The sequence below is a fragment of the Eurosta solidaginis genome, chromosome 5, assembly GCF_040869045.1.
Source record: "Eurosta solidaginis isolate ZX-2024a chromosome 5, ASM4086904v1, whole genome shotgun sequence".
NCBI lineage: Eukaryota > Metazoa > Arthropoda > Insecta > Diptera > Tephritidae > Eurosta > Eurosta solidaginis.
The window spans coordinates 231,799,344-232,052,640 of record NC_090323.1 but is presented as its reverse complement, the minus strand read 5'-3'; the positions used below and the strand labels follow the sequence as shown (position 1 = coordinate 232,052,640).

Below are 253,297 nucleotides of genomic sequence, written 5' to 3'. Positions count from 1 at the left end.
ATCCTGCAGATTGTGCTGTCTCCTTCGAATGCTGGCCACCAAACCGTAGTTCCATTGAACAGATAGGTACCCATATTGATCTCCACAGCTGCTTTCAAGAAAAAAGGGCAGTTATGGTCCTTCTGCTCTGTCCTAATGTTTGTTTAAGCGTAGTTTACTATTTAAAGTAAATCCTACGTATGAAAACACCCGATGAAAGATCGAGCCTTACCCCGTGTAATTGTGGAAGTTTTAAATGTTCATATTTTGTAGGATTCACTTTGAGGCCGCTTGCATGGACCAGTCTTCTAAGAGCATTAATGCCGATTGCAGGAGCTAGCCTAGAGTCTGGCGATGTTTTCCGGTTATTGTAAAATCTATGTCATCGACGTAAGTGATGCTTGTTATCCAGAGTGGGAAAAGTGAGCTGAACTATTTGGGCACAGACCTTGTACGGGCTGCAGGCAAAAATAGTACCTCTTGAATCGGCTCGAGGTGTTTTCCTGAAAATTTATGTATATTGGATCGATTCTCTGTCATCCCCTGGTCAAATTTGGTTTGAGGGCACACCGGTTTCGGCGTTGCATCATCAGCAGTATTATTTTTCGTTCCGTTAGAATGACAAAACGCTAAAACCGGTTTGTTCATAAACAAATTTGCCAAGAGATGACGGAAAATCGTTCCAACATACATCAATCAATCCTGAATCGGGGCGGGGACTTTGATAAGGAAACTTTCTGTTGCTCCGTCGTGCCTCACCTTAACTTTGACCGCGGATCACCGCTTGTCTGCGGGGACGATTTTTCACGCCCCATTTTTCCCGGGCTGAGTTGCACCTATCCTAACCCGTAAAATGGCTGGGACCGGTATTATTGGACTGCCCAACACCATTGCGCCCAGTATAGCAATTGAGCCGGGTCATCTGTTCGCCTTTCGCTGATCTGTTCTCTTGATCCATCGCTATATATTCAAAGTTCAAAATAATACAGCTTCGTGAGTCACTTACTTAGAAAGGTTTTTTGGTGACCCTAAAGTTTAGGGCCTAAACTACATGTGGGTTCTCCCGACTACGACAGAGCTCCGTAGCAAGTCCACCGTTATACCTTGAAGTGGGTAAACAGGTATCCCGGAGGGTCCAGAAGAAAACCTATACTACAAACAGTAGACATGGAGTCGCGTAACACCTTGAGTAAGGGTAATAGTGATTTCGATAGGCCTTTGGTTTTGATCTATGGCGTTCTATAGGAACAGGTTCACCTCGTGACGACCATAGCCAAACCCCCCAATATATCATTCAGTTAGAAAAGGGAGACAGTGGAATAGCTTGTCGCCTCCTAAATTTCGCTTCCTTTCCGGCAACTTAATCAACCTTAGGGGCAGTGTGGTTGTTGTTACGCCTATCCTAACCCGTAAAATGGCTCGGACCGGTATTCTTGGACTGCCCAAGACTATTGCGCCCAGTATAGCAATTGAGCCGGGTCATCTGTTCGCCTTACGCTGTTCTGTTCTCTTGATCTATCGCTATATATTCAAAGTTCAAAATGATACAGCTTCGCGAGTCACTTACTTGGATGAGGCTTTTTGGTGACCCTAAAGTTTAGGGCCTAAACTAAATGTGTGTTCTCCCGACTACGACAGAGCTCCGTGCCGTAGCAAGTCCACCGTTATACCTTGAAGTGGGTAAACAGGTATCCCGGAGGCTCCAGAAGAAAACATATACTACATGGAGTCGCGTAACACCTTGGGTAAGGGTAATAGTGATTTCGATACGCCTTTGGTTTTGATCTATGGCGTTCTATAGGAACAGGTTCACCTCGTGACGACCATAGCCAAACCCCCCAATATATCATTCAGTTAGAAAGGCGAGACAGGCGAATACCTTGTCGCCTCTTATATTTCGCTTCCTTTCCGGCAACTTAATCAACCTTAGGGGCAGTGTGGTTGTTGTTGTAGCAGTGCTTCGCCCCATCCAATAGGTGCGACCGATCACAAATTGTCATCAATATCCTCTAACGGGAATCCAAGGAAACTTGCTGTATAATGAGAGGGGTGTTAGGGGCATTAGAGGCACATTACAATTAAAGAGATGATTGGTGTCATGTGGGGACACATTGCAAGCGGGGCATACATTTTGTATGTAGGGGTTGATTCCGGATAGGTAAGATTTTAACCTTTTACAGTATCCAGATCGAAGTTGAGCTAGAGCGACTCGTGTTTCACTGGCGAGTCTGCGTTCCTCTTCCGCAAGTTTTGGGTACTGTTCTTTGAGTACTGGATTCACCAGGCAATTCCCGGCATAAAGGTCCGACGCCTGTTTGTGGAGTTCACTAAGGATCTGCTTGTGTTTTTTGGCTTCATACGGCTTAGTTTTCAGGAGCCGTATTTCCTCATAATGCTTACGGAGATGACTCCTTAAGCCCTTGGGCGGTGTTGGCTCATCAATCAGATGCCTGTTGAGATGCCCAGGTTTCTGTGCACGATACCAGGTTTCTGGGTATTCAACAGGAACTGTTTAACATCTCATTTCTCTCCCTGATGGGGAGTGTTCTCGCCTCATTATGTGGATGGTGTACTGGGGACATAAGTGCGGTCGTACACTTTGGTCTTGATGTGGGAAAGGCTCAACTGTGCCCATTGTTCACACCCTGCACGAATCTCGAATACATACATAAATATAAATAGCAAGCAAATGTACATCCACCGCAGTAGAACTATCGTTACTTCCCGAGACAACCGTGTCTCGAAAAGGATCAACACTTTGACATCTAAAGGAATAATCTTAGTTGAACTTTGAGTCCCCAAGCACCAACTGAAACTATTTCCAATGATTAATACTACAATATGTTCCCTGAAATCTAAACAGGCGAATACTTAGTCGATCAAACCGTGTAATCCTCATGTTTATCAAAAATCACCACAATGACCGTAGTTAGATATCCAAACTCAGTAGAGAAGCACTCCAACCACTTCCCATATTTCCATGCACAACATCGACTTTATCAAAATACATATCTGTCACGGAATTGCCATCGAAGTCTAATGTGGAAGTAGAAAAAAAGCATATAAACAGAAAGAGTAGAAATAATATTATATACATATATTATATCATTTGTTTGAAAAGTAAACAATAATATTTTCATAACTAAAACAATCCCTTTGTCTATGCAAATAAGTCGAGCCAACTATAAACATGCTCGTATTTACATACATAAATTGGGGCTATAAAAAAAGTTCACTAAATTGTTGTTCGATCAATGAAAAGAGATTCGACTTTAATTAACAAATACCTGTAAAGACCAAGTTGCGAAAATCTTGCACTGCTAACTCGATCTGGAAAGGTATGTCTTCGACAGAGGGAGCAGCTGAGGTTACTGCTTATTTATGCGAATATACGCTTTTATGGTTTCTTTACACATAAAGCCGCTGGGTTCTATCAGCCAATAGACCACGTGCACGATAATCATGTTCTCCCTTTCAGTAGGGCCAGAGTACACTGATCTAGAGTCACATCTATTCCCGATTGACCTACTTCTGTACCCTTCGGAGCCATATCTTTCAGTCACTAGAAGCTAGGAAGTCTTCGGAAGCTGTCTGATTCGCTTAGAAGCTCTGAATAAAAAGATCACATGGGTGATTTGAAATGAGCATGGTTCTCAATGAGTTAAAGCTGCGTCATTGTTACAACATTGTTATCATCATTAATTGGCCGAGCCCTACATCAGGAAAGGTATGGTGAGCGACTTGTAAAGCGTGATTTTTGTTCGTCGAGAGAGGACTTTACTTTTCAATTGCCTACTCAGTCTAAAGTAGCACTTGTTGGCAAGTGTTTATCTTCATTGGATTTCAAATAGTTAGAAGAAATCCTTCACAGTATCGAATTTATATCCGTCAACAGTAACGGGCCTGCCAAAGCCCGCATGCGCCGATTCTTCCTTGGATGACAGCAAGCATAAAAACAATTTCTTTTCGCGCTGTGAAATTTTTATCTCACGACGACGATTTTCTTATCGCGAGTCTTCTCCAGGATCTGGACATCGTGAAGATTTCGTCGATAGCATATTTACCAGGCCTGAAGCCACACTGATAAGTTCCAATCAGTTTGTTAAGTATGTGTTTCAGTCTTTTGCACAATATGCTAGAAAGAATCTTATACGTGGTATTAAGCAAGCTTATTGCGCGGTAATTGGCTCAGTTTGCGAGATCGCCTTTCTTGGGGACTTGGCAGAGTACACTGAAGTTCCAACCTGGGGGTATGCGCTCATCCGACCATACTTTGCATAGGAGTTGATGCATGCTCTTTATCAACACTTCGCCTACGTGTTTGAACAGCTCGGCGGGTATTCCGGCATTGCCTGGCGCCTTGTGATTTTTAGCCGGGATCTTGCCATTCTCGCTTCGTCATAGTCGGGTGCTGGAACGTGCTTTTCTTCATGGGCGATTAGAATAAACTGGTTTCGGGATCATATTAATAACCCGTACAAGTGTAAAGCAGTTTTCTTGGGCCAGATGGGTACAATTAAACCCGATGTTGTGAGTTTCAAGGGCTTTAAAGTTCTACGCTGGGATTCTCTAATTGGCTATTGGCAACATCACTTTTATTGTATTTGGTGTCGCAACGGACCTTCATGTAGTCGAAGGGAGCTTCTCCTGCCGGCTTAACTACACCTGAACCCTGCCTAAGCTGATTCCATTAAATAATCTGAAATGCAGATAACGTCCGAAATTTCCAGCTAATATACTCTTATTTATACCTAGATAGTTCGGGTACTTAATAGACATATTTACTACTATCATATCCATACTACGATCTATATGTTGCTAATCTAAAACCTTGAAGAGGCTACACATAACTTTTATCGGTACTTCTGATCTCCTACACATAGCACATACATATATTTTTATACTAAACGGAGATACCAATTTAAAATAGATTTGAATATTCATGCAGTAATATATGATTTTCCTATTCCATGACTGCATCACGCTTGGCTTCCCTTTGGTTACAATTTCATCTGATATCATATATGCCTGATGTAAGGAAGGGCGGTAGACAAGGAATGCAGTGCGTACGAATAATTGACATCAAAATTATGGTAATACGTACACATTTTGTAGGATTTCATGAAAGTAAAATTAATGTTGACTTCTAGCGATGCGAACCATCATAGGCTGCATTAAGGAGAAGGGCGAAGCAGAGTAGCAGTGAGCTGTTCTTACCAGACAAACCGTCGCATCGCGAGTGCAGTAAGAGGTCTGCTTATAAGCCCACTGTGGGTGTGTGGATGGGTTTAGTACATTCATATCATTCCTTCTATTGCAAGTAAATCTAAAGAAAACGAGATTTGTTTGTTTTATTACATACTTAAGTGGCGTAAGTGGCATGAGCGTATGCTTGGAATGTCAACATAAGAACATCAAAAGCTTTCTTTATGCAAAACCAGCTTGTTTACCGCAATTTGAATTACAGAATGCCAACCAAAATTGGCTGCAACAACTTATTCACGCTCTAAACTAAATACTAACTGTTTGTGGTTTTGATGGAGAATCCAGTTTTGTGGGGATGAGTAATGACTGATTCAAAAGTGCGTAGTCAATAGGTTTTGTCTTGAACGCGTGAATCGTACATATGTATATGGAGGTTTGGCATTAAGTTCAGTTCAATGCTAGTTGTTTCTAGGTATGGGTAAGTAGGTTGGTATAAAGGTTGCGAACCAAGTCGCCCAAGTTGCTAATACGGCGTTATGCTGCCATAAAACTCGTTTGAACCTACTGAATGCTCATCGATATGCACTACGTCCTGCTTCCCAAGGCAGTCGGTTCTATGTACCGGAGCGACTCGGGATTTTTCCCGACCAAGGACTGTCATTTCAGTGTAACCCCATCTAATTTGTGCACTGCTACAACAACAACAACAACAGCGCCCTGCCCGAGTTGTTTATAAAATCGAAAATCTTTGGAATCTCTGTTTCCGATAATCTTTCCCAGATTTTTCAAATAGAGGCTTTCGAAGGATCTTAGCTAGAGTCGGGCATTAACACAGAAAATGCGCAACAGTATCTTTTGTATTTACATATGTCTTTACAGTTTCTACAGTGGTAATTATGCGGACTATCCAGCTTTTCCCAATGCGTGCCCAAACCCCAATGACCAATGTAGACCGGTATAAGTTTGTGGGTGTTAGCCCTATATCTATCCAGTACACTCCCTGTCCTCCTTTCATTATAGTCTTGCCATGCAACTCTTGAAACTGTACAGCCTATGGTTCCCTTCGACTTTTGGCGAGCTTTGTTCCCATACAAATTCTGAATTCCCCCTTGGCTACTCCCAGGGGTATGGCTACTTCGACGTTGGCTGTTCCCTCAACACCTTTCATTAAACCCACTGAACATTCCAGCTCATCATCCATTTCGTTTCCTTCGATTCCCCTTTGTCCTGGAGCCCATAATAATAGACAGAGTATCAGTGAACGCAATTATAAGTTGCGCGCACTCGCTTACTAGCTTTAAGCAGTGCATGGCACAGCTAGCTAGATAGATTCTTTGTCAGTTATGTTCCGAACCTCGAGTGAATTGCAGGCCTGCCAAATCGCAAGGCCTTTTGCTTGAAACAAACTACAGACTATTGAGTCTATTTTGGAGCTATTGGTGTAGATTAGCATGCCGTTATTTGCTGGAACCGTGCTCCTCTTTTAATCACTCCAACTTGGACTAATAGCGTGGACAGCGCTCTCAAACTGTAGTTCGAAATTAAAAGTTCCAGTGGAAGTAAATTAATGATACTCAAATCTCTTACTGGTAACACTTGGGGTAAAGATAAAACGACGCTCATTACCACTTATAAAGCAATTGGCCGGCAGCTTGCATTCTACGCGTCCCCGATATGGTCGCCGAGCCCAGAAGGTGATCGTTGAAAGAAACTACAGGCCTGTGAAAACAGCGCTATCAGAACTGCTGGGAATTGTCTTCTTACGTCCCCAGAACACCGTTTCCACATTGAGGCTAGAGTACTCCCTATAAGGGAGAAAAATGAAATGCTGAACAAACAGTTTTTGCTGAAACCTGGGCATCCAAACAGGCATCTGATTGAAGAGGCCCCGCCTCCCAGAGACTTAAGACGTCATCTCCGCCAGCATTATGAGGAAATATGGTACCTGAGAACTCAACTGTTAGAAGAAAAAGAGCACAAAAAGAAATCCACCAAGACTCGTTGGTCCTCTATGCCAGGGATTGCCTGGTGAACCCCGTTCTTAAAGTCAAACACCCTAAATTCGCAGTGGAGGAAAGCAATCTCCACAGGGCAGATGCCGTTCGGAGTCGGCATAACACATGTAGGTACTGTCCGGCCGATTTGTAGGGAAAATCAATAGGAGCACGACGCAAATTGGAAGAGAAGCTCGGCCTTAGATCTCTTCGGAGGTTATCGCGCCTTACATTTATTTTTTTTAATTTTAAGTGGGCCCCATATTCGTTTTAGTGCCGGGCCTCGTAAATCTTTAATCCGCCCCTGCATGCAGGAACAACATTTTCCATATGCTAATGTGCATTACACATACAAACGCAAGCCATTATGTGCCTACATATGTATATGATAAACCCTTTCCCATCGCCTCTGTCAAAGAATAGTTTGGAGCTCTTTTTCATATGATTTTCATTTTTAATTCGTTTCAATTTTGTTTTTAACTTTATCGAATGGAAAATTGGCTGCGTAAGATTTCACTTAACTTTTGGGCTACTTTCATATAAACAATTTCAACTTTAGCAAGAGTTTTCGTTTACATTTACATATACCACAGTTACTTTGTAGTTACGATATGATCTCCATTTCTCAGATGAACCAATGAAATTTGTGAAATGAGGACAACGCCGGGTCAAACAACGCAATATGCAGTGATTTCTTTTCAATGAATGCAATATTGGTCCAATTTCCAACACTGCAAACACCACAAAGTGCATTTACGCAGAGCGTGTAACTGGGCACCAGTAGAAGGTAATTTTCTGGTGGAATTGTTTTTGGTTTTTTAAAAAAGTATCATTTGTTCAATGGAGTTAATGGACGTTGGGAAAATGAGAAAAAATGGAGGAGACTGGAGATTTGCGGAGGCTTAAAATAGAAAAAATAAGTAGCTTTGTTGATATTTTTCCCTACAAATAAGTTCCGGTCGTGTTGTAATACAGCCCGAATAGGCAAACTTAAAGAATGTACCCGAAAAATGGTGTCAAGGAGTCTACTTTCTCAGATTCAACAAAACGGCTGGCGGAGATAGGAATGCCGAACGCATGGTTTCTTAGGACTTATGTTAAGATGTCTTGATGGCAGTTCCCTGAATGGACAAGAAACACTTAGCCATGTCCCCGGTCACTTACAGCGATGTTACTAAAGTCAAAGGTACTATGACATTGGTATCTGCTCGGAGGATCGCTCACGCATGCACTCTAAGCGAAATGCTATGAAACAAGTGGGGTTTAGGCTAAACATTTAGCATCAGCTTTAAAGGAGGCAGCTCAATAACTTTTTTACAGAAATTTAACGTATCCAGATCGAAGTTAAGCTAGAGTGACGCGCGTAGCAGATGAGTTTTCACTGAGAGCTTTTCATGGCAGAAATATACCCGGAGCGCTTGCCAAACACTGCCGAGGGGCGACCCCGCTTAGAAAAATTTTCTTCTAATTGAAAAATCTTATTTCTAAAATTTTGATGTTGCTTTGCCCGGGGTGTGAACCCAGGGCATACGGTGTGGTAGGCGGAGCACGCTACCATCACACCAAGGTGGCCCCACTTAAGGGAGTAAAATATGATCATTTTTTAAATAAATAAAAACTGTTATAATTATTTTTATAATTTATTCTGGCAAATATTTTTTCTTTGATACTTATATATTAAAAACTATAAATTATTATACAATTATAAATATTTTTTTCTTGATTTTGCTCTGGCAAAGTCACTTATCAAATCATCAAAATCAATCGATCGAAGTAAATCAACTTCAATGCTTAACCTCATCAATGCGGTCAACCGTTCATCTAACATAGTTGGTCGATACATATTTTTTATTCTTTTTAAAACCGAGAATGACCTTTCAGATTCGCAGTTTGCTATTGGAATCGTTACCAAAATCCTGTAAGCGATGTAGATATTCGGGAATACTTCGATCATGTTCAAATTAATTTCCAATCCAATTAAGAACTTGCAAAGGGCACAGAATTTGTTCTGTTTCGTTATATAATATTTCTTTTCTATTAGAGAAAAAACCTTTTGGCTGTAGTTTCATATAAACGGTTTGAGTTCTAATAATAAGTCATTTTGCAAATCATCCGAACAAACTTTTACCAAATTTGTTGCTTTAGTTTCCAATTCATCTGATGTTTCAGATTACAATGAGTATATGTCATGATATACTTACTATAGTCCGAACTCTGAACGTGCTTGCTTATATTATCTTATTCTTAACGAGTGCGTGTATTCTTTTCCATAGTACTATTGTATATACATTTTGAGGTGCAAAATTAAATTATTTGTACGCAAATACGTAATATGATATTATTTATTCGAGCTCGCGGGGCCCTCCCGATGCCGGGGGCCGGGGCTATATCCCCTGCTAGCCCCTCCTTTAATCCGCCCCTGCCTGCATGTAAGTAAAACAAGTCGAAATGTAGTCGAAAGAGGTTTGCATCAACTAGATAGGCAAATATGCCTGCCATTACGAGTAAGGTCGGATTACGATAATAGCTGGATTTATAGCCTTACAAGGACTGCCACAGCAGGAACACAAAAACAAATCTTTGTCAGACTCGGAAGTACTTCAGAAACGTTTTAACTTCTTGAGACGAAGGGGATCGAAGTTACACAAGCAGCAATTAAGGCAATAATCTTGCAAAGCATAACGATATTGTTGTTGTTATTGTAGCAATAAGGACACCCTCCGAAGGCCTTGGGGAGGGTTATAGATGTTGGTCCTTTACCGGATGCAGATCCTGTACGTTCCGGTGACCAGCACCATTAAGATACTAGCCCGACCATCTCTGTAACGATTTAGTATGACCACATGAAGCCTTCATCCATGAGGAACTTTGGGTAGCCAGAGCCTCGGCTGTTATAGAAACAGGATCCGCCACGGGTAGGGTGAGGTTGGCAATTGGGTTGGAGAAGCTATATATTGCCCTAAGAACCCCTTGAAAGGGTTGCGCTACAGAGCCCCTTGATTCAATTTGGTATTTTAGTCGCCTCTTATGATGGGCATACCTGCCGCGGATATATTCTAAGCAACCTAACCCGCTAGGGGTCATAGCGTAACGTCTTAAAGTTTTTTAGAGTGCAAGTAGTCCCTGAAAAGAATTGGTATAGGCAGAACTATGCCTCTGTATTGGGTATTTGGGCATATGGAGATATATGGAAATAAAAACGCGGATGAACAAGCTTAAAAGGGGCTTCCCTCAAAGTTTGTACCACAGATGTTCCAACCAGATTGGGCGATATTAAAAGGATGCGATATCTGCACATGAAAGACCGAGCAGAAAGGCGGGGCGGGGGCTAAGTGTCTTAAACCATTCGAAGGTGTTACCAACTTAGACTAACATAAACCTACTCTTATTATTTAAAAGAGAGGATTGTAAACTCACGATGGGTATTCTGCAGTGCTCCGTCATAGCAGATGTAGGAAATGCGGGTTAGAGTGATAAACTCGAAGGAGTGTTTCAGCTATCAAATTTAGAATCAAGAAATTGTACAGGTTCTAGAAAGCGTCTAGCAATTGCTAAGAGGGTGGAGTTATTTTATTGTTTTTAGTAGGGGTTTTCAGTTTAGTCGTTGAGCAAACTTCTGTTAACATTCTGGACTCATTTAATATATGTGAGGCCCTCACGGACCGACCAGTTCAACCTAACCCAACCTGAGGAGAGCCCCTGCAGCCCAACACAGTATGGGACTCAACTTTCCTCTGCAGGCAAAAGCTGCATTAAAAACTCTTAGCCCGTATCGGTAATTTCTTCTTCTAATGCCTTTCAGACTCATTCTTTTTTTTTTTATCTAGGAGCTTCTATTCTCATATTTTGGTCAAGTGACAGCCAGAAGGTTAGGGGTTCTTTGCATGTTGGAACTTTTTCGTAAGGATGGCCATATTTTGGGCCGCGGCGAGGATTTTCCGACTGTAAAATCAAACACTTCTCCTTGTCCAGCTTAGTCACAAGGTCACCAATACAATACAAGAAGCGAAATAAAAGAGTTAAGTTAACCGCGCTGCCATTACTACACCGCTAACAGAAGGATATTGAGGCTCACTGCAAGAACTCAGATATCATAATGACACGAAAAGTTCGGCTAACCTGTCGACGCCAATACCTGGTCAGAGTCGATCTGGCCACCCTAAGTTATATAGGCTAGGTATCTTTTTAGCTGAATCGAGACCTCACTGTGTAAGGACAAAGTACAATTACGAAACGTATAGGTGGAGTCGGTTGCTTAGTTTGTATGGGAAGTCCCCTCTGACTACTATCAATCCTTATTGAAAATAATATAAAATGACTATTTAATATTTATAAGTCCTAGTGGAAATCCCGCTAAGTTTAGAAATTTGAGAAGTTTCCCAAGCTCAACATCAAGCTTGATCTTTTAGTGGCTCTAGAGAAATAGTATGACAACACTCTACATTCTACTTCGACGGTGCGCACAGTGTGCAGGTGCTTCATCGTTTCCCCTGGTTCATCCGATGCATGTGATGCATGAGATGCATGAGATATTGGAATGCAATACCATCCGTGCCGTACGAGCCCCAATTCCCCAGCGCCGGCTTAGCCAGAATATACCTATATTCATCTTAAGAATAGTTGCAGTAGGATTTTGCATTGATGGACCAATCTGCATGTGTAGCAGGCCACGAGCTCCTGACAGAAAACGCCCCAAGAGAACGAAGCTAGAGTAATAAGTTTGTCCCCATGTATCGGAACCACTTTCCATGCATTAATTCGCTCTAATGAACCCGAGATCATAAAGTTAAGGGAGTAGGAAGAGGTTAAGATGGAGTTAAAGGAGAATGACAAGAAGCGTCTAAGTGCTAAAGTTTCCTTAAGGTGAACCATTAGTTTAGTACGATGAGATGCTGATCAAAAAACTATAACCCTCGGTAGGAGAAAAGATCTCATGTTCCGTAAATTCAGCACCAACTCGCAAAAGTATGTCTAGAGTTAGTACTCTTGCGCAGAGCAGAACGAACATCCTTCCATTAAAATCATCATACAAGTTTATTACATACTTTGTTCAATTTTTCCTGTTTATATTTCCAGTTATTTCGTAGTTATCTGAAAACCCCTTGGTCAAATGAGCAAATAAGCTACGAACAGAAACAATCAACAAAGTAGCCAATGGAATAATCGAATTGTCATCGCAAGCTGGCCGGTTATCTATCATTGAGCGACTCCATTCCTGCGATTGAACTTTCGTACCACAAATGTGAGCTTTAGCGAAAGACTACGTTCATACGTATACATATGTACATATATACTCGGTTAAGTATAGTTTATTGTATGTACGAAAGTGAGAGCTGTTTGTATTCGTATATCTATTTAACCACCAAAAAATGTTTAACCAAATACTGATTGTGATCTGCTTATTCTATTCGGGCATTTATTTTGCAAACTTTTGAAGCATTGCCTTGTTACGTACAACTTTTCTGCAGCCTAGCGTTGTAGTTCGAGCTGAAAAGTAGATAAAACGGAAGGCCCGGCTTTTCAGCTCTGAACACATTTACAATAGATCGCGTCACAAAATAAGGGCCTGGATTTCCTACAGTAAAAAAAAAATTGGTGGAATTGAGTTCAAGTAAACACAATTCTCTTGAAAGTAAATGGCAAAAACTCAAAACGTCTACTGGAAAACCAAAAAAGAAAACCAATATGACAGCAAGGCAGATAAATTTGCATTAAGAAGCTTTTAATTGCAGAAATGTTCTACGGTGTTTTTCCAAATCACTGCAGAGAGGCAACCCGGCTTAGAAAGTCCTTTTCTAAATGAAACAAATTTTTTTCTAAATGATTGATGTTGCTTTGTCCTAGACTTGAACCCAAGACCTGCGTGATAGGCGGAGAATACTACCACCATACCATGGCGGCTGTCGCACAAAATAGTCTTCCCATGATTATATTGTCATCAGTGCGACCAAAAAGTAAAAATAAAGTCCCATTCAAACCCCAATAAATTATTTTAAGGTGTTGCTTGAAAAAACATTCGACGTTATAGTAAAATAAACAAACAAACATAAGGTTAGGCTAGGTTGGTTGGCCGTCAAAGAACAGCTCACTTCGATATTTTTATGTTGGTCCGTTGTGTTACCGCATACTCTAAAGATGGAATTGATTTCTAGTTACATATCTTACTCGCTGCATCGAAACGATCAAGCTACGAATCAGGCCCGTATAAGTCTTGGGAACTTCTTTCGGAGAGTCGAATACGTCTGGAATACGCCTCATCCTCGCAAAGGCTGAACAGCTGAGCATAGAGCGACTAGATTATTCCACCTCGTCGGCTTTCTCACAGCGAACACAGCTGGGTCTATCCAATATATTAAGTCACGCTGTGTAGACTTCCGTCGAGCAGTGTCCTGTTACCACTCTAATAACCATGGATATATGACCTTTGTAAATCCTAATAGCTCCGCCGATCTTTGAAGCTAACAACGTGCCAGAAAGAGTTCCACACGCGGCAAGTAATTGTATCAGCACAGGGCTCGAAGTCTACCTGTCCAGAAGAAGAAATCAAATAGCCATCGGAGTCCCAAAATCTCCACTGGAAAATACGTCCAGTTCGCCAGAGATCTGCCTAAAAGGCATATACTTATTGCCGGGCACCCAGATAATTTTTATAAAAAAGTAGTTAGATGCTACCGCAAGAGAGGTCAATCCTTTACATCGCTCGACCTGACGGTGCAGGCAGACAGACGTCTAACTATCAGAATAGATGTTAGGTTCCCAAACTTTCAATCTATGTGAGGTCCTCATCGACCGGCCAGTTCAACCTAACCTATCCTAAACACTTACAGCGGCGGAAAGCATCTCATTTACCGCAGACTCCATAGCGGAGCCTTCTCCTGGAGCGGGAAGTTTAAATTTCCGGCTAGCATAGAGCTCATTGCAGAATACTCCACCCCCAACCCTTCTATCCATATATATTCCCGACTCCATTCCTCCCTTGATGGACGAAATATTTAAAAAGACACCTTTCAGAAAAACTCAAATGTGTTTCAGAATAGCACAAATATTTGGATATAAAAATTATCCACTAAACTAGAACCTTAAGTGTGGGCTGACAATTGCCATACATACCCAATGAGAGAGTTAGGGAGTTAGTTAGGCCCCACGTGCATCCTAACGTCCTATTGTATGCATACAGTGCCACGGAAGAAGTCTTCGCTCTCCCTCTCTTCCACATGGAATTTCCACGTCAACTTACTAACTAGTATGATTCCTATATATTTTGTGCTGTACCTTCCTTGTAGGGTTTTCTCCCCAAGCTTAGCTTTAATCAAATGAGGACCTTATATATTCTTGTAAAGAATATTAGATTGCGTTTTTCTGCGTTGGTGGTAAACCCGACTCCAGACGCCGAGGCACGTACATCCTGAAGCGCCTGATCCATCAGAAAGCTGATTGTTGAAATTTAGCAAGGGATAACGAAAAATCAATTGGCCTTGTAACCAAACGAAATACGCCTTATATGAACCACGCGCCTTTTTGGTAGGTAGTTATATGCAAGGACGGGACGCAATGCTATGTTGTTGCATTAGCAATTGTAAGCTTCAATTTTTCCAATTTGTTTTTTACTGACTTTTACTCAAAACACAACACCGCAATCAATTCAAATATTGAATAGGGAATCGATTTGCCTAGCGAAAACCCCATTTATCTTGGATGAAATGAAACAGTTGCAATTGAAACTTTGGTCATACGTACCTATAAGTGCGGAAAATTTATTGTTACTTGAGTGCATCCCGCTTTTGGTAAAATTAAAATATACAAAAATCAAGAATATTTTAAATGACTCTCGTATTGGTAAAGCACTAGTAAGTTATAGTCATTTATAATTTGATTTACATCCCTTTCTTTTATTATAACAGTTAACAGGTAACAGTAACAGGGTAGCAATTTTCTCCGAAAGCCAGACGCTTCTTGGGGCCCTCGGATCAGAGACGATATCATCAAACCTGGTTGGGCAGTGTAGGGAGAGCGCCATGATTCTGGCGAGCCGGCAGATCGTTACCCGGATATGGGTGACGGGTCATCGAAACATACAGGGTAACGTCATGGCGGATGAGCTGGCACGGCATGGAGCGGCTCTTGATGGCTCAGCAGCGAAGGAGGTCCTTGCACCCCTGGGACTTATCAAGGGTCGCATCTCCCAGCATTGGTTGAGTGAGGCCAACAATAGGTGGAATCGGTTGCGAACATGTCGTGTTTCCAAGAGCATGTGGCCATTATATAACGAAAAACGATCTATAGATGTCCTTAAGATGAACAGAAGCGAAATATTCAGAGTAGTTGCGGTGCTCACGGGGCATTGCACAATTGAGGTACATACGGCACAGATGGGACTGGAACACAATACCTCCTGTCGCAACTGCTAGCTTGCGGAGACGGAGGAAACGGTTGAGCATCTGCTTGCTTTGCGAATGCACAGCACACTGTCGAAGCAGAATAAAGTTTCTTCGAAAGCCCTTTTTCGAAAGCCTTCCAGAACTCAAGGATGTTAGGCCGGGAGAGCTTCTCAAATTGATAAACTCCACAGGATGGATATAGGGGGGCGTGTTTGCCTGAGGCGCTTGAAAATGTTTATTAGTCTTCTTACAACACCCTTTCAACCAAGGTTGAGTGACCCCAGCTTTGTCAATGTGTACAAAAAGTCTATAAGGGCACCAGTTCGCTTGGTGGACTATGTAGCTTGGTATATTTTCAACACACTTATATAAGTGAAGCATGTTTATATGTAAGTAACTTTCCTGTTTTATGCCAGAAAATAAAAATAAAATGTTACGTATACGCACCGGTACCCGTCATTTCAATAGAATGGATATGTTTGCGTGTAATTGGTTGCTTTTTAATAAAGCAAACGTGCTTATTATGCTAAAGTCTGTGCTAAAGACCATTGGGGCAGATGAGCGATTGAAGGACTTCGCTTTCATGACACAAAGCCTAATAGATTGAATTCTTTCCTTGCCATGCTAATTTCTAAATATTTGTATGATACATTACGGCTTATTTGTAATAGCCTTCCCCACAGGTGGGGCGCATGCACCAGCTACTTTGCAAATTATGGTCAGACGAGTGCATGCCCAAACATTGGAATCTTCTTCTTGGAACGTCTTCTTTGCCCAGTACACAAGAAAGGGGATCCTGCAAGCTACTTCAATGATAGCGTAATCAGCCTTCTTAATATTGCATACAAGATTGTGTCAAGTGTATTGTGCGAAAGATTTAAACTCACCGAGAATCGGCTGATTGGACCTTATCAGTGCGACTTCATACCTGTTAAATCGACCATCAACCAGATTTTCAGAATGCGCAAATTCTTGGAAAAAACACAAAAAAATAATCGACACACATCACCTCTTCCTCGATTTTAAATCCGTTTTCGACAGCACGAAAAAGAGCTGCCTATATGCAGCTATGTCTGAAATTGGTGTACTAGTAAAACTTACACGGCTGTGCAAAATTACGTTGAGCAACGCCATCAGTTCAGTCAGAATCGGGTAGGACGGCTTCAGACAGGGTGACCTTTCGCAATTCCTTTAATTTGATGCTGGAAAAAATTATCCTATCTGCAGAACTTAACCGCTCTGAAACAATATTCTATGAAAGCGTGAAATTACTGGCGTATGCTGATGACATTGATATCATCGGCCTGAACACCCGTGTCATAAGTTCTGCTTGGCCTGAAGGTTTAATGTGGCCATATAAATCGTTCCCGAGATGGTCGGGCCAGCACCTTAATGATGCTGTGTTATCGGAGCGTACCGGATATGTATCCGGCAAATGACCATCACATCGATAACACTCCCCAAAGCCTTCGGGGAGTAACCTTATCGCTACAACAACAACAACGACAACGGCGAGTGCCAAATAAGATTTAATGATGAGCTTTGCGCAGACATCAACGTACTCCAGCGAATTAAAAAGCAGCGGCTACGCGGGCTAGGCCATGTTATGGGAAAGATGACTTTCCGCCTAAGAAAGTATTTTTTATGGAAACCCACCTATGGAAGCAGAGGAAAAGGGCGGTCCCCACTCCGATGTAAGAACCAGGTGGAAAACGATTTTAGTCCCTTTGGTGTAACCAATTTGCGCCAGTTGCAGAGCGAACACGCTACTGGCGCGCCTTTTTGGGCGGCCATAACCGTGTAAACGTTTAAGCGCCAATTAAATACGTTGGTAAGTTCTCACCAGGTAGGTGATGTTGTGACAATTGGGTTGCGGCAGCTGTTTAGAACTTATAAACCCTTTAAGTCCCTATCAGCCACTTGAATTTCGCTATTACACTATAAAGATGTTAAGCTATAAAGCTTTGTATTGAGCTTATCAACCTCTTTACGCCCTAGCAACGCCTCGCCACGCTCATCGCATATTTTGTGGGGAGCTGATATCAGTCATTAACTTCACTTTTCCCTCACATTTTCAAATGTAGTTGTCACTATGACGAAAAATTAATATAAACCACTTTAATATATAAAAGAGTACAAATTTTATTACATTTTGGCCTTAAGTTAGAGCATAATTTAATCATTTTGTACAAATATATCTGACAAGTTTGATTTACTCGAAGTAAGGTTAACTTTTTTTATTGATAAAAATCAACAATTTCCTTGACGCTGACATATGTACCAAGGATACCTCCCAAAGCTCCAAATGCCACCAACAATATATTTACAATCAATTTATACCTCCATGCTCCATATCCAGTGTCATATTGAACGCAGATTTGTAATATTGCAGGAAATATTAAACCAAGTATCGATAAGCAAAATGATCCAACCAAAGATAGGAAGAGTGAAAGATTTGGTACTGCAACAGCGCAGCAAACTGAAAATTATAAAATTAATTAATTACTCAATACATAAATGAAATGCAAGTTTGGTATGTTTTTACATAATGCATGTTTTGAGAATTACGCTTTGCTACATTCCCTGCAAAAAAATCGTGCGACTAATCCCTGAGGAGAGTAGCTGCGATTGATCTCTTTTGATCGCCTCTAGTCCGTTTTTAATAAAGTTGAACTTATTCATTTCAAGAAACAAAAAAGGCGTGTGTACAACTACTCGTGAATCTACGGACTCATTCAGTCTATGTGAGGTCCTCCTGGACTGGCCAGTTTAACCCCTGAGACTAGATGTATACGTTTTTTTAAGTTAACTGGACTCGCCCAGGCGTTTAAACTAACCCACAACAGAGATAACTTTACCAAAAGCAAATAGTTCCGGACTTTTTAAGATGAACTTTGTCGGCTTCTGATTGGTAACAACCCATATGTTCTTATAATCGTCCTATTATCGATAAGGACTAATTGTCGTGGACTTATCGGCTCGTCATAGAAGGGTTACACATTTGTCATCGATTGTATGTTTTAGAATCATAACAAACCGACGGATGGTCGTTAACAAATCGATAATATTTGCTCACTGGAACTGGAACATTTGAAACTGGAAATATTTCAAAATAAGAAATAGTTAAGTTTTCGATAACAGATCGATTGTTATTCATTGTTGACAACACTGATACAATCCGATACTGAATCGATAACATATTGATGACATATCGATAATTTTTTTTTATAAATTCAATACTTTTTTATGCCGATAACGCTCCGATTAAAAATCAATAAGTTTCCTAAAAAAAGTTGATATACTTTTTACAATATATCTATAAATTTTCGGTAAGTTATCGATAACTTTTTGATAACAAATCGATAGATTTTCGATAACACTCGATAAATGTTCTTTAAGGTACCGATAACTTTTTGATAACAAAACGATTGCTTTTCGATAACACTCCCATATGGTTTTACACTTCAAATTTCAGCTCAGTACGATTTTGACATATGTAAGTTCATCGAACTGCAAAAAAAGTGCATGCAACTTTTATTTATGTTTGTATGTATGTCGCCCTGCCGCCACCTTGTATGGTTCCGCTATGGTCTTATATAGCATACACTTGACTTTACTTGAGTACTGTCACCTACGGTTCTGTTTAATCAGCTTTGCAAGGAACTGATTGCTCATAGGCCAACACTTAGAAATACTTAACTTGACTTAGAAGTCTGTTTTTGATTTTCTATGTAAGTTCTAAGCAGCTTAGCTTGTACAATTTATTTTGACATTCCTTTGAAAATATTGGCATTCATTTCGGAAGAAATAAAATGATCGGCTTTTTTTTTATTTCGGGTAACATTGTGGACAAAAGAAGTGTGATATCTTATCCGTCAACTGCCTGACAGGATGTTCAAGATGGTTACGTTTTTGCGTTTTGACAGTACATTCAATATAGCGGCGCATACTGGCGGCTATCTTCAGCAGGTGATAGAAAGAGATGCAGGATGAGACCGCGATAGTTACTATAAAAATCACGTGATCGGTTCTATTTGTAATTTTAAAGTCTATGCCGGAGATATCACGCTTGTCTTATCCACAATGTAGTAAGTACAATGCAGGTTGTAAGTGCTAAGTGAAGTATAATCACGGTTAAGTTGCAGTGTCAAGCTAAGTTAAGTCAAGTCTATGTTATGTATGTGTAATGGAAGTTTTGGAAATGTATATTAGAACGATTTTTCGTTATTCTTTGCTAAATTTTGTTTGGTAACAAACCGGTTTCAGCAGTTTCGATACAATATACATCAATAATCCTTTTGGTCGGATAAAAGAAACAAAAATGAAACAATTAAGAGAAGCCGTAGAGACTACTTGCTTTAGGAGCTAGACCATATTTTCTACTTGTAGCTGTAAAGTATTTTCCGAGAGCATTGAACAGCGGTGCACACACTTACAATAACATTGTTTGTATATTTCACCAGATCCGTTCTGCGACAGACATTCCAGCGTGCACATTTCGAATCTGGGTCCCGAATAGTTGGTACATTCCAACATATCGGGGCATTACGAAAAACCGTTAAAAATGCTGAAATTGTTATCTGTTTTTTATAATTGACGAAATCTTCTATTTAAAATGATCTCAGGCCGTATTAAGCTCGTCGAAATACAATACATAATACACGGATTGTAAAGTCACAACAACAAAATACACTAAAAAAACAAGTAAGGAAGTTTAAGTTCGGGTGAAGCCGAACATACATACCCAGCTGTACACTTGAAATGCTGTTGTTGTTTGTTTTGTGTGCTTAATAGTGGTATGCTCGTTAGGGTATGTCGATATGAAACCCGGTTACTAAAATGTGTCATAACTTTTTAAAATCAGGTTTTACGAAAAAATTTTATATAACAATAAATTATGGAAAAAGATCACAGAATACGAAAATGTACATTTAAAGTCCTAAGTCCCAAATTTTCAATTTCATTCCACTGTGCGTTGGCGCGCTACCGAAGTTAGTTTTGGGTGCTCGTTTCCCCAGTAGGCCTATATCACCCATATACATATATCGCCCATTTACTTCAATAGTGTCATAATTCAAAAAAACGCGAACTTTTAGTTAAAAACGAAGCAATGTGCTAAAGGAATTTAGCCTATTTCACGCCACCCGTTAGGTATGCAATTGGCGCTTTACCGAGTTTAATTTTGTATAAATACATACATATATAATAGGTAAGTGTGACACAAAACGAAAATTTCGAGTAGAATAGAGGATACCTTCATAAAAAAATAAAATAAAAATATAAAAAAATTATGTAATGAGAAAGAAGGCAGAGTTTACTATAAAAATTTTTAATGAAAGAAAAAATAAAGTACTTAAAGAGCAAAAAAATTAAGTGAATTGAATAAACAGTTCCATATAAAAACGCAATAAGTGCACTTAACTTTTTTCCGGGTTTTAATGTTATCATTGTGGAAATATGAAGATTCTAATGTTCGGATATTTAATGTTGGGATTCCATTGGGATCTATGTACGTAAATAATTTGTACTAAATTTGTAAACACTCCATTTCATGAATATATATGACCATATCTACCATAAAATAACGTCTGTGAACGATATAATACTAAGATATAACAAAGCAGAATAAATTAGAAAGAAAAGAAAAATAAACAAAAACATTGAAATTATTCACGCAAACATATTTACTAAAATAAAATTAATTTCATAACTTTAAGCGACATAAACAAATTAGGGTTATGGGATCTAAGCATCCGATTAATGGATATATAATCCAAAAAAGTTAGCCTAATATACAAAGTGAAATTTTCCGATTCAGTCAAGTTGCATTTAAAAATAAACTAAGTTGAAATAAAAGAATATATAATAAAATAAAATAAGAAATAAAATAAATTAGCATAACAGACAATATAAAACATTTAATGTTATATTTTTGTAACTTTTTTTTTTCTTTTGTTCAGTATAACTTTATCTAAAATGAGGATGAAATCTGCAAATGCAAAAGCATTTTTGGGCAAATTTTCCATTAATTGTTATAAATAAATTTAGTTAGTTTCAACAAAAGTTAACTTATTATTTGTGATTTCATGTGTTTTCAAAAACAACTAAAATAAAAAACAGAGAATCTGTTAACTAAATAAAGACCTATGTATTTACGTGTAAGTGAAATTTGCCTCAAAATTAATTCTATTTAAGCTTTTTTGGTACGCTACAAATTATTTTGAAACAATTTTTTAAGATTTAGGTAGAGGCTATTATAGGTAAGTGGCAACAATGGGAAACCATGTTTTAATATTTCACCGTCTAGCGCGTACGCTTATGTAGGTTTGTGTCTTATAGCACTTACATAATTGGTCCACAGATGGCGCGCTTTTGTGCAAGAAAGTAAATATCGATATTTGTAGAGATTGTTGGGTTTACAAAAAACTTTTTCTATTAATTATATACAAATTGAGTAATATTTGTTAACAAAAATAGGCCTATGCACAGCGGCTGATCCATACGAATCGAATCATATAACTTTTATATAATTTTACATATGCTAGCTATGCGAAACCGCATGTCTATTGATTGTATGGAAATTTTGTTAGCATACTAATATATAGATAGATACATAGGCTGTATTCTGAACTAATTTTTCTGCGAGTTAGGGCTCCCGAAACATAGAAAGTTGCTTAGTCATAAAAGGGGCGGTGCCACGCTTTGAAGGCTTTCCTATTTAGTGTTATAAATCCACTTGGGTAATGAAATACCATTGATATAAAGCTCTTTTTTGCAAAGATATAGCTTATTTTATTCATCCACGACCCTTTTAAAAATCTTTTATATAAAATTTGGCGTGGTTCTTAACCGATTTCGTTAATTTTTCTTCAAAGCATTCCTTATAACAAATTTTGATTTATGTTTAATAATACTTGTAAAATTCATTTTATCACAAGTGGGCGGTGCCACGCCCATTTTAACAAAGGTTTTCAAAATTTTGTCAAGAGTCTCAATATCAGTCCACATGTCAAATTTCAACATTCTATGTGTATTATTTATTAAATAATCCGGTTTTTTGTGTTTTCCAAAATGTGATAAATATAAAAAGTGAGCGTGGTTATCATCCGATTTCGCTCATTTTCAATACCAATATATTCTGTCTCCGGATAAGCTCGCGTTTCAAATTTGGTGAAGATATCTCAATATTTACTCTAGTTATCGTGTTAACGGACAGACGGACAATCACAATTTTTTTCGATTCTGCTGATTTTGATATATGGAAGTCTATATCTATCTCGATTCCTTTATACCTGTACAATCAACCGTTATCCAATGAAAGTTATAATACCCTTAGTACAAGTACAACTGGGTATAATTATATGCAATCTGCGCAATTTAAAGTATGCTCAAACTCATGCCTATTCTCGTGCAACGAATTCTAGGAAATAAAAATCAACCCTGCTTATTTTGTTCAAGAACAGATTGGGGAATTGTTTTTCATATATTTTCGTCATATTTTGATATTTTATGTGCCACATTTTGACGCTTCTAACTGATGCATGCTATTACTTTACAATGGGGTGCTCTTGTAGTCTTGTATATTTTGTCGCAGGATATAAACAATCGGTGCACTTTGCAAGCCAAAGCGGATTCTCCCAATGTAGTTTTAAAACTTACATGTTAGCAATACAATACAAGTGCGGATCACGAGCTCGTACAATGTATGATTTGATATATTTTTGACGCGCTTGGAAAGATATTTATTCCAAACTATATCAGCGGTAACATAACCTTGTAATGAATATGAAATCCAAGTTGTTATAGCAAAAATAATTTTTGCAACCTGCGCCAAACTGCAAAAGAAATGTTTTTTTTTATTTATTTTAGAATAATTTTACATGCAGTCCTCTTTAGAATTTGAATACTTACACATCTTTCTGAGGTATATTCAAGGTCACGCTACCCAAAGCACCTTCACCATACTTCCAATAACCAAAGAAACCAAACAGCATATATAAGGTGAGTACAATTGTCATGCCCACATTCATTATGCCAAAAGGCTTTAAATAATCTTTTGGGGTTTTCATATTCTCCTCTATGGCAAGTATCTAAAATAATATGTATAATGAGATTCACTAGAAACCGTTATTAACGGATTATAGCCAATATTATTATTATACTTACCACACCTACAGCTTCAAGAGCAAACAACACGGTGCCGAAATATATGGGTATTCTCGTTATTTCTTGAAATGCCACACGCTCCGAAATTGGTGGCATATTATCAAAGATAAAGTAGAGAACAATGCCTAAGCCTAAAATGACAAAATAAAACAAGTAAGGAAGGCTAAGTTCGGGTGTAACCGAACATTACATACTCAGATGAGAGCTTTGGAGACAAAATAACAGAAGATCACCATGTAGAAAAATGAACTTGGGATAACCCTGGAATGTGTTTGTATGACATTGGTATCAAATGGAAGGTAATGAAGAGTATTTTAAAAGGGAGTGGGCCTTAGTTCTATAGGTGGACGCATTTTCGAGATATCGCCATAAAGGTGGACCAGGGTGACTCTATAATGTGTTTGTACGATATGGGTATCAAATTAAAAGTATTAATGAGGGTTTTAAAAGGGAATGAACCTTAGTTGTATATGAAGGCGCTTTCGAGATATCGGACCAGGGTGACCCAGAACATCATGTTTTGGGTACCGCTAATTTATTTATATATGCAATACCAAGAACAGTATTCCTTCCATGATTCTAAGGGCTTTGGATTTCGCCCTGCACAACTTTTTCATTTTCTTCTACTTAATACGGTAGGTGTCACACCCATTTTACAAACGATTTCACGATTTTTGGTCAAGTTATCGTGTTAACGGCCGAGCGGAAGGACAGACGGTCGACTGTGTATAAAAACTGGGCGTGGCTTCAACCGATTTCACAAAAAACAGTTATCATCATAGAAACTATGCCCTTACCAAATTTCACAAGGATTGGTAAATATTTGTTCGACTTATGGCATTAAGAGTATTCTAAACAAATTAAATGAAAAAGAGCGGAGCCACGCCCACATCGAAATTTTCTTTCATTTTTGTATTTCGTTGACATAATTTACTTATATACTGTAAAGATATTAAATTTTTTGTTAAAATTTGACTTTTAATTAATTAGATTAGTTGAGCTGAAAGGCCGCGTTTAATGAATAAAACTTCCTTTTGGTTTGTTTTATATTCATAAATTTTAATTTTGGTCGATATTTCGACTTCAATCTGAAGTCATTATCAGGGACATATGGACATGTATGATCGACTTTTAAAATTATTTTTGTTTTTAAGTGGACGTGTTCGTTGTCCCATTTTGCAAATTTTTATTTAGCACACAAACAGTAATAGGAGTAACGTTCCTGACAAATTTCATTATGATATCTTCAACGACTGCCAAATTACAGCTTGCAAAACTTTTAAATTACCTTCTATTAAAAGTGGGCGGTGTCACGCCCATTGTCTAAGAGTTTACTAATTTTCTATTCTGCGTCATAGACTCCACCCACCTACCAACTTTAATCGCTTTATCCGTCCTTGGTAATGAATTATGAAATGTGCGCTTATATTCGCAATTAGACACCCTCAGTCTTAATTAATAGGTATGCATATAAGGCTGGGGTTTTCAGTGCGAATTTAAACGCCAGTTAAAGTTTAAACTTGCAACTTAGTTCAATAACATCAAATTTTGCTGCTCATCTCAGCTTAAGCGGTCGAAGTGGCAGTGTTAAAATCTAAACTTTAACTGGAGTTTAAACTCGCACTGAAAAAACCGGCCTAAGCGCAACTTACCTGTAAGTAGCAAAACATTGGCTACAGCTGAAAATGGTGCCAAGAATTTTAGATTCCTTATGCTGTATATCAAAAGCAATGGCACTAAGAGGAAACACATATGAATTCTAAGATCTAAAACTATTAGATACTCATCTACGATTTGTTTAATGCTCTCCGCTATGAAAACAACATATACACAACAAATGCCGAAGTGATAGAATGCTAGAAATCCATCCACGAATGGCCTGAAATAAAGTAAACCGATATAGGAAAAAGGTATTTATTAAGAACATGGATATATTTTAGGCTCTGTTGCGAATAATTTCCCTCACCACCTCTCTGTTAATTTCTGTGCTCCAAGTATGAAAAGGTTGTGAACTCTTCTTGGGAACTATACTGCTGTGGAATTTGAGATGTGATAGCATAACTGGGGAATTCCATGAAGGTGAACTGACTTACCCTCTTCTAATAGCTCCTTAAATTTCTAAAAAAAAAGCGGAATGTTGTCGTGGGATCGACTGCCCGAACCTTCTAGCCGACTAATATTGCTTACCTTTTTCTCTAGGATAAGCCGACGTATATAGCTTGAAGGTCCATCGTGATACCACAACAAATAACAGTGACATTGGCTATAATTACTTAGAGAATTATTGCATGGTTTCGAACTAGACTGAGCTAGGCAGTCGCATAAGTTCTTCGAAGATCCGAGACCGAAACGTTTTCCACTGGTACTTACAAAAGCTTGTCAGTCAAGCATTATGTGACTCGATAATTGCACCTCGTCATCCATCAGCAGCCTCATCACCATTGATATATAGCCACGGTTAACTCAATAATATCGGCGTATAGTCAGCAGCATTTGGTTGTTCAATCGAGGCCGCTACATCGTGAACAATCATGAATACCAAAAAAAAAATCGGTATATGCTGCTGGCGCGATATTGGTTCTGGTACTGGAGGACCGAAAGATCCCTTCTCTTAGAGGACTAGGACCTTGTTGTTGTTGTAGTTGTGTTAACAGAGCATTTTCCCATTCAATAGAAGACGGGCTAGACCAAGCAGCTGTTTGCTGGGATGTCCCGGTTTGTACGCGAAGCGAAAAAACTAGAAAATCTGGAAATACGACTTTTCGGTTTAGAAATTAAATCGCCTATTGAGTGGTCAGGTCCTGTTGCCATTATCGTGCAGTCGTAGTAGGTGCTTCCGGTGGTGAATTCAGCTTTGATATGTAGAAATCAAACTTAAGTGGGGATAGGGCAACACACTATTTGATTCTCCTAGATTTTGAGTTTTAGGTCTTAAATTGACCGAAACTTTTCGACTATTCAGATAATTTGTGGTCCCTCTTTTTAGAAAAGAGAAAAAAGGTGAACCTTTAAAGTCTTGGGCTGTACTGTCGTTGGCTGTGTCAAAAGTTTTCCACCATTCAAATGCCACGAGCACCGTCCTATGATGGGGTTTTCTCTGGCTCTTCGCTACTGACTACTTTTCAAGGCTTTAGTTATGGATCCTTGCCATTTTTCATTATTCTGGAATGACGAAGGACTTCAATGAGAAGTTACAAATATGCGTCAGGTAGCTTACGCCTTCATCGCCAAGGTGTTTAAGCATCGACATGACTACGCCGTCTGGGTCAATTGACTTGGAGGGCTTGACCTTTTCAATAGCATCCTTAACATCAGTGGGGGTGACGATGATGGGGGCGCGTCGAGTTTGTGTCTCCATCTATTCGCACGACGTCTAGCCTTGTCTACTGAGGGATGCATTACGAATTGCCGGTTGAAAGCGCTTTCGCTTTTCTTTTAGTCCGAAAAAAGGAAGGATATTTTGTCATTGTATTGTGTCCGGTTAGACAAAGAATTTACGGTTGACCAAAAAAGATTTGTATCATCTTGAGTCTTTGCACGTAAACATGTTGCCGTATTCTTCAAAGTTTGATGTGCAGACCTACATTCAATTTTCTAACTTCACCTAGTACTGATAAAAATACTTACGTGGCTATTGGTATGACGCATTTGAATATAGGCGGACCACCCTGTAATCCAATCTTCATTGCCTCTGAAAACGTTAAGTAAGGCACCCGCTTTCGTTTACACAACTCATACATGGAATTGATCTGTAAATAAATTAATATTTGGAAAGAATGTGTAAGGCTTATAGGACCAGCTTATCGTAACATGATGGCTTCGAAACTAAGCCGTAATTATTGGGTATGTGGGATTGTTTGTTATAACGGTTTGAGTTAGAGTTTTTGCCCCGAGATTCAGGTCTTTGGGACATAATGTCGGTACTCTGGTATAGATTTATTATACTGCAACTCAAGTTGGTCCCAGAAAATTAAGGGTCGTAACTTGCACCTTTAAGCGCTACTTGCTCCCTAACTTTTCCACAACAGCTCTGTGGCAGAGTAATAAGGTTTTAGTAGAGCATCTGATTGCTACTTCTTTAATTTTATTCATCACTAGCAGACCCGGCAGACGTTGTTCTGCCCTAAATTTGGTCTATCTGTATACATTTTAATAAGCTTTTTCCGTCTAACTCTGCCCTCCCCCCTCATCACTTTTTCTTAATCCTTTTATACACTCCTCGCTCCGTCTTTTTCGATTCATCTATCTCTATCTTCGTCTCACTTTATCTCTTTTTCAGTCTCTTTCCCTCTTTTCTCTTATCTAAAGTTCTTCTCATTGTTCTTCATCCCTTATTGCCAGTCCCAGAGGATGGTATGTGTTATTTTCCAGTCCCATTCCGAGTCCCAGTCCCACTCCGAGTCTCAGCCCCCGTCCTAGTTCTAATCCCATTCCCAGTTCGTCTCTGGTCTACTTCCCGGAAAAGGGATCGTAAATTCTAATATAGGCAAATTTATATACCAAATTTCAGGCAAATAGAATAGGACGTATGTATGTAAATAGGTAAAAATAAAAAAATAAATGTAAGGCGCGATAATCTCCGAAGAGATCTAAGGCCGGGCTTCTCTTCCAATTTGCGTCGTGCTGCTCTTGATTTTCCCTACAAATTGGTCGGACGGGACCTACATGTTTTATGCTGACTCCGAACAGCATCTGCAAGGCAGATGAGTTTTCACTGAGAGCTTTTCATGGCAGAAATAAACCCGGAGCGCTTGCCAAACACTGCCGAGGGACGACCCCGCTTAGAAAAATTTTACTCTAATTGAAAAACCTTATTTCTAAAATTTTGATGTTGCTTTGCCCGGGGTGCGAATCCAGGGCATACGGTGTGGTAGGCGGAGCACGCTACCATCACACCACGGTGGCCGCCGTAAATAGGTATATGGGTATTATTAATTCATTCATTCAGTCTTGCCAGGTTGATGCGACTAAATCGAATATCACAATGAAAATTACTTAAAATGTCTCAGCAACAGCTTTCATTTGATATCCATATTACACACACATTCTAGGGGTATCCGGGTCCACGTTTTGGCCTATATCTCGAGACCCTAGTCACCCAGCGGCATAATAATTACACTGTACTAAAGCATTCATCAAGAGCTCCAATTTGATACCCATAATGTTAAAACACATTCTAGTGCTACCCTGATCCACTTTTTTGGCCTATATCTGAAAATTACCCTGCACTAAAGCACTCATCAACAGCTTTCACTTCTTATCCATATTGTATTAACACATTCTAGGGGTACCCGGGTCCACATTTTGGCCTATATCTCGCTCATCATACCTGTCCTGATGTATGGCTCGGCATCCTAGATGGTGTCGAGATGTCGAGTGTTCGAGAGAAAATTTCTGCGGAAGAAATATAATCCTGTTCGTGTTGCCCACGGCAGAAGGTAGAAGTCGCTCATCATACTGCTCTGATATGCGGCTTGGAATAGTGGACGGTGTCGAGAGAAGATTAGTTGACTTTGGAGTGTTCGAGAGGAAATTTCTCCGGAAGAATTATGGTTCTGTTCGTGATGCCGACGGCAAGCGTCGAAGATGGTATAATGATGTTCAGTATGAGGTTTACGCAGATATGAAAATAGTGCAATGAATAAAAGCCCAAAGGCTTTGGTCCGCCCAAGAAATCATTCCAGTCGACACCGCAGTTTGGAAGCATGGGAATGGAGAGATCTCCACTCAGTTGGGAGAGGCAGGTGGAGGAAGACTTGACCTCCCTGATACTTTCAACTGGCGTCAGTTATCGCGAAACAGGGTTAGTTAGCTTAACTTTTTACAAAACGGAGAAAATCGCTTAGGCCGTTATGCGACAATTAATGAACGAAAGATTTAGGTAACGCTGCATGACATCTCAGAGTGCTCGTTAACCTTTTCAAAGTAAAATTTTGGAATTGTGTATCCCAACTCGCTAGTTGAATTCCATAGAAGACATCCTGATAACATCTGGGTAGTGGCGCGGTTAATGGACCCCACCGGAAAATTCGTTGAATGAGGTATCTAAAGACTCATGTTCGTGAGGAAATTTTGGATGGTACCCATAATTGGCGTAATTGCCTAAACCCTACCCAACTTCTACATTGACATTTTCATTGGAAATTGGCGTAATATTGGCTTCGAGGGCTCATATTATGCGATTATTTGAAGGCGATGAGGAAGGCAGCAGAAGCCTTCTCTGAATTGGATGCTCCCAATTGGTGTTAGCGAGGGGGTCAATCGCCAATTAATAATAATACCGTTGTAAATGCTTATAATAACATACACAGAGTATTTCAAATTTACCAAAGAAATAAAATTGTAGGACTTACCAGAATGTGTAAGCAATAAACCGCTATGATGCCAATAACAAAGGTGAGTAGTAAGCCATTGGCGTAGCCAGAATTTGCGAATGCACTTGGCATAGCTAAGACACCAGATCCTATAGAGCCCTTCAGAAAATGGGCAAGTGTTTGGGAATTTCTATAAATTAACAAGAATGTGTGGTATGATATGTAGGAATATCAATTTTGCGATTATTACTTACGTTGTTGGGTTTTTAACATTTCTGTGCAGATGTGGATCGTAGTCGTCGTCGTTGTGTTTCTTTGATTGGGTCGCACATTTCGTTCCATTAGTTCTCAATTTGGACTCCATCCTTATATAGAGAATAGAGAAAAATATATGTAGATGATTCGTAAAGGTAAACTGCCTACGCGTATGGCATTTTTGGTGTAAACTTTTGCATATGGGCTCTGTCTAAATCGCTCCCTCCTTCTTTCTATCCGCCACTCCGTCTCTCTCTTTCCACCAAACTTTGTGTCACCTGATGCTGATAGCGTTGCGAGAGGTTTTCTTGCGAGCCTCCTGATTCAGACCAAGTGTGAATTCTGATAAATTTGAGCTTTCTTCACGCTAGACAGTACAAACACCAACGTTAACCCTACCTACCGGAATCAAATATTATACCCCTTAGTCAGACCGATAAAGCCAAGATTCTTGGCGTAGTTCTGTACAAAAGGCTGAACTGGAGAGATAACACCGTTCGGCGTAAGTATAAAGCGGACATTACATTATGCACGTGTGAAAGAGCCTACGGCAAAAAATTGGGAATAACCCCCAACATATGCCGACAGATTCTTATCGCTATTATTCGATTCATATTGCATAATTTATTGGGCAAAGCCCACAGTTCTAGTATGATCAGCATAAGTGGTGCTCTTAAGACAATGCCGAGTGAAACTTTTGTTGTCATTATTGATATCCTGCCTCTAGATCTAGCAGGATACCGACCAGTGGCAATGTCAGCGCTACGTTTAGGAATGTCGCCGATTTTAATAATTAAAACCATAAAACACTAGCGTGCTAAACAAATAAAGCTCTCTCCCTCGAATACAAACCGCTACGCGACCACAAAATTTGCGGACACCAACTTCATGGTAAGTAAGGATAACTGGGTTTAATCGGATCGGTGCCTAGCACCCAGGCAGGTTTTCCATATACACCACGGGCTCTAAATTAAAAGATAAGGTTGGATGTGGGGTCTGTTCAAAGAACCAATAGTGCCAGCCCTTTTTCATACTACCTTTTCAATGTAGTGTTTTCCAGCCATACAAATTAGCTCTAATGAAAGCCGAAATTTATATAGGAAAGGTACTAACGGCAAGGAAAACTTTATTTTAAAAGACTGCAAAGCGGCTTTCAAATCTCTTGGATTTTGCTCTTTCATTTCTGAACAAACACTGAACTGTCATCGATCTCTTCAGGAGGTGGCGCAACGGAACCGTGTATTCATCACATGTGTCCCGTACACCAGAATATTGGACTGTGTTGCAGACGAACTTGCTGCGCAGGGTGTGAGAAAATATATTCTGACTTACAAAAGAACGCTGGGGTATACCCTTTGCCTCATACCAGCTAATGCTAAAAGAGTACATAACGTCAAGACAGCGATAGAGAGGAGGAAACAGCGTAATTCAAAGGTTTGATAAGCACAATTCAAAGCTTTATAGCAACCCAATTGTTAACCTCACCTACGGGGAGAGGAATCCTGCAACAAATATGAAAATATTATACACATATTTAGCAGGCAAGGCGCTGGCGACTCAAATCTCAACATGCAACTAAGGATGGGGAAGGGAGGCCGTACCTCCTAGCAGTTTTAGTGCGGTGATATTAAAGCGTACCCGAAATTGGTCGGACTATTACTGTACGGGTGCTTATAACCAGAACGTACTAAATCTACATCCGGCAAGGATCATTAACGTCCATATCCTTCCCCAAGACCTTCAGGGACATCAAGGACTTGGTGGCTTTATCGGGTTTTCGCAATGGTTCTTAGAGAAGAGGTAGTGATGCATGGAAATTGTGAACTTAGTGCAAAACGTAGGTACACGAGTATTTATTTGATAATTTAAGTTAGTTTCCCATGAGTACCACTAGTAAGTTTCTAAGTACAAGTGTTATGTAAATGTTTGGCATCAACAATTAATTTAAAACGAAAAAACATAAACGAAAATCAATACAATCGACTCTATTCCCAGTATCATAAAACATTATTTACTTACTTTTTTAAACAATAAGCCTTCTACGATAAGCGTTTACTAAGAACTACATACGTATTTTTATTTATGATATGAAAACAATACGTTTTGTTTTTTGTCTAACGATCTTATGAATAAGATCTTAATTGCGGAAAATAACGAGACACTGATTCCTAAAATTAGACTATTGTATGAATGTGACGACAATTCATTAGTCAACACAACTTATGTTCAGTCAAAATAATACACGTCAATCCTAAAAACGGGCTTTCAACAGCAAACGGCCTTCCGAGAGAAAAAATGTTTCGTAGGACGATTGGCTATTCTATGATATAACAGCTCATTTCTGTCTTAAGTTTGGTTGAAATGGCCGGTGGGTGGGAAACTGGCATAGATTGAATGAGTCCATAGTGCTACGAGAAGTTTGTTTAACGGCCAAACTGAAAACCCCTATCAAGATCGGGACCTATGTTATAAAATAACTCCGTCCTCTTGTCAAATACTACAAGCTTTCTAGGACCTATACCACACAGTGCTTCTAATTCTGACAGCTGTATTACTCCTTATAGCTGGAGTCTTAGCCTGGCAAGCCCAGGTCGCGAGCACAAAACATGCTCGATCGTTTCCTCCTCCAACCACCTTTGCCTTAAGAAATACAACTTCTATTCTCTCCATCTTACGTAAGGCTGATTGTAAGTTATAATTATGCAAGGTCTTTTTATAACTTTCATGAAAATGAAATGGTATATTAACTTCGTCACCAATCCCAAAATTGTAAGTCCTTAAAGGGAAATAAATAGACCCACCATTAAGTATACCGAAATAATCAGGATGAAGGTCTGAGTTGATTTAGCCATGTCCGTCTGTCTGTTTGTATGCAAACTCGTCCCTCAATTTTTGAGATATCTTGATAAATTTTGGTGAGCGGGTGTATTTAGGCGTTCGATTAGACGTTTGTCGTAACCGGCCGGATCGGACCACTATAGCATATATCCTCCATACAACCGATTTTTTAGAAAAAGAGGATTTTTATCATATATTCCTCAATTCAGCAGATTGAAGCTTCAAACTTTACCGTATGCTTTCGCATATTGCACATATTGATGTCTGAAAAAATGGATGACATCGGTCATATATATAGCATATATCCCCCACAACCGATTGCTCAGATAAGAAACTTTTCCTAATTACTGCCCCATTTGAAGAGCTAGAGGCTTCAAATTTCAAATAATGCTTACGTATGTAACATATATTGTTGTGTCGAAGACAGTCCCGTTCTTACTTGTTAATTTTAAGTTAAACTCAGTTAAACCTTGCCGCTGAGAGGCTAGTTAACTTAACCTCGCACTACGTGAGATTCGAGTAGAAAGGTAACCGAACAAGTTCAGCTGCATCTATTTAGGGCTAAGGTATATTGAAACGAAAGTTGTTACGCCAGTCTAAAACAAAAGAATAAAAGGAATCATATAAACCACCATGGAGCTTATGCCACATATAAGCCATACCGAAGCATCGTAGGGCTTTAGAAAACTAGCTCAAACTTGAACCACAAAGTAGTCCTTGAGACCTGGTGCTCTCTAACACTTCACTTAACTGTGTTCAGTAGCCAATCAAAAACTGAACCGATTCCAGCTCTCGGTGGCACCTTCAGTCCATCTGGTGAAGGAAATGGCCTACTTTCTCTACCTTCAAGCCTTATGCGTCACATGTCAGCAAATAGCTTCCAAGTATTACAATGCAATATACCATCCCCTCGCCTTGGTATTGGTAGCTGTCGTTAGTAGTTAGTATAGTGCATATAGCAGGCATCTTCAATATTGGTCTTCTTGCACAAATCACTTTCGCCTTAGCGATCTTGCTTGGTCGACATATCCCAAGTAGAGTTCATTTATAAACTGATCACTAATGCGAGACTAGGCAAGATATTCTTTCATAGCTATTTTAGGTTGTGATTGTTAACTCAATTTTACGACTCACAGAGATGAAGTTCCTCAGAAATCCAGGCCAACATAAATGGCTTGGGGTCATGTGCCGACAACACAAAGTCGACCATTGAAAAGCACAGCACTTTAGTGCTAGTCAGTTAGTTTATATGTACATCTTAACACAAGTATATTGAACTAAAGATAGGTATACCTCTGTTCTCTTTTATAGTTTGTGCTATCAATACAAGTTCCTAAATAATTTATGAACACTGTTCAATAGGCCTCAACTCCCTGGGATAGGTCTTGGTCACTAAGAATTGCTCTAGGCTGCAAGGTGTTGAAGATCTTGTGCGAATCTTACGACATTTGGTTATCATAAAAAAGATAGGACGGTGGGAGAGATCGATAAGCTTCACAAACACTGTAAATATCCAAAGATAGAGTTAGGGCGATAGGACCCACGTATTCCCCAGCATTCCTCTACATGCAATTTCTACAAGAGGTTGCTGTGTTTAATGGTACCAAGATTTTTAATCACTGTGTTGTTCCTGCAGTGCTGATTATTCTTGGTTATGCCTATTCGGATTCGTAAATATCCAAAGAGAGAGTTAGGGCGATAGGACCCACGTATTCCCCAGCATTCTGCTACATGCAATTTATACAAGAGCTTGCTGTGTTTAATGGTACCAAGATTTTTATTCACTGTGTTGTTCCTGCAGTGCTGCTTATTCCTGGTTATGCCTATTCGGATTCGAGATCTTTTACTTTCTCGCATCCGGCCAAGAGTATCCTCTTTCGTGTTGGCATATATATTCAGAACGCCCGATTCATCTAAAACTAATTGTTGGCTATGCCACTAATGATTTCGGAAACGTCATCTGCGTGTGCCATGAACAGTTGATTGATGGCCAATGTACACAGCATATAGTGTTCAACTCATTTCGTAGCCATCTTCTGCCAACTTAACAGATGAACTGTACAAAATACGGATAAAAATGTGAGTCTAAATTTTAAACCATTTATCGGTTTGATCAAACTTCGCAACTGCTTGTGCGGTAAGCGAATATTTTTAACAATCATACTCATCTCAGTGTGTCACGTACAGAGGATGGTTCCCGTCCTAGGGTGTCCCGCACACGAGCAGGTCAAGCAAACAGTCTCTTAGTCACTATCATCCTAGGCTTCGTATGCCAGTACCGAATATTGTAACGAATTTAGTGTAATTCCGCTTGTTCCAACCCTTCTGCTAACATTCGAATCGCTAAACTGTTGAAGAAATAACTCCTATATTCAATAATGCAAAATGGTCTTTATTAGACTACTTTGAGGTACTTCACAATAATACTTAACTTCACAACAAATAGCGTGCTTACATCAAAACTAATTACTGGCTACTCAGCTTGCGCTGCCTTTATACTCTCTGATGCCTTGTCCGCATATTTCTCCAAATAGCTAGACGTTTCTCCTTCTAGAATCTCCTGCTAGGTTACCAGCTATATGCGTATGTATTTGTAGTTTATAGCCTCCCGCATAGTCATATGCGTGTGTATATGTTAGTACTACTTCGGCTGATGATTACATGTGTTTATGAGTATGCATGTGTGTAGATGATGATTGATTTGTTTACGTACATACGAGTGGCTACTTAGTTTCGGCTTAGTGATACTAGTATCGTTTAGTGATACTAATATTCGACGCAATATATACGTTTAAGACATCTTCCCACTAAATTCCGTGCCTCGGTCAATGACAGATGCACTATGCGCAGCGAGAAAATTCCCCAACGGACGCCTTTTGTTGCACCGTGCAGCCAATCCGCGCATCCAACAACACGGGGCATACCGGCACACCCACCCGTCTCTTACTCAAAGAGTAACGACTTATTCCTCGTTGCATTTCATAATACTGCAGTTAAACTGCATGGGTTAACTGGGAAGATCACGGAGATAGTCGGAGATCACTTTAGGCCTGCTCGAATTTTCGAAATTTTTCAAGAACAAAAAGTGTCTATCGTTAAAAAAAAAACCGGAACACATATTTCCTATATAACAAGAAATGTTCTAAAGAAAAATGGGCAAAATTTGTGTGTGAACACTACTAGGTTAGGTTCGGTTGAACTGGCCGGTCAATAAATACCTCATATAGGCTGATAATGTCCATAGTGTACCAAAGTTTGTTTGACGGTCAAACATTAAATATCCCCGCTAGGTACCAGGACTTATGTTATAAAATAACGTTGTCCTCTTGGCGAATACTAAAAGTTCTCTGGGACCTAGCTTAATAGCTGACTCGAGATCTGGCAACTCTGTCGCTGCTAGTAGCCGGACCCTTGACCGGAAAGTGCAGGATATGAACACAGGACGTTATCAACCTATACTTCTTGTAGCTCGCACTTCCTTCATCTGCTGTTACTAACGAGGTCCAACTTATAAGCATGTGATGCCAGAAGGCAATGTCCATTAGTGAGCCTTAAGTCTTCTCTCTTTAGAGATATAAGAAACTTTGTGAGTCGAACGACGAAGGATTTGCTCATGAACTTAGAAATTTTGCAGCCCCGCGCTTCTGTCCACGCTTTTTCTGCTTACTGGATCATATGCAACTCCTGTCTCCTTTCAATTTCTCCCAAACGGGCAGGGACATCTACCGTCAACTCATCGAGTGCATAGCCCTTTTCGTTACCTTATATCCCTTTATTGCCGGAAACCCAATATATGTAGATGTATGGTTGTTTTAGCTACTTACATCCAATAGGAAACCTACTCAAAAATCTTAAATTTCAAAATTGTGGGCTTCCCAGTTCAATACCTAGCAAAAGGCTTCGTCAAATATTTAATTTGCATTGACGCATATGGAGAAGGCAGTCAATTTTTCGCGTCTTCTGAACATTGTGATTTTTTATAAGTGTGCGATATTTAGATAACTTTAGCTGTTCATACTTCATGTATGCTCAAATACAAGTTGTTGTGTTCCAATATAGATCAAGTTTGCGTCATTGGCTTAATTAAGTACAACAATAAATGGCAAACAAACACCAAAAAAAAGCTACATTACCAGAAGAATTGTTTTAAATTATAAAGGCAGTTAAGAATTTTGTGCTATAAGTAAGCGTATAAGCTACGAATTTTGAGCAACTTTTTTCACTTTAAACTTTTCCTTTGCACTTTTGGTTTTGTTTTGACAGTTTATGTTTACGGTTTTTCATGTTGCGTTGCCGCAATGACGTAGCATAGCCATTTATTTTTTTAGTGTATTCCCTGCAAAATTCGCGAGTACTCCATGCATGCATGTATGGAGTACTCGCTATAGACCAACAGAGTGCTCCAAAATTAACCACAATTCATACAAAAAATATGGTCCAATTAACGTGCAATGTCCCAGGACTGGACCACATACTCCAGCTCCGAATTAAATCAGAGTAATCCATGGAGTACCCACAGTCCAATAAGCATCGTGTAGATTACAATCGTTAAAAACGAGCAATGTTTGCTTACAATATGTTCGTGTAGAAACATGAGTTGGTCCATTGCTGCATTACAGTGGAGTATAATGGTAAGTACTCCAGTATGACAAAAGTGGACCACATAATCCAACGATTTTTACAGGGTTGTAAACGATATGCTATGGAAATTTGCAATGCAATGATGCCAAACCATTTGCACAAAATCCTGAACACCCTTACATGTTTATACTCAGCGTGCTTTGCACACAGAGTATATTAACTTTGATTGGATAACGGTTGGTTGTACAGGTATAAAGGAATCGAGATAGATATGTCTAGACTTCCATATATCAAAATCTTCAGTATCGAAAAAAATTTGATTGAGCCATGCCCGTCCGTCCGTTAGCACGATAACTTGAGTAAATATTGAGATGTCTTCACCAAATTTGGTACACGAGCTTATCTGGGCCCAGAATAGATTGGTATTGAAAATGAGTGACATCGGATGATAGCCACGCCCACTTTTTATATATATAAAATTTGGGAAAACACAAAAAACCTGATAATTTAGTAAATAATACACCTAGAATATTGAAATTTGGCATGTGGACTGATATTGAGACTATTTATAAAAATTTGGAAATTTTTTTTTAAATGGGCTTGGCACCTCCCACTTGTGTTAAAATCAATTTTACAAATATTTTTAATCATAAATCAAAAACCGTTAAACCTATCGAAACAAAATTCAGCAGAGCGGTTGCCTTTACTATAAGCAATGCTTTGAAGAAATTAATGAAATCGGTTAAGGACCTTTTAAAACTAAGCAGTTTTCTATGTTTCGGGAGCCATAACCCAAAAAAAAATTAACATATCGTAATGAAATTGTGTACACACATTTTCCTTATAGCAGAAAATATTTCCAGTAAAAATGGACGGGATCGGTTAAAGACCACGGCAACTTAGATATAAAACAAGTTTAAAAGGGTCGTAGACTAGAATAATAAGCTATAACTTAGCAAGAAATAGTTTTGAATCAATGATATTTCACTTATCAAGTTTTACTGTAAGAGGAAATGGGAAGATACTTTTTTTAAAAAAAGGGGTCCAAGTGTTATGTAGAAAAGTAATTTATCTGAAATGAAATGTACAATTGAAGCTCACGCTGAGTATATAATGTTCGGTTACACCCGAACTTAGACACCTTTACTTTTTTTTTATACTCAGCTGAGCAGAACTCACAGAGTATATTAACTTTGTTCGCATAACGGTAATCCGTAACGGCATAAACTAATCGAGATAGATATAGACTTCTATATATTAAAATGATCTGGGTGAAAAAAGAAATTCATTTAGTCATGTCCGTCCGTCCGTCCGTCCGTCTGTAAACACGATAACTTGAGTAAATTTTGAGGTATCTTGATGAAATTTGGTATGTAGGTTCCTGGGCGCTCATCTCAGATTGCTATTTAAAATGAACGAAATCGCCTAACAACCACGCCCACTTTTTCGATATCGAAAATTTCGAAAGACCTAAAAAGTGCGATAATTCATTACCAAAGACGTATAAAGCGATGAAACTTAGTAGGTGCGTTGACCTTATGACGCAAAATAGAAAATTAGAAAAATTTTGAACAATGGGCGTGGCACCGCCCACTTTTAAAAGAAGGTAATTTAAAAGTTTTGCAAGCTGTAATTTGGCAGTCGTTGAAGATATCATGATGAAATTTGGTAGGCACGTTACTCCTATTACTATATGTGTGCTAAATAAAAATTACCGAAATCGGAGGACGAACACGCCACGCCACGGACGCCCACTTTAAAAAAAAAATTTTTTTTAAGTCAAATTTTAACAAAACATTTAATATCTTTACAGTATAAAAGTAAATTATGTCAACATTCTACTCCAATAATGATATGGTGCAACAAAATACAAAGATAAAAGAAAATTTCAAAATGGGCGTAACTCCGCCCTTTTTCATTTAATTCGTCTAGAATACTTTTAATGCCATAAATCGAACAAAAATTTACCAATCCTTGTGAAATTTGGTAGAGACATAGATTCTATGACGATAACTGTTTTCTGTGAAAATTGGCGAAATCGGTTGAAGCCACGCCCAGTTTTTATACACATTCGACCGTCTGTCCTTCCGCTCGGCCGTTAACACGATAACTTGCGCAAAAAACGATATATTTTAACTAAACTTAGTTCACGTACTTATCTGAAGTCACTTTGTCTTGGTATTAAAAATGGGCGAAATCCGACTATGACCCACGGCCACTTTTTCGATATCGAAAATTACGAAAAATGAAAAAATGCCATAATTCTGTACCAAATATGAAAAAAGAGATGAAACATGGTAATTGGATTGGTTTATTGACGTAAAATATAACTTTAGAAGAAACTTTGTAAAATGGGCGTGACACCTACCATATTAAGTAGAAGAAAATGAAAAAGTTCTACAGGGCGAAATCAAAAGCCCTTGGAATCTTGGCAGGAATACTGTTCGTGGTATTACATATATAAATAAATTAGTGGTACGCGACAGATGATGTTGTGGGTCACCCTGGTCCACATTTTGGTCGATATCGCCTTCACATATACAACTAAGGGCTACTCCCTTTTAAAACCCTCATTAATACTCTTAATTTGATACCCGTATCGTACAAACACATTCTAGAGTCACCCCTGGCCTACCCTTATTGCGATATCTCGAAAAGGTGTCCACCTATAGAACTAAGGCCCACTACGTTCTAAATAATCATTAACACCTTTCATTTAATACACATGTCATACAAACACATTCCAGGGTTACCCTAGGCTCTTTTTGCTAAATGGTGATTTTCCCTTATTTTGTCTCCAAAGCTCTCAGCTGAGTATGTAATGTTCGGTTGCACCCGAACTTAGCCTTCCTTACTTGTTATTTTTAGGTTTTTTGAAAGCAAACGCATTTGACGTGATATGACAAGCCTTTTTCATTGATATTGCCAAGTTTGTAATCAAATTTGACCTAGTGAAAACCACATATTATAGTTTACTAGACAAGTTGGACTATAATTTTGTTCAGAAAAAATTGTCTATACCTTTCAGGGAAGTTTTTCCCTAATAAGCCAAAATAATAATTGAATAGCAATTTTTAATAATCGCTGTTGAGCTAATTAATTCCGAAGAATTAGATAAAATTGAACACGCTACTAAACATACAAACAAAAACACACAATGGAAAAATACCAGTTCTAAAGCTCCCAGCGGGTTAGCGGGTTAGAATATACCCGCGGTAGGTATGCCTTTCGTAAGAGGCGACTAAAATACCACATTCAAGGGGTTGTGTAGCGCACCCTTTTCAGGTTGCCAGCTCAATATATAGCTTCTCTAAACCCAATTGTCAACCTCACCTATCCGTGGCGAATCCTGTTTCATTAACAGCCGAGACTCTAGCGACCCTGAACTCCTCATGGATCTAGGGGGTGGGAGGGCGGTATGGCCCGGAAGGTCGCATGTGGTAATAACAAATCGTTCCCGAGATGGTCGGGCTTGGTACCGGAACGTGCCGGATCTGCATCCGGCAAAGGACCATCAACTCGGTAGCACTCCCCAAGGCCTTCGGGGAGTGTCCTTATCGCCACAACAACTACAACAACAACACCAGTTCTACAGTGTTATTATTAGGAACGAGTCATAATACAGATTCTTAACTTGACAAGGAATATCGTCATAAGACGGGATCTTGTTAAAAGTATGAATGTATCATATACATATTTCCTCATATAAACAGGGGGTGGGGGCGTTATGTCCTAGAAGATTTAGTGCGGTCATATTAATCGTTCCTGAGATGTTCGGGCTAGTACCTCAATAGTGCTTGTTACCGGAAAGTACCGGATCTATATCCGCAAAGAACCATCAACATCTTTATTGTTAATAGAACAACAACAACACGGGCAAAGATATGTTCAGTAGGCAATTGGAAAAATATGTTTCGTTTTTCCATGCAGTATGTAAATGTGTAGCTAACGGCATTTCTATGGTTGCTGACGTCTTTAACCATTTCTTTTGGATTGCGTAAAGAACACTACGCTACCAAACGCCAGGCATGTTTTCACCGACCATATTCTGCATGCACTTACCCAACTCCCCATCGCCTTTTTTGAATAGCAGGTAACACATCAGTGCCACACTCTCTGAACATTAGAAACCAGTGGTCGCCGTTTTCATTCTTACAGGAACTCGCTCTTTTTGATACAATTTTCGGGCGGTTTTTTTTTTGTTTTGCTAGAAGATCAAGCGTGGAGGGTGGAGCCGTGTGTAGAAGTCCACGAAAGTGGGGAAAGCTTCTGACCGCCATTCACCTGGGAATGGCCAGAGCGATTCTTTTGCATGCGGTTCAAGCAGCTCACTACTGCCGGTCGCTTGCGGCCAAGTATCCTCTGAGAAGGCGACAACCTGGCTAGGCCACTCTGACATAATCGTTTTAAGGGCTAGCCGGGGGAGATCTCATCGGCATCGTCTGTACACCTCTAGGTGCGGCTGCAAGGGGGCGTCTGTCTTGGAGCAAGCGGTTCGCTATATAAACGTGCAAGTAATATTTTCACCCCCGCTGAGCGGGTTGTGCGCTGGGCTTGGGACCCGCACCTAAAACCATACTCCAATGAAATATAACAACAAGCCTCGGATAAATACACTCTCTATTGATGACGACCATGGCAAACGTTTGAAGGACAATGAATTGAGGGCATGCACCTGGAACGTCCGCTCCCTGAAAGGGATTGGTGCAGATGCCCAGCTGGTTGATGTCCTCGTCAAAGCAAAATCTGACATCACCGCCATCCAAGAAATGCGTTGACGTGGCCGTACGAATAAGTGCAGTTTCGGCGTCGGATTCGTGGTGGGAGAGAGACTTTGTCGCCAAGTGCTGGCGTTCACGCCTGTGGACGAGAATCTCGCCGCTATCCGAAAAAAAGCAAACTTGTTTAACATATCATACATCTGCGCCCATGCGCCGACAGAGGAGAAAGACGATGAGGTGAGAGACACTTTTTATGAAAAATTAGAACGCACGTACGAGCGCTGCCCCCCTCATGATATAAAAGTCGTGCTTGGCGACTTTAACGCCAGGGTGGGCAAAGGAGGTGTTTTTGGCCCTACAGTCGGAAAGTTCAGCCTACACAATGAAACTTCTCCTAACGGACTGAGGCTGATTGACTTTGCCGGTGCTCGAAACATGGTCATATCCAGCACGAGGTTCATGCATAAAAAGATACATTAAGCTACATGGCTGTCTCCTGATCGAAATACTCGCAATCAGATCGATCACGTTGTGATAGACGGACGGCATGCCTCCAGTGTTTTAGATGTGCGCACGATCCGAGGACCTAACATCGACTCGGACCATTATCTCGTTGCAGCCAAAATACGCACCGCCTCACACCTGCTCTCTGAGAGCACAACTCATCCTGAAGGAATACAGGAGCAGTGGGAGCATATCTCCAAAGCACTTCGTACTGCCGCCGAGGAAAAAATTGCTTGCCGGCGGCCACGAAAAAACAACTGGTACGATGAACAATGACGCATTGCAACCGAAAGAAAAGACGCTGCCTACAGGGCTACGTTAAAAGCGAGCGCGTCAAGAGGAGTGTATGGACGCTATCGTGAGTTGAAAAAAGGAAGCGAGACGCCTTTGCAGGAAAAAAAGCAGAAACAGAAAGGTGTGAGTGCGAGGCCACCAGGAATAACGCCCGAAAATTTTACCAAAAAATACGGCGACAGACGGAAGGTTTTAAGACCGAAGGTTTTAAGAACGAAAACGGCGACCTTGTAACTGATGTCCAGAGAGTGCTTAGATTATGGAGGGAACACTTATCGATGATAATGGAATATATGTCCCCCCGCCCGATTATGACGAAGTTAGAATAGCAATAAGCAGATTGAAAAACAACAAGGCCGTGGGCGCTCATGGATTGCCTGCGGAGCTATTCAAGTACGGCGGCGAGGAGTTGGTAAGGCGCATGCAGCAGCTTCTTAGCAAAATATGGGCGGAAGAGTGCATGGCCGACGATTGGAAACCTTAGTTCTTTGCCCAGTCCACAAGAAGGGGGATACTGCAAAATGCACTAACTATCGTGGAATCAGTCTCCTTAATATCGCATATAAGATCCTTTCAAGTGTATTGTGCGAAAGATTGAAGCCCACGGTGAACCGGCTGATTGGACCTTATCAGTGCGGCTTCAGACCTGGTAAATCTACCATCGACCAGATTTTCACAATGCGCCAAATCTTGGAAAAAACCCGTGAAAAGGTAATCGACACACATCACCTCTTCGTCGACTTTAAAGCCGCCTTCGACAGCACGAAAAGGAGCTGCCTATGTGCCGCTATGTCTGAGTTTGGTTTCCCCGCAAAACTTATACGGCTGTGCAAAATGACGTTGAGCAACACCATCAACTCAGTCAGAATTGGGAAGGACCTCTCCGAGCCGTTCGAAACTAAACGAGGTTTCAGACAGGGTGACCCCCTATCGTGCGATTTCTTTAATTTGATGCTGGAGAAAATTATACTAGCTGCAGAACTTAACCGCACTGGAACAATATACTATAAAAGCGTGCAATTACTGGCATATACTGATGACATTGATATCATCGGCCTAAACACCCGCGCTGTTAGTTCTGCTTACTCCAAACTGGAAAAAGAAGCGGTAAAGGTGGGTTTGATGGTGAATGAGGACAAAACGAAGTACCTGCTGTCATCGAGCAAAGAGTCAGCGCATACGCGCCTTGGCAACCACGCTACTGTTGGCAGCCATAATTTCGAAATAGTAAAAGACTTCGTTTATTTGGGAACCAGCATCAACACTAGCAACAACATCAGCACTGAAATCCAGCGAAGAATCAATCTTGCCAATAAATGCTACTTTGGACTAGGTAGGCAATTGAAAAGTAAAGTCCTCTCTCGGCGAACGAAATCATACTCTACAAGTCACTTATCGTACCCGTCCTGCTATATGGGGCAGAAGCATGGACCATGACAACAGCAGATGAAGCGGCTTTGGGAGTGTTCGAGAGAAAAGTTCTTCGAAAGATTTATGGACCTCTACACGTTGGCGATGGCGAGTACCGAAGAAGATTTAATGATGAGCTGTACGAGCTATACGCAGACATCAACATAGTCCAGCGAATTAAAACGCAGCGGCTGCGCTGGATACGCCATGTTATGCGAATGAAAGATGATGCTCCGGCCAAGAAAGTGTTTCTATCGGAACCCGCCTATGGAAGCAGAGGTAGAGGGCGGCCCCCACTCCGTTGGAAGGACCAGGTGGAAAACGATTTAAACTCCCTTGGTGTGACCAATTGGCGCCGGTTGGCGGAGCGAAGGAGTGACTGGCGCGCCTTGTTGGACGGCCATAACCGTTTAGACGGTTAAGCGCCAATTAAGTAAGCAAGTAAGAAGATCAAGCTGCCTTTGCTCCCTATTCATATTGTTTTTAGGAAAATATGCTCATTGTACTGAAGATATTTCTCCCCCATAGTAACATCCCTGTAGCCAATATGAGAGACAGTCTCCCAAAGTGACGGTTTCGTACTAGTGGTTTAATGACTACCTCCGAACTGGTGCTGGTGTCCGACGAGTGGGACATTTATTAGTCACGCTGAAGTCTGAGATATATGTATTGAAATAAATTTAGCAAAGGCTTCGACATCGCAATGCTAAAGTAGCAGTTGAAAGCACTGCAAAGGAACAAAGTTAAAACAAGTACCGTCTCTTAGTGCGATAGTTCTGAGCTACTCCGGAACCTATGCGTTTCTCTGCCTATCTGGTTTTGTTACTAAAACTTTAGGAAGACTTCTAGGAGACTTAATCAGGAGATCTATGTACTCATAGCTGCTTTTGTAAGCTTAAAATACTTACAGTAAAGGCAGATAAAACTACCTTCCCCTCCTTGGTATCTGCAATTGATAGGTATCTCAACCTGAAGGAATACATACTGGTGGAATTCTTAAATATGACTAGTGCCTTTAATAATGTTCCTACGGAAGTAATCAATTCGGCCTTTACAAGCCTGCATGCATCGATGCCTAGTTGAATTGATTCACAAACTGTTTACCCGCGGAAGGATAAGCGCGAAGGTTGGTGGAAATACGATCTTCAGACTGGTAAATATAGGCACGCCGCAAGGTGTTGTTGACTCTCTTACTTTGGATGGTGACCGTTAACCAACTACTACGACTGATGGATGATGATTGCACACGTGGCCGTTATTTGTATTATAATAATGCGAAAATTCCCTCGCCAATACATTGGGGACAGCATTATTAACAATATCGGGGTAAAAATGGAAAAAACTGAACTGGTCGTCTTTACAAGTAATTACAAAACGAATAATCTTATACCGCCAAATATTTGCGGCGCAAGCCTAGCTTTAAACGATAAAGTCAAGTATCAAAGTATAGTTCTGAATAAGAGACTACTCTGGAGTGACAGTTTAGCAGAGCGAATAAAGAAAGCAACAACTACGTTGCTCTCCTATAAGAGATCAATTGGTGTGTCGGGGTTTTTTTTTTTCAAAGTAGAACATAGGATGTACACAGCCATTGTACGCCCAACTTTAATTTATTGTGTTCTGGGTTGATGGCCGGCACCCACAAAGCACGAACCTAAACGCCTACAAAAATTGCAGGAGAGTTCGGAGCGCAGAATTAGTGGCGCTTTTATTTATCCTCAGACGGAGGAATCAATTAAGCAAATAGTCGTTATCCCAGTACTGCGAAATAGAGAAACCGGCAGTTGGAAGAATGGGGAAAGGAGCTATGTTACGATTACGAGCACCATTGCCCCAGTTTCAATTACTGCACTTTTAACTACATTTTTATACCCAGCTGTACTTGTACACAGGGTATATAACATTGATTGGATTGGTTGGTTGTACAGGTATGAAGGAATCGAGATAGATATGACTTCCATATATCAAAATCATCGGTATCGAAAAAAATTTAATTGAGCCATGTCCGTCCCTCCGTCCGTCTGTCCGTTAACACGATAACTTGAGGAAATATTGAGATATCTTCAAAAAAATTTTGTACACGAGCTTATCTGGGCCCAAAATAGATTGGTAGTGAAAACGCGCGAAATCGGATGATAACCACGCCCACCTTTTTATATATATGTATAACATTTTGGGAACACACAAAAAACCTGATTATTAAGTAAATAATACACCCAGAATGTTGAAATTGCACTTTTGGACTGCTGATATTGAGACTCTCGATAAAAATTTGAAAAAAATTTTTTAAACGGGCGTGGCACCGCCCACTTGTGATAAAATAAATTTTACAAATATTATTAATTATAAATCAAAAATCGGTAAACCTATCGTAACAAAATTCGGCAGAGGGGTTGCTTGTACTCTAAGGAATGCTTTGAAGAAAAATTAACGAAATCGGTTAAGGACCACGCCCACTTTTATATAAAATTTTTTTAAAAGGGTCGTGGACGAATAAAATAAGCTTTATATTTGCAAAAAGAGCTTTATATCAATGGTATTTCATTTCCCAAGTGGATTTATAATAGAAAATAGAAAAAATAGTCGTGGCACCACCCCTTTTATGAATAAGCAATTTTCTATGTTTCGGGAGCCACAACTCGAAGAAAAATAAACGGGTCGTGATAAAATTGGGTACACAAACTTTCCCTATAGCAGGAAATATTTCTAGTAAAAATTAACGAGATCGTTTAAAGACCACGTCCACTTTTATATAAAGGATTTTTAAAAGGGTCGTAGACGAAAGTAATAAGCTAAATCTTAGCGAAAAAGAGCTTTGTATTGTAACGAGTTTACTGCAATCCCCCTTATTTGCAATCTTCTGATAACGTTCGAATCACTGAACTGTTGAATAAATAACTCCACTATTCAATAATGCAAAATGGCCTTTATTAAAGTTCTTCACAATATAACGTACTTCACAACACTACTATTGCTCGCCAGGTGGCTTCTTAAATCAAACTGATTCTCGCGCCTCTACTGTTTCTGCTTTTATACCGTGTGATTTCCTCGTTGCATCTTCTAGGCGCTTCCAGAATTTACTTAGTTACTGGTATATATTTATAACTACAGATGCACGTGTGTAGCTCTCATATGCGCGTGCATTTGTGAGCGACACTTCCACAATTATAATTGCATACTTTTGGTAGCATCTCAGATAAGATATCTGCATGTGTTTGTGCGTTGCTTCTCCGCTGCGTGTACGTACATATGTGTAGACATAATGATTGAATTATTGATGTGTATGCAAGTCACTGCTTAGCATCGGCTTAGAGATGACAGTACCCCTTAGCGTTGCTAATATTCGTAACAGTATCAATAGAATTTTACTTTTTAAATTGAGTTATAACATTAAATTCGAAAACACTAAAATTTTTGAAAATGGGTGTGGCACCGCCGCTGAGGAAATGGGGAGACATTTTTTTTAAACGGGCGGTGCCACGTGTTATGTTAAAAAGTAATTTATCTGAAATGAAATGTACAATTGAAGCTCACGCTGAGTATATAATGTTCGGTTATACCCGACTTAGACACCTTTAAAAAACAAAATAAATGTAAGGCGCGATAACCTCCGAAGAGATCTAAGGCCGATCTTCTCTTCCAATTTGCGTCGTGCTCCTCTTGATTTTCCATACAAATTGGCCGGACGGGACCTACATGTTTTATGCCGACTCCGAACGGCATCTTCAAAGCAGATGAGTTTTCACTGAGAACTTTTCATGGCAGAAATACACCCGGAGCGCTTGCCAAACACTGCCGAGGGGCGACCTCGCTTAGAAAAATTGTCTTCTAATTGAAAAACCTTATTTCTAAAATTTTGATGTTGCTTGGCCGGGGTGTGAACCCAGGGCGTCCGGTATGGTAGGCGGAGCGCGCTACCATCACACCACGGTGGCCGCCAATGCTACGATTACTAGCGCAACTACAGATGTGTTGAGGAGAAAGGAAGCGTTCAGCATTTGCTATGCCGTGTACGCCACTAGGTAGAAGGATGTTGGCTGCTCACGATCAACCGTTTTTCAATGATCATGCGGGGGTATCCAAACGCGATAGATAAATTTATTGACTATACAAAGTGGTTCAATCCGCTGTAGGTGGTCCAGTAAACACACTGAGCGGCCCGACATGTAGCGGCAGCGGCGCCTCACTTTTTTTGCTATTTGGTCAACATTGCCGTTCATGGCCGCGTCGCGCAATGATGCTACCGCTTGGTGTGAATTGCTCCATAAGAATACACATGCAAAGAATATTTTGCCACCTAATATAGTGCTGCTCCTGTGTCCTTAGGTAAAGAGTTAGAGGCCATGTAGGGCAACGCATAGTGGCCTAAGAGTCAGAGTGGGAATGACATTCTCGCTCCAGTCCTTATAACTTAACCTAACCTAACTTATTACCATTTGAGGTTGCCTTCATTTAAAAAATCAATAAAAAAGTGCAGGTTTTGAGCTCATTATCTATTCTCACAAGGGGTTTAAAATAATCCGGCGGTAGGCATGCCTATCGTAAACGGCGACTTAAATCCACTGACGCGAAGGTTTCAGAGATGTCAAAACATCGTTCAGGCGGTTAGTAGAGGGGCGTACAGTTTTCAGAATCGTGTTTTTGCCGCTAAAACAACCACAACAACTATTTTAGTGGTATTTTGACAAGAGCAGCTGCTGGGTATGAAATATTAAAAACAAAATTTTCACTTACTTGATTTTCTCGCTCATTATTGAAAGTATTAAGGTTGTTTGTGTCGAAGCCTTATCTCTTCGCATACAGATTACCCAGGGAGTTTTCCGTGTTAAGAAATAATATTTTAATAAGCCTTTATGTATGTAGTATTTAGTATTATGTGTTATTAATATGTCACGACACAATTTGAAATAATTTATTAATATAACGAAACACAGAGCACCCGATTATCTTGTTTATCGCGTTATGATCAAATTATTCAAGCCAACACAAAAACAGACTGATTTGTGAAGTTGCTTCAAAATTTAATTAGACTTGCCAATGACTGTTATCAAAATAATATCAATGTCTGTTTGTCTTTTATACAGCTAAATAAGAGACCACTTTTTAAAATCTGCATGTATCTAGTAAAAGAAACATCTAATGTTAGACAAGCAAAAGTAAATAAAATATTTATTATTTTCCACATAGACATACATATATATCTCACAAACTAATTACCGTGATAAGAAATTGTGGTATGATGACAGGTTAAAGCATTTCTCTATTGCCCATAGTGTGCGATTTCACACTTCCTAAATATCTATGTATGTATGTGTGTATATAATAGTATTAATTAAAACAATAAAATATTAACAGAATCTAACTAGTGTTACTTTATCCATTTGTGCATACGTTGGTTAAACAAAATAAGAACATATACAATAATATTAGGGAGGTTCTTTATATCCACGGTTGCCACTCTGGTCCATTGGAACCAAAAATTTTCCTTTCCATCCTCATTTGGTCCGCTAGTTTCTCTTAATAAGTTTAGCAGTTGCTACTCAATTAATTTATGATCAAGCTATGGATGAAAGCAAGAGGGTATAAAAGGGGAAAACCTGACAATTGCTTACAACAGAGCTTGTCCTCTGTGAAGATTCCAGGGAAAGTCAAAGCCATCGTGGTGGAGTAAGAAGTTGGGCCTTTTTAGAAGGCGGTTGAAGAAGTTTTTGAAGTTGGCTGAAGTTGCGGAAAGCGAGAAGTGCTGGGAGGAATATGGAGATCTGTTGAGGGTACATACACGTTAAATCGGCAAGTCAAAGGAGGTATCATGGAAAAATTTGTGTACGGAAATAGAATGATCCAGCAAAACGTCAAGATTGAGGAAAGTCCTAACTACGGGAACCGATATAAAAAGACGACGGCGAATATGTTGATTGAGACAATATGACACAGCACACCCAGTCGCCGTGCTGAGATAGCCGTGCCAAATATCGCGCAGGGGATCCTGTAATTTAACTCTGCCCTTTACCTCTACCAGTAGCTCGTAAGACTCGAAATATAAATAAAATAAATAAATAAATGTAAGAGGTTTTAGGCCAAGCTTCTTCTCCAATTTGTTGTTGTTGTTGTTGTAGCGATAAGGGTACTCCCCGAAGGCTTTGGTGAGCGTTATCGATGTGATGGTCCTTTGCCGGATACAGATCCGGTACGCTCCGGCAACACACCACCATTAAGGTGCTAGCCCGACCATCTCGGGAACGATTTATATTGCCACATTAAAGCTTCAGGCCATCCCTCCCTCCCAACTCCCAATTTCCATGAAGAGCTTGTGTCGTGCTCCTTTTAATTTTTCCTACAAATTGGCGTGACGGGACCTACTTTTTTATGCCGACTCCGAACGACAGAAATTCACACGGAGTGCTTGCCACAAACACTGCCGAGGGGCGACCCCGCTTAAAAAGATGTGATCACACTGCAGAGAAGAGCCACACCTGCCATCAGGAGATAATGCTGCAGACTTGTGTATCAACATCTACACTCCAAACACGGAGCGAGCAGTACGAGGATTGGTGACAAATACCAAAATTAAATGGGTAAGAGAAACTATTGCGAAGTACAAATTACCGGATACAGATGCCATATTCCCTGCTATGCTGCAGATGGCTGATGGAACGTTTGTAGAATGGCTTAGAATAATCTTCGAGGATTGCATAAAACTGAACCACGTCTCCCGTAGTCTTGGAGAACTTGAAAGACTATAGGCCTACTAGTTTGACATCTTTTTAGCTGAAACGCCTAGAAAGATTACTAGATGTATTCCTGAAATCGAATATGAATGAAACGTTATTCTCTTCAGCACAACATACTTACAACAAAAGCAAGTCAGTCACTGTAGAAATACTAGAGGAAATAGGTGGAAATGAAAAAGCAGATGAGCTAGCTAAACAGGGTACTTCGCCCGAAGCTCTTACCGCAGACATTTCAATAAGATTGGGCGAGATTTAAATAAGACGAGATTTGCACATTATCGACCAAGTAGGAAAGTCGTGGAAACAAGTGTCGAAAGCATATGCAGGCCTTACATATTTAGATGAACGAAGTAACTCTTACCATTGAAAAGAGAGGACTGTAAGCTCATGATGAGTATTCTGACTGAACACTGTCTTCCGTTGTCACATGCTTTTAAATTAGCCCTTGTCATTGATAGCAGATGCAGGAAGTGCGGCTTGAAGGAGAAAACGATGTTGTTGTTGTTGTAGCAGCGCTCTATGTCCAAGAATATTTGCAGTTTCAACAGGGATGGACCATAGTGAGAGGGGTGTTTGAGGCGTTGGTTGCACATTGCAGTTTAAGAGGTGGTTCGTGTCATGTGGGGACACATTGCAAGCAGAACATACATTATGTATGTCTGGGTTGATTCTGGATATGTAAGAGTTTAACCTGTTACGGTACCGAGATCGAAATTGAGCTAGATTGACACGTATCTCCCTAGGGGGAGTGCGTTTCTCTTCTGCGAGTTCTGGGTATTTTTCTTTAAGAACTGGTTTCGCTGGGCAATTCCTGGCATGGAGGACCGACGACTGATTGTGGATATCACTGAGGTTCTGTTTATGTTTTTTGCTTCATTCGGCTGTGTTCTGAGTTGCCGTATTTCTTCATAATGCTTACGCAAATGGCTCCTTAAGTCCCTAGGAGGAGTGCCATTTTAAATCAGATGTCTGTTGGGATGCCCAAGTTTCTGCGTGTTCCACAGGAACTGTTTATTCAGCATTTAATTTCTCTCCCTAATGGGGAGTACTCTCGCCTCATTGTAAAGGTGGTATTCTGAGAAGAAAACAGCCCGCAGCAGGTCTGAGAGCAAGGCTAAAACTCCAGTGGCACAGCATTCAGATCTAGAAACAACAAGTATTATAGGTCCTAGGAAGCATCTGATTTTTGCCAAGAGGCCGGAGTAATTTTATAACATAGGTCCTGGTTTCTGATAGGGGTTTTCAGTTTGGTCGTTGAACAAGCTTATAGTAACACTATGGACTCAGCCAATTCAACCTTACCTAACCTAGTATTGTTCGAAATAATTGTGCTATAAATACGATGTAATATACGATGACAGTTCTCAGTCTCTTTCGGATACTTAATTTGAAGACGGCAATTAAACGAAAATACTTGGGTTTTGAAATGACTTATCGTTGTACCATTTAGTTTCATTCATATCCGTTCAGGACAAGCTCGTTTTTTGTGGGAATCACGCTACCTCGTTTTACTTTGCCATGGTCAGTTTAATACCAATAACTTCATCTCTAAATCTCTTCCCAAACTAGCGATTTTCAAGAACATTCTCATTTTCGAGGTAAGCAGCAACTGCACAGAGTTTGATAATCAAGAGAGTGAGCTAAGAAAACCTTCACAATTTGTCATTTCAATTCCCGCTATCGGATAAATCCGGAAGAATGTTGTTGTTTGTATGCCTTAAATGTCCAATAGCCTTCCTGCACTAGTTCCGAGTAGAACTATCACATTAAGAGACTGCGCTATGCACTGCTTAGATATACAAATATAGCTCAGACTTAAGTGCTATTACTACAAGCCTGGCTCCCATCTATCCCGCTGTGTATCTGATTAGCACTAGTTCGGAGGTAGTGATTAATCATGTGGTGCGACATTGTTGCTTTGCAAGACTGTACTCTGTATACTTTGTTTTGAAGTAAATAAAGTTGCTTAACTGGCGGCTGTCGTGGTATGGTGGTAGTGTACTCCGCCTACCACGCCGAAGATCGTGAGTTCAACTACCGGTCAAAGCAACATCGAAAATTTATAAAAAAGGTTTTTCAATTAGAAACAAGTTTTTCTAAACGGGGTCGCCCTCGACAGTAATTTGGCAAACACTCCGAGTATATTTCTACCATGAAAAGCTTCTCAATGAAAATTAATCTGCTTTGCAGATGCATTTCGGAGCCGGCATAAAACATGCAGGTCTCGTTGCGCCAATTTGTGGGAAAATTTTAAAGGAGCACGACGCGAATTGGAGGGGAAGCTCGGCCTTAAATCTCTTCGGAAGTTATCACGCCTTGCATTTCTTTTTTTTTTTTTATTTAACTGTCTTCTACTTTTACTACTCCTTTCCTTGCTTTGGAACCATCGGTATCACATCGTCTACCACTTGAGGACCAAGTGGCTTACGCCAGCCATCCACCTGTACGGAATTAGGTAGTCTGTGGATCCAATATTTGATGACGCTAAACTACTATAGCAGTATGGTCTACGCTCAAGCGGGCCGAGGCATTGAGTCTCGTTGCAGTTGTTAACGCTATGCCCTTCGCCAGAAGGTGTACAGAAGGAGTGTGCAGAATGGCATTCAATACAGCCCTCAGGGTTGTTGTTGTTGTAGCAGTGCTTCGCCCCATCCAATATGTGTGACCGATCACAAATTGTCATCAATATCCTCTCCATTGGGCTCCCGGTCCAAGGAAACTTGCTGTTTCAACAGGGGTGGACCATAATGAGAGGGGTGTTAGAGGCGTTGGTTCCACATTACAATTGAAGAGATGGTTGGTGTCATGTGGGGACACATTGCAAGCAGGGCATACATTTTGTATGCCGGGGTTGATTCTGGATAGGTGAGAGTTTAACCTGTTACAGTATCTAGATCGAAGTTGAGCTAGAATGTCTCGCGATTCCCTATGGAGTATGCGTTCCTCTTCTGCAAGTTTAGGGTATTGTTCTTTGAGTACAGGATTCACCGGGAAATTCCTGACATAGCGGTCCGATGGCTGTTTGTGGAGTTCACTGAGGACCTGCTTGTGTTTTTTGGCTTCATACGGCTGTGTTCCCAGGTGCCGTATTTCGTCATAATGCTTACGGAGATGAGTCCTTAAGCCCCTGGGCGGTGTTGGCTCATCAATCAGATGTCTGTTGGGATGCCCAGGTTTCTGGGTATTAAACAGAAACTGTTTGGTTAACATTTCATTTCTCTCCCTGATAAGAAGACAACCCGTGGCGGTTCTTAGGGCAGTATTTTGGCTGGCCAGTAGCTTCTTCCAAAGAGTAGTCTTTAGGCTTGGCGACCATATCGGGGACGCGTAGCATGCAATTGGCTAGCGAATTGCTTTTAAGTGGTAATGAGCGTTTCTTTATCTTTTCCCCAAGTGTTGGATTTTCGGTACAATTGCGGCTGCACGCTCACCAAAATGTAGATCCTGATCGAACGTCACACCCAAGATTTTGGGGTTTAAGACAGTCGGTAGCGTAGTGCCATTTACGTGGATGTTCAGAATGGTCGACATCTGGGACGACCATGTTTTAAATAAGGTCGCCGATGATTTAGTCGGTGATAATGTCAGGTTTCGCGAGGTGAAAAAACTGGACAGATCAGGGAGGTAGCCGTTTATTTTTTTGCAAAGCTCATCGATCTGTGGGCCGGGGCCTGTGGTCATTATTGTGCAGTCATCGGCGTAGGAAACGTAGTAACTCCTTCTGGTGTCGAAGGTAGCTTTCATATGTAGAAGTTAAACAAAACTGGGGATAGGACACTTTGTTTTGATGTTGCGTTTCTAAATAGCACCGATAATTTGCGGGCACCCAGATAGTTTGCGGTCCACCTTTTAAGACTTGGGGGAAGGGTAGACCCTTCCAGGTTTTGCAGTAACGTGCCATGGTTGACCGTATCAAAAGCTTTTAATAGGTCTAGCGCGACGAGTACTGTTCTATGGGGGGTTTTGATTTAAACCGCAATTTATCTGGGCGCTAATGGCATTTACCGCGGTGGTTGTGCTATGAAGTTTTCTAAAGCCATGCTGACGACAGGCTAGTTGCAAATTTGCTTTGAAATAGGGGAGCAAAATGACTTCAAGCGTCTTGGCTAGGTGTAAAGAAGGAGTGTGCATACGGCATACAATGCAGCCCTCAGGGTTGTTTTAATAGTTCCCATTATGCTAAGCATTGAAAGCCTGTATACCCCATCTAATTTTCTGAGAAAGGCACTTTTTTTGTGTGGTAGTCCACCAATAGGCTTTACAATCGCTGTAAATTGCCAATGAGAGAGAGGGTGCTAGACTCCACTTATACCCCAGCATTTTTTATATGCTTAAAGTGTCGTGGAGGATTTCCTAACTCTCCTCCACGCTGAGCGTCCACGACAACTTACTGTATAGAATGGTTCCTAAATTATTTGTACAACGTTTCTCCAGCCTCTTGGTAAAAAAAGACCATATCCGTGTTCTCCGCATAGAGTATCATCGGTTGAACTAAAACAGTTACTTGACATAAAATTCGATTTCCCTGTTCAAAACCATTTATTCATATTTCAATTATTATTCCAATACAAGAAAATATTTAAACTAAAGAAAAACCGATATAAATTACCAAAATGTGTCACCAATAAAGTGAGTCTATAATTTTGCGATGGAGTGTAAGTACTACCGGCAATACTCGGCATGAGCCTTTTTAATGAAGAGTTAAGTCAAAACAAGTTCAGTAGCGAATATCACCTCAATAACAAATTATTATCAGCTCTTCAACTGAGTTCGTTGTTCAGACTGGTTTTTTAATTACCATCTATAGCTTTTTCTTCTCATTTGCGAGAAGTGAAATTTAAATCTGATAATTACCTTAATGTTAGATCTACATTACAAGATTTTATTCTAGTTGCAATTGTTTGCTTGTTCTCTATGGGAGGTTTTTTTTTAAGTTTTTGGTAGGCGTGTCATTTACTAATATACGACATATATCTATTTTTTAAGTGCAGACATCAACGTCACGCAAATTTAATTAAACGAAATAAAAAATTGATAAAATCGTAGAAATCACAGATACAATAGCGATTTAACCAACAAATTTAAAAAAAATTACGTTTCGTCATCAAAAATTCAATAAAAGATAAGAAAGACATTAAAGAGAAGTTATAATAATAATTATGGTGTACTCCGTACAGGTAAATATATTGACATTTTTAACTTGTATGTAGATTAGGGTGGGCCGATTTGGATGGACGAAAGTTAACCGATATCGCGCCATCGATTTTTCGATAGGATTTGGGCTTAGAAAAAAAAATTTCCACTACGCATACCCAAAAAAATAATTTTCGAGCCTGCGAAATTTCATTTTTCTTTACTTTTTTCGACTTTGATTTTTAAGGTTTTTTTCATGACCTACTAAAAAATTTTCATATGCATACCCATGATACAAAAAAGAAGGTAGTTCCACTCAAAATTTTTTGACGTATTTGTGGATTTTTGAAGTTTCATAATGTTTGTTATTTTTCTAGAAGCGTTGCCATACCGTTACTGTTTAAGGCGAAATTGTGGTTTTTCGGGATGGAAATTTCCTTCAGGATGAAAACGCAATGATAGTCTGAGACAATAATAATATGCTTTAGCACGATTTATGTGCATACATATCGATTGAGAATACAGTAAAACATCCAATTTTATTGAAATAAATAGTGGATAATGACTCATACATTGGTTAATGGCTCATATCTTTATGGCAGTTTGACCACTAGACAAAAAAACGAAAAATCCTGTTGTTCTAGCATGGCCCTATTATGGTGCCCCTATTATCATGCCCCTACAGAGGATATTTCTCAAGGCATGTTGAGAAAAAGTGTACCTCCAAAATCTTCACATCTATGTCAATGCTAAAAGGGCACAGAATATGCGGCGCTGTCCCAAGGTAGAACGGGCAAAAACACTCTCATAACTAGTGGCTAACCTGCAGAGCTACATGGCAATGTTCTCCCTAAAAAATGGTTTAACAATTCCCTCCTAAAGCGCAACGCTTGAATAATACAATAAATAAAAAAATTAAAAATGTGTACTTGTTATCGGTTTATAAGGACCTCCTTTGAGCAAGCAATTGACAAACGTGTATGTTTTGTCAAAATGTTCTGAGCAAACCTACAGACACTTAAGGGGGCTATATTCCCTTGCTTTGCATACTTCGATCCATGTTTCTTCCACCAAAACAATTTTCGGGAGCTCGAAGAACTATTACAACCCTTATTTGCTAGGCTGATATTTCGTATTAAAATATTTCGAAGGCATGGGGCTCATTTTTTTTTTCTTTTTTATTAAAAATAAATATGAGAGTAATTTAGTCGTATTCGTTAAAATGAAATCCATCAAAATTAGAAAAATTCGTAGAATTTTTCAATCTGGTAGCTTGTTTTTGGTGAAATTGTCATTGTCCCCGCAAAAGTCAAGTGGCTAACGTCACACTAAATGGAACTACCTCCATTTTTTGTATCATGGTGCATACCCTGTCCGACCCAAAAATGTCCGCTAAAAACGTTGTCAATAACAGTTTTTTGAAAAATATTTTTTTCGGGCCTGCGACATCTCATTTTTTTGACATTTTTTCGACTCTGATTTTTAAGAACTTTTTTTCTTGAGCCCAAATCTATCGAAAAATCGATGGCGCGATATCGGTAAATAAATCGACATGTACATACAGTCAATGTTACAATCATTGCGGACAAAACAAGTGTAATATCTTATGCGCCAACTGCCTGACAGGAGGACGTTCAACTTGGACACTTTTTAGCGTTTTGGCAGCATTTTGGCAGGATGTTCAATATGGCAATGCACACGGTCACCTATCCTCAGTGCGTGATAGAAAGAGATATATTCTATTTGAATTTTGACGTCTATGCAGAAGATATCACACTTGTCTTATCCACAATGGTTACAATATTACCCAAAGTGTATTTAACAAAATGTGATTGAATTTGACAGTTTTCTCATAAAGAACTGGACTATGACGTCAAAAAGAAAAAAATCTGAACCCTTTCAGAAGATGTTTCAGACGAGGTAGAAAAGTACCTCGAGCGCCTGAAAGTAGTGGTAAATGACGGGGGCATACGCGTAGTGGCAGAGGTGCACAAAGAGATCAATGGTGCTGAGAGTTTTAAGACAATGATGCTGCGAGTCTAACAAAGCACGCTTCAGGCAGGGGGAGAGAAACAGGCTTCCCGACCCTGGGAACAGCGGAAAAAGTGTATTGCGTGAGCGCAGTGGCCGAGAATTTGGAGAGAAACAAACAGCTCAATGGCGCTGCGTGTCTTACAGCTAATCTTCCAACACAGCAAAGTGGCGTCGAGCGGGCTCCTCCTGACTCTTGAGGAGGATTCGTTTGATGTGGCGCTGATACAGGAGCCATTTCTCTCATCTGGAGGAAAGGTTTTTAGACTTAACGCTCGCGAATTCAGGATTTATTACGCAAAGATGGAAAACAGGGTTTTGCACCGCAGTAATGGTTAGAAAACACCTACTATACACGTGTATGCTATCTAACTTCAGCACCGAAGAACGAGCGGTGGGCGCAATAGAGTGGAAAAACGAACCGCCCCTTGCCCTTGCATCCTGCTACATGTCCGATAACGTGGAAGTCATACCAGAAGAGTTCAATATGGTGGTGGATCAAGAAGAGTGCAGAAGACGGCTTGTGATAGGCGTGTATGCAAATGGACATTACAACGTATGGGGAGGGCACGATATCACGATAGAGGTGAGTCCTTTTTATCACCTGTTACAGAGTAGTCTACAGGTCATATTGAGCTCTGAGCCTGATACATCGGGGTATGAAGGTAGGATGGCCTTCACAGGTCATTAGCTTTAAAGAAATTAATAGCTGAGTATATAAAACCAAATATGAATGAGAAATTATTGTCTTCAGCACAACATCCTTACACCAAAGGCAAGTCAGTCGATACTGCATTGCATAGGGTGGTCAAGAATATGGAGAACCTGGAATACCAGGTGTTTTTCTGAACACTGCCGGAGCTTTCAACAATGTCTCGAAATGAGCAGTTATGGACAGTATCTATTCTATTGAAGTCATCCGGCCTTAAAAAATTGGATCGGCCATCTTAAGTTGCACAATGATCACATCGCAATGGAGTCAATGCGAGACATCAAAATCTGTAAACAGACGAGCGCCGCAGTGCGAGGTTTCATCACCAATGCTTTGGACGCTGATTATCAAACAATTGCTTAGGCGGTTCAACGGAGGACAAAGAGCTGTATGATATAACAGCCATTTCAGGATGTAGATGCCTGGGCATTTGGAGTCGGGTTAACTACCAACGTAGAAAAGATCGATCAAGTTGCATTTACAATGAAATATAATGTCCCTTATTGGACTAAGTCTAAGCTTGGAGGGGAAACTCATGTGGAGGAGAGAGCGAAGGAGGCATCCGCGATGCTAGGATGCTCGTGGGCCTATCGCCCAAACTCTCACATTGGTTATTTAGAGCAAAGGTACAAAAAGGTACGTATACCAAAAAACTTTAACGGGTATGCAGATTATCAATGATTAGCATAACAAGAGCCCTAAAAACAGGCTCGACAGCAACATTGCATGCCATTCTACACATCCCGCATGCAGACCTAATAGCCAAAAAAATTGGCATTAGCCACTGCAACAAGGCTTAAAACCATTGCAACAGGGCTTTTGTCCTCATGGTCATAGCAGTAGAGCGCCATCTATTATCGGGCAAATGGAAAACATGCTCTCGTTCCTGAGCATTGAAAGTGATTTTGGGGCCACAATTGAGGTGGAGGGCTGGTACCAAAGTGCATAAATGGCAGAAAATATTTTACATGCGTATACGGATGGTTCCAAATTAATAGAAGCGGTCGGGTCTGCTTTTAACTGCGTCGATTCTGGAATAAGTAGATCCTGCAGGCTGCCAGATTACTGCAGCGTCTTTCGGGCGGAAATTTTAGCCGCGAAGAAAGCAGCTGAAACTCTAGAGGAAGTGTGCTTAAGCTGCAGTCGCATCAATACATATATGTCAGGCGCCGGTTAATACAGGGTTCCCGGTCACAAAGAGATAGAAGGTAACGAAAAGGGCGATGAGTTGGCAAAGGAAGGTGCAACAATCTCTGAAACGACAATGGACGTCCCAATCCGTTTGGGAGAAATCAAAAGAAGGCACGAGCTGCATATGGTTCATCATGCAGGCAAAGCGTGGACAAAATAACGGGCTGCAAAATTTCTAAGAACATGTGCAAAGCCTACGATTTAAACTCATAAAGTGGCTCATATCTCTGAAGACAGAAGACTTAAGGCTCACGATGGGCATACTAACTGGACACTGCCTTCTGGCGTCACATACTTATAAATTAAGCCTGTTGTTGTTGTTGTTGTAGCGATAAGGTTGCTCCCCGAAGGCTTTGGGGAGTGTTATCGATATGATAGTCCTTTGCCGGATACAGATCCGGTACGCTCCGGTAACACAGCACCATTAAGGTGCTAGCCCCACCATCTCGGGAACGATTTATATGGCCACATTAAACCTTCAAGCCATTCCTCCCTCCCCCCCCCCCCACAAGTTCCATGAGGAGCTTGGGGCGCCAGAGCCTTGTCTGTTAGTGAAACAGGATTCGCCGCGGATAGGTGAGGTTGACAATTGGGTTTGCAGAAGCTGTATATTGCGCTGGTAACCTGAAGGGTTGCGCTACACAGCCCCTTGAATCTGATATTTTAGTCGCCTCTTACGACAGGCATACCTACCTCAGGTATATTCTGACCCCCTAAGCCTCGTCAATAGCAGTGTATGTAGGAAGTGTGAGTTGCAGGAAGAAACAGTTGGGCACGTCCTTTGTTCGTGTCCTCTGCTAGCCAGGTAAAGGCTCCAGCTAATAGGGGTGGCAAAGTTGCCAGAAAGAAAAGACGCTGCCTACAGGGCTACGTTAAAAGCGAGCGCAACAAGAAGAGTGTGTGAGCGCTACCGCTAGTTGAAAAGGAAACCGATATACCTTTTCAGGAAGAAAAGCGCAGAGACAGAAAGGCGTAGGTGCGAGGAGTTTTAGCTGCTAGCCGCCGGGAATAACACCCCCAAATTTTACCAAAAATTTGGGCGACAGGTTTTAAGTCCGGGGCAAACTCCTGTTAGAACGAAAACGGCGACTTTGTAACCGATGTCTATAGAGTACTTAGATGGGAGAGGAGGAAACACTTATCTGCTCTCCTAAATGCAGACAGCAATGTACCGCACGTAAGTGATGAACCCGATGCCGCAACCGATGATGATGGAATTAATGTCCCCTAACGATGTCAGAATAACAGTAACCAGATTAAAAAACAACAAGGCCGCGGGCGCTGATAAATTGCCTGCGGAACTATTCAAATACGGTTGCGAGGAGTTGGTAATGTGCATGCATCAGCTTCTTTGCAAAATATGGTCGGACGAGTGCATGCCCGACGATTGGAATCTGAATACTCCTTACCTAGTCCACAAGAAAGGGAATCCTGCAAATTCATGCAAATGCATGTTGGGATGCACAGGTTTCTTGCGTAATTCTTTTGACGTGGGTGTCCAATATGGCCGATATTCTCCATTTCCATGTGGTAAATAGGTTTGCCAATGATTTGCTCAGTTACAGAGTCAGATTGAGGCGAAAAAACTGGAAATACCATTGGGAAAGTCGTTGATTATAAAGCGTAGCTCGTCAATGGGTGATCTGAGACCTGCTGCTGCCATTATCGTGCAGTCATCTGGTGGAGCTTCGGTATGGAAAAGTTAAACAAAAGTGAGGATAGGGTACAACCCTGTGGCACCCCTTGTTTACTTCTTCTGGGTTTTTATATTACGTTCCTGAACTGCAGCGACGCCTGCCGATCACACAGATAACTTTCAGTGCACCTTTTAGACAAGAAAGAAGGGTGGACCCTTCCGCGTCTTGCAGTAACGTGCTGTGATTGACTGTGCCAAAAGCTTTTGACAATTGTCCCTTTAATTTGTTAAGAAAAATGTGCCTAATTTGTAAAAAGGTTATGAATTTTCAACATTAGCACCATCACACATTCTATATATGTGACTCGGCCTATGAAAAGGTGGCTTATGACTCAAAAAAAAACTACTCGCAATTTCTTTTTTGATTCATAAGCCACCTTTTCATAGGCCGGCTAACATATACTTTTTTTTTTTTTCAGAACTCTGAAACGGGCGAAATGCAATACATATATCGTGACATGAACTCCATCAAACTACAAGTTGTCGACAACGAAACTGGAGAACCTTTAAATGGCACAATGGTGAAGGTGCGTTACGTTAAGCATAACAATTTCGCCGTTCCAAAAATATATCTACGTGACACCACTGACGACCAACTGGATACGACAAATACTACTTACGATAGCAATAGCACGCAGCATGGTATCAATGTAAAATTATTATCCAAGGAAAGTGAATGTGCAGAGAAAAGCTCTCCGAAATATAAAAAGGAGGACTTTATGAATATGGAAGGTGTAAAAAATGTAATGCTATAGAAAACTTAGATTAAAAACCTACGATTTGCAATGATAATTTTTACTTTTTTTCGATGTTATCTCTACAGGATATCATCTTGGGTTATCGGAAAGCGAATTATCAAACTTTTCTTATACCCACATTTTTTTGCTTCAAAGTTGGATTTTATTTAATCTTGATGATTATTGAGACTATCCTACATCTGCGGTCACACCATAAGAATGTACTTAATTCAAACAAAGCTTACTTTTTTCGCAGTCCTTTGCATTTACTGACGTCACAGTTTTGTGGAATTTGTCGCGGTGAAAAGGAAATGGACATCGAAATATTCAAAATGCTAAACAAACAAATGCGTGGAAGCCGACAATCGAAGACGCTTAAAGATGTGTCCAAAGTTATAGCCTGAAGGTTTCAGGTACATATATATAACACGGTGTGACACCAACAAATATTTGGGTACGATGCTATTTTTCTTATAGGTCCCGTCGAGTAGAAAAGACAGTTTCCGTTAAATTTCCGAAAACCTAGAAATCGGCTGCTCGGCGGGAAGGACGAGATGGAAAACGATTTAAATTTCTTGGGTGTTATCAAGTTGGTTACTTTCTTCTCAGTTTCTTATCGTAATACAAAATTTTGGTTTTTGGAAAATTTCTTACCCTAACTTTTATGCTACTCGACGAGGCCTTCAAGAAAAATGTGTTCAACTTCCCATGTATTTGTACTATTGTATTTCAGGATTAGGGTGGTTTTCACAATTCAAAAAAAAGATTTTTCAAGTCGTAGTTTTGGTAATACTATATTTGGCGATATCACATATAAATTTGGGTCCCGATAAGGAACCGGCCTAGTCAACATACTAAAAGTTTGCATTCGGATCGAATAAAAAATATGGTCAAGTTCTGTCTCGAGATTCTAATAATGTCAAACACAAGTGTTATAAAAAAATGTTACAATAAAATGATGATGGACTTTTCAAGCCTTTGGATTTCTTTACTTAAGTAGATAGTTATATAGGCATAAATTCATATCCTGGAAATCGGGACAGCTTTTCCCCTATCTGCCAAGGATGTCGTGACCACAGATATCATAAAAATGATTTAAGAGCATATGGATTGTATCTTGCTTCAAGCTGGTGTTCTATATATCTCGTTTTTCATGGCATCTACGAAGTTGCTGATTTGTTGCCACACTTCCGGGCTTCTCATCATTTTTGCTGTAAAACTATCAAAAGTTATTCGGCCGGCTCTTTGCTCGAGCATTTGAAGTTATGACTCTATTGAGTGCATTTGAAGAAGGTGTGTTCAGCATCACGCTCGTCTTCATCGCCGTAAACTCACTTAAGCCCTTTTTGTTCTGTACAGGTATGTTTTGAAGTGCCCATGGTTGGATAGCATATGGGTAACGTAGTAATTTACCTCACCAAAGCTTTAAATTCTCATGTGGTTGTTGTATTTTGCCAGATTTGTTGTACACACGCACACACACTAATGCAGAAAGGTGTTCTGTACGCATTTATTTTTTATCCCCAACCACGTGTTGGATCCACGCAGGGTTATTTTTGTAAATCGCAGAAAGGTGTTCTGTGCAAAAGGCCTATGGATCGGGCCCCATATTTGTGACCCTCTTGGGGTCATTTTATGGTTTTTTGCAAATATCTTTCAACACAAATAATAATTTTAATTTCCGCTTTCGGATTCTTAAAACGGAGGTCGTAACGCGTCTTTTGATACCACCTTTGATAATTTTTGATAAAACCGTCTTGTCAAAAGTTCCCATCTCACAGCATTTCTTCTTCTGGAATGTTGTTGTTGTTGTAGCAGTGCTTCGCCCCATCTAATAGGTGCGACCGATCACAAATTGTCATTAATATCCTCTAACGGGAGTCCAAGGAAACTTGCTGTTTCAACAGGGGTGGATCATAATGAAAGGGGTGTTAGAGGCGTTGGTTCCACATTACAATTAAAGAGATGGTTGGTGTCATGTGGGGACACATTGCAAGCGGGGTATATATTTTGTATGTCGGGGTTGATTCTGGATAGGTAAGAGTTACAGTATCCAGAACGAAGTTGAGCTAGAGTGACTCGCGTTTCCCTGGGGAGTATGCGTTCCTCGTCGCAAGTTTTGGGTACTGTTCTTTGAGTACTGGATTCACCGGGCAATTCCTGGCATAAAGGTCCGACGCCTGTTTTTGGAGTTCACTGAGGACCTGCTTGTGTTTTTTTGCTTCATACGGCTGAGTTCTCAGGTGCCGTATTTCCTCATAATGCTAACGGAGATCACTCCTTAAGCCCCTAGGCGGTGTTGGCGCATCAATCAGATGTCTGTTGGGATGCCCAGGTTTCTGAGTATTCAACAGGAACTGTTTGGTTAGCATCTCATTTCTATGTGTTGTCCGACAGTTCGGATCCACATCATAACATTGATAGGGTGATGTCCATCAGTAATTTCTCATATTCCGATGTTTCACAGTAGCCTGCTTAGCAACGATACCTGTTGCATTCTCAGTCGCATGTTGTTAGCCGGGAGTCTAACTTTAAAGATGCGTGCACTTTTAGCGACCCGACATATAGCTCCATACGAATACATGGAAAGAATATTTTACCACGTGGTCTAGTGGTCCTACGTGTAACCTTAGCTTAAACCTAAGCAGTTTACCACCTTCTAGGATATTATGTTCCCAAAGAAGGGATCTTTTTGTTGGGATGGGCTTTTAAATTGACTATAGCTCACCCAGGGGTTGAAGTTAAACAGAGGCAACTTTACCAGAAACAAATAATTTCGGTAAAAATCTATACCTGCAAATTATTCTATTATGGAGCATTCTACACAAATTCGTTGTCGCAGAGATCGTTGATGAGGTCATATTGGGAGTGGACTTTTTAGTTGACCATGACATCATCATCGATATGCAGAGAAGGATTCTGCACTATAAGAACCAGGATATACCACTTAACTTCAGTTTGGAGAAATGGTTCAGCAGTAAGCGAGTGCTGGTGGAGGAAATTCAACAGAGACCACAAAAGTCAAAGAAAGTAAATCGGTCAAAGATTGATGGAATGAATGGGCCAAACAAATCAAAACCGAAGGTACCCGCGAGAAAAACACTGGCATTGACAAACCCTAATGGATGCACTATAACGAACGAAAGAATTTCCCAGTAAGAATGCAAAGGTGGTTTCAAGCCAGGGAGCACTACGGTTGTAAAACGTCGGAACGATACTGATTATGCGAAGCCAATCCGTCAAGCGCAAGCTCTACGAATTAGTTCATTGGCCAAACAATAGAGTGTGAGGGAACGGTCCAGGATAATGACTAGTAACATGAAACACAGGTACGGCAAGAACGACAATGCGGAAGGTTTCCTGGAGGGAGATTTGGTAGTGTTATACAACCTTCACCGGTGGAAAGGTGTTCATTCAAAATTTCAATGTAACTGGGAAGGACCGTACAAAGTTGTGAAGAAAATTAGTGATGTCATCTACCGCATACAAACAATTGGTAAACCACGAAAAAGAAGGGTGGAACGATCAGACTTAGGTGGAGGGCAGTGTGACGAATATTAGCATCACTAAGCTTTTAGTAATTAATCACGCACCAACAGAAACATGAAGCAGCCACTCTTTTGCACGTATACACATTAAGCTAGCAACACTTATGCAGAAGGCGACGAAGAGCTATCACACACACACAGATGTAGTCAACAGTCGAAGTAGTTACTCACACATTCACACGCATATGGCTATAAACTACAAATATACATGTACTTATATAGCTGGTAACTAACCATGCAGGAGATACAAAAGTTCTAGAAGGTGAAACGTCTGGACCTTAGGAGAAATATGCGAACGAAATATGCGAACGAAGCAACGGAGAGTATAAAAGCAGCGCAAGCTGAGTAATCAGTAATCAGTTTGATTTAAACACGCTATCAGTTGCGAAGTGAAGTATAATTGTGAATTATAATTGTACTACTCCCAAAGTAGTCTAATAGCGACCATTTTGCAATAAAGAATATTAGAGTGATTTATTCAACAGTTTAGCGATGCGAACGTTAGCAGAAGGTTTCAAATAAGCGGAATTTCCCAAATTTCATTACATTATTATAGATAGCGAATTATTATCTTCGAGTTATCGGCTTATTATTGGTTTTTATCGGGTTGTTATCGACGGTTTACAGAAGTTTCATCGGTTTTATATTGAAGTTTTATCTGTATCTGTTTCTTAACAATCCGATGACTGGTTGTTAACAAATTGATAGCACGCCGATAACAAATTAGTAGCAAATCGATATAATTTTAATAGCAAATCGATAACTTTTTGATAACAAATCGGCAAGTTTTTATAAAAAAGTCGATCATTTTTAGATTAAAAATCGATAGCAAGCCGGTAACATGCTGATACCAAAATAATAGCACGCCGATAACAAAACGATAGCTTTCTTAGCTTAACTTTTCGAAAGCAAGTCGATAAAAAAATCGATCAAGTTTTTATAACCTATCGGTTAGTTTTCGATGAATAGCCGGAAAATGTTCGATAATCAAACGATAACATTTGATATGGTAACAAATCGATAGCTTTTTGATAACATATCGATAACCTTTCGACAAAAAATCGATTAAAATCTATAGCTCATCAACAAACTTTATTATTACTAACAAAAGTATAACATTTCGATGAAAGATCGATCGCCTATTTACAACTCGTCGATAACAGACCTTTCCTTTCCATTCCTTTCCTTGCATTGTTCCCACTTACACTACGTATTTCTCTATAAAGCATACCACTTCCAAAGACCTAGTCGCGATATTTTGTTGTCGGTATTTTGTTATTCGATGAAAGATCAATCGCCTATTTACACCTCGTCGATAACAGACCTTTCCTTTCCATTCCTTTCCTTGCATTGTTCCCACTTACACTACGTATTTCTCTATAAAGCATACCACTTCCAAAGACCTAGTCGCGATATTTTGTTGTCGGTATTTTGTTATGTCTGGATTGTGATTTCAACTTGTTGTGTTGATGTATTGTCGGGATTTTGAAGTGGGGGATGGGAGGTACACCAATTTGAAAAGATTTGATGTTCATTAGTCGAAGCGTGGTTTGAACTGTGTTCCTCTGTGATGAAAGCCCAACGGTCTATAACTAAGCACTTAAACAGAGGAAGAAAAATTTACTTTTATACAAATACTAGCATACCCGTCAGACATTGTTCTTCCTTAATTTGTTCTAAGTATCTACATAAATTTTAATAAGCTTTTTCCGTCTAACTCTGCTTCCCCCCCCCCCCCCTCACTTTTTCTTAATCCTTTTATTCACTCCTCCCTCCGTCTTTTCGCTTCATTTATCTCTATTTTCGTCTCACTCTATCTCTTTCTCAGTCTAATTCCGTCTTTTCTCTTCTCCAAAGTTTTTCCCATTCTTCTTCATCCCTTATTACCAGGCAAATCGAATAGGATGTATGTAAATATTTATATGGGTATTATTAATTCATGTCTTTATTTCGGCTTCGCATGCACATTTATCAGTTTTGCCAGGTTAATGCAACTAAATCGAATATCACAATGAAAATTACTTTAAAGCTCTCGGCAACAACTTTCATTTGATATCCATATTACACACACATTCTAGGGGTGTCCGGATCCAGGTTTTGCCCATATCTTGAGACCCTAGTCACCCAGCGGTATACAAATTAACCTGTCCTAAAGCACTCATCAACAGCTTCAATTTGATACCCATAATGTAAAAACACATCCTAGTGTTACCCTGATGCACGTTTTGGCCTATATCTCGAGACCCTTAACAAATAGGTATGAAAACTACCCTGTGCTAAAACACTCATCAACAGCTTTCATTTGTTATCCATATTGTATAAACACTTTCTAGGGGTACCCGGGTCCACGTTTTGGCCTCAATCTCGAGACCCTAGTCACCAATAGGTATGAAAACTACCCTGTACTAAAGCACTTATCAACAGCTTTCATTCGTTATCCATATTCTATAAACACATTCTAGGGGTACCCGCGTCCACGTTGTCGCTTATATCTCGAGACCCTAGTTACCCGCGATTACGAAAAATACCCCGTATCAAAGTACTCATAAACAGCTTACATTCGATACCCATATTGTACAAACATGTCCCAGGATTACCTAGGTCCACGTTTTGATTCTCAAGACCCTATCCAGAACGGGATAAAATTAGCCTATGTCTGCCTCCTGGTTCTAAGCTACCCCTCCACCAATTTTCAGCCAAATATGTTCATCCGATACTTCCTCTTCAATCCTCTATCTATTAAAAAAATCGCATCAAAATCCGTTGCGTATTTTTAAAGGTTTAAGCATTCAAAGGGACATAGGGACAGAAAAAGCGACTTTGTTTTATAGTGATGTACATCCATACATACATATAAACATACGCCCGAAGTTAAATATATATATGTACGTATGTATGTGTCGCATCAACCCTCACTCAAAAGCAATTAGCGCGGACAGTTCACAGCGAACAAACACACATACGCATTTTTTGATAAAAATTTTACTTTTGTTTAAACAATTTGGCTGATATAAGAAAGGAATCAAGTATTTTTTTTGATGCAGATCGAAAGTAAATATTTCAAAGTTTTACTGAAAGGTAGAAATTTTTAAATCCATCCATCCGTTTATGAGTTATAGCTGTGTAAAGAAAAATTTTATGATTTTTTACTACATTTTGGCAATTTGCCACGCCCCTATAATATATACCTTCAAATTATATTAACTGTACCATCTCACGTAACTAAGCTTTCAAATGCAAAAAACCGTTTTAAAATCGGAGCATTCTGTGTGAAGTTATGTGCATACTTGGCATTTAGCGACTTTATTTTATAAGATTTATATACAAATATAAGTCCAATCTCTAGTTTTATTCAAAGCGATCAATGTATATCCAAATTATGATTTAGACTAATAAATGCATCAATATCACTTCTAATTCTTGGTACATTTACAAAGGCCATCATTTAGCTTAGCTAAAATATTACAGAAACCTATGGTTATTTAATGTACATTGTACTTTCGCAAACAAAAACCCAAATCCTCCATAGTCTTTAATTTTCAGTGATTTGCGCCATCTTTTTCAGGCCTGGAGAAACTACAAATTTGGCATCCGTGCAAGATCTCACATCTTCTACCGACAATCCTTCAGCGATTTCAATAAGTGTCAGGCCAACACCCTTTTCCACAGTAAAAACGGCCTGAAATGAATTACAGAAATTTGCACATCACATCTAATTTTGCATGAATTTCATGTAACAAACCTTTTCCGAAATAATCATATCAACAACGGCTTGGCCTGTTAAGGGTAAAGTGCATTTATTCAAAATCTTTGGCGAACCATCCCGTGCATTATGTTCCATTGTAATGATGACTTTAGTGCCAGGAGCTGCTACCAAATCCATAGCACCACCCATACCTTTAACGAGTTTTCCGGGTATCATCCAATTGGCTAAATCACCAGTAGCCGACACTTCCATAGCGCCAAGTATCGTCAAATCAACGTGACCACCACGGATCATTGCAAAACTATCGTCTGAACCAAACGCTGATGCTCCGGGCACAATAGTTACACTCTCTTTGCCGGCATTGATTAAATCGGGATCAACTTGCTCTTTAGTTGGGAATGGCCCTAAGCCCAATAAACCATTTTCGGATTGTAACATTACATTCATTCCCTTCGGTATATAATTTGATGATAATACTGGCATTCCGATGCCCAAATTGGCGTACATTCCATCACGGAATTCTAACGCTACACGTTTCGCGATACGCTCGCGCAAAACTTGCGCTGGACTGGGATTTGGCTCGTTCTTGTTGTCTTCGCGTAGTCTTACACGCTCCACTCGCTTACGATAATTCACGCCCTTCACAATGCGGTCCACATAAATTCCAGGTATATGAATTTCATCAGGTTTCAAAGCGCCAATTGGTACGATATCCTCCACTTCGACGATAGTTGTTTTTGCTGCGCGGCTCATGGGTGCATTGAAATTTCGCGCAGATTTATTGAAAACTGAAAGACAAAAATATAAATATTTACAAGACTGGCTGTGAGTAGTATGAAGTAAGGCCTAAACGGCCCGGAAATCTCGAAATCGGGATAAACTAACTGGCTAATTCGGGTTAAACTTTCCAACTGCAGCCGGTTCCATTTATCCGAGTGACTCGTTTTCCTGAGCAAGAACTCACATTTCAGTGTAACCCCATTAATTTGTTGCATCCCGCTCACAAATTGTCATCCTTGGGCAGCTTGATCTCTCTGCGTATACAGGAAAAGAATATATTTAGCACGGTCATGCTCTTGTGTCTCGATCCTCAAAAGGAATGTTCTGGCCTAGATACAATCCCTAGCTTCTCTCATCTAGGGCATCCAGCTGTCCGCCCTTTAACACCACCCGACACCCAGCCAGCTCACACGTCTGCTTAAACACCTACTATGTCTGTGACCCATATAGGTGCAATGCCGACAACCAGCAGCCCCTGGCTTCTTACACCGTGTGTTTCGTAAGCCAGTACATAATATGTAAATGTTTTTGGTATCTTCTAAGTGAAGGTCATGTCTTCTATGTCTTCTGCTCACCAATCGCATTTGGGCTCCCGGTCCCATCAACGAGTGCTCACCCGTCCTTGACCCTACGCGTGACGACTTTTTGCCGTCGTACTTCAAAATACTAACTCAATTACAATGCTAATAGTGGAAAGGTCACAGAGCTAGTCGGTTTTATGAGACTGCATTATACCCGCCTTGCAAGAGGCAAAGCTAAACGGCAAATTTGCAGACTTAAGCTGGCTATAACGTTCATAGAGAACCGCGAGAGGAGAAATGAAGCAGTCTCGCATTCAGCCGATGACAGCCGATCCTTACTCTAGTATCCGACCAACTTTACTAATTTCCTAAAAACGATCAGCCGAATTCATTACATCTGCACTTCTATTTAAAAAAAAATGGAATTAAGCCCACTATAAAGCGTATGCGGAGCGTTCTTTTGCCGCCATTATATCAATTGATGTCCGTCAATGGGAATATGCTTTTCGAAGGGTGACAGATCTTGTGAAATAGCAAGACCTGCAAATTGAGGACCTCAATACGGGCAATAGACGGCTGGTCAATAAGCATAAGCGAGCGAAATGAGAGAAACATATGAAGAAACGTTATCTCTCTACCGGTGTTGGTAAGTTAAAATTGACCGCAAAGTCCTAAGTTTCTCAGATTCGAAGAAAGGCCCATTCGCTTTTCCACACAAACACGATGAGTCTCCCATCACTGTCGCCACTAGAGAGGTTCATGAAGGCATCACGAATGTAAAACTTTCAGAACAGTGGGCCCGAACGGAATAGCCATTCCGATGCCACAACACGAGAAGGGGTTTATGGTACATGATTTCAATATGTGTGTCAATATGGATGTGTATGAAATTGTGATCCCCGAAAAATGGAAACTGGCAAAGGTTGTAGCACAATAAAAGCCTGAAAAACCAGCGAACCAAATAGAAACATATCACCCAAATGCTCAGCCCACCACGCCGAAGAATCAAGATCAAAAGCTAAGAAACAAATTCTTTCAATCAGAAGAAGGTTTTTCTAAGAAGGATCGCCCTTCGGCAGTAATTTGGCAAGCAATCCGAGTGTATTTCTGCCATGAAAAGCTTCTCAGTGGAAACTGATGTGCCTTGCAGGTGCCGTTCGGCGTCGGCGTAAAACATGTAGGTCGCGTTCCGTTTGTAGGGAAAAATTAAAAGGGGCACGACGCAAATCGCAAAAGAAGCTCGGCCGATTTAATAATACCTACCCAAGTTTCCGTATGGGTCCGCTTTGTAAGCTTTTATAACGGCATATTCAGCGAAAATAGACTCTTCCAAAACATAGTCCTTCCCATTGAATGTATGTACAGGCTTTGGTTTGCTATAGATTTCTACTTTCCCATCTTTGGTGTATTTTATGGGCGCTCCGCCTTCTTGTACCAATGTACCATAACCGGTAGGTGTGAAGAATGCCGGTATTCCTAAAATAAGATCCCATATTACAGTTACGTAAAGCGGTAAGATTAGAATCAAGGCATGTTAATTTTTTGCCTCTGCTTACCTGCGCCACCAGCTCGTATTTTCTCAGCAATAGTGCCTTGAGGAGTCAGCTCAATCGCTAAATCACCAGCCAAATATTGTCTGACTAGTTCCTTATTTTCGCCAACATATGAAGAAATCATCTTGCTAATTTGTTTTTGTTTGATAAGCAAACCAATACCCCAGTCTTCAACACCTTAAAAGAGAAACACGTAATATTTGTTGCCAATATTTTATCCGAATAAAGCCATTAACTAAGGAAACTCATAGTATGGATCATTTCGAAAATTCACAATTTTGACATAGGTAGGTCCACATATTCTAAAAGTCTGAGCGATAAACTTAATATACCATGATTAGAAAAGGTCGAGATTAGTGTTGGAATGTAGTAAAAGTCGAGTTGTAGGAAAAATTTAAAGGACCACGATGCAAACTGGAAGCTCAGCCTTAAATCTTTTCGGAGGCTATCGCGCCTTACATTTATTTATTTATGTTGATGCTTCTATATCATCCCACCCCTCCTTCCGTGAGGCACTTGGGATCGCCTGCTAAGTATGTGTATGATTCATTCATATTTGTAATAGGATCCGTAAAAACTAGGTTGAAGAAGCTAAACATTGCGCTGGCACCCTCATGAATCCCAATTTCTTTAGCTTTGGAAGTGCGAAGTACAATCACAAAGAAGATGCTGCGGAAAGATTGCAGATCACACACGATCAGGTAATGTATTACAAGCTCATCCGCGCCGCATGGGCTCCAAGAGTTCAGTGCTCGGTAAGTACGGTATGAAGGTCACTGTCATATCTGCGTAAACAACTCATCACTACACTACCTTAGATACTTGCCACCGACGTAACGGACAGGACCATAAATTTCCCGGGGAACTTGTCTTTCTTCCATTATTTTTGTTCGAGAGGACATTAGTTTTCAATTGCCTACGCTGCGCAGAAACGAGTGAGCTCACCTTTGGGAAAGTCCCTAGAAGGAGAGAGAATCTTATACGAAGCCTTAATTCTTGACCGCTAAGATAAGGTAAGAAAAGTAAAGTCCTCTCTCTCTGCAAACAAAAATCATGCTCCACAAGTCACTTATCGTACCCGTCTTGCTATATGGTGCACAAGTTTGGACCATGACAACATCAGATTAAGCGGCTCTGTGAGTGTTAGAGTGAAAAGTTCTTCGGAAGATTTGTGGACCTCTACGCGTTGGAGATGGCGAGTACCGAAGAAGACTTAATGACGAATGAAAGATACCGCTCCGGCTAAGAATGTATTTTTATCGGAATCCGCCTATAGAAGCATAGGAAGAGGGCGATTTAAACTGCCTTGGTGTGACCAATTGGCGCCAGTTGTCAGAGCGAAGAAGCGAACTGCCCGCCTTGTTGGACGGCCATAACCATTTAAACGGCCTGTATACACTTCTCGTTTTAACAGAAGTTTAAACTTACAGATAAAAATCAGAAAATTCATTTCTGAAAAGTGCTGCAAGTCATAAATATATTCATAGTGTTTTGATATGCTTCTTCTTTTTATACTCAGCTGAACAGAGCTCACAGATTATATTGATTTTGTACGGTAACCCGTAACGGCATAAACTAATCGAAGATATACAGGCCTGTTCTGGATTCCGATTCCGATCAATTTTTTCGGAATCGAAATGGATTGGTGTTCTCAATTTCGATTCCGACCAAAAATTATCGGTTTGAAAAGTATTGCCTCTGAGCAGTCGGAATGAAAATTAATTGGCAGATTATACACAAATGTTGCGATATTTGTCTTTCAAATAATTTTTTTTTAATTCTTCATTTTATTTGGAAGAGTTGTGTGTATTTTTTGTTTAAATTTGAGTTAAATTGGCATAATAAATCTTTCTTTAAAAACTTCTATCAAGAAATCTATTAGGCAAACAAATCGATGCTGATCGAAATGAAGTCGACCTGTTCTGAATTCCGATCCAGCGCATTTTTACGATTCGCACGCACAATAGCACGTATTCTTGCGTCTGCGCATCAAAAACCATATCTGCAGGCATTTTTTAATTAAAATAAAATTTTATGATACTTAAACCAAAACACATAAACAAAAACAGCTGATTAAACTGGTTACCGAATCGGAATGAAAACGATTCGAAATCGACTTCGAATCGATTTTTTACAATCGGAATTGAGAACACCAAATAGAAACCGAGTCGAAATCAATGTCGTTTTACTTTTCATTTTGAGTCGGAATTCAGAACAGGCCTGATAGACTCCTGTATATCAAAATGTCCGTCCGTCTGCCCGTCCGTCCGTCCGTAAACACGAAACCTTGAGTAAATTTTGAGGTATCTTAATGAAATATGGTATGTAAGTTCTTGAGCACTCATCTCAGATCGCTGTATAAAATGGACGAAATCTGACTATAACCACGCCCACTTTTTAGATATCGAAAATTTCGAAAAACCGAAAAAGTGCGATAATTCATTACGAAAGACGGATAAAGCGATGAAACTTGGTAGGTGGGTTGACCTTATGACGCAGAATAGAAAATTAGTCAAATTTTGGACAATGGGCGTAGCACCGCCCCCTTTTAAAAGAAGGTAATTTAAAAGTTTTGCAAGCTGTAATTTGGAAGCCGTTGAAGATATCATAATGAAATTTGGTAGGAACGTTACTTCTATTACTATATGTGTACTAAATAAAAATTAGCAATGGGAGGATGAACACGCCCACTTTAAAAAAAAAATCAAAGGTCGAATTTAAACAAAAATTTAATATCTTTACAGTATATAACTAAATTAAGTCAACGCTCAACTCCAACATTTGTCTCCAAAGCTCTCAGCTGAGTATGTAATGTTCGGTTACACCCAAACTTAGCCTTCCTTACTTGTTTTAATTGCAAGTGTAGATATGGCTGCTTTGAATTTGAGACTAATTCTGTGTACTGATTTTCACGAAGACCGATATCATCTAAATTTTAAACAAAATTTAGTTCAGTTAAATATGTATATGCGTAGTACAAAAAATTTCAGATTCAAGCTGAAACTTTTAGCTGTGAGGGCATTATTCAAAAATTTGCTAAAATAAGGCGTTAGGGTGATATTCCTCTCAGCAGATGGTATGTAGTATGTATTCATGTATGTATGTATATTTATGTTACCAACCTCCATTGTTTGAGACTGCAGTCAAATTCTTAACACCCTTTTCCCGAAGTGCATCAATTAATTTTTCTGGTATACCGCAAACACCAAATCCTCCAAATAAAATTTTTGAACCATCGGGTATATCTGAAACAGCTGCAGCTGCATTTTCGTATATTTTCCCTTTAGGCTTTACGCTGGTGGAGTAGCAAGCAAAGAGCTATAAAAATAATCGAAATTAATACTTGTTAAAAGTTTTGTAAAATTTAGGAGCGTGCAAATAAAAACCCAGGGAGTTAAGGTCCTTGGAATGTACTCGCGGTTCGGCATGAAATGAAAACATCAGCAAAATGAAAAATCGTAACAAATGAAGCCACCTTTTTCTGACATAAGGACTTTTTCTATGAGAAACCAGAAAAGACATACGATAAATGCCCAGGCATGTCATTAAAATCATGCTTTAGTACATCAATGCCAGGGTGGGCAGGAAATGGGACGTTGGTCCCAATGTAAAAAAATGCAGCCTCCAATGTACAGCAACTCCCAAGGGGTTGATGTTGATTGTAAAATATGGCAATCTGTAGTACCAACCTACTTAGGCGGCTCCTGATCTTGAAGCACGAACCATATCACGATGCACTAGACAGCAGGTATAACACCAGTGTTCTAAATGTCCGCAAATATAGGCTAGAACCATTACCTTGCGGCAGCCCAAATACACACATGCCTCATTGCAGAGAGGAGAGTATGCTATCGCGAAGCTACTCGATCGACTCCAGCGGGTTAGGTGGCTTAGAATATACCCGCGGTAGATATGCCTGTCGTAAGAGGCGACTAAAATACCAGATTCAAGAGGTTGTGTAACGCAACCCTTCAGATCGCCAGCGCAATATATAGCTTCTCCGAACCCAATTGTCAACCTCACCTATCCGCGGCGAATCCTGTTTCACTAACAGACGATGCTCTGGCGACCACAAGCTCCTCATGGAACTTGGGGGTGGGGAGGGGGGAATGGCCTGAAGGTTTAATGTGGCCACATAAATCGTTCCCGAGATGGTCGGGCTAGCACCTTAATGGTGCTGTGGTACCGGAGCGTACCGGATCTTTATCCGGCAAAGGACCATCACATCGATAACACTCCCCAAAGCCTTCGGGGAGCAACCGTATCGCTACAACAACAACAACAACAAGGTAAACCTGGCCTAAGAGGCGACTGAAATACCCAAATGATTCAAGGGGTTGTGTTTCTTTAGCAGGCTTCTGACTCCTCATAAAACTGGAGCAGAACTTTGGAAACGAAGAATGTTGCCTACAGGGCAAGGCTGCGTACGAGCGCAGCAATGCGAGGTACATGTGAGCCATATAATGAGGCGAAGAGTGATGAGAAGCGCATTTTTAGAAGAATGAAAAGACAGGGCGAGAGCGTGAGTGTGAGAAGCTTCCGATGCTGGCTGATAGGAACTACGACCGAAAATACTACCCTAAAATCGAAAACCGAAGGACTGAAGGTTTCAGGACCTGGGCAAATAATCGCCGTACAGAGCTTACTTAAGTTATTCATAATCCCCTTCTTCCTTAGGAAGAATTTACAGGAATGTATGAGATGATGTGATCTGTTGATTGAAGTGCTCCTCGTCGGTCACAATGCAGCAACTCTAGTTGTTTTGACACTTCGCTAAGTGTAACATGCCGTGAATAGAAAGAGAGCGAAACTAACATTACATACTTGTAAACCTTAACTGTGACTTCTCCTCCCTGATGCTCAATTCACAAAGAAGGTCCCCTCGCAAACCTCACTCATTACCGCGAATAAATCTTATCACAGCAGCTCCCACAGACTCTCTACCAACCATAGACGAAAGGTACTGCTGGCATCAAAGAAAAAATAGGCGCATTCGTGTATTGACAACCACTGCACCGACAGTGCAAACAATGTCAGCATGGAAATTCAGCGGAGAGTCTCTCTTGCCAAAAAGTGGTACTTCGAACATAGTGGACAATTAAAGGAAAAAGTCCTCTATCGCCCAACATAAGTCATGCTTTATAAGTCTCCCATCATGTCCAGATACATACACTGGTGGTTTAATGATGAGTTGTATGAGCTTTACCCAGATATGTATAAAGTGCAACGAAAAAGAGCACAAGGGCTTCGATGTCTAGGTCATTTTAAGCGCACTTGTGCAATTACTCCGGGCATCCGTACTTGGAGGAAAGAGGAGACCTTTACTGAGTCTTGACTGTCAGGTAGAGCCATAATTGAGTTCTGAAACTACATGTATATATATTTATATCCATTCGTTAATGCCGTTACAGTGTACGTTTAGGCGAATGAAATAAATGGGGATGTAAATGAAAAAGCGGATGAGCTAGCGCACCCCTCGAAGTTTGTACCATAGACGTCCCAATCAGGTAGGGCAAGATTTAAAGAAGGCGAGATTTGCATATGATCGACCAAGCAGAGTAGGCGTGGAACCAAGCGCGGGGCTGCAAAGTGTCGAAGATCATGAGCAGGTCTTACAACCTTGCTTTTAAAACTTCTGGTAGCACTGTTGACTAATTCCGTCCATGTAAGGTCCTCACGGACCGGCCAGCTCAACTTAACCTAACCAAAGTCAAGAATAAGTAAGGACTTCTATATAGTTCCAGCTTTTTTGACGGTAGACCGTTAACACTTAAGTTACACAAGGCAGCCGCCGTGGTGAAGAGTGAGCGTGCTCGCCTACCACACCGAAAGTCCTGGGTTCAATTCCCGTGAAAAACAGCAGAAATTAATTTAGAAAGCCGTTTCATAAGCGAGGTCGCCTCTCGGCAATGTTTTGACAAACACTAAGAATATATTTCTGCCATAAAAATCTCTCGACGAAAGTTAATCTGCCTTGCATATGCCGTTCTGACTCGTCTCTTATTGCAAGAGAAAATTGACCCTAGCTTCCTCAGAAGTATATCGCGGCAGGCTTTTTTCGACTATAAATATGTCACAATATATTTTATGTTCATGGCTCATCTGCGTATAAAAATATTAAGCTTAAGGCGGATAACGGTACATTTCAGCAAAATTCACCCAAAAACACCGGAAATTGAATTCGTGTCTATTCTGATCGTTAAAACAGATAATTATCTTAATAATCCACTTAAGGTAAATTTCAAACTGATAACGTCTGATAATTTAAATATGTAATGGAGGTATCCCAATCACGGTTGCCACTTTTGGTCCGTTTGGCAGTAACCACGATTTTGGTACTTTTCTTCCTTTTTCACTGAGGTTAAAATTCACAACTCTGCCCACAACGATTGGCACACATATAATTTTTAATTTACTTACATATGTATATGGAATTCTTACCAAAAAATTGCTCAGTCAATAAAATGTAGCAGACCAATGACATTTCATAGGAGATATTTTAGGCGAGGCATTAATAAGAAAACTGATGGATCTAATGCAAACACATTACACGGACTTATCAAAATTTGTTTCTGATAGATTTTTTTCACTAGTTGAGCTAAGAAAAATTTTCTCAAAAGCATATGTGCCTCTAAGAAAATTTGGCAGGGCTTTCCACTGATGGAGCCATTACGATGCCCGTCGAGTTTATATTTGAATTGAAAACTAAGAAAAAATAATGAAACTAATTGGCTTTATGTTTAGTAACAGTTTCAAAATTTTTTACAAAGAGATCCTATGTAAAAATTGCAGGAGCATTGTTGTGTTCCAGGAGTATTGTGGTGTTAGGGCACGCCGAATACTTCAAAACTAAGTAGCTTGGCATAAGAATTATTTTATGTGTAAGTAAGGCAGGAATACTTCTTGAAAGCGGTAACTTTATAAATTAATAGCGAATCGCGATTGAACAAATTTATTTTTATATTCAGAATTTGGAGCAAATGTAAAAAAGATTTGATTTCGAAAGAAGTGTTTTGTGTTTTATTCTCGTAGGTACAGAACCCCATAAACTTCAATAACAACGCTGTTAACTAATTTCTAGTACCTACTTAAATGTAATCAGGTTCCGTTATTGCACAGTTGAAACTCTTAAGACGTTTTATTTTTAATCTGAATCCTGGGGCTAGATTCAGTAAATGTGAGTTTTTCAAAAATCACACTTACTAAATCTAGGCTTTGTTATGAAATTTCAACGTTCAGGGGAAAAAGTAAGTATCATTTATGATTTACTGAGTTTGCTCATAGTTCGGCTACACCAAAACGCAAATTTTTGAGCCTTGTCTTACTAAAACCTAACTGCGCTATACATTTTATTTCTTTCCAATTAACAACATAATGCTGGAACTAAGAGCTTTGTCAGCAAAACGACATTCAAAACGTATAGTTAGTGAAGGCATAGACCTATCCTAGAAATTTGAAAATATAATACCTGAAAGTAGTGTTTTTGTTTGTGCAGTTTGAGTTAAGTCTCCTATTCGCTAAGTTTATTAAAATTTTGTATAGGAAACCATGGAAACATACTGAAATTTTATATTTAACAACGACTATGAAACTTTTGTGAATTGCTTGTATCTCAATAAAATAAAACAAAAATTTGGTCATTTTTTTGAGATTTGGTCCTTTTTTCGGTGAATTTAAGTCCCAAATGAAGACATGGTATGGCAACCGTGATCTCAATGTAGAAGCACGGCAGATAACATGGTTCAACTATATGGTTGGCTCATCTGTACTATAACAAAATATGTCTGTTCAAATTGTCAAAATCTGTGGATTGGGGTTGGTGCGAATGGTATGGAATGGAAACTTAAAACTTAGCAGTTTTTGTATGTGTAAGAAAATGTAGCCAATGTGTTTGTTTCATTTGAGTTTGCCATCTCCTTTTGACAATCCCATCGACCATGCAATGAAATAAATAAAATCACAAATATACAAACATATATATAAGTTTATGTACATATGTATATGCATATTTAATGATAATTAGACGAATCTCTTAAATATACTTAAATATATTTTCATACATATTAGCTCTTTCATTGATCACAAGCCCCTAAAAAATCGTACATCTTGCGTAAATCCCCGCCATATGATTTATTGTCGCTAAATTCAAAAGAGTACTCTTAGAAGATAGTCTAAGCATTGCTCTTATTTGTAGCTCATCTGGTCACATAGCGCAATGATACAACCCTGCAAAAATCGTGTTACCAAAAACGCACACAGCCACACGAATTTTTGACAGGGGTAACGATTTGGAATGAAAAATTCTCCAAATGAAATAGCATGCTGACAAATTTTGCTTTCCCACAATGTATCGTGCTGTCTCGCACCTATTATTTTCATAGGGATAGCAAAATGTGTCATTTTTGCGTGGCAGCACAGCTTTGTAATGTCATCAATAAAATATATATATATATATGTGCATGTGCGCGCATGCAGCGCGATTGATTTAATAAAACATTTATAATATCTAAAAACAATGCAAAAATGAAATGTGAAATATACAAAAATGCAATTTAAATTTATCGTTGCCAATTTATATAGATATGTATGTATGTGGATTAAGGTTTTGAAAGATATCTAAATTGTAATTTAAAGTGCTATAGAAACTTGCTAACTTTGCAAACTTTAACAACAAATAACTTTTTAAATTATAAGTTTGTGCACTTTAAAATATATATATTTGTGATCGGGAGAACTCCCTCTTTCAATTGATACCAAGTTTTACCCCGAACTCGGGGGGTGTTATTCTAAAATTTTCCCAAAGTCTTTAATATACAATGATTTTTGCTGTTTATTTCGACAAAAATTTTTGATTTGATTTTTGTGCGCATCGAAAGAATTCAAAATTATATAGCACCATGCCGCGAATTATGATAAAATGTGGTGTGTGGAGAAACACTGAGGTAAGCATTTGACGCGAGTGGTTACTCTTGGCCGTGTATTAACTAAATTGATAACTTTCAGGATGAAATCCTCAAAGCAGCTGTAATGAAATATGACAAAAACCAGTGGTCACGTATTGCATCACTGCTGCACCGCAAATCTGCCAAGCAATGTGAGGCACGCTGGTACGAATGGCTGATCTTAGCATAAAGAAGACAGAATGGTCACGGGAGGAGGACGAAAAGCTTTTGCATTTGGCCAAATTAATGCCAACCAAATGGCGTACAATTGCGCCGATTATCGTAAGCTGAAACCAGGAGAAATTGATGCCTATCCCGAGACGAAGCCTGCACGTCCCGATCCCAAAGATATGAATGAAGATGGTATGAAAATTAAAATTTTGTTTTTTTTTCGCTGTAATTTAAAATATATAAATGTAAATAGAACTGGAAATGCTGTCTGAGGCACGTGCTCGTCTTGCCAATACACAGGGCAAAAAAGCAAAGCGTAAAGCACGCGAAAAACAATTGGAAGAAGCACGTCGATTGGCCGCACTGCAAAAGCGTAGAGAATTGCGTGCTGCCGGTATTGGTAGTGGTAATCGTAGACGTGTTAAAGGCATCGACTACAATGCAGAGATACCATTTGAAAAGCGACACGCTATTGGTTTCTATGACACCTCAGAAGAAAATGGTGAAAAACTAGAACCAGACTTTAATAAAATGCGCCAACAGGACCTGGATGGTGAACTGCGTTCAGAGAAAGAAGAACGCGAACGCAAGAAAGATAAACAAAAGCTCAAGCAACGTAAAGAAAATGATGTGCCCCTAGCTATGTTGCAAAATTTAGAACCCGATAGAAAGCGCTCCAAACTGGTGTTACCGCAACCACAAATATCCGATCGCGAGTTGCAGCAAGTGGTCAAATTGGGACGTGCTAGTGAAATAGCTAAAGAAGTGGCAGGGGAAAGTGGTGTTGAAACAACAGACGCGCTGTTAGCCGATTACTCTATTACGCCACAAGTTGCAGCAACTCCACGTACACTTTCACCGATCGCATAATGCAGGAAGCACAGAATATGATGGCGCTTACACATGTGGAAACACCGTTGAAGGGTGGCGTTAACACGTCATTACATGAATCAGATTTTTCAGGAGTGTTACCTAAGGTGCAATCAATTGCTACACCTAACACTGTTATTCCCACACCATTTAGGTGAGTATACATTCATAAGTTTTGTTTTTTTTTTTCTGCGCGCATTAATACGCATATTGTCACTTGCGAAGCGAATATATTTGGCGAGTCGAACAGATTGGCGAATTCACATCAAATTTGCATTGTGAGTGGCGAATGAACTTATTCGACTGCAATGTGTCATTGCCATTCAAACAAATTTAATTAGTTCATCCGAATTTGACGTTTCTGTCATCTGTTTTTATTATTTATTTGTGCACAAACAGAAATGTAAAAAACAAGTTTATTAAATAGTAATAAATAAAGTTAAAAATGTTTTATAACGTTGATCTTTTTTCCGTTATTACCCGGAATATTGCTTCCACGCCCGTTATCACCCGGATTATTGGTTCCAAAAGACTGTCCTGTCGGGTTGGCGGCTTCTTGGAGGTTCAGTAGCTCATCCACGGATCTCTCTAGCGCAGATAAACTTCGCTGGGCGTACGGTCCTCCTCCAGTGGCTACGGTCTCGCTGCGGTTTGTAGAAACCTTTTTTTTTAAGCTTCAACTTATAATCTAACCAAACCTAGGACAAATATATTGGTAAGTATGAACTGACACGCAGAATACAATTCAGTTACTACTAGAGGCCTGCACGGATACGATGGTTCGGGTATATAACTAAGTAAAGCTTCTGACAATTATCACGTTGTCGGTTACTTTGGAAACTTGCATCGTGATATCGTACGGTTACTTTTGAAACTAACTGGTCAAGTATCTTATCGGGTATTATCAGAAAAATAGTAGGCGGTGGCTCGGAGCTAGGATCTAACCAAACCTAGGGCCCATCTCTGCACCCTTCACAATGCCAGTAACATACCCGAGTAGATACATTAGCAGGTAAAGCTGCTTTACTCGAGTCGATTTCCTGGTAAATTTTCTCAAACAAAGTGCCTACTTGTATATGATGTTTGAATTGAGTTGGGAGTCAAAAAAACCATCACTAATTCGACTCGTGTAAAACAGCCTTAAGTATCAAAAGTAACTCCAGTCAGTAACCGTACGATGCTACGATGCCACGATTCTGCGATGTATACTTTTGTATTATTCGTGCAGGTATATTCTTCTTACCTTGTTCCACTCGCGCCCGTTACGTATTGGAGGACCTATGGAGTTAAGATCCGTGGCGAAATGGTCCCACAATTCTGCCATGCTCCTCCTGGTCTCTCCAAAATTCCCCATGCCTCTGGCGACGTCTGGATTATTTTCCATCAGCTCGACCAGCTTTTGGAATTGCTGCGGCGTTGTTCTTCTCATTCTGAAAACTTCATTTATTCAAACCCATAAATAACTCAATTTAATTTAATGAATTACTCACTTTTATTTATTTATTCAATTTATTTACTTTTTTCAATTGAAAACATTCAAATAAATGCCAATGCGTACTTTTCTATTTTCAAGCGCGAACAAAATAAGCATTCGACAAATTTTGACAGATTTGGCGAAGCGAATATGATTTTTTCGCTTGTGGCAATTCGACAAATTCATCTTCGTCACTCATTCGACTTTTTTTTGCGAATTCGCTAGCGATTCGCATCTCGCAATTCGAGACCGCGAAATTCGACAAAATTTTCATTCGCTTCGCAAGTGACAATATGCGTATTAATTTTGATCCCAAACCGGACCCACCCAGGGTAATTTTTTATAAGCGCGGCCGAAGGCCGCCAACGCAGAAAGGTGTTCTATTAAAAAAAAACTATGGATAGAGCCCCATATTTCGGACCCTCTCGGTGTCATTTTACAGTTTTTTGTAAATAGATTTCGACAGAAATAAAATGTTTGATTTCCGCTGTCGGATTCTTAAAACGGAGGTCGAGTGTCACAAGGTCCGCTCACAGCTGCCTTAGCTTATATATTTGGATTGGGTTCGGGTACTAATGAAGAAAATATGGAATTGGTGGAATTACGCGAACGCATATATAATGCGGTAAATTATAGAAAAGGATCAATGGTTATTAATGGCCGTCTGCCGTATCATTCAAGACAGCAGCAGCAAACACAAAACACGTTATACTGATCAATATGGACAATATCAGGTAAAATGCAACTAACGACAAGTATATAAGAGAATTTTTAGGTAACCTTTTCGGTGTTATTTTATTGCTTTTTCAGTCACCACCACCTACCGCCAACAGTAATATGTCAATCCAAACGCAAACTACAGCACCGGGCAATTACTATAATCCAACATTGCAGCAAAATAACATCGTCACAACACAGCAATTTCCACAACAAATGAACTTCCAAACTTCAGCTATATCACAGCAGTCGCAGCAACAACAGTCATGGAATACGCAACCACCAAATGTTGGTTACACAGAACAGCCTGCACCAGTGCAAATACAACAAGAGCCACCTAAAGAGAAGCCACCACTACCAGAGGAGTACATTTATCTACAAACTGTGCTGGAAGAGTTAAAGAGTCAATGTTTGACTGTTACCGCTGATCCGGTATGTATTGCCAATTATTCTGAATTGTTGTCGTTGTTGTAGCAGTGCTTCGCCCCATCCAATAGGTGCGACCGATCATCAATATCCTCTAACGGGAGTCCAAGGAAACTTGCAGTTTCCACATTACAATTAAAGAGATGGTTGGTGTCATGTGTGGACACATTGCAAGCGGGCATACATTTTGTATGTCGGGTTTGATTCTGGATAGGTAAGAGTTTAACCTGTTACAGTATCGAGATCGAAGTTGAGCTAGAGTGACTCGCTTTTCCCTGGGGAGTATCCGGTCCTCTTCTGCAAGTTTTGGGTACTGTTCTTTGAGTACTGGATTCACCGGACAATTCCTAGCATAAAGGTCCGACGCCTGTTTGTGGAGTTCACTGAGGAACTGCTTGTGTTTTTTTGCTTCATACGGCTGAGTTCTCAGGTGCCGTATTTCCTCATAATGCTTACGGAGATGACTCTTTAGCCCCTAAGCGGTGTTGGATCATCAATCAGATGTCTGTTGGGATGCCCAGGTTTCAGGGTATTCTACAGAAACTGTTCGGTTAGCATTTCATTTCTTTCCCTTATTGGGAGTTTTCTCGGTTCATTGTGCAGGTGTGTTCCGAGGACATAAGAAGGCAGCCCGTAGCGCTTTTGGCAGCATTTTGGCAGGCCTGTATTTTCTTCCAGTGAGTGACCTTTAGGCTTGGAGACCATATCGGAGACGCGTACCATGCAAACGTCTATTTATATTTACCCCAAGTACTGCCGATTTATCGAATTATATTAAATATTTATTACAGCTTTGGATTTTCCTTACAATTGCTAGTGCATGCTCTCCAAAATGTAGATCCTGATCGAAAGTCACACCCAAGATTTTAGGGTGTAAGACAGTCGGTAGGGTAATGTCATATGGTCGACATTTGGCGCGGCCATGTTTTAAATAAGGTCACCGATGATTTGGTTGGTGACAATATCAGGTTTCGCGAGGCGACAAAACTCGTCTTTGGGGAGATAGCTGTTTATTTTATTACAAAGCTCATCGATGTAGGAAACAATAGCATAGGCGTAGAAGCAATAGTGACTCCTGGTGGAAAAGGTAGCTATTGATATCTAGAAGTTAAGCAGAAGTTTGAATATGAGGTTTTTTTTAAGTTATTGCAATAAAAACGTTGAGGATTTGTAATATCTTACCAGGTACCTTCGTACATGTTTCTAAGAATGAAAAATAAAACCTATTCAAACTCAATTTTCACCAGGACGAAGCCGCTGAGACTTCGCTATACTTTAACATACAATACTTTACCCCATTTTAGCACAACTATCATTTCTTGATTTTATTAAATTTTATAAAATTTTTCTTCCTCTACAGTTCAATTTACGTATTAGATGGTAAAGATGGCTTTCGCATTTTCTCCATCAATAACTGTGACAAGGTGGAAGAAATCTATGCGCGTAAATCGCAACATATTATCTTGGTCGAGCGTTTCTTCAATAGCTCTCTAGAGGTGATGGTGACAGCAGAGAAACCCAACTGTTTACAAATGTTACACTAAAAAAAGAATCAAAATATCTGCCATTGCGTCTACGGCTCAAATACCCACTGTATATGGATGAATCGAACGCACCTAATTATCTGCCTAACGGATAGTATACATATTCATCAAATCGAAAATATTGCACCAATCGAACTCGGTCTGAATACTGAAACAGTACACATATTCAAAATCGATGATGAGGCTGTGATGATGGTATAGGGTGAGTTGTTGAATAACATACGAAAACCACTTTAACCCATCTATATATTTGCATTACAGCTAAAGCTTTACAAACAGCAAAAATTGCTGGCGCCAAGCAATTGGAAAAGGCAGTAAATCATTCATCACACTGTACGGATGGTGTAAAGTTAGAAACTGCTGTTGTAACAGCTGCCACCGACACAACGGTCATCTCTACTTCGCCGAGTAACGGCTCGTCGGACTATCTATCGAAGACAGTATAATCATATCTTTTGCCAACACAGGTTAGCGATGTGCTTGCACAGGAAAAGATTTCAATTGGAAAACAAAAACCAATTAAGAGAGTTTATTTATTATTAAAGTATTTACTTTTCTTTATATCAACAGTATTAATTTAAGTTGCAATATCACGTACATATATAATAAGGGATGTGATACGATTGCTGTCGGAATTAGATTTGAAACCAATCAATACTCCTGCTAAGGGTTGTAGAATTATTGCTTGAATGATTAGATTTAGAACAATAATAAGTCTGACTCAATTACTAGTCGTACATTTTTAAGTTCATCAATTACGACAGCAATCGGATTCCACGACACCTTTGTATATTCTTGATCTGAAAAAAAAGAGTAAATCTAATCTGAATTTCTAATTAGCATTAAGTTGTAGATTTAAATTGATTCAAATAATTGCAGTTTTTTCTAAAGCTTAAAATTATTTTCTGTTCGCTTGGAAAAGATTTCAATTGGAAAACGAAAACCAATTAAGCGAGTTTATTTATTATTAAAATACTTACTTTTCTTTATATGAACTGTATTAATTTAAGTTAAAATTTCATGTTCATATATAATAAGGGATGTCGTGATACGATTGCTGTTGGAATTAGATTTGAAACCAATCAATACTTCTGCTAAGGGTTGCAGAATTATTGCTGGAATGATTAGATTTAGAACAATAATAAGTCTGACTCAATTACTAGTCCTACATTTTTAAATTCATATTTTACTTTACTTTATTACTTTCAAATTCAATTACGACAGCAATCGGATTCCACGACACCTTTGAATATTCTTGATCTGAAAAAAAAGAGTAAATCTAATCTGAATTTCTAATTAGCTTTTAGTTGTAGATTTAAATTGATTCAAATTATTGGAGTTTTTTCTAAAGCTTAAAATTATTTTCTGTTCGCTTGGAAAAGATTTCAATTGGAAAACGAAAACCAATCAAGCGAGTTTATTTATTATTAAAATACTTACTTTTCTTTATATGAACTGTATTAATTTAAGTTACAATTTCATGTGCATATATAATAAGGGATGTCGTGATATGATTGCTGTCGGAATTAGATTTGAAACCAATCAATACTCCTGCTAAGGGTTACAATAATAAGTCTGACTCAATTAATAGTCGTACATTTTTAAGTTCTTCAATTACGACAGCAATCGGATCCACGACACCTTTGAATATTCTTGATCTGAATTTCTACTAAGCTTTAAGTTGTAGATTATTCAAATAATTGGAGTTTTGTCTAAAGCTTAATATTATTTTTTTGCTCGCTTAGAAGAGATTGGAAAACAAAAACCAATTAAGCGAGTTTATTTATTATTAAAGTTCTTCTGTTTTATATGAACTGGATTAATATAAGTACCAATTTCATGTACATACATATATAATAATATTGAAAATAATAAATATTGAAAATTCAATTTTTTTGGTTCATATTTTATTCATATGGTTGCTCCAGGTAAAGTAAATCTGCAGGTAAAATACACGTTATATGGCGGTTATATAAATGGTAAAACCGCAGTAAAATTGATTGTCAAATGGCTCGAAAATGTAGAGTGAAATGACGGAAAAATGACCGCCATTTGACGAGCATTGTGACGTGTGAGCAGCACAGTGCTATGCTCACATCCTATAAGTGGGAGCGGAATGCACGATCACATTAATAGGAACGAAACGGAAAATTTGGTCACAAAAGTTCATCACGCCCATGCAAACGTGACTATGAATATAACCGCTGCAGAAAGTCACAATGACCGTAAAATGACTAGTAAAATGACGTGGAGCGTTTTTGCAGGGAAGGTGGCAGCATGGTGACATACCTACAAACATAAATAAAAATTCCATGTACTTTGATTTTATAAATTCGATGGACAAATGTCAAAATCGTACTCCACCGGAAGGTGATGTATCAAATCAAATAAAAAAACTTTATAATCAGCTGCCGCCTTGTATCGTTGCGCCATGTCTGGTCATATGAAATCATAAGGATTGCCATCTCACATGTAATTAAAATTCTTTTCTATATAAAAGAAATTACCAAATTTTCAATGTACTCGATACGAGTACTATCTTAGAGGGATCAAGAGAAGTAATCGGAGTACACGATACCTACTCGTATCGCACTCTTTAAAAAATGGGTCGCCAAAAATTTAGAGTTACTGCACTGTCGCCTACGCAATGAGGACAAAATTGTGCTTTGGAAAGCGGACCCCTGCTTTAAAAGCGCATTGGATTATTATCAAGTTGTTTATTTATTGGAAGAAATGAATATCTATGGGTGAGGTAGAGTTCTTTCAAAAAAAAACATTGACTAAATTATCTTTACTCAAGGAGCGGTACCCATTTAATGGTAAGCAACGTTACAGCTCCGACACATAAGCAGTTTTTCATATAGATGAGTTTAACACATGGTTATGCATTATGAGTAGACTGCATGTATTTTTATGGAGAATGGTAGAATGAGCTATACTAGCGCCATCTGATATTGAAAAGTAGCCAACTCCCCAATTTTGTTCCAAGTAAATCATAAGAAGAAGAATTTGACATTTGCTTTGGCTAAGGGTGTTGGCAAACTTTGCAAGTGAAATTATTTTTCCCACTGGTTGGCAAATTTTCTAACATTTTTCACAATTAAAAACTGCAATATTACAATCGATTACGAAGGAGGAGACATCCACTGACTTAGAAATACATTTAGAAGAATAGTTTGTTTACCTTAACACTCCCATTTTAACGTCAGTTATCTCGAAGCAGGGACAGCTGCCGTGACTTGCAGTGCAACTATCAAATGGCAGTCAAGCGTCATTTAAATATGGTGTTATTACGGCAACCGCTTTAGTATAAGGACAGTATGCTCAGCTTCGTGGTCCTTGGCTGAAGTCCCGAAAATATGCACGAAAAAATACTTTAGAAAGCATTTGTTCTCGGCGGTGTTATCCCTTGGCATTGCTACCGCAAACACTCCGAGTGTCACGGAAGAAGTGAATGAAGCACTGCTGATAGCTGTCGTTTTTTTATACTCATCTGAGCAGAGCTCACAGAGTATATTAATTTTGTTCGCATAACGGCAATCCGTAACAGCATAAACTAATCGAGATAGATATAGAACTCTATATATCAAAATGATCTGGGCGAAAAAAGAAATTCATTTAGCCATGTCCGTCCGTTCGTCCGTCCGTAAACACGATAACTTGAGTAAATTTTGAGGTATCTTGATGAAATTTGGTATGTGCGTTCCTGGGCGCTCATCTCAGATCGCTATTTAAAATGAACGAAATCGGACTGCAACCACGCCCACTTTTTCGATATCGAAAATTTCGAAAAACAGAAAAAGTGCGATAATTCATTACCAAAGACGGATAAAGCCATGAAACTTGGTAGGTGGGTTGACCTTATGACCCAGAATAGAAATGTAGTAAAATTTTTGGACAATGGGCGTGGCACCGCCCACTTTTAAGATAAGGTAATTTAAATTTAATTTAGAAAGCCGTTTCATAAGCGGGGTCGCCTCTCGGCAATGTTTTGACAAACACTAAGAATATATTTCTGCCATAAAAATCTCTCGACGAAAGTTAATCTGCCTTGCATATGCCGTTCTGAGTCGTCTCTTATTGCAAGGGAAAATTGACCCTAGCTTCCTCAGAAGTATATCGCGGCAGGCTTTTTTCGACTATAAATATGTCACAATATATTTTATACAATATATATGTCACAATATATTTTATGTTCATGGCTCAGCTGCGTATAAAAATATTAAGCTTAAGGCGGATAACGGTACATTTCAGCAAAATTCACCCAAAAACACCGGAAATTGAATTCGTGTCTATTCTGATCGTTAAAACAGATAATTATCTTAATAATCCACTTAAGGTAAATTTCAAACTGATAACGTCTGATAATTTAAATATGTAATGGAGGTATCCCAATCACGGTTGCCACTTTTGGTCCGTTTGGCAGTAACCACGATTTTGGTACTTTTCTTCCTTTTTCACTGAGGTTAAAATTCACAACTCTGCCCACAACGATTGGCACACATATAATTTTCAATTTACTTACATATGTATATGGAATTCTTACCAAAAAATTGCTCAGTCAATAAAATGTAGCAGACCAATGACATTTCATAGGAGATATTTTAGGCGAGGCATTAATAAGAAAACTGATGGATCTAATGCAAACACATTACACGGACTTATCAAAATTTGTTTCTGATAGATTTTTTTCACTAGTTGAGCTAAGAAAAATTTTCTCAAAAGCATATGTGCCTCTAAGAAAATTTGGCAGGGCTTTCCACTGATGGAGCCATTACGATGCCCGTCGAGTTAAGATTTGAATTGAAAACTAAGAAAAAATAATGAAACTAATTGGCTTTATGTTTAGTAAGTTTCAAAATTTTTTACAAAGAGATCCTATGTAAAAATTGCAGGAGCATTGTTGTGTTCCAGGAGTATTGTGGTGTTAGGGCACGCCGAATACTTCAAAACTAAGTAGCTTGGCATAAGAATTATTTTATGTGTAAGTAAGGCAGGAATACTTCTTGAAAGCGGTAACTTTATAAATTAATAGCGAATCGCGATTGAACAAATTTATTTTTATATTCAGAGTTTGGAGCAAATGTAAAAAAGATTTGATTTCGAAAGAAGTGTTTTGTGTTTTATTCTCGTAGGTACAGAACCCCATAAACTTCAATAACAACGCTGTTAACTAATTTCTAGTACCTACTTAAATGTAATCAGGTTCCGTTATTGCACAGTTGAAACTCTTAAGATGTTTTATTTTTAATCTGAATCCTGGGGCTAGATTCAGTAAATGTGAGTTTTTCAAAAATCACACTTACTAAATCTAGGCTTTGTTATGAAATTTCAACGTTCAGGGGAAAAAGTAAGTATCATTTATGATTTACTGAGTTTGCTCAGAGTTCGGCTACACCAAAACGCAAATTTTTGAGCCTTGTCTTACTAAAACCTAACTGCGCTATACATTTTATTTCTTTCCAATAACCAACATAATGCTGGAACTAAGAGCTTTGTCAGCAAAACGACATTCAAAACGTATAGTTAGTGAAGGCATAGACCTATCCTAGAAATTTGAAAATATAATACCTGAAAGTAGTGTTTTTGTTTGTGCAGTTTGAGTTAAGTCTCCTATTCGCTAAGTTTATTAAAATTTTGTATAGGAAACCATGGAAACATACTGAAATTTTATATTTAACAACGACTATGAAACTTTTGTGAATTGCTTGTATCTCAATAAAATAAAACAAAAATTTGGTCATTTTTTTGAGATTTGGTCCTTTTTTTCGGTGAATTTAAGTCCCAAGTGAAGACATGGTATGGCAACCGTGATCTCAATGTAGAAGCACGGCAGATAACATGGTTCAACTATATGGTTGGCTCATCTGTACTATAACAAAATATGTCTGTTCAAATTGTCAAAATCTGTGGATTGGGGTTGGTGCGAATGGTATGGAATGGAAACTTAAAACTTAGCAGTTTTTGTATGTGTAAGAAAATGTAGCCAATGTGTTTGTTTCATTTGAGTTTGCCATCTCCTTTTGACAATCCCATCGACCATGCAATGAAATAAATAAAATCACAAATATACAAACATATATATAAGTTTATGTACATATGTATATGCATATTTAATGATAATTAGACGAATCTCTTAAATATACTTAAATATATTTTCATACATATTAGCTCTTTCATTGATCACAAGCCCCTAAAAAATCGTACATCTTGCGTAAATCCCCGCCATATGATTTATTGTCGCTAAATTCAAAAGAGTACTCTTAGAAGATAGTCTAAACATTGCTCTTATTTGTAGCTCATCTGGTCACATAGCGCAATGATACAAGGTGAGAGCATGGTGACATACCTACAAACATAAATAAAAATTCCATGTACTTTGATTTTATAAATTCGATGGACAAATGTCAAAATCGTACTCCACCGGAAGTTGATGTATCAAATCAAATAAAAAAACTTTATAATCAGCTGCCGCCTTGTATCGTTGCGCCATGTCTGCTCATATGAAATCATAAGGATTGCCATCTCACATGTAATTAAAATTCTATTCTATATAAAAGAAATTACCAAATTTTCAATGTACTCGATACGAGTACTATCTTAGAGGGATCAAGAGAAGTAATCGGAGTACACGATACCTACTCGTATCGCACTCTTTAAAAAATGGGTCGCCAAAAATTTAGAGTTACTGCACTGTCGCCTACGCAATGAGGACAAAATTGTGCAATGGAAAGCGGACCCCTGCTTTAAAAGCGCATTGGATTATTATCTAGGTTGTTTATTTATTGGAAGAAATGAATATCTATGGGTGAGGTAGAGTTCTTTCAAAAAAAAACATTGACTAAATTGTCTTTACTCAAGGAACGGTACCCAATTAATGGTAAGCAACGTTACAGCTCCGACACATAAGCAGTTTTTCATATAGATGAGTTTAACACATGGTTATGCATTATGAGTAGACTGCATGTATTTTTATGGAGAATGGTAGAATGAGCTATACTAGCGCCATCTGATATTGAAAAGTAGCCAACTCCCCAATTTTGTTCCAAGTAAATCATAAGAAGAAGAATTTGACATTTGCTTTGGCTAAGGGTGTTGGCACACTTTGCAAGTGAAATTATTTTTCCCACTGGTTGGCAAATTTTCTAACATTTTTCACAATTAAAAACTGCAATATTACAATCGATTACGAAGGAGGAGACATCCACTGACTTAGGAATACATTTGGAAGAATAGTTTGTTTACCTTAACACTCCCATTTTAACGTCAATTATCTCGAAGCAGGGACAGCTGCCGTGACTTGCAGTGCAACTATCAAATGGCAGTCAAGCGTCATTTAAATATGGTGTTATTACGGCAACCGCTTTAGTATAAGGACAGTATGCTCAGCTTCGTGGTCCTTGGCTGAAGTCCCGAAAATATGCACGAAAAAATACTTTTGAAAGCATTTGTTCTCGGCGGTGTTATCACTTGGCATTGCTACCGCAAACACTCCGAGTGTCACGGAAGAAGTGAATGAAGCACTGCTGATAGCTGTCGTTTTTTTATACTCATCTGAGCAGAGCTCACAGAGTATATTAATTTTGTTCGCATAACGGCAATCCGTAACAGCATAAACTAATCGAGATAGATATAGACTTCTATATATCAAAATGATCTGGGCGAAAAAAGAAATTCATTTAGCCATGTCCGTCCGTTCGTCCGTCCGTAAACACGATAACTTGAGTAAATTTTGAGATATCTTGATGAAATTTGGTATGTGCGCTCCTGGGCGCTCATCTCAGATCGATATTTAAAATGAACGAAATCGGACTGCAACCACGCCCACTTTTTCGATATCGAAAATTTCGAAAAACAGAAAAAGTGCGATAATTCATTACCAAAGACGGATAAAGCCATGAAACTTGGTAGGTGGGTTGACCTTATGACCCAGAATAGAAATGTAGTAAAATTTTTGGACAATGGGCGTGGCACCGCCCACTTTTAAGATAAGGTAATTTAAAGGTTTTGCAAGCTGTAATTTGGGAGTCGTTGAAGATATAATGATGAAATTTGGCAGAAACGTTACTCATATTACTATTTGTGTGCTAAATAAAAATTAGCAAAATCGGATGGCGAACACGCACACTTTTAAAAAAAAATTTTTTTTAAATCAAATTTTAACAAAAAATTTGATATCTTTACAGTATATAAGTAAATTATGCCAACATTCAACTCCAGTAATGATATGATGCAACAAGATACAAAAATAAAAGAAAATTTCAAAATGGGCGTGGCTCCGCCCTCTTTCATTTAATTCGTCTAGAATACTTTTAATGCCATAAGTCGAACAAAAATACGCGAAATCGGTTGAAGCCACGCCCAGTTTTTATACACAGTCGACCGTCTGACCTTCCGCTTGGCCGTTAACATGATAACTTGAGCAAAAATCGATATATCTTTACTAAACTTAGTTCACTTACTTATCTGAACTCACTTTATCTTGGTATAAAAAATGGCCGAAATCTATAACCACGCCCACTTTTTCGATATCGAAAATTATGAAAAATTAAAAAAAATTGCCATAATTCTATATCAAATATTAAAAAAGGATGAAACATGGTAATTGAATTGGTTTATTGACGTAAAATATAACTTTAGAAAAAACTTTGTAAAATGGGTGTGACACCTAAGTAGAAGAAAATGAAAAAGTTCTGCTGGACCAAATCAAAAGCCCTTGGAATCTTGGCAGGAATACTGTTCGTGGTATTACATATATAAATAAATTAGCGGTACCCAACAGATGATGTTCTGGGTCACCCTGGTCCACATTTTGGTCGATATCTCGGAAACGCCCTCACATATACAACCAAGGCCCACTCCCTTTTAGAACCCTCATTAATACCTTTAATTTCATACCCATAACGTACAAACACATTCTAGAGTCACCCCTGGTCTACCTTTAAGGTGATATCTCGAAAAGGCGTCCACCTATAGAACTAAGGCCCACTACGTTTTAAATAATCATTAACACCTTTCATTTGATATCCATATCGTACAAACGCATTCTAGTCACGCCTGGTCCACCTTTATGGCTATATCTCGAAAAGGCGTCCACCTATAGAACTAGGGCTCACTCCCTTTTAAAATACTCATTAAAACCTTTCATTTGAAACCCATATCGTACAACCACATTAAAGAGTCACCCCTGGTCCACCTTTATGGCGATATCCCGAAATGGCGTCCAACTATAGAACTATGGCCCACTGCCTTTTAAAATGTTCTTTAATACCTTCCAATTGATACCCATGTCATACAAACACATTCCAGGGTTACCCTAGGTTCATTTTCCTAAATGGTGATTTTCCCTTATTTTGTCTCCAAAGCTCTCAGCTGAGTATGTAATGTTCGGTTACACCCGAACTTAGCCTTCCTTACTTGTTTAAATAAGGGATTTTTTATGTTTTACCCCACGGCAGTTAGTAATTGTAAAAGTTTTGGTTGCATTCTTCATCTCCTTTAGACAATCCTTTCGCCAGTGCAAGGAGAAAAAATCAGCTGAAATGAGCCAACAATATAATTAGGCCAGAGGGGGAAGCAGGATGGCGTAGAAGCAAAGAGGATAAATATAATAAGAGACGTCACTCGTTACTTTACGTAATGTTATTCGTTAGGGTACTCGCAGGATTTTTTTTTTTTTGGGCGAGATGTGCATAAATGTCTTTATACCTTTTCGTGGGGTATTTGTGTTTATTTTACCAACTGTATTTAATTAATTAATTAATTATCTTTCCAAAAATCACATTTGAATAAGGTGCCTACAAGACATTGATAAATGCGAGACGATTTAAGATGTCCCTCATGGAAAACATTTGGCATACATTTTTTTAATTTCCAGCCAGTTGCTCGCCATTCGTAGCAGTCTGGTGGCTCTTATTATATTTATCCTCTTTGGTAGAAGGTTCAGTGTCTAACTATTAACTATTGTCGATCGACTTCAGCGCAGTACGATTTTGACATTTGTCCATCGAATTTACAAAAACAAAAGTACATGAAAATTTTATTTATGTTTGTAGAAACGTCACCATGCTGCCACCTTGTATAGTTTCGCCATGCGATCACAAATTTACAATTATATGAAACACAACTCCAAAACTCGTTAGTAAATAAGTTTTGTAAATATGTAGGAGAAAAGTATCTGGATAAACATATGGAGTTACTTTGAATTGGTAATCTATCCAACGATAATGTTAAGCGTCTAGTTTATGGATGATCACATATCAAGTATGTTCTTAGTCACATACATACTTCTCAGCTCGTATGTGTTAATCATATTTGAGTAGTGAACCTTAATAAAAACTTAGTTTAACATACACCAAAATTTTATAATCGCAAATCGAATTCCCTCAGAGATACAAAATTATTGGCAGCCTGACATCTCAGAAAATTACAACCACTGACAATTTTTTGTTTATTTTGTGAGTACACTACATATGTACATACCCGCGATATGTGTTATATTTTTAGACACAATTCTTAATTATATGGAAGTAATTTAAATCGCGAAAAAAGTCTTTTAATTTTCCTGGTGTTTACGAGCAATTTTACCTACCTTTATTGAATGTTGACTATAAACAGTGACATTCGCCAATACGTTACGCAAATGGTAAACCGACATATTTATTTAATAACCACCAACACAATTCGAGAACACTTGAATAAAAAACTACAAACACCTCAACAATACTAATCAAATGCGTCAAGAGTACTAAAGGTGTGCAAATTTCTTTATGGCGTAAAGCTCTCATTCGCTGTTTCTTTTACATCTATAGACGTTTGCGCTTAAACTTTATATGGACTGCTAAGAGTCAAACTTTAAATACACCTCACAAATTGCTGCGCATAAAATTAGTAACTACTAAATTTCAATACGCATTATACTCAGATGAGTGTCTATGTTTAATCTCTACACTAATTCTATGTATCACATCTTAAAATTGTGCGTGTTCACTATATATTATAATTATGGCCGCCAGTAGGTTTGTGTCTCCGATTTTAGGTACACCCTGCTTTGTAGCTAGTTATTTAACCACTGCCGCTAGATGGGTCTCCTAAGCTTTATCTAAGCGAGGATAAACGTTTTTTTTTACGCGCAAACGCAAACGTATACGCGTATACGCTTGTAAAAAAACACGGCTATTATTCCTAAACTACCGACTTGCATTAAGCTGCAGACATCGGTGCTTTACGGGTAACCGTATCGGTAACCTTATAACAGCTGATTCGACCAACCTTATGGGAATCAATGCAATCGATTATTGGTGCCGCTAAGGTCGTAACCGTATCGTAGCCAACCAATTGGTTTTTGGTTAAAGCTGGAGACATTGGTGCTTTATCGGTAACCGTATCGGTAACCTTATAACAGCTCGTTCGACCAACATTATGAGAATCAATGCAATCGATTATTGGTGCCGCTAAGGTCGTAACCGTATCGTAGCCAACCAATTGGGTTTTGGTTTACCGTCGTAACGATAAACAGCTGATTACGTTAGGGATACGGATACAGCGTTACGACATACGGCACCAATGACTCCCGCTTAAGGTCGTAACCGTATCGTAGCCAACCAATTGGTTTTTGGTTTACTGTCGTAACGATAAGCAGCTGATTACGTTAGGGGTACGACTACAGCGATACGACATACGGAACCAATGACTCCCGCTTTATCAGAAACTTTTATTATTATCAATAGCGATGTGCGGAAATAGTCTAGGGAATGTTAACAAGTGTCGCACATCACTATACAATTCTAAGATCTAATTTACATATAACGGGAATATCTTCATTACACTTAAGGCTAAGTTTATGATCGAGCGTAATCGCATCGCGCGATGCGACGAGAATCGCTGTTAGCGATCAATTATATTAGTGCATATGGAGATGTTTATGGCAAAGCGATTTAGCGTAAAGCGAATTTAGCGATTACAAGCGACGAAAATTTGCAACTAAAATATTTTGATTTAGTTGAGCGAAATTAGCGAAACAATATGGATGTTTTTATTGAAAAGTTCGTGACAAGCAGTGTTTGCGGAATTTGCGTCATGCAGTTTACACTATCGCGATTGGACGCACTTGATATTTTTTTTCTTATGTATACTTTTTAAATATTTTTTTCGTAACAGATAGCTATTTTCTAATAATAAACTTTTACGAGTTAATGTTCGCATGTTGCTTTCTCTACACTACGACAAATAAATAAATGTTGAGTTATATCTCGTCATCGCGCGATGCGATTACGCTCGATCATAAACTTCCTAACATGCCAACCTAATATAAACGCACGCAAGTCATTTTCTGTCAAAAATGTCTCATGCACATACAACTTGTATGAGAGCAACCCAAATTGAATTTGCTGCGTGAAAATCTAACTCGATTTCCAATTTTTGTTCTGCGTGACATTTAGATTTGACGTTTGCACACATGCTTTACATTATCGCAACGCATGCTTATTTGGGTTCGGGCAAAAAACGCCGGTTGTTTGCGTGCGCAAAAAAAACGCAGTGCGGTTTTATTAGGTTGGCATGTAACTATTAAGGTTTGGATTCCTTGAAAGCGGTGGCGCTATATAGCGCCCGTTACAAAGCGGTAGAGTACGTTGTCAAAAATCTTGCAATGTAAAAGTTATTATGTGGAGACTAAGAAGACGGTGTAGTTCACCGTAACGTATTAGGTGCAGTTTCGAAGAGCAAGTTTAAACTCAAGTTAAAGTTGATTAGAGTTTAATCCTGCCACTTTGGCCGCGTAAACTTAAATGGGCAGTAGAATTTTATGGTATCGATCAAAGTGGCAAGGTTAAACTCTAGTCAACTTTTACTAAAACAACCGGGACTAAATCGTGATTCAAATAACGAAAAATTTTACTAAATGGAAGCATCCCTTCAAAAAACGCGAGTAGTCTATAAATAATGTAAGGAATACTCCTTTGGGAGTATAGGACTGCTCCAAATTTAATCTGTATTCATACAAAAAATGTGCTCCAATTAACATTGTGATGTCCTAGGAGAGGAGTAGGTGATCCCCCTCTCGCTTTGTTTGTGCGTATTCCATAGAGTACATACGTTAGAGTACTTTCCAAAGTACTTTCACTGTAGTACTCCATGAAGCACCCACAGAGGATCATATGCCAAAGTACTAAAAAGGAATTGTGTCGGAAAGAATTATCGAAGTGAATTTAATTTAAAATGAAAGTAAATGAAGAGGGGCAATACAACTTTTATATTTTATACTACGAATATTCTTATGTTATTTAGCATTTGCGTGAATAAAGAAATTAATATAATACGCATACGTGAATAAAGAAACTAATATAATATGTATACATAAAACCAGTGCGCTTTTGCATTTTATCAGAGTTGCCAAAGTAATATTTTATTATTAGTTATTTGCATGCAATATTTTGCTTTTGGCAATTCTGTTCCATCGTCATCGTGTCGTGATCACTGTCGTTAAAAAACGAGCTATGATCGGCTGATGGTGGTCCGCAAACGCATTGCAAAGGAGTATTGTTAGAGTACTCCAACATGAAGAAAATGGAACACGTAATCCAAAAATTTTTGCAGGGATGAAGTATAATACTAATTTCACACAGACGGCTTATTGAATAATAAAGGCAGTTTTCTACATTAAGACGCTTATTGAGCTCAATCTTCCCTACAAAATTCGAATCTATAATTATTTCATTAGTAGCTAATCGAATGCCTAATGAAGTCAAAAGCACAATGCAACTCTGTTGGCCGCGTTCCACTTCTTAGTTTTTGGTGTGTTCAGTGCTTAAAAATGTCATTTGTCAAAGTAAATGTCATTGTCTGCATGGCGGAACGATACAAGGTGGCCGCCTCGAACAGCTGATTATAACCTTTTTTATTTGATTTGATACATCAACTACGATTTTGACATTTGTCCATCGAATTTACAAGTACATGGAATTTTTTTTGTTTGTAGGTATGTCACCATGATCCCACCTTGTATCGTTCCGCCATGATTGTCTGTCTCATCGTTCATACTAATCGAGCAATTACTTCTGTGTGAAAGCAAAAAATTTACGATTTCATTAGCAGGTGAAATGAGATTATTAAGTTTCTGTGTGAAAACAGTATAAGAGAAATGACCAAGTCACAATGAATTTTCTAATATGCATGCGTTTTGACGCAGAAGCGAACAATCGCGCCAGATGTTGCGCTTCTAAATATACATGCACTAATCGACAACAAATTCCATATGTTCCATCCCTAGATACTAGATTATTATCTGTAACATTTTCGTGTTGCCCGTTTATTTGCCCTACAAGAAACGCTGATAGTTTTACTAATCCACTCACACTTGTAATTGACAATGCTGATCCTGCGATGACATAGACATTGATACTCAAATTTATGTATGTTCGTTTGTTCGCTCACGCATGTCCGCATGTTCCCAACTACAGCCTATAATCATGAAAAAGGACTCAAACTGGGAAAGCTTCGGACACCTGGTACAGAACAAAAGAACATATAACAGATACCATTATGCATGTAAGACAGATACATAATTCTCAGCGGAATGTTATGTATGCGAGAACAGTTTATCCGATTTAATCATGTTGTCACTACTGACTGTCATATAACAATCAAATGATTATCACGGTTGTTTTGTTATTTTTTAAATTCCGCCATTTTCAACCGACGAAAACCATACAAAAAATAAGTTTAAAAAATGAAAAAGAGAGCATTTCAAAGCTCCATGCTAAAATAAAAAAGATCGAAAATAATATTAAAAAATACCAAAAGCTGTCGGAATGTATGGGGCGCACTAAAAAAATTGATACGCGAAAAATAATAGTGGTTAGCGGTGATTAATTTTTAAATGTGTTTCCGCATGAGGAAAGCGCTCTTCTGTTGTTTTGTTATTTTCTGAATTTAAATTGAACATTCTGAACTCTAATTCTTATAAAACTATTTATTTTAAACAAATAAGAAACACGTATGCTTTTATCACGTACAAAATTAAAAAACGTAATGAAATAAAGTAAATTAAAAGCAAAAAGCATTTTTTAATTGTTGGCGGAATATAACAATGGTCATTTATGATAGTATAACAGTCAAACCTGATATCTACAGTAAACTATCATTTATGATACTTTTTGATAGTTAGAGTGTCAGCACTGATCGAGGAAAAGAAATGAGAGTGAGCAGTACGGCTATATACTTAATCGGTAAGCCATGTTGGTGTATAAGAAGGAGTCAAAAACTCACACGTACACAGTTGTTTACATCACATTTGCGCAAGTCCCCTTAAGTTTGTGATAGAAAGTTTGTATGAGGCGCTGATCGTTAGGTTGACATTGCTGACAATCAGATGATAGTCATATGATAGTCAGTATTCTTGTAGGGTGGTAACTATAATTGGAAGAGATGGTATTTTCCCTATGAAAAAAAAATCTACATCTCTAAAATTTGTTCATAATCACCTACTATCGATGGGAAACATTTATATGGGAAATCTAGTTATTTGGTTAATGATTATGAGTTATTTATTTTATTCAATTGTATTGAAACTCAATAATTAGTCGCAAGGAGTAATGAAATATAACTGATATGGAGGAAGGTTCAAAAATTAATAAATCAAATGCTGTATGGGAATGTAGTGTTTAATTGTGAAAAATTTTTTTAAAAAAAGTATACACAAGGGAGGAAAGTAAGTACATTTGCAAAGCCTGAAAGCACTTTTCAGGTTCATGTACATTATACGACGCGACATGTAGCGACACGTTCTGAAAAAATATTCGCGGCATTTTTGCCTAGTTGGGTCAAATTGGTCGTGTCGTGTCATACAACTGTCGCTAAATGTGCATGGAATACATGGAAAGAATATTTTGTCGCTACGTTTCGCGTCATATAAGCTATCATCCGGTGGCAAAATCTTGAGCCAGATAAATAATTTTGCATGTAAATGCAACAACAACGATTTGAGCCAGATAAATCCAGATAGAAGTCTGGTTCAATTTGTGAGCCAGATAATTTGTTAATTACTTCTTTTTAGTTTGGCAAAGCTGCCTTTAATAACCTACTTTTTCAAAAGCTATCATCCGGTGGCAAAATCTTGAGCCAGATAAATAATTTTGCATGTAAATGCAACAACAACAATTTGAGCCAGATAAATCCAGATAGAAGTCTGGTTCAATTTGTGAGCCAGATAATTTGTTAATTACTTATTTTTAGGTTGGCAACGCGGCCTTTAATATACCTACTTTTTCAAAAATAGATGTCGCTGCTTAGCCTTTCGCCGTATGAGTTAAATGAAAAACAGCGGCGACATCTGCCTATCACATTTCACGTGTGCGAAAATTTCACGACATCTGCTTCTCAAATCTCTCAATGATCCAGAGCATTCCCGTGAGAATTGAGCGTGAGCCGGAGCTCTAAAGCTCACTGAAAGGCGGCAAAAAATAGATAAGCAAAGCTTAGCCTTTCACCATATGAGTTAAATGAAAAACAGCGGCGACATCTGCCTATCACATTTCACGTGTGCGAAAATTTCACGACATCTGCTTTTCAAGTCTCTCAAGGATCCGGAGCATTCCCGTGAGAATTGATCGTGAGCCGGAGCTGTAAAACTCACTGAAAGACGGCAATAATGTGCATGAACCTTTAGCCAAAACAAATGTTAAATTCTTCTTATGCTTTGGTTGCAGAAAAAGTTGAAAGTTTGCCGCTTTTGCATGTGAGTTGGTGCTGGTAATGCGCTATTAGTCAATCTCCTTGCAAATACTTGTAATTCACTCATCTGTCAATTCTCCATCAAAAATCTTATGCGTCAGACCTTAAACGTAAACATTTTATAGCTAGTAATCCAGTTCCTAAGGAGCGAGTGTATGTGAACGCTATTTTATCTTTTGTGGATTGGTGCATGCGTGAATATAGTCTAAGCGTCGTGTATGTTATTATAAACAAGTTTTAAAAGACGTTCAACTAATTTTTCGTAAATTGGCGGTTGGGGTATCAAAGTACTCTCTTGTTACCGCCTATACGATGCTTTTACGTGGCAGGTTGCGTTGCTTCAGCTCGTTACGGTTGAAGAGGAAAGCAGACTGACATCGAAATAAAAATATGAACAAATGAAAATGTTCAAATTGTTTGTTAAAATAAATTTGTATGTGAGCAATTGAGATATTTGAAATATTTTCATAACGGAAAACATTTAAAAATTTCATAAACGGTAATTCTTTACTTTAGCTCAAACTGCTAAAACTCGTCCATAAATATCGGGAGAGGTGTCAAAAGATGGTTTTTGGACCCAGGAAATTGAAAATTTCATTTCTTTCCAGGGATATTTGAAAACAAAATTGAAAATTTCCATGTTGTTGTGGTAATTTTGATGATCAAAAAAAAACTGTGGGTAAAGGTGATTGCGCCGGTTATGTTTTGATATCTAAACAGGTGTTGGACCCACCAAAGGAAGTTTTTTATAATCGCGGCCGAAGGTGTTCTGCGCAAAAATATTAAGGAGCCTATCCCCGGTTTCGCACGCTCCAGGGGTATTTTTGGGTTTTATGGAAATATCTTTTGAAGAAAATAAAAGTTTTAATATCCGCTTTCGTCGTTCTGGGTTTTAAATGCGTCTTTGACACCTCTGCCGATATTTTTGGACGAGTTTTAGGAGTTTTGAGCTAGACTAAAGGGTAATTCTATACGACAGCATGACACTCTTAATATACGTCCAAGAATATCAAGAGGGGTATCAAAGGCGAGTTTTAGATCCAGGATCGCGAGTCCGAAAACGGAGGTAACAAATTTTTGGTCTGTCTAGAGATAAATTTAAAATTTTGATGTGTTTGTTGTAATTTTGATAATTTTGTTGTACTCAAAAAATTGTTAACACAAGTTTTTCACGGATATAGTTTTGGTCTCCAACCCAGTGTTGGACCCACCCAGGGTAATTTTGTATAAACCCGGCCGAAAGCCGCCAATGCAGAAAGGTGTTCTGCGCAAAAATATTATGGATCCCACCCTCGGTTACGGAGCTCTCCCAGGTCATTTTTCGGTTTTGCGTTAAAATCTTTTGATAGACGCAAAACTTTTGTCCTCCGTTTTCGGATTATCGATCCTGCATCCCAAATGCAGGCCATGTATTAACAATGTCATGCTTTCGTATCGAATTACCAAGTAAATTATTAGCATATCTTGTACTAATTTTATCATAGCTTTATACGCTTGTTTGATATGCGTATACTGATTTTAGCAGGTTTATTAAATATATTAGCTGTTTTTGTACATCTATATACATATACGCTTAAACTTTATATGGACTGCTAAGCGTTAAACTTTATCTACACTTCTGAAATCGCTGCACAGAACATAAGTACTCCTAAATTTCAATATGCATTATACGCAGATGCAATTGAAATATAAGTCTATGTTTCACCTCTACCCTTCCTTTATTACCTCTACAAATGGTGTGTGTGTCCACTATTCACCGCAACAGAATCAGCTATAGTTTGTATACTATGGCCAACAGAGGTGTGTGTGTCCGCTTTTCGGTACAACGTGTTCTGTAGCTGGTTATTTAACCACTGCCGCTTAATGGGTCCATTAAACATTATCTAAGTGAGGACGTATATATGTGTAAAAAAACACGGCTATTATTGTTTTATTTTATTTGTTATAGACTTAGGCTTATAAGCAATGCTCTGCTGTTCAATAAAAAATTAACAAGTTTCTATAATAACATAGACAATTAAAATACTGGACCCGTATTACGTGTTACGATCCGTGATCGAAACTCATTTTTTAAATCACAATAGCTCTGAAAAGGTGGATTGGATTAACGGCATATTTGAACTAGCGGCAAATAGTGCTCGTTAAATCCATTATTTATTAAAATTTCCAAAAACGTTTGACAGTTGTATAGTTATCGCTTGAGAGAAAATGGTTTTCAGTCACTGATCGTAACACGTAAAACGGGCCCTGATTTCTGACTAAGAAAGGACGTAAGTGAGGACGTATATATGTGTAAAAAAACACGGCTATTATTGTTTTATTTTATTTGTTATAGACTTAGGCTTATAAGCAATGCTCTGCTCTTCAATAAAAAATTAACAAGTTTCTATAATAACATAGACAATTAAAATACTGGACCCGTATTACGTGTTACGATCCGTGATCGAAACTCATTTTTTAAATCACAATAGCTCTGAAAAGGTGGATTGGATTAACGGCATATTTGAACTAGCGGCAAATAGTGCTCGTTAAATCCATTATTTATTAAAATTTCCAAAAACGTTTGACAGTTGTATAGTTATCGCTTGAGAGAAAATGGTTTTCAGTCACTGATCGTAACACGTAAAACGGGCCCTGATTTCTGACTAAGAAAATATACTCTATCATTCGTTTATTTATTTATTTTATTATTTATTGAATAGATTATTTATTGTAACCTTTTCTTAGTTGTTATTGTTGTTGTAGCAATGCTCGCCCCACCTAATAGCCGCGACCGATCACAAATTGTCATCAATATCCTCTAACGGGAGTCCAAGGAAACTTGCCGTTTCAACAGGGGTGGACCATAAGGAAAGGGGTGTTAGAGGCGTTGGTTCCACATTACAATTAAAGAGATGGTTGGTGTCATGTGGGGACACATTGCAAGCAGGGCATACATTTTGTATGTCGGGGTTGATTCTGGATAGGTAAGAGTTTAACCTGTTACAGTATCCAGAACGAAGTTGAGCAAGAGTGACACTCGTTTCCCAGGGGAGTATGCGTTCCTCTTCTGCGAGTTCTGGATATTTTTCTTCAAGTACTGGATTCACCGGGCAATTCCCGACATAAAGGTCCGACGCCTGTCTATGGAGTTCACCAAGGACCTGCTTGTGTTTTTCCGCTTCATACGGCTGGGTTCTCAGGTGCCGTATTTCCTCAAAATGCTTACGGAGATGACTCCTTAGGCCCCTAGGCGGTGCTGGTTCGTCAATCAGATGTCTGTTGGGATGCCCAGGTTTCTGGGTATTCAACAGAAACTGTTTGGTCAGCATCTCATTTCTCTCCCTGATGGGGAGTATTCTCGCCTCATTATGCAGATGGTGTTCTGGGGACATAAGAAGACAGCCCGTGGCGATTCTGAGAGCAGTATTTTGGCAGGCCTGTAGTTTCTTCCAGTGGGTGGTTTTTAGGCTTGGCGACCATATGGGTGACGCGTAGCACGTAATCGGCTGGCTAATTGCTTTGTATCTGGTCAAGAGCGTTTCTTTATCTTTTCCCCAGGTACTGCCAGCAAGGGATTTGAGGATTTTATTACGGCTCTGAATTCTTGGAACAATTGCGGTTGCGTGCGCACCAAAATGTAGATCCTGATCAAACGTCACACCCAAGATTTTGGGGTGTAGGACAGTCGGTAGCGTAGTGCCATCGACGTGGATGTTCAATATGGTCGACATTTGTGGCGTCCATGTTGTAAATAAGGTCGCGGAAGATTTAGTCGGTGACAATGCCAGGTTTCGCGAGGCGAAAAAACTGGAGAGATCAGGGAGATAGCCGTTTATTTTATTGCATAGCTCATCGATCTTTGGGCCTGGGCCTGTGGCCATTATTGTGCAGTCATCGGCGTAGGAAACGATTGTGACTCCTTCCGGTGGTGAAGGTAGCTTAGATATGTAGAAATTAAACAAAAGCGGGGATAGAACACCACCCTGTGGCACCCCTTGTTTAATTCTCCTTTGTTTTGATGTTTCGTTTCTGAATTGCACCGATGCCTGCCGACCACCCAGATAATTTGCGGTCCACCTTTTAAGACATGGGGGAAGGGTAAACCCTTCCAGGTCTTGCAGTAACGAGCCATGGTTGACCGTATCAAAAGCTTTTGATAGGTCTAACGCTACGAGTACTGTTCTATGGTGGGGATATTGATTCAAACCGCAATTTATCTGGGTGCTAATGACATTTAGCGCGGAGGTAGTGCTATGGAGTTTTCTGAAGCCATGCTGATGAGGGGCTAGCTGCAAATGTGCTTGGAAATAAGGGAGCAAAATGGCTTCAAGCGTCTTTGCCACTGGCGATAGGAGAGATATCGGACGATATGACTCACCTACGTTAGCTGGTTTCCCAGGCTTTAGTAGCGGGACCACCTTGGCCATTTTCCATTTCTCGGGTATGACAAAGGTGGAAAGAGACAGGTTTAAGACATGCGCTAAATATTTGAAACCCTCTTTCCCTAGGTTTTTAAGCATCGGCATGGCTATGCCGTCATTAGCTTTAAGTTTCAAGTTTAAATTGTTCCTATTTTATGCATTTTACCGACTAGCACTATAAAATAATTTTTGCCAAATTGTTGTGCTGGGATGAATTGCCTAATAAATCAAATACAAAATACAAGTTTTAGGAGTACCCTAAGATAACGCTCGATTGCTTATATCGATAACTGTGCGTATAATCAGCTGAGTCTGGTAGCACTTGTAGAAGAAAAGCTGGAAAAACGTAAAAAGTGCTTTATTACTTGAATTGTTCCATGAAATAATAAACAAAACAGTTAAATGTAGTTGTTAAACTGTTTTCCAAGCAAAAAAATAAGCTTTTCGGTGAATTTCACACGAGAATATCTCGGTGCTATAGGCAGATCAAATAATATCAGCTGTTTGTTGTTGTGCAGTTTTCCATATATAGTGCGTCAGTAAAATCGAGAGATCGTGATTTGTGAACTCAAAATGATTATCTTTGATTTAATCGCATCATTTAAATAATGCAAAATCGTTAAATAAAACTACGCAGTAGTGGAAAAAATGGTGAAAGTTTTGGTTACACACTGCTAATTTCCTGCAGTAAGAGTTGTTTATATTTTGCTTTTTAGTGCAGAGTTGCCAGGTGCCTTTTGACAGAAGTATAAAACAAATCCTCAAAGGATACAATTTCAAGAATTTTGTTGTCATGCTTAAAAGGTAAAAATCGAATATTATTATGTATAAATATATATATTCAAATTAACAGTAACAGTACTTTGTAAAATAGATGTTAAATTTGTAAGAAATGGCTCACATTTCAAAATTTTAACCATGCCTTTGGCAGCATGTTGTTGTTGTTGTAGCAGTGCCTTTGGAAGCATGTCATGCATGCATAACATAGCCAGCTAAAGCTCATCGCCCAAGAGGGATAAAGGGCTTAGTAAACACCAGCGATAAGAAGTAACTAATACCCAGTATTCTGAATGGCTTATGGTAAATTTATATAAAACGCTAGGCGCGTTCCTCTGCTTTAACAGCGCCACCAGTTAATATCTCAAATTTCAACCCCAGCGGGTTATGGGGTTTAGAATTTACCCGCGGCAGATATGCCTGTCGTAGCACTGGACTAAAATACCAAATTGATTCAAGGGGCTTACGGGGAGTGTTCTTATCAATCCAAAAACAGCATCATCTCACCTTTTACGCTTCACTTACTATTCCAAAAGCTGTCTGTAGCAAGATATATGCAGGTGCGACCATACATTGAACTCTTCTGTTAGGAGAAGGAACACACCATGTAAATACGCCCGTACAGTTAAACTTTTCCTTTTCCAGCATGCGATGTGTCCTGACATGACTCCAGAAGTCTTTATATTTTAATATGGAACCTACGCCTCTAACAACAACATCAATATGGTCCTATCTTATTAAAACTGATAGTTGCTTTAGACTCCCGTTAGAGGACTTTGATAACAATTTGTGAGTGGTCGCACGTATTCAATGAGGTGAGGTACAGCACAAAGTGTGAGTAATGAATTAAATAAGTAACACTGCTAAAAACAACCTTGCCACTAAAGCTTTTACGCTTACAACAGCAACAACAAGCTAAAACTCGTCTATAAATATAGTTCGATAATTGAGCCTGGCATAAGGAAAAGGACCAACAATTTTACGAAAAACTTTTAGTTGATTCCCCAATATTCTATTCATTGTGTCAGACAAAGAAATAGATAAACTTCAAAAGATGCAAAACAGATGTATGAGATTTATTCTTAAAAAACCTAGAGATACTCGTACGGCTGATATGCTGAGAAATTTGAACTGGTTAAGTGTTAAGCAAAAGATTTTTTTTCACGCTATGAAGTTTATATTTAATATTAAAAGTGAAAATGTACCTGAATATCTAAGTAAAAACGTAGTATTAGTTAAGCAAACACATAACATTAATACAAGGAATAAACACAATTTCAAACTGCCTTTATTCAGAACTGAAATAGATCAGCAAAATATTTTTTATAAAGGTCTAAAAAGTTTCAATGAACTGCCTATAGATACAAAAAGTTGTAATGAAATCGTAGATTTTAAAGCAAAACTTTATGAATATTGTAAAACCTTAGCAATAAGATAGTAAATTGTAATATAATTTAATTTATGAATTAGGCTTTTTTGCCGTAATAAATAAATGAAATGAAATGAAATATGATGATGTTGTTGTTTGCCGGATGCAGATCCCTAGCACATTCCGGTAACAAGCACCATCAAGGTACTAGCCCGACCATCTCGGGACGATTAAGTATGACCACTTGGGGTCGCCAGAGCTTCGGCTGTTGAAGAAACAGGATTCGCCACGGGTAGGTAAGGTTGACAATTGGGTCGGAAAAGCTATATATTGCGCTGGTAACCCCTTGAAAGGGTTGCGCTACTCAACCCCATGCATCAGTTTGTTATTTTAGTCGCCTCTAACTACAGCATACCTGCCGCGGGTATATTCTAAACCCCCTAAGACTCTGGGGCCACACCTAAAACCAAAAAATAATACCCAGAAGCCGGTCGAAGTCTAACCCTACCAAGAAATTTGATTTCGCAAAAATCCTGTTTAATCCGTCACGCTCCATTTACGAGTGGGATAGTGGACCAACCAGAGCAGAGTAGTGCTATCTATATCAAAATCAAAACAGCTATCACGCTATTTTTTGGCGCGAAACTGCATTTAACTAACGAGGTAACTTGCATCAGAAGAACGGCTAGATCCAGAAGACTTTGTACCGGCAGGTATCATCCCTGAACACCGGGTAAACCGCAGCGGGTTAGCGGGTTTAGAATATAGCTGCGGCATGTATGCCTGTTGTTGATGTTGTTGTTGTTGTAGCGATAAGGACACTCCCCAAAGGCTTTGGGAGTGTTATCGAGTTGATGGTCCTTTGCCGGATGCAGATCCGTTACGTTCCGGTACCAAGCCCGGCCATCTCGGGAACGATTTGTTATTACAACATGCGACCTTCTAGGCCATACCGCCCTCCCACCCCCTAGACCCATGATGAGTTCGGAGTCGCTAGAGCCTCGTCTGTTAATGAAACAGGATTCGCCACGGATAGGTGAGGTTGACAATTGGGTTTGGAGAAGCTATATATTGTGCTGGCAACCTGAAAAGGTTGCGCTACACAACCCCTTGAATCTGGTATTTCAGTCGCCTCTTACGACAGGCATGCCTTCCGCGGGTATATTCTAACCCCCTAACCCGCTGGGGGGAGGTATGCCTGTCGTAAGTGGCGACTAAAAGCCAGTGCAATTTAAAGCTTCTTCAAATCAATTGTCAACCTCACATACTTGTGACGAATCCTGCTTCTTAATGCGATGATCTGGCGACCACAAGTTCCTCATGGGACTAGGGTGTCGGGGATGGCATTTATACAACTTTGACAGATCATAAAAGTACTTCCCCAGCGGGTTAGGGGATCAGAATATACCCGCGGTAGGTATGCCTGTCGTAAGAGGCGACTAAAATACCAGATTCAAGGGGCTGGGTAGCGCAACCCTTCAGGTTGCCAACGCAATATATAGCTTCTCCAAACTCAATTGTCAACCTCACCTATCCGCGGCGAATCCTGTTTCACTAACAGAAGAGGCTCTGGCGACCCCAAGCTCCTCATGGAACTTGGGGGTGGAGAGGGAGGGAATGGCCTGAAGGTTTAATGTGGCCACATAAATCGTTCCCGAGATGGTCGGGCCGGCACCTTAATGGTGATGTTGTACCGGAGCGTACCGGATCTGTATCCGGCAAAGGACCATCACATCGATAACACTCCCCAAAGCCTTCGGGGAGCAACATTATCGCTACAACAACAACAACAACAACAACATCATAAAAGTACACCTATTTTCCATTCAAACCAAATGAAACTCCTAAAATAAAACAGCACCTATATGTTTGAGCACACGTATGTACATAAGTTTACATATATATTGTATATATTTATATACAAGCATATCTATGTACGGTGGAATAATACATTAATAACTTCAATCATTTCTCACTTGCCTTCACTAGGTGATAAGGACGCGTATTCATCCATCAAGAGATTAAACTTTAAGGTTCAGAAAAGAAAAGATGTAATACATATGTAGTTGTTGATTAAATCGCTCTTAAAGTAGCGTGTTACTGACCTTCTGACTGTTGACAAGTGCAGTCGCATATACTGGTACTCATATAGTTTTGTTCCGATCCATTATTTATGCAGAGTGGTTTGATTCTATTTTTTAAGGTTTTTTTAATTATAGACTTTATGTAAGTGAAAAGAATTTTCGAAAGTTTTTTAAACATGCACTAACATGCACATAACTTTGTAATATATATGTTCTCTTATATTTTACAGATTCCGTTAACTTTCGTTTAATTCCTGTGGAACGTAAACAGTAACTTTGTTTCAGGGAGTGAATCTAATGCCAATAGAAAGCCAAACTAACTCATACGCAAAAACTCTTTATCAGTTAATTTCATTAAGTATCTACTTTCATGTAATAATCACAAATTATGGATCAAAAAGCCGCACAGGCAAATGACAATGAATTTTTACTAACAAAGACATTAAGCATTATTTGGGAAAATTATCTTTCTGCCTGCGATGACAGCGAAGCTAAAGTAAGTCAATTATACATTTTGTACATGTGTTGATTTAATGCTAATAATCTTTGTTTTTGTTTTAGTTACATTGGTTGGAATTGTTTTTGTTTTACTTTCAATACGCGGAGGATGATGTTCTACAATCAGAAATCATAAAAAGGTATAAATTTTGATTGTAATGTGATTGAAAATCCTTTTCAAGTCGATTCTCCGTACCATAAAACTATACAGTTTATTTTTCTATCTATTGAAGAAAACCAACCACAAATAAGTAAAAAAAAAACAATTTTTCGAAATTAGCTTCCATAACAAATATTTGTTTTCGAAGTTCGAAATCGGACCCCTCCCAATATATTTTTTGTATATATTCTGCGGCCACTGTGGTGTGATGGTAGCGTGCTCCGCCTACCACACCGAATACCCTGGGTTCGCACCCCGGGGAAAGCAACATCAAAATTTTAGAAATAAGGGCTTTCAATTAGAAGAACATTTTTCTAAGCGGGGTCGCCCCTCGGCAGTGTTTGGCAAGCACTCCGAGGGTATTTCTGCCATGAAAAGCTCTCAGTGAAAACTCGTCTGCCTCGCAGATACCATTCGGAGTCGGCATAAAACAAGTAGGTCCCGTCCCGCCAATTTGTAGGAAAAAGTAAAAAGGAGCAGGACGCAAATTTCAAGAGAAGCCCGGCCTAAAATCTCTTCGGAGGTTATCTCACCTTACATTTATTTATTTTATATATTCTATTTGAATGAGGACAAAACGAAGTACCTGTTGTCATCAAGCATAGAGTCAGGGCATTTGCGCCTTAGGAACCGCATCACTTACAAAGCTTTGAAAACCAGCGAAAAGTCACTCTTGCCAACAAATCATACTTTGGACAAGAAGGCAATTGGAAAGTAAATTCCTCTCTCGGGATATGAAAACCATGTTCTACAAGTCACATATTCCACCCGTCATGCTATATGGGGCAGAAGCAGGGACCATGCCAACATCAGACGAAGCGGCTCTAGGAGTGTTCGGGTGCAAAGTTCTTTGAAAGATTAACAGACCTTTACGCGTTGGCGGCGGCGAAAGAAGATTTAATGGTGAGTTGTATGAGCTTTACGCAGACCAGCGACGCTGGGTAGGACGTGTTATGCGAATGAAAGGTGATGCTCCGGCTAAGAAAGTATTTTGTGTAACAATTTTTAAAAGCGGTCAAGACACAGATCATCAAAAACAATAATTTAAAGTGTGGCATTACACAGCCAAACCAAAAAGATTGCGGATGCGGCACATGTTTTGCCATGGTTTTAGACGCGCTCAATCGGAAATCGTTATAATAACTTCCCTAAGGGTTCGGCATGAACCTCCAGAAATAGAAAAAATAAATTATTATTACTATTATAAAAGGCACGATAACCTCCGCAGAGATTTTAGGAGAAGCTTCTCTTCCAATATGCGTCGTGCTCTACATATTTGTGACCTAAATATTTTATACCGACTCCGAGCGGTATCTGCCCAGGCGCGACCGCACTTAGAAAAACTATTTGAATTGAAAAACTGTTTTCTAAATTTTTTTATGTTACGTTGCCCGTGAGTTGAACCCAAGATCCTCAATATAATAGCCGGAGCACGCTATCATCAAAAAATTAAAAAATACTGGCTAGGGCCAAGCAACGAACCAAAGGGCGATTCTGAGACCTATTCCAAGTTCAGCACGAACGGTCTCGTCCGCATTTATAATTTCTCTTATTACTCCGGCACCAAGGAGTTGTGTAGCACAACCCTTTCAAGGGGTTGCCAGCGCAATTTATAGCTTCTTCAGCCCAATAGTCAAACCACCTTCCCGTGGTGAATCCTGTTTCTTTAGCGGCTGATGCTCTGGCGGCCCCAAGTTCCTCAAGGATCTATGGGGTTGTTGTTGTTGTTGTTGTAGCAGTACTTCGTCCCTTCCAAAAGGTGCGACCAATCACAAATTGTTATCAATGTCCTCTAACGGGAGTCCAAGAAATCGAAGTTGAGCTAGAGTGGCGCGCGTTTACCTAAGGAGAGTGCGTTCCTCATCTACTAGTTCTGGGTATTTTTCTTTAAGTACTGGATTCGCCGGACAATTCCTGGCAGAGAGGTCCGACGCCTGTTTGTGGATATCACTGAGGACCTGCTTGTGCCTTTTATTTCATACGGCTGTGTTCTCAGATGCCGTATTTCCTCGTAATGCTTACGGAGATGACCCCTTAAGCCCCTAGGCGGTGTTGCCTCGTCAATCAGATGTCTGTTGTGATGCCCAGGTTTCTGGATATTCAACAGAAACTGTTTGGTTAGCATTTCATTTCTCTCCCTGATGGGGAGTACTCTTGCCTCATTATGTAGAAGGTGTTCTGAGGACGTAAGAAGACAACCCGTAGCGGTTCTGAGGGCAGCATTTTGGCAGGCCTGTATTTTCTTCCAGTGAACTACCTTTAGGCTTGGCGACCAATTGTTTTGTAAGTAGTAATGAGCGTTTCTTTATCTTTACCCCAAGTGCTGCCGGCAATGCTCTCCAAAATGTAGATCCTGATCGAACGTCTCACCCAAGATTTTAGGGTGTAAGACGGTCGGTAGCGTGATGCCATCGACGTGGATGTTCAACATGGTCATCATTTGGCGCGTCCATGTTGTAATTAAGGTCGCCAATGATTTGGTCGGTGACAATGTCAGGTTTCGCGAGGCAAAGAAACTGGAGTGATCAGGGAGATAGCTGTTTTTTTTTTTTTTGTTACAAAGCTCACCGATCTGGGGGCCTGGGCCTGTGGCCATTATTGTGCAGCCATCGGCGTAAGAAACGATAGTAACTCCATCTGGTGGCGAAGGTAGCTATGACCTTGGCCATTTTCCATTTTTCGGGGTTGACAAAGGTGGAAAGGGACAAGTTGAAGACATGCGCTAGATAATTAAATTCCTCTTTGCCTAGGTTTTTAAGCATGGCTATGCTGTCTGAGCCCACTGCTTTAGATGGTTTAGCATGAACAAAGGCATCCTCTTTACCGGTGAAAGTAATTGGGGACGCGCTGTATGTACGCTTGTGTGTCTGTTGGCCCGCCGTTTAACTTTGTCAACCGCAGAATGCATCATATTGTCGGCAAAAAGCGGATTTCGCACCCGACAGCACTTTATCGCCAAAAGCGATAGACATTTTGTCATTGTGCTTAGTCGGATTCTATAGGAACTTTACGGTGCACCAAATCTTACCCACACCTGCAGAGAGGTTACAATTCTTTAAATGCTCCTCCCATTTCGGCCTCTCGTTCATTCCGAAGGGAATAAAACGAGCCGAGGCAGACTCAATGACCTTGCGGAGAGCAGGACGCAATTGCTGTTGTGGTCCTGGGACTTGACGTCCCTGGGTAAGCATTGGGGTACCCGGTGTAGTTGGGTTTTCGGCCTGGCAGCATGGCGCGATGAAACCCGTCTGGGGGTTGCCGTCGCTGAGTCCAGAACATCTAGGAAAGTGGCACCATCCAAGACAAGAGCTGCATTGGGCAGATGTCACTAATATATATATTCTGTGCTGGCAAACGGTGCAAAAGGTGGTAGGGACTAAGATTGACATTGATTAGCACTGACTCTACTACGGAGATTGTAGTTGTGACTGGCCGTAAGAGCTGGTGGCGCCATGAGGCGCGAGCAGCAGCGGGTACTTGTTGTGGCTTGCAGGGCTTCTGGAAGGTAGTGGGGGGGGCTAAGGCGCAGACTACGGGACGCCCTTTGGCGTGAACAGCAAGGAGCCACAAAAGATTTATAAAAGTCGCGAGGACGTCGGGTTTTGGGGTCTAGCCCAGAACAACACGTGACACACTGACAAGAGTGTGCCCGTCCTAAAAATATTATTTTCCGGCATACGCAACAAAACCATTTCTCTGCACCGGAGTCAGGTGTAGGACCCGGATTGGGTTCGATACCTTCCCGGAGCAGAAGAGTATGGCGCAGTCCCGCAGCAAGGATCTGCTGGGAGTATGGCAATTTGTGGGAGGGACGCAACAAATTAAGTGGAGTTACACTGAAATGACAGCCTGAGTCGCTCCGGTACATAGAATCGGCTGCCTGGGAAGCGGAATCTATGGGCGGAGGGGCGGGATGGCATTGAAGGTTCCATATGGTCATACTAAATCGTTCCCTAGATGGTCGGGCTATTGCCTTAATGATGCTTGTGAACGGAATATACAAGATCTATATTCAGCAAAAGACCATCAACATCGATAACACTCCCCAAAAGCATATTCTAAACAAGATCCTTCAACTTTCGCCAAAGTACGGGTGTTGTCAATTTGTGTAATACATTTTTATCAAGGAATACCTTAACAAAACTATTTTTTTGACTATCCCAACCAAACTCAAAACAATATTTATAAACGCGGGTTCGAATCGAGCTCAAGGCCTAACAATAATTTTTTATCATTATTATTGTTATGATAAATTGTTAATATTTATAAACTTTTTCTCTTTATTTTCTTTAGCTCAATAAATAATATACCCGAAGAAATAATCTCTTATCTCTTAGAGACAGTGTGTAACATCATAAATCAATCACACTTATCAACAAAACCTGTCCCTGCCCACAGCAGTAACACTGACCTAGTACAAACAAATGAGATAAGCATTAACGAAACGAAGGGCGCAATTTCTTTAAATGCAAACAGAAGTTTTACACCGGTAATGTTTGCTCTTTTTTTTATCAATTAAACATTTAACTAACAATTTCCAAATTTATTGCTATTTCAAGCTCATTGTAAATGCACCTGGAGACTGGAGTAAAATAATTGCCTTGCGAGAATTTTTAACAAACGATTTGGGTAAACATTTGCTGCGCTTTCTCTTACGTGTTGATAACAAGGTAAAGTATTGTTTAAGAAGCTAAAAAATATATTTTCATGCGCAATATTTTACAGTTAATCGCCTCACAAAAAGGACTATGTAATTTATGTATAAATCTTTTTCCGAATTGCATATGGAATGCCGAAGAAATTGAGCTTGAGACGACAATTTCAATATTAGCAGCTATCACGAATATATCAAAAAATGTAAAGAAAGATAGAATTTTAGGCATGCCAGAGAGAAGCAAAAATGCTGCGCTACCGAAATCGGACAACAAATTTGAGAAAGATCTGCAGTGTTTTAAAAACGCAATTGCAAGTAGCGATGAAATAGCTTTTATGCTCATAAAATTAATGTCAAAGTGTGTTGCAAACGAGTGCGATAACAAACTTAATAGTCAATCAGTATCAGTGATTGCATTAAATTTTGCATTAGAATGCTTATGCAGTAACGATGATGTATATAAAACAAAACGAAATGCTAACAAAATCAAATTCGAACTTCTGTTGCTTATCATACATTGCGTCAATAACATATTTATAGCAGCAAAGAGCTTGCATGTCTTGAAATTTCAAAATGTATTTGCAAAATTGTCAGAAATTTTAAAAAAGCATGCCGTAACCTTAGCTGATCATAACGTATGTGATAAATTTCATTTGGAATTCTTAAGCGCAATAAACTATATACTTTTTTATACGCTTCAAAATATAATAACATTCTCGCATAAAGATAAGACAAAGCACACTCAAATACGCGGTAATAAAAGCAATTTACACGATATTAAATTCATTGATGAATCTATAATTGATACAAGCATTGAAACATTCGAACAAATACTGCTGCAACTAAATACGGCTACTGCTATAAATGCTGAAGCAAAAACGCTAAATGTGCTAACTTTTAAAATACTAATTAAAATTAATGAACAACTTTGCAAGCATGATCAATTGGTAAGGCGTAGTAGCACAACTAGCGCTTATCCAATTGGTAGTCATATGCGCAGAAGAAGTCCGCTGTTGAGGCAAATACATTGCCAAATGCAAGTGCCAACTTTATGCTGTTTCTTTCAAGGCGTACTCATACATTTGCTGCCTAACATTCCGTATGATATGCAACACTATGTACTACGCTATTTATTTCGAGTTGGTGTCTGTTGTTGTCACTACACACTAGACACCTACAGCATATGTTTGCGTATGGTACCAAAGTTGACAGCGAAATATCAAAATTGTATTTATAAGTTTCTGCATCGTCGACTGCTTTGTACTATATTTGAGCAAGAACACGGTGATGTTGGTGGATTCATTAAACGCTACACAGAACATTGTAATAAATGTGATGTAAAATTAAAATCACAAGAGTTTCGGAGAGAGATTTTACAATTCTATAAGGAATTACATGAAGAGCTAATGGTTAACTCAAACGAAAATTGCAGTAAAATAGAAGCGGAGCAGTTGTTGTTAAAACATTTAAAAAACCTATCACATACATTGAGCAGCGACATGGCTAACGGTATACTATCTGAGCTTGTTTTACCCACATTTCGTAGCTACAAAGAGGCATTGTTTAAAAGTTACAGAACAAATGATGGGTTTGTAGATAATGGAACAACACCGCGACACATAGATGATTCTAGCTTACATATCACTGAAGGCCGCGTTAATAAAACGAAGAAGTTTGAAAATCAAGAGATAACCATAAGCATCATACAGGATTGCTTAAATATAGTGGTTGCATATTTACGTTTAGATATACGTCTGATTAAAGCTTTCTACAATGAGGAAAATATTGCACATTTAGAGAAATTATTCAATGTACCACCACTACTGCATAGCGTATGTGATCTCATTAAAATCGGCATCGATAATGTGACGTTCTTGGGTGAGACCGATCAAGAGCAAACTCTTTTAAGTCAACGCCTCATTTTGTTATTATTAAAAAATAGCGCCGATAATGCAACACATTTCAATGAAATTCTTAAGCATGCAATTGGTGAGAATTCTGTTATTAAAAGCATAAAAGATGTAACATACACGTGCAAGTTAGGTGTGGTAGATATATTATATATTGTAGCCTTACAATGGTCATTCATCTATGAGCTATTACAAAGCAATCAATATTTCTTCAATGCATTTGCAACTATGTATAATTTAAATGATGCAAGCAAAGAAATAGTATTCGAAAATACTCAACCGAAAGTGCAAGTAAAAAATGAACAAGATTGCAATAAAATGTCAATTAAACATTTAACAAATTCGCTTAGCTTCAGCGCCGATAAAACAATTGTTGATGTCTTAACGTTAAACTTTAATGCACTGAATGTGTTTTTAAAACTTTCGCAGTGTAAAAATTTGCACACTTCGCAGCGCTTACGTACAACAACAACAGCAGGAGCAGCAACAACAACAACTTTATCAACAAATCATTTGCAAAGCAGCGCACACCACATTGCACACTCTGAAGCCAACAAAGACAAAGAAAACTGTTGTTTGTCAAGTTCACTGGAATCTTTACTATCGAGCATAGAGGTTGATGCATTACAACAAACATTTCAATCGCATAGTTCATCATTTACCACAACGGAGAGAACACTAACCGCAAAGCCGACACAGCGTAAACTAAATTTACATCAATACACGCCAAACAGTTACAGCTCAATAAACGACACTGCGCTTTCGTCTACAGAATCAGTAAATTTATCATTTTTAAGCAATTTAAAAAGCCATAGATCATTAAATTTTGAAATTTCGCAAATCTCTAAAACGCCATGCGAAGATAGCATTGTAGTTTTCGATATACGCAATCAAGTTAGTGCGCGTATAACTGAAAATTCAGCGTTGGCCCATACATCTGCCTCCGCTTTGAACACCTCCAGCGTAGATAAGGTTGCAACCACTACTGTGTGGAATTGTGCCGCTGATATACTTTCAACTTCGACACTAGTTGTGGGTTCTGAAACACACGCAGCTGTGCGTAATATCGGTACAAGTATTATTGGCAAATTATTTAGTGTTTTAGGTTCAATATTTGGCGGCACTAATAATACGAATTCAATTAACGATTCGAATACCAGTTCAAATGACAAGTGTTTTCATCAAGAAGTTGATGAAAAGCTGATTGGTTTGTTGGAAAAAAGTGCTGATAGTGAGAAGTATCTGCTGAGATTATTTGAAACAACCATGGCTATTTCCATAAAAAGTTTCCAGCAAGAAGGGGGTAAGTAAAAGCTTTTCAAAATAGTATATTGACAATAAAAGCTATAAATAGAGTGCACAATAATATTAAACATATTCTTATGTAATAAAGAAACAATACCTAAATTGTGAAACTATCATTAAGCATTCCATACTTCCCTATGTACGATGTATGTTGTTTCAGACAGTGGTGTGCATAAAAACATTTGAACATTATTCGTTACCAAGGCGAATTCAGTACCAGGTGTTGTTATCCCAACAGCTGATTGCTTCTTCTTGATTATTTTCTTGTACAACAATATATCAGTTAATCCAAATCATTGAAAATTTTCTTTTGACTTGACGAATTGGTTGAATTCGCTTTGCCAACGCCTTGTTCGTTACTAATTCGAAAGTTTTTCAATATTTGTATGTCAAAGCCAAACAAGGAGAATTCAGTAGAAAGTGATGGCAGGAAAAGGGCGCTGATTTGACGTTCTTCTGAATTTCGTTACTAATTCCAGAAGTTCAGAGTGCGCCAAGGCGATCCCAGTACCAGGAAGTGTTATTCCATCATTGCTTCTTGATAATTTCCAAGCAACGTCTTGGCTCACCAAGATTTCAGTTAAACTTCCCGTAGGTTTTGGTGATGGTCGTTTGCCGATTATAGATGTAGTAACGCGTACCATTAAGGTATAGGCCAAACCATCTCGGGAACGAATTAATATGACCACATTGCCCATCCCTCCCCTTAACCCCTACTTCCATGAGAAACTTTGGGTCGCCGGAGCCTCGGCTACTAAAGAAACAAGATTCGTCACGATTACGTGAGGTTGAAAATTGGGTTGAATGCGCTTTGTCGTCAACTTGCATAGATACCACGCAGTTCACATTGCTCTTTCTTCATTACGATTATCTGAACTGATTCCGTCTTATAAGTCTGGTTGGCAACTATTATCTTTACTATCCTTAAACAACCGCATAATTCTTTTGGCCTCGTTGTTCATCTTCGATATTTTCACTTGAAAAATTGACTGCGCGTTGCTTTTAGAAAGACTATGCTTAAATAAGCCTCCGCCGCTTTGAAATCTTTTTCGTTGGGCTAAGTAGAACTGTTTATAATTCAAAAGCACCTATTAGTAGGACCCTAACAGAGATCAACTAATTCTCAAATGTTTTGAATATTGATTTCTCGGACTCAAAGTATGCTTTTCAACTTCAATTAAAAAACTACTTAATCTGTACCAAAGCGAATCCATTCCAGGTGGTGGCAAAGCGAATTCAACCAATTCGCCGTGCAGAAGAATGTCAAGTCAAAAGAAAATTTTAATTGATTTCGATTAACTGGCATATTAGTGTACAAGGCGCTGTATGGAAAATAATCAAGAAGAAGCAATCGGCTGTTGGGATAACAACACCTGGTACTGAATTCGCCTTGGTCTGTACTAAACATTTTGTAACTATACTAAATAAATAAGTAAATAGATACGCCTCATAAAACGGTATTACATATGTTTTGCTTTGATTTGGCATTCCGAAGTGGTACGCAATAGTCTGAATTCGCTTTGCTTTCCCCTTAGCCTTTGCGCCACTTATCGATAATTTTCAACACGCTTTCGTTTATATAACTTTTACAAATTATGCCGAAGGAATTCTTCGTTCCTGATTTTGCACATTGGTCATCTATTTAGTTCTCCGCTGGTGTACTCTCATAAAATGTATGGTTTTATGTGTTCCAATATACGCATGTGTACTTAGTTAGGGTGATCGACTATTAAAATTTTTATTAAAGCCGGTTTCGAACTGTCCCAAGAACTTCTAATTCTCAATTCAGTAAAACCCCGAATAACCCGTTTTTATATAAAAAATTTCAGATACGTAAACAGTGAACAAAAAATTATAATAATTATTTAATTGGCGCTTAACCTTGACGTTCCAACAAGGTGCCTGTCGCCTCTTCGTTTTCTCCGTCTGTCACCAATTGGTCCTTGCAATGGAGTGGCGCCCTCGCTCTTTTTCTGCTGCCATAGATGTGTGTCGACAATAACAACTTCCCAACCCAAATCAGTCAAAAGGGTTGTGTAGCGCAACCTTTTATAGAAACATACAGCAGCGAAAACGAAAACAGTAGTGGCCTTGCACTGTGTCCCAAAAAAGTTTTCAAAAAAATGCATGTAGAATTTTCTGATTTTTTTGAGTATACAGTTTTGTAGCCAATCAACTTTATTCTAACAAGTTAAAGGTCCTAATTTTTGACAAATTTTTTTCGAAGAGTTCCTAAAGATATCTTATCATATGTGCGGCCGCAGTGGTGTGGCGGTAGCGCTCTTCCATCGAAGAAGCCAGGGTGGTGTCCAATCCCCACTTTTGTCTAACTTTCATATATTGAAGCTCCCATCCCCACCAGAGAGAATTACTATTTTGTCCTACGCCAGCCGATGACGTATGCAGCTGCCATTGTACCTAAAATCCGAAGGCTTAAAATACTCAGAACTGCCACGGGATGGCTTCTTATGTATCCAGAAAACCATCTACACAGCGCCGCGATCCCATAAAGGATCGAAATGAAATTCCAAAGAAACAGTTTCTGCTAAGTATCCAGAATTCTGGGCATGTCAACACACATCTGATGGAGGAGGTCCAGTCTTCCAGAGACTAAAGAAGTAATCTCCGTAAATATATGATGTGATCCGGCACCTAAGAATTCAGCCGTATGAAGAAAAGGAACATGGAAAGGCCCTCACAGACATCCACAAAAAGTCGTCGGACTACTATGGCATTTATTGCCTGGTGAACACAGTTCTTAAAGGCAAATGCCCAGAACCCGCAATTGAGGAAAGCAACCTCCCTTCAATCTGGACCCTGTAATATGTTAAACTCTTAGTTATCCAGAACCAACCCCTGGCTATATCCAATGTATGTCCCGTTTGTAACGTGTCGCCAAACGACACCAACCATAATAATAACCATGGTAATTGCAATCACCAACCAACGCCACTCTGGTCCAACCCTATTGACAATTTGTGAGTGGTGCCACCTATTGGACTACTACAACAACAACAGCAACATCAACAGCGCTCTTTTATACGAAGGGCACACATCTTAATTTTTTATATTTGGGAAAATATTCGAAAAAAAACTAGCAAACTCAATGCGAATTTCGAGAGACCCCATATGTACTCACTAGATCGATGTTCTATTACAATTTTGTTAATAGTTTGACAGTTGCATAGTTATTTTTTTAATGAAATTGGTTTTTCATGCGTGGTCGTGTAATATACGGGCCCAGGGATCGGTAGTGTTGTACGGATCAAAAACAATTTTCGCTCAAACGATCAAATCGAAACTACATATAAATAGAATATTTATAGAAATGATAATACATTTTGGATGTAATGACCATTATATTAACCAGTGAAACTATTTATTATAAACTTTGAATCTTATGAGTACGTTTTGTTCGTGGTGCTATTGTGATTTAAAGAATGGTTCTCGATAAGGGATCATGCAACATGATAATGTCCCAGATTTAAGCTAAATTTGTTGTTTTTCAAAAATCAACTGTCAACTTCGGGTATACTTACCACGTGGTGAATTCAACAGACAAAATGTTAGCTGATGAGGCATCTCTCTATTTCTTTGCATTGCATTGAAGATCGGATAAAATATCAGGTACTTTTTACGACAATGGCTGCCATGGTGTGATGGTAGCGTGCTCCGCCTACCATGCCAAAGGTCCTAGGCTGAAACCCCGGGCAAAGTAAAATCAAAAATTTAGAAAAAACTTCTAGGGGGGTCACCCATCGGCAGTGATTTAGCAAACACTCTAAGTGTATTTTGCCATGAAAAGCTTGTCCATCCATATGCTGATGTTGGAGTCGGCATCAAGCATTTAAGGCCCGTCCCGGCAATTCCTACGGAAAATTATAAAGGAGCACCACGAAATTTGAAAGAAAAGCTCGGTCTAAAACTCCTCTGTTGTAAATCACGCCAAGTCTTTTTTTAACGGGTTTTTTTAGCTTGACTTGACAGGCTGGCTGGCTGGCTGCCACGAATTTTGTTATTGAAATTTAAGTAACTTCCCGATAAGCTACAAGCTTGAAACTTGGAATATAGTTCAGAACCCGATGACAATGCAATAATAAGAAAAAAACTCCGATAGGTGGCGCATGGATCGAAATATTTCAAAAAATCGCATTTGTGGTCCGATTTGGTTCATATTTGAAACACATAATACATACAAGAGTAGAAAGAAACCTATGAAAAAATCGCCGCTAGGTGGCACAATGATCGAGTTATTAAAAAAAATCGTATTTGTGGTCCAAATTGGCGCAAGGATCGAGATGTTCAAAAAAATCTTATTTGTGGTCCATAATTGGAACACATAATACATACATGAATAGAAAACGGTCCGTGAAAAAATCGCCGCTAGGTGGCGCAAGGATAGAGATTTCAAAAAAATCGTATTTGTGGTCCGATTTGGTCCATATTTGGAACACATTATACATACATGAATAGATAGCAACCTATGATGGCCGATTTGGCTCATATTTACAAATATTACATACAGTTCGGTAGAAGTGACATCAAAATATTTTGGCGTTCGAGGAGAGACAAGCATCGTGGCGCAGAGTCGAGTAAAGTCTTTCGAAGGATTGTGTATTGAGAACTTAGATTGTAACAAATTGTCAGGAAAGAGTCCTTGAAATAATGAGTTACTAAATAAAGTTAATAGAATGAGAAATAATAGTAAATTAAATAAAGACTAAAAACTTGAAAATAAAATAATTTAAAAAAAAAATTTTTAGTTAAACGGTTTTATTGAAAACAATACTTACATGAAGTAATAATAATACTAAAAGCTAGAAAATAATTAGGTAGGTCCTAGATACTAGTCATCACAATCCTCATAAATCTAGGGCGTTGATGAGACAATTAAATAAAAGCGTTGAACGCATCAAATTTCTATTGATAGTCATAAGTAAGATCAACTGAACCTTTATAAGGTTATCATTTTTTAAAATTTCACGCGCCCAACGCTTTTATTTAATTGTCTGATCAACGCCCTAGATTGATGAAGAGTGTGATTACTAGTATCTAGGACCTACCTAATTATTTTCTAGCTTTTAGTATTATTATTACTTCATGTAAGTAATGTTTTCAATAAAACCTTTTAACTAAATTTTTTTTAAATTATTTTATTTTATTTACAATTATTATAATAAGACTTTAAACTGAGTTAACGAGTATTTAGTTAATCTCCCTAATATACATATGTACATATGTATATCTATATACGTACGTATTTCAATAGCTACGCATGTTTTGAAGCCATAAAAATGTTTACATTGATGCACCGACGAACAACAATTATTGCAACAAATGCAGCTAAATACAAATTATGTAGAATTTAATGTGCTTTCATAGAGACAAATCATAAAAAATTAAATTTAAAAAAGTTGTTTATATGCATATCTTAAGTGTGTACATAAAGTGAAATATAGCTTAGTGTAGGTACCGTTGTTGCAGGAAAAACATGTTGCAGTGAAAGCCTTTTGTGCCTCACAAACTGTCAAACGTTGGCAAGAAGGATCTCACAATCTTTCAATAGGTAGTATCAAAGTGTTAACTGCTTATGTATCATCAAACGATTTAATTGCCGCTTTGAGAGGCATATGAATGATTCCTTGACGGACTTCAAGCCATTGAAATTCGGCATACGATCTAACTTCCTAGACTTTTCCGGGGCTTCCAAAAATGTCTCCAAGGGGACGATCGTGGATTGTGTTAGTTTAATCGAGGTGCAACTATATGGATCACCAGCAAGATTACTTAGTAACGGGAGCAGTATGAGGCCACAAAATCAGTGAAAATGGGCACGCCCTGCAGTATTTTCATCTCTTCTGTGATCGCTGGTTATCAAACCAACTACCGTCGAATTGACCTACGACGTGGAGGAGACGAATGTGGTCGATTACACTAGTTGAAGGTACAAGTCCCTAATTGCACTAAGGTTAAGCTGAGGAAGCTAAACAAGCAAAAGACACTAGAAGTAATATGGGATAGAAGGTTCTCGTGGAAGCTCAATGTAGAGGAAGCAGTGAGGAAAGCCTCTATCTCACTGTTTTCATATAAATTATTACTGCATGACCCTATTGCCCTCTCTCGCGTTGGCCATATAACAAATTAACTATGATTAATGACTCAGAGCAGCTTGAGCGCAGGCCGCAAGATAATACTAGCATTACGGCATCTAAAATAAGGCGAACAGACTAGGTCAAGGAATGGTGAAAATGTGCGGAAATTGCAAAATATTTGTTACTTTGATGATAGGAAGAATAGGGTCTGTGGTGTACTGTGCTGATCGGGCAATAAAGAAATCATACAAGCCGCCCAATCACCGTAGTATCTTTCAGGCAGAAGTGGCAATCATCATCCAAGCAGCAGACATACTGCATACGCTTCAACTTTTTATTAACATTCCAGCGATAATGTCGCCTAACTTAACAATCAGATTGGGTGATATTAAAAGAAGGAAAGAGTTGCACATGATCAACGAAGTGGAACCAAACGTCTGCCTGAAAATGTCAAAGAGCATGTGTAAATCCTATTACTTTAAACTGACAAAGTTAGACTTATTACTAACAAGTAAGGAAGTCTAAGTTCGGGAGAAACCGAACATTACATACCCAGCTGTACACTTGAAATGCTGTTCTTGTTTATTTTGTGTGCTTAATAGTGTTAAAAGGCTGCGCAATAATACATATACATATGGTTCTATTCTGAACAAATTTTTCTTCGAGTTATGGCTCTCGAAACATAGAAAATTGCTTAGTCATAAAAGGGACGCCCATTTTTTCAAATTTGAAGTTTTTCCTGTTGTTATAAATCCACTTGGGAAATGAAGTACCATTGATATAAAGCTCTTTTTTGCAAAGACATAGCTGATTTTATTCGTCCACGACCATTTAAAAAATCTTCTATATAAAAGTGGGCGTGGTCCTTAACCGATTTCGTTAATTTTTCTTCCCAGCATTCCTTATAGTAAAGGCAACCTCTCCCGAATTTTGTTACGACAGGTTAACGATTTTTGAGATATGATTAATAATATTTGTAAAATTGATTTTATCACAAGTGGGCGGTGGCACGCTCATTTAAAAAAATTTTTTTTTTTCAATTATCAAAAGTCTCAATATCAGTCCACACGTCAAATTTCAACGTTCTAGGTGTATTATTTACTAAATAATCAGGTTTTTTGTGTTTTCCAAAATGTAATATATATAAAAAGTGGGCGTGGTTATCATCCGATTCTGGGTCCAGATAAGCTCGTGTACCAAATTTGGTGAAGATATCTCAATATTTACTCAAGTTATTGTGTTAACGGACGGACGGACGGACGGGCTCAATCAATTTTTTTTTCGATACTGATGATTTTGATATATGGAAGTCTATATCTATCTCGATTCCTTTATACCTGTGCAACCAACCTTTATCCAATCAAAGTTAATATACTCTGTGTGCAAAGTACTCTGAGTATAAAAATATTACCCTATAATTTGAATTCTCTTTTCCTGATTATTTTGCTTGAAACTTGCTTAAAGATGTTAAATATATCCAAAGCAACAATCTCTTTGCAGTGTGAAATATAACCTCAACGATTAAAATAATCTTATCTTCTCTGTTGGAATTTGCATCTACCACAGTTATTTACGTATATATGAAAAAAACACACATTTTATCTAAAATTAATTCTTGTTTTAGCGGCAACGATGGACAATCATTTATTGAAATTAAAATCAGTGATATTGAGTAGTGCTTTCTCCAACTGGAACCAAGCGCATGGACAAGAGCATACACAAGAAAATGCCGTTGTGAAAGCTTTACAAAGTCTACTAAAAATGGCTGAACAAATCAACTCCTCCAGTTCATCGCAAGCGGCAAGTGCAGATTTCAATAATAGTAATGGTTTTACAATTGACGATGCAAATGAGGATATGATGCTATTAACAACACCTCTGCGTCCGCGTGCACGTTCATTTAACAGTACGAAAACTCAAAAAACCAAGAGTCATAACAGTGGCCCGAACTCACCTCGCACACCTGTCGCTAAAAGACCCACTCTTGTTGGCGAAACGAATGACGCTGATTATTTGTCCACACGTATGTCGGTGTACTGTGAAAGTGAAATGGAACTGAGTGATTGTGGCGATAATGATGATAACTATATAACGGCAGATGAGGGTTATGAAGCTGATGGTGAAGTATTAGAGTTATCTGAATCGGAATTGGAATTCGACAAAGTAGAGTTTTGGAGCTCATTTCAACCCAGTTCACGCTATCGTACACATCTACTGCACAATGGCCTATGTAATTTGGTGGTGCAAATATTAATTGAGTTATCCGAAAGATGTTTACTAAATCCGGTTGGTTGGTGTGAAGCTTTAGCGCAATTAGCCAATCGCTTATTCGTAATACGTGCATATATTGGCGACTCACTGTTTTTGCTGCGTGGTTTTGCGCCTGTTTTAAAAAGGGGCGATCCACAATTACGAGGTTTGTGTTAAACTATGTGTTTCATAGCGATAAGATCAGTAATAAATATTTTTGAAATTTTTATTTTCTAGCTTGATTTAAAAATAAATTAACTAATTAATTAATTTAAAAAAAATTTATGTTAAACGGTTTTATTGAAAACAATACTTACATGAAGTAATAATAATACTAAAAGCTAGAAAATAATTAGGTAGGTCCTAGGTACTAGTCATCACACTCCTCATAAATCTAGGGCGTTGATGAGACAATTAAATAGAAGCGTTGGGCGCGTGAAATTTTTAAAAATGTGAGGGGTAGCATAACCTTATTAAGGTTCAGTTGGTCTTACTTATGACTCTCAATAGAAATTTGACGCGTCCAACGCTTTTATTGAATTGCCTGATCAATGCCCTAGATTTATGAGGATTATGATGACTAGTACCTAGGGCCTACCTAATTATTTCCTATCTTTTAGTATTATTATTACTTCATGGAAGTATTGTTTTCAATAAAACCGTTTAATTAAAATTTTTTTTTTAATTATTTTATTTTCAAGTTTTTAGTCTTTATTTAATTGCCTATTATTTCTCATTCTATTTAGTTTATTTAGTGACTCATTAGTACAAGTACTCTTTCCTGACAATTTGTTACAATCTAAGTCCTCAATACATAATCCTTCCAAAGACTTTACTCGACTCTGCGCCAAGTATGCTTGTCCCTCCTGCAACTCCAAAATATTTTGATGTCACTGTACGGACTGTATGTAATATTCGTTCCAAATATGAGCCAAATCGGACATCATAGGTCGTTTTCTATTCATTTATGTATTGTGTGTTCAAAATATGGGCCAAATCGGACCACAAATATGATTTTCTGAATATCTCGATCCTTGCGCCACCTAGCGGCGAGTTTTCTTCATAGGTCTCTTTCTATTCTTGTATGTATTATGTGTTCCAAATATGAGCCAAACCGGACCACAAACACGATTTTTTTATTATCCATGCGATCCATGCGCCACATTACGGCGATTTTTTCATAGATCGCTTTATATTTATATATGTATTATGTGTTCCAATTATGAACCAAATCGGACCACAAATACGATTTTTTGAAATATTTCGAACCATTTGCACCCTATCGGAGTTTTTTCTTATTATTGCATTGTCATCGTGTACTGAACTATAATCCAAGTTTCAAGCTTGTAGGTTATCGGGAATTTACTTAAATTTCAATTACAAAATAAAATTCGTGCCGGCGAACCGGCCAACCAGCCAGCCAGCCTGTTAAATCAAGTTAAATTAAACCGTTTTAATTAAAAAGCAAAGTACCAAGTACTTGTGGTTTTAAATTAACTAGACCAGCTCTAGTGGTTAAAATTTAAACAAACGTGGCTACCATCTAATGTACAAACATGTATACATAACGGTCCGTAATATAGTATTTTACTACATAATTTTTTGTTCAAGTTCCGATTTAATACCTCATAGCTTTAGGGCTGACTTCGACTTTGCTTTACAATTTCAGTTCGGTAAGAGCTCCTATGCGGGTTTCGATCAAGATTTGGAGTTAGAATTCGACTGAGCAATCGATTCTCCTTTATTCAGTGTCAGTTTCGAATTCAAACTGTGGTCTGGTTCGGCTTTGGGCTCGGTTCTGGTTCCAGTTTTGGTCCAGGCTTCGGTTTTGACCCTGTTTCAGTTGCGATTTACATTTTCGGCCGGTATAGGTTTTGGACTAGATTTCAGTCTGTTTTGGTTCCAGTTTCGGTTCCCGTTTTACCGCAGTTTCGAACCCGACTGCAGGTCCGCTGTAGGTTTCGGATTTTGTGAGGGTTCCTGCTTCCCAAATTCTGTCCATTTTAGGTCGGGATTTGGTTCAGCTTCTGTTTCAGGTCTCGTTCTCCTCCACTCTCCTTTCCTTTCTTCTCCTCTCCTTTGCTATTCTCTCCTCTCCACTACTCCCCTCCCCACCCTTCTCCTTTCCCCCTTTTGTTTTTTCCCTTTCTTTCATTTTATTTTGTCACCCTAAATTTAAATTACGTTACCCCACGCCCCTTAAAACGACTGTCTTTTTTTTTAACCAAATTATTATAGTACTATTTATTTATATTTCAGAATTGCAACAAGCTTTACTTGAACTAATAGTTGACATTAACACTCCTGAAGTTACTGGCACATATTTCAATATTTTGGCAGCTAAAAGCCCGCCTGTTGATCTCCTAATTAAGTATCTCAATCATATTTGTGTTAGCAAAATGAAAAAACCTCAACCCATGGTGGAGTTGGAATTTCCTATAACAATTGGTAAAAGACTCCCATGATTTGAATTTACAATATTTTGTTATTCTGTCTTTTATTATTTCTTTATTTTAGATGGCACATGCACATCTACCTGTGATCAGCGTTTAACAATGGATATCGATCGTCTACGAAATCAACATATAAATGCTCATATTACAACACCATTGTCTCGCACTCCTTGCATTATACCAATATCGCACGCCAGGCTCTGGAACAATGATGGATTTACATTATCCTTTTGGATGCAAATGAAAGGCACTTCTAATAGCAAAGCTACTGTATCACCTCATCTAGAGGATGAGAAGCGGAATTTATTTGAAGATAGTCTTGTAAGTTGACACCATAACTAGGGGATTTTCAAAAAAAAAATATTAAAACTAATTTTGTGTTTCAAAAAAAAAAAATTATTAAAAAAAATTTAAGTTAAACGGTTTTATTGAAAACAATACTTACATGAAGTAATAATAATACTAAAAGATAGAAAATAATTAGGTAGGTCCTAGGTACTAGTCATCACACTCCCATAAATCTAGGCGTTGATCAGACAATTAAATAAAAGCGTTGGACGCGTCAAATTTCGATTGATAGTCATAAGTAAGACCAACTGAACCTTAATAAGGTTATGCTACGCCTCACATTTTTAAAAATGTCACGCGCCCAACGCTTTTATTTAATTGTCTGGTCAACGCCCTATATTGGTGAGGAGTGTGATGACTAGTACCTAGGGCCTACCTAATTATTTTCTATTATTACTTATATTATTTTCAAGTTTTTAGTCTTTATTTAATTGCCTATTATTTCTCATTCTATTTAGTTCATTTAGTGACTCATTATTACACGGACTCTTTCCTGACAATTTGTTACAATCTAAGTCCTCAATACATAATCCTTCCAAAGACATTACTCGACTCTGTCCCTCCTCGAACTCCAAAATATTTTGATGTCACTTCTACCGGACTATATGTAATATGTATTTGTTCCAAATATGAGCCAAATTGGACCACAAACACGATTTTTTTAATATCTAGATCCTTGCGCCACCTAGCGGCGATTTTTTCATGGCTCTCTTTCTATTGTATGTATTATGTGTTCCAAATATGAGCCAAATCGGACCGAAAATACGATTTTTTTAATTTATGTGTTCCAAATATGAGCCAAATCGGACCACAAATAAGATTTTTTTGAATACCTCGATTCTTGCGCCACCTAGTGGCAATTTTTTTCATAGGTCGCTTTCTATTCATGTATGTATTACTTTTTCCAAATATGAGCCCAAACGGACCACAAATACAATTTTTTTTAATATCTCGATCCTTGCGCCACCTAGCGGCGTTATTTTTCATAGCTCGCTTCTATTCATATATGTATTATGTGTTCCAAATATGAACCAAATCGGGCCACCAATACGATTTTTTGAAATATTTTGATCCATGCACCACCTAGCCGCAATTTTTTTATTATTGCGTTGTCATCGGATTCTGAACTATATTCCAAGTTTCAAGCTTGTAGCTTGTCGGGAAGTTACTTAAATTTCAATTACAAAATTCGTTCACAACGGCCGTGTGGCCTGCCTGTCAAGTCAAGCTAAATAACACCGTTTAATAATAAACTATCGCTCTTATTTCTTAAAGTTAAAATTCGAGTTTAGGTTCTTAAATAAAAGTTTAAGTTGGAATTTCGCTAAGTATCGTTCTATTGCGAACATCGAAGACTTATAACGGATTTTCCATAGCATTCATAGTGTTTCGTCCTACAGTTATTTTCTTTGTTTTAAGAGGAAAGAGTTTGAATACTTCATTATGCTGTAACTTCTCTTTCTTACCATTTTTAACAAGTAAAGGTGTCTAAGTTCGGTTGTAACCGAACATTGTATACTCAACGTGAGCTTCAATTGTACATTTCATTTCAGATAAATTACTTTTCTACATAACACGTGGCATCGCCCGTTTAAAAAAAATGTCTCCCCATTTCCTCTTACAATAAAACTTGATAAGTGAAATATCATCGATTCAAAACTATTTTTTGCTAAGTTATAGCTTATTATTCTAGTCTACGACCCTTTTAAACTTGTTTTATATCTAAGTTGCCGTGGTCTTTAACCGATCCCGTCCATTTTTACTAGAACTATTTTCTGCTATAAGGAAAATATGTGTACACAATTTCATTACGGTATGTTAATTTTTCTTCGAGTTATGTTTCCCGAAAAATAAAAAATAGCTTAGTCATAAAAGGGGCGGTGCCACACCCATTTTCAAAAACTTTAGTGTTTTCCAATTTAATGTTATAATTCGATTTTGAAAGTAAAATTCTATTGATACAAAGCTCTTTTTCGCTAAGATATAGCTTATTTTGTTCGTCCACGACCCTTTTTAAAATCTTTTATATAAAAGTGGGCGTGGTCCTTAACCGGTTTCGTTAATTTTTCTTCAAAGCATTCCCTATAGTAAAGGGTAAAAATTCTGCCGAATTTTGTTACGATAGGTTAAACGATTTTTGATTTATAATTTATGATGAATAATAATTGTAAAATTGATTTTATCACAAGTGGGCGGTGCCACGCCTATTAAAACATTTTTTTTTCTTCAATTTTTTTCAGGAGTCTCAATATCAGTCCACATGTCAAATTTTAACATTCTAGGTGTATTATTTACTAAATAATCAGGTTTCTTGGCGGCCACCGTGGTGTGATGGTAGCGTGCTCCGCCTACCACACCGTATGCCCTGGGTTCACACCCCGGGCAAAGCAACATCAAAATTTTAGAAATAAAGTTTTTCAATTAGAAGAAAATTTTTCTAAGCGGGGTCGCCCCTCGGCAGATGCCGTTCGGAGTCGGCATAAAACATGTGGGACCTACATCCGGCCAATTTGTAGGGAAAATCAAGAGGAGCACGACGCAAATTGGAAGAGAAGCTCGGCCTTAGATCTCTTCGGAGGTTATCGCGCCTCACATATATTTTTTTGTTAATCAGGTTTCTTGTGTTTTCCGAAATGTTATATATATAGAAAGTGGGTGTGGTTATCGTCAGATTTCGCACAGGTTCAATACCAATCTCTTCTGGGTCCAGATAAGCTCGTGTACCAAATTTGGTGAAGATATCTCAATATTTACCAAAGTTATCGTGTTAACGGACAGACGGACGGACGGACATGGCTCAATAAATTTTTTTTTCGATACTGATGATTTTGATATATGGAAGTCTATATCTATATCGATTCCTTTATACCTGTACAACCAACCGTTACCCAATCAAAGTTAATATACTATGTGTGCAAAGCACGCTGAGTTTAAAAACGCCCTCTGACAGAATTTGGTCGAAGAACGCCGTATCTTAGAATTAGGCCCGGTTTTTCGGTGCGAGTTTAAACTTCAGTTAAAGTTGACTAGAGTTTAACCCTGTCACTTCGGCCGTTTCAGCTGAGATGAGCAGCAAAATTTTATGTTATCGAACAAAGTCAACTTTAACTGGAGTTTAAACTCGCAATGAAAAAAGCAGCTTTAGTCTCCAAAAAGCGCATACATCAACTTAAAATATATTAATTTTGTGCTGAGATATGACATTATTTTAAACAAATACTGAAATAGGGCGCTTGTTAATCGTTTGCTGAGATAAGACGTTTTCTATCAATCAGGCCTCAAAAGCGCATACATCAACTTAAAATATATTAATTTTGTGCTGAGATATGACATTATTTTAAACAAATACTGAAATAGGGCGCTTTGTTAATCGTTTGCTGAGATAAGACGTTTTCTATCAATCAGACGAAATGTTGTGATGTTCCACAAATACTAGTATAGAAATTATTCCAAGGTTGGAAGAAAAGCTTTAAACAACAAAATACAATTCCTTTCCATACAACATTTTGATTGAATTACCCCGGAAACAAAATAAATTAATAACTAATTAAAAGTAGTGAGCATTTTACCGAAAAACTAATAACTTCTTAGTGTTTTTAATTCCAAACAAAATAAATTTTAACTGTTGAATTTTGTTTTCCAGAAGACACATATCATTTCCATTGGCACCAACCAGGTCATGCTAAGCGCCTATGTGGATAGCAATATGAGGTTGATTTTCGAAACTTGCAAACCCAATACAGAGATTAAAACACAAACCAAAACGCCAGCCGAACAAGCAAATGAAAGTGTAGAAGATAAAAATCAAATTCCGACACAAAATACACCAACCAACGAAAAGGAAGTTGATCCGAACACGGACCCTGCAAGCGCAACTAATCCATCAACTTTACGTGTTGCTCTTAAACAAACAAAACTGGTCATACTAAACAGTTTCAGTAATATGCATTTATTCAAATATCACACCAACAAACAAACATATGAACGCTCTATAGCCGAATTGAAAGAATTTCGTTTTGTAAAAAATCATTGGACCCATATTACTATGGGAGTGTGCACACAACAAGATCATTTAGAATTAACGATATATATTGATGGCGTCGAACAGGAAGTGATTAATTTACATTTTCGAAATATACGTGGCTTTTTGCGAACTCATGCTTTTCAAATAATATGTCTTGGCGATAGTACATATTCAATCAATAGTAGTAACGAAAATACGGAATCGCGTTCAACAGTTGATGGTTATCCAATGCCATACAGCATAAGCAATTTACTGTTATTCAATGGTAGATTTACAGCATGGGAAACAATATCTAATTTAACAGCAATGGGTCCTGATTTCGCCGAACTGGCGCCACTTCAAATAAACTCTTGGCGGCCCAATTATGGTTTTGTAAATTTGAGTAAACTAAAGAAAGCACAATTTGGCAATGTTGCTGAATCAATGAAGTTGCTATATGAAATGCGTATGCTAGTTTATACCGCCGAATCGCCTGATATCGTAATGGGTTATAACAGTGAGCTGAATACAAGAGAAGGCAGTATTACGAGTGGTATTTCAATTATTTTCGATTCAAAAGATTTGTTTTTAGAGTAAATAAACTTTTTTTCCACTTTACAGCTGGTCGCGTTTATGGCTTAATTTTGTATGGCGAATTACTACAAAATCATCTACGTTCCATGCAAACAGCAACCATGCTATGTGGAGGTCTTTCAACACACATGTTCCTTTTTGCCAGGGTAAGATTTTCAAAAACTTACATTAAAAAATAGTGTATCATATATTTTAATTTAAAATTTTTAAGGAATTAATAACAAGTTTTCAAATAAGGTTTTCGTTTTCAAGACGGTGTTTGTTATTTTTGTAAATGCATATTTTACAAGTTCTTTTTACAATTTTGAACTAATCGTAAGATGTAAGTATAAGCTACTGTGAATTGCGTAGTCAACTGAAAACTAAATACTCTCTTGAAGAAGACCATCACGGCTCTCACTAAACCTGTCCGGATGTATGAAATCATGGACGGTGCCGAGAGATAATGGGTTGGTTCTTGGAGTGCTCGAGATAAAAGCTCTCAGCGACATTAATGGTCCTGTCGGTGATATCGACGGCGAGTACCGAAAGAAGGTTAATGACAAGCTGTGTTAGCACTAGGCGACGGTAAGCAACTGCATGGAAACACTCTGCAGAAGGAAATGACTTTTGGATTGAATTTTTATGCAAATGCCATAATCTCCCAGTTGGTTATGATGATAATTTCTTCACGAAAACAAAAGTTCCAAAATGCGGAATGAAATATTCTTTTTGGCGGGACGGAAAATAATAATTTTTTTTTCGGAGTCGAAAAAGTCCGGTTCAAAAAATTGTCTTAGGTGAAAATGTTTGAGTTCTCAGGTTTCCCTATAGCAATATCATGTCGAATCATGCATCCTTCTTATTTTTCGAACTTTTTCCATAAAAATCCACATATAAAAGTAAAATCTGTATTTTTATTTTTTGAGTCCGATAGAACTAGAACTTTTAAAAATTAAAGACCGGAAATAAGAGTTAAATCCGAACTTTTATTTTTTAAGGCCGAAATAAAAGTCCGGCTTGATAACAAATATGCTGTGGAAATGATTTTGGTGTTGGACTGGTTATATATATTATTGAGGAGCATATTTGTGCGAAGTGGATTAAAACCCGAACAGTAAAAATTGTATTTTACTCTAAAACAGGATTCCCAGGAGTAGTAATTAGTATCAATGGGACTCACTTTCGCATTATTTCACCTATTTTGGCAGCATCCCAACTGCGGCCAGCCTCGTCCAACTTCGGAATGTCGTTCCATAAAGTCAAAAAGTTATTCAATGTAATCCTTCGTTTAAACGTTGTTTTTTCTATAAATGTGTACAAAATTGTTGTTCTGTGTACAAATTGTTAACGTTTTATGAGCCCGTGCACCATCTAGCACCATCTAAAAGACGCGCGTTTCGATCTCCGTTTTTGGGATTCGAAAGCGGAATTTAAAAATTTTATTTCTGTCGAAAAATATTTACAAAAGCCCACAAATGGCCCGAGAGGGTCCGAAATATGAGGCCCGTTCCACAGTTTTTTTGCACAGAACATCTTTCTGCGTTGGTGGCCTTTGGCCGCGATTTGTAAAAATAACCCTGGGTGGGTCCAACGCCTTTCTGCATTAGTGTGTACAAAAAATCTGGCAAAATACAACAACCACATGAAATTAGATTTTAGTAGACATTTATTAGAAATTAAATTTTTAATTTTTGTTTTCGGATTCTTAAATCGGAGGTCGAAACCTGTCTTTTGATACCAACTTTGAAAATTTTTGTTAAACATTTGGTGGTGAACCTTCTTCTAAAACGTGACATTTTTTTCAAAACGACTGCAAAATTGTATGAGACAACTGCTAGTAATCAGTTGTAAGATTTTGACGTCTTTGACAACTACACCAACACAAGGTTGTAAACGGTAATGCTAAAAAAAGTTGTTAGACTAGACAACTCAACCGACATTTTTCTTGACAGGTTGAGTTGTAATCTGTAATACCAAATTGCGAAATTTCAACCCAATCAGAGTTAAGTTGTAAAAACTGATTACTGACTACTCAGCTTGCGCTGCTTTTATACTATACGTTGCTTCATTCGCACATTTCTACTAAGGTCGACGTTTCGCTTTCTAGAACTGCTGTATCTCCTGCTTGGTAATTGAGCTGCATATACAATGTATACCTATTTGTAGTTTATCTTTCTCTTATAGCCATATGCGTGTGTATGTGTGAGTACTTCTTCGGCTGATGATTACATGTGTGTTTGTATCTCTCCGTTGCCTTGTATATATGTATTTAAATGATGATTGATTGGTTTACGTACATACGAGTGGTTGCTTAGTATCGGCTTAGTCATGATAGTATCGCTTAGTGATGCTAATACTCGTCACAATATAAAATCGACGACAAATGCCTTCAATTCCATGCCGATAAGAAACCATGTTGTTGTTGTTGTAGCAGTGCTTCGCCCCACCTAACAGACGCGACCGATCACAAACTGTCATCAATATCCTCTAACGGGAGTCCAAGGAAACTTGCTGTTTCAACAGGGGTGGACCATAGGGAAAGGGGTGTTAGAGGCGTTGGTTCCACATTACAATTAAAGAGATGGTTGGTGTCATGTGGGGACACATTGCAAGCGGGGCATACATTTTGTATGTCGGGGTTGATTCTGGATAGGTAAGAGTTTAACCTGTTACAGTATCCAGAACGAAGTTGAGCCAGAGTGACACGCGTTTCCCTGGGGAGTATGCGTTCCTCTTCCGCAAATTTTGGATACTTTACTTTTAGTACTGGGTTCACCGGGCAATTCCCGGCATAAAGGTCCGACGCCTGTTTGTGGAGTTCACCAAGGACCTGCTTGTGTTTTTTCGCTTCATACGGCTGTGTTCTCAGATGCCGTATTTCCTCAAAATGCTTACGGAGATGACTCCTTAAGCCCCTAGGCGGTGCTGGCTCGTCAATCAGATGTCTGTTGGGATGCCCAGGTTTCTGGGTATTCAACAGGAACTGTTTGGTCAGCATCTCGTTTCTTTCCCTGATGGGGAGTATTCTCGCCTCATTATGTAGATGGTGTTCTGGGGACATAAGAAGACAGCCCGTGGCAATTCTGAGAGCAGTATTTTGGCAGGCCTGTAGCTTCTTCCAGTGGGTAATTTTTAGGCTTGGCGACCATTATAAAGACTCCATAAAAGGAATGTCTTCTTACGTGCATTTATGCACCAATACACACGCATACGCTTTAATTGAATAACACACACATACACGTATATTTAGTAACTTTTTATATTAATATTTTATTTAATAATTAAAATATGTTTTTAAAATTTGGTTATTAATTTACATATCAGATGAACACGATTCTTTACATTCGATCACATCAAAATCAAATTCCAAAAAACCCTCTCAAATTATTTTTTCACCTCGCCTACTATGCATTTGAAAAATCCAAATATTTTCAATTGCATACTAAGCTCAATACACACAAGTGCGCAAGGTGGAAGTGTATTATACCATATGGGTGACGCGTAGCACGTAATCGGCTGGCTAATTGCTTTGTATGTAGTCATGAGCGTTTCTTTATCTTTTCCCCAGGTACTGCCAGCAAGGGATTTGAGGATTTTGTTACGGCTCTGAATTCTCGGAAAAATTGCGGCTGCGTGCTCACCAAAATGTAGATCCTGATCAAACGTCACACCCAAGATTTTGGGGTGTAGGACAGTCGGTAGCGTAGAGCCATCGACGTGGATGTTCAAAATGGTCGACATTTGGGACGTCCATGTTGTAAATAAGGTCGCGGAAGATTTAGTCGGTGATAATGCCAGGTTTCGCGAGGCGAAAAAACTGGCGAGATCAGGGAGGTAGCCGTTTATTTTATTGCATAGCTCATCGATCTGTGGGCCTGGGCCTGTGGCCATTACTGTGCAGTAATCGGCGTAGGAAACGATTGTGACTCCTTCCGGTGGTGAAGGTAGCTTAGATATGTAGAAATTAAACAAAAGTGGGGATAGGACACCACCCTGTGGCACCCCTTGTTTAATTCTCCTTGGCTTTGATGTTTCGTTTCTAAATAGCACCGATGCCTGCCGACCACCCAGATAATTTGCGGTCCACCTTTTAAGACATGGGGGAAGGGTAGACCCTTCCAGGTCTTGCAGTAACGAGCCATGGTTGACCGTATCAAAAGCTTTTGATAGGTCTAACGCTACGAGTACTGTTCTATGGTGGGGGTTTTGATTTAAACCGCAATTTATCTGGGTGCTAATGGCATTTAGCGCGGAGGTAGTGCTATGGAGTTTTCTGAAGCCATGCTGATGGGAGGCTAGTTGCAAATTTGCTTGGAAATAAGGGAGCAAAATGGCTTCGAGCGTCTTTGCTACTGGCGATAGGAGAGATATCGGACGATACGACTCTCCTATGTTAGCTGGTTTACCAGGCTTTAGTAGCGGGACCACCTTGGCCATTTTCCATTTCTCGGGTATGACAAAGGTGGAAAGAGACAGGTTGAAGACCTGCGCTAAATATTTGAAACCCTCTTTCCCTAGGCTTTTAAGCATCGGCATGGCTATGCCGTCTGGGCCCACTGCTTTGGATGGTTTAGCGCGACCAATGGCGTCCTCAACCTCTTTAGCGGTGATGGTGATTGGTGACGCGCTGAATTTGTGTTTATGTGCGTGTCTGTTGGCCCTTCGTCTATCTTTGTCGACCGTAGAATGCATTATATATTGTCGGCAGAAAGCGCTCGCGCATTTTTTCGCATCCGACAGCACTTTGTCGCCAAAGGCGATGGAAACCTTGTCTTTGTGCTTAGTCGGATTCGATAGGGACTTTACGGTGGACCAAAGTTTACCCACACCGGCAGAGAGGTTACAACCTCTTAGGTGCTCCTCCCATTTCGCCCGCTTGTGTTCATCCACAAGCAATCTGATGCGTTGGTTTATATCCCTTATTTGGGGGTCGCCTGTATCAAGCTGCCTTATAAGGTCACGTTCTCTCGCTAAGTTTGCGGCCTCCACCGGGAAGTGGGGCCGGATTTCGGGAATTCTCCCGGCGGGAATGAAACGTGCCGAGGCGGATTCAATGACCTTGCGGAAGGCACGCTCCCCTTGGCGGGCATCAGTCGGGATAGGGAGGGCAGCAAAGAGGTTGTCTGTAAAGGATTTATATTCTTCCCACTTTCCTTTTTTAAAGTTTATGAAAGTGCGTTTTTCGGTGACGATTAAGTCGGCGGTACGCTCGAGCGAAACAAGTATAGGCAGGTGGTCGGATGCCAATGATACCATCGGCTGCCAGTTGACGCAGTTTACGAGTTCTGCGCTCACGATTGAGATATCTGGCGAACTGTGACAGCTTCCTACCATACGTGTGGGGGCGTCTCCGTTTATTGTGCAGAACGTCGTTTCTTCTATTTGATCCGCCAACATCTCGCCCCTACTGTCCGCCCGCAAATTTGAATGCCATAGATCATGATGGGCATTGAAGTCGCCTAAAATAATGCGATTGTTTCCAGTGAGTAAGGCTCTGATATTAGGGTGGTATCCACCGGGGCAACAGGTGGCAGGGGGGATGTAGATGTTGATGATTTCTAGGTTTTCATCGCCTGACCGGACAGATAGGCCTTGACGTTCTAAGACGTTGTCCCTGCGGTCGATGCCAGGATCAAATATGTGATATTGCACAGAGTGGTGTATTATAAACGCGAGGCCGCCTCCATTTCCGCTCTCGCGATCTTTTCTGTGGACATTATACCCAGAGCAGGTCTGCAATGCAGATCGTGCTGTGAGTTTAGTCTCTTGAATCGCAGCAATGCGGATGTTGTGCCGCTTCATGAAATTGACTATCTCCGTAATCTTCCCAGTTAGTCCATTACTGTTTAACTGCAGAATTCTGAAGTGCATGAGGGGAGACGTCGCCACTCTGGGGGTAAGTGACGGGTGACTACGCCTGGGTTGAGGAAGGCCAGGACGCAATTGCTGTTGTGGCCCTGGGACTGGACGTCCTTGGGCAAGCATTGGGGTACCCGGATGATTTGGGTTTGCGACCTGGCAACATGGCGCGATGAAACCCGTCGAGGGGTTGCCGTCGCGGAGACCAGAACATCTAGGAAAGTGGCACCACCCAAGGCAGGAGCTGCATTGGGCGGATGTCGCAAACATATATATTCTGTGCTGGCAAACGGTGCAAACGGAGGTAGGGACTAAGAGTCTGTTTCCCTGACCTACACGATTGCTGCCGGAAAAGAGGGGGGTAGAAGACGGGGGCAGGGGCTGCTGCTCAGCATTGCTTCCGACTCTACTACGAAGATTGTAGTTATGAGTGGTAGCAACTGTTTGAGTTGTTGGCGCCGTGGGGCGCGAGCAGCAGCGGGTACTTGTTGTGGCTTGCTGAGCAGCGGGGCTGCTGGAAGGTAATGGGGGGGCGCTTAGACGTAGACTACGGGGCGCCCTTGGGCGTGAACAGCAAGGAGCCACAAAAGATTTATAGAAGTTACGTGGACGTCGGGTTTTGGGATCAAGCCCAGAACAACCTGTCCGATGCAACCATCCCTTACACGAGACACACTGAACAGAGTATGACCGTCCTAAAAAGATTCTTTTCCGGCAGATGCGGCAAAATCATTTCTCAGGACCGGGGTCAGGAGACGGACCCGGATTAGATTCGATACCTTCCCGGAGCAAGAGAATATGGAGCAGTCCTGCTGCAAGGAGCTGCTGGGAGGATGACAATTTGTGGGAGGGACGAAACAAATTAAATGGGGTTACACTGAAATGACAGTCCTTGGTCGGGAAAAATCCCGAGTCGCTCCGGTACATAGAACCGACTGCCTTGGGAAGTGATAAGAAACCATAATTATTCATTATCGATAATAAGCCGATAACAAAACCATATGGGTCGTTACGAATAAAAGGCCGACGAAGCTTTTCTCAAAAAGCCCGGAACCATTTGTTTCACTGTTGTGGGTTAACTTTAACACCTGGGCGAGTTTTAGTAAACTTATAGAAGTTGGTTTCCAGACGTATACCTGTATGTTTATAACTATCTTACTCATTTCCTATACACAATAATTTAATATAAAAATAACTTGGAGACGAAAAATTAATTAACTAACTTGTTATTAACAGACCAATAAAACCAACATAACATTTAATAATAAATTTATTTTCAGACTGTAGAGATGAGCAGCAATTCGATGTCACAGTATATGGCTTTGGATTTTTTCCTTAATGTGGCCTTATCGGATGCGCAATTATACGCCGAGTTTTTGCGTCTCAATTATATGAATATGATTGGCTACGTAATTAAAACCGATCGTTGCACCAAAGACGTACAACTTTTACGAAGTATCGTAAATAATGCTTGCTCTCTACCGTTAATTAACAAAAAAGCCGAATCATTAGAAATCAGTGAAAACACAACTGCCATTATCGTTTATCCACAACTAATTATAACGGTTCTGCATCGTTACTCAGATTGGCATCGTTCGGGTGTTGAGCATTCCGATGTCTTGGATATGTTATTGCTATGTATTTTGGCGTTAACGCATGAAAAACATCCACATCGTGATTTCAATCTTGATCAATTAAATGAAGCCGGTTTACTCAAAGAGCTCCTAAATTTGTGCAAAGTTTATGTAATTGAATCGCCAAATCCAGTTTATATATCAAAAAACGCCGCCGAATCATTTGTAGCCATTTTGTCAGTATTTGCTGGTTCCCCACCCTCCGCATCTTTAATGGATGAAATAATGAAATTAACATTATTACTACAGAAGCCCAGTGAATGTTACATCACGCACGATCGTTCAAAATTTTATTTTTTGCTTACGCCACAACCGCCAAAAAAAGAACGTTCAACAACTGGAACGAGTTTCAATCGTGTGGCATCGCCATTTCGACGACATTCGAAACGTGAGCGACCAGGTGTTGCTGTATCCGCCAGCAACGTAAATACCAACGATGCCAGTCTTGCGAAAAGTGTGAATGAAAAAATTAAACGTCTACGCAAGTTCCATATAATCAATGCAACTTCACCTTTCAAGCGTAATTTACTTGAATTTGAGGATAATTTAGAAAATACGGCTGATTGCGCTCGTTTGAATAAGAAAGCTTTGCGTCAACTTAATCATAGCGATATTGAAAGTTGGCGCACGAGATTTAAATACAATTTCAAGTGGAACTCACCTACAATTTGCAACAGTCAAATAGCGAACAGAACTGAAAGAAGAACCGATAAATATTTATCAATCTCATCATGTTCGCCTAATAAAATTAGTCATAAACGCATGAGACATGTTGCTGCCAGCCACGCCTTAAATGCTGAGAATTTAAAAGTAAAAATGAGCCAAAAAATGTCAACCTCTATTCATAGCATCGATTGTACGAGTTCGACAAGCGGGAAAGAAAATGTCTCTAACCACCACCTTGGTTTGTCCTCAATGCCAGCAACTTGCCCACAACGTCGCAGTAGATTTTTAGTAAAGACAGACTTTTACAATACACCGGGCATTATTGCTTTGCAGGAGGGTTTGCTTACGTTGTTGAAGAACTTTCTTTGCCTTTTGCCCGATAATGCTGTAGAAGAGGTAAGCAAAAGAAGATATTCAATAAGTGTTCGGCCGGGGTGAGTCTGCTCCTGAAGGTAGGTAGACGCACCGAGGTCGATCTCAATGGATAGATTGCGTTTGGAATAAAAAGATAAGACGAGATTTCTCGTTATAATGGATGTGATTTATTGGGTAAATATATAAAATAGCTAGGTTACAATATTACCTGAAGAAATCGTAGGAGAACGGCAGAGATCGCTGGCGGCAGATGTGAGCTGGTTGGCTGCTAAAATCCAGGAGGCCGGTTGTATCGCCGGCGACAACCGTTGGCCCGAAAAATCCTCCGTTTGGAGGGGAAAGTCACCCACACATAAACGCCGACATGTATGTGCATTAGTGCTGACAAAAAGCACGCATGCACGTGCATGTACATGCACATGCATGTGGCGATTATGGTGTGAGTGGCTATAAGTTAAAGTCGAGTATTAAGTTGCAGAGTTGCATTAGGGGGTCGCAATCAGATGCGGAAAACTTAGGCATCCTGCCTAAACATGCCGCCCCCCCCCCTTGCGATACGCAACATCGTTTTTCACCAACGATCTCCGACCGCTGAAACAGAACGAGAAAAAGAAAAGCGTTAAAAACTAAACTTAATCTAGATGAGGAGTTCGCCGGCGTCGCGGATGGCCGGGAATCCCTCCCGACTTGCTCAGCACGCCACCTAAGCTAGGATGAAAATGAGCAGTTATGAAAGGATATAAGTGAATATTTCTTGCCATTGGATTATACATATTTCTTAAATATAAAAATTCATAAAATAATAATAGTCGAAGGTCAATAAGGCTGGACGAAGAGGCCGAGGTCTCCGTTCCAGACTGGCAAAATTTTTGTTTTCTTTAAAGTAGAGTGTCGAGTTGCAGAGTTGCATTAGGGGGGGTCGCAATCAGATGCGGAAAAGTGAGGCATTCTGCCTAAACAATAAGTTTGTTTTTGTAAATAATAGTGTTTTTTTTATTTTACAGGTCTTGAAGCATTATGTAAAAGTGGACATCATACTTATCTTATCCAACAATTGTAGCTGCGCTGTACGAACAGCTATAATTAAACTGTTGGCTTTACTCTTAAAGCGCTTACAACCAAACGATATAGCGCAGCATGTAAAAAGTTTATATCCTCAACATTTGGCAAATCAAATGTCTATATATCCTACCGATATGCAAATGTTTGAAGCATGTTTGGAGTGGGTAACTGGTTTATATAGCAGCTCATCAATAATGCTGGCATGTGATATAACACCATACATTGTTGATCGCTTCGGTATCAATACTCTTCTGTCGATTGTGACAAATATGGCTAACAATCAAAATATTAATAAAATAACAGCCTTTAAAATACTGTACAAAATGTTTGATGCGGTAGGTAAAATAAAATGATGTATATGTGACCCGGCCTATGAAAAGGTGGCTTATGACTCAAAAAATAAATTGCGAGAAACAGCTGTTAAAGATAAACAATGCATTTCTTCTGTTTCTTAGTAGTTTTTCTTTTGCATTATGAACAGTCATACCCAAAAGGCAACCAAAAAAGCAAAAGAGCATAAATGAGATAAGTTCGTGTGTTTATATAAAGAGCGATGTTTTTTTCAATGCAAAGCACAATCAAGTTTCTCACCGAAAAAAAATCGTGTGAGTGCTCAGATTTAAAAGCAATGCTGAACGAGTAGGCTTGTGAATAACGTCTGTCGAAGAAGAATTTAGCTAGGGTTTTCAAACATATTTCTGTGAAAACGAAGAGAATGATGATGATTCTTTCGATGATGTTGGTATCAATTATGAGGACGAACTACAAGCATTGTTTCAAGCTGAAGGTCAAATGGAAGTGGATGAAAATATTTTTACAGCGGACTTGTGTATTACAGATAACGAAAAAAAGGAATTGGTAAATAAATTTATTTCGCAAGATTGCTGTAATAATAAATGCCAAAAAGTTTTCCAGCGAGAGATGATAGAAACTGCAAGAAATAACTATCTAATATTATCAAAACATGAACGTGATTTGGTTATACTGAGCCATATCGAATCAGCAATGATGTGCACGGACAAACTTAGAGATGCTTACAGAAATGACGAAATGGAGTAAACATGGAAGGCAAAAAGGCAAAGATGTTGAGAGGCATAAAGTGATATTCACTTTTTATCAATTACCTGTTTGCCGTTCATTTGTCCTTTTTGTGCATGCGTGTGGAAGAAAACGTTTTGAAAATTTACTTCGACATTTTCATACACGATGGCACCACGGGTACATGGGTTAGCAAATAAACCATCTACACGTGCCAGAGCGTTTCAACCATCTGATAACCAAAAAGCTGTATCACTTCTAAGCAAGTTAGGACTTTCTAGATTTCACCACGTGAAAGAGCGTCTCAAAAACTATCGAAACCAGAAAAAAAGTGGAAACATTTTTTTTGAGTCATAAGCCGGGTCACATATATTTTTTTTAGAAAATCTTATTAAACATATCAAATTATTTTCGATTTAGATAAAATAAGTAAGGAAGTCTTAAGTTCGGGTGAAACCGAACATTACATACCCAGCTGTACACTTGATATGCTGTTGTTGTTTGTTTTGTGTGCTCAATAGTGTGACAAGTCTGCGCAATAATACATATACATTTGGTTCTATTCTGAACTAATTTTCGTTTAAAAGAAGCAAAAAGGATACAGAGGCTAACACCAATGACCTTCAGCGCGTAATAATGCAGTTTTCCTTCAGATATGGGGATTTCCCTACTGTTTATTTTAAAATAAAGATATAACAGAACAATAAATATAAACACATAAGTGCGATTGTACTAAAAAGCGTTATTACAAAAAAAGGGCAGGGTTATTAACGCAATCTTCCAACTTTTACTAGAAATAGCTTATTACCTGCATCTACGCTCTTTTACAAACTCTTTTATACAAAAGCAGGCGATTTAACCGATTTAGTCCATTTTTACTGAAAATATTTCCTGTTAAAAGGCAAATATTTCGTCGAGTTATGGCTCCACAAACGTGGGTAATGCAGTGTAAGAAAGGTGCAGTGCCACGCCCATTTTTCATGATTTGAATTTTTTTCCATTTCTTGTTATAATGGCACAAAATACGATTGGTACAAAACTATTTTTCGCTAAGATTTAACTTATTATTTTTGCCTACGACCCTTTTTAAAGTCATTTATATAAAAGTGTGCGTGGTCCTTAACTAATCTTATCCATTTTTACTAGAAATATTTCCTGCTATAACGAAAATATGTGTACCCAATTTTGTTACGATATGTAAATTTTTCTTAGAGTTATGGCTCCCGAAACATTGAAATTTGCTTAGAAAAAAAGGGGCGGTGCCACACCCATTTTCAAAAATTTTAGTGTTTTCCAACTTAATGTTATAATTCAGTTTAAAAAGTAAAATTCTATTGATACAAATCTCTTTTTCGCTAAGTTATAGCTTATTATTTTCGTCTACTACCCTTTTAAAAATATTTTATATAAAAGTGGGCGTGTTCTTTAGCCGATATCGTCCATTTTTTATAGAAATATTTTCTTCTATAGGGAAAATTTGTGTATCCAATTTTATTACGATCAGTTAATTTTTCTTCGGGTTATGGCTCCCGAAACATAGAAAATTGCTTATTCATAAAAGGGGCGTTGCCATGTCCATTTTTTTAAATGTGAAGTTTTGCTTATTGTAACGAATTTACTGCAATTCCCCTTATTTGCAATCTTTTGCTAACGTTCGTATCGCTAAACTGTTGAATAAATAACTCCAATATTAAATAATGGAAAAATGACCTTTATTAAAGTACTTCACAATAACACTTATACTTTGCAACTAGCTTGCTTAATAACCAAACTGACTGATAGCTTAAATGAAACTGATTCTGATACTGTCTGATTTCCTCGTTGCATAAATCTTTTCTAATTCCAGTTAGTTATAAATTTCTCAGCTACAACTACAGATGTATAATTTTTATAGCTTCTTTCATACCCCATGCGCTTGTATGTGTGAGCGAAACTTCCGCAATTATAATTGCATACCTTTAGGAGCATCTCAGATAAGATATCTGCATGCGTTTGTGCATCTCTTCTCCGCTGCGTGTACGTACATAGGTGTAGACAAAATGATTAAATTATTGATGTGCATTCACGTCACTGCTTAACACTCGTAACACTATTTATTGTTATAAATCCATTGGGAAATGAAATACCATTGATATAAAGCTCTTTTTTACAAAGATATTATTTTATTCGTCCACGACCCTTTTAAAAATCTTTTATATAAAAGTGGGGGTGTTCCTTAACCGATTTCGTTAATTTTTCCTCAAAGCATTCCTTATAGTAAAGGCAACCGCTCTGCCGAATTTTGTTACGATAGGTTTAACGACTTTTGATTTATGATTAATAATATTTGCAAAATTGATTTTATCACAAGTGGGCGGCTCCAAGCCCATTTAAAAAAAAAATATTTAAATTTTTATCAAGAGATGGACTGATATTGAGTCCACACGTCAAATTTCAACTTTCTAGGTGTATTATTTACTAATCAGGTTTTTGTGTTTTCAAAAATGTTATATATATAAAAAGTGGGCGTGGTTATCATCCGATTTCGCTCATTTTCAATAGCAATCTTTTCTGGGTCCAGATAAGCTCGTGTACCAAATGGTGAAGATATCTCAATATTTACTCAAAGTATCGTGTTAACGGACAGACGGACGGACGGACATGGCTCAATCAATTTTTTTTCGATACTGACAATTATGATATATGGAAGTCTATATCTATCTCGATTCCTTTATACCTGTACAACCAACCGTTATCCAATCAAAGTTATAATACCCTGTGTACAAGTGCAGCTGGGTATAAAAAAATGTTCTGCTTTCACCATAAATAGAAGAAAGTCCCATATCAAAATAAATTCAGAATAACGTTTCTCTAAGTCACACTTATTTCATTTCTTTTGCTATTGCATTCTGGTAATAATTTGCAGCATGGGTCGACTTCTAATACATCCGAAGTTGTCAAAAGACGCGTAATGGCTAGGGCTGTGAACTGCATCCTGATTGTTCAACTATCCGGATATCCGCTGTTCGGCTAACCGGATACGTAAACGGAAGATCCAGAAATCCGTATGTCCGGATACTGGAATATAAAAGTTGAATATCTGCATATCAGAATTGAGCGAAGCAAACATCGAAAAATTATTCACAAAATATATATTTGTAGATTATTAAATTAACGTCGAAAATTAAAAAGCTACAATTTTACAAACAAGTAAAAATAAGAACAGTGCCATTTGTTTATATTGTGAAAAAACGTTGTTAATTGATTTGAATGCCCCACGAGTTTATTGTTATAAATGTTAAATAAACATATATGGTACATCAGCTTGTTGCTTTCACTGGATATCCAAAAATACGGTTATTAATCGGATCTTCATAAATCCGGATATCCGGATAGTTTCACAAACGAATATTAACCGGATATCCGTGCCGTCCGGATTTTATCCATGTCAACGGATATCCGTATGGATATCCGGATATTCGGATATGCGGATAGTCCCAGCCCTAGTAATGACCCTTGTGTCGATAATCCGCATGCAAAAATAAAAAAAATTTTCATCAAAAGATATTTACAAAACACCAAAAAATTACTCTGAAACCACGTGTAGAACCTTTAGTATTTTTGCCCAGAATAACGTTCTGCATTGGCGCGCTTACAGAAAATTACGCTGGGCGGATGCAAAAAAGGTTTGGAGATCAAAATTAAATCCGCGCAAAATACATTTTTACACACAATTTTTTTTGTGAACAACAATTTCAATAAAGTTACACTAACCACATGAAAATTTTCAACTTTTATTGTAAATATCTCTTGGCAGAGTTAAAATTTGTTTTCGCCTTCGGAGTTGTTTTATAGAAAATTTAATCGAATTTCGAAAAATTTTCGAATTTAAAGATGAGAACTTTTTAACTCAAATATCGTTTGAAAAGTTTGCCTCCTATTGGTTACACTAAAATTGCAAATTCATTGCAATTTTAGCTTTTAGCTTTTTTTTTTTTTTGTGAAAAGTAAGAAATAATTAGAAATCGCAAAAAATCCAAATTCTCGAAAATATGTTAATGACTCATACTAATCAAAATAAGCTTGTGCCTGTTTTAGTTTATATTTATACAAAATAAATATCTTTATACTTTAGGATGCTGAACAGCAACAACTTTTAATTGAAGCCGGCTTACTGCTTTGCTGTATCAAATCAATTTTCAATTTATATTCAAATTCAAGTGTTGTTGACGCATCGTTGGAGTCTGCTATATTGATACTTTTAACGAAAATCGGTGAAAAGTCATTAAAATCAGTGGGTCATATTAAGGTGAGGAACGGCTAAACTACTTTATCAATAAAAAGTTATGCGATTCATTCAGAATAATGCTATTTTCAATTAAATCCAGATTGTTTGGGACATTCTTAATATGCTAACATTCCTACACGGAACCGCTGCTGTCTCAGTTATTAAAAATATACGTTCTGCGCAAGCTCGTCTACTTCAAAAATGGATTTGCATGTTTTTTGAGTGGGTTAATGAACCGAAAAGTTTTAAAGGTACGTACATACACATTCATATATGTATATACTAGTACAGATGATTTTACCCGGTGTTTCCCTAGTCCCAGATTACAAAAACCGAATCGCATTCCGAATTTCAACACTGAATGTTTAACCGTTTTCAAGATATCGCAATCGTAAGCCGATCAAATCCTCTTAATAAATGAGCTTTGTCACGCCCATTCTTTTAATTTTTTATGCAGATCGCGTCGCAAGACTCCCTCTACACAGTGAACCAATGTGCCAAATTTGAAGGAAAAAGCTATACTTGCTATTGAAATATCGAAGTATTATATTGTAACGAATTTCGGGGAATTCTAATTATTTTGCATCTTCTGCTATGGTTCGAATCGCTGAATTGTCGAATAAATAACTCAAATATTCAGTATAGCAAAATGCCCTTTATTTACAACTCGACTGTAGTAGTAGTACTGCACAATTACAATACTCGCATACTTCACTAAAAGCGTGTTAAAATCTTATTCGTCAGCTTGCGCTGCTTTTATACTCTCGGTTACCTCGTTCCCAATTTCTCCTAAGGTCTAGAATTTTCACGACCAACCTTCTCGAACAGCCGTTTATTTAAATCTATTTATGTATATTCTAGTTTTATGCGTGTGTATGTGAGTAATAACTTCTGCTCTTAGCTGCTGACTACATGTATGTATGTTAAATATTCTCTTAGCTGTTAGCTTCGCTGTTTACATGTAGGTGTGGCTGCTTGATCTTTATATGTATGCATTTATTTACTAGCAGCATAGTGATGTATAGAACTGCTTATATTCGACAGAATATTTATAGGAAATATTAAAAAGGGAACGTGGTTATTTTCTGTTCAGAATAAATGGTATGCCAAATTTCATTACTATACCTTTAGTTAAATGAACGTTATTTTAAAAAATAGATGCGAGGATGGCTCTTGGAACGGATAGGCTGACGGATGGATGAAATATGCGCACTTAATTATATCTTACATGAAAATGCACGAATCTCAAAATTGTAAGTCCTTAAATTATACTGAAATGTTCAGACTCGCGAACTGAGTTGATTTAGCCCTGTCCGTCTGCTCGTCTGTCTGTTCCTTTGAACGCTAACGAGTCCTTGAATTTTTGAGATATCGTGATGAAATTAAGTGAGCGGGTATACTTGGGTGTCCGATTAACTATTTGTCGGAGCCGGTCGGTCAAATATCATATATATATTATTTCTAATTGCTGTTCTTATCTACGGGTCCCTTTTTCGCTCTTATTTGGAATCGAAATCTATAAATAAAGTTTTGATTGTAAAGATGGAGATTCGGGCTATTAGCGAGCTTTGCAAAGCCATGGGCAATTTTGGTCCTATTACTTTTGTTTAGCTATATTTTATTAAAATAATTTGTTAAAAATCGATTGTGAGCGCACAAATAAATCTATTTGTACTATGGCACTATTGTGAATATTCGCACTGCATTACTGGCAATTGCTATCATACGCTAGATGGCAGCGCAAGCTGTAAGTTTTAATTGATTGATAGAACAGTTGATTTATGTTGATATTTGATAAGATACTTTTATATCGGTTGCGCAAGATGCGCACGGGTCCGACTCGTATAATATATATCCCATGCAACCGCTACAACTTGAAATTTCACAAGATGCTTATATAGATATATGGGGCCTTTCCCGCAATTTAAGTGTAACCAACAAAAATACAGATATTAGTTTTTTGCTGAAAACCGATAGTTTTGCATGATTTGAATCATCTCATAAATTTTTATAATAGAGAATAGTAACATTATCAAGCTAAATCAAAAAGAATTGAGTGAATTAAGTGAATTTTGAGGTTTGTTTACTTTTTTTGTGACCGCAAATTGCTACTTACCTCAAAAGTGCTTCTCTGTGGTATCTTATTTATGCTTATTTTCACTTTTATCGTATATATTTATATTGTTCGCAAAAACACTTGTTGCAATTAAACTGTATATGCATGATTTAAGCAACCATTTTGCAAAAAGAAAAAATATGGCTGAAAACGAAAATATATATTTTAGTTTGATACAAATCATTTCTGTTTAACTTCGTGAAATCCAATAAAATTGTTTTATTATTTTAATATGGAGCTTGTACAAAAGAAGGTGATTAATTATTTTATATTATCTTTAAAATACCAATGAACGATCAAGAATAACTCACAGGTGCCATATAGCGATACTGAGTCTGAAAAGACATATTCTGGGGAATTAGAAAACGAGATATGCGTTGGAACAAGAGGGTACAAAAAGAAACGAAAACTTCCTAAAATACTTCGGGGTAAAAAACGAAAGCTGTATGAAGTTAAACCAAATCCCTGCGTAGGTGAAAAGTGTGGAAACAAGTGTTGTGAAAAGCTTAGTGAGCAAGATCGGTTGGTGCTAAATGAACACTTTTGGGGCTTAGGCAACAAGATACGACAAAGAATCTCTTTCTTCTATTGTGCATGACTCAGAAATGCGTTCAAAGGAGAACATCAGATAGCTTAAAAAAACAGTGGAGCTATGCATATTTCATTACCTATAACGAAAAGCGTTTTAAAGATTGTCAGCAGTTTTTACTGAAAACACTTAATATTTCCCAAAACACGTTAATATGTGTTAGAAAAAACATAACTCTTCAAATACATCTTGCCTGACCAAAAAAGACCTCCTCCCCATAATAAGTCTGACGAAATAAATGTGGCTCTTTTGAAATCATTCATTGAACACCTACCAGCAGTTCCTTCCCACTATTGTAGGAACAAAAGTACTAAGTTATATCTTCCACAGTACTTTCGAAACGTGCCAACTTTGTATAGGTGTTACACGCAGCACTTGATAAATACAAATCAGGAGCAAGCTAAGTTATCCCTAAGAATTTTTCGTACCATTTTCAAAATTGAATACCATATAGGCTTCCATTTGCCAAATAGGCTTCCATTTGACAAATGCATTATTTGTGAAAAGTATAAGAATTCGGAGAGAGAAGCACAAAACCTTTTACAACAAACTGAGGAACATAAAATGCACATACGGGACAGAGATAAATCAAAAGAAATTTTCTTAGAGGACCAAAGAAAAAGCAAAGAGAATGCGCCAGCTTCGACCTTCAGAAAGTATTGAATACACCACACGAAAAAAGCGTAAACCTTTTCTATTCAAGAAAATATGCTTTTTATAATGAAAGCGTTTCCGAAAACGGCGCAAGAAACGGTTATTGTTTTTTATGCGGTGAATCGGATGGAAAACGTGGATGTAACGAAATTTCCAGTGCAATTTTCCAATACTTAAATATCGTGGTTGAAAGGGTGACTCATTCTGATATAAGTCTATATTGTGATAGTTGTGTTGGGCAGAACAGGAACAGAGCTATGCAAGCAATGATAATATATTTCTTAGAGAAGGCTGCTAACATAAACCACATTAAATTAACTTACCTGTTGCCTGGGCATACCATGATGCCCGTGGACTCCATACATAGCACTATTGAGCCTTTTATTCGCGATAGAAATGTTTGGGCTCCAAGTGAACGGTATACAATTATTTCGAACGTAAGAAATATACCAGAAAATTATACATGCATTTCAATTCATAATTCGGATTTTAAAGATTGGAAAACATTTTCTCAAGCTTTGCTTCCAGCTTCAGTTAAAATATTATTTACGTTTTTGCGTTGCGCTATCTTCGAAAAAAATTCTTCATTGGTTAAACTACGCTATGGTTATTTTGACGATAGCGAAAAAAAGGTATACGATCTCAGTACAATTGTGCGGTCAAGACGAAATTCTCTCTTACTTAGTAAGGGTCTTGTTACCTTGTATGATCACTTCTTACACATTTCATCTTCAAAATATAACGACCTAAAAGCTCTTTGCGAAAAGAATATTATACCAAAACAATTTCACTATGAGTATATTAGCTTATCCCATACTGGAAAGATAATAGATACTGTTTTACTGCAAATTCCCCTTGTTTGCAATCTTCTGCCAACGTTCGTATCGCTAAACTGTTGAATAAATAACTGCAATATTGAATAATGGAAAAATGGCCTATATTAAAGTACTTCACAATAACACTTGTACTTTGCAACGAATAGCTTGCTTAATAACCAAACTGATTGATAGCTCAAATGAAACTGACTTTCAAAATAATACTGCTATTGCTCGCTAGATAGCGGCTTAATCGAAAACTGCCCATAGCGCCTCTACCGCTGATGCTTTTATACTCTGTGATTTCCTCGTGGCATCTTCTAGGCGCTTCCAGAATTTTACTTAGTTATAAATACAGATGTATAATTTCTCATTTGAGTAATACTTGCACAAATTAATGCCCTCTCTTGTGACAACTCAGATAAGATATATGCATGTGTTTGTGCATTGCTTCTCCGCTGCTCGTATACGTACATACATATGTGTAGACGCAATTATTGATTCGTTTATGTAGATACATAATGATTGAATTATTGACGTGAATTCACGTCACTGCTTAGCATCGGCTTAGAGATGGCAGCACCCCTTAGTTTTGCTAATATTCGTAACACTGCCCTCCACCTAAGTCTGATCGTCCCGATTAGACAAATCTCCCGATCTAAACGCCGCTACCATCTCCAAATGTACCACTCTTCTAATCCGTGGTTTCCCAGTGGTTTGTATGCGGTAGATGGTAACACCCATCTTCTTCACAACTTTGTACGGGCCTTCCCAACTGCACCGAAATTTGGCTGGAACACCTTTCCGCCGGTGAGGGTTATTTAACAGTACCAAATCTCCCTCCAAGAAACCTTCCGAATTTTTGTTCTCATTGTACCTGCGTTTCATCTTACTACTCATTGTTCTTGATCGTTCCCTCGCACTCTGTTGTTTGGCCAATGAACTTCTTCGCAGAGCTTGCACTTGATGGATTGACTTTGCATCATCATTATCGTCTGGACGTTTCACAACGGTAGTGCGCGCTGGCTTGAAACCACCCTTGCATTCTTTCTGAAACATTCTTTCAGTCGTTTTAGTGCGTCCATTAGGGTTTGTCGATGCCGGTCTTTTTCTCGCAGGTACTTTTAATTTCGCTTTATTTGGCCCATTCGATCCATCAACCGTTTCTTTTGACTTTCGTGGCCTTTGTCGAGTCTTCTCCACCATTACTTGATTACTACTGAACCTTTCTCCAACTTGAAGTTAAGTGGTATATCCTGGTTCTCCTAACGCATCGCCCTTCTCTGCATATCGATCTTGATGTCATGGTCAACCAAGAAGTCCACTCCCAATATGACTTCCTCAACGATCTTCGCCACAACGAAGTAGAACCGTGACCTTTCCAATCAAGACTTCACATATCACTTCTGCCTGGACTTGGTTATACTCGCCAGTGACCGTACGCAACCTTGCTCCAGGTAACGGTTTTACTCTCCTGTTGACCAAGTAAGATCGGATCAAGGAATGAGATGCGCCCGTATCTACAGTTAGTACACGCTCCTTGCCATCCACATTCCCTCTGACGGTAAGACTGCTTGATTTCCTTCCAATTTGCGACTCAGATATCACAGGACATTCAATAGCCGGTGCAAGTTTTCGTTCTTTACATCCGACACGCTCTTGCTCATCTCCTCCAGCTTTGCGTTTACGGCCACCCACATTGTTGAAACTATTAGGACCAAGATCGCAATGAGGTGCAATGTGACCGGGCTTCCCGCATTTGAAGCATTTGATAACTTTTTGACTCCGCTTTTGTGATCCTTTCAGCGCCTCCAATATTGCGTCTACCCACTCTGGCCTTTCTACTTCCACACGGCGTGCTTTGAAAACTGGCTTACACAGAAGCAACGCTGTTTCCTGAATCAGAGCTTGTGACACCGTTTCTGCGAATGTTGGCTTTGGGTTTGCGTATGTAGCTCGCTTTGTTTCAACGTCCCGTATGCCATTTATAAAGCTCTGAATCTTTACCCTTTCAGTGTATTCCACGGGTGCGTCCGCATTCGCTAAATGTGCCAGCCTTTCAACATCCGACGCAAACTCTTGTAATGTCTAACCAGGCCTCTGGAAGCGGTTCAGTAACTCCATTTGGTATATCTGTCTCCTATGCTCAGTTCCTTATCGTCTCTCTAGAGCACCCATCAATGCTTCATAACAGTTCCGTTCGGTTTGTAAAATCTCAGCTGCAGGCCCTTTCAATGCCATGAACAGTGCAGCAACTTTATCTTCAGTATTCCAGTTGTTCACTGCTGCTGTCGTCTCAAACTGAAGCTTAAAGACCTGGAAAGTAACAGAACCGTCAAAGGATGGTGTTTTTAGTTTGGATTACTCGTTGAAACTGCTGGGCGATTTAGTTGCAACTGCTCGATACGTCCTCTCAAAGCATCCACCTCGGCCTCGATCTTTTCTTCAAACTGTAAAATTTGTGTATCTTGCGCCTCCAATTTCGAGGAAATAAGTGCTTCGTGCTCTTCCAGTTGAGCAGGGATCTGCGATGATATCTGTGCTGAAATTTGCGCCGACATTTCGGATATTCGTGCCTCTTGTGCTTCAATCTTCGCTATTATTTCAGATGACATTTCTGCAAAACGTGCCTCCTGTGGTTCCGTCTTGGATGCCATATATGTCTTCTGTTCTTCTAACTGCGTTTCCATCTTAGATGTTATATCTGTCTTTTGCGATTCCAGTTGAGATGACATGTTGATGGATATTTGTGATGACATTTCGGACATTTGTGCCTATATTGCAGCCAAAATCATGTTCAAGTCTGTGCTCGTAACTGTCTGCGATGTTTCGTTTTTCTCTTCAATTTTTGTTGTCTCCTCGCCATCAAGATAAAAGACATACTCTTCCACATCAATTCCTTCTAATTCCATTGCCTTTCGTAGTCGTGCCTGAAGTTCGAGTTTAATGCCGGTTGTATTCAATCCACGGCTCTCCAACTCCTTCTTCAGTTGCTGGATCTTCAATTCACTGAACTTTGCCATGTCCTTGTTGTATTCCCAATCTTCCGAATTTATTCAACAATTCCTCTTCTGACACCAATTGTAACGATTTTACTGCAATTCCCCTTATTTGCAATCTTCTGCCAACGTTCGTATCGCTAAACTCTTGAATAAATAACTCCAATATTGAATAATGGAAAAATGTCCTTTATTAAAGTACTTCACAATAACACTTATACTTTGCAACGAATAGCTTGCTTAATAACCAAACTGATTGATAGCTCAAATGAAACTGACTTTCAAAATAATACTGCTATTGCTCGCTAGATAGCGTCTTAATCGAAAACTGCCCATAGCGCCTCTACCGCTGATGCTTTTATACTCTGTGATTTCCTCGTGGCATCCTCTAGGCGCTTCCAGAATTTTACTTAGTTAGTTATAAATACAGATGTATAGTTTCTCATTTGAGTAATACTTGCACAAATGCCCTCTCTTGTGACAACTCAGATAAGATATATGCATGTGTTTGTGCATTGCTTCTCCGCTGCTCGTATACGTACATATGTGTAGACGCAATTATTGATTCGTTTATGTAGATACATAATGATTGAATTATTGATGTGAATTCACGTCACTGCTTAGCATCGGCTTAGAGATGGCAGCACCCCTTAGTTTTGCTAATATTCGTAACAATACATTGCCTGAGACAGACGAAGATGACTAAATTATTTTGTTTACAACAATCCTGTTTAATATATTGTGTTCAAATTTGGAATTGTATAAGTTTCCTTTAATTTCAAATGTATGTATGTACTAAAATATTACAATAAATACGCCTTTAATGTACCCATATGTAATCTGAAAAATATAATTGAATAACTCAAAATTTAAGGTAGCCAACAAAAAAAACGTAATTACAGATAACAGGACTTTCGGTACAGTGTGGTCAAAAATCGAAGTCTTAACTGTAGGTTCAAGAAATATTTTATACGCATACCAAATTTAATGATAGTAGCTATTTTTTGTCAGAAGATAATTACAAAAAACCGTCTACTGTAAAATTTACTTTTTGTTGGTTACACTTAAATTGCGGGAAGGGTTCGATATGTCGAAGATAGTCCCGTTTTTACTTGTTTTTTCTATCGGTTGGGTCTACCGATTTCTTTTCCGCACTGTGCTCAATTACTTGAGTTACTGGAAGAAGCACTCGGGTATTACCCGGGTACCTGAATATCCGGGGCTTTATTATCCGGGTTTTACTTGGGTATCCGAGTACCAGGGCATTGCCCGAATCACCTTGGTACCTTGGAAGTCGGGTATCATTCGCTCTAGTATATACTACGGCAAAAAAAAATTTATTTCTGCATGCACCTTCTAAGAAAAAGAAATCTTTAAACTTTTTTTTAGTTATAGCGCTGCCTTATTCTACCTTGTCGCTCAATGAGACTAAAGAGAGACTTCGTTTACTGATCGATCGTTGTGCTCAATTTTTCACCACCTGTGATGTTAATTATATACCAAGCGCACCAGAAGTGGAATTATTTCAATTAATCGTTACATTTCATATTTCAACGAATCAACGTTATAATAATTTCATAGCTTGGGGCTTACAACCATCTCGCCCACGCGAATTGCGTCAATTCATTGTTAATGCACTATGGAATAGCTGTCAAGGCGATTTACTACCTTCTGTTATATGCGATGGTAAAATAATTAAATCATTTTTATGGTTATGTCTGCTTGAGGATATGGAAGAACCGTTAGAAAATTTGGAGCAACTCTGTAAGTTGTTAGGCATAAATGAGCACGATTCTACATGGAATTTAGAGAATGAACTTGAGCGCATTGAACTAAATCGCATTGCTGTATCAGCTGAGCAAAAGGTGAAATTAGAAGAAACCGTTTATCGATTTGAAGCGCTTGCTGTGAGTTGTATTGAGTCTTCAATGCTCACCACAAGGCGTGTTGCTGAGCTACAGGTAGGTACCTAACTGTATTTATGGTAAGTTTTTAATAGTACCAAATGTTATTGTGCACCTAATGTCGGTTTGACCGCCAACGCGGACAAGATATGGTATTGGACTTGGCCGAAGCTAGGAGGGGTGACCCTGCAGGAGAAACCTTGTACAAAATATCTATGAATCATTCTAGACATTTAATTTTCGCTGAAGCTCAACATGTAGGAAAGAGTAAAGAAGGCGTCGGCGGCATTTTATGCATGTAAAAGATTGCTTGGGTGTTTGCAGCGATTGTAAAGTATGTCCTTTACTATGTAGTTCGTGTTTGGTGGAAACCGACACAAAAACAATCTACCTCGAAATTTTAGGAGGGGTATCCAGGTTATCAATGCTTAGCATCACGGGAGCTCGAAAGCAATCGCCACGGCTGCGAAGTGTGCTATTCTGCACATTTTATCTATAGACCAGTAGTGGAATTCACTAACTTATAACGATGCGATTTGTCGAGATTTTAATTAACGATTTTGTCGCTTGCCTTATCGATTGTACTATTCACTAACTTTGTTTTAACGACTCGAAATAAATGACATTTAGATTTCGTTTTAATAGTAGAAAGGTGGCAGCACAGCTTAACGAAACCTAAAAAACTGCTTTTAAAGGCCATTATTGTACAAGTTTTTACATATTTTAACAAAAGGTAAGTAAATGCGGTATTAATTTCTTTTTTTTCTCTGTTGATATCGCAGTTATTCTTGTACCCCTTAATTGACCATCAAGTTGAGAAATAATATCATGAGCCAAGTCTGGGGTTAGTCGGCACAGCTTTCGAAACTCCGTTGCATTCAAGTGGAATGGGTTATCTACTTCTCTAAGAAGGTGTCTGTCCACTGGCGATGGACTTAGTAATTCTTCATCTTGTGATAAAACGCCATTTGATTTATAAAGCAGTTTTTCGTGTTTGAAAGTATTTAATTGAAGTTCCGATTTTATTTTTAACTAAAATTGCCAGAAATTAATTTCGTTACTTGCCGTTTATTTAACAACACAGCTGATCGTCTATTAAAAAATATCGATACAAAATAGTTACTGAATAACGAAATCGTTATAGTTATCGATTCGCAAATAAAATGATGGCAAATGTGGTAAAAAAGTTAGTGAATTCCAATACTGGTGGCAAAGAACATAGCGTTTACAACTGCAACGGGGCTCAATACCTCGGGGCAGCTTGAGTGGCAGGCCATACAGGCCAACCTAATATAAACGCACGCAAGTCATTTTCTGTCAAAAATGTCTCATGCACATACAACTTGTATGAGAACAACCGAAATTGAATTTGCTGCGTGAAACCTAACTCGATTTCCAATTTTTGTTCTGCGGGACATTTAGATTTGACGTTTACTGCCAGCTGACGTTTAATTTTTATACAGATATCACAGCTCAGTTACGCACGCACGTATGCTTATTTCGGTTCGGGGAAAAACGCGGGTTGTTTGCGCGCGCTAAAAAAACGCAGTGCAATTTTATTGGTTAGCTTGATGCGCTTTTGACTTTTCGCTACTAAAATAACTATGCAAGAACATTATGGGTTAATAATATATAGATCAGATTTTGAATACCTGAGAGCTTGCAGATAATGGTTCCGTATGTTTCCAAGAGGATCCCTGGAATATCTTTTTTGGATACCTCAATCGATATTTTCTGTTCGATTACGAAATTCATTTGACTGATCTAAAATTCTAGCAGCAGAACTAAACCGTGATGGTAAAGTCTATTATAAGTTCATACAATTAATGACGTATACTGATGTGTGACGTTATTGGAACAATCACGCTCTACAAATCGCATATACAAAGTCACTCCGGCCAAGAAAGCATTCCAGTCGACACTGCAGTTTCTAAGCAGAGGGGGAGGCTTCCACTTTGTTAGGAGAGGCAGGTGGAGGAAGACTTGATTTTTCGTAATTTGTTACGAAACGGCCAAAATCGCTTAGGCGGTTATGTGCCAATCAATGATGATGATGGTTATCTCAAATCCAATCGACGTCTTCTTAAATCCAATTGACTATTCGAAAAAGCAACTAACAATTTCTGAGTGTAGGGCCGCATTGAAATATTGCAATTATATTCAATTATAAAGATTGAGATGTGAAAAAATTGGAAGTCAAAATTTTCTAATTTTTTACATCGGGTCGAGAAATTTTCTCGTTTTCGAATACCGAAACATGGTGGATCGACCACAAAATATTTGCTTGATTCACACCTGGCTCATTGATATTATGATATTTATTTATAAAAACAAAACTCACGCAAAACAAGTAAGGACGGGACTGTCTGAGGCTGTGCAGAAGACCTCATTCCTTACGCAAATGAAGCTGAACAATAATCTTATGAAATTTCAAAAATTCATAAAATCTGAACAATCAGTTCTATATGATTTATATTATTATAAGACGGATCTCGATGATCTCTTTTTATCGACAATAACGTATGCCATATATGTAAGCATCTGGTAAAACTTCAAGCTTCTGTTAAAATCAGTAGGAAATGGCGAAAACCATCTTGTCTGAATAATCGGTTGAATGTGTGTATTTTACATATGCCCGATCTTCAGAAAATAATGTATGCCATATATGTAAGCATCCTGTGATTTCGATCTTCTAGCTGCTAAAATTTCCATCCGGTGAATAAAGCGGATTACCGGAATAAAACCGATATTACCGAGCGTTTTATTATAAACTGATGTTAATCAACATATTCCGTTTCGAGATTTTATTAAACCCTAAAACGGACGGCTGCACAGTGTTTCGTGTAGAACAAGCTAGCTGGACAAAATTATTTTATGAGATTTTCCGTTTCATATGCAGTCATTTATTACAACTACGTCATTTTTTTCAGCCATATGTTCTTTTTTTTTATTTTTTTCCAAAATTTTACTTCATATGCATACATTTACTTATTTCATATACAGTAACTCATGTGAATAAGTGACATAGATCCAAAAAAAATTTAAAGGACTTAATAATATTACTTTATTGTACTTAAATTGAATGGAATACAAATCTCAATACTCTAAAAAATTCTAAAAACTCGGAAAAAAATTAAAATTTTTTATGAAAATTCGTCGAATTTTTTAAATATAATTTAGTTTTTATTATAGATCGTGACAAATTTTCTTATGGGAAATTAGTTAAAATAAATTTGCGAAAGCGAAAATTGTAAGAATTATCCAAAAAGGGGTGTCTACTTATTTATGTGAGTGACTGTAAATATGTACATACATATTTTGTATTTATTTGAGTATTTATCCTGGCATTACAATTTTTACAGAATTATTTTACAGTACCAGTCAGGAATGTAAAAGTGAATTACAATAATAATAATAACAATGTAAATAATTAAATTAATTATGTGAAAATTACTTATTACAAAAACTTAAAAGTAAAGTATCATACAAAGTAGAAAAGACAATAGATTTAAATTGAATAAAACCTGAACCAACAAAAAGTTATAGGGTAGGTTATCTTTTATAATTATGTTATTAGCCGTTTCGTTTGCGCGTGTTAAAAAACGCCTATCTTCGCTTAGATAATGCTTAGGAGACCCATCTAGCGGCTGTGGTAAAACAACTAGCTACAGCAACAGGGTGTACCGAAAAGCGGAGACGCAACGCTCTGATGGCCATAGGGTATAACATATAGCTGAATCAGTTGCGGTGAATTGTGGACACACATATAATACATAGAATTAGTGTACAGGGTGAAACAAAGACACATATTTCAGTTACATCTGAGTATAATGCGTATTGAAATTTAGTAGGACAAAATTTATGCGCAGCAATTTCAGAGGTGTATTTATAGTTTGTCTCTTAGCAGTCAATATAAAGTTTAAGCGTAAACGGATATACGCGTGTTAAAAAACACGGCTATTATTCGCTATCATCACTTTCATTGGATGAGTCACTTGTGGAATAGTCATGAACATCAGCAACACTACTGTGAAAGCTTGAAACAACTGGGGTATTTATTGACTCCTCAACATTATCGGGGGACAGTAAATTTAAGACTTCTGAAGTCAGACTTTTAAATTTTTTCTTAGGTATCTCCCTAAAACTGTTAACTAAAGGATCCGATGTAATAAGCAACATATTCATAAGATCTCTATTCGTGGCTTCACGCGACTGCTTTTGTGGGTTTTCAGCCCTGAATCGTCTCAAATCTTTGTTACGGGCTTTCTGTGCTTCCTCGGAAAGTTGACCAATAGGTAAAATTGCTGATTTTATAATATCAGTACTATGCACTAAGAATTTATGAACTGTAACAGGCATATAAAACCATGGATAGAGATCTATGTATAGTTTTTTAGTCTGGATCGCAAATTTTTCAAATTTTTGGATATTTATATTGTACCCAGATGCTAATGCGCGAAGGAGAATGTCGAATCTTTTGATGAGCGTTACATCCAATCCCGTAATCTCAGCACTAGCCTCAGAATTTTCGAAAAACCTACGAGCAGTGTTGCCGTCATTGGTATTGCCGAAACCTGGTTTTGGTTTATCTTCATCAATCCATTGTATGTACCTGTTTTTATGCCTTGGTGACTGGTGCGGTAGGTTGTGGCAGGTTGAAGTCAATGATCTTCGCCTTTTTGCTTTTAGTGTGATCTTGTTGACCTTGCGCGTTTATTTTTGTATGTTTTATGGCTACGTGTTTGTTCCCTGTACCAGGGAATTGGATTTGCCGTTTGTAGATCAGCTTTAAAGGTTCAAATATCTCGTCGGAGCTGGTACGTACATACATCCTATTTGATATGTAGAGATAACTAAATCTACAAAAAAAAAATTAAAAATAGATGTGCAAAGAATTCGCAATGGTTTTTTGTTTCGACTATTAGAGAATACTTGCGACTATAACATAGGTAAAATTAAGCCCGGATGTCCGCGGATGTATGTAACTTTTTTGTCCCTAAAGTTAAAAATATAGGGAAAAAATACCTTTTCTTCTTAATAACGGAATGTTAAATATATTGAAAATACTCTAATTGTGAAAGAATTACTATTAAAAAATTTTACTTACCTTCGAGCTTAGAATCCATCAAAAAAAATTATGTAAAAGTGTTCATTTAAAAGAAATATGAATCTTAAATTCAACAAGAATTTTGCAAATTAATCAAGGCATTTTACGGCCACTCCTGCCTTCTTACTTCAATTACTCAATATATATGAGCAAAAATATCAAAAAAAAAAAAGCAAAAATCCCGTTATTTTGTTTGTTTTCTTTCATTTCTCATTACACTTTTCTTGGAATAAGAACTTTGTTTTTGTCCAGCTAGCTTGTTCTACACGAAACACTGTGGGCTGGTGAGATTATGTTCACATACATAAAATACTCCTAGGGGAGAAAATGACGATAGGTATGGTCTTTGAATTTCATTTATTAATGAAGCTTAATGAAAAAAAAAAATAATTTTAATTTTGAATTACATGAGGTCACAATCCCAGCAAACACAGTTTCTAACGTTAGAGAAATATTTTAGTTTTACATTAGAATTCTAATGTTGTTCTTTAATGAATTTCGAATCGAAAACTTGGTTAGAGAACTAGGTTAGAATTCGACTGTGAAACTATTCGAATAACACCAGAAATGCGATGTTATGATTATTGTCACAGTTATCGATTATTTGCACGACATGATCGGTCATCCTTAGTGTTATACGAACAAAATAAAAATAGTGAAAAGTTGTGTGGAAATATTATAAGCTGCGAAATAAGTTTATTTTATTTATAATAATAAATACTAGTAAGTGAAAAAAGTGAAGTGCTATTTGAATGGCATGAACAAAACGCTTCCTCATCCGTACTTCAAACCAATGCCGAGCTCAATCCTGAGGAAATAAGTGGAAGCGAAAATTTCAACACAATAACTAGTACTGAAAACTGTGAAACATACGATAGGATTTTGGATTGACTTATTTTATTTTGTTGATTTTCCGACAGGGTGGATAAATGATGTATATTGGAACGATTTTCGGCCATCCTTTGTTAAATTTGGTTTTGAGACAAACCGCTTTCGGCGTTGTGCCATCGTCAGTGTCGATTTTCGTTTTCGGTTTGTCTCAAAACTAAATTTGACACGGGATGACGGAAAATCGTTCCAATATACATGATTTTGAATTATTTTATTATAATTTATAAGCTTATAACCAAATAAACGTATTGGATATAATGAAACAATGAAAATTTCGCTGATTTTAAATAACTGAACTTAATTGCGCATCACTTCAAAATTTCTCACTAGACACCATTAGCAATTGACGTTAGAATTCGATTAGAATTCTAACCCTTTTCTCGATATCGAGAACGAAGTCCCCTTTTTGTCGAGAATGCTATAATTCGCGACAGTTTCGCAAATCGTCCTCTAACCTTCTACCTTAGAGAAATACATTACAATTCGATTCATTTTCTAACCTAAATGTTTGTTAGGAGTATAGAATCGGCGTGCACGTGTATCGTTTCTTCCAGGGATGCACCTTAACGTTAAGCTAATCGTTTATCAAAAAAATTCCACCGTTTCCGTTGAAACACTTCGAAATATTATCGATAAAGAAATTATCAAGATAAATTGTATCTCGTTTTTAACCGAAACGAAAAGCTTTCGTTAACGTTAAAAACGTTAACAAAAACGTGATACTTTATGTTTGAATTGTGCTGGCAATGCTATAGCCATGGTGAAGCCGTAAGGTGGCAACAGCGAGCGGACGTACACACACAAACTCCATGTAATTTGTTCATGTAATTCGTTGGTGGTAATGTCAAAATACTCTGAGAAATGTTCGTACTGTCAAAATTCATGAGAAAAGTTGCAATCAGCTTGGATAATGCTTTCACCTTTAATGACTCCGCCATCAATCAACTTTGCCAGCATTGCTTGAAATTAATAATCAACATAAACGATTTGACTTCGTTTTGATATGGCAGAAAACGAAACGAAATCATTTCGTTAATTTGACGTTCTTAACGTTAATAAATGAATCGAAATGACTTTGTTTCGTTTATTAACGTTAATTATCGTAACGAAATGATATCGGTTCGTTGGTTAAGCATGCCTGGTTTCTTCCGACATTTGCGCGCACTTGCGCCATCTTTCTACCTCGACTGCTGCCCTAAGATCTCCACTGGAGCAAGGCATACATACTTTTAGGAGCAGTGTAATATAAAAATGTGCATTTGAAATAGAAAGTTTGTGAGTACTAAATGTATTAAATAATTAAACAAATTTAAAATAGGTACCTTAAAGGCGCACTTCTCTTATGGCTTATACAGATACAATACTCGTACGTCACTTACATGGCGGACAAGGACGAAACTAACAACAGAGTTGGCTGTGTTTATTTTATTAGTTAACGCCAGATAGATTACATGTCAGTCATCGCATCCGTTATACTATGCCAATTTTCTACTTTGTCGTATTTCAACCACGTCACATATGTTGCGCTTTAATTTTTAAAGGGTTTTATTTAGCTTGACTTGACAGGGTGGACGGCCGGCACGAATTTTGTAATTGAAATTTAACTAACTTCCAGATAAGCTACAAGCTTTTAACTTGGAATATAGTTTAGAACCCGATGACAATGCAATAATAAGAAAAAAATCTCCGCTAGGTGGCGCAAGGATCGAGATATTCACAAAAATCGTGTTTGTGGTCCGATTTGGCTCATATTTGGAACACATAATACATACAAGAATAGAAAGCGACCTGTGAAAAAATCGCCGCTAGGTGGTGCAAGGATCGTTACATTCACAAAAATCGTATTTGTGGTCCGATTTGGCTCATATTTGGAAAACATGATACATACAAGAATAGAAAGCGACCTATGAAAAAAATCGCCGCGAGATATTCACAAAAATCGTGTTTGTGGTCCGATTTGGCTCATATTTGGAACACATAATACATACAAGAATAGAAAGCGACCTGTGAAAAAATCGCCGCTAGGTGGCGCAAGGATCGTGATATTCGAAAAAATCGTATTTGTGGTCCGATTTGGCTAATATTTGGAACAGATAATACATACATATATGAATAGAAAGCGACCTATAAAAAATCGCCACTAGGTGGCGCAAGGATCGATATATTCAAAAAAATTCGTATCTGTGGTCCGATTTGGCTTATATTTGGAACACATAATACATACATGAATTCTATTCACCTATGATGTTCTATGATGTCCGATTTGACTCATATTTGGAACAAATATTACATACAGTCCGGTAGAAGTGACATCAAAATATTTTGGAGTTGGAGAAGGGACAAGCATACGTGGCGCAGAGTCGAGTAAAGCCTTTGGAAGGAATATGTATTGAGGACTTAGATTATAACAAATTGTCAGGAAAGAGTCCTTGTAATAATGAGTCACCAAATGAACTAAATTACTTACTTACTTAATTGGCGCTTAACCGTCTAAACGGTTATGGCCGTCCAACAAGGCGCGACAGTCGCTCCTTCGTTCCGCCAACCGGCGCCAATTGGTCACACCAAGGGAGTTTAAATCGTTTTCCACCTGGTCCTTCCAACGGAGTGGGGGCCGCCCGCTACAACTGCTTCCATAGGCGGGTTCCGATAGAAACACTTTCTTGGCCGGAACATCATCTTTCATTCGCATAACATGTCCTAGCCAGCGCATTCGCTGTGTTTTAATTCGCTGGACTATGTGGATGTCTGCGTATAGCTCGTACAGCTCATCATTAAATCTTCTTCGGTACTCGCCATCGCCAACGCGTAGAGGTCCATGCATCTTTCGAAGAACTTTTCTCTCGACACTCCCAAAGCATCTGCTGTTGTCATGGTCCATGCTTCTGCCCCATATAGCAGGACGGGTACGATAAGTGACTTGTTGAACTAAATAGAATGATAAATAATAGGCAATTAAATAAAGACTAAAAACTTGAGAATAAAATAATTAAGAAAAAGTTTTAAGTTAAACGGTTTTAGTGAAAACATGAAGTCATAATAATAATAAAAGCTAGAAAATAATTAGGTAGGTCCTAGGTACTAGTCATCACACTCCTCATCAATCTAGGGCGTTGATCAGACAATTAAATAAAAGCGTTGGACGCGTCAAATTTCTATTGATACTCATATATAAAACCAACTGAACCCTAATAAGGTTATGCTACGCCTCATATTTATAGCAATTTCACGCGCCCAACACTTTCATTTAATTGTCTGATAAACGCTAGATTTATGAGGAATGTGATGACTAGTACCTAGGACCTACCTAATTATTTTCTGGCTTTTAGTATTATTATTACTTCATGTAAGTATTGTTTTCAATAAAATCGTTTAACTTTACAATTTTTTTTATTATTTTATTGCTATTTATTCGTCGGTAAAAAATTGGTGTTTAAAATAATGCTATGCTATTAGTAGAAAAACTTTTATCATTTAATGCCAGTTGTTATATGTCTCACTTAATGCCACTTACGCACTGCCAGTGAAAAATGGCGTGCGTCGCGACTGTGACGGATTGTATCTGCTTAAGCCATTAAGCAAACAAAAGTTGCCTGACGGTGACTGTCCACCCAAGGGAGTTTCACTAAATATCATATTTTTTTTATGAATGGTATAAAAATCACCGCACGCCGGCTAATTAATTAACGATCCAGGTGGAATCAAGCTATTGTTTTTATCATGGTATTTTTTGTATAAATCAAAACCTCTAAACTAATTTAGTTTAAATTTTTTTTTTAATTTTTAAGAATGCCGAACGCAAATTACTAATATATCAATTAAAAGACTATGACGATGCGAGCATATATACAAAATGGTTGAGCATTGTACGTCGGATGACTCATGAAGGCGCTCCATGGTATTCAAAAGAACGCGCAGAAAAGTATATTTATATAACTTAAAAAACGCTGTACAAAGTTTTATTTAAATTTTTATTTTTGCATAGCGACTGGGAACTCGATGACACTGAGGGTCCATCCAGAGTCCATACACGTTTGCGGCGCTGTCATATGGATATCGATAGACGTTTCTTCATGGAAGACTACTATAATTCAGAGTTGCGTAGTAATGATATACCTTTCGATTTTAGTGCATCATCTAATACCGAATATATTCGGCCATTGGAATATCTGTTATCAAGTTATGATCAACAATTGAATATATCGCTCAACTCTCAAATTCTTTACAATTTCCCTGCAAAGTTTTTACCAGTGGATGGCGAAATTGATGGTGAAATTATATTAACCGATCATAAGCTATATTTTATGGCAACATATCGTTGCAAGTATTTTTATATTAACTGTGATATCTCGAGTATAAATGAAATTTGGTTAAAACGCTATCAGCATCAAGAGAAAGCTTTCGAAATATTTTTAGATACAAATCAATCACTATTCTTCTCACTACAAAATCAAGAGGATTATAAAATTATGTATGATGTGTTTTGCGATAAAATCGTTACACATCCTGATCAAACAAAAATTCTAGTTATTACACAGCAATGGCGCGAAGGTTTACTAACAAACTGGGAATATTTGATGACGCTCAATCAAATCGCTGGTCGCACGTATAATGATCTCATGCAATATCCGATATTTCCATGGATATTATCAAATTATGCCACGCATGTGTTGGATTTAACTGAGGTGGGAAATTTTCGTAAATTAGATAAACCTGTGGCAGTGCAACACATAGAAAATGAGCAACATTATATCAATAACTATACGGTGAGTTCGAAGTTAAAAGGTAAAACACAATAATTGGAAAAATTGCATTTTAAAATGCTTTTGGGCGAGCTTTTCTCTTGGTGGTGAAGAAAGTTTAAAATTTTCCGCCTGGAAAAAGTTATTTTGATAACACTATAAAGCAAAATCTTTTTTTTTCGGGTATTAAACCAAATTAAGTATTTTGCAGTGATTGATCCATTGGCAAAAAGTTTTTCAATGTAAGCCTTATAAATGTATGTAGATTAGGGTGGGTCGATTTGTATGGACGAAAGTTAACCGATATCGCGCCATCGATTTTTGGATAGGATTTGGGCTCAAGAAAAAAAGTTCAACTACGCATACCCAAAAAATAAATTTCGAGCCTGCGAATTTTCATTTTTTTTTACTTTTTTCGACTTTGATTTTTAAGGTTTTTTCATGACCTACTAGTTGTTGTACAGTGTGATTATTTGCCATATTTTTCACATTATCAGAAATATGTAAATGAAGCTTTATATCAAATTAAACTCTGCCTGTACTTCTTCAAGCGCAATATGAATAAATGTATCTAATATTTTATTTATCTTAAATTGCAGTATATTAACAATTCGATGACCAATATGGGCTCTATGACGTTGAAACCATATCATTATAGCTCTCATTATTCCAACTCTGGTACAGTGTTGCATTTCCTCGTGCGAGTTCCTCCTTTTACGAGCTATTTTCTCAGATACCAAGGTAAGTAATTATTACTGCTGCACACTTTGACTCTCGTATGACAAAACTTACGCACATGTCTGGTTTAAATAAAACTGTTGTTGTTGTTCATTTCATTTCATTTATTTATTACGACTCGAAGAGCCTAGCTTATACAATTGAAAAAAAAAAAAAAAAATTATTGCATTAATTAAAAATAGGTACAGTAGTTTAACAATAGGTACATCAGTTTAAATAGATATATGTATATGTATATATAAACGAGGAAATTTGTAATTTTAGAATTAGACATATAAATTAGGAATACGTATCACAAACCAGCTCAGATCTTAGTATTTATTTTATCCTCATAGATTTGACGTAAGTATATAACCTTTTTTTAAACAAGTTATTATCACTATTTTTTATGTATTCAGGTAGTTCATTGAAGCATTTTAAACCTTTGTAAAAAAGACTATTCTGTTCAGATTCTGTTTTATAATTAGGTAATTATTTTTGTTGTTTACGGCCTTTGAATTATAACTTTTTAAATATAAACGAGCTCTATATATTTTATTATTTTCGGCATTTTTCCTCGCAGTGGGTTTCTTATAATAATCTCTTATAAAGTTTTTTATTATGCGTGTAGGAAATTCATTATTTTCTAGAACATTTATTATTATTTTAATGTTTTCTTTATGATAAACTTCATCGCTGATCGAGAGAACTCTGTTGATAAAATTTCTGGCCGTATTGACTATTGTAGATTTGTCATGTTTAGAATTAAAGTTAATTAATCTACCTGACGCGGTAGGTTTTTTATACCAATCAAAACATAATTGGTTATTCTTTTTTATAATAAAAGTATCGAGAAACGGTAGTTTTCCATCCTTCTCCACCTCAATTGTAAATTTAATACTCCTGTTGTATCCATTTAGAATATTTAGCAATTCTTCCACCGTATCAGTTTTCACAATTGCGAAAAGGTCATCGACGTATTTGGTAAGCAAACGTGGCTTATAAGGGGAGTCATCTTCAAATTTCTCCAGTAATTCTTCCATTACAATGTCTGCTATGACGGGGGATGCTGGGGAACCCATGGGCATACCGCAGCGTTGCTCATAAATTTTATTGTTTAATTTAAAATATCTATTATCTCTAATGCAGAAACGAACAACTTCTAGAAAAAGTTCTTTTGTGAGTACCAAATCGTCCAAATATAACGTAAAAGACTCAATTGAATTTAAAAACAAAATAAAAGATACATACATATATGATGATGAGAGTCTCGTGTCATTTGATGTCATCTCACTTTTTCCCAGCATTCCCGTAGATCATGCCTTAGAAATTATAGCATCTAAGTGGAACCAGATAAAGAGCCACACCACACTCACAAAAGAACTTTTTCTAGAAGTTGTTCGTTTCTGCATTAGAGATAATAGATATTTTAAATTAAACAATAAAATTTATGAGCAACGCTGCGGTATGCCCATGGGTTCCCCAGCATCCCCCGTCATAGCAGACATTGTAATGGAAGAATTACTGGAGAAATTTGAAGATGACTCCCCTTATAAGCCACGTTTGCTTACCAAATACGTCGATGACCTTTTCGCAATTGTGAAAACTGATACGGTGGAAGAATTGCTAAATATTCTAAATGAATACAACAGGAGTATTAAATTTACAATTGAGGTGGAGAAGGACGGAAAACTACCGTTTCTCGATACTCTTATTATAAAAAAGAATAACCAATTATGTTTTGATTGGTATAAAAAACCTACCGCGTCAGGTAGATTAATTAACTTTAATTCTAAACATGACAAATCTACAATAGTCAATACGGCCAGAAATTTTATCAACAGAGTTCTCTCGATCAGCGATGAAGTTTATCATAAAGAAAACATTAAAATAATAATAAATGTTCTAGAAAATAATGAATTTCCTACACGCATAATAAAAAACTTTATAAGAGATTATTATAAGAAACCCACTGCGAGGAAAAATGCCGAAAATAATAAAATATATAAATCGACTACATATGTGTCAGGCCTGTCTAACAGAATAAAATATTCAAATATTTATGACAAAGAGAAATATAATTTAGCCTTTACCTACAATAATACGTTGCGACAAATTTTCAGTAATACCAAGAGTAGAATAGATAAATATGAGAAATCGGACTTGATATATAAAATTCTATGTAATGGTGACGGGTCCCACGTATGCGACAAAGTATATGTGGGGACTACTAAATCGAAATTAAAAACGAGGATTTCCGGGCATAAAACGAATATTAAAAATCGCAACAACCCTAATGATGGCAAAACGGCGCTAACACAGCATTGCAGAGAAACTGGACACTCTCCCAATTTAGAAAATGTAGAAATTCTACAGCAAGAGAGGAATTACAACAAACGCTACATATTAGAGATGCTGCACATAATAAATACACCCAGCGACAAACGGATGAACTTCAAATCTGATACAATTGGTATTGCCTCTGCCTTTAGGCAGCTGATCAACAACAACAACAATAATAGATAAGAGCATCTCCCACTGTTTACCAAAGAGTTCACCTGCAGGCTGCAGCTGATATCACTTGAGCGGCGCTCACTACTCATTTAGATAACTTTCTGCTTATGTTCATTTTTTGTTTATGATAACGGCTGTGTGTTATTTACATTTTATTGTTATTTGCTTTGCACTGTTCGTAAACTTATATTTTTGTTACACTAGTCGACATATTGCATTCAAAAATGTAAGTTCTGTACTTGTGCAAATGTGTATTTTTATGATTTTAATATGTATGTTTGTTCTTTTCGTACCTAGTCCTGATGATGACTTCAGACTGAAGTCGAAATATCGACAAATTAAATAATATAATTGTATATCAAAAATTCACGTATTGTGTTTTATTAAGAATATACAAATATTTGGCCTAGAGCTCGTTTATATTTAAAAAGTTATAATTAGGTAATTTGAAATCATTTCTTTGTCTTGTATTTCTTCCATGGACATCATAATTAACTCTAATATTTGTTCTTAAGTATTCAGCTAAATTTCCGTTTTTATATTGTATATAAAATTCATCGTAAAGAAAAATATTTGTTGCTTCACGCTCATCCAATTTAAACTAAGTAGCATATCCTTTATTGGAGTATCATAACGTTTGTTTAAGATGAATCGCATAGCTTTATTCTGCATTTTTTGCAATTTATCGATTTGCGAATCTTTCATAACAAATAAAATTGTAGAGCAATATAAAAAGTAAGGTTCAACAACGGATCGATAAACTTTAGTTTTATAGTAATTACTTAGGTTTTTGCAGGTTCTTTGCATAAACCATATTTTAGTTGCTATTTTATTTGTTATATAAGCGACATGGGCGTTGAATTTTAATTTACAATCTATTAAGACACCAAGGTATTTAATAGAATCTACGTTTTCAATTTCTGAATTATTTATTTTGAGAGTACCAATATCGGAAACATTCTTTCTAGTTATTAACATGTATTTAGTTTTTTCGATATTAAGTTTAAGTTTGTTAGCGCACAACCAAATATAAAGGGCATTTAAGTCACTTTGTAATTTATTTCTTAAATCATTTTCGTTTCTACCACTTATCCAAATTAGTGCATCGTCAGCAAACAATTTTATTGAACGATATTTCAAAATTGAATTAATATCATTAATGTAAATGTTGAATAGAATTGGAGCGAGGACAGAGCCTTGTGGAAGCCCAACCCTAACATCCACTTCATCTGACAAAGATGAGCCAATGATTGTTCTTTGCTTACGGTTGCTTAAAAAACTTTTAAACCAGTCTAGTTCTAATCCTTGAATGCCTATGTCTGATAATTTTTCCACTAGTATTTTTATATCTATGGTTTCAAAAGCTCTTTTAAGATCTACAAACACTGCTAAAATCGACATTTTATTACTAAGATCATCTTTCCGTTCAGCTAAAACCATATTTAAGGCTGTTTCACAGGAATGATTTTTTCTAAAGCCTGATTGTTGATGTATAAGTATCTTATTTTTTTCTAAGTACTGAACCAATTGGTTCTTTACCACAAGTTCTAAAGTTTTTTCATCGCTGGGCAATGAATTTATGGGCCGTAACTCCTCTGCTTTAATAGTATTTTTAACTTTCTCTATAGGAACAATTGTTGAAGTTTTCCACATACTTAAACTTTCATTTACTATTTGAGAATAGAAGAAGCCTAAATAGGGGGTTGCATCTTTCACCACACCATCTGATAATAATTTTTTTCCACCTCTCACAGCTTTGAACTTACTGACAAGTTCAGCGATGTCATCCAACTTTGACAAATTTAAAAACGCAGTTTCTTTGATTAGTTATATATACTTCTCTATCAAATACCTCTATATTATTACAAATATCAGTAATACTATCAACAAAATATTTATTTAAGTTGACAGCAATTTCCGATTCGCCATTGTATATTTGACCGTTTATTAAAATCTTCTTTATTGATGTATCTTCTTTTCCCATACTTATGGCCTGTTTTAGATATTTCCACATCATTTTGCTATCATGACTATTTTTATTTATATTATATTCCATATACTTAACTTTTTTAATTTTTACCAACTGTTCGTATTTATTTTTTATATACCGGTATTCGTCCCAGTTTCCTGAGATTTGAGCCAGTTTAAAAAGTTCAAATTTGAATTTGGTCATATTGGCTAGCTCGTTGTCATACCATTTATTATGTATTTTTAAATGCACTACTTTTTCTCTGGTAAGATTTTGCATGATATTTAAAAGAGCATATAATATGTATGGTAAATCGAAAATAATAATATTTTTTGGGGATAAATATCCGGGGAGATAGAGACCACTTTTCTTACAGAATGTGGTTTGCTAATGGGAACATTAATTGGTCATTCTACACGTTTAGGTCGACTCCATGTGCATCTGATAAGGCAGATAACTTTTTTACTGAGAAACATTTCATGGCAAAAACTGAATCGAAGGGTTTGCCAAGCCACCAACTCAATTTGGTGTTAGTTGTTAGCTCACTTTCAAAAAGGAAGAAAAAATATACTCCGAAAATTTAATTTTTACTCCGGCGTAGTCGTTTATTCAGGTTTCAGTTTTAAATGCGGGATCTTGGCTCATTTGTTTATGGACTAGACCATTCGTGTATCACTTTTTATAATTTTTTTATGACGTAAAATCGTTCCAATATATATCTTAAATTAATCTTTAAGTTCGCAGTACCAAACTTTGGAAGCATATTTTCTGGCCGTCGTCACGTTTCCTGACTTTTACACTAGGAACTTTATAATACCTTGTGCTTTTCGTTGCATACGAAAGCAATTTTCTAAATCCTTATGCTTGGTTCTCATAAGGTCAAAATGAAATTTTAATATCAAATTTTCCATGCCGTTGAGCAATTTCCATTTCACTTATTGGTCAATTTAATAGTCCTTTATAGTCAAAACGGAGGAAAGACGCATTTGACGTTGTATGACAAGCCGTTTTCATGATTTGGCCGAGTCTGTGGTCAATCAAATATGACCTAGCGAAAACCAAGCATAACCGCCAAGTGGTAAATCCGTATTCAACAGGTCCTGAAAAACCCTATCAAAAACCAGGACCTATGTTATAAAATAACTACGTCCTCTTGGAAAATACTAGAAGCTGCCTAGGACTTAAGCCACTTGCTGCTTCTATATCTGGCAGCTGTATCACTCCTAATAGCTGGAGTCTTAGCCTGGCAAGTGCAGGGCTTGGGCACAGAACGTATTTTGTATTTGTATTTATTAGGCAATTCATCCCAGCACAACAATTTGACAAAAATTATTTTACAGTGCTAGTCGGTAAAAGGCATAAAATAGGAACAATCTAATCTTGAAACTTAAAGCTAATGACTATGGCTAAGAAAAGGTTACAACAAATAATATATTTAATAAATAGTAAATAGATAAATAAAGGAATGATAGAGTACATTTGCTTAGAAGGAATCAGTATTTTAATTGTCTAGGTTATTATAGAAACTTGTTAATTCTTTATTGAAGAGCAGAGCATTGCTTATAAGCCTAAGTCTAGAAGGGAGCGAGTTCCAAAGACGTATGGAATTAATGAAGAACTGGCGATCAGATATTAGCATACGATGTCTGAAGTGGGTAAGGAGAACAGATCTAGACGACTGGAGAAAATTTAGCCTCCGATACAGATAGTCAGGTTCCTTCATATATATTAATTTATGTAGCGTAGTGAGCGTTTTAAGTTTAATAAGGTTATCGAAAGAAATGTTTAGCAACCTGTAAGCATGTTGAGAGACGTGGTCAAGTCTTTTCAACCCATAGACGTATCTAGCAATATTGTTATACACAACATTAAGTTTCCTCTTACATACATAGTCACAATTGGAGTAAACCTCACAACCATAAAGGAGCGTAGGTATTAAGTACGCTTTTGCTATTAGTAGACGAATATGTAACGGAGTAAAATATTGTGTAAGCCAGAGTGTACGAAGCATCCCATACACTTTTCCCACTGTGCGGAAGATGTGATCTTTCCATGTCAGGGTTTTGTTAAAAACTATACCTAGATTTTTTGCCGTGTCAACGTATTCTATAATAGTGTTGTCTAAAATTAAATTTTCCATTCCACTTTTATCTAGTGACCTTCTATGAATGACTATACATTTCGACTTCTTAGGGTTAAGACATAAGCCGTTCATAGAAGCCCACGTACCAATTTGACACAAATCGTAATTTAAGTTATTAATACATGAACTGGTACGATCACTAGGACAGCACATATACAATTGTACGTCGTCAGCATAAATGTGAATATTACAGTACTTGAGAACACCAGGCAAATCGTTTATATACAAAACAAATAACAGGGGACCAAGGATTGAGCCTTGTGGGACTCCTCTTAAAACACTGACGAAGTCAGACTTTCTGCTACCAACACTTACTGCCTGAGTTCGGTCGGCCAAATACGATCTGATTAGGGCTGTTGCACAGTTGGAGAAATTAAATAGGTTGTCCAGCTTCTTGCAGAGAACGGTGTGGTCGACCGAGTCAAACGCTTTTGAATGGTCGAGAAGAGTCAGGAAAGCAGTAAAATTTTTGTCAACTTGTTCTCGAATATCCTCTATCACCGATAGGAGCGCCGTTTTACAGCTACGATTTGACCTGAATCCAGACTGGGAATCTGTGAGAAGGTTATTATTCTGCACATAAGTATTTATCTGGCAGTGCAAAATTCGTTCGACGACCTTGGAAAGGAAAGGCAGAATAGCTATAGGCCTATACTCCTTGTTTTGCTTGGGGATTGGGATTACCTTAGCAACTTTCCAACATTTGGGAAATACACAGGACGTCAGCACAGAGTTAACCAAGTAGGTTAAGTGAGGAAGGATTTTAGGAAGAATTATTTTTAAAAATTTCGGACATATACCATCGAACCCCATAGCATTAGACTTTACTGAAAGAATGGCTTGAACGACATCACACTCATCGACACTAGCAAACTCAAGAGGACCAAAATCAACATTAGCGCGAATACAATGATTATCAGCACATATATTGTCAGTTGAGATTGGCAGATTTACAAAATTTATATTTATCTCATTAATGTCTACATCAACGTGCTCGATCGTTTCCTCCTCCAAACCGCACTTCCTACATCTGCTATCACTGACCAAGCCTAATTTAAAGGCATGTGACGCCAGAAGGCAGTGTCCAGTCAGAATACCCGTCATGAGGCTATAGTCCTCTCTTTTTAATGATAGAAGCAACTTTGTTAGTCTAAGGTTGTAAGACCTACACATAATCTTCGACACTTTACAGCCCCGCGCTTGAACCCAGCCTTTCCCGCACCTTTGTGCACCTCTCGCCTTCGCTTAATCTCGCACAGTCTAATTGGGACGTCTACGGAGCAAGCTTCAAGGGAAGCGCCCTTTTTAGCTAGTTCGTCCGCTTTTTCATTCCCATCTATTCCCATATGCCCTGGGACCTAATATAGATGTATGCTTCGCCCTGTCCCGATTCTCTCCAGAGACTGCTTACACTCTAACACGCATTTAGATGCTGTGATATGCGAGATTATTGCCTTAATTGCTGCTTGACTGTCAATATAAAAGTTAACACGGTTGCAGCTTAAGCCATTCTCTTCCAGGGTTTCTACAGCTTTGGTTACGGCTAATATTTCCGCTTGGAAAACGCTACAGTAATCCGGCAGCCTGTAGGATTTGCTTATTTCCGGATCAGCACAGTATACCGCAGAACCTACTCCTTCCACTACTTTGGAACCATCTGTGTACACATGTATCGCCTCGTCCGCCATTTGCGCACCCTTGCGCCAACCGTCCACCTCTATTGTGGCCTTAAGATCTCCCTCGAAGCGCAGATAGGGAATCTGGTAGTCTGTTCGTCTTGTGATTGATGACGCTATACTACTATGGCCATATGGTCGGTGGTCAAGCTGCCCCGAGGCACCGAGCCTCGTTGCGGTTGTTAATGCTATGTTCTTTGCTACCAGGTCTACAGGTGGAATGTGCAGAATGGCATACAGTGCAGCCGTCGGGGTTGTTTTCAGGGCTCCCGTAATGCTAAGCATCGATAGTCTGCATACCCCCTCTAATTTTTTGAGGTATGTTGTTTTTTGTGTGGCTTTCCACCAAACAAGAACTCCATAGTATAGAATACGGCTTACAATCGCTGTAAAAACCCAATGAGAAAGAGAGGGCGATAAGCCCCACGTACACCCCAGCATTCTTTTACATGCATAGAGTGCCGTTGAGGCCTTCTTGACCCTCTACTCCACGTTTAGCTTCCATGACAGCTTACTGTCTAGGATGATTCCTAGATATTTTGTGCAAGGTTTCTCCTGTAAGGTCACCCCTCCTAACTTAGGCCTGGTCCAATTTGGGACCTTGTACCTCTTTGTAAACAAGACCATATCCGTCTTCTCCGCATTGACTTTCAACCCGACATTAGATGCCCAGGTATGAATATCCCGAAACACCCGATCCATCAAAGAACTAATCGTTGGAAGGCACTTTGACAATTGCAACGTCATTTGCGTAAGCCGTAAGTTTTACGGGTCCCTCATCGAATTGCCTGAGCAGTTGGTTGATGACCAGCGTCCACAGCAGAGGTGATAGCACCCCTCCCTGCGGCGTGCCCCTGTCCACTGATTTCGTGGCCTCGTACAATCCCCATTGTGATGTAATCTTTCTGCAATTTAACATGCAGCCGATCCATCTGATTAAGGCAGGATGTACTTTAATGTAATTAAGACCATCCATAATCGCCCATTTTGAAACATTATTGAAAGCCCTGACAATGTCCGAGAAGACTCCTAGAGCATGCTCCTCATATTCCAGGGATTTCTCTATGCTTATTACCACCCTATGCAATGCGGTGTCTACCGACTTGCCTTTGGTGTACGCATGCTGTGTTGTGGAGAGCAGTTTTTCTTCCACGTTGGACTTTATGTACACATCTATCAGTCTCTCAAAGGTTTTGAGCAAAAATGATGTTAAGCTAATGGGTCTATAGTCTTTGGGATACACGTGGCCGATCTTCCCCGCCTTTGGTAGGAAAGCTACACAAGCAGTTCTCCAAGAGTGCGGTACATGATTCAGCCTTATGCACCCATCGAATATTATTTTAAGCCATTCCACGACCGCCATACTTGAAACTTGTAGCATGGCCGGGAATATACCGTCTGGGCCCGGCGATTTAAACTTAGAAAACGTTTTCACTGCCCATTCTATCTTGGTATCGGTCACCAAGCCCGGCACTAGTAGCTCCGTGATCGAAGTGTGAGTGATGTCTGCTGGCTCTTCTAAACCGTCTCCAGATGGGAAATATGTGTCGAGAAGCACCTCAAGGGATTCCTCACTATTACGTGACCATTCCCCGTTCTCTTTCTTTATTATTCCCTGTTCTATGTCTGGCAACATTTTTATACTCAGCGTGCTTTGCACACAGAGTATATTAACTTTGATTGGATAACAGTTGGTTGTGCAGGTATAAAGGAATCGAGATAGATATAGACTTCCATATATCAAAATCATCAGTGTCGAAAAAAAATTTGGTTGAGCCATGTCCGTCCGTCCGTCCGTCTGTCCGTTAACACGATAACTTGAGTAAATATTGAGATATCTTCACCAAATTTGGTACACAAGCTTATCTGGACCCAGAATAGATTGGTATTGAAAATGAGCGAAATCGGATGATAACCACGCCCACTTTTTATATATATAAAATTTTGGAAAACACAAAAAACCTGATTATTTAGTAAATAATACACCTATAATGATGAAATTTGACATGTGAACTTATATGATAAATCAATTTTACAAATATTATTAATCATAAATCAAAAATCGTTAAACCTATCGTAACAAAATTCGGCAGAGAGGTCGACTTTACTATAAGGAATGCTACGAAATTGGTTATGACCACGCCCACTATTATATAAAAGATTTTTAAAAGGGTCGTGGAAGACTAAAATAAGCTATATCTTAGCGAAAAAGAGGTTTACATCAATGGTATTTTATATCAATAAATAGGAAAAACTTCAAATTTTAAAAAATTTGCGTGGCACCGCCCCTTTTATGACTAAGCAATTTTCTATGTTTCGGGAGCCATAACTCGAAAAAAATTGAGGGATCGTAATAAAATTGGGTACACAAATTTTCCCTATAGTAGAAAATATTTCTAGTAAAAGTGGACGGGGTCGGTTAAAGACCACGGCAGCTTAGATATAAAACAAGTTTAAAAGGGTTGTATACTAGAATAATAAGCTATAAGTCAGCAAAAAATAGTTTTGAATCAATAATATTTCACTTATCAAGTTTTGTTGTAAGAGGAAATGGGGAGACATTTTTTTAAACGGGCGGTGCCACCTGTTATGTAGAAAAGTAATTTATCTGAAATGAAATGTGCAATTGAAGCTCACGCTGAGTATATAATGTTTGTTACACCCGAACTTAGACACCTTTACTTGTTCTGTTGTAGGGTCAGTCCTAAAGCTGGTATTAGGTCAATCTGCGACTCATAGTTTTATTTATTTCATTCCTCTACTTTCCATACAGACAATAATTTTGACTTGCCTGATCGAACATTTCATTCGCTAAATACAACCTGGAACTTAGCTAGTCGCGATAGCCCTACCGATGTCAAGGAATTAATACCAGAATTCTTCTGCTTGCCTGAAATGTTTGAAAATTTTGAGCGTTTTAATTTCGGTTGCCGTCAAAATGGCGAACGCGTAGAAGATGTGCAGTTGCCGCCTTGGTGTCAACGCGACGCACGTCTATTCATACTGATACATCGTCAAGCGCTAGAGGCAGAGTTGGTACGTAATCATCTACATCATTGGATAGATTTAATCTTCGGCTATAAGCAAACTGGTGAAAGTGCAGTTGAAGCCATAAACGTTTTTCATCCAGCGGTAATTTACTTTATTGTTTATCGAAGTATTATATACAATCGCTAAATATTCGTTGTGATTTCAGACTTATCCATCCTTTTTGGATTCAGTTACATCAGATCCAATAGAGCGGAAAGCCGTTGAGACCATGATAAAAACATATGGACAAATGCCCAGACAGCTTTTCAAAAATGTTCATCCACAAACGAAAACATTAAACTATTGTCTCGGTGCCAAAGATGTGCTATCAACAGTACGTGGTTTACGTTGGGGTGTTTATTTAGGTTCACCGCAACTTCCAACACCAACTCTTGGTAATATTTATAAAATAGCTGGTGCTGAATATTTGGTTTCATTCAATAACACAAACGTGGTTTATGGACTACCTGCGAAATCTTGCATTATGCAAGGTGCCGAAGTGGATACATTCAATGTGATCTCATGGGACTATGATGATCATATTGTACGCATTCAACCGTTAAATAAATTATATACAAAACCGAAAAATATACTACGTAGCAACGTTATTGATGATATTACGGCATGCGGTTCCGATCCAAATTCAAATCAATTATGGTTTGGCCACAAATCTGGTCGTATAAGTATATATAAATGTGCAAGCGCAGATATAAATAGTCGTCCTGTGAAAAGCCGTCAAAATTATATCCGTGGTTTGCGAAGGTCTTATAATTCAGCATTTCGTAAATTGACTACGAAAAGTTTTGTGGATGAAAGCGATACTAGCAATGTAGCTCCATTATTGAGTTCTGCGATTGGTGCAGCGTCTTCAGACGCTCCGCATCGGGATAGTGCTGACCTCATATGGAGCGGACCAAACATTTTGCTGCGACATACCGATGAAATCACCAGCATACGATTATCTGTGGAATTCAAAATTGCTGTATCAGCAGGACGTGATGGGATTGCAGTTATTTGGGATCTAAATAAGTAAGTTGCTTACATTACCAATCCGTTGTTGTTGTTTTTGTGTTTGTTGTAGCGATAAGGTTTCACCCCGAAGGCTTTGGGGAGTGTTATCGATGTGATGGTCCTTTGCCGGATACAGATCCGGTACGCTCCGGTAACACTGCACCATTAAGGTGATAGCCCGACCATCTCGGGAACGATTTATATGACCAAATTAAAGCTTCAGGCCATCCCTCCCCATCTCCAAGTTCCATGAGGAGCTGGTGTCGCCAGAGCCTCGTCTGTTAGTGAAACAGGATTCGCCGCGGATAGGTGGGGTTGAAAGGGTTGCGCTACACAGCCCATTGAATCTGATATCTTAGTCGCCTCTTACGACAGGCATACTTACCGCGGGTGTATTCTGACCCCCTAACCCGCTGGGGTTCCAAGTGAAAACTTTACCAATCCATAATACTCCATTATCAAAGCGAATGCTTCAGCAGTCATACCATTTTAATTTTATAACCAAAACATATAGTTTATTTATTCACATCACACCATCTCCTCATAACCCTGTATGGAGAATGTTAGCAGGATTTTCTAAAATGGACCTCCTGTAAGAGAAAATTTGTACAATATCTTTTACGCGCTTACATGCGGAACCACTTAATCTATGTCAGCTAAAATCTTCAGTAAATAAAGAGTTCCACCATGGCACAGAGGACTCATTAAATTACATAAAAACACACAAAAGCTTTTCTTAAAAAAAATTTCGATCTGTTTCAATCTCATAATAATTTGGGAAATAGCTTATTTTCAAATAGCTATTGATAACGTTCTCAAACTACAAGTCATATCCCTAACATGGGAAATGCTCTACTGCACAAATCGAGCGATTTTGTATTGTAACAAATTTTGGGTAATTCCCGACTATTTTGCAGCTTCTGTTAACGTTCGAATCTCGTAAACTGTCGAATAAATAACTCAAACATTCAGTATAGTAAAATGTTCTTTATTTACACTACTTTGAGAGTAGTACTTTACAATTACAATACTCGCGTACTTCAATTATTATTATTATTATTATTTATTTATTATTACGGCGTTTTAAGCCTAAAACTTAGATTATTACAAATTTTTAAATACATTTTAATAATAATAGGATTTCTAGCGTTTGGGGTGTCGGAATGCATGAGATTCCGATCAGCGCGGGAACTGGTGGTCCCAACGGGCGAGTCTTGGAGTCATATCATTGGGAGGTTGGAAGGACGTGTTCGCAATCCTGCCCTACTCCAAGACGTATGTTACCCAGTTTTATTATTTATGCTGTCGGAATGCATTTGATTCCGGTTAACCCAAAAGCCAGTAGCTCAGCAGAATAAACCACTCTTATCGGACGGTTGGAAAGGACGTGTTTCCAAACCTCCCTGTACCAGCCCCTATGTAAACACAATTAATTACAATACATAATTGTTGCGGGAATATACGTGATTCACATGAACACTCCAACTGTTTGTCTGGGACGATATTTTCAGGAATTCTTTCCTAATTTGATTGCGAGCAATATATGTATTTGACCTGATGCATAAGGTTCCTCTGTGTCTATTTGGATTGCCGTGTACGCTCAAGGATCAGTAACATGAAATACTAATAATTTTTAACATGATTAGGTAGTTCATTAAAACATTTCAGGCCTTTGTAAAATATATTTTGCTTGTCCATTTCTGTTTTGAGAAGAGGTAATCTAAAATTATTATTTTCCCTGATTATGTAAGAATGGGTTTCATTCACATAAACAAGTTTTTCACTTAGGTAGGCTGGTAATTTACCATGCTTGATATAAAATACAAATTTCATACTATGGTAAAATATCAACTGTTTCACGCTCAGCCAGTTTAGTGCATCAAGCATACTCTTTATGGAAGTGTCGTACCTCACTTTCAATATAAATCTCATAGCTTTGTTTTGCATAGTTGGTAACCTGTCTACTTGTGTTTCATTGGCAATAAAGAATATTGTAGGGCAATATAAGAAGTTCGGTTCTATGATGGATCTATAAACTTTCAACTTACTAATAAGTTTACACGATCTCTTCCAAAATCCAATTTTTTTGCCCATTTTGACAACAATATAATCAATATGATCTGTAAACCTCAGTTTATTGTCAATCAGGATCCCTAAGTACTTAAATATTTTGACATCCTCAATGCTCGTATTCATTATTTTTAGATCAAAATTAAGTGATTCTCTATTGGTCGTCCTAGATAAAACCATGAACTTAGTTTTGTTAACGTTAAGCTTGAGTTTATTAGTGCAAAGCCATCTATAAAATGAGTCCAAATCTTCTTGCATTTTGCTCCTTGCTATTGAAATGTCCGTTTCATTTACTTCAAGTAGCGCATCATCTTCAAACAACCCGACTTTACTATATTTCAGTGCTGATGATATGTCGTTTATGTAAATGTTGAACAGGATTGGTGCTAATACCGACCCTTGTGGTAAACCTATGTCCACTTGTGCCTCGGATGAGACTACTGAATCGATGGTTGTTCTTTGTTTCCGGTCTGATAAGAAGCTTCTAAACCACTGCAATTCATTTTCCCTAATACCAATTTTTTGTAGTTTATCGAGCATTATATTCCTATCAATTGTTTCGAACGCTCTTTTCAGGTCAATGAAAACTGCTACTATATGTTTTTTTAGGCTCAGCTCTTCCTTCCAGCTAGATATGACGTAATTTAACGCCGTCTCGCAAGAGTGCCTTTCTCGGAAACCGGATTGTTCCTTTATAAGGATTTTATTATTTTCTAAGTAATTAAGCAGTTGATTTTTTATTACAATTTCCAGAAATTTTTCTATGTTCGGCAATGTATTTATCGGCCTTAGTTCTTCTGCTATTATTGAATCTTTTACTTTCCTAATTGGTACTATTGTCGAAATTTTCCACATGTCTGGCACTATTCCAGTAGTCATGGATTTGTTTATAGCGGCTGCATAGAAGAAACCCATGTACGATACCGAATCTTTAATTACGCCTTCTGAAAGTAAATTTTTCCCCCCAGTTTTATTTTTGAACCTTTTTGCTATACGTATAACATCCTCAACCGTAATTTCTTCGAATTTTAAACATGACCTAGTTGTAAATTGGAAGTCGTTCTGACTCTGAACAACTTCAATTTCCCTGTTTATATCAACAATGCTATCTATAGAGAAAGAGTTCAATGCTTCAGCAATATCGCGGGGTGTATCATATGTCACACCTTTTACGATCACCGTCAAGATCTTTTCTTTTGGCCCCGTTAAGTTTAAAGCATGCTTAAGATACTTCCACATTAGCCTGCTATCTGAACAATTGATATCAATATTATTCTCCATGTATTTAATCTTTTTAAATTTGATTAGTTTTTTGTAGTACTTCGCGACCATGTTATATTCGGTATAGTCACCCGTTGCTCTAGCTTGTGAGTGCAACCGGTATTTTAGTTTATTCAATTCTGTCAATTCTTGGTCATACCATTTATTTCTTAACTTTACCGTACTGTTTTTTTCAAACGGTAGTACTCCCATACAATCTAGTAAACAAGTATTTATATAGTTGACCATGTCGTTGACATTCATGCTTCTTATTAAACTGAGATCGCAATTCCTCAGTAGAGTCGTCAAGTTATCGGCCGAATAATTCTCCCAGGATGTTGATGAAATGACTCTTCGTAACGGGTTTGAATTACTTACTTTTATAGCAAATGAAATAGTTTCGTGATCGGATATTCTGTGGTCTTCAAGATTTACACAAGACAGTATATCAGCGTTTGCATATAATAAATCTATTTTTGTTTGAGAAGTTTCCGCGACTCTTGTATTGAAATTTATTTTTTGTTTCATTGCGCTACGTGCACAAATTTCATTCAGTTTGTAGCTACTCGAAGAGTTAATATTTAAGTTTATATTGAAATCTCCAACTAGAAGGGAATTCGTACCTGATTCTAATACTTCTGATAAAATACTCTCTACGTGATTTAAAAATTCACTGTCACTAGAACTTGGGGAATGGTGCAACACACCTATTTGCCACTTAATGTCCACTTGCTTTAATTTTACAATAGCATACCATACATTTCTATCAATTGATCGATTAAACTTGACTTTGTACTTGATTTCCTTTTTCAGTAATAAGACGACCCCTCCCGTATGTTTACTATGAGAGTCGCAGCGAATTAATGCATACGGTGCAATATTAATTTCAGAATCAAGAATATCTGAAGTTATACGTGTTTCTGAGCATAAAACAATGTCCGGATCCACTTCTTCTATCATTTTTTCGAGCTCTGCTTTATTTGCTAACAAACTACAAATATTCAAGTAGGCACATTTCAAATCAAAAACATTTATTGCTGGGCCTGTACGTCTTGGTTGCTAAAAACCAACTCGTTGTTTTTCCAGTTTAAGCTTCCTTTGATAAACTGGGCAGTCATGGCTCATTATGTTATGGTCTATATTGAGCTTAAACCCTAACTGATTATTGGCATCTACGCAATTACCACATTTATTAATGGGCATGCTCTCCTTGCAGTTTTCTGCCCCATGTTCTCCCAGACAGTTACTACATCTCTGTTTCAGAGTGTAATTGGCAGCTATGTGGTTAAACCCTAAACATTTGTAGCACCTTTTTACAGTTTGACCGTCATAAACTGGGCAGCGATCCCATCCAACATTAATTTTCTTATGTCTCAGGATGGCCTCATAATATTTATGCTCTATTTCTATAACTGCATTAATATGTTGTCCTCTATTTTCTTTTTTAGCGCGTTTAATTGTAATACATTTCATTTTAGCTTCCCTCAGTGTATCATTCTGCGCAAGGATTCGGCTAACTATTTCGCTCTCGGTATGCTCTGCACTAATATTAGCTACCACAACTCTAGGAAAATAAACTTTTGGCTCAGCTATATTATACACATTTTTATCCAACTTTTCTGTTAGCGTATCTCTAATTTTATCCTTGTCGCCTGCTGTATTAGCGCTTATAATTATCGTGCCATTATTTTTGTTTTGTACCCTTCCTATATTTAAATGGGATGGATCTATTTTGTTTAAATCCGTTTTTGTTTTCTCAATGGCTTGTTTCACTTTGGGCTTAATAACAATTGGTGGGATGCCTTTTGTAACAGTGGCATATGTAGAAACATTTCCACCGTCAAAACCTTTATTCTGATTTGCAGCCTTCTTAACTTCTTTTATAATTTCCTCTTTCTGTTTATTAAATGCCTCATTAGGGATATTAGCAACCTTTAACTTCATTAATAATTTCATCCTTTTGCTTAGTGAACGCCTTGTTCGGTATACTAACTTTACTTAGTTTATCCTTATTTTCTAAGCACAAGCATTCTATTTTTTTCATTAACTCTAGTTTTTCTGAGTTCGCCTTATAGATTTTTTCTACTATTATTTTCATCTCTCTTTCGTTGTGAGTTATGGAAGCGCTTACTTCCCTTTTATGCTCACTCAACATTTTTTGAATTTCGCTTTTTTGCTCTTTCAAATTTACTTTGTTTACCTCTGAAATAGCCAAGATTTCCCTTAAAGCCTCATCAACATTGGAAACATAAATCATGCAATCATCACAAATAAATCTTAAAAGTTTACAACCTTGCAAACAATTAAGGCCATAATCATCGATAGATGCACACGCAATGTTTTTATGGTAAACCTTACCACACACACCCTCACATCTTACACCTGTTTCCCCTCTTATTTTTTTGCGACATTTCCCGCACTCTTCCATTTTCTGCTTAACAGTTACACAAAACTGCACAAGCAAAATATATTTTCACCTTTTTAATTAAATTAAATATAATTGAATCTCACAGGCACTTTATTAATGCTGGTACATCACCTGTCACTAAGTACTTTGCTAGTTTCACCAATTTTTAGTGCTTATCAAAGCACACAGACTTAATAATGTTATTCTATTTACGAGCTCCAAATACACGTCCGTTCGCACACAATTCACAATCATTTTTCTTATAGCGTCTTAAAATCAAACCGATTCATTATTCCTCTGCTTGCGCTGCTTTTGTATTCTCTGTTGACTCATTCGCATATTTCTCCAAGGATCTGAACCTTCTCGAATAGTGGCTGATTTATTCGAAAATCGACACTGATAATGGCACAACGAAACAGGGGGCCTACTCTGTATTGCGATGCGAAAGGCAGTGCGATGCGAAAATAAATTGCGATGCGAAAGATAATTGGAACTCTGTAGCGGTATCGCATCGCTAACAATGTCGCTTTTTTATTTTTCGCTAATTTTTTGCTTGAGTATGCATCACTGACCAAACTCAAAGAAAGAGAACAAAAGAAACAAGGCGATTACAATTTCGGCAAACGATTAATTTTTGTTGAACAAATTAAAAAAGGATTCTGTAGCATTATGGAACGATTTAAATGAAGAAAGGATTGATTTAAATGAAGAAATTCTCCCAGTTCAGAAATTGAACTGGAAGAAGTGAACGTGATAAATACAGAAAACGTGGAAAATCATAGAATGGGAAATATTGCTAGTTGTATCAGAGAACAAATAAAAAATGACATGATTTCAAATAGAAATGCTTTATAGAAAAGTGGTTTCGATTTAATTGTTATTTATTTATGTATTTTAAGTCCACTAGGATTACAAATTGTTGCTTTTGTGTTTGTTTTGTTTTTTGAGTTGTCCTATATATTTTTAAATGAATATAAAGATATCAATTTATAAAATCATCAATTAATACTTACATATTTGAACAATGCGAATGCCTATTACTTGTAGCAAGAAAAATGCGAAAATGAATGCTGTTTGACATTCGCTTTCGCTTTACAGAGTGCCGGCAATGCGAAAAGGGAGAAAAATTGCGAATGGGCAAAATGTGAATGCGAAAGTCAAAATATACATGCGAATGTCAAGATACAGAGTACCGATTTTGCGATTTCGCGTATTTTTTCTTTCGCATCGCAATACAGAGTAGGCCCCCAGGTTTGTTTCGAAACCAATTTGACAAGGGATGACGAAAAATCGTTCCAATATACACATCATTTATCCACCCTGTCGGCAAATCAACAAAACAAAATAAGTTATTTATTTCTCATTTATGTAATCTAATTCACGTTTTCCTTCTTGTTGTATGCGTGTATATGTGTGAGCGATAACTTCTGCTCCTACCTGCTGACTACATGTATGTGTGTGAAATATTCTCTGCGCAGTTACATCTATGTGTGGCTGCTTGCTTTACTGTTGTTGTGATATTCATGTATCAACATGCTAATATTCGCAACACTGCCCTTAACCTAAGTCTGGTCGTCCCGATCAGACAAATCTTTCGATCCAACCGCTGCTAGCCTCTCCAAGTAAACCACCCTTCTATTTCGTGGTTTCCCAATTTGTATGCGGTAGACGACATCGCTGATCCGCTTTGATAAAACATCTTGAGAGTTGTATAACATTACCAAATCTTCCTCCAGGAAACCTACTCAATTGTTCTTGTCATACCTGTCTTTCATCTTACTACTCATGATCCTGGTTTGTTGCCTAACACTCCGTTGTTTGGCCAATAGACTACATCGATGAGCTTGTGCTTCACGGATTGGCTTTGCATAATCAGAACCGAGTTTTACAACAGTATTGCGTTCTGGCTTGAAACCACCCTTGCACTCTCTCTGGGAAATTCTTTCCTTCGTTTTAGTGCGTCCATTTGGATTTGTCAACGCCAGTATTTTTCCCGCAAGTACATTCGGTTTTGATTTGTGTGTTCCATTCGTTCCACAAATATTTGCGCAGTCTACTGTATTCGACTTTTATGGTCTCTGTTGAATCTCCTCCACCAGCACTCGCTTACCGCTGAACCCTTTCTCCAAACTTAAGTTAAGTGGTATATCCTTGTTCTTATAGCGCATAATCCCACTTTGCATGTCGATCCTGATGCCACGGTCAACTAAGAAGTCCACTCCTAATATGACTTCATCAACAATCTTTGCCACAACGAATTTGTGTAGAACCGTGCCCTTCCCAATTAAGACTTCACATATTACTTCGCCCTGAACTTGGTTATACTCGCCAGTGACCGTACGCAAACTTGCTCCATGTACTAGTTTTACTGTCTTATTGGACAAATCAGATTCGGATGGAATGAGATGCGCTCGTATCAACAGTCAATAAACGCTCCTTGCCATCCACAAAACCCTCGACAATAAGTCTGCTCGATTTTCTTCCAATTTGTGAAACAGATATAACGGGTCATTCAACAGCTGGATCTAGTTCTTGCTGCCTACATCTGGCTCGCTCTATCTCATCTCCTTCCACTTTGTGCTTAAGACCACCCATGCTGTTGGAACCACTTGGGTCAAGACCGCAATGGCGTGCAATGTGACCTGGCTTCCCGCACTTGAAGCATTTGATTACTCTGTCACTCCGCTGTTGCAATCCTTTTAGTGCTTCTAATATTGTGTCCACGGCCTTTTTAGTTCCACAGCGCTCTTTGAATGCTGGCTTACACAAAAACGAGGCTGTTTCCCGAGTCAGTGCGTGGGATACCGTTTCAGCAAATGTTGGCTTTGAGTTTGCGTATGTAGCTCGCTTCATTTCGACGTCTCGCATTGTAAATCTCTAAAACGTCCGCATTTGCCAGACAGGCCAGCCTTATCACATTCGGCGCAAACTCCTGCAAAGTCTCATTCGCTTTTTGGTAGCCGTTTTGCAGCTCAATTTCGTATATCTGTTTTCTATGCTCGCTTCCATAACGTCTCTCGACAGCGGTCATCAATGCCATAACTATCCCGTTCGCCCTCTGGAGTAGTTTTTAAGATTTCAGCCACAGATCCTTTCAATGCGACGAGCAGTGTAGCAGCCTTATCTTCAGTATGCCAGTTGTTAACTGCTGACGTCTTCTCGAATGGAAATACCTGGAAAGGAACATATCCATCAAAAGACGGAGTTTTTGGCTTCGGATTGCTCGCTGGAACAGTTAGGGGATTTAGTTTTAACTGCTCCATACGACCTTTTAAATCATCGACCTCTGCCTGAAGTTGAGCGATTCTTGCATCCTGCGCTTCCAGTTTTGATGATACTCTCGCTTCCTGTGCTTCTAAATGCGAAGACATTTGGGCCACCGGCAATGATAAGCGCTGCTCTTGTTCTTCCATCTTGGAGGTTATGCGTGTATCTTGGGATTCCAGTTGTCCTGTTATACGTGCTTCTTGTGCTTCAATCTTCGATATTATACGTGTCTCCAGCTGTGATGACATATTTGTGGATTGTGCAGATATCATGCTCAAGTCCGTGTTTGCACTTGTTTGAGGCGTTTCGTTTTTCTCTTTTTGTTGTGGCATCTTCACCATAACCTCTCATAGCCATGCTTGAAGTTCAGACTTATTGCCCGTTGTATTCAGTCCACGGTTCTCCAACTCCTTTTTCAGTTGCTGGATGTTCAATTCGCTTAACTTCGCCATGTCCTTGCTGCCCTTTACACTTTCGTTCGAATCTCTGAACTGTCAAATAAATAACTCAAATGCTCAGTATATCAAAATGTTCTAAATTTACACAACTTTTGCAGCAGTGCTTCACAACTAGATTACTCGCGTACTTCACTAATGGCGTGTTCAAAATCAAACTGATTCATTATTCCTCAGCATGCGCTGCTTTTATACTCTCTGTTGCCTCGTTCGCCTATTTTTCCTAAGGTCTAGACTTTTCACGAACAGCCTACTCGAACATCTGCTTTTTTATTTTTCGTTTGTATATCTGATATTCAAGTTTGTCTACTACACCTTTTACAGTTTAATTTCAGAAATTTGCAACTCAATTTCAGAAAATTCCAATTCAAGTTCAGAAAATTACAATTCAAGTTCAGAATTTCCAATTTAAATTCAGAAATTTACAATTCAAGTTCAGAAAATTACAATTCAAGTTCATAAATTCCAATTTAAATTCAGAAAATTACAATTCAAGTTCAGAAAATTACAATTCAAGTTCAGAAAATTGCATTTCAAGTTTAGAAAATTACAATTCAAATTCAAAAAATGATAAGTAGGGTCTTATTTTTCAAAAGTTATTCCAATTCATACTACGTAATGTAATACTTATATGTTATTTGCGGAAGTGTTGATCCTTTGTTGACAATGGTGGCTTGGATATACTGTACCCCAAGTTTTCTCCAAGGCGGGTACATCCTGAGCTAAGAAATCAAACGGAGGATAACTCTTTGCAACAAGTGCATGAGAACGCTCCGGCCATGAAAGTACTTCAGTCGACACCGCACTTTGGAAGCAATGGAAGGGGGAGACCTCCACAGAGCTGCCAGAGGCAGGTGGAGGAAGACTTGATCTGTGCACACAGTGCTTATACGTTTCTTGCGGGATTATGGACGCTCCGATGATTTCGTCATCACTGTTGTCATACTCAATGCATATAAATGCTTGTGGCCTTTTGAATATAGCTGGATGTCCTTGTAACTGACCTCTTATGACAGAAGGAGAGAGAAGAGAGGAAACGTTTTTTTTCGCTATCTCCTTCATGTGAGCAAAATGTATTTAAGTGTGTTAAGAAGTCCAATGCTTCCTTAACAGATAGTATGTCTTCATATCCTTGTATCAAATTATTAGCGCTAACATTTGCCATCTTGCATACTTTTATTTCCATTGCATGAACGAAAAAATTCTTAACAAACTTTCTGAACTTGTATTGTAATTTTCTGAACTTGAAATGCAATTTTCTGAACTTGAAATGAAATTTCTGAACTTGAATTGTAATTTTCTCAACTTAAACTGGAAAAAGTGTAGTTATATGCGCTTTAGCTGCTGACTACATGTTTGTATGTAAAATACTCTCTTTGCTCTGTATTTGTGGCTGCTTGCTTTACTGTTGTGCATTTATTTACTAGCAACATAGTGATGTACCGAAATGCTAATATTCGCCACAGTATAATAAAAAATAGAGAAGCAAATATGACGATTTAAGAAGGAAATGATGTGAAAGGATATGGAGAGATACATTGGGAGCGGCAGCTGGAACAAAGGCGAGAAGAGAAAAGGTAGAGGTAATAGAGCGGAAGGGAGGGAGATATAGATGCAGAATCAAGGATGATGGGAGATCGAAAGGGAGGGGGAGAGAGCGATAGTAAGAAAGGAAGAGATGATGAGAAGGAAGATGGTGGGATGGCAGAGGGAGAAAGATACAATTTTCTTAACATTTTTTTAGAACTGTAGAGGTAAATCAAAGTTCCACCAGGACAACAGTAGCAATGCTGGCTACCAATCTATAAATTTTTATATCATAATTTATGTTTTTGTTTATTTTCTAGTTGGAATTATATACGCACAATTGAAAGACCTGCGGAAATTCACCACTCTCCAATTACGGTAATCGCCATAAGTCCCACATTGGGTGACATTGTTACGGTACATAGCATACCACAGCCATTGGTACAAAAATCAGCAACAGAACTACAACAAAATGAAAATGATAACAAATATTTTGCCAATGGTGAACAACAACAACAACATGTAAACGATGCTCTCGCAACATCACCAACAGCGCCAGATGAATGTTTTGAAGTGACAGAAGAGAGCTTGGATGATTTTGTGAATGTCTCTATAAATCCGAATGGAAAATCAATATTAAGATTACACACAGCAAATGCACGTTATGTACAACATATTGTAAATGAAGATCGTATTTTGGCGGCAACGTATTCGTATATTAAAGAAGGTGTTGGAGTTAATGTCATAGCAACGGCGATTGAAGGTGGAACGATACGTTTGTGGTCTAGCTGGAATTTGAGTTTTGTTAGTGAAATCATTACAGGCATATCAAATATAAAAAGGTATTTAATTGATTGCTATTCAATTGATATTTTGAATTACAAAAGTAATATTGTTTCCCGTTTCAGCATTTCATACTCAACGCATCAACATTTAGTGGCGCTTACAAAAGATTCACACATTCAAGTTTGGGAATCTGAGGGACTTTATGGGAATTCTCCAAAATTTCCACAAATAGCATATAAGTAACGAAGTGATGAATTATTCAGGATAAGCTTAATAGTTTTTCTTCAAAGGTATAATGTTTAAATTTATTTGAAAGCAATATCTTTTTATAAAGAAAACAAGTGGTTTATAAAAAAATATACATTTTTATTGACATTAAAGCATGTCTCAGAACTTTAAACCACGCTGGTTGGGATTACGTGCAAAACCATATTTAACTGAAGAAACAAGTTTAGAAAAACTCAACAGGTACTCTTTAGAAATGGAATTGTGTTACCGTTCAAGTTGTCAAAAATTTAACCCTGCTATTTTTGATGCGAAGCGTCGGTTTTTAGTGCGCCTCTAAGCTGCAGTTTAGAGTTGTGCTTTTTCGTTCATTTCAGATATTCGGTCCTTTCGTTCTTTTTCTGATGAACGAAAAAGTTGTTCTTTTTGTTTTTTTTTCGCCTATCGGCAATTTCGGGCGAACAAAAGTTCACTTCGAAACAGCTGATGCTCTATTGTGAACTAGCAGTGAACAAATAATTTACTTCCAATTGTGTAAATTTTGTAAACAAGCATATATTTCGTTAAAATACAACAAAAATAGAAATAAAATAATGTTTAGTATTGCACTTAGGTTGGTATTGATTGAACGCGAGGAGAATATAAATGTGAAAGCGATGCGGAGGCAATTAAGGAGCAGTTCTAACCCTTTGAAGCTAAATGATTCACTGTAAGCTAAAAATTACTATTTTCAGCAGTTTTGAATAGCAAGTTATATTTTTTTCAATTAGCTTACGCCAATATTACAGGGTAAACAAGCCGGCATTGTAATATTTGCTAGATATCTTACCAACTCCATGCTCCCATTGAAGCACAAATATGGAGTTCCACCAATTGTAAAGTTGAGTACATGTCTTCGGTTTTTTGCATAGGGAAAGGCGTTGGAAAGGACCAAGGAGTGGGTCTTAGCCAATCTTGTTTCAGCGAGGTGTTCAACATTTTGGAACCGTTGCTTTGTCCACAATGGATAACTTGGCCGACTAATACGTTGTCATTAAAAATAGAATTTACCTACTTAGCAATACAGGAATTTCACTTTTTTCCCCTCAGCTTCCGATTGTGCATTATTTATTGATTTATTTCTAATAATAAGAGTACCTAATTTCAAAACAAAAAATTACTTACATTTTTCTTCGTTCGCCTGTAAAATGTAAGTGAACAAATTTGGGTTTCCGCGCTGTTCATTTCGCCCGAACAAAGAGTTGCCGATAAGGTGAAATCTTTTTCGAACACGAAAAATTTTTTCCCCACCCTCTGCGATAGGGTGAACAAAAACTGTGAATATTTTCGGGTGAAAATAAAACTCGCGATAAGGGTGAATGTATATATGTATAATTAACTTCAAAAAAAGTAACAAATTTCGGAAGATCCAGGAAGTTGATAGAGTACAGACACAAATTGTAAATATGAAATTTTCAAGTTTAATAAATGTAATAATTAGTTTCTTACAAAAGATGTTTTTCACAAATAGTCCACACATATCTTTTTGTACCAGTGCCACACATATCTTTAGTCTTTAGTGTAATTGGCATCATCGACATCATAGATGAAGGGATTTGCAACTCTTTAGCCATCATCCGGTGGCAAAGATCCTCAGCCAGATAAATAATGTTACATGTAAATGAAACAACAACGATTTGAGCCAGATAAATCCAGATAGAAGTCTGCTTCAATTTGTGAGCCAGATAATTTGTTAATTACTTCTTTTTAGTTTGGCAACGCTGCCTTTAATAAACCTACTTTTTCAAAAATAGATGTCGCTGCTTAGCCGTTCGCCGTATGAGTTAAATGAAAAGCAGCGGCGACATCTGCCTATCACATTTCACGTGTGCGAAAATTTTACGACATCTGCTTCTCAAGTCTCTCAATGATCCAGAGAATTCCCGTGAGAATTGAGCGTGAGCCGGAGCTGTAAAACTCACTGGATGACGGCTTTTGTTTCGAGAGAGCGCTGTCAAAATTAACTTTTTTTGTCAATGATGCCACTCCAAACAAAAATGAATAGATCTGAATATGGGGATTTTTGACATACATTTCGGCGATTTTATAGTTTCAATCATTTAATAAAATGATAGTCGTAAAACGGCTTATTGAATAATAAAGGCAATTTTCTACATTAAGACGCTTATTGAGCTCAATCTTCCCTACAAAATTCGAATCTATTATTATTTCATTAGTAGCTAATCGAATGCCTAATGAAGTCAAAAGCACAATGCAACTCTGTTGGCAGCGTTCCGCTTCCGTTTCCGCTTCTTAGTTTTCAAACCAAATGCCATTGTCTGCATGGCGGAACGATACAAGGTGGCCGCATCGAACAGCTGATTATAACCTTTTTTATTTGATTTGATACATCAACTGCCGGCGCAGTACGATTTTGACATTTGTCCATCGAATTTACAAGTACATGGAATTTTTTTTGTTTGTAGGTATGTCACCATGCTCCCACCTTGTATCGTTCCGCCATGATTGTCTGTCTCATCATTCATACTAATCGAGCAGTTACTTCTGTGTGAAAGCAAAAAATTTACGATTTCATTAGCAGGTGAAATGAGATCATTAAGTTTCTGTGTGAAAACAGTATAACGCATTTAACTGCGATTGAAAACCAAATATTCTTTTGAAATTTGAGTAAATCGGACCTAGGATATAATAGTTAACATCGTTTAGTGGATAGGACTTATCCTACATGTCTGATGTTCCAGGTTCTCTGATCAAAAAATCAGTTTTTAGTGATAACTTTTGAATGGGAAATAATATTTACCCTCGAACTGATAATATTTACACTAAAACAAGTATTTTTATCCTTTTTCCCATAATTTTTGAACGCATTTCTACAGTTGTAGGTCAAACTAAAGTTTACCGAAATTTTTGGCCCGTTTTAGTTGGCACATTTTTTTTTCTGGGACCCGCTTCAGCTGGCGCGATGGATTTATCTGTGATTGTTGCCAGCACAAATTTGAGATAAATCCCTCGTGAGAGCGAAAAAATGAGAGCGTAAACAAATGTTTCGTATCAAGTCATCTTTGATTGACATTCGTGCTCACTTCTACGTATGTATGTATGAATTTACAATGTTCGCGAACGAGAAGAGAGAAAGAACAACATTAGATAAAACGAACTAAAAGAACAAATAGAACCGAAATCGAAGATCTAGTTCACTTGTTCAGTTGAGAGTCCCGGTTAATTGAGCAAGTTCAGAACGAAACGACCCAAGTCTACTGCAGTTAAAGTTGAGCTCATTTCAGCTTTGCGTCTTTGGCTGTATACTTCAAATTGTACTGCACATCTTAGCTCAATCGCCCAATATGGTAGAGTTAAACTCTAGTTAACTTAAACTCCAGTTGAAGTTGACCAGAGCTTAACGTTAACACTTTGTTCGTTTAAATACAACCCTGCAAAAATTGTTGGATTACGTCTTCCATTTTTTCATGTTTGAGAACTCTAACAATACTCCAGTGCGTTTGCGGACCACCATCAGCCGATCATTGCTCGTGTTTTAACGACCGTGATCACGACACGATGACGATCGAACAGAGTTGCCAAAAGTAAAATATTGCATAGAAATAACTGATAAAAAAATTTTACTATGGCAACTCTGATAAAATACAACCGCGGAACTGGTTTTATGTATACATACTATAGTATAGAGAAATATTCAAAGAGGAATTGTGTCGGAAAGAATTACCAGAGTGAATTTAATTTAAAAGACAAACAATTTTATTGGTGAAAAATAAAATAATTATATCCAAATATATAAAGGTTAAATATGGAAAAGTTTGCGCGCAGATTGAAAAATGGAGAAAATGCGAAGAACTCCAAATTATGCCGTAGGATCAGAGATTATGGAATTGGTCAGCTCTCCTAGCATAGCACCAGAAGGCAATCACTTTTATATTTTATACTACGAATATTCTTCTGTTATTTAGCATTTGCGTGAATAAACTAATATAATTTTTTTATAAATTTTTTGTTTTATTTTGGGTGGCTTCTTCTCTAGCGATGGTTTTAAAAGTACTCTTCCATTGCTTACTCCAAGGAGTAATGCTTTAAGAGTACTTTCTTAAGTTATCTCCTGTAGGTACTCCATTAGGTAATCCATCGAGGGTGGTTTAACTCTTCAACTCTTTTGCTAGTATTCCAAGCATTTGATCCTCTGTCGGTGCTCCATGGAGTACTACAGTGAAAGTAGCTTGGAAAGTACTCTCACGTATGTACTCTATGGAATACTCACAAACAAAGCTAGAGTGGGATCACCTACTCCTCTCTTAGGACACCGCAATGTTAATTGGAGCTAATTTTTTGTATGAATACAGATTAGTTTTGGAGCACTCCTATCTCCTAAAGGAGTATTCCTTACACTATTAATGGAGTAATCGCGTTTTTTGAAGGGAAATTTTTGCTTTTCATCGGAGTTCAAGTGGTAACTCTACCAAGTCTAATCAACTTTAACATGATTTCGAACTCGCACTGAAACCCCGAACATAAGACGTTGAAAAAGAATCATTGAAATATCTGTGACAAGCTGAATCCGAAATCGCTATGAGCTTTAGGCCCGGTTTTCAGTGCGAGTTTAAACTCCAGTTACAGCCTGATTCTAATGTGGTAACAATCTTCTTCACCACGGCAACTTGCTTCATGTGGCAACTTTTGTACCCTTTTGGTATTCTGCCCACGAAAGTAGCCGGATAATTGTTTACCCACTAAAAAAGATGGTAACATAGATGTAACCACACAAAACAGCTGTTGAAAGCGCAAAACAGAATTGTGAAAATTGAACGTAAACAATAAAATATATATATTTATAACAAAATGTCGAGTTTATTATTATTGCTACTCATTGAAGACGAAGAGAATGAAATTTTGGAGAGAAGGCACAATTTGAGGAGCCCTCGGGACAATAGTGATCCCATGAACCTTCCCTCTGGTACATTCAAGCATCATTTTCGTTTGCCCAAGGAAGCGTGTAAGTTGCTCATAGAAGATTAGATGCCAAAGGATGACCAAGCCACTTCGCTTCCATTTGGCGTGCGATTTTTTTGTTGCCTCACTTTTTTGGCGCATGGTTCCTACCAAAAATGTGTTGCTAACAATATGTATGCCGCACTCAGTCAGCCATCTGCTTCACGAGCAATCAAGTACTTAGTGAACTTGATTGTCAGAGAAAAATCGTCCGAAGTAAGTTTTCCGACCACAAATGAGGAGCAATTGGCTATAAAAGCAAGGTAAGGGTGAACGTGCATCTTAACATACAGCATGCACTCATATTATTTGTTTTTATTTGTCTAGGTTCTATACAAAGTTCGGATTGAAAGGTGTTATTGGTGCAATCGATTGCACACATGTGGCGCTAATTTGTCCACAAAAAAATTATCCGTCAAGACCTTGTAGTCTGTACATGAACCGGAAAGGATACTACAGCGTTAATGTTGAAGCTGTTTGCGACGACAATTTGAGGGTTTTGTCAGTTGATGCTACTTTTCCTGGATCATGCCATGATTCAGGTATATGGACAACGTCAAATGTGCGTGCATTTATGAGCGACCAGAGAGGAAGTTTGCTTATAAGCGATCAGGGATATCCACTAGAACCGTAGCTGATTACACCCTTAGCTGAACCAGCAACTCCTCGGGAGGAAAAATTTAACAAAGTGCACTGCAAAGCACGAAATGTAATTGAGAGAGGATTCGGTTGTCTTAAATCAAGATTTCGATGCTTAGCGCAACATCGCACTCTTCATTATAGCCCTGAAACGGTTACGAAAATTGTAAACGCCTGTATTATTTTACATAATATTGTAACGAATTTGCTGCAAATCCTCTTATTTGCAATCCTCTGCTAAGTTCGAATCACTAAACTGTTGAATAAATAACTTCAATATTGAATGATGGAAAAATGGCCTTTATTAAGTACTTCACAATAACACTTATACTTTGCTACTCGCTGGCTTAATAACCAAACTGATTGATAACTCAAATGAAACTCTACTATTGGCCGTCAGATCGCGTGCTTAATCAACTGATTGATAGCTCAACTCAAACTGAATTGCAGCGCCTCTACATCTGTTGCCTTTTATACCCTTTGGTTTCCTCGTTCGCATTTTTCCAGAATGTACTAGCATTGTCCATGAGCTCTCAAACTTCTCAGATATATGCATGTGTTTGCGCATTAACTCTCCGCTGCTCGTATTCGTACATGGTACATATGTGTAGACGCAATTATTTATTCGTTTATGTAGATACATAAAGATTGAATTATTGATGTGAATGTTTGTAGTTTACAGTCTCTCGCGCGCACATAGGCGTATAAGTAAATGCATCTGTGTGTGACATCTCTCTGGGCTGCCTTATATATGAATATACTTGATTTGATTATTAACGTAAATACTGCTTGGCATGGCCTTAGCATCGCCTTAGTGATGGGATAACTTAGTGATGCTAATATCCGTGACACTGCCCTCCACCTAAGTCTGATCGTCCCGATCAGACAAATCTCTCGATCTAAACGTTGCCAGCCTTTCCAAATGGACCACTTTCATTTTGGTTCGTGGTTTACCGATGGTTTATATGCGGTACACTACATCGTTGATCCGTTTTACAACTTTGTATGGGCCTTCCCAATTACACTGCAATTTCGGGGACAAACCTTTTTTACGTTGTGGGTTGTATAACAGCACCAAATCTCCTTCCTGAAAACCTTCTGAATTAATGGCTTTATCATATCTGGCTTTCATCTTGTCACTCATAATCTTTGTTCGTTGCCTTATCAGATCATGTATTTCTCTTAGCTCTTCTTCCAAATCACTAGTGGATTTCCTGACATTTCTCCCCGCATTGGCATCTATCCCAAACTTCAAATCAGCTGGCAGTCTAAGGTCATTGCCAAAAATTACTTTTTCAGGGGTTTTGCCCGTTGTCTCATGCACTGCTGATCGGTAAGCCATCAAGAATAATGGTATGCGGGTATCCCATTCTTTATGGTACTTGTCTACTACTTTCCTTAAGTGCTCCTCCAATGTTCTATTGAATCGTTCTACCATACCATCGGATTGAGGATACAATGCAGTTGTCCGTGTTTTTCGAATGCCCAATGACTTACACATTTCCTGGAACACAGCTGATTCGAAATTCCTGCCTTGGTCAGATTGTAACTCCATTGGTACACCATACCTTGCAACCCATTCGTTTTTAACCACTTCTGCTACTGTTTCTGCTTCTTGGTTTGGGATTGGGTATACCTCTGGCCATTTACTGAAATAATCCATAACCACCAGTACGTATTTGTTTCCGCGGTTGCTAGTAGGAAATTGGACCTGCGACATCCATGGCGATACTTTCAAATGGCGCACCTGAGTTATATTGCTTCATCTGGCCATGACTTCGTGTTTTGGGCCCTTTCGCTCTGCTGCAAACCTCGCAGTTCGCAATCCACTCAGTGACCGACTGACGGCAACCAACCCAATAGAATCTCTGTTTAATCTTCTCGAGCGTCTTCGTGATTCCAAGATGACCTCCGCTTGGACCATTATGCAGTACGTCAGGAATCCTCTTTCTGGGAACAACTATCAGTTTTTCTTGTATTTACCATCCTCACTCTCCCATACTCGATGAAGGCAACCCGATATCAATTCTAAACTGTTCCACTGTGCCCAATATGACTTCGCAATGGGACTCTCTGCTGACATCTCTTCTCTGTTTGGTCTTTCATTTCGTTCGAGGCCTTGCATAACACGTGACAGATCTGCATCTTCTAGCTGGCACTTTCTTAGCTGTTCCTTGTCCCATTCATCTGTACATGTTATATTCATTAGCCGGACATCTATAATGTGTTCTTTAGCCTCGGCTTTTGAACAGTGCTTGCATTCCAAACTACATGGTCTTCGTGACATTGCATCGGCATTTCCATGGGTACTACCTTTTCGATGCTCAATGGAAAAGTCGTAGCTTTGTAGTCGATCGATCCACCGTGCCAATTGTCCTTCCGGATTACGGAACTGCAGAAGCTATTTCAACGCTGCGTGATCTGTCCTGGCACGGAATCGTTGGCCGTAGAGGTATTTGTGAAAATGTTTAATGCACTCTACCAATGCCAACAGCTCTCTCCGTGTAACGCAATAGTTCCTCTCTGGTTTTCCAATTGAACGGCTGTAATATGCAACTACCTTCTCTTGTCCATCGACCAGTTGTGATAAAACGCCTCCTATAGCATATCCGCTCCCATCTGTATCTAGAATAAACATTGCTCCTGGAATGGGGTATGCCAACATTGGGGCAGTGCACAATCGCTCTTTCAATGTTTGGAAAGCTTCTTCTTGCTCCTTCTTCCATTCAAAAGCTTTATTTTTCCTTGTTAGCTCGTGGAGACTATGGGCTAAGCTGGCAAAATTTGGTACAAATCGGCGGTAATATGTGCACAGCCCAAGGAAACTTCTCAATTCATGCAGATTCTGTGGTCTTGGCCAATCCTTTACTGCCTCTATCTTTTCATTTGCTGTACATACACCTTCTGTCGTTACCTTGTGGCCCAAATAATTTACTTCCTTTTTAAACAGCGTACACTTTTTGGGACTTAACTTCAGACCAGCGCCAGCTATTCTCTGGAAAACTTCCTCCAAGTTTTTAAGATGTTCATCAAAACTCTTGCCCAATACGATGATGTCGTCCAGGTACACCAAGCATGTTTTCCAATGTAGTCCTTTCAGTACCTGGTCCATGAGTCTCTCAAAAGTAGCTGGTGCATTACAAAGTCCAAAAGGCATCACTGTAAATTGCCAAAGACCATCACCGACACTGAAGGCCGTTTTCTCTTTATCTTCCTCCTTCACCTCAACTTGCCAGTAGCCGCTTTTCAAGTCCAGTGTGGAAAACCATTTCGTACCAGATAGCGAGTCCAGAGTGTCGTCAATTCTTGGCAACGGGTAGCTATCCTTTTTCGTAACGTCATTCAACTTTCGGTAGTCCACGCAAAACCTCATTTTTCCATCCTTCTTCTTTACAAGTACTACCGGTGAGCTCCATGGACTAGCTGATGGTTCGATGACGCCGCTGTCACTCATTTCTTGTATGATTTGACTCACAACTTCCCGCTTCGCCAGTGGAACACTACGTGGAGCTTGACGGATCGGCCTCGCATCTCCAGTGTCAATTTGATGTTTCACAACATTGGTGCGGCCTGGTTTGGAATCATCCTGGTCAAGTATGTTCGCGTATTTTATGAGCAGTTGTTTTGCCTTACTCTGATAGGCTTCCTCTAGCCCATGCGTCCATGCCGTGATATCATTTGAAAGATCAGTATTACTAGATGAAACGTGTTCCTGGAGCTGTTCACAGTTAATAACTACTTCGGCCTCTTGGCATCTTCCCAAAATAGCTCCTTTGGTCAAATTGAATGGTGACTTGAACTCATTGAGTACTCTTACCGGAGTGCGTCCATCTTGTTTTGTCATAGCCAGGGTTTTTCCTACAAGTATGTTCAGTGCTGATTTATTTGCTGCTTCGACAACCCACAATTTGTTTGTCCCACAATCTCCATCAACCTTTGCCCAGATGACTGCTTCTGATTTTGGTGGTATTTGCTGACTCTCTTCCACCAGCACTCGTTTACTGCTGTAGCCTCTCTCGTAGCCGAAATTAAGTGGCACATCCATGTTCTTATATCGCATCGTCTTGCTTTGCATATCGATTTTGATGCCTTGGTTGATTAAGAAGTCCACTCCAATTATGATTTCATCAACAATACCTGCCACTATAAAATTGTGTAGTACCGTGACGTTTCCAATTGCTACTTCACATTCTACTTCTCCAATTGCCTGGGTGTCTTCTCCAGTGGCTGTACGCAATATTGCTCCATGCAATGGTCTTATCTACTTGTTGACTAAATCCGCTCGAATGATGGAATGACATGCACCCGTATCTACAGTCAGTAAACGTTCCTTTCCATCCACATGTCCTCCGACAGTAAGATTGCTCGACCTTCTTCCAATTTGTGAGATACGAGATTATGGGGCATTCAATTGAGGGAGTCAGCTGTCGCCCCTTGCTGCTGACTCGCTTTAGTTTAACGATTGAGTGGATTTGCAGATTTGCTCGTCTCCTTCAGCTCTGCGTTTACGGCCACCCACATTGTTGGAACTATTGGAATTGCTACTGCAATGACGTGCAATGTGACCTGGGTTACCGCACTTGAAACACTTCATAACTCCGGCATTTTTCTGTTGTGATCCCTTCAGAGCTTCTAAAACTGTATCTACCCACTCTGGCCTTTCTACTTCCACACGACGAGCTTTGTATGCTGGTTTACTCAATAATGACGCTTCGTTTCGACGTCCCGTATGCCATTTATAAAGCTCTGAATCTTCACTCTTTCCGTGTATTCCACGGGTGCATCCGCATTTGCAAGATGAGCCAATATTTCAATGTCAAAAGCAAACTCCTGCAAAGTCTCGTTAGCTTTTTGGTAGCGGTTTTGCAACTCTATTTGAAATATCTGTTTCCTGTGTTCGCTTCCGTATCGCCGTTCTACAGCAGCCATCAATGCGTCATAACTGTTCCGTTCGTACTCTGGAATAGTCTGTAAGATTTCGGCAGCTGGTCCTTTCAATGCTACGAAGAGTGCGGCAACTTTATCTTCCACATTCCAGTTGTTCACTGCTGCGGTCTTCTCAAACTGTAGCTTAAAGACCTGGAAAGGAACAGAACCGTCAAAGGATGGTTTTTTACCTTTGGATTACTCGCTGAAACTGCTGGACGATTTAATTGTAACTGCTCCATACGACCCTTCAAATCATCGACTTCTGCCTGAAATTGAGTGATTTTTGCATCCTGCGCTTCCAGCTTTGATGTTACCCTTGCTTCCTGTGCTTCTAACTGTGAAGACATTTGTGCCACCTGTAATGATAAGCGCTCTTCTTGTTCTTCCATCTTTGATGTTATGCGTGTCTCCTGCGATTCCAGTTGGGATGCCATATATGTCTTCTGTTCTTCCAATTGCGTTTCCATCTTGGATGTAATCTGTGTCGACATTTCTGACATACGTGTTTCTTGTGCTTCAATTTTCGATGTTACTGTCGACGTTTGTGCAGATATTGCAGCCAATATCACGTTCAAGTCTGTGCTGGTAACCGTTTGCGATGTTTCGTTTTTCTCTTCAATTTTTGTTGTCTCCTCGCCATCAAGAAGAAAGACATGCTCTTCCACATCAATTCCTTCTGCTTCCATTGCCTCTCGTAGCCGTGCCTGAAGTTCAAGTTTAACGCCGCTTGTATTCAATCCACGGGTCTCCAACTCCTTCTTTAGTTGCTGGATCTTCAATTCACTGAACTTTGCCATGTCCTTGTTGTCCTTTGGAATTTATTCAACAATTCCTCTTCTGACACCAATTGTAACGAATTTGCTGCAAATCCTCTTATTTGCAATCCTCTGCTAAGTTCGAATCACTAAACTGTTGAATAAATAACTCCAATATTGAATGATGGAAAAATGGCCTTTATTAAGTACTTCACAATAACACTTATACTTTGCTACTCGCTGGCTTAATAACCAAACTGATTGATAACTCAAATGAAACTCTACTATTGGCCGCCAGATCGCGTGCTTAATCAACTGATTGATAGCTCAACTCAAACTGAATTGCAGCGCCTCTACATCTGTTGCCTTTTATACCCTTTGGTTTCCTCGTTCGCATTTTTCCAGAATGTACTAGCATTGTCCATGAGCTCTCAAACTTCTCAGCTATAACTAAAATTGCACAATTTTATACATCTTTTAGGCGCTTCCAGAATCTACTAGTCCAGTAGCTCTCAAACTTCTCAGATAAGCATGTGTTTGCACATGGTACATATGTGTAGACGCAATTATTTATTCGTTTATGTAGATACATAAAGATTGAATTATTGATGTGAATGTTTGTAGTTTACAGTCTCTCGCGCGCACATAGGCGTATAAGTAAATGCATCTGTGTGTGACATCTCTCTGGGCTGCCTTACATATGTGTATACTTGATTTGATTGTTAACGTAAATACTGCTTGGCATGGCCTTAGCATCGCCTTAGTGATGGGACAATATTATGAGGAAACGTTGGCCGTATGATGAAGTGGAAATTGAAAATTATGAAGTTGGCGAAGAAAGTATGGGTTCAGCAAATGCGACCAACAGTAGTCTTCACCGGGAGGACGAAAGGGTTCGGCAGCAATTGATAAACTATTTATCCTAATACTGCCTAGCGATTTCCTAATTTAAGAGCTGTTTATTTTGAGTTATTTATCCATGTTTTTATTTTCATAAAATTATATACTTTCCTGGACAAAAGTCATCGCCACTCAAATTTTTTACTAAGTTTGGCTGGACCTAAATTATTTTCGCTAAGTTAAAAAAAAATATATCATAACTCCCACAATCCACATGAAAACTTATAACTTTTTAGGAAATTCGCGAATTTTTATGCGAATTTTCAACTCTTCAGTGAAAATGTTTAGAATTTTTCTCAGTATGCAGTTTTGTAGCCTATTGAATTTTAGGATAATAATGTGTTAATCTTAATGCGGTAGAAGGAATTCCTGATTTTTGAGAACTTTTTTATAGTGTTTGGACGTTTCTTTAATATAAAAAAATTTATTTTTATGGAAATACGGTCTGAAATAATAAAGTAATAAAAATAATTATCAAAGGGAAGTTATTTTAGAGTATTGAGATTAACACATTATCCTAAAATTCAATAGGCTACAAAACTGCATACTGAGAAAAATTCTTATAACAAAGAAAAAATTATAGGCTCAAAAAACTTTCAAAAATCAATGCAAATTTTAAGAGACTTATAATTTGTAGCTTGTTATACCAAAACTGATTTGACTTTAGAACTGCTTGCTCAAAAGAGAACTCTGAATAAAAAATTCAAAATTTTCACGAAGTTAGAAAACGTTTTTGAATTGCCTGAGGCAGCACGGCTGGAGGAAGCAAGATTAGAAGTTCCCGACTCTAAGGAAGCTTCGCTGTTGGGCACTGGATTGATAGTGGCAGGGGATGAGGCAGCACGGTTGGTGGGCACATCATTGGGAGTAGTAGGGAATAAGGAGGCGCGACTTTTGAAAAAACTGTTGGTGCGCACAGGATTGGGAGTGACAGGAAATAAGGAGGTACAGCTACTGGGCACAGGATTTGTAGGAGCAGGACTTAGGGGAGCATGGCTAGGTGACTCACACATCACTATGCAGAAGTTAGAAATGTCTTCCGCATCTTCATCACCAATCAACTCATCGTGATCAGCACATCTCGGCCCCACCTCCGGTGCTGGCGAAATATTTTCGGCATTACTCTCGTTCTGTAATAAACAATTAAATTAATTTCATACATATTTTTGGTAATAATAGTACTATTTATACCAATGCAATATTTCTATATAGCTATTACAAATTGGTAGACATGCGTTGCCCTTGCTATACATATGTATTTGCTTACATCATGTACCTTCTCAAAATAAATTACAATGTACCGATGTATATGTGTACATATGCATTTCATGGGAGACAATGCAATGCATCAATAATAGAAATATTACACATGGTGAAAGCACTTTATTTACATACGTTAAATCCAAGCCTCGAGTTTGAGTGACCTTCTACAGCAGCAATTCCAAAAGTCTCCAACGCTTGCTGCTCGAAATCCGTCAGCTCAGCCACAGGATTTACTCCTGCGCCAGTTCGTCGTCGCTCACTAATGAGCTTACGAACCCGAGCACGCGACTGCTTCCGCCAGTTTCGCAAACTCTGAAAATATACAACGTTTGATATATATATGTATCTACGATCCAAGTACTGCTTTTGTGGTCAGTGCACAATTTTGACAACAAACAAGCCTTGATGCATATGATTTATTTAAAATAAGGCGTATAATAGTTTGTTGTTCAATTTCGCACTTTCCCCAAACATACTACAAATGCCGCAAGCAATATTAAATCACTCGGAAAAAACTCCGGAATTCTGCAAATAGTAGTTCGCACAGATTTTGCACTCTCATAAATATTATTTAACACAAATTAGCGGAATAGGTATACATATATTAATTAGTTAAATTTATTTACTTCTCGCCAAGCGTCAGGAGTCCTTGCTGGGCCGACCATTGAATTCAAATTTGTGGAAATCTCTTTCCACGAATCTTGAATTTGGTTCGGCGATTTGGGACAGTTTTTTCCCTGCATTAGTTCGGGGTGGTCCTTGCAAAATGCGATATACCATCGCAGCTGGGCTTGTGTAGTGCGTGCATACTTCCTATAATGATATGCATTTATTAATTTACGGAGAACTTTCAAAAATATTCACAGAATTTACTTACTTGTTCATCTCCATTTTGCTGCTTTTATTCTTTGTTTACACACATATATGTATGTATTCTATTTTAAATTTCACCACAGACACTGGTGAGTTTTTCGGTGATGACAGCTTTACCACTTTGGCGAGAATCGCGAATAAAAGAACTAGTAACGATTTTCGGTTACATAATGTTCTGGGTACTATTTTACCGGTAACGGTAAGAATCGGCCCGTTAAAGTTGACTAGAGTTTAACCCTGCCACTTCGGCCGCTTAAGCTGAGATGAGCAGCCAAATTCGATGTTATCGAACAGAGTGGCAGGGTTAAACTCTAGTCAACTTTAACTGGAGTTTAAACCAGGGCTATTCAAAACTGAAAGTGCACCTGTATTAGTGAGAGCGCAATCGTAGCGATGATCGTGCGGGTGAATTGATTTTTCATTTAGTCGCTTACTAGCAAGCAACGAGCTAACAACAAGCATATATATCGCGCATAATTTTTCATACATATTTTGATACCGATCAGCCGATACCTACCACCGAAGTTGCTACGCCAAGTGCCAAGCGACGACTAACTCAATTAACGACGACAGAGCGAATCATATGCGTGTGAATTGAGAGGGCACAATTGTGCTATGAAATGAATAGCCCTGGTTTAAACTCACACTGAAAAACCAAGCCTTAACGTCCACCATAAAAATGCTCCTTTGAAAAAAAAAAAAAAAACAAAATTCAAGAATTGAAATGTCTTTTTAATTAAAAAAATACGTAAAATATATTAGAATGGGTTCATTTTCAAACTTGAAAATCCAATACATATGGATCTGTGGTTTGGAGGCTAACCACGAAAGATGGGAAAACTATTTTGCTTATGAATCAATTCCTTTAAAAATATTGGTTTGGCCAAATGCTCAGCCGAAATGTTGTACAGTGTTATATGTTAGAAAAAAGCAACAAAAATGATTTGTAAATTTCGTCGGTAAGTTAATAAAACTTTAATGAAATGTAATAGCTTTTATTGATTGTAAATCGATTTCGAAAACGTTTTTAAAAAAATAAAAAAATTAAGGCTATTCAAATTTTCATTGATATTTGTAAATTGTTCTCTTAAAGGCGTTCTAGACTTTCTTCCATACAAAACTATATATAGACTGCTGAGTGGAATATCACCCTATCTCGGCTGCCGTTTTAAAAACTCCCTATCTCAGAATTCGGTTGAAGGACGTTCTATCTCGGATATTGTTTCAAAAACGCCCTATCCGAGCTCAAACTTAATACATTTTGACATTAGCTGGGGTGATGAATGAGAAATGTTTGAGTTAGGGTGCTGTCGAAACGACAGCCGAGATAGGGTGATATTCCACTGAGCAGTCGATGTCGAAAAAAAAATTAAAGACAAATTTTGGAAATTTTCATGAGCATATTTTAAACTATTACCGTAACTACCAACTTTTTTCGAAAATGTTTTCCAAGTTGATTTACATTGTTTGCGGGACCCGCTACCATCACGCCACGGTGGCCGCCGCAATTCATTTAAGTTTTTTATTAACCTAACAAAAGCAGATAGCTACCCAGCCGTGACTCTGGCATGGCTCGTGAAAATCAAAAGGTATCATTTGGGCATACCAAATCGTTCCCGACATGGTCGGGCTAGTACCATAATTGTGCATGTTACCGGAACGTACCGTATCTGCCTCCGGTCAATAACACTCCGCAAGGCCTTCGGGGAGTGTCGTTATCGCTACAATAACAACCACTACATTTTATATTTTAAAGAAATTAAAAATTTAGTGCATTGTGCCCAACTATGTAAGCTTCTACATACTAATTATTTCATAACAACCATTTCTTATTAAAATCAGTTTTATTTTTTACATTATTATATACAAAATGCAAATTCAGACAATGCAATTTTATTAAAACACTTTCCTCGACATGATCACAATAATTTAATCTAAATAACCAGTATAAATTTACACTTTGTACTTTTGTGTATGTTTATTCTAGTTTGGCGCACCAACATTCCTTCAAATAATATTGTTTTTAACTTCGCTTAAGCACGCCATGGTGGCTTGCAGAAATTTAAACGTTTATCAGATTTATCCAATTTGGTATTCGATGATGATTTTGACTTATTCGCAAGAACTAAAATTTCATCTAATTTATCCAGTTCACTAGGTGATTTGCTCAGTAGCTATAAAAGAAAAAATTGGAGAAGCATTTCTTTTTTGTCTATGAGATAATTATTTATAATGTACAAACCAATTCTATGTACGCTTGCAGTCTGTCCATTGGCTCTGGTGTTGCCTTGCGTTCGTTGGCATTATTTAAATTAGTTTCTTTTAATTTTAAGGATTTCTCCCGAACTTTACTCTTCTTTGGTGTTTCATAATGTCGCTCGTCTTTACGAAACTCATTTTCATTATTTGCAGTTGATTCACCATCTGTATTATTAAAGATTTGCTGTGATTGATTGCTTGGTGATGTCAAAATTTCCAAAGCCTTTTGCCATTGATCTTCCATAACACCATGTAGTTTTTCAGCTATTACAGCTCTAGAAAGCAAAAACATTGCAAACTAATACTTGAATTTGTTAAATTTCAATTTATTTACCTTTTGGTTTTGTATGCATTCAATTTAATATCTAAATCTTCAATTTTTTTTGATGCATTTGCAAGTTGAATACGATACAATTCAACTTCTTCTTTATTTTTTTCTTGCAATAAATTTAATTCCATTTCATTCTTTTCGTTAATAAGTTCTATTTGTTTAACAGCACGCTCTGCAAGCAAACGTTCACGCTCACGTGCTTCTAGTTTAAGTATTTCTTCACTTTTATCCAATTGTTGTTGGAACTCTTTCATTTTTTGCTCAACCGCATTTTCTAATTGCTGTTGATAATGCGATTTAAGAGTTTTTTGTTGAAGTTCCAGCTTTTTCTTTAAGGCCAGCTGCAATGGAATTCGGACAAAATTTGTAAGCGTATGAACTATAACCTAAAGTAAATGTGTTACCTCATTTTCTGTAAGATTGACAATTTTCTCTTGTAACGATTTTTTCTGTATTTCCAATGCGTCGGCCCGATTCTTTTGTTTTTGTTGAAACTCTTGCAACATTTCCTTTTGATGTCTCAAAGTTTCACAATCCTTTTCTAACTCATCACAACGTGCTTTAAGCTAAAATTACAAAAAAATATTATTTATTAGGTGTTTTTTTTACATGTACATATAGTGACGAATATTAGTATCACTAAGCGATACTACCATCACTAAGCCGTTACTAAGCAGTATGTACATACACAAATCAATCATCATCTACACACATACATACATGCACGGAGAGATACTCATAAACACATGTAATGATCAGTCGAAGTAGTACTCACATATACACACGCATATGCCTATGCCAGACTATAAACTACAAATACACACGCATATAGCTGGTAACCAAGTAGAAGATTCTAGAAGGAGAAACGTCTAGACATTTGGAGAAATATGCGGACAAGGCAACAGAGAGTATAAAAGCAGAGCAAGGTGAGTAATCAGTTTGATTTAAGCACGCTATTGGTTGTGAAGTATAAGCTTAGCTACGTGAGATGGTACAGTTAATATAATTTGAAGGTATATATTATAGGGGCGTGGCAAATTGCTAAAATGTAGTAAAAAATCATAAAATTTTTGTTTACACAGCTATAACTCATAAACGGATGGATGGATTTAAAAAATTCTACTTTTCAGTAAAACTTTGAAATATTTACCTTCGTTCTGCATCAAAAAAAAAAAAAAATACTTGATTCCTGTCTTATATCAGCCAAATTGTTTAAACAAAAGTGACATTTTTACCAAAAAATGCGTCTGTGTGGTTGTTCGGTGTCAACTGTGCGCACAAATCGCTTTTGAGTGAGGCAGGCGACAATATGTAGCATTCGCTGCGTTATTTAGCTTCGGGAGTACATTTATATGTATGGAAGTATGTATGTATTTTCAAATCATATTAGCTTGACATATGTATGTACATACATATTTATGCGTTGGTGCCAAGTTAATGCAACATAAATGGTTGAAAAATACTCTTTCGTTAAAAATATTGAATGAACATTTACTTAAAATTCTTAAACAAAAGTTTTATTTTTTGGTATTTTTGCATGTATATGCTAATATTTTTGCACTAAGGAAATTTAATTCCTCAATGTATTTTTTATGCTAAGGTAATCCTGGGATGTGTGGCTATCAAATGGAAGCTGTTTATGAATACTTTGATACGGGGAATTTTGTCGTACCCCTGGGTGACTAGGATCTCGAGATATAGGCCAAAACGTGGACCCGGGTACCCCTAGACAGAGTTTATACAATATGGATATCAAATGAAAGCTGTTGATGAGTGCTTTAGTAGAGGGTAATTTGCATACCCCTGGGTGACTAGGGTCTCGAGATATAGGCCAAAACGTGGGTCCGTGTACCCCTAGACAGAGTTTTTACAATATGGATATCAAATGAAAGCTGTTGATGAGTGCTTTAGTAAAGGGTAGTTTTCATACCTATTGGTGACTATGGTCTCTAGATATAGGCCAAAACGTGGAGCCGGATACCCCTAGAATGTGTGTGTAATATGGATATAAAATGAAAGCTGTTGCTGAGAGCTTTAAAGTAATTTTTATTGTGATATTCGATTTAGTCGCATCAACCTGCCAATACTGATAAATATGCATGCGAAGCCGATATAAAGATATGAATTGATAATACCCACATACCTATTTACCTACGTACTATTCGGTTTGCCTGAAATTTGGTATATCAATTTGCCTATATTAGTATTTACGATCCTTTTTTCCGGGAAGTAGACCACAGACGGACTGGAACTGGGATTAGGACTAGGACTGGGACTGAGACTCAGAGTGGGACTGGGACTCGGAATGGGATTGGTACAAAATAGATACCACCCTCAGGGACTGGCAATAAGGGATGAAGAAGAATGAGACGAACTTGAGAGAAGAGAAGAGGGAAGGAGACTGAGAAAGAGAGAGTGAGACGAAGATAGACATAGATGAAGGGAAAAAGACGGAGGGAGGAGTGAATAAAAGGATTAAGAAAAAGTGAAGAGGGGGAGGGCAGAGTTTGACGGAAAAGGCTTATTAAAATGTATTCAGATAGACCAAATTTAGGGCAGAACAATGTCTGCCGGGTCTGCTAGTATATACATAAACTTTGTATGGACTGTTAAGTGCATAACTTTATTTACACTTATGAAATAGTTGCACATAAAGTTAGTACTAAAAAGTGTGTGTCTCATCCACTCTCTCTCCATACACTTCTACTATGTGTAATTTTCCATGGGTGTTTTTCTTTATTTGCAAATGTAGATGTACCAACATTTAAAAAAACACGACTCGTGTCTACTAGAATTGAACCCTCTGTTCTTCGGTTCCTTCTTTACTGCACCTCAATCTATATTTTTATACTCAGCTGAGCAGAACTCACAGAGTATATTCATTTTGTTCGCATAACGGTACCCCGTAATGGCATAAACTAATCGAGATAGATATAGACTTCTATATATAAAAGAATCTGGGCGAAAAAAGAAATTCATTTAGTCATGTCCTTCCGTCCGTCCGTAAACACGATAACTTGAGTAAATTTTGAGGTATCTTAATGAAATTTGGAATGTAAGTTCCTAGGTACTCATCTCAGATCGCTATTTAAAATGAACGAAATCGGACTATAACCACGCCCCCTTTTTCGACATCGAAAATTTCGAAAAACCGAAAAAGTGCGATTATTGTTGTTGTTGTTGTAGCGATTAGGTTACTCCCGAAGGCTTTGGGGAGTGTTATCGATGTGATGGGCCTTTGTCGGATACAGATCCGATACGCTTCGGTAACACAGCACCATTAAGGTGCTGGCCCGACCATCTCGGGAACGATTTATATGGTCACATTAAACCTTCAGGCCATCCCTCCCTCCCACCCGCAAGTTCCATGAGGAGCTTGGGGTCGCCAGAGCCTCGTCTGAAACAGGATTCGCCGCTCGAAGGTGAGGTTGACAATTGGGTTGGAGAAGCTATATATTGCGCTACACAACCCCTTGAATCCCAAAGACGGATAAAGCGATGAAACTTGGTAGGTGGGTTGACCTTATGACTCAGAATAAAAAATTAGTAAAATTTTGGACAATGGGCGTGGCACTGTCCACTTTTGAAAGAAGGTAATTTAAAAGTTTTGCAAGCTGTAATTTGGCAGGAACGTTACTCCTATTACTATGTGTTCTAAAAATCAATTAGCAAAATCGGATGACGAAAACGCTCATTTAAAAAAATAATTTAAAAGTCAAATTTTAACAAAAAATTGAATATCTTTACAGTATATAAGTAAACTAATCATTCGTTGTGTGCGGTTGTGTTTTTGTTTACCGCTCTCTCAATTTTACTTTAATTGTTTGTTAAATGTTTTTCCAAGTAGGATTCTAATATTGTGCCGCGTAACGGCTTTTGCAAAAAAATATTTCATCGTGCTTGTTGCAAAAATATCTCTGATTATGATATTAGACTAATTAAATCTAATCGTCATTTGTTGTACGTGTGTGAAGAGTGTGTAGATATGCCGGATAAGCTCTGTAAAGCTCTTGATTCTGTGCTCACCGCTCAAAAGCTTGGTTTTGAGCTAATCACAAGTGCTATTGATAATAAATTCCTAAAGTTTTCTAAACAATTTGACTCGCTAAAGGAAGAACTAATCAATTCTTTGCATTCGTCCAACAATAATTTGAGTGTTCCAGCATATTCTCCGGGTCTCAACATCAGAAATAATGTCAACTCTAATGTTCATAGTCCACTAACAATTTCTATGCAGCCATCAAACGGTTCCTATTCTAATAATTTTGCGCTCTGTCTACATTTGCCTCTTCTCAACATCCATCTTCTTTCACATCTACATTTGCAAATAAACAAACACAATCTTCGTTTGCTCTGGCTTATAATGTTCCTGAATCCACTTATACATTGGCAGCCTCATCTACTTCTACAGTCGCAACTAATACACAATCATCATTGTCAAATGCTCTGACAACTAACATTAACAATTCATCTACTTCTACACCTGCAACTATCACACAATCATTATTGTCAAATACATTGGCAACCTCACCTACAATTAATCCTCAGTCAACATTGTCAAATGCCCTTACAACCAACATTAATAATGCATTTACTTCTTCACCTGCAACTATTACACAATCATCATTGTCAAATGCTCTGACATCTAACATAATCAATTTTTCAAATACGTCAACAAAAAATAAGGTGAGATCGAAAGGTTCTGCACCCCCAGCGGGCGATTCCATACAGAGCGGATTTGTTACTCATTCTAATTATTCGACAATTGCTACTAATAGTGAGTCAGTAAATACTCTATCATATGCCACTGTCACTGCTTGTCCTACTAGCAAATCACCTAAGGCTCCTACCACAGTTTTTCGAAGCGTACGTGCTCCAAACGAATTAAATGTTAATGGCAATAATAACAATGCTGAGCTGGATGTTTTTGTACCATATAAATGGATCCATATTTCATCTTTCAGACCCTCGGTCACAGAGGAAAAAATTGTTAAATATATATCCGAGCATATCAAAATTGATACATCAGCGTTGGCTTGTTTTAAGTTAGTAAGGAGGGATGCTGACAACAACTCTTTGGTGAGAGTTTCGTTTAAAGTTCGTGTGCGCTCAGCAGATTATAATAAGCTATTTGATCCTGCTCTGTGGCCCTCTAATGTCACTATCAAGCCATTTCGGTTTTTTCCAAAAATCGGAGAAAACCCATCGGTATCGTAGGTTCACGTAATGATCAACTCAACAACAATCATAATATCCACACTTGCTCATCGAATGCACGTTTGAGAGTCTACTTTCAAAATGTCGGCGGCATGCGCACCAAATCTAATGATTTTCTTTTGTCTTCGTCTCGTATGGACTATGACGTTTATGTCATTGTGGAAACGTGGCTCAATGAAGACTTCTTTGATGAAGAATACTTTGACTCTAATTTATTCCTAACCTTCCGGAAAGATCGAGACTCCGTGAAAACTGGTCAAAAGAAAGGGGGTGGAGTGTTGATTGCAGTTAACAGAAACCTGCATTCATCGAGGTGTCAACTTCTACATCATGATTCATTACTAGATCAGCTGTGCGTCTGTATTTCCAGTTCCTCTAGTTCAACTTTCATATGTTGCTCTTACATACCGCCGAACAGTGGTGATTCCTTATACTCATCTCATGTCGAGAACATCGTCAATCTATGCGAAAGCCACCCTGATGCGAGTTTTTGCATACTTGGTGATTTCAATCTGCCTAATATTGTTTGGACAGACTTTCAATGTAATCGTATTCTAACTCCTACGAATGTCACCCGTTCTTATGAAATCAATCTTATAGATAATATTTTAAGTTGCAAGATTCAAATCAATAATTTATTTAATACTCTTTCGAGGTTGCTTGATCTAGTGTTTGTCGATGAGAATTTAATATTTGATCTCTCTGAGAGTACTCTTCCTGTGTGTCCATCCGATAGATATCACTTACCGCTTGTCATTCAATTAAATACCTTTGCTGCTATCCCTACGCTGACGCCATTGGATAACTCTCCTTTTAACTTTCGACTAACTGACTTCAGTGAGTTGAACAATGTCTTACTTGCACTTAACTGGGCAAATATATTTCTCTCTAATGACGTCAGCATGTGTTATGACCTTTTCTTATCGAAGTTGTCTGAGATATTTCATAGTACAGTGCCTCGTTTTAGGCCTAGGTTGCATAAATTACCTTGGTATAACATAACGCTTAAGAAGTTGAAAAACAAGTGTAACAAATTCAATAAATTATTGAGGCAAATAGGGAAAACATTTCTCTTGAGAACAGTACATTAATAGTGTGCGGCAGTTTAATGTTCTCGATAAATTTCTTTATAATCGCTACATGCGTAGGCTCGAAGATGAGCTTAAAGAAAATCCAATAGCCTTTTGGAACTTTATCCGTTCCAAACGTGGTTCAACGAATATTCCGATCTGTATGACCTTTAATGGGGTAAGCTCCCAGTCGCTAACTGAAACAGTTGAGCTTTTTGCGGAATTCTTTAAATCTAACTTTGATGATGCCAATGTAGGTTTGGCTGGCTCTCATTCGCGCTCGGGACTTTGTGATCAGATTGATTTTTGCTCCCTCATTATCTTAGAGGATGATGTGCGCAATGCTATGCTTTCCCTTAAACCCTCGCTAAGTTCTGACACTGATGGCCTTTGCGCCTTTGTACTGAAGCACTGTAGTTTAACTCTCTGCACTCCCATTTGCCATATCTCCAATTTATCTCTGTCCTCTGGAACTTTTATCGATAGATGGAAAAGGAGCTCAATTTGTCCTATTTTTAAATCTGGTAATAAAAATGACATCTCTAACTATAGGCCGATTGCCAAACTCACAGTATGCTCAAAGCTTTTCGAAAAAATCATAAAGGAGAAGTTGTCTTTTATCATTAAAAGGGTGATTGACCCGCGTCAACATGAGTTTGTTGCTGGTCGCTCTACTGTCACTAATCTAGGGTCGTTTTCTGATTTCTGTATCTCTGCATTTAAGGATGGCTGCCAGGTTGATACCATATATACCAACTTCTCAAAGGCTTTTGATAAAGTTTCACATCAAATCTTACTATCTAAACTTGAGTAAATTGGATTTCACTCTGTATTCTTATCTTGGTTAAAATCGTATCTATCGAACCGGCCTCTATGTGTTGAAATCGAGGGCTGCAAGTCCCTACCTTTTTATGCAACGTCTGGAGTTCCTCAGGGTAGCATTCTCGGGCCTCTGTTGTTTGTGCTTTTTATAAATGATATTGGTTCCTGTTTTTTTTCGTCATCTTTCCTTCTATATGCAGATGATTTAAAGTTATTTCATAGAGTTAATGGCGAGTCGGATTCCCTACTCCTACAAAATGACCTAAATAATTTTATTGAATGGTGTAATGCCAATAATCTCTTCCTCAATGTGAATAAATGTATCCACATGTCTTTTACTAAATCATCTAACTTATATTCCACCCTCTACGATATCGCAGGTGCTCGACTGGTTTCGGTTAATGAATTTATTGACTTAGGTGTTGTTTTTGATTCATCTTTCTCTTTTGTCAATCATATCTCTTATATGCTTCCCAAGGCTTACAGAAACATTGCCTTTCTTCGTAGATATGCAAAAGACTTTAAGGATCCTTATACAAGGAAGGATCTTTATACCTCTATCGTTCGTTCAAAACTAGAATACGCCTCAATTGTTTGGAATCCTATCTATAGCTGCTATGCTGCCAGAATTGAAAGGGTTCAAAGAAAATTTACTCGTTTTTGTCTATTTTCACTCAACTTTGACGACCCAATTCCATCCTATCACTCGCGCTGCTTACTCATAAATCTCCAACCTCTCGAATCCAGAAGGATAGAACATCTGCTAATGTTCGTCTATGATCTAATAGTTGCCTCTCTTGATGGCCCAGTTCTCTTAGCGAAGATGTCATTTAATGTACCTAATCGGAGTCTTCGAATATTTTTTCCATTTTAATGAGTGCTTGCAGGGCTAATTATTGTAATTTTGACCCAATTTTTCGGGCACTAAATGATATTAATAGACTCTCAAGGAGGTTTTTTATTGATTTTTCTTTGTCGAGAAGCATCTTTAAGTCAACTTTGCAAGAGTTCCTATAATCTTTACTTGCATTATCTTTTTATTTTTTGTTTTCGCTAGTCATGTTACTTACGTTATTCGTTGTGGTTTTCAGTTGATTATTTGTTTAAGTATTTATTTGCTTTTGTATTCTAGTCTGTAAGATTGTTTAATCATAGACTGAATAAATTATACATACATACATACATACATAAATTACGTCAACATTCAACTTCAGTAATGATACGGTGCAACAAAATGCAAAAATAAAAGAAAATTTAAAAAAGGGCGTGGCTCCGCCCATAAGTCAGCGTGGCTGCCATAAGTCGAATAAAAATCGGTTGAAGCCACGCCCAGTTTTTATACACAGTCGACCGTCTGCCCTTCCTCTTGGCCGTTAACACAATAACTTGAGCAAAAGTCGATATATCTTTACTAAACTTAGTTCACGTCTCTCATCATGCTTACAGGTTGCTAAACATTTCTTTTGATTACCTTATTAAACTTATTTATTATTTATTAAATAGATTATTTATTGTAACCTTTTCTTAGCCATAGTCATTCGCTTTAAGTTTCAAGTTTAAATTGTTCCTATTTTATTCCTTTTACCGACTAGCACTATAAAATATTTTTTGCCAAATTGTTGTGCTGGGATGAATTGCCTAATAAATACAAATACAAATACAAATACTTATCTGCACTCACTTTATCTTGGTATAAAAAATGGGCGAAATCCGACTATGAGCACGCCCACTTTTTCGATATCGAAAATTTCGAAAAATTAAAAAAATTCCATAATTCTATACCAAATACGAAAAAAGGGATGAAACATGGTGATTGGATTTGCTTTTTTTTTTTTTGACACAAAATATAACTTTGGAGAAAACTTTGCAAAATGGGTGTGAAAAACCCTTGGAATCATGGCTGGAATGCTGCTCGTGGTATTAAATATATAAATAACAGACAGCTGATGTTCTGGGTCACCCTGGTCCACATTTTGGTCGATACCTCGATAACGCCTTCACATATACAAGTAAGGGCCACTCCCTTTTAAAACCCTCATTAATACCTTTAATTTGATACCCATATCGTACAAACACATTCTAGAGTCACCCCTGGTCCACCTTTATGGCGATATCTCGAAAAGGCGTCCACTTATAGAACTATGGCCCAATCCTTCTAAAATACTCTTTAATACCTTCCATTTGATACCCATGTCATACAAACACATTCCAGGGTTACGCTATGTTCATTTTCCTACAAGGTGATTTCCCCTTATTTTGTCTCCAAAGCTCACAGCTGGGTATGTAATGTTCGGTTACGCCCGAACTTAGCCTTCCTTACTTGTTTTAAATAAAATTAAGAAAAAAAAAAAACTTTTAGAAACTGCTTGTTTTCAGAAGACATATTATTATTATTATTATACAGGAGTTGAGTGATAAATCACTGAACTACGTTATTTTTTATTTATTTACTAGTGACTATGACCTTCAGCTCGCTTGACAATTCCTACGTTTCTATTATAGTGTTTTCAATATACATTTTCTGTACTTACTGCCTCGAAGCAGATGCCAAGGGCGCACCGGCCTGTGATTTGCTCCGAGCTCATGTGGTAGACTTAAATCTTATTAACTTGATTAAATTTGTCGATATTAAGCATTTTATGACCATCTCAGTGTTCTGATTTTCAAGTATCAAATATTTTTGTTTTGATTTCGGTGAAGAGATGACATTTGTCAAGCAGGTGGATTAAGGAGAGTTGGTTCAGGCAGCAGGATGGGCACGGTGTGGGGTTTCCCTTTTAAATATGTGGCTATGTGTCACGATTGTGTGCGCGATTCGTAAGCGTGTTAACGTTTTTAAATTGCTCCAGGAGATATCTGGGGTGCAAATAAGTTTCTTACCGGTTGTACCAAACTTACTGTAATGATGTTGCGGGTTTACTGACAGTTTAGAGCTTAGCTCCTTGGAGTGCGTGTATGCCAGGCGAATCATATCGTCCTTAAGGATTCATTCGGTTGTACAAAGTGGTTCATTTGTTGCAAGTTTGGCTCTCTGGTCCGCCGCTTCCTTGCCTTTGATTGCTACGTGACCAGGGATCCACATGCTTTTAGTCGCTCCTTTGCACTCTAGCAAATTACACAGAAGCTCGTTGGGTAAGTGGTTTTTTACTTTCACATTGGTAACCGAGTTACTGTGGCGAGGCTATCGGTACATATGACAAATACTCCCCATCAGGGAAAGAAACGAGATGCTGACCAAACAGTTCCTGTTGAATACCCAGAAACCTGGGCATCCCAACAGACATCTGATTGACGAGCCAGCACCGCCTAGGGGCTTAAGGAGTCATCTCCGTAAGCATTTTGAGGAAATACGGCATCTGAGAACACAGCCGTATGAAGCGGAAAAACACAAGCAGGTCCTTGGTGAACTCCACAAACAGGCGTCGGACCTTTATGCCGGGAATTGCCCGGTGAACCCAGTACTCAAAGTAAAGTATCCAAAACTTGCGGAAGAGGAACGCATACTCCCCAGGGAAACGCGTGTCACTCTGGCTCAACTTCGTTCTGGATACTGTAACAGGTTAAACTCTTACCTATCCAGAATCAACCCCGACATACAAAATGTATGCCCCGCTTGCAATGTGTCCCCACATGACACCAACCATCTCTTTAATTGTAATGTGGAACCAACGCCTCTAACACCCCTTTCCCTATGGTCCACCCCTGTTGAAACAGCAAGTTTCCTTGGACTCCCGTTAGAGGATATTGATGACAGTTTGTGATCGGTCGCGTCTGTTAGGTGGGGCGAAGCACTGCTACAACAACAACAACAACAACAACAACAAATTTACCTCTATTTATGTAATAAAGGTTTATTTTTGTTTGTTGTCGAGACAACTACAAATTTAGGTTTACGTGTTACTATTGTTGGCAAAGGAAGCTTAGAATACAAACGAAAGAAAATCAAAACACTACCGCAAGCACTGAGAGTTCGATTGTTTCTGAGAAGGCATTTTAAAATCGTGTTTGTTCCCTAAAAGATATTTGGAATTAACGATTTATCTGTAAAATGAGTTGTTAGCTTTTTCTCGGTACTCATTATACCCTTTAAGGATGACGATTGGGCTCTATATGGCCACAGGTCCTAGAACTATATCTTCTTTCTGTGTTATATGCGTCAAATACTCCTTTCAACGATTCTTATGAGCTGTGGTAAATTTCTTTATGTATATTAAGCGCATTTATCTACTCACCTTTTCGTTAAGATAATCAACTTTTACAAGTTTATCTTTGAATTTGTTCAACTCGGTTGTGGCGAATTCTTCTGAACGCTTGCAACCATGCATTTTAACTTCAAGCTCCTCTATTTGTTGCTTATAAATTTTTGTACACTCGTTCGTTTTTCTAGATTGCAAATTGAACAGAATGAAAATCTTGAGGACAAAGTAGTGAAAACGTTGTTGAAATAATACCTGGATGAGGCAGAAAGCTCATTTTCGAGTTTCTCGCTTTTCTCTTGAAATTTTGTGGCTAAATTAACCGCTTGTGCTAATTCTTTTTGAAGCGTATCTATTTTTATGTTATCTGCCGTTTTGTCCGCCTCCAATTTAGTTAGGTTGTGACGCAATTGTACAACCTCCTTTTCTAAGCTGTTAGAAAATAAAGACAAGATTTGTTGTTGTAACATTGCGAAAACTCAAGAATTGTCATCAATTTCCACTAACGGTTGTCCGAAGAAACTTACAGTTTCAACAGGGCTAGTCCAGAAAGATAAGAGTGTTAAGAGGGATTCAAGGGGTTGTGTAGCGCAATATATAGCTTCTCCAACCCAATTGTCAACCTCACCATCGAGCGGCGAATCCCGTTTCACTAACAGACGAGGCTCTGGCGACCCCAAGCTCCTCATGGAACTTGGGGGTGGGGAGGGAGGGATGGCCTGAAGGTTTAATGTGGCCATATAAATCGTTCCCGAGATGGTCGGGCCAGCACCTTAATGGTGCTGTGTTACCGGAGCGTATCGGATCTGTATCCGACAAAGGACCATCACATCGATAACACTCCCCAAAGCCTTCGGGGAGTAACTAATCGCTACAACAACAACAACAACAACAGGTCACAAGCGGTACATACTGCATATATCGGGGTTGATTCTGGATTAGCAAGAGTAACCTATAACAGTATCCAGATCGAAGTTGAGGGGAGGTTGCTTTCGTCAACTGCAAATTTGGAGTATTTGTCCTTTAGAACGGGGTTCACCTGGAAAACGAAGGGATTAAAAAGGCGATAATAGATGATAGATGGTATGATGGTAGAAAATGAAACTGAGCTGGCAAATGGTCTAAATAGGTTCTTTATAAATAGCGTAATAGAAATTAATAACATCATAGAACCTTGCCGTATAGCACTAAGTGATGTACAAGTCAATTCTAGATTAAAGTTTGCCAAAATAACAACAGATGAAGTTATTAATATTCTGAAAGAGTTCAAATATAAAATAGGCGGCAGAAAACTTATATCTGATGGAGTACTTAAAGACTGTATATCGTATACAGGATATTTCTACGCACAAATAATCAATAACAGCCTAGAAGAGGGTCTTGTACCAGAAAAGTGGAAAACATCAACGGTGATACCAGTGGAAAAAGTTAAAAAGACAGTAAAACCTGAAGAACTTAGACCCATAAACACCCTGCCTAGTGATTGTAAAATACTTGAAGCTTATGTTAAGAACCAGTTAACGAAATACCTTGAAGATAATAATATACTAGCCCACCAGCAGTCAGGCTTTAGAAAGAAACATTCATGTGAGACAGCTCTTAATTTGGTGATACATGACTGGAAAGAAGAGTTAAATAAAAAAAAAGTGGTTGTTTCAGTCTTCCTAGACCTCAAACGAGCTTTTGAAACAGTGGATAGGGAGATCTTAATCAAAAAAATGGAACGTATTGGTATAACTGGTATAGAACTTGACTGGTTTCGCAGCTATTTGAAGCAGAGGAGACAGAAAACGGTTATAAATACCGTGATGTCTGATGAATTGGAAGTACCCATAGGGTTACCACAAGGCTCAGTTTTGGCACCGATACTGTTCTTAATTTATATTAATGATATAGTTAACGCTATTGAAGGTTGTGAAATTAAACTATTCGCTGATGATGCATTAATAATGATTAGTGAGAATAATATTAATTCTGCACTTTCTAAAATACAACATGAACAGAATAACCTGTATAAATGGTTGTGCGGAAATAGACTGAAACTTAATATAAATAAAACGAAATTTATGATAATAACAAGGAGGAACGTTAATGAGGATATAATTGGTTTAAAAATAAATGATGAAAGCATACAAAAAGTTGACAGTATAAAATATTTGGGAATTATAATTGATAACAAACTCAAGTTTGAAGAACATATAAACTACACAGTCCAGAAAGTTGCGAAAAAAATTGGGGTTATGCAGAGAACATCCAAATATATTCAAAAAAAGTACAAAATAATTATATATAAGTCCATTATAGAACCGCACTTTGTAAACTGCCCATATATTCTATTCATTGTGTCAGACAAAGAAATAGATAAACTTCAAAAGATGCAAAACAGATGTATGAGATTTATTCTTAAAAAACCTAGAGATACTCGTACGGCTGATATGCTGAGAAGTTTGAACTGGTTAGGTGTAAAGCAAAAGATTTTTTTTCACGCTATGAAGTTTATATTTAATATTAAAAGTGAAAATGAACCTGAATATCTAAGTAAAAACGTAATATTAGTTAAGCAAACACATAACATTAATACAAGGAATAAACACAATTTCAAACTGCCTTTATTCAGAACTGAAATAGATCAGCAAAATATTTTTTATAAAGGTCTAAAAAGTTTCAATGAACTGCCTATAGATATAAAAAGTTGTAATGAAATCGGGGCTTTTAAAGCAAAACTTTATGAATATTGTAAAACCTTAGCAATAAGATAGTAAATTGTAATATAATTTAAATTATGAATTAGGCTTTTTTGCCGTAATAAATAAATGAAATGAAATGAAATGAAATGAAAATCCCTGGCATAATAATTCGACTCCTTTTGGTGGATGTTTCTTAAATGTTGGATTTCTTCATAATGCTTACGAACAGGCATTGTTAAGTTCCTCGAAAGCAGCGATTCTTCCATCAGATGACTGTGGGGATGACCTGGTTTTTGGATATTTAGTAGAAACTGTTCAAAAAGCATTTCAATTCTCTTCTTTATGGCGAGATTCTCGCCTCGCTGTGTAGATGATGTTCCAGAGACATAAGAAGACATTTCGTGGCATATTAAGTTGTTCCCGAAATGGTTGGACTAGCAAGTACTACGAAGAAATCCGGTACAAAAGCATTCAAAGTATAAAAAAGCCTTGAGAGGCAGTCACAAAGAGCCGGCAAAGTACTATGCAAATAATTGTCCGGCGAACCCGTTCTCAATGAGTAATACCAAAAAATCGCAGTTGAGAAAAGCAATCTCTACACGGAGACCATCGTCACTCTGGCACAATTTCGACCTGAATACTGTAAAAGGTTAAACTCTTACTTCTTCAGAATCAAGCCCGACATAAACAATGTATGTCCCACATGTAATGTGTCCCCACATGACTCCAACCATACTCTCATGTCTCTTCGGTCCAACCCTGTCGAAACTGCATGTTTGGTGCGAAGCACTGTTACAGTAACAACTTTTACTGCGGGGCAGAAAAATTAATAAATTATATAAAAATACTTACATTTTGGCTTCGGCCTGCGCATTGCAGATTGCTGTATCTTTAGCACGGTCCACCTCAATGGCCACAGATAATCGTTGTTGATACTCAAGTAGCCGTGTTTGTAGAGAATGTACGGCGCGTTCTAAATGTTGCCGCCTCAGATGTTCTTCTATATATACGGAACGTTGTGAAGCAGCGCCGCAAGCAATGGCAGTACCTTGTCCGCTCTTACCCCATATTTCACTTAAGCTTATTAAGTTGATATCTGCACCCAGAGGAGCTGTCCTCCCTTCTACATATTGCTGTTGACAACGTTCATTTGTAAGCTGCGTTTTATCAATTTTCATTGGTGGAGCGTAAGCCGTTTGCTCATTATATGGCATTGAAGACAGATGGAGATTATTGTGTACTTGTTCAAGATTACGTTCATCTAAGAAATAATCGATCTCTTTCAAAATACCTCTAGAATCGGTACATTTTGGTGTAGAGTGAACTAAACCCCCCTCTCGTTTATTACTTTCTGTGTGCGTGCCATTTGTAATGGTGGATATATCAGAAGCAGCTAAGAATTGGCAATCCTTTTCACGACGTTCCAATTGCCTTAAACGAATATTGATATCATTTAATTCGGCTTCAGCAGTTTTCTGTGTTTGCGCTGCTTCCATATTGTTATTAGATTCAGTAAGTGTTACTTTCATATCCTGATGTATACGTTGTGATTTATACGTTTCATTTGTTTTGCTAATTGTGTTCATACAATTTTCACAATTATTAGTAACCGTGTAAGGATTTACTGAAGGTTGGTATGTTTGGAATTCTTTTAACTCCTCGGTGGTGGCGGTGGCAAAGTAATTTGGTGGAATTAAAAGTAAAATATCAGTATCTTCTGAATCACTCATTACATTGCAATAATGTAGGAATGAAAATTTATTTATCAATCGCCAATAAACAATTCTAGGACGCCAAATTTGTTGAGTTTACCGAAGATGACGTTTAAAAACATACTTGATAGCTGTTAGAGTTGGCAAATATCCGTGTACCTGTTATTTGTCACAGCTACTGAAATATCACTGTACATTTCAGCGCCATCTAGAGACTCGAACACGGCTCTCATCAAGAACAAATCGCTTCTATTCTATGAACTAATGCAATGGGCAGGCGACTAAAATACCAGATTCAAGGGGCTGTGTAGCGCAACCCTTCAGGTTGCCAGCGCAATATATAGCTTCTCCAAACTCAATTGTCAACCTCACCTATACGCGGCGAATCCTGTTTCACTAACAGGCGAGGCTCTGGCGACCCCAGCTCCTCGTAGAACTTGGCCTGAAGGTTTAATGTGGCCACATAAATCGTTCGCGAGATGGTCGGGCTAGCACCTTAATGGTGCTGTGGTACTGTAGCGTACCGGAACTGTATCCCGCAAAGGACCATCACATCGATAACACTCCCCAAAGCCTTCGGGAGCAACCTTATCGCTACAACAACAACAACAAAAATTTTAAGATAGATATGTTGCAGGCACGAAAAATAGTGTGAAGCAAGCTTCACAAAACTAGTAGGTCACATTCACCACTCACCACAGCAGAATTTGTTAAACTACCACTGTCTGTATGTATTATTTGTACATTTTTTATTCAGCTAATCTGTTCAGAATTTTATTTTTTACTCTCTAGAACTCAAATTAGTGTGCTTAAATTATGTTAAATGTAACGGGCTTTACTCACTTTGTTTGTTAAAACTTTGTTAATTTGTTGATATTTGAAATATATAAAAAGAGATCAAATAGGCGTTACAAAATATGTTAATAAAAATTTGTAAAACGAAAATTATTCTACAAGATTTCTCGACTTAAGAAGTTCAGTTAAATAAAATATTTGTTAATAAAATAAAATATTTATTAAAGCAAATAATAAAATTGGTGACTATTCCAATAAATTGGTGACCCCGATAAAAAAGAACATTCCTAGGCAGTTCCAGCCGAGGAACGACCTTATTTTCTGGCAAAAACATCAACAACTAATCGTTTTCTGCATTTACGCCAACGGATACAAATTCAAAAAAACCTATTTGTACAGCAGCAACCAGACCAATGGATAATTTTGCATACAAAAAATAGTTGCCGATTTCAAATACATATACCCCCTGCTTCACATAATACATACGGCCGTATTGTGACGAGCATATGTTTTATGGTCAATATACATGGTAATGTACTACGCTAATTACATAACATTTTAAAGAAAGAAAGTCTGGTGATTGGACGAGCTATTCATAGCTGATCCACGATTGTGAACTCCGCATCTTCAACAAATGAATGTTTCAAGTTTTAATCAACTGCAAGTATAATAATTTATTTACATCCGCAAGCATTCTTCGTCGTGAATCCATCATCATATGTTCCTGACCTTATGTAAAATTTACAAATTGTAAGTGATTAATAGGTATTTATACAATACTAGCACGACTATTTTAAGTAGAAGCTGTTGGCTATTTAGAAACTATTTGTGATTGTTCTCTTTTTATTTTTTACGACTAATTTATGTCGATATTGCGAAGTCCGATTATAACTAGAAATAGGAGTTTAATTAATTTATATCAACCGGTTGTGTCTTTAGAACAAAATCAACAACCGATCATATCTCTACAACAAAATCAACAACCGGTCATATCTCTACAACAAAATCAACAACCGGTCATGTCTCTAGAGCAAGATCAGAATTCTTCGCTCCCTTCTCAAATTTAGCATTCAAATTCCTCAGGTTTGAAACTACCCCTTTTTATACTCAGTTGAGCAGAGCTCACAGAGTATATTAAGTTTGATTGGATAACGGTTGGTTGTACATATATAAAGGAATCGAGATAGATATAGACTTCCATATATCAAAATAATCAGGATCGAAAAAAAATTTGATTGAGCCATGTCCGTCCGTCCGTCCGTCCGTCCGTCCGTCCGTTAACACGATAACTTGAGTAAATTTTGAGGTATCTTGATGAAATTTGGTATGTAGATTCCTGGGCACTCATCTCAGATCGCTATTTAAAATGAACGATATCGGACTATAATCACGCCCACTTTTTCGATATCGAAAATTTCGAAAAACCGAAAAAATGCGATAATTCATTGCCAAAGGCGGTTAAAGCGATAAAACTTGGCAGATGGGTTGAAGTTATGACGCAGAATAGAAAATTATTAAGATTTTGGACAATGGGCGTGGCACCGCCCACTTTTACAAGAAGGTAATTTAAAAGTTTTGCAAGCTGTAATTTGGCAGTCGTTGAAGATATCATGATGAAATTTGGCAGAAACGCTACTACTATTACTATATATGTGCTAAATAAAAATTAGCAAAATTGGATGAAGAACACGCCCACTTTTTAAAAAAATTTTTTTTTAAATTCAAATTTTAACAAAAAATTTAATATCTTTACTGTATATATGTAAATTAAGTCAAAATTCAACTCCTGTAATGATATGATGCAACAAAATACAAAAATAAAAGAAAATTTCAAAATGGGCGTGGCTCCGCCCATTTTCATTTAGTTTGTCTAGAATACTTTTAATGCCATAAGTCGAACAAAAATTTACCAATCCTTCTCAAATTTGGTAGGGACATAGACTCTATGAAGGTAACAGTTCTCTGTGAAAATGGGCGAAATCGGTGGAAGCCACGCCCAGTTTTTATACACAGTCCACCGTCTGTCCTTCCGGTCGGCCGTTAACACAATAACTTGAGCAAAAACCGATATATCTTTACTAAACTTAGCCCACCTACTTATCTGAACTCACTTTATCTTGGTATAAAAAATGGCCGAAATCCGACCATAACCACGCCCACTTTATCGATATCGAAAATTACGAAAAATGAAAAAAATGCCATAATTCTATACCAAATACGAAAAAAGGGATGAAACATGGTAACTGGATTGGTTTATTGACGCAAAATATAACTTTGGAAAAAACTTTTTAAAATGGGTGTGACACCTACCATATTAAGTAGAAGAAAATGAAAAAGTTCTACAAGGCGAAATCAACAGCCCTTGGAATCTTGGCAGGAATACTGTTAGTGGTATTGCATATATAAATAAATTAGCAGTACCCGACAGATGATTTTCTGGATCACCTGGTCCACATTTTGGTCGATATCTCGAGAACACCTTCACATCTACATCTAAGAGCCACTCGCTTTTAAAAGCCTCATTAATACCTTTAATTTGATATCCATATCGTACAAACACATTCTAGAGTCACCCCTGGCCCACCCTAATGGCGATATCTCGAAAAGGCGTCCACCTATAGACCTAATGCCCACTCCCTCTTAAAATGCTCAGTAACACCTTTCGTTTGATACCCATATCGTACAAACATTCTAGAGTCACCTCTGGCCCACCCTAATGGCGATATCTCGAAAAGGCGTCCACCTAAAGACCTAATGTCCACTCCCTCTTAAAATGCTCAGTAACACCTTTCGTTTGATACCCATATCGTACAAACATTCTAGAGTCACCCCTGGCCCACCCTATTGGCGATGTCTCGAAAAGGCCTCCACCTATAGACCTAATGCCCACTCCCTCTTAAAATGCTCAGTAACACATTTCGTTTGATACCCATATCGTACAAACATTGTAGAGTCATCCCTGGCCCACCCTAATGGCGATATCTCGAAAAGGCGTCCACCTATAGACCTAATGCCCACTCCCTCTTAAAATGCTCAGTAACACCTTTCGTTTGATACCCATATCGTACAAACACATTCTAGCGTCACCCCTGGCCCACCCTAATGGCGATATCTCGAAAAGGCGTCCACCTATAGACCTAATGCCCACTCCCTCTTAAAATTCTCAGTAACACCTTTCGTTTGATACCCATATCGTACAAACACATTCTAGCGTCACCCTGGCCCACCCTAATGGTGATATCTCGAAAAGGCGTCCACCTATAGAACTAAGGATTACTCCCTTACTCACGCATATCGTACAAACATTCTAGAGTCACCCTTGGTCCACCTTTATGGCGATATCTCGAAAAGGCGTCCACCTATAGAACTAAGGATTACTCCCTTTTAAAATACTCATTACCACTTTTCTTTTGATACCCATATCGTACAAACACATTCTAGAGTCACCCCTGGCCCACCCTAATGGCGATATCTCGAAAAGACGTCCACCTATAGACCTAATGCCCACTCCCTCTTAAAATGCTCCGTAACACCTTTCGTTTGATACCCATATCGTACAAACACATTCTAGCGTCACCCTGGCCCACCCTAATGGCGATATCTCGAAAAGGCGTCCACCTATAGATCCAAGGATTACTCCCTTTTAAAATACTCATTACCACCTTTCATTTGATACCCATATCGTACAAACACATTCTAGAGTCACCCCTGGCCCACCCTAATGGCGATATCTCGAAAAGACGTCCACCTATAGACCTAATGCCCACTCCCTCTTAAAATGCTCAGTAACACCTTTCGTTTGATACCCATATCGTACAAACATTATAGAGTCACCCCTGGCCCACACTAATGGCGATATCTCGAAAAGACGTCCACCTATAGACCTAATGCCCACTCCCTCTTAAAATGCTCAGTAACACCTTTCGTTTGATACCCATATCGTACAAACACATTCTAGAGTCACCCCTGGCCCACCCTAATGACGATATCTCGAAAAGGCGTCCACTTATAGACCTAATGCCCACTCCCTCTTAAAATGATCAATAACACCTTTCGTTTGATACCCACATCGTACAAACATTCTAGAGCCACCCCTGGCCCACCCTAATGGCAATATCTCGAAAAGGCGTCCACCTATAGACCTAATGCCCACTGCCTCTTAAAATGCTCAGTAACACCTTTCATTTGATTCCCATATGGTACAAACACATTCTAGAGACACCCCTGGTCCACCTTTATGGCGATATCTCGAAACGACGTCCACCTATGGAACTAAGGATCACTCCTTTTCAAAATACTCATTAACAGCTTTCATTTGATACCCATATCGTACAAACATATTCTAGAGTCACCCCTGGTCCACCTTTATGACGATTTCTCGAAAAGGCGTTCACCTAAAGAACTAAAGCCCATTCCCTTTTAAAATACTCATTACCGCCTTTCATTTGATACCCATATCGTACAAACACATTCTAGAGTCACCCCTGGTCCACCTTAATGGCGATATCTCGAAAAGGCGTCCACCGATAGACCTAAGGCCCACTCCCTCTTAAAATGCTCAGTAACACCTTTCATTTGATACCCATATCGTACAAACAAATTCTAGAGTCAGCCCTGGTCCACCTTTATGGCGATATCCCTAAATGGCGTCCATCCATAGAACTATGGCCTACTCTCTCTTAAAATACTCTTTAATACCTTCCATTTGATACACATGTCATACAACCACATTCCAGGGTTACCCTAGGTTCATTTTCCTACATGGTGATTTTCCTTATTTTGTCTCCATAGCTCTCAACTGAGTATGTAATGTTCGGTTACACCCGAACTTAGCCTTCCTTACTTGTTTATAATAAATATCCTCACCAATGGTTTATTTTAGCTGAGACTCAATTTCGTATTAAAAATATTACTAGCGAAATTTCCAAATATGAATATCTTATAATATCGCTATCACAGGATATGACTGCAACGGTTTTTGATATACAACCACATTCCAGGGTTACCCTAGGTTCATTTTCCTACATGGTGATTTTCCTTATTTTGTCTCCATAGCTCTCAACTGAGTATGTAATGTTCGGTTACACCCGAACTTAGCCTTCCTTACTTGTTTATAATAAATATCCTCACCAATGGTTTATTTTAGCTGAGACTCAATTTCGTATTAAAAATATTACTAGGGAAATTTCCAAATATGAATATCTTATAATATCGCTATCACAGGATATGACTGCAACGGTTTTTGATATCATACAGGCTATTAATGATAATTGGAATAATTCGGCCTCGACAGCATATTCTACACTGAAATAAGCTCTCTTAGAAAGAAATTCTCTTAGTGAATCTCAACGCTTAGAGTCCCTCCTGGCAGATCTAGACATAGGTGATAGAAAACCATCGGAATTTTATCGCACACTTAAACAAACAGCGGGACAATCAGACTCGATTTCAGACAAACTCATCATACAACTTTGGATTCGTAAATTACCAACACAAATACAAGTTTCACTTAAAACATTGCCTAATCCAGACATAAAGACATTATTAAACATGGCAGATTCAATCTATGAAATCATTCTGTCAAGTAGGCAAGGTCATGTGCAAGCAATATCTTCATCAACATCTGAGCAAAATGACCACCTTAGTCGCTTAGAAAAACAAATTCAAACATTAACAGATACTATACAAAAACTTAGTGTTCAGAAAAAGTTTTCATTTCGGTCAAGGTCTAGGTCTCGATCTAAGTCGAAGCCAAGACAGTTATCATCATCAGGTTTGTGTTGGTATCATGAGAAATTTTCGGAAAAGGCCAATAAATGTATCTAACCCTGTAGATACTACTGTAAAAGCAACGAACAGTAGCATTTTTCCTTCTAGTCGCTTATTTGTTTTTGACCCAAATACTAAGTTAACATTTTTAATTGATTCTGGTGCAGACATTAGCGCCATTCCGAAATCATTTTGTTCCAAAGTTTCGAAGGTACCAACACAAGTTCTTTCCGCAGCGAATGACACAAACATAGATGTTTTTGGATCAAAACTATTTACATTAACTTTAAATTTACGTCGTAATTTTCCACATTTATTTTACATTGCTGAAATCACAGAGCCAATTATTGGTGCTGATTTCTTAAATAAATATGGTCTTGTAATAGACATCAAATCCCAAAATCTTATTGACCCAAAAACCAATATAAAGGTTTCAGGAGTCCTTTCAAAGAAACAATTTCCTACGCCAAAATTTTTTAACATTGGTTCTAACTGGGGTGATATATTGAAAGATTTTCCAGCTCTTCTCAATGAAATAGATTTTAATCTCCATGTTAAACACAATGTTGTCCATCGTATCATAACAAAGGGTCATTTGCCTATCCACAAAGCTAGACGACTTCATCCTGCAAAGCTTAAGATTGCTAAAGAAGAGTTCGATTTTATGTGTCAGAAAGGAATCTGTCGTCCGTCTTCATCACCATGGTCGTCACCTCTGCACATGGCGCCTAAAGGAGACCTTGTGGGGACTATAGGAAAGTAAATGCAATAACAACTCCAGACAGATATCCTATTTTCCATATTCAAGACATTTCAAATTTTCTTGAAGGGTGTATAATTTTCTCAAAGATAGATATTTGTCGTGTTTATCATCACATTCCTATAGCAGAAGAGGACATTCATAAAACAGCAATCATAACCCCCTTCGGTTTGTTCGAATTTCCGACTATGCCTTTTGGTCTGCGTAATTCGGCGCAAACATTCCAGCGCTTAATGCACTAAGTAGTTAGAGGTTTTGACTTTGTGTATGTCTATCTTGATGATATTTTGATCTTCAGCAAATCTCATGAGGAACACAAGTCACATATTCGTAGTCTTTTTAAGCGATTAGTTGAATTTGGCGTCAGGGTTAAGGCTTCTAAGTGTATTTTTGGAGTTAAAGAACTAATTTTTCTTGGTCATAAAATTTCCCTTAATGGGATTAGACCTAATAAAGAAAAGGTTCAAGCTATTACAGAGTTTCCAGCTCCTACATCAATCAAGCAGCTACAAAGATTTTGAGGTATGGTTAATTTCTATCATCGTTTCATTCCAAATCTTGCAAAAATTTTGTCTCCCTTATATACACGTCTTACAAATTTACAGAAGATAATTACAAAGGGTAAGGAGTTTAAATGGTCCCAAGAGTGTGAAACGGCATTCAAATCTGCAAAGTTATCATTGTCAAATGCAACATTATTGGCATTTCCAAAAGCAGACGCCCCATTTTCTATTAGCACGGATGCTTCAAACACAGCATTAGGGGGTGTTTCACAGCAATATGTTAATAACCAGTGGCAGCCTTTGTCATTTTTCAGCAAAAAACTGAACCCAGCTCAAATAAAGTATTCCACCTTCGACAAAGAACTTTTAGCTATTTACGAAGCAGTTAAACAGTTTCAATATTTTGTTGAAGGCCGAGATTTTTTTGTTCTTACGGATCATAAACCCCTTACAACAGCTCTTTTCACAAAAACTGAACGATCTCTCAGGCAAGCTCGCCAATTGGATTTCATTTCGCAATTCACTGGAGATATTCGATACATTAAAGGCAGTGATAATATTGTTTCAGATTCATTATCGCGACCAGGAATAGATTCTGTTAAATTGGATATTCCTTACTTTGAAACTTTTGTTAAAAAGCAAGAAATCGATGAACAGCTTAAACACTTAACAGCTAATCAATCGGAAAGTTCATCTTATCAATTAAGACAAATAGAATTTTCCCCTGGCAAGATCTTTTGGTGTGATTTGTCTACTAGCATATGCCGACCTTACGTCCCTTCCACTGTTCGAAAGAAAATATTTAATTTAATTCATGATATTTCCCACCCTAGTATTAGATCAACTCGGAAGAAAGTCACTCGTTTATATTTTTGGCCTAAAATTAATAAAGAGATAAATGAATGGTCTAAGCAATGTTTACAATGCCAAAAATGTAAAGTTGGCAGACACACGAAATCTCAGTTAGAAAAGATTCCCATACCCCCTGGTCGTTTCGAACATATACATATAGACTTGGTTGGACCTTTACCACCATCCAATGAGTACCGATACATTTTGTCAGTAATTGATCGTTTTTCAAGGTGGCCAGAAGCTTATCCTTTAAAGGACATTGACTCTAAAACTGTTGCTCAGTGTTTGGTAAGGGAATATTTCTCTAGATTTGGTGTGCAAACTTTTATCACAACAGATCAAGGTTCTCAGTTTGAGTCCAAGTTGTTTCGCGAGCTCTGTAATTTTCTAGGTACTATAAGAACTAGGACATCACCCTACCATCCCCAAACAAATGGGATGGTAGAGCAATTTCATAGGACACTAAAGACTTCAATAAGATGTTCTAACAATTCTGTTAAATGGACAGAACAATTACCATTAATTTTGCTAGGTCTTAGAACCACGTTCAAAGAGGAAATTCGTGGTACTCCAGCTGAAATGCTCTATGGTGAGAATATTAAAGTTCCAGGAGCAATTTTTCCAACCAATCATGGCACCACAAATAGTGATCCATTAAATTTTGTTAACAAAATTCGTGATTATTTTGAAAATATTCGTTCCGAGGAAAAAGAACCTATTAAAATTACGTCGTATGTTCCTACTGATTTGAAGTCCTGCTCACACGTTTTTATTAGAATAGACAGGACGAAAAAAGGATTGGAACCACCATATGAAGGTCCATTTCCTGTGATTAGACGCTTTAGAAAAACATTCTTGGTGCGGAAAAACAATAGTAATATAAATATTTCAATCGATAGGCTAAAGCCAGCTTATATTTTTTCGGAAAACAAAAAGATGGTAGATTTCAATTTACAAAATTTTCACTTAAATTTCTTTTTGTTTTGGGGAGGGGGTAATGTAACGGCTTTACTCACTTTGTTTGTTAAAACTTTGTTAATTTGTTGATATTTGAAATATATAAAAAGAGATCAAATAGACGTTACAAAATATGTTAATAAAAATTTGTAAAACGAAAATTATTCTACAAGATTTCTCGACTTAATTAATAATAAAATTGGTGACTATTCCAATATTAAACATTATGTTAAAATTTGTGGTGTGGTGAAAGTGACCTACTGGAATTTTGTGAAGCTCCGCTGCTTTCCACTGAAGTTCGCGCATGCACATCTTTATCTTCAAAAATGTTTTCAATGGGCAAGTTACTTAAGCTGCGACTGAATAACAGTAGATGTCCCAAAAAATTAAGCAGAGTTTCTTATACGCAACACAAAAATAAAATAAAAATATAAAACTGATTCCTGTTGGCAGTATTTTTTTTTTCTCAGTCACAGTCACGGTTAAGCCGCTGTGACTGACAACTTGTGGTTCGAGAAATCATTCATTCGCTCAAGCAGTCAAGTGTGACGTATGTGCGCAGAACGAAGCAATTTTGAGCTCGTGAATGCGCAGTCTTTTGTGGGTGATTTGTGGAAAAATCAGTAACACGTACGTTTGTTTCAGCAACTTGCTTCTTTTGGGCAACGATACTGCGGGAACGCTCGTTCAATGTAAAGGACCGAGTACATGGGATTTTTGATGGATGCATCATGAAGCTGACAGATTTGATGATTGCATGCAGCATCGAAAATCAATTTCTTATCTCTTTGATCAACTTTGCCGCTCGGTGCCGCGTCGTGTAGTGCTGCTGACACTAGGTATGAGTTGATTCATAAGAACACATGTTAAGAATATTTTGCCATGTAGTATCCTCTGCTTTATGCGAGATATACAATACATCTATGCGCGTAGTGGGGGTACCTTAACTTTTGTCTTATATTTGCATAACACAAACTTTGTGCAGCAAAATAGAGGTGCGTCCACATAAGCTAACAATACTACAACTTGCTTCGCTTTGCATTTAATAAACTGTGATAATTGCCGCATCGCTTCGCCTGTCAAACGAGTTTTTTTTTTTTAATATATGTTTGCACCAACGGGAAATTTGTGGAATATAAAGCGAAGCAAAAAGTTGGGATATTGTCAACTTATGGCGCGATTAAAGCATATCAACATGGTGGGAGTTGCTTATAAATCTTGCCTGACATTCAAGCTGTCAAAACGTCAAAGCGTTCATGTGATTTTGTTTTACAACCGGCATGAATTTGTCATTTTTATACTCGAGTGCTTTGTACCACTGATGACCTGATACGAAACATTCATTCTCTCTCAATTCGTTTCCTGGAATGGGGATTGAAATCAGCTGTCTGTGCATTCAATTGTAAACAAAAGTTCATTCGTTTCCAAGAATGGGTCTTGAAATCAGATGGTTATAGAGTTGCCTAAAATACGCAAAAAAAAACTCCATGAAATCCGTTCGGTTTCATTATTTTCAAATAAATCAGCAATTAAGCTGATAAAAACTTATTAAAATTTATAAAAAAGGCAAAGTTTTGTAGAAATATTTTGTGGTAGATAAGTGAAAAAATATGAAATAATATATTTCGATTGCGTTGCTTTGCTTTGTTGCTCTGGCACCGCCATAAGATAACAATGAACGGCTAGTCCCTTTTTTCACTTTGATGCGACCAAAACGTTTATCCCTACAAGACAGGTACCCGTTCCCTATTCGATTACTTAATCGTCACCAATAACTTGTTCACCAATTATCGTCTTAATGACTTTTACATTGCTGTCGTGAAAAAGGTAACGCATGCGCTCTCTCAAAATAGTGTACGTGTGACTCACTCTCTCGCTCTTACCTATTGTGTTTTCGACATTCCTTCTCGCTCGATGTTATTTACATTTTTAAGTTACTTCATCAGTTATGTTTTCGTTATCGCTAACCAAAACATATACAACAACAACAACACGGGTAACTGACCTATCGGTTACCCGTATCGGTTACCTTCTGTCAATTCGCTTTTTATATGAATGAAACGCGTCCTTTTTGTTTAAATAATATTTAATTCATAAATAATGCATGTTTAAAATAATTTTTACATTTAAAATCATGTCCTATTATTCTAGTAATATTTACATATTTGCATTTTTATATTCATAAACTATATAAATACACTATTCATGCGGTGGTGGTGTTGCTCATTATCAGTTTACAGAGTCATATTAGTTTGGTAGGTATAGTAAGATCAGACGTAGCGGAATATACGCAGCATGTCAGGAGCATCACCACAATCCAAATAAGCACTGTAATTCATTTCGTCATTATAAATAACTTGTAGATGCCACATAGGTGTAACCATACTCTGAGGATATTTCCGTTCAGATCTTGTAGTGTACAACGAGCAAACTTTTCATAAACATGCACACGTAAACTTGTATTTGTTCTAAATTCTTCACCACATTCGAAAAAAGATGTTCTTTTATCCATTGTTTTCTCATGTTCCTGTGTTTGCGTAGGTACCATTGTGATGCAAGTTCTTGATTACAATATGGACAAACAGTTAATTCTAGACTTTTCGTTGTTACATCAATTGTTTCAGCGTGTTGTGCATGTATACTAAAATTCATACTTGAATGTGCTTTAGTCCCAATGGCATAATTTACATTTTAAATACTGACTATTGGGCATATGAGAAATCTCATGGTCCAATAATTTGTTGAAGCTTGGTGTAGCTGTATGAAAATCCCACAATTTTTAAATTGTAAATGTTCTAGCTTCTCTAGACGATGCATAAAGTAGAATGGCGTTGGCTATCTTCACCTGGTATATATTGATATTCGGGCGAATAAACAAATGGACCACTTATAATTGCACACCTCAAGTGCATTCGCATACATATGTTGCATATGTGAAACATATAACGATGTACCAGTGGCTTTTTATGCAGCTGACGCTGGATGAAGCATTGGATTTTGTGTTGCAAAGTTGGCGACATATGTTGCTGTTGATGGATGCGCATATTGCGAATATGTTGGTGGTTCACTTGTAATTAATTGATTAGAAGTTTCAACTTGTTGCGATTCTTGTTGTTGCTGCTGGCTGCTGATGTGGTGTTAACGTCTGTTGTACAAAATTTATTGTTGGTGTTGTTATGGTGCTGGAAAGCCTTCCGATATTGAAAGTCGTTGATTAGTGTAATCTCCACGTAGTGAACTACTCCCACGGCTGCGTCCCCGGTAACTATTACATTTGAAGGCCCTTAAGTTACAGGCATAGTTGACATCGCTTACATAACCGGTTGACTCTAAAGTAAAAACCAAAACAAAATATTAGAATCAGTGTTAATGAATAACATGTTTAAAGTAAGCTCTTACAACAACGTGATTGGCGGCTACATCCTGGAGTGCAGGATAGTGGTTCACTAGTCATTAATTGATTAGAAGTTTCAACTTGTTGCGATTCTTGTTGTTGCTGCTGGCTGATGATGTGGTGTTAACGTTTGTTGTACAATTTATTCGGGTGATTGCACATATTGTTGGTGTGTTATGGTGCTGGAAAACCTTCCGATATTGAAAGTCCTTGATTAGTGTAATCCCCACGTAGTGAACCACTCCTGTGACCGCGTCCGCGGTAACTATTACATCTGAAGGCGCTTAAGTTACAGGCATAGCTGACATCGCTTATATAACAGGTTGACCCTAAAGTAAAAACCAAAACAAAATATTAGAATCAGTGTTTATGAATAACATATTTAAAATGAGCTCTTACAACAACGTGATCGGTGGCTACATCCCCGTGAAAGTAGTGTGGTGTTCCTCCTTGTATAAACGTAGATACTGGATGTGCTCAACCGTGTAGTTTTCTTCTAATTTGAGCAAATCTATGTTCTTACAGCCACAGCTGGAATATTTGGGATATTTCTATCCTCACATCGTCAAAATCAAATTACCTAGAATGAAAAAGAAACTCATATCAGTAAGAATAGATTAAAAGTTTTTAATATAAGCAGAAAAGTGTTCCATAAATAGGGCTCCACACATAGCACTTTCCAAAGGCACAAGAGAAATTTCAGATAACTAGAATCAGGACCTGGTAAAGTAACTTCAAAGGCGATTTAGTCGCCACTACTTCGTATGCGCATTTCTCTGCGCTCCCTTTCGGCATGCATCATCAATTTCGTCATTACTATAAAGGCCATCTTGCTCACAGCAATCCAACAATCTATGTGTCCGCAAATTCGTGGAACTAAATTCCTAATGGAAGGTTCCTCTCCAAAAACTCTGTTTACAGACAGTCCTTCGCCGTGAAAACGAGGACAGTGAAATATTACATGTTCTGCGCTTTCCAATTCGGACGGACAGCTTGGACAGAAAGGATCCTCCTCTATCCCACGCTTATTTAGATATTCCTTGAAGCCACCGTGCCCGCTCAATATCTGTGTGAGATGGTAATTTAGTTTGCCGTGTTTTCGCTCGTACCATTCCGCTATATTCCGGACTAGCATGAAGGTCTAGTGCTCTTTTCTCGAATCTTCCCACAGTTCTCGCCACCTAACTATTGTTCGTGACCTTGCGCTTTTCTTAGCATCTTCAGATGGTCGGCTGAATCCAATGGCATACAGATCGGCCATTTCACCTGAAAGTAGATCTACTGGGATTTTCCTGGATAAAACATGGATCGCGTCGTCGGAACAGCACATGCTATTCGTATAGCAGTAATGCGGTAGGCTGCTAGTATATCTTTTTGGTGGACCATTTTAGATCTGTGCCATACTGGTGCTGCATATAATATTATAGAGCTGGTTACGTTGGATAATAGCTGACGGGTAGCTTCGCTTGGGCCGCCGATGTTGGGCATTATTCGCGTTAGGGTTCCACTAACTCTAGAAACTTTGTCCCACACCGCCCTGAAGTGCTCCCTAAAAGTTAGTTTTGAGTCAATGATTACTCCTAGATATTTCAAGGAGGGCTTTGAATTTATTTGATAATCTCCTATGGTTAGGACCAACTCATCCACAGTCCGCTTTGAGCTCATCAGAACCACTTCTGTCTTATTGCTAGCCATCTCCAGCCCCGTGTTCGTCAACCACTCCTTTATTCCTCCCACGGCGTCATTACATAATGCTTGGAGCAGATCAAGTTTCTTGGCCACTGCTACTACGACAATATCATCTGCATAGCCGACAATTTCCGTGCCTCCGGGAAGGTCGATTTCTAGCACCCCGCCATACATCGCATTCCAAAGAGTTGGACCTAGAACAGATCCCTGAGGGGCATTTACTAGCAGAAGGGAGGGAAAAGAGAGAACACTGGCGCAATATGCCAGGCCTGAGTCAATCTAAGTTACTGTTAGGGGGTTACAGCACAACTCGATATAGGGCATTAATAGGCCTCTCAAAAAGATTACCTAAGAACCCCAACGTCTATTCTTACAAGACACTGTAGACTGAACAGTCACATGCAAAAGCTGGGTATAGTATCGAACAACACATACAGATGTGATAGATCAGCAGACGGTGGACCATATCCTTCTAGATTACGGCGCAATTTCAAGACGTAGGGCTAAGTTTATGGGCTCACCATGGCCAGAGCATTCCCACATTTAATCCCTCAAGCAAAGAACACTGCTGGGGTTCATCAAGGAAGTCGGCCAGGATGAGGTGCTGTGAAGGAGATGTGCAAGTCACTGTGCAATCCTCAATAAATGATCTATCTATCTACGTTCCGGTAACAAGCACCATTGTGGTACTAGCCCCACCATCTCGGGAACTATTGATATGACTACATTAAACCTTCTAGGGATTGAATATTAATAATGCCGGCAATGCGAAAGTCTGCTAAAATGTACCATTCTCAATGGAATGCTCGATATATAATTTTCCACGTTTTAAAACAGTGATGAAAAGAGCAAAATTTACAATAATTTTAACTGGATGTGGGTAGTAAGGTGTTGATGTCCTCTCTTAACGCAATGTAATGACAACTGCGATGCAGGGAAAATGACAAAAATCTTGCAAATCTACTAATTATAATTAATTTTTCCTCCCCTTCTATGCAGTTCTATGCATACATACATATGTATTTTTCTCTCCAAACGCTAATTAAAAAAATTAATTGGTTTTCACATCAACTTCGAACTCTGTCGTATTTGCATTCTTCAGTTGATTATCAACAAAAGCATGACAAATTATCACTAAAAAATTCATACATTTTGCTTATATATTTAATATGGTAGCCAATTCACTTACCCTTTCTGGTGCGATGATTCCTGGACAAACGGGCCTGACTAGACGCGATTTTTTTTGCCTTAAGAGAGCGTGCTTAACGCGAACCCTATCATGTTATGGCACACCTTTGGTGATGCAAAAAATCAAAGAAATTTCTGCTTCTAATGCTACTACGATAGCAGAAGCAGCTCCCGGTGCCGCAACATAAATAACAGTTGCATGCCGATCAGTTGCCTTTTTTGCTCCGGCTACCTATTCAGTTTTAATTCACATTACATTATCTACTATTGCAATTTTTAATCACTACAAATCAATATAAATTACCGAAGCAAATACTGGAAAACCAAGATGCGTAGTTCCACCCTTTTTTAGGGAAACACATCCAACCAGTTTGGTACCGTATTCCAAAGCATGTTGTTGTAAAGTACCTTGTTTTTGTAGATTTCCTCTGATTTTGGCATATTCTGAGCTGAATCGCAACCCGGCGGAGATGCTATCGGCAGCGATTTAGTTTAGCACCCCCCGAGTTCGGGGTTAAACTTGGTATCAAATGAAAGAGGGAGTTCTCCCGATCACAAATATATATAACTTAAAGTGCGCAGACTTATAGTTTACGAGTTATTTGATGTTAAAGTTTGCAAATTTAGCAAATTTCTATAGCACTCTCACTTACAATTTACACATCTTTCAAAACCTTTATGCTCATAAATATCTATATAAATTGGCGACGATACACTTACATTTCATTTTAGTATATTTCACATATAATTCTTGCATTGTTTTTACTTAATTTAAATGTTTTTATTAAATAAATCGCGCTTTTGTAGCAACATTCACATTTATGTATGTATATATTTTATCGATGACATTACAAAGCTGTGCTGCCACATCAACAAAGAAAAAACAAATATAAATATTAACGTGCCATCTTTCAGTTAAGAAAGAAAAAGGAAAATATATATTTTTACTACTATGCGGAAGGACATCACCGTGGCGGTAGCCACGGTTATACCACACACCCGGACTTGGCATGGCGTAGCCCAGGGTTATTTTAAATAAGCGCGGCCGAAGGCCGCCTACGCGGAAAGGTGTTCTACGCAGAATTACTGTGCATGGCGCAGCCGGTGTTGGATCGGCTAACATAACAATAAACATAAGAGTTATAAGGTAATATGCGGAAGAAAATCACCGTGGCGGTAGCCACGGTTATACCACACACCCGGACTTGGCATGGCGTAGCCCAGGGTTATTTTAAATAAGCGCGGCCGAAGGCCGCCTACGCGGAAAGGTGTTCTACGCAGAATTACTGTGCATGGCGCAGCCGGTGTTGGATCGGCTAACATAACAATAAACATAAGAGTTATAAGGTAATATGCGGAAGGACATCACCGTGGCGGTAGCCACGGTTATACCACACACCCGGACTTGGCATGGCGTAGCCCAGGGTTATTTTAAATAAGCGCGGCCGAAGGCCGCCTACGCGGAAAGGTGTTCTACGCAGAATTACTGTGCATGGCGCAGCCGGTGTTGGATCGGCTAACATAACAATAAACATAAGAGTTATAAGGTAATATGCGGAAGGACATCACCGTGGCGGTAGCCACGGTTATACCACACACCCGGACTTGGCATGGCGTAGCCCAGGGTTATTTTAAATAAGCGCGGCCGAAGGCCGCCTACGCGGAAAGGTGTTCTACGCAGAATTACTGTGCATGGCGCAGCCGGTGTTGGATCGGCTAACATAACAATAAACATAAGAGTTATAAGGTAATATGCGGAAGGACATCACCGTGGCGGTAGCCACGGTTATACCACACACCCGGACTTGGCATGGCGTAGCCCAGGGTTATTTTAAATAAGCGCGGCCGAAGGCCGCCTACGCGGAAAGGTGTTCTACGCAGAATTACTGTGCATGGCGCAGCCGGTGTTGGATCGGCTAACATAACAATAAACATAAGAGTTATAAGGTAATATGCGGAAGGACATCACCGTGGCGATAGCCACGGTTATACCACACACCCGGACTTGGCATGGCGTAGCCCAGGGTTATTTTAAATAAGCGCGGCCGAAGGCCGCCTACGCGGAAAGGTGTTCTACGCAGAATTACTGTGCATGGCGCAGCCGTTGTTGGATCGGCTAACATAACAATAAACAAAAGAGTTATAAGGTAATATCAGCTCGTTCACGAATGCAAAAAAGAGCTTTTTCCAATTTTTGGTAAATAAAGACTAGAAAAGTTAAAGATATATATACATCAGATGAAAGATATTTTTATAAGTTATTTTTCGATTCTGCACTTGTTCCGTTTTTTAGATGTGGCAGCACAGCTTTGTAATGACATCAATAAAATATATATATACATAAATGTGAATGTTGCTACAAAAGCGCGATTGATTTAATAAAAACTTTTATATTAAGTAAAAACAATGCAAGAATTATATGTGAAATATACTAAAATGAAATTTAAGTGTATCGTTGCCAATTTATATAGATATTTATGTGCATAAAGGTTTTGAAAGATGTGTAAATTGTAAGTGAAAGTGCTATAGAAATTTGCTAAATTTGCAAACTTTAACATCAAATAACTCGTAAACTATAAGTCTGCGCACTTTAAGTTATATATATTTGTGATCGGGAGAACTCCCTCTTTCATTTGATACCAAGTTTAACCCCGAACTCGGGGGGTGCTATTCTAAAATTTTCCCATCGGGTACGTTCCGGGAACCATTAAGGTACTAGCCCGACCATATCGGGAGCGATTTAGTTGACATAAAACCTTGTAGGCCATCCCGTCGATTCTATACAACTTAATATGGTAAAGATTTAAAAGACGGTGCACCACCCAATTTTTATCAAAAATTATCAAACGTGGAATCAAAAGGCGCGCCTCGAGCTCCGTTTTTATTATTATTTTATATTTTTAAATTAGGTGGTGTACCGTCTTGTAAAACGCTACCCTTAATATTATTTTGGGCGCAGGCCGCCAACGCAAAAAGATGGTCTCTGCAGCAATATCTTTAATTTCCGTCACATGTCACAACTCAAATTAACTTAATGTTATTTTGGGCGAAGGTCGCCAACGCAAAAAGGTGTTCTCTGCAACAACATTTTTAATTTCCGTCACATGTCACAACTAAAAGCACAAGATATTTTTCGTTGTAAACAATTTATATTTTTTTGCGTTTCAATGTTTTCCGGAATAATTAATGAACTGTCATTTCGATGACAGCATGAAACGTCGATGTGTTAGTGGAGAGCGAAAAAAGCTTTGAATGTGTTGGTGAACTGGTTACCTCCGTCTTGTAGGGATGTACATACATGTGTATATCCACATACAATAAAAAACGCAAAAAATGTATAAGAAATTACGAAATTAGATCACTTGGGGAAGTATCTGCGTTTTCGTCCGCAAAAGGCTATTAATTAAACATGTTGCGTTAACCTATACGTATACCTACAATTTATATCAGCTGTCAAAAATGGAATGTCGCGACGCTCCACAAAAACATGACCTTTATGCATCCATTTACATCAATGCGAAGACTAAGAAGCTGACTTTTATATCAATCGAAAGTTGCTACCAAAACCAGTTTGGTGTGCAGCCCTTCGATGAAAGGTATTGTCACTGATAAATTTTCCACGGATGAAAAACTTATTTTTTTCTTCGGATTTGTAATCCTGACAAAAATTCGAGTTTTTTGATATCCCATTTGACAATCTTGAGTAAATTTAGGTAAAATCATAAATTAGACCTTTACCCTGTCAAATACCCCAAAGTTATTCTGAAATGCCCAAATTTGATTTTGAGTATGATGGCATCTATGGCCAATATTATAAAAAATGCACATTTTCACGCGCTCTCAGAGAGCGAGAAGTTTCATATGAGGTCATCAGTGCTTTGTACACAGAGTATATTAACTTTGATTGTGTAACGGTTAGTTGTACAGGTATAAAGGAATTGACATAGATTTAGATATCAAAATCATCAGTATCGAAGAAAAAATTTGATTGAGCCATGTCCGTCCGTCCGTCCGCCCGTCTGTCCGTTAACACCGATAACTTGAGTAAATATTAAGGTATCTTTACCAAATTTGGTACACGAGCTTATCTGGACCCAGAATATATTGGTATTGAAAATGAGCGAAATCGGATGATTTAAATATATGTAATAATAACGCAAAAAAGCAAGAAAAATTAAAAATTAGTAAAAAAAATCCGTTGTATGACAAGAAACTACTATGTAGATTAGTATTATATACTTAATTACAGTCAATACAAAAAAAGCCCCCCCTCCCCCACCCCCCTGGAACCACGCATGTTTATATCAATGGTATTTCATTTTCCCAAGTGTATTTATAACAATAAATAGGAAAACTTCAAGTTTCAAAAAATGGGTGTGGCACCGCCCCTTTTGCGACTAAGCAATTTTCTATGTTTCGGGGGCCATAACTTGAAAGAAAAATTAACGGATCGTAATAAAATTTGGTACAAAAATTTTCCCTATAGCAGGAAATATTTCTAGAAAAAATGGACGAGATCGATTAAAGACCACGCCCACTTTTATGTTAAAGATTTTTAAAAGGGTCTTAGACGAAAATAATAAGCTATATCTTAGCGAAAAAGAGCTTTGTATCAATAGAATTTTACTTTCTCAATTAAATTATAACATTAAATTGGAAAACACTAAAATGTTTGAAAATGAGTGGGGCATAGCCCCTTTTATGACTAAGCAATTTTCTATGTTACGGGAGCCATAACTCGAAGAAAAATTAACATATCGTAATGAAATTGGGTACACAGATTTTCCCTATGGCAGGAAATATTTCTAGTAAAAATGGACGGGATCGGTTAAAGACCACGGCAACTTTGATATAAAACAATTTTAAAAGGGTCGTAGACTAGTATAATAAGCTATAACTTATCAAAAAATATTTTTGAATCTATGATATTTCACTTATCAAGTTTTATTGTAAGAGGAAATGAGGAGACATTTTTTTTAAACGGGCGGTGCCACGTGTTATGTAGAAAAGTAATTTATCTGAAATGAAATGTACAATTGAAGCTCACGCTGAGTATATAATGTTCGGTTACACCCGAACTTAGACACTTTCACTTGTTGTTACTAGTATTACTGGTCTGGTAATAAGAATTTCAGCAGGCTAGAATAAAAGCGATTGTTATAGCAGCGTTCATTGTTTTTATTTTATAAATAGCTTAACACTGAATGGATAAATGCCCAGGTTAATATTTATCACATCATTCTATATCAATTGGTGGAGTAATTCGTTGTGTGGGAGCATCAAAGTCATCCTGTTCGTCACAAGCATTTGAGCTTTTATCATGTTCTCCAGCATCATAGTCCATTTGCACGCCTTCAAAGTTCGTAGCACCAGAACTATTTTTCGCATTCCCATCTTGAGATTGTCTATCGTGACAGTCGATTCTCTTTTCCATCTTTTCAATTTTCTGCTGAAGATTTAAGATTTTATACTTTTTTGTATTCAGCAAAACTAAAAACTTGTTTAACATTTTTTGTTTCCATTCTTCCTTTTCCCGCAATATTTCTTCGACTTCTTCCACCAGATTTGCAACAGTTTCATTTGATTTCTCAGTTTCACTTCCGTTTCTACTATGATCAATTATATTTAAAGCAATATCCAACATTTCATAGTTCTTTTCAGCTTCGCTAAGCTTTATTTCCAAATACTCTTTGCAAAATTCCTCATTTTTGTTTACCATAAGAACTTTCCTTTCTGTATCCAGTTCGATTTCAAATCCAGGCATGGCGATATTAGTTGTCAGAACATTTTTGCACTCTATCTGAAAGTCATTCAATGGTATTTCAAGATCTACTGCAGCCTCCTCAAAATCCTTTGCCACCAACTGCCCCTTATAATATAATTTTGTGATGGAGTCCTTTAGATATAAGTTAACAATATCTTCTTGCCACTCACTGTGTAAAAAAATATAATGTTTATGGTCCGTTTGTGAGCTTTTAAGCAATAGCTTTTTTAAATAAGTCGAGTTCATTGTTTTCTACAAATACTTGACATTTAAAAAAATTACCAAGTGCGCGTTTGATTAACGATTTGGTTGTGAAATTACAGATCAAAGCAAAGAGGAAAACAATAAACAGCTGACTTTTTCAAAATCAGCTATCGATTTCAATATTCGATATTATCCTCATACAGTGTTTAAACAGTACACACTTCAGTTGAATGCCATTTAATTCTATCACTGAGAACAAATTCAACCCAGCTAAAAATGTTACTTTTTCCAGCGCTCAGGCCAAGTTCATGAAAGTTCAGTCATCATCCCTTCTTTAAATAACCAACTGCAATTAGAACCGTATACAATTATTGCAGGTTTTCAGGAGGGCTATATTTTAAGTATGTGCAGTCCTTGCTGGAGAAGTATGATTCGTTATTTCTTAACAAGATCTCGCATCCAAAAATGAGAGAGCAAAAAAATCATAGTTGGCTGGGAAATAAATTTCACGGCGTGACGTCCCGCTTTTGACAACATGTTTCGTTCCTGACGCAGTGTTCAGACTTTATTCCAATCGGAGTATTTTGCTCCGCTCTTACATTTTATATCTCAAAGGTTTATTTGGGTCGAGTTGAAAAGTAAATAGCAGAGCTATAAAACTGTGCAATGATTTGATATTTTAAATCATTGATTTAAGAATGCTTCTTCTTCATTCATTCATCCTTTGCTAAAGAATGTGGCTTAAAAGTACATCCATTCTTCATTCAGTAGTGGAAAAAAAGAATGCACCTCTTAACTCATTCGAAGAAAGAATGAAGTAATTGAATGAAACACAAACATTTTTCAACACAGAATAAGCATTCAAATGAATGCAGTATTTGCTGAGTGTGCACACACTTTTCTAGTACCAATCAATTATGAAAAATGTGGTAAATGCACAGAACCCGCTCAAATATCACATGGTTGCATTTAATTAAAGCCACTTCAAAATATCACCACAAAAATTTAATTATTGTCCGTGATGACCAGTTATTTCCATATTTAAATGACAATAAAGTACGAAGAAGTTAACTGGAAAAGTATTCATATTGAAATTTTCCTAAAAATTTAATAATAAACAAATATTTCAACATCTCTGTTCCAAAAATTGTCATCGTTCTAAATGAGTGTTGCCAATGTGCCATATAAAAGGCTTGCATTTAAAAGTACTAGCCTACATTTCCACGTCCTCAATTGATGATTAAACAATTGCAGAAAATGCAATACATTTTAAAAGCTCTTAAGTTCCTCCATATATTCTTCATAGCGGTATTGGTCAAATACTGTATCTATACTGGTTTGTAAGTTAATTGCAATAGCAATATCCTATTTTGTAAGAAAAATATCCTTCTAAACACAATAGTTTGTAATTACAGCCATTTAAAGTAGGCTCTATAGGTAGTTGAAGCTTTTTTGATAGCAAGGAAATTAACTTTGAATTCAAATCTGCTCAAGTAAGATAGAATTCAACCAAAACAATTTCAATCTTTTACCAATGCCGTGTAAATACGCAGAGAGACTATTGTCAACCACTTGGGACCTATATTTATATTCCGTCAAACACTGTTAAAATATCAGCTGTAAAAAAAATACTAGTCCGATGGAGCCAGTCAATAAGAGTTTCTCCCAATGGAACATTTTTTTTTGTGGCACAGATGAAGGAAAACGGGGAAGGTGAATCAGGTGAATAGAAAAAGCCTGAATCACCGTAGGACGATGCCATGGAAATAGACATATGTTTATCGAAATTCTCGGAATTATGAAGCTCCAAAGAAATCGCCGATGGACCTATGCACTTTGATTTATTTAAATGACTTAAACTCAAGTATCTGTTTTTGTCACGTTATCGACAAAAAATATCCACAATTTCCTCTATTTGGTTAATGCATAATGTGTTCATTTACAAAATCCATTTTACAACAATAGCAAAATAAGTAGTAAAATTTTGACATATAGCAGGAAAGCAATATATTGTCTTTGCGAAGTTTCAGCCAAATTCGACTATATCTTCAGCCTTTTCAATACTTTATATAACCAAGAGCCCTATGGTTTTATGTAAGCGAGTTATCCGCGAGATTTACCTAAAAAGGAAACCAATCAACTCACAAGAGCCTAACATTTTTTGCCCTCACACCATTAATTAAAAAAATCAACCAAATTACGAAGTATACAAAATCTGCTATAAAGTACTATTTCTTGTATGTATTATTTTCGGACACCAT

General features: G+C 38.2%; 9 protein-coding genes, 2 long non-coding RNA genes and 1 pseudogene across 19 annotated transcripts; 5 read left to right on the top strand and 7 right to left on the bottom strand.

The window, feature by feature from the left end:
* Positions 1-17,673: 17,673 nt before the first annotated feature.
* acs (arcus) lies at positions 17,674-49,674 on the bottom strand. The gene is made up of 9 exons (XM_067757137.1): positions 49,374-49,674; positions 30,291-30,401; positions 30,076-30,226; positions 27,350-27,471; positions 25,375-25,601; positions 23,723-23,853; positions 23,468-23,646; positions 23,216-23,391; positions 17,674-18,035 (listed from the first exon to the last, which is right to left on the bottom strand). The coding sequence occupies exons 1-9, from the start codon at positions 49,436-49,438 to the stop codon at positions 17,794-17,796; spliced, it is 1,404 nt and encodes a 467-aa protein (XP_067613238.1). The 5' UTR covers positions 49,439-49,674; the 3' UTR covers positions 17,674-17,793.
* A 6,429-nt stretch (positions 49,675-56,103) lies between these two features.
* LOC137233774 (uncharacterized) lies at positions 56,104-63,844 on the top strand. 7 transcript variants are annotated; one of them, XR_010947559.1, is made up of 4 exons: positions 56,104-56,547; positions 62,553-62,876; positions 62,957-63,324; positions 63,604-63,844. XR_010947559.1 is itself a non-coding variant. In XM_067757132.1 (4 exons), exons 2-4 carry the CDS (start codon positions 56,530-56,532, stop codon positions 63,272-63,274), a joined length of 660 nt encoding a protein of 219 aa, XP_067613233.1. In that variant the 5' UTR covers positions 56,104-56,291; positions 56,362-56,529; the 3' UTR covers positions 63,275-63,844. The 7 variants fall into 7 exon arrangements, 6 of the variants coding, with proteins under 6 accessions (XP_067613233.1, XP_067613234.1, XP_067613231.1 ...); XM_067757132.1 differs by having other exon boundaries at positions 56,104-56,291; positions 56,362-56,547; positions 62,957-63,844; XM_067757133.1 differs by having other exon boundaries at positions 56,104-56,291; positions 56,357-56,547; positions 62,957-63,844.
* Positions 63,845-69,746: 5,902 nt separating this feature from the next.
* SCOT (Succinyl-CoA:3-ketoacid CoA transferase) lies at positions 69,747-98,021 on the bottom strand. Its single transcript, XM_067757129.1, has 6 exons — positions 97,714-98,021; positions 76,101-76,296; positions 72,982-73,155; positions 72,689-72,901; positions 70,161-70,912; positions 69,747-70,097 (listed from the first exon to the last, which is right to left on the bottom strand). Exons 1-6 carry the CDS (start codon positions 97,777-97,779, stop codon positions 69,951-69,953), a joined length of 1,548 nt encoding a protein of 515 aa, XP_067613230.1. The 5' UTR covers positions 97,780-98,021; the 3' UTR covers positions 69,747-69,950.
* LOC137233771 (cell division cycle 5-like protein) lies at positions 81,876-83,119 on the top strand (annotated as a pseudogene).
* LOC137233770 (uncharacterized) lies at positions 83,184-84,516 on the bottom strand. Of its 2 annotated transcripts, none has more exons than XR_010947557.1 (3): positions 84,452-84,516; positions 84,205-84,398; positions 83,184-83,659 (listed from the first exon to the last, which is right to left on the bottom strand). It is a non-coding gene; the product is annotated as an uncharacterized lncRNA (long non-coding RNA). The 2 variants fall into 2 exon arrangements; XR_010947558.1 differs by having other exon boundaries at positions 84,205-84,391.
* On the top strand, positions 85,092-87,228 carry LOC137253000 (protein transport protein SEC24-like). Its single transcript, XM_067789202.1, has 3 exons — positions 85,092-85,169; positions 85,246-85,584; positions 86,939-87,228. The coding sequence occupies exons 1-3, from the start codon at positions 85,092-85,094 to the stop codon at positions 86,960-86,962; spliced, it is 441 nt and encodes a 146-aa protein (XP_067645303.1). The 3' UTR covers positions 86,963-87,228.
* A 10,569-nt stretch (positions 98,022-108,590) lies between the features above and the next one.
* On the top strand, positions 108,591-196,665 carry mv (lysosomal-trafficking regulator mauve). 2 transcript variants are annotated; one of them, XM_067788831.1, is made up of 23 exons: positions 108,591-109,060; positions 112,717-112,982; positions 113,048-113,124; positions 117,438-117,633; positions 117,704-117,814; positions 117,870-121,011; positions 128,730-129,521; positions 131,615-131,803; positions 131,873-132,129; positions 135,800-136,712; positions 136,781-136,899; positions 143,875-145,290; positions 146,274-146,666; positions 151,484-151,657; positions 151,737-151,887; positions 160,199-160,770; positions 170,500-170,633; positions 170,697-171,477; positions 172,053-172,194; positions 183,246-183,604; positions 183,669-184,531; positions 195,820-196,341; positions 196,408-196,665. In XM_067788831.1, exons 2-23 carry the CDS (start codon positions 112,875-112,877, stop codon positions 196,526-196,528), a joined length of 11,532 nt encoding a protein of 3,843 aa, XP_067644932.1. In that variant the 5' UTR covers positions 108,591-109,060; positions 112,717-112,874; the 3' UTR covers positions 196,529-196,665. The 2 variants fall into 2 exon arrangements, with proteins under 2 accessions (XP_067644932.1, XP_067644933.1); XM_067788832.1 differs by lacking the exon at positions 108,591-109,060 and adding an exon at positions 112,539-112,628.
* LOC137233767 (uncharacterized) lies at positions 173,370-175,017 on the top strand. The gene is made up of 2 exons (XM_067757120.1): positions 173,370-174,910; positions 174,982-175,017. Exon 1 carries the CDS (start codon positions 173,638-173,640, stop codon positions 174,694-174,696), a length of 1,059 nt encoding a protein of 352 aa, XP_067613221.1. The 5' UTR covers positions 173,370-173,637; the 3' UTR covers positions 174,697-174,910; positions 174,982-175,017.
* Positions 196,666-209,308: 12,643 nt separating the features above from the next.
* LOC137254385 (uncharacterized) lies at positions 209,309-211,091 on the bottom strand. The gene is made up of 5 exons (XM_067792019.1): positions 210,872-211,091; positions 210,621-210,807; positions 210,127-210,306; positions 209,474-209,861; positions 209,309-209,421 (listed from the first exon to the last, which is right to left on the bottom strand). The coding sequence occupies exons 1-5, from the start codon at positions 210,883-210,885 to the stop codon at positions 209,309-209,311; spliced, it is 882 nt and encodes a 293-aa protein (XP_067648120.1). The 5' UTR covers positions 210,886-211,091.
* Positions 211,092-212,692: 1,601 nt separating this feature from the next.
* Cnb (Centrobin) lies at positions 212,693-229,785 on the bottom strand. The gene is made up of 7 exons (XM_067757108.1): positions 228,302-229,785; positions 225,018-225,194; positions 224,799-224,949; positions 213,862-214,023; positions 213,461-213,798; positions 213,110-213,401; positions 212,693-213,041 (listed from the first exon to the last, which is right to left on the bottom strand). Exons 1-7 carry the CDS (start codon positions 229,177-229,179, stop codon positions 212,901-212,903), a joined length of 2,139 nt encoding a protein of 712 aa, XP_067613209.1. The 5' UTR covers positions 229,180-229,785; the 3' UTR covers positions 212,693-212,900.
* An 11,080-nt stretch (positions 229,786-240,865) lies between these two features.
* On the bottom strand, positions 240,866-245,974 carry LOC137252742 (uncharacterized). The gene is made up of 5 exons (XR_010953657.1): positions 245,373-245,974; positions 245,070-245,300; positions 242,591-242,771; positions 242,197-242,520; positions 240,866-242,126 (listed from the first exon to the last, which is right to left on the bottom strand). It is a non-coding gene; the product is annotated as an uncharacterized lncRNA (long non-coding RNA).
* Positions 245,975-250,222: 4,248 nt separating this feature from the next.
* On the bottom strand, positions 250,223-251,172 carry LOC137233764 (uncharacterized). Its single transcript, XM_067757106.1, has one exon. The coding sequence runs from the start codon at positions 251,076-251,078 to the stop codon at positions 250,305-250,307; it is 774 nt and encodes a 257-aa protein (XP_067613207.1). The 5' UTR covers positions 251,079-251,172; the 3' UTR covers positions 250,223-250,304.
* Positions 251,173-253,297: the final 2,125 nt, after the last annotated feature.

Coding starts and splice junctions, on each gene's coding strand:
- acs (XM_067757137.1), bottom strand. CDS start 49,438: ATGCGAAGAGATAAGGCTTCGACACAAACAACCTTAATACTTTCAATA. Junction 27,472..30,075: donor TTTATTGCTTACACATTCTG/GTAAGTCCTACA, acceptor ATTTATTTACAG/ATCAATTCCATGTATGAGTT. Junction 25,602..27,349: donor TGCGTCATACCAATAGCCAC/GTAAGTATTTTT, acceptor ACTTTATTTCAG/GCCATTCGTGGATGGATTTC.
- LOC137233774 (XM_067757132.1), top strand. Junction 62,877..62,956: donor ATATGGAAGGTGTAAAAAAT/GTAATGCTATAG, acceptor TTATCTCTACAG/GATATCATCTTGGGTTATCG.
- LOC137253000 (XM_067789202.1), top strand. CDS start 85,092: ATGGCCGTCTGCCGTATCATTCAAGACAGCAGCAGCAAACACAAAACA. Junction 85,170..85,245: donor ATCAATATGGACAATATCAG/GTAAAATGCAAC, acceptor TTGCTTTTTCAG/TCACCACCACCTACCGCCAA. Junction 85,585..86,938: donor TGACTGTTACCGCTGATCCG/GTATGTATTGCC, acceptor CTTCCTCTACAG/TTCAATTTACGTATTAGATG.
- SCOT (XM_067757129.1), bottom strand. CDS start 97,779: ATGTCGGTTTACCATTTGCGTAACGTATTGGCGAATGTCACTGTTTAT. Junction 73,156..76,100: donor TGCAGTCTCAAACAATGGAG/GTTGGTAACATA, acceptor TTCTCTTTTAAG/GTGTTGAAGACTGGGGTATT. Junction 70,098..70,160: donor ATATGATTATTTCGGAAAAG/GTTTGTTACATG, acceptor AATTCATTTCAG/GCCGTTTTTACTGTGGAAAA.
- mv (XM_067788831.1), top strand. CDS start 112,875: ATGGATCAAAAAGCCGCACAGGCAAATGACAATGAATTTTTACTAACA. Junction 117,815..117,869: donor TCTTACGTGTTGATAACAAG/GTAAAGTATTGT, acceptor AATATTTTACAG/TTAATCGCCTCACAAAAAGG. Junction 170,634..170,696: donor TCAAAAGAACGCGCAGAAAA/GTATATTTATAT, acceptor ATTTTTGCATAG/CGACTGGGAACTCGATGACA.
- LOC137233767 (XM_067757120.1), top strand. CDS start 173,638: ATGCCCATGGGTTCCCCAGCATCCCCCGTCATAGCAGACATTGTAATG.
- LOC137254385 (XM_067792019.1), bottom strand. Junction 209,862..210,126: donor ACTCGAGGCTTGGATTTAAC/GTATGTAAATAA, acceptor TGTTTATTACAG/AACGAGAGTAATGCCGAAAA. Junction 209,422..209,473: donor CTCCAGCCGTGCTGCCTCAG/GCAATTCAAAAA, acceptor TTTTTTATTCAG/AGTTCTCTTTTGAGCAAGCA.
- Cnb (XM_067757108.1), bottom strand. CDS start 229,179: ATGAGTGATTCAGAAGATACTGATATTTTACTTTTAATTCCACCAAAT. Junction 214,024..224,798: donor TTGATTATCTTAACGAAAAG/GTGAGTAGATAA, acceptor TTGTAATTTTAG/CTTAAAGCACGTTGTGATGA. Junction 213,042..213,109: donor TGCAAGCGTACATAGAATTG/GTTTGTACATTA, acceptor TTTCTTTTATAG/CTACTGAGCAAATCACCTAG.
- LOC137233764 (XM_067757106.1), bottom strand. CDS start 251,078: ATGAACTCGACTTATTTAAAAAAGCTATTGCTTAAAAGCTCACAAACG.